The 266,883-nt window shown below is 45.6% G+C and overlaps 1 protein-coding gene across 6 annotated transcripts; it reads left to right on the top strand.

The window, feature by feature from the left end:
* The first annotated feature begins 66,828 nt into the window (after positions 1–66,828).
* On the top strand, positions 66,829–248,354 carry LOC141050262 (sulfotransferase 2B1-like). 6 transcript variants are annotated; one of them, XM_073547142.1, is made up of 9 exons: positions 66,829–66,935; positions 100,773–100,952; positions 103,326–103,426; positions 135,429–135,567; positions 160,410–160,621; positions 203,062–203,188; positions 203,261–203,355; positions 241,425–241,605; positions 248,005–248,354. In XM_073547142.1, exons 4-9 carry the CDS (start codon positions 135,435–135,437, stop codon positions 248,145–248,147), a joined length of 891 nt encoding a protein of 296 aa, XP_073403243.1. In that variant the 5' UTR covers positions 66,829–66,935; positions 100,773–100,952; positions 103,326–103,426; positions 135,429–135,434; the 3' UTR covers positions 248,148–248,354. The 6 variants fall into 6 exon arrangements, with proteins under 6 accessions (XP_073403243.1, XP_073403240.1, XP_073403244.1 ...); XM_073547141.1 differs by lacking the exon at positions 66,829–66,935 and adding an exon at positions 66,979–67,039; XM_073547143.1 differs by lacking the exon at positions 100,773–100,952 and having other exon boundaries at positions 66,853–66,935.
* Positions 248,355–266,883: the final 18,529 nt, after the last annotated feature.

Here is a 266,883-nt window from a genome sequence, read left to right as displayed (position 1 = left end):
TTGACTTGCATTAGAGCCGGATCGCGCCGGATGGCCATGCGTTTCATCCGATTTTCGCCGGATCCGGCAATGTGACGCGATCCGGCGTCTGGAAAAAACGGCTACTGTAACGTTTTTTGTCTCCGGCGAAAAAGCCGGACACGCCGGATCCGGCGTGTCCGGCTTTTTCATACAATGAAAGCCTATGAGCGCCGCAATGCGCCTGATCTGGCGACAGCCGGATCCGGCGGCCGGATCCGGTTTCTTTGGTCTGAGCATGCTCAGTAGCTCTGCCCACAGGACATATATAAAAGCAAGACAATGGGACCCTCAGCCACACCCAACATGCCACCCAAGCCAAGAACCAGGAGCAGGAGAAGGCAGCAGACATCTGCAGCAGCAGCACCATCAGCACCACCCCAAATGGAGCAGCATGCTGAACAACGGGAGGGGAGTCCAGCAGCAGATGAGAGACGGTAATTATCAAATCCCCCATTCCTCCAAACTAGGGCTATGGAATATCAAGATATTCATTGGCCCTTTGTTTCTCTTTATTCAACAGCCGCCCAATAGATGCAGCAGCAGCAGCAGCAGCAGCAATGGCAGCAGCAGAAACACCACCCACAGCCATGGAGTCTGGCCATGAGGAAGACAGCACATCTTCTTCTGGGAGCCCTCCCTCGCATCGTCAGCGTTTGACGGTAAGTTTTTATTTCCAAAATCCATCATCTCTGTAATATATGTGTATTCATTGCCTTTTATTTCAAAACAGGAATCACAAGATGAAGAGGAGCTCCCAGAAGAAGAAGGAAGGGGTGGACAGACACTTGGAGTGGGCTCACAATTGGTAAGTTTTTTGCATCAAACGCAGAAACACAACATCACACTACACACAACACATAGAAAACAATGTTCTGCAGACCACACACAGCAAACAAATGCCTACATCCAAAGACATAACATTTTTTGTTTTCTTCTCTAGTCTTCCCAATCTGGTGCTCGGCCAAGAGGTCCTCGCAGTGCCTCCCAGGGTCGTCGGCGACAGCAACGCGGCGGTCACCAGCGTGTAAGTATAAATATTTTTGCTTTGTTTTTTTTGCACTTTTTATTTCATTTCTTTTGTGGAGGCTAATTATGTTATTTTTGTCTTTTTCTTTAACAGCCTTCACAGCGTGCTCCCGACTCTGACGGTGAGGATGGAGGGATTGATGTGGACCGCCTCATCAATCTCGTCAGAGAAAGGCAGCCGCTCTGGAATATGGCTGACCGCCGCCATGCTGACCTGATCGTTACCCGACGACTCTGGGAGGAAATCTGTTCGCTCCTTGTGGACCGCTGGGAGGACCTCGAAGCTCGGGCCCAGATTAAAGAGCGTAAGTATATACAGTACCGGTTGCTTGATTTAAACCAGTGTTTCCCGAACTCCAGTCCTCGTGGTCCCCACGGATCATGTGTTCAGGATTTCTATTTACTTTGGAAATCCTGAAAACATGACCCCTGGGGACCATGAGGACTGGAGTTTGTGAAACACTGATGTTGTATACTAACCACTTTGTCCTTTCTCGTTTCAGGGGAGAGAATTGTGAAGCGGTGGCGGTCTGTGAGGGATCGTTTCAAGAAGGAGTTCAATAAAGAGATGCGGTCCCCGAGTGGATCTGGAGGACGCAGGAGCAAGTACAAGTACGCACGAGCCCTGTCGTTCCTCCGGGAGACAATGGTCACCAGAAGGTAAATATTACACACCACATGTGACAAAAAAATGTTTAGATGTAACTTTTTTTTTTCAGCCAGGGCCATACCATGTCACTATTTTAATTGTTTTTTTTTCTCTTTATTCCACAGCACGGTGAGCAGCACTCGGGAGCCTGCACGATTGGACCCTTCTGAGGCGATCCCTGAGGAGACCGGCACCGAGGGAGACTTCGACCGCCCCGGTACATCTGCACCTTCCCAGCCTTCCCACACATTCGACCCATCTGTCCCATCCACCAGCACAGGAGCATCGTGGCCGCCTACATTACATGAAGCTGCTGGTGAGGAGATCGCTTTCCCTTTACCCCACCCTTCTGCCCCTGCCACCTCTAGTACACCTGCGGGTACTGGGCGGCAGCGGCAGAGGGGTCAGGAAAAGACTTATGCGCCAGAGTTCTTGCATCTGAATGCATCTTTCCAGAACTGTCTAAAAGTCTTGTCAGAGCAAATCTCCGCAGGCTATCAGCAGATCAACTCCAGCATTCTGAAGGTGAAGACACTTCTGCAAACCATGCATTCAGAAGCAAGATCTTCGCCAAACCACACCTTTTTCAGGTCTGTTGTGGAGCGCATGGAAACACTCTCTCCTGCCCAGCAGATGCATGTAATGCATTCATGCCACGCTGCTCTCCAGCAAGTTAGCTCCCAACCTCCTCCTCCCACCACAGTAGTTCCTCCACCTGCACCCCCTCCAGCCACTTTCCATCCTCCCCCTCCTATTACATCTACACCCCCTCCAGCCACTTTCCATCCTCCCCCTCCTATTACATACCATCCACCTCCCCAGCACCAGCAACCTCCCCAGCACCAGCAACCTCCCCAGCACCAGCAACCTCCCCAGTACCAGCAACCTCCCCAGTACCAGCAACCTCCCCAGTACCTGCAAACTCCCCAGTACCAGCAACCTCCCCAGTACCAGACATCTCCCCACTTCCAGCAACCTGCCCCGTACCAGACATCTCCCCACTTCCAGCAACCTGCCCCGTACCAAACTCCTTCCCCATACAACTTGCCATCAACATCATCTGCTCCTACAGTCCCTGCCCAACCCTCCACTCCACCACCCACCACCTCTTCTGCTTCCCACATGTCCACCCATTCTGTAGTTTTTTCCACACCTTCACCTCTAACTGTTCCTTCCCCACCACGATCCCAGTCCTCTCTCCACACTCCCAGTGTCGAAGTGTCCCGCAGCCCCTCCAGCAGTGTTTCCACCACACACTACACAGATTTATAATGTGTGTATTTAAATAAAAATGACCAGTTTTATGGTTTCAAAGCTTTATTAAACAAGTTTATTAAAATTTTAAAAAAGTTTACTAAAAAAAACATTTTTCAATAAAAGTTAAATTATTTTACACTAGTTGTCTGTCATTTCTTTCTGCGGCGAAAAAGGTTAAATACAGGGTATTTAAAAGGTGAAATGGTATTCAAAACTAGGTATATAACTGTGGGTAAATTTTAGCTTTTTGCCACAGTTGTGTTCCTGGTTGTGTTTGAAGCAAAGTATTTCACCTAAAAAGTTGTGTTTATTGTTGGTGATTTCCTAACAATGTACACAACTTTTGTTAAAAGGTGAAATACTTTGCATAAAACACAACCAGGTACACACCTGTGGCCTAAAGCTAAAAATAGAGACCATGACAAGATAGCCAACTATGGTTGGCAAAGGTATATACTGTTGGTACAGAAGGTACACAAGTTTGGTTAGGGCACAAATCTTTCACACTCTGTCATCCTGCCAGTGTACTCTGCCTTGAGGTGACATAAAGTATAGTGCAAAATTGTCCCTCATTACTGAAACCGTCACAGAACTTCTAGTGGTAATGTCCTGGTAATCTTGCAAGGTGGTTTCTTCAGAGGTGTCCTCAATGGAAATGGGTTCCTTGCAGATAACAAAATTGTGGAGTACCACGCACGCTTTGATCACCTCGTCCACAGTTTCTGTCTTGAGGTTGATCGCAGTCAATAGGACCCGCCATTTGGCTGTCAGAATACCAAAGGTACATTCAACCATTCTTCTTGCTCTTGTGAGGCGGTAATTAAAAATGCGTTTTGTTCTTGTCAATCCTCTGCTAGAGTACGGTTTCAAAAGGTGTTCTGACAGCTGGAAGGCTTCATCCCCTACACAGACAAATGGCATAGGTGGACCAGATGATTGCGGCAGCGGTCTAGGTGGTGGGAACTGGAAGGTGTTTCCATACAGTTTACGCCCCATGGCAGACAGTTTGAAAACTTGAGAGTCATTGGAGCGGCCATAGGCCCCAATATCAACCGCAATAAATTTGTATTCCGCGTCAGCGATGGCCATGAGGACAATTGAAAAATATTTCTTGTAATTGAAATATTCCGATCCCGATCCAGCTGGCTTTACAATGCGGATATGTTTCCCGTCCACAGCGCCCAAGTAGTTGGGAAACTGACATATCTGTTGAAACTTGTCAGCAATTTCAATCCACCTCTCTGTTGTGGGCTCTGGTAAAAACTCTTCAGCTAAGGAGTCCCACAGTGCACGGCATGTGTACTTCACTATTCCAGATATGGTGGAAATCCCGAGTCTGTACTGGAAATGCAGTGACGAAAGGGATTCTCCAGTTGCAAGAAATCTGTGGGGAATTAAAAAACAATAAATTAGTTTTAAATCACAGCATTACATACCAAAACTGAGCTATAACACTTGGAGATACAAACTACCACCAACAAGATTGCAGTGAAAGTGTGCTCTAATGCGATCACATCCAATAAATGTGGCTTACCTTAAAGTCACCATCAGACGCTCTGCGGGTGAAACAGAGAAGCGGCAATAGGTGTCCGCTTTTCTTATGAGGTGTGCAATGCGCTCCACCAAGTAATCAAAATTCTCCATTTTCATCCTAACATATCCAAAAAATTTCTCCGGGTTTCGTCGAAGGTCCATGCAGAGTGTAGAATAGACCCCACGCGTCATTCTCTTGGCTGTGATGGGGTGGATCCACAAACGTCGTCTACGATGCCTGATGCGCTGCTTTCTCGCTCTCTCCTTCTCCAGAACAATCACCCTCAAACGATTCGCCTCCGCTATAAAATCCGCCAAATTCTTCAAAATATTTCCAATGACAACATCCATCTTCGCCAGTAACTTGCTCTTCTCTCCAACCTGCACTTTCTCCTCGACAACCTGTCAAAGAAGGGCTGTAGGAACACTCTATATATAGTTTTCCAGTAGCCAATCCCGTTCGGAAGGCCACAAAGGTCAATTTTAAAAACCGGATCCGGCGTAATCCGTCGAAAAACGGATAGAAAAACGGATGAACCGGATGAGACGGATCCGGTTTTGTCTGTCAAGAAAAAGACGGATCCGGCAGAAAACCGGATCCGTCACATCCGGTTTTACTAAACATTTGCCGGATCCGGCGTTCCGGCACGACGCCGGATCGCGCCTGACGCCGAAAACCTGATGTGTGAAAGTAGCCACCTGTTTATAGATGATCGACCACCCCAGACCTTTCCATAGACACATGTGGTTCTGGTTTAGTAAAAATGCACAGTGTAATTTTATTTGAGACAAGTGCTTCAAACTGTAAGGTGTTGGCCAGGAATTGGTGATGGGAGACAGGGAAGGCTTTTTTCAAAGAAGTGATCATATGCTTCAGTATTTTCTATAAATAAATGTAGAAATGGGAAACAGAGCGCACAATCAGGTGATACCCTATAGAGGAAGAGTAGGAGAGGGCTGGTTACACTCATCTGGTGGCGTTGTGACAGGCACAACTCCTATGTAGGCATGAAGAAAGATAGCTGCTGCTGTCCCGTGGCTGGTGGATGAAGCCTCCAGGAGATAGTGGATCAAGTTGGATTAACAAGTAGGTGGACTGAACTGCTGGAGTGAATCAATTCTTCAGAAATGATGATGAGAATAAGGTTTTTTATTTACAACACGTTTCAATGCTGTACTGGCATCTTTATCAAGTTAAAAATAGAGTTGAGCGAAACGGGTCGAACAATTTCAAAAGTCGCCGACTTTTGGCAAAGTCGGGTTTCATGAAACGAAACCCGACCCTAGGATGAGGTCGGCCACGAGGTCGGCGACTTACGCGCCAAAGTCGCGTTTCAAAAGTTTGTTTAGCGATCTTTTTCAGCCAATCAGGATCCACGGACACTGTGGGCAACGTGATGACATAGGCAGGGGTCACCACCATCTTTCAGAAGGGCATGCAAGTGATTGGCTTGCTTTGGTGGGCGTCACAGGGGTTATAAAAGGGCGTGCACGCCGACCGTCATCTTACTTCTGCCGATCTTAGCATAGGGAGAGGTTGCTGATTCTGTAGGGAGAGCGTTAGGCAGGGAAGAAGACAAAAAAACTGCTTCTGCTGCTAGCGATTTTGCCTGTGCAACACACCAGTCACTGTGTGTGCAGTGCAAGGGGAGGCTATATTGTGGTGGATCAGTGATGTTGGTTGTTAGGCTGCCTTCTAAGGCTTCCTGACAGCTGCATTGCTGTTTCCCCACTGCTCTGCAAACTGCTTTTTTAAAAGCAATCCCAATTTTTTTTTTGTCCTGCTAAGGTACTGAGCGTGCATTTATTCACACCATACAGCGGTGTACGCTCCTCACACAGTACCGTGTAACGGCTGTTATCACAGCCACAGTGAAGCTATCTGTGTGTCACTGTGGAAGGATAAGTGGAGGACTTGTTCCGTTATTACAGACCTACACTCTAGGGAGATTCCTATTCTGCCCAATTCTACAATTCACTTTTTTCACTTTTTTTTTGTGCCATCGAGCCTGTGACATAGCGCTCTGATATTCAGTGGGCCTCACACAATCCAAAAGTGTCCAGTGTCCACAAGTGTCTGCAGATATTCAAAATCTCCCTTATCCTGTAGTCACTTTTTTCACACCTGCTGCATCGAGCCTGTGACATAGCGCTCTGATATTCAGTGGGCCTCACACAATCCAAGTGTCCAGTGTCCACAAGTGTCTGCAGAAATTCAAAATCTCCCTTATCCTGTAGTCATTTTTTTCACACCTGCTGCATTGAGCCTGTGACATAGCGCTCTGATATTCAGTGGGCCTCACACAATCCAAAAGTGTCCAGTGTCCACAAGTGTCTGCAGAAATTCAAAATCTCCCTTATCCTGTAGTCACTTTTTTCCCATCTGTGCCATTGAGCCTGTGACATAGCGCTCTGATATTCAGTGGGCCTCACACAATCCAAAAAGTGTCCAGTGTCCACAAGTGTCTGCAGAAATTCAAAATCTCCCTTATCCTATAGTCACTTTTTTCACACCTGTGCCATCGAGCCTGTGACATAGTGCTCTGATATTCAGTGGGCCTCACACAATCCAAATGTCCGGTGTCCACAAGTGTCTGCAGAAATTCAAAATCTCCCTTATCCTGTAGTCACTTTTTTCACACCTGTGCCATCGAGCCTGTGACATAGCGCTGTGATATTCAGTGGGCCTCACACAATCCAAGTGTCCAGTGTCCACAAGTGTCTGCAGAAATTCAAAATCTCCCTTATCCTGTAGTCACTTTTTTCACATCTGCTGCATCGAGCCTATGACATAGCGCTCTGATATTCAGTGGGCCTCACACAATCCAAGTGTCCAGTGTCCACAAGTGTCTGCAGAAATTCAAAATCTCCCTTATCCTGTAGTCACTTTTTTCACACCTGTGCCATCGAGCCTGTGACATAGCGCTGTGATATTCAGTGGGCCTCACACAATCCAAATGTCCAGTGTCCACAAGTGTGTGCAGAAATTCAAAATCTCCCTTATCCTGTAGTCACTTTTTTCACACCTGCTGCATCGAGCCTGTGACATAGCGCTCTGATATTCATTGGGCCTCACACAATCCAAAAGAGTCCAGTGTCCACAAGTGTCTGCAGAAATTCAAAATCTCCCTTATCCTGTAGTCACTTTTTTCACACCTGTGCCATCGAGCCTGTGACATTGCGCTGTGATATTCAGTGGGCCTCACACAATCCAAGTGTCCAGTGTCCACAAGTGTCTGCAGAAATTCAAAATCTCCCTGTCCTGTAGACACCTTGTACCTTGTTTTACATTGCTATATAGTTTGTAGGATTTTGTCTACATTTCTACCAAAAATGAGGAAGGCTGGTGGAAGAGGCCGTGGAATTGGGCGGGGGTTGGCAGCTGGTAATGATGGTGTTGGTGGTGGATCTGATGGTAGTGGCAAAAGCAAAATAGGACCGAATGCAGGAGGTGTTGAGCCTGCGTCATCGTCTGGCTCCATAAGGCTTCGAAGGCTTAGTTTTCTAGGAGATGGCAAACCGCTTTTAACGCCAGAGCATCAGGAAAAAGTTTTGTCTTACATTGCTGACTCAGCCTCCAGCTCTATCGCCTCCTCTTCTGAAGTTGTAAAAAGTAAAAGCACTGAGTCATCATTGGAGGCTCATGTTCATGAACCACACCTTTCCTTGTGTCCTTCACCACAACCAAGATTGAAGGATGACGCAGGCCATACTACTGATTACTCCATGGAGCTGTTTTCACATACCATGCCTGGATTATCAAGTGAAATGGTGAATTACCCAGGCCAAGATGAATCTGACATGGAGTGCACTGATGCACAGCCGCTGATAGATGATTCTGCTGGTACATTCACTCAGAGCACTACATTGTCCTCGCAGTGTACAGAGCCAGATTCTGACCCTGATGAGACTCAGGTGCCCCTTCCCGCACACTATACCACCATACACGGTGACACAGAGGAAGGTGCACATGACATTGAAGAGGAGGTGATGGATGACCCAGTTGTTGACCCAGATTGGCATCCATTGGGGGAAGAGGGTGCTGCTTCCAATAGCTCAGATGAGGAGCATCCACAGCAGACACCAACATCGCAACAGCTGTTATCTGGCAGGCCCGGAGCACTCCAAAGACAGGTTCCAAAAATCAAAAGAGTTGCTGGACAGCTTGTCCAGAGGGTCAAAACATCACAGCGTGCTAGGCCGCAAAATGTCTGCCAAAGTAGGAAGAGTGCAGTGTGGCACTTTTTTGAACAAAATCCTCATGATCAGGCCAAGGTTATCTGTAAGAGGTGCGCAAAGACCTTTAGCCGAGGGAAAAATCTGAAAAATTTGAATACCAGTTGCATGCTTAGACATTTAACCAGCATGCACTTGCAAGCATGGACACAACACCAAACCTCAAGTGCCACATGTGCAACTGATCACAAAGAAGGTAGTCAGCAACGCTACATTGTTTCCCCCACTGTAAGCCCACCGGTTAGCACAGCAGCAAATGTTGAGGTGTCGTTGCAAGGCCACAGCAGTCAGGGAATCCCACTGTTATATCAACGAAATACTGAATCTAGGCCATCAGAAAGAACACCAACTCCATCACCATCATCAACCCTCTCTCAGTCCGCCCTGTCCACCGCTACTTCCACCATATGCAGCTCTCAAGTCCAGCTCACCCTCCCAGACACTATGAGTAGGTCAAGAAAGTACTCAGTCTCTCATCCGCGTACACTGGGTTTGAATGCCCACATTGCCAAACTAATCTCGTTTGAGATGATGCCCTATCGGTAGGTGGAAAGCGCAGCTTTCCGCGAACTCATGGCCTATGCAGTACCATGCTATGACCTCCCCAGTCGCCACTTCTTCTCTCGCAAAGCCATCCCAGCCCTCCACCATCATGTGAAAGACCGCATTGTCCATGCACTCAAGCAGTCAGTGAGTGGATAGGTGCACCTCACAACTGATGCATGGTCCAGTCGGCATGGCCAGGGCCATTACGTGTCCATCACTGCGCACTGGGTTAATGTGGTGGATGCAGGGTCCACAGGGGACAGCGGTGGTGGGACAGTGCTGCCTAGCCCACGGTATAGTAAACAGGGAATCCTTGATGACATTCAGCCATTGTCTGCTCCTGGACGAGTTGGAGGAAGAAGAGGAGGAGGAGGATGATGATGGGGATGATTACTTAGGGGAGGAGGATGCATCTCGTGGGGCAAGTGAAAATGTTGGCGTGGCAAGGTCTGGTACAGGGTTTGTGCGTGACTGGAGGGATGTGGATTTGCCAGAAAGTGCTCCTCCAACCAGCACTCGCAGTGCATCATTGACACCGGGAACATTGGCCCACATGTCAGATTATGCCTTGCGGATCCTAAAAAGGGACCCCCGCATTGCCAAAATGATGAATGATGACGACTACTGGTTGGCCAGCATCCTGGATCCACGCTATAATGGCAAATTACAAAACATCATGCCACAAGAGAACCTTGACCTAATATTGGCTAATAAACAAGCAACTCTGGTAAATTGGTTGCTTGAGGCATTCCCAGCACACAGCAGCGGTGATAGTTCTCACACGAGCCGTACGGGCCGGGGGCAGCTTGGCAGAGGTGTTCATGGTGCACACAGCAGAAGTGGCGTTGGAGACAGGGGTTTCATGACAATGTTGTGGACTGATTTTTCAAGTACCGCTCACACAACTGGTAATACAGCATCGATGGAAAGTGACAGGAGACAGCAGTTGTCAACTATGGTTACAAACTACTTTTCCTCCCATATCGATGTTCTCCCACACAGGTCATTCCCCTTTGACTATTGGGCTGCTAAACTGGACACCTGGCCTGAATTGGCACAATATGCCTTACAGGAGCTCGCTTGCCCAGCTGCAAGTGTGCTATCGGAAAGAGTCTTCAGTGCAGCTGGATCAATCCTGACAGAAAAAAGGACCCGTCTGTCAACCCAAAATGTGGATGATCTAACCTTCATTAAAATGAACCATGCATGGGTTTCCAAGGATTTTGTCCCACCTTCCCCTGATGACACATATGGTGACAGAAAAATGGCTTGCTTTGGTCCACCTCTTCCTGGGACTTGACCTGTTTTGCCTTTTGCATCAGCTGAATGTCCAACATCAACATTTGCAACTTTCTAAAACTCCCTAACTGTGCTGCCTCCCCCCCATGGCCGGGGTCACCACCTAGCGCACGACACCGTGCGAGTGCCGTTGCCCTGGACAGGTGGGTAGGCCGACTCTTGGGCGTGGGCACTGGCACAGGGTCCCTCATAGTGCAATCAAGTGTCTCTGACGGTGGTGTGGCACACCCGCCATCAGACACACCGCCGTACTATGAGGGGCCCAGTGCCAGTAACGACGCCCACGAGTGGGCCCCCCTTGCTTGGGCAGGGCCCCAGCATTTGCAATCTTTACCTCTCCCTGCTCCTCCACTGTGTAGTCTGGGCCATCAAATCCCTACTGTGCCTGACACCATCTGAGCCTGCCTCCTGATGTATAGACATATCTTTTGAATGTGTACGCTATCCATACATGTTATCCGGGGATACGGTACCCTTTCTCACCTTTGTGCAATCACTTGCAAGCCATACTGGGCCTAACACCATCTGAGCCTGCCTCCTGATGTATAGACTTATCTTTTGAATGTGTACGCTATCCATACATGTTATCCGGGGATACGGTACCCTTTCTCACCTTTGTGCAATCACTTGCAAGCCATACTGGGCCTAACACCATCTGAGCCTGCCTCCTGATGTATAGACATATCTTTTGAATGTGTACGCTATCCATACATGTTTTCCGGGGATACGGTACCCTTTCTCACCTTTGTGCAATCACGTGTAATCCATACTGGGCGTGAGAACGGCTGGCGAGCTGTTAAGCAAGCTACAGCACCTGTGGTTTGCACACATAAGTTTTTCATTTTTTTCAGGAATGACGGTTAGGCCTAATTCCGGAACTGCGGTTGACCTGCACTTACTGGGAAATCATCGTTCGCGAGTAATAATTGTAATCAGTGATCCCCATCACTAACTTTGTTCAGCGGGTTATCTGCACCTGTAAGCGACAAACGCTGGCCTTTTCAGTGTAGCGCACATGCAGCCACGGACATGTAAGGGCATGACACACCAGTTATTGGCCAATCTCATGTGCCAGAGCCTCACGTGTCCCTCTAGTAAGCCGGACTCGGACCGCGGGGCATGACGGAGTCTCGTTCGTTAACGGAATTAAGCTTGCAATGTGTGCATCTGCTCTGTAGCTGGCATGGTTGAGGTTGCCCGTGTTGAGTCAAATTACGCCGTAAGCTCCACTCCTGGTGGTGCCCTTCTGGACATTCCTTTAAGGTTCAGCTTTGCAACCATACTGCCCACGTAAAACAAACACTTTGCCTTCATGAACGCTGTTTGGAGGGTCATGACTCGTGGGAATAATGCCGCCCAATCAGTTAACCTGCTAGAGAGATCCTTCGTTGCTCCCAAGCATGACATCACACTCCCTAGGAGGAAGGTAATGCCACTGTGGCGACCGTACTCCTGGGGGCGACACAAGTGCACTGATGCCTAGCCACTGCTCGATGAATCTGCTGGTACATTGACCCAGACCACTACATTCCCCTCGCACGCTACCCGGCCTGAATCTGACCCTGATGAAACTCAGGTTACCCTTCCCATATACAGTTCCATCTTACACGGTGACAAAGAGGAAGCTGCAGATGAAAGTGCAGGTTCGGCCCTCCCCCCATCAGACACACCACCGTACTATCAGGGGCCCTGTGCCAGTGCCGTCGCCAACGAGTGGGCCCCCCCTGCTTGCTCAGGATCACAGCACTTGCAAGGTTGAAATACTGTGCAGTGAGATGGAAGATGGGGACGACGAGGAGTCCAGACTAGTACAGGGATTCCCTAGCGAGGAGACTTATTTGATTGTTTTCAATGTTGGGACAGCAATTTTTGGGGAGCACTATACTCTGGAGAATGATAGATGGGGCCCACCATACACTGGAACATTCCAAAGGTGGACATCAGACACTGGAGCAGCATTTACAGGGCCCATTATGCACTAGAGCATTAGAAATGGGGCCCATTATGTTTGGAGCATTATTTGGGCCCATAAGACAGTGGAGCTTCATCCATGGGGACCAACATATACTGTAGCATTATTTGGAGCTCATCATATACTGTTTCAAACATTATATGGGACCAATGATTCTGTATGGAGAAATAGATGGGCCTCGTCATGAGATGTAAAAAGTGAAGTATTTTTCATTGTACTATACCGCTATTTCTCTGCCATATCGGAGCATGATGAGTTGTGGTATGTGTTAAAGGGGCGCTCTTTCGCCCAGGGCACATGAAAACCTGGAGCCAGCCCTACCCCCCCACAACTTTAGCCAAATAACCCCCATTTTTCAGTGCGTAACTTGTATTATGAAGTTAATTAAGGTTGACCAGCTTAAGTAAGAAGAATTGATGCTTTTGGCATTCAAATGAGCACTGTAGGTGTGTTTCCTGTCCTCCTCTCACTGCCGACTTTTATTCCCCATTGACTTACATTGGGTTTCGTGTTTCGGGACGGCCCCGACTTTTCCCTATAATCGGCCGATCTTGCTCGACCCGACTTTTGGAAAAGTCGGGTTTCACGAAACGAAACTCGACCATAAAAAACCAAAAGTCGCTCAACTCTAGTTAAAAAACAAATGTGTAAAACATGACAACGGTTGGATTCTTAAAGGCCCAAAATGGATGGAAATTACATATGGAACACCCACAGGAACACTTACACCAGTAGGGAAATTACAAATTGATTAACCCCTTTCTGCCACTAGACGTACGTACTATCCCGTCCATGTGACCTGGGACTTAATTTCCAAGGACGGGATAGTACATCATAGCGATCAACGGCGCCCCCGGGGGGGCGCTGATCGTGGCCGGGTGTCAGCTGATTATCACAGCTGACAACCAGCACTATGTGTCAGGGTCGGTCATGGACTGACCCTGGCACACTGCGATCAAACATGATCGCAGTGTACCGCAGTGTACCGGGGGATTAGTGAAGCATCGGCAGGGATTCCCTGAGACCCCCGGCGCAGCGCGATATGCAGCGCTGCTCCGGGGGCCTCCTTCCCTGCAGGCCCTGGATCCAACATGATCTATGATCGCAGGGGCCTTCGGGGGCATGCAGGGAGGCAGCTTACTCAGTGCCTGCAGAGAGCAGGCTGTTATAATTAGGTCACCGAGGAGGATAGCCATGGAATAAGCTAGGCAACCAGTTAACCAGAAAGGTTGGTAACTTAGCGGATTGCTGACCCCAATAACTAACAACACAGCTATGAATTAGCTGTGGGATGTACCTGTGATGCCCTAGATGCCTCGACACTGCCAAAGAATTAACTAAGCCTAAAGTAAGAAAGGGGAAAGCTAAACTGCCCCGGAGTAGAACCCCAAATGAATAGATAGCCCCTAAACATATATTGCCGGTGAGAAAAGATGAGGCACAAACACAGGCAGAAAATAGAGTAAGCTAATGATGAGGCCCAAACTATCTAGATAGAACAGGACAGGAAAGACACTGTCTGCAATCACGCAAAAAACGCTAAGAAAAATTCAACACGCCTGATATGCAAAAATACTGAGGCCACACAGTCTCTCTCCCACTAGATCAGAATTCTGGTGTGAACTGGAAGCAAAACAAAGGACACTGATATAACAGGGGATTAACAATACTGAACAGACTGACATGATCTGTGGCATATGGAACGGGCTCCAGCACAGGTCCCAATAGGGAACAATGCTGAACCCACACAGCAAAGCAGAAAGCAGAGAAAGGCAAAAACTGGATCAAATGCAAAATGATTCCAGCAAACAAATAACTTATCTGAACAATGCAGGACCAAGCAGGGGGCAAGTGGACTTCAAAATGCACAGGAAGAAAACCAAATCACCAGCAACAACTGAGGGAAGCCTGCTCACTTAAATCTTTCCAGTCTGTAACACCTGACCTCCAAATCATCCTCTTCAGGTGATTGACTTCTGTCAACTTGACCAGCTCCATTACCCGCAGCAACCACCAGAGGGAGCCCAAACTCAGAAGTCAGGTCAAAAGTGTTCACAGCAGTACCCCCCTTTGAGGAGGGGTCACTGAACCTTCATCCAAACCACCAGGCTGATCAGGATGGGCCCGGTGGAAGGCGCGAACCAATCTCTCGGCATGAATGTCAGAAGCAAGCACCAAGAAATTATCCTCCTGTCCATAACCTTTCCACTTGAACAAGTAATGGAGTCTCCATCTAGCCAGATGAGAATCCAATACCTTCTCTACCTCATACTCCAGATTACCCTTAACCAATACAGGATCAGGGGGTGCAGTCATGGGAACTACTGGCTCCACAAACCTTTTCAGCAAAGATTTATGAAAAAAGTTGCGAGTCTTAAACGTTCCTGGAAGAGCCAAACAGAAAGAAACGGGATTAAGGATCTCCAAAATCTTATAAGGTCCAATGAACCTTCGCTTGAATTTTGGAGATGCAACTTTCATAGGAATATTTTTTGAGGACAACAAACCATGTTACCCACTTTAAACCGGGGACCAATGGTCCTATGCCGGTTGGCAAACCGTTGGGCCTTCTCCTGAGAGTGAAACAACTTATCCACTACTTGATCCCAAATCTGCTGCATTCTCTCTACCACAGAATCCACACCTGGACTAGCCGAAGCCTCCACCTGCCGTGAAGAAAATCGCAGATGAAACCCAAAGTTGCAGAAAAAAGGAGACATCAAAGTGGCAGAACTAGCCCTATAATTTAGAGCAAATTCAGCCAAGGGCAAAAATGAGACCCAGTCATTTTGGTCAGCAGATATAAAACATCTCAAATAGGTTTCCAAAGTCTGGTTTGTTCTCTTAGTCTGCCCATTGGTCTGAGGGTGAAACACAGAGGAGAAAGATAACTGAATTTCCAGTTTAGAAAAAAAGCTGTTATGAACTCATTTTCGGCTCCACCAGTTGAGAGTTCCCCTCCCGTTCTCCCTCTGGTGGTGACAGGAGGTAGTGAGGTTGGCTTAAGTGGTAGTGATCTGCCACCTGATGATGAAGATAACGATTGGATCTCTGGAGTATTAGACTGGATATAAGACAGCCGACGCCCTATCCTAGTGCTGGTGATTCAGTCTGCTTCTCAGGTTCTGGACTTCAGCTCTCTTCCAGTCTTCTCAAGTTAAGATTGCTTTTTGCTATTGTTCACACTTGCGCTTGTTGGTCAGTTCAGTTTCTTGTGTGGTCAGCCTGCCCCTACTGGGGTTATGCTGAATTTCCACTCCTATGTATCAGTATTTATGAAGCTGCTTTTTGTCCCTTATTGGATTGGCCTCTTTTTGCTCTGTCTCAGAATATTTCAGAGTGCTGATATAGGTGGAGAAGTCTAGTGTCTTCAGGGTTAATTTTGTTATCAGAAGTGTTGGACATTATTTTTGTAGGTTTTTTTTTGGCAGATTGCAGACAGTATCTTTCCTTTCCTGTCCTGTTTAGTTAGCCGGGCCCCAACGTTTGCTCAGCCTATTTTCCTGCCTTTGTTTGTAATTTCATCTTGTTTCACCGTCAATACATGTGGGGGGCTGTCTTTCCTTTGGGGTCTGCTCTGGGGCAGTTAGTTTTCCTCTTTTCCTGCTTTAGGCTTATGTAGCTCTCTTGTCGTGACGAGGCATCTATGACCAACGTAGGCACGCTCCACGACTGCTGCTAGTTGTGCGGTTAAGTTCAGGGATCTGCAATCTGCATAGTTACCAACTTCTCTGGTTTTCTGAGACTTAGCTTGTTGCTTATTTTTTCCTCCTTGGTGACCCATTCATAACAGAATCACCAGCCAGATTCTAGGGTACTCAAGAGCAGGAAGGAATTGTTAAAGAAAAGAGAAAAAAAAAAGTGTCAGAATTTTTTAATGTATTTTTTCCTCTTTTTCTCTGGGGACGTAGGAGGATTTTTTCTTTCCTCATGGAGATTAAACAACTGTCTGATCGTGTGGCGCAGCTTGCTGCTGAAGTACAGGGAATTTCCACCTACCTTATTCAGTCACATGCTGCTGAACCCAAGATTCCTACTCCTGATGTGTTTTCTGGGGATCGGTCAAAATTTCTCAATTTTAAGAATAATTGTAAATTATTTTTTGCTTTGAAGCCTAACTCATTGGGGAGCTCTGTGCAGCAGGTTAAAATTGTCATCTCCTTGCTGCGTGGCGATCCCCAAGATTGGGCCTTTTCTCTGACACCTGAAAATCCTATTCTGACTAATGTGAATGCATTTTGTTCAGGCCTTGTGGTTGTTGTATGATGAACCTAATGCCGTTGATCAAGCTGAGAGAACCCTGTTGGCATTAAACCAGGGTCAGGATCCTGCAGAGTTGTACTGTCAAAAATTCTGAAAGTGGGCGGTCCTTACTACATGGAATGATAGTGCATTGGCAGGTCTCTTTCGGAAAGGTTTGTCAGAGACCGTAAAAGATATGATGGTGGGATTTCCTGTTCCCTCTGGTCTGGATGGCTCTATGTCATTAGCCATTCAAGTTGATCGGCATTTACGTGAACGTAAAACTACACGGGAGGCGCTGCCACCTTTTGAACAAATGTCTGAACCTATGCAATGTGATGGGGTTTTGTCTGGGGCGCAACGTCGGGAGTTTAGAAGGCGTAATAAGCTGTGTATTTTCTGTGGAGACGCCTCTCATACTATTTCTGTCTGCCCTAAACGAGAGAAACGTTTTGCACACACATTTGCTGTGGGCAGTGTACAACCTAAGTTCCTTTTGGCAATTACTCTGATCTGCTCCTTGCCCACATTTTCCACTAAGGCTTTTGTGGATTCAGGAGCAGCTCTGTATATGATGTATTTGGACTTTGCTAAATGTTGTGGTTTTTCCATGACGACTCTGCAGACGCCTATTCCTTTTAGGGGAATTGATGCCACTCCTTTGGCGGAGAATAAACCTCAGTTTTGGAACCAGGTGATAATGCGAGTTGCCCCAGACCACCAAGAAAAGTGTAAATTTTTGGTGCTGCATAATTTGCATGATACTATTGTTCTGGGGTTCCCCTGGTTGCAAACTCATAACCCAGTTTTGGATTGGAAATCTGTGTCTGTGGTGAGTTGGGGTTGTCAGTGTGTTCTTAGGGGCGCTCCTGTTTTCTCCACCTCTCCTCAGTCTCATGATATTCCTGATTATCTGGCTGATTTCTCTGATGTTTTTAGTGAGAGTAAGTCTGCGTCTTTGCCTCCTCATAGGAGTTATGACTGTGCAATTGAGTTGATGCCTGGGTGTAAATTTCCCAAGGGTCGGCTTTTCAACTTATCTGTACCCGAACATGATGCTATGCGATCCTATATTGAGGAGTCGTTGGAGAAGGGTTATATTAGACCATCCTTGTCAACTTTAGGCGCTGTTTTTTTTTTGTGGCCAAGAAAGATGGTTCATTAAGACCGTGTATTGATTATCGTTTCCTTAACAAGATGACGATTAAATATCAGTACTCGTTACCTCTGATGTCTGATTTATTCTCCAGAGTTAAGAGTGCCTGCTGGTTTACTAAGCTTGACCTCAGGGGGGTGTACAATCTTATTCGCATCAAGCACGGGGATGAATGGAAGACGGCGTTTAATACTCCGGAGGGACATTTTGAGTACCTGGTAATGCCTTTTGGGCTCACTAATGCCCCTTCTGTCTTCCAGTCCTTTATGAATGATATTTTCCATGACTTTGTGGATTTTTTTGATCATCTATCTGGATGATATTTTGATCTTTTCTAGTAATTGGGATTCCCATGTGGGTCATGTCCGGACTGTGTTCCGGATTTTGAGGGAGAATTTCCTGTTTGTTAAGGGATCGAAGTGCCTCTTTGGTGTACAGAGGATTTCATTTTTGGGATTTATCTTGTCTCCATCGACTATTGAAATGGACCCGGCCAAGGTACGGGCCATTTATGACTGGGTTCAGCCTACTTCTTTGAAGGCTCTCCAGAAGTTTTTGGGTTTTTCTAATTCCTATCGTAAATTTATAGGTAATTTTTCTAGTATTGTCAAACCACTGACTGATCTGACCAAGAAGAGAGCTAATGTGTTGAATTGGTCTCCTGAGGCTGTCTCAGCATTTCAGGAGCTTAAGCAGAGATTTACTTCAGCTCCAGTTTTACGGCAACCTGATGTCTCACTTCCATTTCAAGTGGAGGTGGACGCTTCTGAGATTGGTGCAGGAGCTGTTTTATCCCAAAAAGACCCTGTGACTTTTCTCGAAAGTTCTCCCCATCTGAACGTAACTATGATGTGGGGAATCGGGAATTGTTGGCCATGAAATGGGCATTTGAGGAGTGGAAACATTGGTTGGAGGGAGGTAGACATCAATTTGTAGTTCTCACTGATCACAAGAATCTGATTTATCTGGAGTCGGCCAAACGCTTGAATCCTAGACAGGCTAGATGGGCCTTGTTTTTCACGCGTTTTAATTTTGTGGTCTCTTTTCTTCCGGGCACTAAGAATGTTAAGGCAGACACCCTTTCTAGGAGTTTCTTTGCTTATTCTCTTAATGTGACCGAGCCTACTACTATCCTAGGTGAGGGGGTAGTTCTTTCTGCCATTTCGCCCGATTTGAGATGCGCCCTGGAGGAATTTCAGGAGGATAAAACTGAGCATTGCCCTATGGGAAGCTTGTATGTTCCTGACCAGTGGAGAAAGAGAGTGATGTTTGAAGTCCATTGCTCCACATTGGCTGGTCATCCGGGTAATTTTGGTACCAGAGATTTGGTGAGTCGGTCGTTTTGGTGGCCTGCCTTACCTCGTGATGTCAGGAATTTTGTACAGAGACTTGTTCTCGGTCTAAACCCTGTCCTCCTTCTAGTGGGTTGCTGATGCCCCTGCCGGTGCCCAAGAGGCCATGGACCCATATCTCAAAGGATTTTATTTCTGATCTTCCTGTCTCTCAGAGAATGACTGTTATCTGGGTGATTTTTGATAGATTTTCGAAGATGGTCCATCTTGTACCACTCCCAAAGTTGCCATCTTCCGCTGAGTTGGTGCCCTTGTTTTTACAACAGGTGGTTCGGTTACACGGGATTCCTGAGAACATTGTGTCCGATAGAGGGGTCCAGTTTGTTTCCAGATTCTGGAATGCCTTTTGTTCCAATCTGGGAATTCAGTTATCCTTCTCCTCCGCGTTTCATCCCCAGACCAATGGGCAGACTGAGAGAACAAACCAGACCCTGGAGTCTTATTTAAGATGTTTTATATCTGCTGATCAAGATGATTGGGTCTCATTTTTGCCCTTGGCCGAATTTGCGCTGAACAATAGAGCTAGTTCGGCCACTTTGATATCACCCTTTTTCTGTAATTTTGGGTTTCACACTCGATTCTCTTCAGGGCAAGTGGAATCTTCGTCCTGCCCAGGTGTGGACACTGTGGTTGTGAGAATGCAGCAGATATGGGATCAAGTGGTGGATAAGTTGTCACTCTCTCAGGAAAAGGCCCAGCGTTTTTCCAACCGGTGTAGGACCATTGGTCCTCGGTTTAAAGTGGGTGATATGGTTTGGTTGTCATCTAAGAATATTCCTATGAAGGTTGCATCTCCAAAATTTAAGCCAAGATTTATTGGACCTTATAAGATTTTGGAGATTCTTAATCCTGTTTCTTTTCGATTGGCTCTTCCAGTTACGTTCAAAATCCATAACGTATTTCACAAGTCACTGTTGAAGAGGTTTGTTGAGCCAGTAGTTCCTGTGGCGGCACCTCCTGATCCTGTATTGGTTAAAGGCATGTGGAATATGAGGTAGAGAACATATTGGATTCTCGTTTGGTTAGACGGAGACTCCAGTATTTGGTCAAATGGAAGGGTTATGGCCAGGAGGATAATTCTTGGGTCTCTGCCTCTGATATTTATGCCAATAAATTGGTTCGTGCTTTTCACCGGGCCCATCCTGATCGGCCTGGTGGCATGGATGAGGGTTCGGTGACCCCTCCTCAAGGGGGAGGTACTGTTATGAACTCATTTTCGGCTCCACCAGTTGAGAGTTCCCCTCCCATTCTCCCTCTGGTGGTGACAGGAGGTAGTGAGGTTGGCTTAAGTGGTAGTGATCTGCCACCTGATGATGAAGATAACGATTGGATCTCTGGAGTATCAGACTGGATATAAGACAGCCGACGCCCTATCCTAGTGCTGGTGATTCAGTCTGCTTCTCAGGTTCTGGACTTCAGCTCTCTTCCAGTTTTCTCAAGTTAAGTTTGTTTTTTGCTATTGTTCACACTTGCGCTTGTTGGTCAGTTCAGTTTCTTGTGTGGTCAACCTGCCCCTGCTGGGGTTATGCTGAATTTCCACTCCTATGTATCAGTATTTGCCAAGCTCCTTTTTGTCCCTTATTGGATTGGCCTCTTTTTGTTCTGTCTCAGAATATTTCAGAGTGCTGATATAGGTGGAGAAGTCTAGTGACTTCAGGGTTAATTTTGTTATCAGAAGTGTTGGACAATATTTTTGTAGGTTTTTTTGGCAGATTGCAGACAGTGTCTTTCCTGTCCTGTCCTGTTTAGTTAGCCGGGCCCCATCGTTTGCTCAGCCTATTTTCCTGCCTTTGTTTGCAATTTCATCTTGTTTCACCGTCAATACATGTGGGGGGCTGTCTTTCCTTTGGGGTCTGCTCTGGGGCAGTTAGTCTTCCTCTTTTCCTGCTTTAGGCTTATGTAGCTCTCCGGTTGTGACGAGGCATCTAGGACCAACGTAGGAACACTCCACGACTGCTGCTAGTTGTGCGGTTAAGTTCAGGGATCTGCAATCTGCATAGTTACTAACTTCTCTGGTTTTCTGAGACGTTTATTTTTTCCTCCTAGGTGACCCATTCATAACAAAAAGCTCTCCAAAATCTGGAAACAAACTGGACTCCCCTGTCAGACACAATGTTGTAAGGAATACCGTGCAAACGAACCACCTGTTATAAAAACAAGGGCACTAACTCAAAAGAAGATGGCAATTTCAGGACTGTTACAAGATGGACCATCTTAGAAAATCTATCACAAATCACCCAGATAACCGTCATTCTCTGATAGACAGGGTGTTGTGAATTCTCTTGTTCGGAGTTCTGAGCCGAAGCTCCCTCTGGTGTTTACTGAGAGTAGTGGAGCAGGGCAGTGGGATGGAACTTCCCCACCTGATGATGATAATTGGGAACCTGGGATTACTGCATGGGAGCATATAATTGAGCAGGCTGCTCTTGGAAGTTGCTGGTTATTTCCTCCTTGTGCATTTGGAGTTCTTTTGTCCCCTTTCTGGTCTGCATTGTTCAGCTAAGTGATTCTTTTGTTAATCCTTTGCATCTAATCCGGTTTTGCCTCTTTTTGTTTTGCTTCCAGTTTATACCAGAGTGCTGATCTAGCGGGGGGGTGAGGTCGTGCGACCTCAGGTTTTTTGGATATCAGAAGTTGGACTTTTTTACAGTTTTGTGCATGATTGCAGACAGTATCTCTTCTGTCCTGTCCTGTCTAGATAGCCTGGGCCCCACCATTTGCTCAGTCTGTTCTCTGCCTGTGTTTGTGTCTCATCTTGTCTAACCGACAATATATGTTTGGGGGCTATCTATTCCTTTGGGGATCTGCTTCGGGGCAGTTTAGATTTCACCTTTCTGTCTTTAAGCTTAGCTAGTTCTCCGGCTGTGACGAAGCATCTAGGGCATTCTAGGGTACTCAAAAGAAGGAAAGAATTGTAAAAAAAAAAAAAAAAAAAAAAAAAAAAGTGTCAGAATTTTTTTATATATTTTTTCCTCTTTTTCTCTGGGGCCATAGGAGGATTTTTTCTTTAATGGAGACTAAGCAATTGTCTGATCATGTTGAGCAGCTCGCTGCTGAAGTGAAGGAAATTTCTGCCTATCTCGCTCAATCATCTGCTGTAGAAGCAAAGATCCCTACTCCTGATGTGTCTTCAGGGGATCGGTCAAAAATTTTGAATTTCAAGAATAACTGTAAACTATTTCTTGCTTTGAAGCCTAATTCATCCGGGAGCTCGGTGCAGCAGCAATCCCCAGTATTGGGCTTTTTCTCTGACACCTGGAGATCCTATTCTGGCTAATGTGGATGCATTTTTTCAGGCCCTGGGGTTGTTGTATGATGAAACTAATGCTATTGATAAAGCTGAAAAAACCTTATTGGCATGGAACCAGGGTCAGGATGCTGCAGAGTTATACTGTCTGAAGTTCCGAAAGTGGGCAGTCCTTACTAAATGGAATGATGATGCCTAGCAGCTCTTTTTCGGAAAGGTCTGGCAGAAACCGTAAAAGATGCTATGGTGGGATTTCCTGTCCCCTCTGGTCTTAACGACTCCATGTCGTTAGCCCTTCAAATTGGTCGACGTTTGCGTGAACGTAAAAGTACGCGAGAGGCAGTGTTGCCTTTTGAACAAACTTCTGAACCCATGCAATGTGATACGGTTTTGTCTAGGGCGCAACGTCAAGAGTTCAGAAGGCGTAATAAGTTATGCTTCTTTCATGGGGATGCCTCTCATGTTATTTCTGTCTGCCCTAAAAGAGAAAAATGTTTTGCTCACGCATTTGCGGTGGGAAGTATACAGCCTAAGTGCCTGTTGGCAGTTACCTTGATCTGCTCCTTGTCTACTTTTTCTGCTAAGGCCTTTGTTGATTCAGGAGCAGCTTTGAATCTGATGGATCTTGACTTTGCCAAGTGTTGTGGTTTCCCTATGGTGCCCCTGAGAACCCCTATTCCCTTGAGGGGGATTGATGCTACCCATTTGGCGGAGAATAAACACCAGTTTTGGACCCATGTGGTAGTGCGGGTCTCCCTGGACCATCAAGAGAATTATAAATTTTTGGTGTTGCACAATTTACATGATACTATTGTACAGGCTTTTCCTTGGTTGCAAACCCATAATCCTGTTTTAGATTGGAAATCTCTGTCTGTGGTGAGTTGAGGATGTCAATGTGATCTTAGTGACAATTCTAATTTCTCCACCTCTCCCCAGTCTCTAGACGTTCCTGACTATTTGGCTGATTTTTCTGATGTATTTAGTGAGAGTAAGTCTGCGTGTTTCCCTCATCATAGGAGTTATGACTGCGTAATTGAGTTAATGCCCGGTTGTAAAATTTCCCAAGGGTCGACTTTTCAACTTATCTGCACCTGAACATGATGCTAGGCTATCTTATATCAAGGAATCATTGGGGAAGGGTTATATCAAACCATCCTCTTCGCCTTTGGGCGCTGGTTTTTTCTTTGTGGCCAAAAAAGATGGCTCATTAAGGTCATGTATTGACTATTGTTCCCTTAACAAAATCACTGTTGAATATCAGTACCCGTTACCCCTGATTTCTGATTAATTTTCCAGAGTCAAAAGTGCTTGTTGGTTTACCAAACTTGACCTCAGGGGGCGTATAATCTTATTCGCATCAAGCACGGGGATGAATGGAAGACGGCATTTAATGCTCCGGAGGGACAATTTGAGTACTTGGTGAGGCCTTTTGGGCTCACTAATGCCCCTTCCGTCTTCCAATCTTTTATGAACGATATTTTCCGGGACCTTGTGGATAAGTTTTTGATCATTTATCTGGATGATATTTTGATTTTTTCCAGTGACTGGGATTCTCATGTGGAAAATGTCAGGACTGTGTTCCGGATTTTGAGGGAAAACACTCTGTATGTTAAGGGATCGAAATGTCGTTTTGGTGTACAGAGGATTTCGTTTTTGGGATTCATTTTGTTCCCGTCTGCTATTGAACTGGTACAGGCCATTTTTGATTGGGTTCAGCCCATTTCCTTGAAGGCTCTTCAGAAGTTCTTGGGTTTTGCTAATTTCTACCATAAATTTATAAGTAATTTTTCTGGTATTGTTAAACCTCTGACGGATTTGATCAAAAAGGTGCTGATGTGGTGAATTGGTCTCCAGAGGCAGTCTCGGCATTTCAGGAGCTTAATCAGAGATTCACTTCTGCTCCAGTTCTACGGCAACCTGACGTTTCACTCCCATTTCAGGTGGAGATAGGTGCTTCTGAGATTGGTGCAGGAGCCATTTTGTCTCAAAGAGATCTGGTGACTTCTAAGATGAATCCCTGTGCCTTCTTTTCTCGAAAATTCTCCCCATCTGAATGCATCTATGATGTGGGGAATCGGAAATTGTTGGCCATGAAGTGGGCATTTGAAGAGTGGAGACATTGGTTGGAATGAGCTAGACATCAAGTTGTGGTCCTCATCAATCACAAGAATTTGATTTATCTTAAATCAGCCAAGCGCTTGAATCCTAGACAGGTAAGGTGGGCTGTTATGATGAGTCACCGAAGGAGGAAAAAACAAAAGACCAGCTAAGTCCAGAAAAACCAGAGAGGTTGGCAGCTATCGGATTGCAGACCCCTGAACCTATCCACAACAACTAGCAGTAGCCGTGGGGGGTTCCTACGGTGCCCTAGAGCCCTCGATCACAGCCGGAGAACTATATAGCCTAAAGACAGAAAGGGGAAAAACTAAACTGCCCCAGAGCAGACCCCAAAGCAATAGGCAGCCCCCAACATATAATGACGGTGAAGCAAGATGAAAACACTAACACAGATAGAAAGATAGGTTGAGCAAATGATGGGGCCCAAGCTATCTACATAGGACAGGATAGGAAAGCTGCTGTCTCCCATCCGCAAAAACCCTATCAAAATGAGCCAACCAACTGATAGGAAAAAACAGGCCCTGAAGTCGCTATGCTTCAAAAGACTATATCAGCACTCAGGTATATTCTGAAGACAGAGCAAAATAACAACAGATTAGAGACAAAAATGGAATTCAGCTCACCCCCGGCTGGGGATGGCAGAACTCCCAAAAAACAAGGAAAAACAAAAACAAAACTGAAGAGTACAAAGCAGAGCAGAAAAACTTAGCTTTGTGATGCAGGAATCAGACTGGTCTCCAAGAATCCAGCAGGAAAATCACCAGCCAGGAAGAAGGGCGTCGGCAGCCTTATATCCAGTCCTCAATTCCAGCCACCCAGTCATCATCTAGCTGCCCAGGTGTTTGGTAATCAGTCTCACTACCTTCCTTCACTAGAGGAGGGAGTTCATCAGACCTCAATGGTGAAGGGAAAAATCAACTCACAACAGTACCTCCCCCTTGAGGAGGGGTCACCGAACCCTCATCCATGCCAACAGGGCGATCCGGGTGAGCCCGATGAAAGGCACGCACCAATCTTTCGGCATGAATATCAGAGGCAGAGACCCAGGAATTATCCTCCTGACCATAACCTTTCCACTTAACCAAATACTGGAGTCTCCGTCTAGCCAGACGGGAATCCAGTATCTTCTCTACCTCATATTCCATGTTACCTTCAACCAATATAGGGTCAGGAGGTGCCACCACAGGAACTACTGGTTCAACAAACCTCTTCAACAAGGACTTATGAAACACATTATGAATTTTAAATGTGACAGGAAGAGCCAACCGAAAAGAGACCGGATTAATAATCTCCAAAATCTTGTAAGGTCCAATAAATCTAGGCTTAAACTTAGGAGAAGCCACCTTCATAGCGATATTTTTTGATGACAACCAAACGATATAACCCACCTTAAACTGGGGACCAACGGTCCTACGCCGGTTGGAAAACCGCTGGGCCTTTTCCTGGGAGAGAGACAACTTATCCACTACTTGGTCCTAGATCTGGTGCATTCTCTCCACCACAGTGTCAACACCTGGACAGGCAGAAGGCTCCACCTGCCCTGAAGAAAATCGAGGGTGAAAACCAAAGTTACAAAAAAAAGGTGACATCAAAGTGGCAGAACTAGCTCTATTATTTAAAGCAAATTCGGTCAAGGGCAAAAATGAAACCCAATCATCCTGATCGGCAGAAATAAAACATCTCAAATACGACGCCAAAGTCTGGTGTGTTCTCTCCGTCTGCCCATTGGTCTGAGGGTGAAACGCAGAGGAGAAGGACAACTGAATTCCCAGCTTGGAACAGAAAGTCCTCCAAAATCTAGACACAAACTGAACTCCTCTGTCAGATACAATGTTCTCAGGAATCCCGTGCAAGCGAACCACCTGTTGCAAAAACAAGGGCACCAACTCAGAGGAAGATGGCAACTTAGGGAGTGGTACAAGATGGACCATCTTAGAGAATCTATCACAAATCACCCAAATAACAGTCATTCTCTGAGAGACAGGCATATCAGAGATAAAATCCATTGAAATATGGGTCCATGGCCTCCTGGGCACCGGCAAAGGCATCAACAAGCCACTAGAGCGAGAACAAGGTTTAGACCGGGAGCAAGTCCCACAGGACTGCACAAAATTCCTGACATCACGAGACAAGGCGGGCCACCAAAAAGATCGACTCACCAGATCTCTAGTACCAAAAATACCTGGATGACCAGCCAATGCAGAGCAATGAACTTCAGACATCACTCTCTTCCTCCACTGGTCAGGAACATACAACTTTCCACTGGGACAACGCTCAGGTTTGTCCTCCTGAAACTCTTCCAGAGCACGTCTCAAATCGGGCGAGATGGCAGAAAGAACTACCCCCTCGCCTAAGATGGTAGCAGGCTTAGTCACAACAGGGGAATCGGCAAGGAAACTCCTAGAGAGGGCGTCTGCCTTGACATTCTTAGTGCCCGGAAGAAAAGAGACCACAAAATCAAAACGTGTGAAAAACAAGGCCCACCTTGCCTGTCTAGGATTCAAGCGCTTGGCCGATTCCAGGTAAATCAAATTCTTGTGGTCAGTAAGGACCACGACTTGGTGTTTGGCTCCCTCCAACCAATGTCTCCACTCCTCAAATGCCCATTTCATGGCCAACAGTTCCCGATTCCCCACATAATAGTTACGTTCCGATGGGGAGAACTTTCGGGAAAAGAAAGCACAAGGATTCATTTTAGATGTCACAGGATCTTTTTGGGACAACACCGCTCCTGCACCAATCTCAGAAGCGTCCACCTCCACCAGAAACGGGAGTGAGACATCAGGTTGCCGCAAAACCGGAGCAGAAGTGAATCTTCGCTTCAGCTCCTGAAAGGAAGAAACAGCCTCCGGAGACCAATTCAGCACATCAGCACCCTTCCTAGTCAAATCCGTCAATGGCTTGGCAATACCAGAAAAATAAGCTATAAATTTCCGATAAAAATTAGCAAAACCCAAAAACTTCTGGAGGGCCTTCAAAGAAGTGGGCTGAACCCAATCATAAATGACCTGTACCTTGGCCGGGTCCATTTCAATAGTTGACGGAGACAAAATAAATCCCAAAAATGAAATCCTCTGTACCCCAAAAAGGCATTTCGATCCCTTGACATACAGGGAATTCTCCCTCAAAATCCGGAACATAGCCCGAACATGTTCCACATGAGAGTCCCAATTCTTGGAGAAGATCAAAATATCATCCAGATAGATAATCAAAAATTTATCCACAAAATCTCGGAATACAGTGGGGAAAAAAAGTATTTAGTCAGTCAGCAATAGTGCAAGTTCCACCACTTAAAAAGATGAGAGGCGTCTGTAATTTACATCATAGGTAGACCTCAACTATGGGAGACAAACTGAGAAAAAAAAATCCAGAAAATCACATTGTCTGTTATTTTTTCATTTTATTTGCATATTATGGTGGAAAATAAGTATTTGGTCAGAAACAAAATTTCATCTCAATACTTTGTGATATATCCTTTGTTGGCAATGACAGAGGTCAAACGTTTTCTGTAAGTCTTCACAAGGTTGCCACACACTGTTGTTGGTATGTTGGCCCATTCCTCCATGCAGATCTCCTCTAGAGCAGTGATGTTTTTGGCTTTTCGCTTGGCAACACGGACTTTCAACTCCCTCCAAAGGTTTTCTATAGGGTTGAGATCTGGAGACTGGCTAGGCCACTCCAGGACCTTGAAATGCTTCTTACGAAGCCATTCCTTCGTTGCCCTGGCGGTGTGCTTTGGATAATTGTCATGTTGAAAGACCCAGCCACGTTTCATCTTCAGTGCCCTTGCTGATGGAAGGAGGTTTGCACTCAAAATCTCACGATACATGGCCCCATTCATTCTTTCATGTACCCGGATCAGTCGTCCTGGCCCCTTTGCAGAGAAACAGCCCCAAAGCATGATGTTTCCACCACCATGCTTTACAGTAGGTATGGTGTTTGATGGATGCAACTCAGTATTCTTTTTCCTCCAAACACGACAAGTTGTGTTTCTACCAAACAGTTCCAGTTTGGTTTCATCAGACCATAGGACATTCTCCCAAAACTCCTCTGGATCATCCAAATGCTCTCTAGCAAACTTCAGACGGGCCCGGACATGTACAGGCTTAAGCAGTGGGACACGTCTGGCACTGCAGGATCTGAGTCCATGGTGGCGTAGTGTGTTACTTATGGTAGGCCTTGTTACATTGGTCCCAGCTCTCTGCAGTTCATTCACTAGGTCCCCCTGCGTGGTTCTGGGATTTTTGCTCACCGTTCTTGTGATCATTCTGACCCCACGGGGTGGGATTTTGCGTGGAGCACCAGATCGAGGGAGATTATCAGTGGTCTTGTATGTCTTCCATTTTCTAATTATTGCTCCCACAGTTGATTTCTTCACTCCAAGCTGGTTGGCTATTGCAGATTCAGTCTTCCCAGCCTGGTGCAGGGCTACAATTTTGTTTCTGGTGTCCTTTGACAGCTCTTTGGTCTTCACCATAGTGGAGTTTGGAGTCAGACTGTTTGAGGGTGTGCACAGGTGTCTTTTTATACTGATAACAAGTTTAAACAGGTGCCATTACTACAGGTAATGAGTGGAGGAAAGAGGAGACTCTTAAAGAAGAAGTTACAGGTCTGTGAGAGCCAGAAATCTTGATTGCTTGTTTCTGACCAAATACTTATTTTCCATCATAATATGCAAATAAAATGAAAAAAAAACAGACAATGTGATTTTCTGGATTTTTTTTTCTCAGTTTGTCTCCCATAGTTGAGGTCTACCTATGATGTAAATTACAGACGCCTCTCATCTTTTTAAGTGGTGGAACTTGCACTATTGCTGACTGACTAAATACTTTTTTTCCCCACTGTATATCGTTCATGAAGCACTGGAAGACAGAAGGGGCATTAGTGAGCCTAAAAGGCATCACCAGGTACTCAAAATGTCCCTCCGGAGTATTAAACGCCGTCTTCCATTCATCCCCATGCTTAATGCGAATAAGATTATACGCCCCCCTGAGGTCAAGCTTGGTAAACCAGCAAGCACCTTTAACTCTGGAGAATAGATCAGAAATCAGGGGTAACGGATACTGATATTTAACAGTAATTTTGTTGAGGGCACGATAGTCAATACAAGGCCTTAATGAACCATTCTTTTTAGCCATGAAAAAAAAACAGCACCTAAGGGTGAAGAGGATGGTCTAATATGACCCTTCTCCAATGCCTCCTTAATATAGGATCACATAGCCTCGTGCTCGGGTACAGATAAATTGAAAAGCCGACCCTTGGGGAATTTACACCCCGGGTTCAGCTCAATAGCACAGTCTTAACTCCTATGAGGAGGCAAAGACGCAGACTCATTCTCACTAAATACATCATAGAAGTCAGCCAAATAGTCAGGAACATCATGTGACTGGGGAGAGGTGGAGAAAACAGGAGCATCACTAAGGGCACACCGACAACCCCAACTCACCACAGGCAAAGATTTCCAATCCAGAACTGGATTATGGATTTGCAACCAAGGAAACCCCAGAACAATGGTATCATGCAAATTATGCAGCACCAAAAATCTGCAATTTTCTTGATGGTCTGGGGCGACCCGCATTACCACCTGGGTCCAAAACTGAGGTTTATTCTTCGCCAAAGGAGTAGCATCAATACCCCTCAAAGGGATAGGCGTCCGCAGAGGTGTCATAGGAAACCCACAACGTTTAGCAAAATCCAAGTCCATCAGGTTCAGAGCTGCTCCTGAATCCACAAAAGCCTTGGCGGAAAATGTGGACATGGAGCAGATCAGAGTAATTGCCAGAAGAAACTTAGGTTGAACACCACCCACAGAAAACGTGTGTGCACAACGTTTCTCTCGTTTAGGGCAGACAGAAATAACATGCAAGGCATCTCCACAAAAAAAACACAGCTTACTACTCCTTCTGAACTCCTGACGTTGCGCCCTATACAAAACTCTATCACATTGCATAGGTTCAGACATTTGTTCAACAGGTGGTAACATCTCTCTTGTAGTTTTGCGTTCACGTAAACGCCGATCCACCTGAATGGCTAATGACATAGAATCGTCAAGACCAGAGGGAACAGGAAATCCCACCATAGTATCTTTTCCAGTTTCTGACAAACCCTTCCGAAAGAGGGCTGCCAAGGCACCATCATTCCAGGTAGTAAGGACCGCCCACTTTCGGAATTTTTGACAGTACAACTCTGCCGAATCCCGACCCTGGCTTAATGCCAACAGGGTCTTTTCAGCCTGATCAATAGCATTAGGTTCATCATACAACAACCCCAAGGCTTGAAAAAATGCGTTCACATTATTCAGAATAGGATCATCAGGTTTCAAAGAAAATGCCCGATCCTGGGGATCGCCGCGCAGCAAAGAGATGACAATTTTAACCTGCTGTGCAGAGTTCCCCGACGAGTTAGGCTTCAAGGCAAAAAATAATTTACAATTATTGTTGAAATTCAAGAATTTAGACCGATCCCCCAAAAATACATCAGGAGAAGGAATCTTTGGTTCAGCAGCATGTGAATGAGCAAGATAGGCGGAAATTCCCCGCACTTCAGCAGCGAGCTGCTCCACACGATCAGACAATTGCTTCATCTCCTTTGAGAGAAAAATTCCCCCACGGCCTCAGAGATATAGAGGAAAAAATATGCACACAAAAAAAAAAATTCTGACACTTTTTTTTTTTTTTTTTTTTTTTTACAATTCTCTCCTGCTATTGAGTACCCTAGGATCTGCAGTATGGCTGGTGATTCTGTTATGATGAGTCACCGAAGGAGGAAAAAACAAAAGACCAGCTAAGTCCAGAAAAACCAGAGAGGTTAGCAGCTATCGGATTGCAGACCCCTGAACCTATCCACAACAACTAGCAGTAGCCGTGGGGGGTTCCTACGGTGCCCTAGACCCTTCGATCACAGCCAGAGAACTATATAGCCTAAAGACAAAAAGGGGAAAAACTAAACTGCCCCAGAGCAGACCCCACAGCAATAGGCAGCCCCCAACATATAATGACGGTGAAGCAAGATGAAAACACTAACACAGATAGAAAGATAGGTTGAGCAAATGATGGGGCCCAAGCTATCTACATAGGACAGGATAGGAAAGCTGCTGTCTCCCATCCGCAAAAACCCTATCAAAATGAGCCAACCGACTGATAGGAAAAAACAGGCCCTGAAGTCGCTATGCTTCAAAAGACTATATCAGCACTCAGGTATATTCTGAAGACAGAGCAAAATAACAACAGATCAGAGACAAAAATGGAATTCAGCTCACCCCCGGCCGGGGATGGCAGAACTCCCAAAAAACAAGGAAAAACAAAAACAAAACTGAAGAGTACAAAGCAGAGCAGAAAAACTTAGCTTTGTGATGCAGGAATCAGACTGGTCTCCAAGAATCCAGCAGGAAAATCACCAGCCAGGAAGAAGGGCGTCGGCAACCTTATATCCAGTCCTCAATTCCAGCCACCCAGTCATCATCTAGCTGCCCAGGTGTTTGGTAATCAGTCTCACTACCTTCCTTCACTAGAGGAGGGAGTTCATCAGACCTCAATGGTGAAGGGAAAAATGAACTCACAACAGTGGGCCTTGTTTTTCACACATTTTAATTTTGTGGTCTTCTCTCTTCCGGGCACTAAGAATGTTAAGGCGGACGCCCTTTCTTGGAGTTTCTTTGCGGATTCTCTTGACGTGACCGAGCCTACGACCATTCTAAATGAGGTTGTAGTTCTTTCCGCCATCTCTCCTGATTTGAGACATGCCCTGAAGGAATTTCAGGAAGATAAAACTGAAGGATGCCCTATGGGAAAATTGTATGCTCCTGACCAGTGGAGGAAAAGAGTAATGTCTGAAATTCATTGCTCCGTGTTGGCTGGTCATCCAGGTATCTTTGGTACCAGAGATTTGGTGAGTCGGTCTTTTTGGTGGCCTGCTTTATCTCGTGATGTCAAGAATTTTGTGTCCTGTGGGACTTGTTCTCGGTCTAAGCTCTGTTCTCGTGCTAGTGGTTTGTTGATGCCCCTGCCGGTGCCCAGGAGGCCATGGGCCAATATTTCAATGGATTTTATCTCTGTTATCCCTGTCTCTCAGGGAATGACTTTTGTTGTGAGTTCATTCTCTGGTTCACCAGTTGTGAGTTCTCCTTCCAGACTCCCTCTGGTGGTGACAGGAGGTAGTGAGGCTGATTTGATCGGTGGAGATCTGCCACCTGAGAATGGGGATGATGATTGGACCTCAGGAGTCTCAGACTGGATTTAAGACAGCCGACGTCCTATTCTGTTGCTGGTGATTCCTTCTTGCTTGTCAGCTCTTGGTTTTCAGCTCTGTTCCAGTCATCTAAAGCTAAGTTTTTTCTGCTAATGTTCACACTTGATTTTGTTGGTCTATTCAGTTTTTTGTGTGGTCAGCCAGCCCCGGCTGGGGGCCGTGCTGAATTTCTACTCTTATTTATCTGTATTTGCCAATTTGCTTTTTGTCCCTTACTAGTTTGGCCTCTTTTTGCTCTGTCTCAGAATATTTCAGAGTGCTGATATAGTGGGAGAAGTCTAGTGACTTCAGGGTTAATTTTGCTATCAGAAGTGTTGGACATTATTTTTGTAGGGTTTTTTGCAGGTTGCAGGCAGTGTCTTTCCTTTCCTTTCTAGTTAGTTTGGGCCCTATCGTTTGCTCAGCCTATTTTCCTGCCTGTGTTTGTGCTTTCATCTTGTTTCACCGTCAATACATGTGTGGGGGCTGTCTATTCCTTTGGGGTCTGCTCTGGGGCAGTTAGTTTTCCCCTTTTCTTGCTTTTGGCTTATTTAGTCCTCCGGCCATGACGAGAGGTCTAGGATTATCGTAGGTACGCTCCACGGCTTCTGCTAATTGTTGTGGTTGGATCAGGGATCTGCAATCTGCATAGTTACCAATCTCTCTGGTTTTCTGTGACTTAGCTTGTTTTGCTTTTTTCTCCTCGGTGACCCATTCATAGCAGAATCACCAGCCATACCGCAGTTTCTAGGGTACTCATAAGCAGGAAAAAGTTTTATATTGGGCAGCGCCCAAATGAAGAGACCAGGATCGCTTCCCGCGATGTCCCGACACATATATATATATATATATTTTTAATCATTTTTAAGTCCTTTTCTTCCTTTCTTCTTTCTTGTCAGGTATGACCTGAGCTTGGTATAGTGGTCCAAGACACCTAATATGCTATTTTTATTCCTAGATGTCAAGAGTTCGTTTTTATATTTCCCTTGTTTTATATATATTCCATTTTTCGTTTTCTATCTTCTTTCTTTCTTTTTCCCTTTTTTTTATCTATGAAATAATAAAAATAATATGTTTTTAATGAATTTAGACTAACTAATGCATCAGTTCATCTGTGGTACTTTGAACCCTGACATTTGCACCAGATGACATGTGATCCTTTGGCGCCGTTTTTTGAATTCTTGTTGTATATAATCTGTGACAGCTCTGTTTGATCATATATGTCATCCCCTGAAGAAGAAATGGTACACATTTCGAAACGCGTTGGGAAATAAAATGGATTAAACTTTCTCATAAACTGAATTAGTGATTTTATCTGGCAGCACACAAAAGTCCAAGAATTTATTCCGAAATTTGGTGTTTCAAGTGGTCACAGAGCTGACCTTTGGACGTGCAGCAAGCAGATTACTGATTCCACATGCCTGAATCTCTCCTAAAAAGGGTGAGTAAATTCTAATCTATTTCTCCAGAAATAACCCAGATAAGACCCTATTGCGCTTTTTTGTTCCTTTAGTTTTGAATACATTGAACCTATGCAATGTGATGTGGTTTTGTCTAGGGCGCAACGTCGGGAGTTTAGAAGGCGTAATAAACTGTGTTTTTTCTGTGGAGACGTCTCTCATAATATTTCTGTCTGCCCTAAATGAGAGAAACGTTTTGCACACACATTTGCTATGGGCAGTGTACAATCTAAGTTCCTTTCGCAAATTCCTCTGATCTGCTCCTTATCCACGTTTTCCACGAAGGCCTTTGTGGATTCAGGAGCAGCGTTGAATCTGATGGATTTGGACTTTGCTAAACATTGTGGTTTTTCCATGACGCCTCTGCGGACGCTTATTCTTTTGAGGGGTATTGATGCCACTCCTTTGGCGGAGAATAAACCTCAGCTTTGGACCCAGGTGACAATGCGAGTTGCCCCAGACCACTAAGAAAATTGTAAATTTCTGGTGCTGCATAACTTGCATGATGCTATTGTACTGGGTTTTCCTTGGTTGCAAACTCATAATCCAGTTTTGGATTGGAAATCTATGTCTGTGGTGAGTTGGGGTTGTCAGTGTGTTTTTAGGGATGCTCCTGTTTTCTCCACCTCTCCTCAGTCTCATGATATTCCTGATTATCTAGCCGATTTTTCTGATGTATTTAGTGAGAGTAAGTCTGCGTCTTTGCCTCCTCATAGGAGTTATGACTGTGCAATTGAGTTGATGCCTGGTTGTAAATTTCCCAAGGATTGGCTTTTCAACTCATCAGTACCCGAACATGATGCTATGCGATCCTATATTAAGGAGTCATTGGAGAAGGGTCATATTAGACCATCCTCTTCACCTTTAGGTGCTGTTTTTTTTGTGGCCAAGAAAGATGGTTCATTAAGACCGTGTATTGATTATCGTTCCCTTAGCAAGATGACGGTTAAATATCAGTACCCGTTACCTCTGATGTCTGATTTATTCTCCAGAGTTAAGAGTGCCTGCTGGTTTACTAAGCTTGACCTCAGGGGGCGTATAATCTTATTCACATCAAGCACCGGGATGAATGTAAGACAGCGTTTAATACTCCGGAGGGACATTTTGAGTACCTGGTGATGCCTTTTGGGCTCACTAATGCCCCTTCTGTCTTCAAGTCCTTTATGAATTATATTTTCCGTGACTTTGTGAATAAGTTTTTGATCATCTATCTGGATGATATTTTGATCTTTTCTAGTGATTGGGATTCTCATGTGGACAGGGCTGCCACTTGGAATTTCGGGGCCCCATACTGGCAAATTTTTCGGGGCCCCCTTGAGGCTCCGCCCAAGCTCCACCCCAGCCCCGCCTACACCCCTCAAACTGTCCACAGTCCCACCGCTCTCTATTGGAAAAACTCCACTTCTCATCAATCACACATTAACAGTTCCCATTACCAGATCACACATCTAGCCAGCAGCTCTTGTTTTGGCCAAAAGATTTTTTAAATCTGCCACCACGACAAGGTAGACTCTTTTGGCCAGGCCCTACTCTACTTTAACCTATTAAACATTTGCTAAAATATCCAATACAATTTAGGGATATATTTTATTTATTTTTCAATTTCTAAAATGACGAATAATATCACATCCAAAGGGACAAATACCACTGCACCATGTCCAGACCACATACAGTATTACCACCACATAGTGAGCTACAATACCACATACAAGGATCAAATGCAGCCACACCATGACCAGACCACATATTACTATCATAGTGACCGAATAATATCACATACAAGGGACAAATACCACCACACCAGGTCCCAAACACATATTACCACCACATGGTGACCAATAATACCACATACAAGTAACAAATACAGCCACACCATGACCAGACCACCTATTACCACCACTGACAGAATAATAGCACATACAAGGAACAAATAAGACGGCACCATGCCCAGACCACATATTACCATCACATGGCGACTGAATACTACAATACTGATCATTAATAAAAAAACATAATACTATCACCATAAGTGCTATTACACACAGGAGAGCTGTACTTAGCATGTAGTGTCTGTGTACAGGTAATACAGTGATCACTGGTGACATTGTACAAAGGCACTCTGTATATAGTGTATAGTGTACAGGTAATACAGTGACCACTGGTGACATTATACACAGGAGCTCTGTATATAGTGTCAGTGTACAGATAACACAGTGATTACTGGTGACATTGTGCAAAGGCACTCTTTATATAGTGTATAGTGTCAGTGTACAGGTAACACACTGACTCACCATTGACGTCTCTAGGTGAAGTCCTTCATCTTTGTTTTTCATCTTTCATCCAGCACACACCGCCATCACGTCTTCCAGCCAGGGCTCATCTCTGCAGGAAATAATAGATTTACCTAGAGCTCCGCTTGCAGAACACATTACTTATTTTTTTCCCAACTTCCCACACTATACCAGATTAAGAAAAAAAGGCGACATAGTGTCGCTCTGCACAGTAATAGGACTGTCCCCCCATTTAAAACAGTATCCTCAAAAAAATAAAATAAATACATCACTGCAGTAATAATATCCCCTTAATTAGCCCCTATGGTAATAATATCCCCCATCCTGGCCCCGTGTCTCTCATTCCTGGCTTCAGACATATTTTCCCTCATCCTGCCCTCATGAGTATCCACTCTGCCCCCATATGATCTCCCGATCCTGCCCCGTCTACATCGTATCCATCCTGCCCCATGATCCTGCACCATGTGTGTCTCATTCTGCCCTGTCCTTTCTCACTTTCACATTCTGCCCCCTCCTGTGTCTTACTGTCACATTCTGCCCCCGTGCCTCACATTCTGCCCCTCCTGTGTCTCACTGTCACATTCTGCCCCCTCCTGTGTCCTATTTTCACATTCTGCCCCTTCCTGTGTCTTACTGTCACATTCTGCCCCCGTGCCTCACATTCTGCCCCTCCTGTGTCTCACTGTCACATTCTGCCCCCTCCTGTGTCTTGCTGTCACATTCTGCCCCTTCCTGTGTCTTTCTATCACATTTTGCCCCCGTGCCTCACATTCTGCCCCCTCCTGTGTCTCACTGTCACATTCTGCCCCCTCCTCTGTCTTGCTGTCACATTCTGCCCCTTCCTGTTTCTTACTGTCACATTCTGCCCCTGTGCCTCACATTCTGCCCCTCCTGTGTCTCACTGTCACATTCTGCCCCATGTCCATTCTGCCCCCGTGTCTCACATTCTGCCCCCTCCTGCGTCATTACTGTCACATTCTGCCCCCTCCTGTGTCTCACTGTCACATTCTGCCCCCTCCTTTGTCTCACTGTCACATTCTGCCCCCTCCTGTGTCTTACTGTCACATTCTGCCCCATGTCCATTCTGACCCCGTGTCTCACATTCTTCCCCCTCCTGAGTCTCACTGTCGCATTCTGCCCTCTCCTGTGTCTCACTGTCGCAGTCTGCCCCCTCCTGTGTCTCACTGTCACATTCTGCCCCCTCCTATGTCTCACTGTCACATTCTACCCCATGTCTCGCATTCTGCCCCCTCCTGTGTCTCACTGTCACATTATGCCCCCTGCTGTGTCTTACTGTCACATTCTGCCCCCATGTCTTGCATTCTGCCCCATGTCTCACTTTCTGCCCCCTCCTGTGTCTCACTGTTACATTCTGCCCCCTCCTGTGTCTCATTGTCACATTCTGCCCCCTCCTGTGTCTTACTGTCACATTCTGCCCCATGTCCATTCTGCCCCCGTGTCTCACATTCTGCCCCCTCCTGTGTCATTACTGTCACATTCTGCCCCCTCCTGTGTCTCACTGTCACATTCTGCCCCCTCCTGTGTCTTACTGTCACATTCTGCCCCATGTCCATTTTGCCCCCGTGTCTCACATTCTTCCCCCTCCTGTGTCATTACTGTCACATTCTGCCCCCTCCTGTGTCTCACTGTCGCATTCTGCCCCCTCCTGTGTCTCACTTTCACATTCTGCCCCCTCCTGTGTCTTACTGTCACATTCTACCCCCATGTCTAGCATTCTGCCCCCTCCTGTGTCTCACTGTCACATTCTGCCCCCTGCTGTGTCTTACTGTCACATTCTGCCCCCATGTCTTGCATTCTGCCCCATGTCTCACTTTCTGCCCCCTCCTGTGTCTCACTGTCACATTCTGCCCCATCCTGTCTTACTGGCACATTCTGCCCCCATCATGTCTTGCATTATTCCCCATGTCTCGCATTCTGCCCCCATTATGTCTGCATTCTGCCCCCATCATGTCTGCATTCTGCCCCCATCATATCTGCATTTTGCCCCCATGTCTCGCATTCTGCCCCCATAATGTCTTGCATTCTGCCCCATCATGTCTGCATTCTGCCCCATCATGTCTTGCATTCTGCCCTGTTCTGTGTCTCACTTTCACATTCTGCCCCCTCCTGTGTCTTACTGTCACATTCTGCCCCTGTGCCTCACATTCTGCCCCTCCTGTGTCTCACTGTCACATTCTGCCCCCTCCTGTGTCCTATTTTCACATTCTGCCCCTTCCTGTGTCTTACTGTCACATTCTGCCCCCGTGCCTCACATTCTGCACAATCCTGTGCCTCACTGTCACATTCTGCCCCCTCCTGTGTCTTGCTGTCACATTCTGCCCCTTCCTGTGTCTTACTGTCACATTCTGCCCCCGTGCCTCACATTCTGCCACCTCCTGTGTCTTACTGTCACATTCTGCCCCCTCCTGTGTCTCACTGTCACATTCTGCCCCCTCCTGTGTCTTACTGTCACGTTCTGCCCCATGTCCATTCTGCCCCCGTGTCCAACATTCTTCCCCCTCCTGTCATTACTGTCACATTCTGCCCCCTCCTGTGTCTCACTGTTGCATTCTGCCCCCTCCTGTGTCTCACTGTCACATTCTGCCCCCTCCTGTGTCTCACTGTCACATTCTACCCCCATGTCTCGCATTCTGCCCCCTACTGTGTCTCACTGTCACATTCTGCCACCTGCAGTGTCTTACTGTCACATTCTGCCCCCATGTCTTGCATTCTGCCCCATGTCTCCCTTTCTGCGCCCTCCTGTGTCTCACTGTCACATTCTGCCCCATCCTGTCTTACTGGCACATTCTGCGCCCATCATGTCTTGCATTATGCCCCATGTCCTGCATTCTGCCCCATCATGTCTTGCATTCTGCCCCATCATGTCTTGCATTCTGCCCCCATCATGTCTGCATTCTGCCCCCATCATGTCTGCATTCTGCCCCCCATCATGTCTGCATTTTGCCCCATGTCTCGCATTCTGCCCCATCATGTCTGCATTCTGCCCCATCATGTCTGCATTCTGCCCCATCATGTCTTGCATTCTGCCCTCATCATGTCTGCATTCTGCCCTCATGTCTTGCATTCTGCCCCCATCATGTCTGCATTTTGCCCCCATGTCTCGCATTCTGCCCCATCATGTCTTGCATTCTGCCCTGTGAGAATCATGTGGGAATAGTGGATGAGGGCAGGTATATCTCGCCCTGATACCTTTACTATGTGGCGTAGTCTGGTCAGTATCTCACCTGGTGACTAATGAATAATGGGAGGCAGATATAAAAGGATGCCAGGTGGTTGTGTGAGTGTCTCAGCCTGGGGACACAGAGAGCCTGTCTGTGTGAGAGACACATGTGAGTGAAAGCAGTGCCCACTGCAACTGTGGTTTGGCTGGACGGGAGAAGCCCGCCAGTTGGTAGATAGGTTGTACCTTGTTTAGTTAGTGCCGGACAGGCAAGGATTTGTTTTATGTTTTATTTCCTTTATGCATTGCTTTCACCTTTAATAAACCTGAGCCAGTGTCAGTTATACCCGAATCCCGGCTGTGCGCCAGAGTTTCATGCTGAACGCACGTGACCTTTGACCCCAGCAAAGGCGATCCCGGAGTGTTTTATCACATTGTGGTGGAGGACGCGGGCATCACGTTGGAAGCTTGAACATGGAGGACGTGGTTAAAGCGCTGGTACAGTCCACCGTCGTCCAGCAAGAAGCTAATCGGGTGATGATGGCCCAGCTGAAGGGGTTGGTGGACATGACAGCTACCGATCGTTCGCTTCTCCAGCAGGTGGTGCAGCGCCTGGCAAGCTTACCTGAGGTTAACCTGGAAAGTCGAGAGTGATTCGCGTGAGTCGGTACCTACCGAAGATGACGTCGAGGCATACCTGACCACGTTTGAACGGACGGCGGTGCGAGAAAAATGGCCAAAGGCACGATGGGCCAGCCTGATTCCCCCGTTTCTTTCCGGTGAGGCCCAAAAGGCTTATTATGACTTAGAACCTGAAGCCGCGCAGGACTTTGACAAACTGAAAGCCGAGATCTTGGCCCGGCTGGTGATGTGGATTTATTTTTGATTAGGGTAGATTTTACCCCTGTGCATACTGTGACCTGTCCTGATTAGACAGAGTCTTATTGAGCGCTCAAAGGAAAAGAGGAATCTACACTTAGTTAGCAACAACTCATTCCAGCAGAACTCTGGAAACTTAATTCATATATGGTCTTTTATCAGTTCGTATAAAGGAGTGGTTACTCATTAACACAAAGGCTTTACTTCTTAGCTAATTGGTCAGTCTAAATGCATGAACATAAATGGGTGTCCGACCTGGGGTTATTTAGACACCACGTGATTTACTGTCCAGAGTCTTGCACTTGTCAGCAAGTCTCCAATATCAGCCAGACCACCTGGCCTAAGTTCCTCATTCCCTATGTCTGCTAGATATTTCTCAAGTCACAAGACAATGAGATGACTGGTAGCAGGTTATTTCCACCAACTAGTTATAAGGTTCAAACTGTGAATATGTATCTGTGTGCAGTATATATGAGTATATAGCAGTATATAGCCTAAATAAGAGTACATGAGTATATAGCCTATAGCAGGCAAGTGAGGTCTATATGAAATACATATATATTTCCATAACAATCCCCCCTTAGATAACACTTGCCCTAAAATCCTGCTCCTGGCCCAAAGCGCTGCAACTCTTTTATGCTGCCAATGAACTGACATATGCCTAGTGCATACAGTTGTGGCCAAAAGTATTGACACCCCTGCAATTCTGTCAGATAATACTCAGTTTCTTCCTGAAAATGATTGCAAACACAAATTCTTTGGTATTATTAGCTTCATTTAATTTGTCTTAAATGAAAAAGCACAAAAAAGAATTGTCCTAAAGCCAAATTGGATATAATTTCACACCAAACATAAAAAAGAGGGTGGACAAAAGTATTGGCACTGTTCGAAAAATCATGTGATGCTTCTCTAATTTGTGTAACTAACAGCACCTGTAACTTACCTGCGGCACCTAACAGGTGTTGGCAATAACTAAATCACACTTGCAGCCAGTTTACATGGATTAAAGTTGACTCGACCTCTGTCCTGTGTCCTTGTGTGTACCACATTGAGCATGGAGAAAAGAAAGAAGACCAAAGAACTGTCTGAGGACTTGAGAAACCAAATTGTGAGGAAGCATGAGCAATCTCAAGGCTACAAGTCCATCTCCAAAGACCTGAATGTTCCTGTGTCTACGGTGCGCAGTGTCATCAAGAAGTTTAAAGCCCATGGCACTGTGGCTAACCTCCCTAGATGTGGATGGAAAAGAAAAATTGACAAGAGATTTCAACGCAAGATTGTGCGGATGTTGGATAAAGAACCTTGACTAACATCCAAACAAGTTCAAGCTCCCCTGCAGTCCGAGGGTACAACAGTGTCAACCCGTACTATCCGTCGGCGTCTGAATGAAAGGGACTGTATGGTAGGAGACCCAGGAAGACCCCACTTCTTACCCCGAGACATACAAAAGTCAGGCTGGAGTTTGCCAAAACTTACCTGAAAAAGCCTTAAACATTTTGGAAGAATGTTCTCTGGTCAGATGAGACAAAAGTAGAGCTTTTTGGGCAAAGGCATCAACATAGAGTTCACAGGAGAAAAAAGAGGCATTCAAAGAAAAGAACACGGTCCCTACAGTCAAACATGGTGGAGGTTCCCTTATGTTTTGGGGTTGCTTTGCTGCCTCTGGCACTGGACTGCTTGACCGTGTGCATGGCATTATGAAGTCTGAAGACTACCAACAAATTTTGCAGCATAATGTAGGGCCCAGTGTGAGAAAGCTGGGTCTCCCTCATAGGTCATGGGTAGAGTTGAGCGATACCGTCCGATACTTCAAAATATCGGATCGGAATGGATCGGCCGATCTTTAAAAAAAGTATCGGTATCGCCGATGCCGATACCGGAAGTCCCATTCAAGTCTATGAGACTTCCGGTATTGGAATTGGAAAAACCCTTTCCTGCCCTTGTACAGCCTCTCGGGGGTCTGTACGGGCCTTCCAGGGGTCTCTGCCGGCCTGCCGGGGGGGGCTGTGCCGGCCTGCCGGTGGGCTGTGCGGACTGCCCGGGGTCTGTACCGGCCTGCCGGGGGGCTGTGCACCCTGTGGGGGTCTGTACCAGCCTGCCGGGGGGGCTGTGCCAGCCTGCCGGGGGGCTGCGCTGATGTCCGGGGGTCTGTGCAGGCATCGTCCGATGGGACTACAAGTCCCATCGGGCGATGCCTGCTACCATGACAGTGATTGACACATTAGCCAATGATGGGACAGTAGTAGTCCCATCATCCGGCTAATGTGTTAAATGTAAAAAAAAAAAAATACTACATACATACATACTACATGCATGCTACATACATACTACATGCTACATACATAGTACATATATACTACATGCATGCTACATACATACTACATACATACTACATATATACTACATGCATGCTACATACATACTACATGCTACATATATACTACATGCATGCTACATACATACTACATGCTACATACATACTACATGCTACATACATACTACATATATGTATTATACATACTACATGCTACATACATACTACATACATACTACATATATGCATCATACATACTACATGCTACATACATACTACATACATACTACATATATACTACATGCATGCTACATACATACTGCATGCATGCTGCATACATACTACATGCTACATACATACTACATGCTACATACATACTACATACATACTACATACATACTACATGCATGCTACATACATACTACATGCATGCTACATGCATACTACATGCTACATACATACTACATACATACATGCTACATATATACTACATGCTACATACATACTACATACATACTACATATATACTACATGCATGCTACATACATACTACATCCATACTACATGCATGCTACATACATACTACATGCTACATATATACTACATACATACTACATGCATGGTACATACATACTACATGCTACATACATACCTACCTTCCGTCATTGGATTCCTGCAGCCCGTAGAGAGCGGCAGCATCAGCTGATGCTGCAGTTCTCTACCCAAGATCGTCGTGGGACACACTCGTGGACTGCTTCGGATCATGGGTGAGTATTTTTGTGGTTTGTAATGTTAATATTTATTCCGTAAAAGACAATGGCTTCGGGGAACAATGTGACAAGTATTGGTAAGTATGTTACTCTATGTTATATGTACTGTATGTCTATGTATGTATTGTATGAACGTATTGTATGTAGCATGCATGTAGTATGTATGTAGCATGTATGTAGTATGTAGCATGTATGTAGTATGTATGTAGCATGTAGTATGTATGTAGCATGCATGTAGTATGTATGTAGTATATATGTGGTATGTATGTAGCATGTAGTATGTATGTAGCATGCATGTAGTATGTATGTAGTATATATGTAGCATGTAGTATGTATGTAGCATACATGTAGTATGGATGTAGTATGTATGTAGCATGCATGTAGTATGTATGTAGTATGTATGTAGCATGTAGTATATATGTAGCATGTATGTATGTAGTATGTATGTAGCATGTAGTATGTATGTAGCATGCATGCAGTATGTATGTAGCATGCATGTAGTATATATGTAGTATATATGTAGTATGTATGTAGTATGTATGTAGCATGTAGTATGTATGTAGCATGTAGTATGTATGTAGCATGCATGCAGTATGTATGTAGCATGCATGTAGTATATATGTAGTATGTATGTAGTATGTATGTAGTATGTATGTAGCATGTAGTATGTATGTAGCATGTGGTATGTATGCAGCATGCATGCAGTATGTATGTAGCATGCATGTAGTATATATGTAGTATGTATGTAGTATGTATGTAGCATGTAGTATGTATGATGCATATATGTAGTATGTATGTAGTATGTATGTAGCATGTAGTATGTATGTAGTATATATGTAGTATGTATGTAGCATGTAGTTTGTATGTAGCATGCATGTAGTATATATGTAGCATGTAGTATGTATGTAGCATGCATGTAGTATATATGTAGTATGTATGTAGTATGTATGTAGCATGCATGTAGTATATATGTACTATGTATGTAGCATGTAGTATGTATGTAGCATGCATGTAGTATGTATGTATGTAGTGGTTTTTTTTTTTTTTTTTTACATTTAACACATTAGCCGGATGATGGGACTACTACTGTCCCATCATTGGCTAATGTGTCAATCACTGTCATGGTAGCAGGCATCGCCCGATGGGACATGTAGTCCCATCGGACGATGCCTGCACAGAGCCCCGGACATCAGCACAGCCCCCCGGCAGGCCGGCACAGCCCCCCGGCAGGCCGGTACAGACCCCCACAGGGTGCACAGACCACCGGCAGGCCGGCACAGCCCCCCGGCAGGCCGGTACAGACCCCGGGCAGTCCACACAGCCCCCCGGCAGGCCAGCACAGCCCCCCGGCAGGCCGCTACAGACCGCCCGGAAGGCCCGAAATGACGGCGCATCATGATGCGCACACACCGCGCATCATGATGACGTCATTTCGGCTGTCAATCAACTTTGAACTTCCGATTCCGATGCCCGATATTGAAAAAATATCGGATGTCGGTATCGGAATTCCGATACAGCAAGTATCGGCCGATACCCGATACTTGCGGTATCGGAATGCTCAACTCTAGTCATGGGTCTTCCAGCAGGACAATGACCCAAAACACACTTCAAAAAGCACTAGAAAATGGTTTGAGAGAAAGCACTGGAGACTTCTAAGGTGGCAAGCATTGAGTCCAGACCTGAATCCCATAGAACACCTGTGAAGAGATCTAAAATTGGCAGTTTGGAGAAGGCACCCTTCAAATATCAGGGACCTGGAGCAGTTTGCCAAAGAAGAATGGTCTAAAATTCCAGCAGAGCATTGTAAGAAACTCATTGATGGTTACCGGAAGCGGTTGGTCGCAGTTATTTTGGCTAAAGTTTGTGCAACCAAGTATTAGGCTGAGGGTGCCAATACTTTTGTCTGGCCCATTTTTGGAGTTTTGTGTGAAATGATCAATGTTTTGCTTTTTGCTTCATTCTCTTTTGTGTTTTTTCATTTAAGATAAATTAAATGAAGATAATAATACCAAAGAATTTGTGTTTGCAATAATTTTCAGGAAGAAACTGAATATTTTCTGACAGAATTGCAGGGGTGTCAATACTTTTGGCCACAACTGTACATCCTCCTCTGTACAGACTTTCGCAAATGGGCGGTCATGAGATCTGTCCCTAAAGGGGGTGTGGTGCAATGTAATCTAAGTCTCTTAGCAGTCTATGCAGTCATGTGTATTCTCCGTCAGGTAGGTAATTTATTCAGTCAGGGAGGTCATCCACAGCATCATTCCAGCTCAGGTGTATCTTCTGGTATGAAGGCCTTTTCCTGCAATGCGATGAGTGGATCCAGGTGGGGTTTCCCTCCAGGTCGGTGGCGTCAGCACTTGGAGAAGGGCCATTGGATCTGGGATCGAGTGCTTCTCTTTACAGACTTTTTTCACCAACACTCAGCAGTCTCCTGACTTCAGGACGTGCATACCAGGCACCGAATCTGGACCTGGCAATGAAGGAGAAAACTCGAGAATGGACATTAGCAAGATTCTTGATAAATTCAATTACACATGCAGACAAAGTATCATATTGCATAGTCAACTTCTAAGTAAAGAATACCCCTAAACTGGGTTTTTTACCCAAATAAAGTCTCATATTGGTGACAGCTTTTTCCTGAGCCTACGGGAGTGTCTAATGCCAGGGTTTGTCTGTCTCTTGGGCAAATTCTTTAGCATGCTGCTCTTAAGTGTCCCACCTAGTCTATGGTGTGGGATGGTGAGTAGTGTGTAGGCCTAAGTCTGACCCTACTGCTGATCAGATCTCTTGTGTTAGGTTTGCTGTGTATGCGGGTCCCTGATCACTTGCTATTGCTTCTGGAAACCCCATATCTGAACACTATTTTTGAGAGTAGCTTCTTTGCAGTAGTCTTCGCCAACTGGTTCCTTACTGGGAAGTCTTCAGGCCAGATGATGTGGGGGAACTTTTCCCGCTTGTCCGATGTTAAATTTGTCGGTGGCCGAACAGCTGCTGGAAATCTTCGCTGTTGAGGTGTGAGTTGAGTCCAATCAGGTCATTCATCTGTGTCTTCAATTCTGTGTGGGGGCCATGTGCCCATTGAACCACCGTAGGGTACACACTTTGAGATAGACTGGGTCTGTCTTGAGGTAGACGTTTTGATGTAGACGGTTTCTTGGAGCCCAGTGCTTTTGGCCTTCAGCATCCAGCTTTCCTTCTCCTCCTTCCGAGTCTGATCCTGTTACTTCTTGTACAGGTTTCAGGAAGTCATTTTGTCAGGTTTAGTGACTAGGTTGTGGTAATTGACATTCTCTGAGCTGATGGTGGGATTTTAGCTGAGGCTTCATCTCTGTCCGCACCTACCTCTGTATGAAGACTCGGGATAGACTGTGTCAAAGGAGGACTTGGGACTCTTTGCATTGGTACCGATCCAGCCAACATTCTCCGGGGATGAGGGGGAAGGTCAAAACTTTTGTAGTCTTGGGATGCCTTCGGACTCATGCAGCTTGTCTCGGGGAGTGTTGCCGTGGACTGCCAATCATAGAACTGTGCTGGAGAAGAAGCTTCCCCACGAGAGGGTGGTGGAGAACAATCTTCTGGAATGTTCTCCATCAAATACGTCCTTTCTGGAAAGGTAGGCACCATTCTTCTGCCTCAGAATTCATATCCACGTCAGAGTCTTCATCCTGGAAGTGATTCAGCTTGTTGGCTGGTGGAGGAGGAGGCAGCACTTCTGTCCAATTCAGAGATGACATCTTCAACGGTTTTCCCATTGACTTCTGTTTGCCAGGTTTTCTCGTCTTCAGTCGTCATATAGTAGCCGTCCGGCTCTACGACCTCTCCCATTTTGCATATTGTCTTCCTCTGGCTGCTTTTTTGGCTGCCACGTCTGCCATGTTGATGCCCTGTGTCTCTACTGTGTTTAGTTTCCCGTGTGCCTTGACATTCAACACTGCCACCACTTTTAGTAGTTGAAGGGCGTCCAGCAGGTCTCTGATGGCTCCATGGTGCTTCACGGTCGATCCGCTTGCTGTGATGAAGTTTCTTGCAGCCCAGATGGGTTCGAAGTCAGGTGCCATGTCATGCGAGTACCTGGAAGTTTTTGTTCTTCGCAATCTGGCACGTCTTTTCGTCAGCTCTATTAGCTCCGCTTCTTGGGCTCTTGGACTGACAACCTTCTGGACCATAGAATGTCTTGATTGCTGGTCGCTGCACATCCCGTGTGGAACCTTCCTTCATCATCTGCAAAACTGGAGCCATCTACGGTATCTTGCAGACTTTTCATCTGAGGGTCCGTATCCGCATCCCCCCTTGGAAGTGGGAGTAGAGACAGGTAACAGCTGAGAGCACTGAAGAGTGGTGCAGAGCAGCCTTATCAGGAGGGCGTGTGCTGCGGGTATTGTTTTCATGCAGGAGGGCCCCCCCTTGCAACTGGATCCAGGCCGGCTGAGAGGTAGTCTAGGGGCCTCTGGTTTTCCTCCGTGGGTCTGTTTTAAGCCTGGCCAGTAGCATGACCTTCTCCATCTTGGTCCTTCTTTTTCCATTTTGGTCAGGATGGGATGGCTTCTCGTAGTCAGGGAGGCCTAGAGTTGGCACAGAGACTATGAAGTCTTTCAGTTTCCTGTACGAGATGAAGGTTGCAATGCGTTGATGCAATTGTACAGAGGCAGCATTAAGTCTGGAGCACCAGGGATCCAAGTTCTGCAGTATGAGACTAGACTAAGGAAGGCATGCATCTTCGGAGTTGTTGAGGGAGCCATCTTCTCCTCCGCGGTCCTCCGGTCATCTGTCAAGTGTTTCATCCTGTGGGCGATACGGTGTCTTCAGGAACTTGCTTTTGACACCACTGGACTCTGTTTTTGCAGAACTTACGTTGCTGCTCCGTCAGGCAGAGTAGAGGAAACATGGAGAGTGCTGTGCAGGCAGCGATGTCGATGACTTCAACATGCTCCGCAATCCAGTTGATGGGGATGGAGGGCAATGCTCTGGCGAGCTGTGAAAGGCTGTTCCGGGCCCTCTTGGGCCTCACTGTCCATTTGTTCCGCACCCCCCTTGTGCGTTTTCAGGAACTGGTCGTCCAGGTGAGGGGGAACATTGAGGGGAGCTTCGGGCAGGTCCATTGCCGTGAGCACTGTTGCTGTGGCTGGCACGTTTGTCAGCAGAGTGTGCAGATCTGGCACAACTGGGGTTTCAAACATGGTTGCTTCCCTCACAGTCCTCAGGTTATGCACCATTCAATCTGGTCTGGTTCTCCTTTCACAGTCTTCCTCTTGATCGAGAGAAGCTGGGACCGCATGATGATTCCCGTGGGTGAGGCGGCTCAATCTGGCCTTTGCTCTTCGCAGTGCCATGAGTGACTCCCATCTTCTGGCACAGGGCTGGCAGGGAACCAGCCATTTGCTGAGGTCCTCTTTGTCAGAGATGACATCCAGCTGAGCTTTCTTGCTCTCACAGGGGGTCTTTTTGCTGGGGCATCTTCTTTACCAGCCAGCAGCAGTTCTTTTCACCCAGCTTGATTTCAGGTCAGCGCCTTGTTAACCAATTTGAGGAGCTGAGTGGCTGTCTTCTGGTCCAGGGTCTGGATTAACCTCAGGGAGCACCTTCAGAATCTTGTCCAAGATGATCCTCTGGCGCTGGAGCCGGGAGCAGTGCAGCCATTTCACGGAGCGGGTGTGGTCCCTCTGGATTGAGAATTTTCCTGGCCCATGCCAAAGTTCTTAGGCCATTTCTTGAACAGCAGATCCACTTAGACCTCCAGTTGGTCAGAGGCAGTTTAGCTCTGGGTGATGAGCTGCGGATGCTGGGCCTTCGGAGCATCCGGGGTTGTAGACTTGAGTGACACCCGCACTGACGCAACTTGAAGTCTTGAAATCTCCCTTGGGCCATAGGCTTCTGGGTGCTATGTCCAGCACCTCCTTGGGTAGGCTTGCACCGGTTGTTCGAGTGAGGCTCTTGTAGGGCCACCAGCATGATTGATTCTTCTTGGGTCTGAGTTGGTGAAGAGGTCAATGTCACATCTTCATGGGACACTTTGGTCACCTTCAGTTCCTGCAGTAGGTCTGCGCTCATCAGGTGGGGTGGGCAGGTCTCCACCGTAAACTGGAATAGGATGGAGTGTCCTGGCTGTGTCCACATGCTCAGGGGCTTGCAAGCTGGGGAACGTCTGTCTTGACCTTTAATCCCCATACAAGACACAGAGTGTTCTGATAGACTGGTGGGGTCGGGGATTTTCACTTCTGACTGCACCAGTGTCCACAAGGAAAGATATGACAGCCCCCAGTGATTTGAGGTATTGGGTCTGCTGATGGGGTTTCATATGTCAGGGGCGTGACGTCTGGCGGACCTGGTTTGCCTCTGTCCTATGGACAGGGTTCTTCATTGTCTTCTTGGCCTACTCCTCTGCGTGATGACCTGGGTTGCCGGGGTGCTGTGCACCGGTTCCGGAAATGGCCAAGGTTGCCACAGTTGAAACACCTGACAGGTCTTCTGTCTCTGCAGGGTGGTTGCTCCTCCACGTCAGTGGCCATCACGGGAGGGCCTGTCCTCCGTACTCCTGGGAGGGACACAATTCTTCTGGCTACTGTAAGCAGGACATCTACTGCTATTGTCCTGTACTCAGGCCTGGCCACTATCAGTAGTTTCTTGATTGGTTCTCTTAGTCCATGCACAAAGGCCTGTGCCAACATTTGTCCATGTACCTGATCATGAATAGTGAAGCCTAAACCATGGAATACTTGCCTCACTCTGCCATGAAACCTGTCTAGAGACTCTGTCTCGGCTTGTCTCATGTTATGCAGGCTGAGTGCTTGTCTGGCGTTGGCCCACTCTCTAAGCTGTTCAATTAGCTTTGATCCTGATTCCCAGGAACACACATCTAATTCTGATGGAAGTTTGAAATGTTCCTTCATGATTGGCCAGAGTGTTTCACCTTCTTTTTATTTCCATTATGGACCAGAGATCACTCCAGGTTGCAGCATATGTCTGCTGGCTCTGCTGCATTCTTCGGTAAAATGGCATGGGGTCCATAATTGGGTCTGGCAGATTTCTTAGAATACTGGACACCTGACTAGGGGTTAAGGGCACATAGTGTAAGAGTTCTGGCTCTATCTGCCCCTGCCTACTATGCAGCATAATCTCCTCTTCATGTTCATCAGAGGAGGTACTGTGCCACTGTGTGATTTGCCTTTCTGTGTGTGTGTACTTCCCCCCCTGAGACTGGAGCTCCGTGTGGCACATAGGATCTTCAGTCTCAGCAAGTGCAGTGTCTGATGGCCCACACCTCCCGTCTGCTATCTGTTGTATTGAGAGGGCACCTGTGTTGTCATGTGTGTGGGGGGTGATTCACTTTCTTCTCCCGGTGTCATAACTGTCTCTTTAGAGAGAGTGCCCTGTGGAACCAGGGACACCTCATTGTCTGGATATGGCACTAGGCCAGCGGGTGACGATGAACTGAGAGGTGGGTGAGAAAAAGAAAGAGAAGGAAGGGTGGAGGAGAGATTTGAAATAGGAGGAGAAGTGAGAGATAGTGGAGGAGAGTGGGGAGGAGACAAAAAGGGAGGAGATGGTGAAGACAAGGAGGAGGGAAGAGGAGAGGGATGAGAGGTGGGCATTGGTGATGAAGATGGAGCGGGATGAGAGATAGGAGAGAGAGGAGGAGGAGGGATAGGAGGAGAGATAGATGAGAGAGGGGATGAGATTGTGAGAATAGCAGAGATAGAGGGAGGAGAGAGATGGGAGGAGGGAAGAGTGAGGAGAGAGGAGATGGGGGTGGACTGCTTCCCCCCCTGCAGTCACGGAAGGCATTCTTAGACCTGTGGTCCTTCTCAGACGGCACAGATTAATATGCAGCTGAAAACACTTTTTCTACACGTAAAACAATCCTTTCTTGTTCACACTATCTGCTATCCCCTTCTGCGCTGTTAAAATCCTCTGTCACTTTAAGAAATGCAGACGGCAATTACTAGCTACTTCCCTTTTTCCTTTCAGTACATCATACCATGCTGCAGCATACGGAGCTGCCCGTAGAAAATGACATGCTTAACTTTCTGAATAACACCTACTGTGTCTGTTCCAAAAACTTCAAAAAAGTTAGTGATTAAACCTTTAAACACTTTGCAACCCCTTTTAACCTGCTTAAAAGGGAACAAAACAAGAATATTTAGTGAATAACCCAACGCAAGTAAAAATTGTCTTTTTAGCAAAACTGAAAGAAAGAAGTGAAAACTAAGCCTAAAAAACTGATAAAATGTCACAAAAAGTGGAAGAAAACTAAAAAGAGATAGAAAGGGAAAAATTATTTTTCTTTCTTTTTTTTTTCCTTAAAAAGATTTTTAAAGAATGAAACCCAAAAAATTGATAAAATCAAAAAATTATATAAATTTAAAAAAAAAACACTTAGAAAAATAAAAAAACCAAATACGAGTACACTTCCAATAATAAAAGGGTTAATGCAGAATGTAGAATGCAGGCACCCAACTTCCTCTTTTTTTTCCCTGCCTGCATCTCTCAGTGAAATCTGAGAACAATGGAAAACCCAAAAAACAGACTCAAAATGACCCAGCTTTCCCGAAAATTCTCATACTGCAGTAACAAGAATGAAAATCTCCACCAAAAATGCAAGATAAAACATAAAATAGGGAAAAACAGAGTCCAAAATATAACAATATGAAAAAAAAAAAAAAATATATATATATATATATATATATATATATCAGGGGCACACCCTGCAGGCAAAAGAGGAAGTTTACAATAAAAAAGGCAAAACTCTTTCTGCTTCAGATCTTTGCGGAAACCTGCAATGAATTCACGTATAGACGTCCGGGGAGAGAGATCGAAAGCCCTTCTGTGACACGTCAAACAGCTGCTGACAACCGGTAACTGCCAATCACCCATGGCGCTTTGGTTAGCACCGGGATGTATCACCCTCCGTCTGCTGGGAGACGGGAGCCGTGATATCCCACTAGATTATCACCCCTCCGTGTGCACCCGAGAACCGTGATAATCTCTCCAGTGATCAGTCTGTGATATCCCCCCAGTCTGCCAGCCTCCGCTTGTGTGCGGGGACTGTGGCAGCCGAGAGATTCACCTGTGATACCTCCTTGAAGCTGACACCTCCGTGTATGTGTGCGGGGACCGTGACAGCCATGGGATTCACCTGTGATACCTCCTTGAAGCTGACACCTCCGTGTATGTGTGCGGGGACCGTGACAGCTTTTTCAGAGGAATTCACCTGTGATATCCCGTCTAAGTCAAAACCTCCGGGTGGTGCGGGGACGTGATCTGACTTAGTCAGAGAGACTCCGTCTTGTTATCGGTGTCTCAGCAACCACAAATCAAGTCACAGTCTCCACCAACTCACCCGGATCTCAGACACACAGGATCACAGTAGACACTTAGCTTATCCCTGGGTTTGGATTTGCACGTGGACTTTTTAACACTACCTGGGTTTGGTGACCACACTGACTGGCTAGAGTTGCTGACCCAGACTGGGCACAGGGAACATTCAGGTAAGATAACTAGATTTTCTCACCTTACTTATGTAGTTGCGCAAATCTCCATTCCCATGAGCCAAGACCTTGGCCGGCACCTCTGTCCTCTCCGGTCAGCAGGATCCCCGTGAGTTTTCGTCCACGGCCTCGTTGGGTGCCACTTGATGTGGATTTATTTTTGATTTGGGTAGATTTTACCCCTGTGCATAGTGTGACCTGTCCTGATTAGACAGAGTCTTATTGAGCGCTCAAAGGAAAAGAGGAAGCTACACTTAGTTAGCAACAACTCATTCCAGCAGAACTCTGGAAACTTTATTCATATATGGTCTTTTATCAGTTCGTATAAAGGAGTGGTTACTCATTAACATAAAGGCTTTACTTCTTAGCTAATTGGTCAGTTTAAATGCATGAACATATATGGGTGTCCGACCTGGGGTTATTTAGACACCATGTGATTTACTGTCCGGAGTCTTGCACTTGTCAGCAAGTCTTCAATATCGGCCGGACCACCTGGCCTAAGTTCCTCATTCCCTATGTCTGCTAGATATTTCTCAAGTCACAAGACAATGAGATGACTGGGAAGCAGGTTATTTCCACCAACTAGTTATAAGGTTCAAACTGTGAATATGTATCTGTGTGCAGTATATATGAGTATATAGCAGTATATAGCCTAAATATGAGTACATGAGTATATAGCCTATAGCAGGCAAGTGAGATCTATATGAAATACATATATATTTCCTTAACAACTGACCGAAGATGACGTCGAGGCATACCTGACCACGTTTGAACGGACGGCGGTGCGAGAAAAATGGCCGAAGGCACGATGGGCCGGCCTGATTCCCCCATTTCTTTCCAGTGAGGCCCAAAAGGCTTATTATGACTTAGAACCTGAAGCCGCGCAGGACTTTGACAAACTGAAAGCCGAGATCTTGGCCCGGCTGGGAGTGACGACTGCTGTCCGTGCACAGAGAGTGCATCAATGGACTTATCAGCCGGATAAATCACCACGGTCAGAGATGTTCGACCTGATCCACGTGACGAAGAAGTGGCTACAACCCGAGGTGCTGACAGCTCCAGAGATAATCCAGAGAGTCGTCATGGACAAGTACCTGAGAGCTCTACCGCCAGCCCTGAGGAAGTGGGTAAGCCATGGAAATCCTACGACGGCAGATCAACTGGTGGATCTAGTTGAACGTTACTCCGTGGCGGAAGGACTCCGAGACGACGCTACCCCTCCTCGTTCTTCATCATCTCCACGTGGAACCGGTAAGACTGTTCCAGGGAGTAGGGGAGAAGGAAAAATCCCTAAGACAGTGGGGGAGGAAACCGGGACTGCCCGCAATGCGAGACCGAGAGTAAGAAACTATGGTCTAAGCAAGGGGCCCGTTAGGTGTTTCCACTGCCAAGACATGGGCCACATTGCTATGAACTGTCCGGTCACTACTGAACCCATGCAGTGCGACGTCACAGACTCTAAAAACCGCATGTCTATGGTTGCATGGGTAGTGAGTGTGAATGCCGGTCAAAAGGATGTGGAAAAACACTTGTGTGATTTAACTGTTGATGGCAAAAATGTGGTGGCATTGTTAGACTCAGGAAGTGTGGTGACTCTGGTGAAGGCTAGTCTGGTGACAGCCCCGACTGGACCATCAGACAAATTTTCTGTAATGTGTGTGCATGGAGACACCTGTTCGTACCTCACCATGGTTATATGCATTACTACTTCCTATGGGTCTGTGCAACATAAAGTGGGACTCGTCCCTGTGTTATTGCATGATGTTATCTTGGGTCGGGATTTTCCCCACTTCTGGCAATTGTGGGAGAATCAGTTGATGCCCTTGGGTAATAGTGGACATGATTCTTCTCCCAGGGTGCGTGTGGGTCCCGAACCCCTGGAAGAAGTCTCCCCGGAAGACTCGGGGGAAGAGTCTGCTGGAAATGACCTGCAGTTCCCGTTTTCAGTCATGGCGGGTGATACGGAGGAGACCAGGGAAGAGGAGGAGGCCGACAGCCGTCCACCTCCCCGGTTGCCGGATTTGGAAGTTCAGAAAGATGACTTCCAAAGTGAGCAAATAAAGGATCCTACCCTTTCTCAGGCTAGGACAAATGTAAAAGTGATAAATGGGGTACCCGTAGAACCTGGCTCTAGGCTGGCATATCCTTACTTGGTCCTGGAGAATGATTTACTATATCAGATAGAGAAAAAGGGGGAAGACACGGTGCAACTATTAGTCGTGCCAAAACCTTACCGGCGGCAGGTGCTGGACCTGGCCCACAGACATGCGATGGGAGGTCACCTGGGTGTCCAGAAAACCACCGAAAGGATATTACACTGTTTTGTTTGGCCAGGCATGCATCACGATATTCGTGTATATTGTGAGTCTTGTCCTGACTGCCAAGCCTCTGTGCCTAAGCCCCGGTTCTGTAGCCCTTTGGTACCCCTACCTATTATTGAGGTCCCGTTTGAGAGGATTGGGATGGATTTAGTTGGGCCCCTTCCACAGTCTGCATGTGGACACCAAGATATCCTGGTCATCTTGGATTATGCCACTCGTTACCCGGAGGCCATCCCTTTGCGTAACAGGGCCACCAAGACGATTGCCAAGGAACTGGTGCATGTGTTTAGTCGGGTCAGTATACCAAAACAGATACTCACCGACCAGGGGACCCCCTTTATGTCAAGGGTAATGAAGGAGCTCTCCCAGTTGTTACAAATCGAACCGTTACGCACATCCGTGTATCACCCTCAAACAGACGGGTTGGTCGAACGGTTCAATAAAACTCTGAAGCAGATGCTGAGAAAGGCGATAGATAAGGATGGGAAGAACTGGGACTATTTACTTCCGTATTTGCTTTTTGCCATCAGGGAAGTGCCCCAGTCTTCCACGGTGTTCTCGCCTTTCGAGTTATTGTACGCCTGATGTCCTCGCGGACTGTTAGACATCGCCAAAGCATCCTGGGAGGGTCAGGTCACTCGGTTTAAAACGGTGATAGATCACGTATCCCAAATGCAGGACCATATTGCGGCTGTTATGCCTATCATCAAAGAACACATGATGCAGGCTCAGGGAGCCCAAAAAAGAATCTATGATAGGGGCGCCAAGATCCGTACATTTGCACCCGGAGATAGGGTGTTGATCCTGGTCCCCACGGTGGACAGTAAGTTCCTAGCAAAGTGGCAGGGCCCATTTGAGATTAAGGAAAGAGTTGGTGAAGTAAACTACAAAGTATACCAGGAAGGTAAACGGAAACCTGAACAGGTTTATCATGTAAATCTGATAAAACCCTGGAAAGATCGGTCTGCCTTGTCAGCGGAGCTGGCCCGTCCCGTCTGCTCGCATACCGTACCAGAGGTACGGGTTGCAGAGACTCTCTCGGAGCGGCAAAAGACTGAGGTCAGGCAGTTTCTACTTCACAACCAAAAGTTTTTCTCAGAAAAACCCGGGCAGACTACGCTAATGAAACATGACATCGTAACGGAACCTGGTGTCAATGTTCATGTGAAACCCTACAGAATTCCGGAAGCGCGCCGTGAAGCCGTTTCCCGAGAAGTGATTGCAATGTTAGAGTTAGGTGTCATTGAGGAATCGCATAGTGCTTGGTCCAGCCCGATTGTGTTAATTCCTAAACCGGAAGGCACAATCCGGTTCTGCAATGACTTCAGGAAACTGAAAAATTTGATGCCTACCCTATGCCCCGGGTCGACGAGTTAATAGATCGGTTAGGAAAAGCCCGGTATATTACAACCCTAGACCTAACAAAGGGGTATTGGCAGATCCTTCTGGCGGAGGCTGCCAGAGAAAAGATGGCATTTGCTACGCCGGAAGGTCTATTTCAGTATGTGTATATGCCATTTGGACTGCACGGAGCACCGGCGACCTTCCAGAGACTGATGGCTCGAGTCCTGAGGCCACATAGGCGGTATGCTTCGGCCTATTTGGATGACATTGTCATTTACAGCTTGGACTGGGAGACTCATCTCTAAAAAGTACAAGCTGTGATTGACGACCTGTGGGAGGCAGGTCTAACCGCGAACCCCAAGAAATGTCACGTCGGGCTAGAAGAAGCCCGGTATTTGGGGTATGTAATTGGGAGGGGTGTTGTTAAACCCCAGGTTGATAAGATTCAAGCGGTTCAGGACTGGCCGCAACCTGTCAACAAGAAGCAGGTGCAAGCTTTTCTGGGGATCGCCGGCTATTATCGCCGGTTCATACCCAATTTTGCAGCCATCGCTACCCCCCTGACGGATCTTACCAAAGCGAAAGTCTCCGTCATGATTAAATGGAATTTAGCGGCTGAAGAAGCCTTCCATCGCCTAAAACGGGCACTTTGCTCTCAACCCGTACTGGTGACTCCGGACTTCCGCAGCGAGTTTGTGGTACAAACGGATGCCTTTGATACCGGTATCGGGGCCGTACTGTCACAAGTGAAGGACAGAGTGGAACACCCAGTCCTCTATCTCAGCAGGAAGCTGAATAAACATGAGCAAAAGTATGCGGTAGTAGAAAAAGAGTGCCTAGCCATAAAGTGGGCTCTAGAGGCCCTCAAATATTACCTGGTGGGCAGAAAGTTCAGGCTGATCACTGACCATGCCCCTCTCAAGTGGATGCATTTGCACAAGGAACGGAATAGCCGGCTGACCCGGTGGTTCCTTGCCCTGGAGGCCTACACTTTTACGGTGGAGCACCGTCCAGGGGTACAGATGGAGAATGCAGATGCCCTGTCCCGAGTGCACTGTTTGGCGGGTGTCATTGCTCGACCAGAGTGGTCTGAGCAGAGGGGGGATATGTGAGAATCATGTGGGAATAGTGGATGAGGGCAGGTATATCTCGCCCAGATACCTTTCCTATGTGGCCTAGTCTGGTCAGTATCTCACCTGGTGACTAATGAATAATGGGAGGCAGATATAAAAGGATGCCAGGTGGTTGTGTGAGTGTCTCAGCCTGGGGACACAGAGAGCCTGTCTGTGTGAGAGACACACGTGAGTGAAAGCAGTGCCCACTGCAACTGTGGTTTGGCTGGACAGGAGAAGCCCACCAGTTGGTAGTTAGGTTGTACCTTGTTTAGTTAGTGCCGGACAGGCAAGGATTTGTTTTATGTTTTATTTCCTTTATGCATTGCTTTCACCTTTAATAAACCTGAGCCAGTGTCAGTTATACCCGAATCCCGACTGTGCGCCTGAGTTTCATGCTGAACGCACGTGACCTTTGACCCCAGCAAAGGTGATCCCGGAGTGTTTTATCACAGCCCCCCATCATATCTGCATTCTGCCCCCATCATGTCTTGCATTCTGCCCCATCATGTCTGCATTCTGCCCCCATGTCTTGCATTCTGCCCCATCATGTCTGCATTCTGCCCCATCATGTCTGCATTCTGCCCCCATCATGTCTGCATTCTGCCCCCATCATGTCTGCATTCTGCCCCATCATGTCTGCATTCTGCTCCATCATGTCTGCATTCTGCCCCCATCATGTCTGTATTCTGCCCCCATCATGTCTCGCATTATGCCCCATCCTGTCTGCATTCTGCCCCCATCCTGTCTGCATTCTTCCCCATCATGTCTTGCATTCTGCCCCATCATGTCTGTATTCTGCCCCCATTATGTCTCGCATTCTGCCCCATCATGTCTTGCATTCTGCCCCATCATGTCTGCATTCTGCCCCCATGTCTTTCATTCTGCCCCCATCATGTCTGCATTCTGCCCCATCATGTCTTGCATTCTGCCCCATCATGTCTTGCATTCTGCCCCATCATGTCTGCATTCTGCCCCCATATCTTGCATTCTGCCCCCATCATGTCTGCATTGTGCCCCCATCATGTCTTGCATTCTGCCCCCATCATGTCTGCATTCTTCCCCCATCATGTCTGCATTCTGCCCCCATGTCTTGCATTCTGCCCCCATCATGTTTGCATTCTGCCCCCATCATTTCTGCATTCTGCCCCATCATGTCTGCATTCTGCCCCCATCATGTCTGCATTCTGCCCCCATGTCTTGCATTCTGCCCCATCATATCTGCATTATGCCCCATCATGTCTGCATTCTGCCCCCATGTCTTGCATTCTGCCCCCATTTCTCCATATTTGCCCCTGTGTGTCTCCAATCCTCCCCCGAGTCTCCATTCCGCCAGGGAAACATATTGCTCCTTTAAATAATAAAATAAAACGTTTTTTCTTACCTGGCCTCGCTCCTGTGTTGAAGATGGAGCTGCAGCTGTATGAGCTGAAAAGACCTGTGGTGATGTCATCGTCATGTGATCAGGGGGCGGGCTGATCAATGGTGAAGGCCTGTGGTAATGATGACATCACCACAGGTCCTTCAGCACTTCCGTAGCTCTGATGTCGGCCGCTGTGGGGGCACTGCTGATGTGTGCGCTGCAGGCCCGGCCGCAGCGAACACTTGGGGCCCGCTTGGCGCCCCATGACATGCAGCACTTGGGGCCCGACGACTGGAAGCACAGGAGCGGGGCCCCTGATCTGCGGGGCCCCCTTCTGTACTGCTGTTCACGGGGCCCCATACAGCAGTAAGGGCTGTCATGCCCTAATGGCGGCCCTGCTCGCTCTCATTAGTTAGGCTGGAGTGCAGTTGGTGGAATTCACAGGAATGTGATTGTAGAGGTTGACCAGATCTGGCAACTTCTCTGGCCACAAATTCCTCTCTTCCAAAGGCAAGGTCTTCAGTAGATCGATCACCACTTGATTCATCTTTTCACACATGCCATTGGTCTGTGGATGGTACGGCGTTGTCCTGACCTTCTTGCAACCGTACAAGTTACAGAATTCCTGGAACACTTCTGCCTCAAAGGCTGGACCTTGATCTGTAAGCACTCGCTTGGGGTATCCGTGTGGTCGACAAAAGTGCTGTTGGAATGCTCTGGCTGCTGTCCTGGCTGTTTGATACTTGACAGGCATGACTACCAGGAATCTCGAGTAGTGGTCAACGATGGTAAGAGCATAAACGCAGCCTGAACGGCTTGGAACCAGCTTCACATGGTCCAGGGCGACCAACTCGAGTGGTTGTTTGGTTATTATTGGCTGCAAAGGAGCTCGCTGGCTGTTACCGTCCTTCCTGCACGGGTTGCATTGTCCACACTCATGGCACCAATTTTCAATGGCCTTCCTCATACCAGCCCAGTAGAATCTATCCCGGAGCAAGGCCTCCAACTTCTTTCATCCGAAGTGTCCAGCTCCATTGTGGCATGCCTCCAAGACCTTTGATGCCTCACTCTTTGGGACTTCCACTTGCCAGACCAACTCATGAGTGCGGGCATTGATAATCCTTCAGCACAGCTTTCCATCATAGAGGAACAGCCTGCCTCTTTCCTTCCACAACTGCTGGGTTTCTTCAGGAGCATCTGGACCTGGGCGTGAGTCAGCTTGTGACAGTAGCTCCATTACCAGGTGGACTGCGGGGTCGCTATCCTGGGTTTCTGCCCAGTCATGATAGGGCACTGGATTTAGGGTGGCCTCTTTCACGACAGACCATCAGTTTCTCACTCCTTGGGCACGTTGGGCCACAATTGGCCAGTGGAAAGCAGGTAACTCTAGTTCTTCGAGTGCCTCAGGGTCTTCTCCTGCATCTGGCAGATTGGGCATTCTGGACAGCGCATCAGCATTGGCATTCTTGTGCCCTGCTCGGTACTTGATGGTAAATTCATAGTTAGACAGCCGGGCCATCCATCGCTGCTCCAGTGCACCTAGTTTGGCAGTCTCCAAGTGAGTCAACGGGTTGTTGTCCGTGAAGATGGTAAACTTGGCTGTAGCTAGGTAATGCTTGAATCATTCAGTCACAACCCAGACTATGGCGAGGTACTCCAGTTTGAAGGAACTGTAGTTGTTAGGGTTCCTTTCAGTGGGACAAAGCTTCCTGCTGGCATAGGAGATCACTCTTTCTTTGCCATTCTGTACCTGTGACAATACTGCTCCCAGTCCCACGTTGCTGGCATCAGTATACAGAACAAATGGTTGGTCATAGTCTGGGTAGGCCAGAACTTCATCTCCTGTGAGAACCATTTTCAGTCGAGTGAAGGACCTCTCCAGTTCCTCATTCCATTCAAATGTAGGACTCTTCTTTCTGGCTTTCTTGGGCTGGCCCACTAGAAGATTTCGCATAGGCATGGCTATCTCAGTGAAGCCTTTGATGAACCTTCGGTAGCAGCCTACTAACCTGAGGAATTGACGTTCCTCATGGAGGTTGCTGGGCTTCTGCCAGTCCCGGATGACTGTGACTTTGTCAGGATCTAGTGCCACACCTTCTGCACTCACTACATGACCGGGGTACTGTACGTTGGGCTTCAGGAGGTGACATTTGAATGGCTTCACTTTCAGGCCAAAGTTGAACAAGGCTTCAAACACCTCAGCCAGGTGCTTCAGATGGTCTTCATAAGTCCTGGAGAAAACAATGACGTCATCAAGGTATAACAGAACTGTCTCGAAGTTCTTGTGTCCAAGACAGCACTCCATTAGCTGTTGAAATGTCCCTGGGGCGGTGCAGAGCCCGAACGGCATGTAGTTGAACTTGCAAAGGCCCATTGGTGTGGTAAACGCTGTTTTCTCCTTGTCTGCCTCTGAAACGGGAACCTGCCAATACCCGCTAGTGACATCTAAGGTGGAAAAATAGTTAGCAGTTTTAAGTGCAGTTAATGACTCTTCAATTCTGGGTAATGGGTAGGCATCCTTATGTGTAATGCTGTTAATTTTTCTGTAATCAACACACATTCTCATGGTACCAGCTTTCTTTTTCACAAAGACTATTGGAGCTGCCCAGGGGCTACGACTGTCTCTGGTCACCCCAGCCTCCTTCATTTCCCGCAACATACTTTTGGCACATTGATATTGTGTTGGGGGTATAGGCCGGTACCTTTCTTTAATGGGTGGATGATCTCCAGTGGGGATATAGTGTTGAACCCCTTTTACCTTCCCAAAGTCTAGAGGGTGTTTACTGAATACCCGCTCATACTCCTGAGTCACTCGGTAAACCCCACTCGTTTGGTTTGAAGGGGTGGAGTCAGTTACCACCTGCAGCTACTGACACCACTCCTCCAGCTGCTTTACAGAGCCATTGTCCTCCACCTGGTCAGATGAGACCAAGGGCTCTGCTGCCTGTATTGCGTTGTTACTGACAGTAAGCAGCTTAGCAACTGTGGCATACCGAGGTATTGTGGCCTCCTCTTCCCCACAATTCAAGAGGCGTACAGGTACTCTCCCTTTGCGGACATCAACTACCCCTCTGGCTGTCAGGACAGTGGGCCGGCTATCAGAGTACACTGGCTCTACCAATGCTTGATAATCTTTTCCTCTGAGGCCTATGGCTGCCCGACACCAAATTAACATTTCACATCTGGGGGGTATCGCAATGGGGAAAGGATCACTCACTCTGACGCTGCCAATTTCTCCGCCAGACAGTTCTACCTGCTGTCTTTGCATCAGGGCCTTGATCTCCTTTTGCAGGACTCATTGATCACTGGAACCAGCAGTCTCAGCTACCTGTTGTAACAAAACAATAACCTCGGCAAGACAATTTTCAATCACATTAGAACATAAGGTCTTCATTGGGTTACATTCTCGTCGATCAATGTCTACAACTATCAGACCTTGAGATTTTAACTCTACTCGCCCCACTTTAATGGTAATCTCTTTACATCCTACTTGTGGCAAAGACTGACTATTGCTGCCAACTACTGTCAGTTCATCACTTGGGCCACGGGTAAGTTCAGAGTCAGCCCAATACCGCTTGTAAAGGATATATGGCATAGTTGTCACCTGAGAAACAGTGTCCAGCAAAGCGTTCATGGGGATGCCGTCAATCACCACTGGGAGGACCGGTCGCCCTCCAACATACTTGGCTCACCAGTTCTTTGGGCCTTGTGGTCCTACTCCTGGGGGTTGGCCCTCTGCCCCAGGGTTGCAGAATCTTGCGTTGTGGCTTGCCTTGCAGCAGCGACGACAGATGGGACGTTTGTCCTGGTCATAGTGATCGTTGTCTCTCCCTTGGCATGGCGGGATCCTCTTCTTCCGTAGCCACGGTACATCCTCTGGACTGAAGGCCACCTGGATCTTCTCCTTTGCGGACACCTGCATGGACTGCACAGTTTTAGCAAGTTTTAGCAAGTGCAGCCATACTTTTGGCCAGCTCTTGGACCTGAAGGTGCAGTTCTGTAGATGGATCATTATCCAGAGTCTGTACATCAGCCCCCACAGGGCTGGGAGGGAAAGATGCTGCTTCTTGGTGGTATGTGATCGCTGGGCGCCTAGGAGGCGCTGGACGGCTGACATTTGGTACATGCAGCACCCGGATAGCCCTGTCTTTGAAGTCTCCAAAGTCTTGTAGGGCTATAATGCGCAGCTGTGCTCTGTGGGTACTGGATAGGAGGCCCTCAATAAATTGCTCCTTTAACAGTCTGTCTCCATCTTTCACACTGTCTGGGTCAATCTGCTTTATGGCTCGCAGCTCCTCCTGCAGGTTAAGAGCATAGTCCCGTATACTGTCCTGCGCTCCCTGCTTACACCCAAAGAATCTCATTTTTATTTCTGCTGCTGGGCGGGTGTCAAAGGTGCTTCTTATCTTAGCCAGGATCTTTTTAACAGTTTCTTTGTCAATGTCCTGCCAGACTTTTACTTCCCTTTGCACTGCACCAGATAGCTGCCCAATAAGGATGTTCCCTTTTTGGTTTTCAGACAGAGGATACACCTCAAACAAACTGCACAGTCTTTCTTTAAATTCACTCAGGGTATGTGACTCCCCTGAGTACTGTGGTAGCCAGGCTGCTCCCGGTATATATGGCATGGACAGCGGCATTATGGGGACTGCTGCAGTGGGCGTTGATTCTTGCGGTGCTCTGGAGGCAGCGCTGGCTGCTGGATTCTGTGGTGCCATTGCAGCCGCAGCAGCGCTGGCCCCTGCATCTTGCGGCACTGTGGTGGTGGGTGCGGTGGCGTCCACCGCTGCATCTGCTCTTGCCTCAGACATTCTCCTCCCCCAGTTAACGTTTGGCAAGGCCCTTTGTTGCGCTGGCTTACCGGCTGCCGCTCTGCAGGCTGGATGATCGGGCGACACCAGGACTGCAGGCCTCTGCTCCTCACTTCCCATGCGCTGGCCTCTTCCTGTGCAGCACTTCTCTTTTTTGCGCTTTTCGGCTGGCTCCGCCCACAACGGCCAGCGCCTTTGGCTTCCTGTGGGCACCAAACGGTGGGGTAATGGCGGCAATTGCGCAGATAGTTTTTGGCACACAACACAGTCTCTGGCTCACAGGACCCGGGGACACCGGGCTCCGTAAATCCTGTATGTGACGCCAAAATGTGTCGCCCGCCTGGGCAGTGGGGTACTCGGTACCGGGCCGGTATCTCAGAGGGAAGTGTCACAGTAGCGGTGACCTGGTCCGTGGCCCTGGGCGTCCATGTAAAAGGGGTTAAGAGTGGCTGGTTAAAGTGGATGATACATAATGCTACCTGTGATGATCGGCAATGAAGGGGTTAAGCCGACACTGCAGGCAGATCCTCTGGGACAGATGGTATAAGGCAGCAAGATGTAATAGCTCCCCACATGTGGAGCTGTGGTCCCGTGGCAGTGGTAATAGGTGTTGAGGAAGAGGGTGTAGTGTCTGGCACAGAGATGCAACAGTGCTGGAGGGTTTGCAGGAAGAACGCAATGACACAAAAGGGTGCAGTTTCCACTACCTTTGTAAGTGCAGTCCAGGGTTCAGATTACAGATGGAACAGAGGCTGGCCAGCTTGGAAGCAACTTAGGAATCTCTCTATGCAGATGAGTTGTGTAGTCTCCTTTCTAGCGCTTATCTGAGGTACTTGCAGTACTGTGTTACACTGAAGTTCCTCTTGCTTGCTCTCTTTTAGAACTCCCTCGTATGGCAGACAGCTGTAGCCTTCTTCTTCTGGCTCACACGTTGCTGTTGTGCCTCCGAGTCTTATGTGGGAACAGAGCATTTACAGCTTCCTATTCCTCCGGTCTCTGCTGCAGGAACATCAGTATCCATACAACCTTGGAGACCAGACTCCAGATCATGTGCTGCAGCTAGAAGTGAGCCTGAACTCTGCTCAATCTTCCAGCTCTTCTCCTCACATCAACACACGTTTCCCTCCTCACACGAACTACTAATTTCCCCTTCCTGGCCCCCAGAGAGCAGCTCCTCCCCCAGTTTTGGCTCAGAGCTCCCTCTGCTTGCCTGGAGTGGGAACTGTGCTGTGTGCTGAATTTACCTGACAGAGAGACCCTTTATTGCTTCTAAGCATGACATCACACTCCCTAGGAGGAAGGTAATGCCACTGTGGCGACCATACTCTTGGGGGTGCCACACATCTGTGCCCCCTTTCTTAGTTCTTCCAATGTCTGCCCGACATATACCTTCTGACAGGAAAAGATAATAGCGTAAATGACATTTCTTGTTCTGCAATTAATATAAGCCTTCAAGTCGTGAAGGGGGGGTTTGTAAATCTATCCAGAGAGGGTTGCATATATTGACAAATGTTGCAATCCCCGCAGGGGAAGAAACCCCTGAGTTGAATTCCCCCAATTCAGTTTAGTGGTAGGCCATTTGAAGTGACTCCTCGTTAAAATGTCCTGTAGGTTCGGGGTCCTCCTCGCTGTCAGTAGTGGTCGGGCACTCATAAGTGGCGCTGTCTGGGCATCGGCTAGTAAAATAAGCCAATGGGCCAGTAATATTCCCCTTACTCATTCCCACCCAGTACTATTATTAATGATGAATCTCAAAGTTTGATTTTGGGTATGGACAAGGGGAGTAAGTAGGGAATCCTGTGTGTCCCCTGGCTACTTGATAAGCCGTTGATATTACCTTTTTTGGGTAGCTGCGTTGTGGGAATCTTTCCATTAGAGCTCTAGCTTGGGTACTGAAATCCACATCAGAGGTAAAATTTCGATGGATCCTAAGGAATTGGCCCACCGATATCCCTTTTTTGGAATGTGCAGAAAGGAAGCATTCTTGTTTTTCCAGCTTCACCATTTTTCTGGATTTTTCGGGGTTACTCACGGTGAACTCTTCTCTGGTTTCCCGGTGTACATTTGGCGGGCCACGTTGGGCTTTGTTAGGGTTGTGGTCTGCTCCTCATCTTACCCCGTAAACCCTGGATCAAGCTACCCTTTGAGGACGTCAAAGACAAATCGCTGCCATAGGAATCTGGCTCAAAGACACCAACAGGACAAAGCCAGAGCTACCTCATGCTGAAAGCGTCTGCGCCATTCTTCACTCAGTGGACCCCTCAGCAATGAAACCTTCAGACTAATAAGTTAACCCTTGAGAACTGTGCACATTCCATTATAATTTATTCCTATCCCACATACCCACTGTTTTATTTGCCTTAACCTCTCCCTGCGTGAAGTATACCCCTGTTCTAGTAAAGAAAATTTCCGGTAAGTTTTGCTCTGTCTCCTGTCCGTTACTGCATCCCGCAATCTGCTCACACTGACATAATGACATCTTGCTCTTTCACGCACATTGCCTTTAACATGGTGCTTTTTCCAGGATTTAGTCTCCGTGCCCCACTTTGCATATACACACCTATTATGTACCCTTGTGACTTTATTCCTTTCATTTATACAATGATTTTCCATATTCTAATACAGTCCTGCGGCTGACTTGATCTTGCTTAATTAATATTTATGCTTTCTCTCTGTGATGTGCTGAGAGGTTGTAGACCGTCTCCGGTGTTCCTTACTGAGGTAATCAGCTTTGTATTTATACTCATTTTCCCTGATGAAGCTGCGTGAAGCAGTGATACGCGTGGGGCTCTCCTGCCTCCCTGGTCTGGTGATCATGTATTCAGGTACAGTCCAGGCAGCTTAACCTCAGAGCTTACCATTTTTCACCATGGCATGCTGTGGTTATCTCTTACTCTTCTATCAGGGCTGTATAATGGAGCTTTTATACCCTCCCAGAAGGTTCCTACAGGTCACAGTTAGCCTTCTTTACATAGGGGCTGCTCTCGTGATTCACACTATTTGTTTGCTAGGATGATGGTTAGCTTTATTGGATTTGATTTATTCACACATCCTTTATGCTGCACGTCATTTACCATAAATACTGTTCATTGACGTGACATTACCAAACTGAGATTATTGTCATACTTATTCTGGTTGTTTTGCATTACGTGGTCTTTTTTAGTTGCTTGCTTGTGGGGATGCCCACAACTACATATGGGCAGATTTATGTGACTTTTATACCATTCACACTTGTTTTAGATGTCCATTTCTATATGTGCCCCGTGTAGGTATATTATTGTTTATATGTCAACCATTGTTGTTTTTTATAGCATCTAAGTATTTTCAACAGTATACACATCTTCGGCCAGGGGGGACGGTATACACCACCCTCTTTGGTGGCTTTTATGTGTTTTTAACTTGTTTGTCAGTTGGTGAAATTGTTTATTTTGTCACTATCAGATACATTTAGGTGTGCGCTTTTGTCTGCATAGTCCTTTCCTCTTTTCTGACATGTACTATCTTTATGCAGTATGCAGCACCCAACTCTAAATTTAAATTTATGGTCTGACTAGTAGTGCACCCAATATCTGCTTAATTTCTGACAATACAAAGATGACATCAACCCCACAAATATGAACCTCACTTGGCATCGATACTGGACAAGTGTGAAGAGCCCCAGAATTTGTGCATGTATTAGATGTGCCTTTTCTGGGTGGCTACGGGCTGCTATTTTTAGGCTGGTGGGGGGCAATATCCATGGTCCCTTACTAGCCTTAGAATACCAGCCCCCTGCTATCTGCTTTAGCAAGGTTGGTTGTCAAAAATGGGGGAACCTCATGCCATTTTTTAAATTATTTAAATAATTAAAAAATACGGTGTGTAAACCCCTCAATTCTTGTTAACCAGCCTTGCTGAAGCTGACAGCTGAGAGTTGTAGCCTCCAACTGTGAGTTTTGCCTAGCTGGTTATCAAAAATACAGGGGAACCCATGCATGTTTTTTTAAATTATTTATTTACAGCACAGGAGCCGCTGATGAAGGTCGGCGTCACACTAACATAGAATACGGGTGAGCGCTATGCAATAAAACATTGTATAGCACTCGGCCCATTGTTAATCTATGGGGCAGCTCACATCAGTGTTTATCTTTTCAGCTGTATTTGGCGTGCATGTAAAATTGCAGAATGCTGTGATTGTCACCGACACTCGGCCGAGACACGCCAATGCAAGCCTATGGGAGCAAGAAAAAAATCACACAGCGCTCGGACCATGCGAGTGCTGTCTGATTTTTACACAATGATGTCATTTGAAAAGCTATCAATTCATCTGCAGTGTACAGTGCAATCACTGAAGGAGCAGACAGGTTAAAAGACATGGTTTACACACAGTAAATACAAATAGAAAAGGCAGATATACAGATGTAAGCATGGTGGCTCAGTGGCTAGCACTGCAGCGCTGGAGTCCTGAGTTCAAATCCCACCAAGGACAACATCTACAAGGAGTTTGCATGGGTTTCCTCTTGGTTCAACCAACAGTTTCCTCCCACACTCCAAAAACATACTGAATTTAGATTGTGAGCTCCATTGGAGACAGCGATGATAATGTGTGTAAAGCACTGCAGAATATGTTAGCGCTATATTATTATGTCAGTGACAATTACAATTTGTACAGTGTGTGCAGCTTACTGCACATGTATTTAATTAATAAAAGATGACTTTTCAGAAAAAAAATGGTTTGGGCTCTCATGCAATTTCCATGTCTAGACCAGGGAAAGACAATGGCCGGAGGCCGATGTTTATAGCCTGGGAAGGGGGCAATACCCAGAGAGCTTTCCAGGCTATTAATATCAGTTAACCAACTGTATATTTAACCTTTACTGGCTATTAAAATGGAGGACCCAAAAAAAATGACGTTGGGTCCCCCTATAAATAATAACTAGCAAAGGCTATGCAAATAGCTGCGGGCTGATCTTAAAAGCCTAGGAAGGGGCCATGGATACTGCCCCCACACAAGCTAAAAACATCAGCTCTCAGCTGCCACAGAAAAGGCGCATCTATAGGATGCACTAATTCTAGCACTTAGCCTGACTCTTCCTGTTTGCGCTGTAGTGGTGTCAAGGGGGAGTGATAGTTGGGGGATTGATGTCACCTTTGCATTGTCAAGTGACATCAAGCACTGAGGTTAGCAACAGAGACCCATCAATAAGAAGCCCCCGTTACTAACCCCATAGTCACATTGTGAAAACATAAGCACCCAGAAAAAATTCATTTAATTAAAGAAGAGATAAAGAATCTTAATTAAAGAATACTAGCGACCTCGCCTATTCCCCTGATGCCCTCATCATCTGCAAAAGAGGTAAAAAGACAAACAACAAAATTCTTCACCTTTCCGCAGAGATGCTTTATGCTTTTAGATCCACTACGGATATAGCTCTGCTACATCTAGATGACAGACTGCATGGTTGCATGATGCGACCATGCAGCCTGTCATCCAGTAGACACTACTGGATAATAATTTTAATTTTATATAATTTTTATATAGCGCTAACATATTCTGCAGTGCTTTACACACATTATCATCGCTGTCTCCAATGGAGCTCACAATCTAAATTCATCAATATATGTATTCTATGTATATATCTATTCTATCTATTCCATTCTAATTTGTCACTCTGTGATTTTAATGAATGAGGCACATGAATTGCCAGCTTTTATTCTATCTTTTACCGAATGTTACCGATTTTTTTCGATTTGAAGAAAAATGCTCATGTTCCCGATCACGAATCTGAATGTACCATTTTCGTGCCAAATTTATGTTTGGCGATCGTTTTCCAAACATAGTCACTCATCTATAGTCAAGAGGAGGAAATCTGCACCTGTGACCAACATTTTTTTAGCTTGAATCCGGGCCAGGGTGAAGTAGGGTACGAAAAGGATCCTGACTCTTGTCATGAGACGCTAACCACTGGGGAGAGGTGATCCTGATGAGATTCAGATATCTGAGGCTGAGTTGGACTGTATTGTGGTGTCAGGGCAAGAAGAGGAGAAGGGTGACTCCAAGGGTGAGGAATGTGATAACACTGAGGATGAGGCCACAGCAGCCCTGTGTGTTAACATATTTATATTACAAAATGAACATATCAGTATAACATTGACAAATAAGGAAGCGGATCTATGGAAGCCGTGTACCAGCTTTTTTGCACCAACAGCCGCACCTTAGGCCCTCAACCACACCACACCGGTTCGAGGACCCGCCTGCTTATCCCCTCAACCGCACCATACCAGTTTGAGGACCCTACTTAATGGCGCAAACAATTAGATTGTTCCACTGAGACCTCAACCCCCTGAGACCCCTTTTATTTAAATTATACTCTGACCACCAAATGAAGAAAAAAGAGGGGAGGAGTGGGTAACCGCCCACCAAATGGGCCCCCTACTTCACCTTATGCTACCATCACCTGGCTCTCCACAGATCCGTTCCCCACTCAAGATGGTTGCCCCTCCACAGAACAACATTATGGGAACAACAATGTACGTCTCTTTAAAGGGGTATTGGGGCGCGTCCTAATTTTTGCCAGCCTTGTCACTCACTGCATAGACAATAACAGTATAGGAGACCCACAGTTTAATAATGAGAACAACAAAGCATAGCCGGTTGATGGATTTCTAAGAATAGTAAAGGCCGCCTGATGGCCCTATAAAAATAACCTTTGTGGCTTTCAGAGTCCCTCCTTCATAAATGAAGCAGGATATGTCTGATGATGTGTCACACACCACATAGCCAGATAAGATTGTAAAATGTTAAAATGACTTTTCCCAGTGAATGCATTTACCTTGGTTGAAAGCAATGCTAAAGTTCAAAACGCATCAAAAACGTTTTGTGTGAACATAGCACAAGGTGTGGAGGAGTATTTTTGTTTTTGGGTTATTTATTTTGCCTTATATATAAGTTATTACCCTGGAAAGGAAGTTCCTTAACATATTTCCCAGGAAAATCCATTTGGTTTCGATTTTGTTTGTTTATTGTGAGTCTGTTAAAGTGGCGTAAGACTCTGACAACATTGTTCACAGCAGTGACCTGGGAGTCAGAAATGCTTCCAGGGGTCTTACCCATGATGTTCCCATGTCATTTGAGCACAGTTCCCATTGATTTCCACAATTTCTAATCCCTTTAAAGACCGCCGGGGGGGGGGCGTCGAAAAAATTCTCAAGTTTCCCTTAGACTTACCTTGCTCGGGTCGGCGATCGTTTTCCAAACATATTCACTCATCTATAGTCAAGAGGAGGAAATCTGCACCTGTGACCAACATTTTTTTAGCTTGAATCCGGGCCAGGATGAAGTAGGGTACGAAAAGGATCCTGACTCTTGTCATGAGACGCTAACCACTGGGGAGAGGTGATCCTGATGAGATTCAGATATCTGAGGCTGAGTTGGACTGTATTGTGGTGTCAGGACAAGAAGAGGAGAAGGGTGACTCCAAGGGTGAGGAATGTGATAACACTGAGGATGAGGCCACAGCAGCCCTGTGTGTTAACATATTTATATTACAAAATGAACATATCAGTATAACATTGACAAATAAGGAAGCGGATCTATGGAAGCCGTGTACCAGCTTTTTTGCACCAACAGCCGCACCTTAGGCCCTCAACCACACCACACCGGTTCGAGGACCCGCCTGCTTATGCCCTCAACCGCACCATACCAGTTTGAGGACCCTACTGAATGGTGCAACCAATTAGATTGTTCAGTGAATGCATTTACCTTGGTTGAAAGCAATGCTAAAGTTCAAAACGCATCAAAAACGTTTTGTGTGAACATAGCCCAAGGTGTGGAGGAGTATTTTTGTTTTTGGGTTATTTATTTTGCCTTATATATAAGTTATTACCCTGGAAAGGATGTTCCTTAACATATTTCCCAGGAAAATCCATTTTGGTTTCGATTTTGTATGTTTATAGTGAGTCTGTAAAAGTGGCGTAAGACTCTGACAACATTGTTCACAGCAGTGACCTGGGAGTCAGAAATGCTTCCAGGGGTCTTACCCATGATGTTCCCTTGTCATTTGAGCACAGTTCCCATTGATTTCCACAATTTCTAACCCCTTTAAAGACCGCCGGGGGGGGGGGGGGTCGGAAAAATTCTCAAGTTTCCCTTAGACTTACCTTGCTCGGGTCGAGCAACCGAGCATTCCAATATGCCCTGCCCGAGCAACGAGCAGCCGAGCATTTTAGTGCTCGCTCATCACTAATTAGCTGCTCTTCTGTTCACATGATGACTGGGTGATAATCACCTAACTTCAACACTTCCGTGAGACCTGGAAGGTTCTGGAAACTCGTGGGCGGGCGTAGCTTTCTGTGTTAGTGAATGGGACTAAATTCGTTAGAGCTCACGGTGCTCCTGTGCATGCTGCTTCTGACACCGCTCTCCTTGCAGATATATCTATAGTCTACAAGTCAGCAGTGAGCACAAGTCTTTATCTCTGCTTAATCCCCTCCCCCAGCATCACACAAAGCCCTATCTCTTATACAAGACACTGTTGTTAAGGTACTGTCACACTTAGCGATGTACCAGCGATCCCGACCAGCGATATGACAGGGTCAGGATCGCTGGTACATCGCTAAGTGGTCGCTAGTGAGCTGCCACACAGGCAGATCTCACCAGCGACAGCGCTGGGAACGGGGGTCGCTACTTACCTGTCACACTAGGCGATCCTGCATCCTCCCGCCCGGCTCCACACTCGTCGCTCGTCTCTCCACAGGAAGCACTGCAGGAAGCTGACGATGAGAAACAGTCCTGAATGTTCTCGCGCGATCAGCGATAACCAGTGGGGGAGCGGGTCGTAGGTAAGTATCAGACACAGTGATATCGCTAGCAATATCGCTATAACGTCACAAGTTATAGAGATATTGCTAGCGATATCGCTTAGTGTGACAGTGCCTTTACAGGGAATAAAAGTAAGGTTCAAAGCACCAGGACACCAGCCCAGAAAATTGGATTGAACAGATGGGGCTTAAGGGATAATCCTCATTTTCTGGGCTGGTGTCCTGGTGCTTTGTATATTACTTGTGTGCCCTGTAACAACAGTGTCTTGTATAGGAGATGAGGCTAGGGCTTTGTGGGACGCTGTGGGAGAGGTTTAGGCAGGGTTATAGGTCTGTGCTCACTGCTGATTTGTAGCCCAGCACAAAGGCTGATGGGTAATATAGTCAGAGAGAGCAGAGGTTTGTGAGGACAAAGTGATGTGTGTGCCAGGGCACAAGAAGCAAAGCAAAAAAAAACATACAACAAGACAAAATTGGAAGAGAAGATTCAAGTAGAGATAGGCGAACCTGAACAGTAAATTTCGCGTCCATACCGAACACCTAGTGAGTTTTTCTCACAGTGCTACATTTCACCAAGGTCACGGCAGTTAAGCCCAGCTGGGAACGCAGCCTCAGTGGCCGAAGGTAACCTCGATGACATCACTGCCGATCACTGAGGCTGTGCTTGCAGCAGTTCAGTCAGCAGTGGTTCTCAGCCAGGATGGTTGCATCTTGGCACCGTCCAGGTTGAAAACTGTTTATCCCTCAGACATGGATTACGGCGTGGGACAGAACGAGAGATTGATAAGGGATATTGTTTTTTTTATTTATTTTCTTAGAGAAGACGAGGGATTCAGTGGAATTAGGAGTTAGGTGAGTATAACTGTGTTTGTTATTTTTTAATAAAAAAATAAAACTGCGTTTTGTTTTTTTTCTAGTAAAAGACTTTATTCTGGCTGTGTTTTTATTTACCATTTAACTATAGGATTAGTAATGGATAGGTGTCTTATAGAAGTCACTCCATGACTAAGCCGTGGGCTTGATGTCACCAGATAAAACAAAGGTGACATATACTGTATTTACCCCATTTACCACCACAACAGGGCAAGTGGGAAGATCCGGGCAAAATGCCAGAATTGGTGCATCTAATAGATGAAATGCTTTTTTTGGTCAGCTGCAGGCTGCTATTTTTAGGCTGGAGGGGCAAATATCCATAGCCACTTAACAGCCTGAGGATACCAGCCCCAGCTGTTTGCTTTAGCAAGGCTGGTTGTCAAATATTGGGGAGATCCCATGCCTTTTTTTATTTATTTAAATAATTTAAAAAATTCGGCATGGGGACCCCTCTATTCTTGATAACCAACCTTGTAAGCTTTATTCCTCCGATCACAGCTGAGTGCTCACGCTGTCTTTTGACAGCGTGAGAACCACAGCTCTGTGACTGTTGGGGGTGATTTCACCGCCAATCAGCAGTGGTGTTTGCCACACTGTTTTAAGAAGATGAGCCAGGACAGAGTCAGCGGTTTCCGGTACACTTTGGGGCTGGAACTATTGGGACTGTCACCACTGTTGCCAGGGGAAGGTTCTTCTGGGAGGGGAGAACCTTTGCACTGGACAGCAGGGGACATGGGGGAGATAAAAGGGACTGAGCGTGGGAACGGGGGAGATTTGGAGGTAAGGCGACAGGAGAACAAGGAGAAGGTTGACTCCCACCCCACTGCTCCGACTGCTAACTCCACATCACCCATTCCCCAGCACTCTGACTTGCAAACTGACTTTGGACTTTAGAAGTTGGAGAAAAAATGGGGAATCTGCTCTGAAAACAGTGCTCTAGATCAGGGGTCCCCAACTCCAGTCCTCAAGGCCCAACAACAGATCATGTTTTCAGGATTTCCTTTGTATTGCACAGGTGAAGCAATTATCACCTGAGCAATACTAAGGAAATCCTGAAAACATGATCTGTTGGTGGGCCTTGAGGACTGGAGTTGGGGACCCCTGATCTAGAGCACTGTTTTTCTCCAACTTCTACACTACACAGCTGAATACCCCCACCATTAATATATAATTAGTTATTATGCAACCCTCCATTTCAAATATCAATTGTAGTTCACCATTGTGTCTTCACAATATTTCAACCCCTTAATGACCAGAGGTATTTTTTGTTTTGTATTTTCATTTTTTGCTCACCTTCTTCCCAGAGCCATAATTTTTTAATTTTTTGGTCGAAATGGCCTTGTGAGGGCTTGTTTTTTGCAGGACGAGTTGTACTTTTGAACTACACCATTGGTTTTATTATGTCATGTACTCGAAAGTGGGAAAAAAATTCCAAGTGCGATTAAATTGCAAAATAAATGCAATCCCACTCTTGTTTTTTGGGTTTGGGGAAGGAAACCACCTATGGCCGGGGTCACACTGGCGAGGAATACGGCCGAGTGAGAGGCACTAAAAGCACGCATTAGACACGGACAAATGATTCTCTATGGGGTCCCTCGCACCAGCCGTATATTTCTCATCCGTATTCTACGGTCCGTGCCAATCGCAGCATGCTGCGATTGTCAGCGTACTACGGCCATAGTACTCCAATGCAAGTCTATGGGTGCGCAAAAAATACGGATTACACACGGACCACACATGTGACTTGCGAGAAATACGCACCAGGTGTCTTTTAGCAAAGCCGGCAATTCAGTGCGCTATACAGTAAACTCACACTGACAGTTTTAATAAAGAAACCAAAGAATAGATATAGACACATAGAACACACACATACACTCACTGGCCACTTTATTAGGTACACCATGCTAGTAAGGGGTTGGACCCCCTTTTGCCTTCAGAACTGCCTCAATTCTTCGTGGCAGAGATTCAACAAGGTGCTGGAAGCATTCCTCAGAGATTTTGGACCATATTGACATGATGGCATCACACAGTTGGCGCAGATTTGTCGGCTGCACATCCCTGATGCGAATCTCCCGTTCCACCACATCCCAAAGATGCTCTATTGGATTGAGATCTGGTGACTGAGGAGGCCATTTGAGTACAGTAAACTCATTGTCATGTTCAAGAAACCAATCTGAGATGATTTGAGCTTTATGACATGGCGCATTATCCTGCTGAAAGTAGCCATCAGATGTTGGGTACATTGTGGTCATAAAGGGATGGACATGGTCAGCAACAATACTCAGGTAGGCTGTGGCGTTGCAACGATGCTCAATTGGTACCAAGGGGCCCAAAGAGTGCCCAGAAAAAATTCCCCACACCATGACACCACCACCAGCCTGAACCGTTGATACAAGGCAGGATGGATCCATGCTTTCATGTTGTTTACGCCAAATTCTGACCCTACCATCCGAATGTCGCAGCAGAAATCGAGACTCATCAGACCAGGCAACGTTTTTCCAATCTTCTACTGTCCAATTTCGATGAGCTTGTGCAAATTGTAGCCTCAGTTTCCTGTTCTTAGCTGAGAGGAGTGGTACCCAGTGTGGTCTTCTGCTGCTGTAGCCCATCTGCCTCAAAGTTCGACGCACTGTGCGTTCAGAGATGCTCTTCTGCCTACCTTGGTTGTAACGGGTGGCAATTTGAGTCACTGTTGCCTTTCTATCAGCTCGAACCAGTCTGCCCATTCTCCTCTGACCTCTGGCATCAACATGGCATTTCCGGCCACAGAACTGCCGCTCACTGGATTTTTTTTCTTTTTCGGACCATTCTCTGTAAACCCTAGAGATGGTTGTGTGTGAAAATCCCAGTAGATCAGCAGTTTCTGAAATTCTCAGACCAGCCCTTCTGGCACCAACAATCATGGCACGTTCAAAGGCACTCAAATCACCTTTCTTCCCCATACTGATGCTCGGTTTGAACTGCAGGAGATTGTCTTGACCATGTCTACATGCCTAAATGCACTGAGTTGCCGCCATGTGATTGGCTGATTAGAAATTAAGTCTTAACACACAGTTGGACAGGTGTACCTAATAAAGTGGCCAGTGAGTGTATATATATATATATATACATTCTATGTGTCTATATCTATTCTTTGGTTTCTGTTAGAAACCCTGTCATAGGGCTCTATTATATGTCCATTTTGCAAGCCTGCGAGAAAATCTCACCATACGGATGCCATACGGATTAAATACGGATGCTTACATGCCCAAAATACGCGACCACACCTTGCTTACGGATGACATACGGAGCACTATTTAGGGGTCATTCATCCGTATTACGCTTGTAAACTACGGACCGTATTTTGCAATGGTTAGTGTGACCCAGGCCTATGCCAAAACATGGTATCCATCCACAGACAGCTGTTTCGGGGTATTGCCCCTCATCAGTGTGGAGTAGGAATCTGGCCAGTAGGAGCAATGCCTAGTAGAAGACTGTGAAAATGAGGATGAATGAACTCATGGAGATCAACATCCAACACTGCGGAGACACCATCACATGATTCTCAACGCAGTGATTCTAGGGCAATGCCCCCACCCTTATGGGAAATATGTAAATATATGCAAAACACAAGCCGCGGAGAAACCATCACATGTTTCTCAACGCAAGCAATGACTAGCCAGGTCTTTCCCTGGGAAGGAACAACCACGGGAAGGGCAGTCTCCAATGAAGGAAACCACCTACGCCAAAACATGGTATCCATCCACAGACAGCTGTTTTGGGGTATTGCCCCTCATCAGTGTGGAGTAGGAATCTGGCCAGTAGGAGCAATGCCTAGTAGAAGACTGTGAAAATGAAGATGAATGAACTCATGGAGATCAACATCCAACTCTGCGGAGACACCATCACATGATTCTCAACGCAGTGATTCTAGGGCAATGCCCCCACCCTTATGGGAAATATGTATATGTATGCAAAACACAAGCCGCAGAGACACCATCACATGTTTCTCAATGCAAGCAATGACTAGCCAGGTCTTTCCCCGGGAGGGAACAACCATGGGAAGGGCAGTCTCCAATAAAGGAAACCACCTATGCCAAAACATGGTATCCATCCACAGACAGCTGTTTCAGGGAATTGCCCCTCATCAGTGTGGAGTAGGAATCTGGCCAGTAGGAGCAATGCCTAGTAGGAGACTGTGAAAATGAGGATGAATGAACTCATGGAGATCAACATCCAACACTGTGGAGACACCATCACATGATTCTCAATGCAGTGATTCTAGGGCAATGCCCCCACCCTTATGGGAAATATGTAAATATATGCAAAACACAAGCTGCAGAGACACCATCACATGTTTCTCAATGCAAGCAATGACTAGCCAGGTCTTTCCCCGGGAGGGAACAACCACGGGAAGGGCAGTCTCCAATAAAGGAAACCACCTATGCCAAAACATGGTATCCATCCACAGACAGCTGTTTCAGGGAATTGCCCCTCATCAGTGTGGAGTAGGAATCTGGCCAGTAGGAGCAATGCCTAGTAGAAGACTGTGAAAATGAGGATGAATGAACTCATGGAGATCAACATCCAACACTGCGGAGAAACCATCACGTTTCTCAACGCAAGCAATGATTAGCCAGGTCTTTCCCCGGGAGGGAACAACCATGGGAAGGGCAGTCTCTATGAGTTCATAGACACCAAACATATCTATGTTCTTTTTGAGCTAAGTGGTGAAAAAAAATTTGTTAAAAATAATTGTGCCATTTTCCAATACCCATAGCGTCTGCATTTTTCATGATCTTGGGTTAGGTGAAGGCTTACTTTTTGCATGCCAAGCTGACATTTTTAATTATGCCATTTTTGGTGCAGATACGAACTTTTGATCGCCCGTTATTGCATTTTAATGCAATGCTGCGGCGATCAAAAAAATGTAATTCTGACATTTTGACTTTTTTTTCTCACTACGCCAAAAAGCAATCTGGTTAATCCTTTTTTATTGATTGATCAAGGCATGCATTTATGAACGCAGTGATACATAATCTGTGTATGTTTGATTTTTTTTTTTACTTTTTTATTTTGAATGGGGCAAAGGGGGTGATTTGACCTTTTATGTTTTTTAATTTCTAAAAACATTTTTTTTTTACTTTTTGCATGCTTCAATAGTCCCCATGAAAGACTAGAAGCTGCCACAACGATCGGCTCTGCTACATACAGGCGATGATCAGATCACGTGTATGTAGCAGAATTGCTCACTTGCTATGAGCGCCGATCACCAGGTGGCACTCAAAGAAATCTGGCAGCGGCAGCCTTATAGGTCTCCGGGAGACCTCTGGTTGTCATGCCAACTTATTGGTGACCCGCAATCACATGACGGGGTGTCTGATGTCTGGAAGCACGAGTTAAATGCTGATGTTAGAGTTTGATAGCAGCATTTAACAGTTTAATAGCTGTGGGTGGATTGTGACTCCACCCGTGGCTGTTTCGGGCACATGTCAGCTGTTCAAAACAGCTGACGTGTACCAGGAAATACAGTGGGGAAAAAAAGTATTTAGTCAGTCAGCAATAGTGCAAGTTCCACCACTTAAAAAGATGAGAGGCGTCTGTAATTTACATCATAGGTAGACCTCAACTATGGGAGACAAACTGAGAAAAAAAAATCCAGAAAATCACATTGTCTGTTTTTTTTTTCATTTTATTTGCATATTATGGTGGAAAATAAGTATTTGGTCAGAAACAAGCAATCAAGATTTCTGGCTCTCACAGACCTGTAACTTCTTCTTTAAGAGTCTCCTCTTTCCTCCACTCATTACCTGTAGTAATGGCACCTGTTTAAACTTGTTATCAGTATAAAAAGACACCTGTGCACACCCTCAAACAGTCTGACTCCAAACTCCACTATGGTGAAGAGCAAAGAGCTGTCAAAGGACACCAGAAACAAAATTGTAGCCCTGCACCAGGCTGGGAAGACTGAATCTGCAATAGCCAACTAGCTTGGAGAGAAGAAATCAACTGTGGGAGCAATAATTAGAAAATGGAAGACATATAAGACCACTGATAATCTCCCTCGATCTGGTGCTCCATGCAAAATCCCACCCCGTGGGGTCAGAATGATCACAAGAACGGTGAGCAAAAATCCCAGAACCACACGGGGGGACCTAGTGAATGAACTGCAGAGAGCTGGGACCAATGTAACAAGGCCTACCATAAGTAACACACTACGCCACCATGGACTCAGATCCTGCAGTGCCAGACGTGTCCCACTGCTTAAGCCTGTACATGTCCGGACCCGTCTGAAGTTTGCTAGAGAGCATTTGGATGATCCAGAGGAGTTTTGGGAGAATGTCCTATGGTCTGATGAAACCAAACTGGAACTGTTTGGTAGAAACACAACTTGTCGTGTTTGGAGGAAAAAGAATACTGAGTTGCATCCATCAAACACCATACCTACTGTAAAGCATGGTGGTGGAAACATCATGCTTTGGGGCTGTTTCTCTGCAAAGGGGCCAGGACGACTGATCCGGGTACATGAAAGAATGAATGGGGCCATGTATCGTGAGATTTTGAGTGCAAACCTCCTTACATCAGCAAGGGCATTGAATATGAAACGTGGCTGGGTCTTTCAACATGACAATGATCCAAAGCACACCGCCAGGGCAACGAAGGAGTGGCTTCGTAAGAAGCATTTCAAAGTCCTGGAGTGGCCTAGCCAGTCTCCAGATCTCAACCCTATAGAAAACCTTTGGAGGGAGTTGAAAGTCCGTGTTGCCAAGCGAAAAGCCAAAAACATCACTGCTCTAGAGGAGATCTGCATGGAGGAATGGGCCAACATACCAACAACAGTGTGTGGCAACCTTGTGAAGACTTACAGAAAACGTTTGACCTCTGTCATTGCCAACAAAGGATATATCACAAAGTATTGAGATGAAATTTTGTTTCTGACCAAATACTTATTTTCCACCATAATATGCAAATAAAATGAAAAAAAAAACAGACAATGTGATTTTCTGGATTTTTTTTTCTCAGTTTGTCTCCCATAGTTGAGGTCTACCTATGATGTAAATTACAGACGCCTCTCATCTTTTTAAGTGGTGGAACTTGCACTATTGCTGACTGACTAAATACTTTTTTGCCCCACTGTATGTGAGCTCACCGCCAGAGTCCAAATCAAAAGGAAGGAGTCCGACATCGACTTAAATGTACGCCTGATGTTGGAAAGGGGTTAATAACCAGTTTCCCCACTCACTAGATGTATAAATTACTTAGCACCTGTACTCTTTCCTCTCTCTCCCACCCTTACCCTTAATTCAACACCATGTGCTTTCCTCAAAACTAAGTATATCATCATTTGTTAACCTCCACGCTCAATTCATCATCATTTGCTCTCCCCTACCTTCAATTTAGCATTTGCTGTCCCTAATAGCCTGGTCTCAGTTCATCATATTTTCTCTTCCTCACCACAAATACATTATCATTTGCTGTACCACACCATCATTTTATCATTATTTGCCCTCCACACCCTCCACCCTCCAGTCATCATTTGCTCTCCCCACCCTCTAAAATCAATTCATCATCCACTGTCCCCATCCCTGTTATGATTGAGTCACCGTAGGAGGCAGACACAAAAATAGAAGCTACGTCCAGAAAACCAGAGAAGTTGGCAACTATCAGATTGCAGACCCCTGAACCTATCAACACAACTAGCAGTAGCCGTGGGGGGTTCCTACGATGCCCTAGACCCCTCGATCACAGCCAGAGCGCTAAATAGCCTAAAGACAGAAAAGGAAATCTAACTGCCCCAGAGCAGACCCCAAAGTAAAAGGCAGCCCCCAACATATAATGACGGTGAAGCAAGATGAAAAAAACACTCACACAGATAGAAAGATAGGCTGAGCAAACGATGGGGCCCAAGCTAGCTAAACAGAACAGGAAAGGAAGGTTGCTGTCTGCAATCTGCCAAAACCCTATCAAAGACATAAGCCAACAAGCTGATATGAAAAAGACCCTGAAGCAGCTAGGCTTCAAAAACTAAATCAGCACTCAGGTATTTTCAGAAGACAGAGCTAAAGGAATTCAGCACACCCCAGCACGGAATGGCAGAAATCCACAAAAACAAAGCAAAACAAAGTCTAAGCACAAATGCAAAAAGCCAAGCAGAAAACTTAGCTTTAGAGGAGCAGGAATTCAGACTGGTCTCCAAGGATCCCACAGAGAAATCACCCGCAGGGCAGAAGGGCGTCGGCAGCCTTATATCCAGTCAGTAACTCCACTCAGCCAGTCATCATCATCAGACTCAGGTGTTTGATAATCAGGCTCACTACCTTTCTGTCATGGTCACGTGTGTCTGGACGCAGATGTTACCGCAAGGCAAACCCATAACACACGTGACCCTGGATACAGCGCCTCCAGTGGCGAATTTAAATAATAAGGGGGAACCTGGGACACATTAACAATGGTGGGCCCTGCGATAGGGAATGGGGACATGGAGACCTCCTAAGCTCCCCTGAGCCAGTGTCCCTGCACTCCTTACATTCTCTATACAGGCTCCGCACCTGTCGCCGCACGCGAATCTTAAACCCTTGCTCGCCCTGACCCTAAACCCTCACTAGGGAATTGGTCGGTGTGGAGACTAATCCCACCACTGCACTAATAACACACATGAGGGAAAGAGACAATACAGGGGGACACCACTTAGCTTTATGCTCTGTGCTTATGCTCCTGCAACAGAGCCCTCCACCTGCATGCGTCTTCTCCTCCACCCGGATCCATCACCATAACAGGATCCTTCACCATAGTGCAGCCTTGGAGCAGAGTCCACCGCCAGTTGCTGCTGCTTAGTAGCAGAGTCCCAAAGATGAGTTCAGCTTCTGCCACGAAGTCAAGCATGCTTGAGTCCAGCTCAGCAGCCAAGTCCCACATGGTGAGTGCCACTCTCCATAGTCGCCACTCCACCAGACCATGCAGACACTTCCTGCTGACACCATAACTGCGACATCTCCACGCCATGCCAGCAATTCCTGCAGACTCCATTAGCTGCCACTCGTCTCCTCTGGCTGACTGCGCAGGACTCCTCTCCAGCTCCATCCTTCCACCAGGCCCTCACAAACTCAGAATCAATGAATGAATGAATCAATGAATATCACCAGCCATGATTGCACACCCTGAGACTCACTTATAGAGCCCCACACCTGGATTCATAATTATGTGCACATTAAACCTAAAGTGCGATACCACTAACCACCACCGGGGACAGTCAAGCCACTTGGCACTTGCCAAAGTAAAAAAAGTTCACCCTGTGCAATTTAAAACTGTCAGATCCACTTCAGATCATGACACTTTCTTTACCAGAAGAGGGAGTTCCTCGGGCCTCAGTAGTGAAGGGGAAAATGAGCTCACAACAGTACCTCCCCCTTGAGGAGGGGTCACCGAACCCTCAACCACACCACCAGGGCGATCAGGGTGAGCCCGATGAAAGGCACGCACCAATCTTTTGGCATGAATATCAGAGGCAGAGACCCAGGAATTATCCTCCTGACCATAACCCTTCCACTTAACCAAATACTGGAGTCTCCGTCTAGCCAGACGGGAATCCAGTACTTTCTCTACCTCATATTCCATGTTACCTTCAACCAATACAGGGTCTGGAGGTGCCACCCCCGGAACAACAGGTTCAACAAACCTCTTCAACAAAGATTTATGGAACACATTATGGATTTTAAATGTGACAGGAAGAGCCAAACGAAAAGAGACCGGATTAATAATCTCCAAAATCTTGTAAGGTCCAATAAATCTAGGCTTAAACTTAGGAGAAGCCACCTTCATAGCAATATTTTTTGATGATAACCACACCATATCACCAACCTTAAACTGGGGACCAATGGTCCTATGTCGGTTGGAAAACCACTGGGCCTTTTCCTGGGAGAGAGATAACTTATCCACCACTTGGTCCCAGATCTGGTGCATTCTCTCCACCACAGTGTCAACACCTGGGCAGGCAGAGGGCTCCACCTGCCCTGAAGAAAATCGAGGATGAAACCCAAAGTTACAAAAAAAAGGTGACATCAAAGTGGCAGAACTAGCTCTATTATTTAAAGCAAATTCGGCCAAGGGCAAAAATGAAACCCAATCATCCTGATCAGCAGAAATAAAACATCTCAAATATGACTCCAAGGTCTGTTTTGTTCTCTCTGTCTGCCCATTGGTCTGAGGGTGAAAAGCAGAGGAGAAGTATCATGCAGATTATGCAATACCAAAAATCTGCAATTTTCTTGATGGTCTGGGGCGACCCGCATGACCACCTGGGTCCAAAACTGAGGTTGATTTTTAGCCAAAGGAGTAGCATCAATCCCCCTCAAAGGGATAGGCGTCTGCAGAGGTGTCATCGGAAATCCACAACGTTTAGCAAAATCCAAGTCCATTAGGTTTAGGGCTGCTCCCGAATCCACAAAAGCCTTGGCGGAAAATGTGGACAGGGAGCAGATCAGAGTAATAGCCAGAAGAAACTTAGGTTGAACACCACCAACAGAAAACGTGTGTGCAAAGCGTTTCTCTCGTTTAGGACAGACAGAAATAATATGCGAGGCATCTCCACAGAAAAAACACAACGTATTACGCCTTCTGAACTCCTGACGCTGCTCTCTGGAAAAAACTCTATCACATTGCATAGGTTCAGACATTTGTTCAACAGGTGGCAACACCTCTCGTGCAGCTTTGCGTTCGCGCAAACGCCGATCAACCTGAATGGCTAATAACATAGAATCGTCAAGACCAGAGGGAACAGGAAATCCCACCATAGTATCTTTTACAGCTTCTGACAACCCCTTCCGAAAGAGAGCAGCCAAGGCATTATCATTCCAGGTAGTAAGTACTGCCCACTTTCGGAATTTTTGACAGTACAATTCTGCAGAATCACGACCCTGGTTCAATGCCAGCAGGGTCTTTTCAGCCTGATCAATGGCATTAGGTTCGTCATACAACAACCCCAAGGCCTGAAATAATGCGTTCACATTAGTCAGAATAGGATCATCTGGTTTCAAAGAAAACGCCCAATCCTGGGGATCGCCACGCAGCAAAGAGATGACAATTTTAACCTGCTGCGCGGAGCTCCCTGACAAGTTAGGCTTCAAGGCAAAAAATAATTTACAATTATTTTTGAAATTCAAAAATTTAGACCGATCCCCAAAAAATACATCAGGTGTAGGAATCTTTGGTTCAGCAGCATGTGAATGAGCAAGGTAGGCGGAAATTCCCCGCACTTCCGCAGCGAGCTGCTCCACACGATCAGACAATTGCTTTATCTCCATTGAGAGAAAAAAAAACTCCCCCTATGGCCTCAGAGATACAGAGGAAAAAATATACACCCTTTTTTTTTTTTTTTTATACAATTCTTTCCTGCTATTGAGTACCCTAGGATCTGCGGTATGGCGGGTGATTCTGTTATGATTGAGTCACCGTAGGAGGCAGACACAAAAATAGAAGCTACGTCCAGAAAACCAGAGAAGTTGGCAACTATCAGATTGCAGACCCCTGAACCTATCAACACAACTAGCAGTAGCCGTGGGGGGTTCCTACGATGCCCTAGACCCCTCGATCAAAGCCGGAGCGCTAAATAGCCTAAAGACAGAAAAGGAAATCTAACTGCCCCAGAGCAGACCCCAAAGTAAAAGGCAGCTCCCAACATATAATGACAGTGAAGCAAGGTGAAAAAAACACTCACACAGATAGAAAGATAGGCTGAGCAAACGATGGGGCCCAAGCTAGCTAAACAGAACAGGAAAGGAAGGTTGCTGTCTGCAATCTGCCAAAACCCTATCAAAGACATAAGCCAACAAGCTGATATGAAAAAGACCCTGAAGCAGCTAGGCTTCAAAAACTAAATCAGCACTCAGGTATTTTCAGAAGACAGAGCTAAAGGAATTCAGCACACCCCAGCAGGGAATGGCAGAAATCCAGAAAAACAAAGCAAAACAAAGTCTAAGCACAAATGCAAAAAGCCGAGCAGAAAACTTAGCTTTAGAGGAGCAGGAATTCAGACTGGTCTCCAAGGATCCCACAGAGAAATCACCCGCAGGGCAGAAGGGCGTCGGCAGCCTTATATCCAGTCAGTAACTCCACTCAGCCAGTCATCATCATCAGACTCAGGTGTTTGATAATCAGGCTCACTACCTTTCTTTACCAGAAGAGGGAGTTCCTCGCGCCTCAGTAGTGAAGGGGAAAATGAACTCACAACACATCCCCCACTCTCAATTAATCATTTGCTGTCCTCCACCCTAAATTCATCATTCACAGTCCCCCCATCCTCAATTCATCATCATTTGCTGTTCCCCAGGCCCATTTACTTCATTTTAGTAAAAAAAGACATTTTCATACTGACTTCTCTGACGATCTCCTGCAGCTCGACTTCTAGACTGATAACCTCGCGAGTGGCAAGCATACATGCATGCAGGTGCATAAGCGATGATGTCATTATGTACATGTCGTCATGAGCGTATCACAGAAGAGGCAGAGGAACTTCCTTGGAGCAGCAGAACCATTAAGTTTTGAAGGCTCACTGGGCTGGCGCACTATACTCTGGGGCCTAGTGAGCAGAAGCACAAGAGGGGGGGCCAAGACTGGGCAGTAAGGGTCATGACTAATAGGCTGTGAATCAGACACTATGCATAATCCTTATGTGAATAGCGCCCTATGCAGGCATTTATTGTGCAATTGTTATGGGCTTACGTATTTTGGCCAAAATATCAACTAATACCTCACTATTTTTGTATATTTTGCACTATATTTTGCGGGGTGCAGCCAAGCCCAAACACATCTTGTCTCGTATGAGGGGTGTTCATACTGTGATGCATTGAGAGTGTGCTGGCCAGCCTGCCTAATCAAAAATTAGGAGCGTGAGCAATAGGCTGTGAACCAGACACTATGCAGTACCCTTGTGTGAACAACGCCCTATGCGGGCCTTTATTGTGCAATTGCATAATGGGCAGTCACCCCTTCCCGGAATGGGTAGGTGGAGAGTGGCTGCTTATCTAGTATTTTGCACCTGTGTTGCTGACATCTTGCTTTTTGGTCTGGCTGCACCCTGTAGTGCATTTGTTCCATGATCTGGGCAGGTAAGTGTTGCTGCCCTTTTGTCTGCTGTTTATAATGAATTTTTGGAGGCTTTGAGTCTTCTTTAGTGGCTTTGCTAATTAGTTTATTGTAGTGTTATGGCCCCGTCACACATAACGACGCTACAGCGATCCCGCTAACGATATGACCAGATAAGGATCGTTCTTGCATCGCTGTGTGATCACTGGGGAGATGTCAAACTGACCGATCTTCCCAACAACGCAGCAACGATATGCCGACCCATAGCGACCTTTGTAACGATGTCGGCAGTCGTTGAAACCCTGTCACACTATTTTTGTTCTGACGATGCAGTACATGATGAGGGCGGTACTCTGTGATGTTGCAGGCACCCAGGCATGGATTAGCGTTGCCTTTTCCGCGCCCCCTAATCTCCGATTGGTGGTCACTACTGCGTTCTGATTGGCGGAGCTTTTTTCTTTGCCTGACCATTGAAAAGGCAACCTCGCAGTGCTTCTGTTCTTTGTTCCTGCCAGCAGATTACAGATCGTAGTAGAATTCTTTGTTCCTGCCAGCTTTGTTCCTGCAAGATCGTAGTAGCGTTCTCTGGCTGCGTCTCCAAACAGAATTCCATTTTTTTCCACGTTTATAATTTGGACAACTATACTTTGTGCACGGTAGGTATATTTGGGGTCTCAAATGAGCTGTAATTTAAAGAACAACATCCAATTAACAGAAGTGATCGTTTATGAGGGAGGGAGGGAGGGCGTGGCATCTATCTGTGTCCATATGCTTTTGCATGGGCAGCCATTTTAGGTGGCCTTGTGTTCACAAACCCGTGAAAACACGTTTTATGCCGTAAAGTTGTGTGCTTCCAAATTTTTTTTTGGGGGGGGCTCTAAAAGTACCGTTTGTGGTCTCTAATATATTTCCATTTTATAAATTTTATCGAACCACTACAAGTTCTCTGCTTTCTTAGCTCTTGAGGGCATGGCTTTTTTATATCTGTGGAGGGGCAGCCATTTTAGGTGGACTTCTGTGCGCACACTCACGTTTTCACGACTACAGTACTGCGCTTCAAAGTTTCTTATTTGTTTTTTTCACATTTGCCGTGTATGCTCACTATATGCTATTCTTTATTTCAGTTGTCTTACAATACAGAGGAGTTTATTCGTGAACTCATCGAACTGTATCGGTCTCTGCCATGCCTTTGGCAAATTAAGTCGGCCGATTACAATAATCGCATTAAAAACAGGAGGCATAAGAGAAGATGATTGCCCTCTTCAAGCGGTATAATCCGGCCGAGAAGGTGGATGAAGGTCTTGTTTGCAAAAAATCCAAGGTCTGCGCACTGTCTTTAAAAAGGAACTAAACAAAGTGGAGAAGTCAAGGAAGTCTGGTGCCGGCACGGATGAGGTTTATGTGCCCTCGTTGTGGTACTATGACTTACTTGGCTTCACCCATGACCAGGAGCTACCACGGCCAACAGTATCTTCGGTGCGGCAGACCTTGGATGAAGACCCAGCGATCCATATTGATCAAGATTCCCCGATTGGAGATGTAAGTACCTTCTTTGCTTTCCAGAATATAGCAATTTAAATTTATATGTGCATTCGTATCGTAGAATTGAAAAAAGTATCAAAGATTTTACCTGTTTAGTTCTGCAGTTTCCAAACGTTTTCCCTGCCAGTTCAGATAAGTACACTAATAATCTCTTTTTGATTGATTCTGTTCTCATTACCTTGAGTTAACCCATGCTGGTCATGAGAAATCCAATGCCAACTAATTATGTGGTGTCCTGCATGATGTTCAGACATAATTTTTTTGTTTGTTTTTTTAACCGTTATTTTCTTTTTCTGCAGCCCCATCGGCAAGAACTTGGGACTCCAACAACTGCAGACCTAACTTATAGTGATAACAGTATGGAGGACCCTTGTGAGGAGTATAGTCAAGACCCAGCGCCCTCTACAACACCTCGTCGCCAACCACTTTCATGAAAAAGAAAGGCCGCCGTGCAGCCATCCCCCGAACTCCTATTTTTGGCTAATCAAATTATGGCTAATCAGGCCAAGACCACCATGGACACCTTTGCAAACTTTGCAGTGGATAGAATGGGAAAGCTGGATTCTCGACAAAGGAAGCACGCCGAAAGGGTGATCTTTGAAACGTTGAGAAAAGCCGAAGAAGGACAACTGGATGAGTCTTCAACTGTAAGAAGTGTGCGCGACCGTGATCCTTCTGAACAGTCATGGACACAAATGCCGGAGCCACTTCGGAGCACGCCTGTGCGGAGGTTTGGTCCTCCTCAAAATCGGGTTCCCCCCCCCACCCCCCCACAGTATCCCGCTTTTCCCCAATCTTTTTTGCCACAAATGTCTTCTCCGCCCAGGCGTGGTTATTCGACTGAAGAAATCCAGTACCAGGAATTGTAGCGCCGTTTTACTATCTTTTTTAATTTGTTTTGTAATATTGTAAAATAATTGTACATTCCACATTTTATTAACTTATGTTTTGGTTGAAATATTTGTTTTTTTTGGAATAAAAATTGTTTTTGTCTTAAACTTGCATTAGGCTTTGATGAATTGAGCATCTGCTTATTGCCAGGACAACTCGGCGGGGTAATGGGCTTGGTGCATCAATATTTATGCGTAGATGTTATGGATGTGAGTTTATGTAATGGATGTGCTAGATCAGGGTATTACAAACACATCAGAGTAAATGGGCCGCACTTGCAAAAAAATTTTACACGGAGGCCCCTGATCATGTGACCCATGACTCCTCCACCTCCTGAGACCTCACCCCCCCAAAAAAAAAAACACTACACAACAGCGGACATTAAGTATATATTTTTTTTTTTAATAACAGGGATGAACAGTGCCCAAACATGTCAACAAAAAACAAAGGAAAAACAGACAAATAAAAAAATTAGTGGCTGCCGCCCTGTTCTTGGGCAGCCAAGGAGCGGAGCAGGAGGGTTCTGTGTTCTTGCAACACTTCAATTGCTCTCTCCAGTGAAGCCACAAGGTCTTGATTAGTAGGTGTTTCTTTAAAGGAAAGGGATAGTTAAATCTGTAGTTCAATCCAAGGATTAAATTAACAGGTACGTGTTTGTTATTTCACACTTACGGTTTTGTGCTTCCTGATTATCAACACTGGAAGCCATCAATTCAGGTGGGGATGGGCTGACGGACCACCCCAATCCTCTTGCATTCTCAGGCTGGTGGTCGGAAGTCGAGTCCTGCTGTTGCTCGGGCTCATCATCTGACTCCTCCTCCTGTGGTTCTGGGCCTGCAGGTGCAGGAGGAAAGAATACCCCATTAAGATTAATCTAAAGTTTAATTACATGACATGACTGATATCTATAAATTCTACAATAGCTCAAAAAAAGGTACAGTTTATTACTCCATACAGTATTATACTCCATCTATAATCTGGACCATTTATAATGCTACGGTATTTGATGGGCACCCAGGATGATGCTTCAGTGTATGATGGGCCCAAATAATGCTCCATATATAATATGGGCCATTTATAATGCTACGGTTTATGATGGGCTCCATGGATGATGCTCCAGTGTATGATGGGCCCAAATAATGCTCCATATATAATATGGGCCATTTATAATGCTACGGTATATGATGGACTCCCAGGATGATGCTCCAGTGTGTTACGGGCAAAAATAATGCTCCTTCTATAATCTGGCCCATTTACAATGCTAGGGTATATGATGGGCTCCATGGATGATGCTCCAGTGTATGATGTGCCCAAGTTATGCTCCATATGTAATCTGACCCATTTATAATGCTACGGTATATGATGGGCTCCATGGATAATGATTCTGTGTATGATGTGCCCAAATTATGCTCCATATATAATCTGGCCCATTTATAATGCTACGGTATATGATGGGCTCCATGGATGATGCTCCAGTGTATGATGGGCCCAAATAATGCTTCACGTATAATGGGCCCCATTTGTAATGCTCCAGTGTATAATGGGCCCCTTAGATGCTGCTCCAGTGTATGACCTGCCCCATTTACAATGTTCCAGTACATGATGGGCCTCATGGATGATGCTCCAGTGTATCATGGGCCCTAATAATGCTCCATATATAATGGACCCCATTTGTAATGCTCCAGTGTATAATGGGCCCCTTAGATGCTGCTCCAGTGTCTGATCTGCCCCATTTAAGATGCTCCAGTATATGATGGGCCTCATGGATGAAGCTCCAGTGTCTTATGGGCCCAAATAATGCTCCATATATAATCTGGCCTATTTATCATGCTACGGTATATGGTGGGCTCCATGGATGATGCTTCAGTGTATGATGTGCCCAGATAATGCTCCATATATAATCTACGAATGGAAGGTACGAACAGGTCAATACTAAATATGTTTTTCATTTTTTATTTTTTTTTCAAAATATAATGTTCTTAGGGAGCTTTTCATTATTTTTCTCATTTTTTTTCTTATTATTTCTTAGGGGTTTTTTTTTTTACTTTATTCCCTTTTTTTAATTATTTATTATTACATTGTCCAGGGTGGGGGGAGGGGTATAACAACACTCACCACGATGGGATGCACTCTGTGAGCGTATGCTTGCAAGGCGTTCAGGTAATCTGTACCGCAAATCTGCCAATTTTTTGCGTATCTGGTTGGTGGAGCGGTGAATCCCAAACCATGTTGCCAGGCCACGCTTTATCCTGCGCAGCACAGCTTGCTTGTGCAGAACCGGGTGATCATATTGTTCTGCACATTCATAGTCCCGGGCATACATCTCTTCAATGAGGTAACGCACCTCTGCCTCCCCCCATGGTGATGCACGACACCTGGCCGCCATTTTAACGCCTCTCTACACTGACTAAGCTGCAGCAGCATTCTAAAACACGCCCACGACGCATAAGCTCCGCCCAGTATTATTGGCGGGTGGCGGCTATTAGAGAACGCTAATGCGTTCACTAAAGACCTGCCTTCATTACTGCAACACAGTTGCGTCCTGAAATTGATACTTCTTCTATTAATCTTCTGAGGTCATAAAATAAACTATACATGTATTCATACATGTATGTCAAAGTTTGAATGTGTATATGTGGGTGTGTGTATTTATGTGTGTTTCTATATATGTGTGTAGATGTGTTTGTATAGGAATATGTATATTTATATGTACAGTTGTGGCCAAAAGTATTGACACCCCTGCAATTCTGTCAGATAATACTCAGTTTCTTCCTGAAAATGATTGCAAACACAAACTCTTTGGTATTATTATCTTCATTTAATTTGTCTTAAATGAAAAAACACAAAAAGAATTGTCCTAAAGCCAAATTGGAAATAATTCCACACCAAACATGTTGGCACTGTTCGAAAAATCATGTGATGCTTCTCTAATTTGTGTAATTAACAGCGCCTGTATCTTACCTGTGGCACCTAACAGGTGTAGGCAATAACTAAATCACACTTGCAGCCAGTTGACATGGATTAAAGTTGACTCAACCTCTGTCCTGTGTCCTTGTGTGTACCACATTGAGAATGGAGAAAAGAAAGAAGACCAAAGAACTGTCTGAGGACTTGAGAAACCAAATTGTGAGGAAGCATGAGCAATCTCAAGGCTACAAGTCCATCTCCCGTGGTTGCGGCCTGTCTATCACCGCTCACAGCCACCTTCACCCCGCTGCAGTCGGCAGTTGGGGCCTGTTCCTCGTCAACAGAGACACTCTGCACACAGCCTCAGGCTGTGCGCGTGGCCAGTAAACCGCCACTCTTGAGCACTGCGGCACAACCCTGCTTGGGGACAGGAGTCCCATTGAACTCGCTAACAAGCGCAACCCCGCTGTTACAATAGGGGGTTACTTCATGTCAGGACTCCATAAGGGCCTGTTGTGCCCCAACTCCTCCTGGGCGCTGGAACGCCCGAAGACTACTCCAAATCTTCAGCAGCTGGGTTCAGAGGCTGCGACGCCAAGGCAGCCTCATCAAAGACGCCACAGCAGCCTCATCAAAGACGTCAAAGCAGCTTCATCCGCAACGCAGCTCCAACAGAGACGCAGAGGGACGTCAGAACAGATAAGTGACATTATAGAGTATAAGGACCTGTAGACGGCCATACCGTGGCCCCATAGTAATCGGCCTCGGCCGGGTTAGTTGTGGTCTTTTCAAATAGTGTTTGGTTGTACTGAGTCCCTGTGAGGACAACTGTTGTTACCCCTTTTTGGTTGCTTAGTATAGCCATAGCGGCTTCAAATTAAAAAGTTTGCTTTTCAAAGTTCAACCAGTCTTGCATCTCGTCAGTGTATCCTGCGAACCTGCTGTTACCTACAAATGTACAATATCGTTTCCAACCCCATCACTCCACTGAGACAGCCCTGAATCAAAGCACATTCAGCGCATCCCACTCCCACACAACCATCTCATCCCACCCTCTGTCTCTGTTTTAGTCCCCCAAGGCTCTCTTCTAGGACCCCTAATCTTCACAATCTATACACTTGGCCTGGGGCGACACAGAAAGTACCACAGATTCCAGTACCAAGACTATGCCAATGGTGACAATGTTAATAAGTAAGTGTCCTTACAAAAAAAACAAAGAGAAACCAAGGTTTTGTTATCGAAAAAAACGAAGTTTATTAGACAAAGCATTAGAAAACTGTAAAAATACTGAAGACAAACATAATTATCCATAAGCAAAAAACACATAATATTATCCAAATATGTACAAAAATGAAAGTACTGTTAACTAAATCAGTCGTAGTCCACTATAACGGGACCATTAAAATAAGCACAGTAATTGTCTCTGCAGGTCTTTGCATCCTGTGTGCTTCTTCCGGGTCCCAAAGGCCGAAGGCCTGCAATTGTGTGTTCGTTTGCCCGCCATTCGCCGAGCTGAACTTCTCCGCTCTGGTTCACAGAGTCCACAAAGCCAGGAGGACAGTATAAAATTGAATCCCGGCGGCGAAGGAAATTGTGAAGCACACAACAGGTTAAAACTAGAGTCAATAGATTCAAGTTTGAAGTTAATGGGTGTGTGCAAAACCCGAAAGCGATTTGCCATTATTCCAAAGGCATTCTGCACAACACAACATGCCCTTGATAAACGGTAATTATAAATTCTCCGTTCTGGTGTGAGAGTTTTTTGAGGGAAAGGCTTTATAAGATTGGGATGAAGCGGTAAGGCCTCTTTGCCAGTAAAAACAAAGTTCATGTTTCCTCTTGTGTTTGAGTTGGAAGGCAGGTGAAGTTCGGAGTTATACAAACGCACTCCAAAAAAAGTATTCTCCAAAACCCCACCATCAGAAACCCTTCCATTCATTCCAACGTCAACATAAATGAACTCGTAGTTGGCGTTTACAAGGGCCATCAGTATGATGCTGAAATAGCCCTTGTAGTTGAAAAAATATGATCCACTGTTAGGTGGTTGAGTTATACAGACATGTTTACCGTCCAAAGCCCCACCACTGTTTGGAAACTGCCACAGCTGATCAAACTCGTTGGCGATCTTGCTCCATTCCGCCTCTGTGGTCGGAAACTCAATGTAGCTCTGAAGACAACTAAAAATCGCCTTACACGTTTCCGGAATGAGAACGCTCAGCAGTGGCCTTGAAATGGCAGAAGAAAAATGCAAATCTTGCAAGGAGCATCCGGTGGCCAGGAAACGTAGCGTGACTGCCAATCTCACATCTGCTGGGATGGCAGCAGGCATCGCTGTATCCTTACGTTCGATAAGTGGGGTAATTTTGTCAAGTAAAAATGTGAATGATTCCTCAGACATCCGCAGATAATTGTGGAAATCATGCAGATTTTTATCCTGAAGCTCTTTCACCAACTGCATGTGGGACAATTCGGACCTCCTCTGCAGCGATACTCTTGTCCACATGCAACGCTTTCTTTTTGAACGCCTCTCCTGCATCCGAGATTCTTCTTGACGCCGATGTTCCTCAACAAGTAATGGAGCAACCATGACAGCACCCTCCGCCTTACTCATGATGGTGCAAACTGAAACAAGCAAAATAAAATACATTAGTTGTTTTGTTGGGGGTTGGGTGTGTTCACACAAGACCACCTAAAATTGCTGACCAGGTATTAAACATACGCACAAACAAAGAAACCACACCCTCCCGCCAACCAGAGCAATGAAAGCAGATAATTGGTAACTGTTCTATAAAGTTGTGAAAATGGAAACGCAGTTGAGACCAAAAATGATACCTACTGTGATCAGGAGAACCGTTGATGAATTGAAATCTCAGTGTGGAATCGCAGCCGGAGAAGATCTGTGACCAGCAAGAAGGTGCAAACTGAAAAAAAATAAAATAAAAAAGGTACAATAGTTGTTTTGTTGGGGGGTGGGTGCATGCACACAAGACCACCTAAAATGGCTGACCAGGCATTAAACATACGCACAGGCAAAGAAACCAAACCCTCACTCCGACAAGATCAATGAAAGCAGGTAATTGGTAAATGTTCTATAAAGTTGTGAAAATGGAAACGCTGTTGAGACCCCAAATGATACCTACTAAGATCAGGAGATCCGTTGATGAATAGATATAGCAGTGTGGAATCGCAGCCAGAGAACACTAATTCGATGTGTGACCAGCAAGAAGGGACAAAGAACACAAACGCTGCTATGCTGCCTTCTTCATGGGGTCAGGAACAAAGAAGAAAGGCGCCACTGTGTTACATTCTTTAAGGGCAAGGACGCCAATCAGAATGCAGTAGCAACCACCAATCGGAGCTGAGGAGCGCGGAAAAGGCACCGCTTAAACACGCCTATGTTTCTCGTTTCAAGTCGCTAGCGCGGTCGTTGGTTTGGTGTCAAACAGAACGATGCATGATACCCAGCGGGGCATCAACGACCAAAAAAATGAGCAGACTATTCTGAAACGACCAGCGATCTCATAGCGGGGGCCTGGTTGCTGCTACATGTCACACGTAGCGATATCGCTTGTAAGGTCGCTGTTGCGTCACAAAACTTGTGACTCAGCAACGATCTCGCTAGTGATCTCACTGTGTGTGACGGGGGCTTTGGATGTATGCCGGCTCACCAGGGCGGTATAATTGAAGATAAATTCAATTGCACTCACTCATGAATAATCTTTGTACTTGTTGTCAGTAGATTTGTCTCTTTATAATTAATGGTGTTTTAGCCATCAGATGGCAGCGGTTTTCAGATTCATACGACAGTCACCTGTAAGTCAGTTGGCGCACAGGGATAAAACCAGTTTGAACCACCCCCAGAGTCAGTTAGAAAACTGAAATATGAGCATTGCAGGCGGCCATCTTGAGCAGGTTCTACAGGAGTGAGGAGTGTATAAGGTTGTGCTGGAGAGGGATATGGTGAAATCTCCTCATGACGGCACCCATCTGAGTAAAGAGCTGTGGCAGATTGAGGCTGAACTGAACCAGTACCTGAACCTGTTCGGATGTGAGGGACTTTCATCTATAAATGCTGTTAAAGAACAGAAAGGACCCCGGACCTGTGAAGTGAAAGGTGCCACATCAAGCACAAGCCTTCTCGGCATTGCTGACTGGCTGGAAGAGCTCTGTATCCATCTGCGTGTCCTAATTGTGTCGTTCAGAGCAGACCCGGCAGTAAGAAACACTAAAAGTCCACTGTGACGCCGCAGTAAGTAAACGTGCACGCATCACAAGACATTTTGGCGCCAAGAGAAACTAGGCCACAAAAAAGCCTTTAGTTAGTCAGGTATATTGACTATATGGATGACATTTTCATACCTGAATCAACGTCCAGAAACCTTAGAATTGCCTCCAAGTTTTTGTGCTGTTCAGTACCCAAGGATTCTATGCTACATTTAGGTGCTGACACAACACACAGTGAACTCCAGGTAGGAATTCTGGTTTCCTTTCTATTCTCTGGAGGAGGAGTCTCTCTGTGCAAAAATATAAGGTGGAGCAGTGATTCAGCTCCAATAGGCTCAGTCCACGGCACCCTCGCTAATATATATGTTTTGTTAATCCTGTAATATTCCCCATATAGTTGAGGACGGACTTTTCCACTTGTTTCTTGAGTTTATACGGGGATGTTTGGCTGAGAAATAGGAATAGAAATATAAATTATTTAGATTGTGAAGCACTGTGCTAGACCGCAGGTGAGCCCGTGCTTTGCACTCACTTAATTAAGCCAGTTTGCTCTCAGTGTGTAATAAGGTAACGGTGGCCGGTTCAGACGGGCACGCCAACAGGTGATTTCCCATAGAGTCAATAGCAGTAACAGCGCTCTTGGGTGCCGAGCTGTCCAGCACAGTGGATACAGCCTTCTGGCAAAATGTTTGTTTGATGTGTTTTCTTTGTTCGTTTAGCAAAACCGAGTAGGAATATCTTCGTTTCTAAGTAAAATAGTTACTGACACTGGGCTGTGAGGAATTAGTTATTTTTTCGTCTGTGACTCTGTTGTATCTTGAATAACACCCTCGGTACATGATTCATAGCAGTTATGCCCTGAGGTTTCTCATGTGAGAGAGATCCTTTACATGTTCTCAACAGACAGTTTACTTGAATCCTGCAGGAAAATAAGCTGTGTATGTCCCAGCTCACACAAGATAAGAACTATGGCTTTCCATTAGCACATAATCAACATCACCTGCTCATTTGTGAAAATTAAGGTAGCCAGCAATTAGAGCAAGCCTCAAGTTGTCCTCTTCCCACCTCTCGCCATGTTCATCTTCCAGTCAGCCAGGCCGCACCAATATTTAGTACAAGCTCAGTGTCATCATCACCATCATCATTGTCATCCATCACTACAGCTTGTGTTTCTACAAGTACACTTTTCCTTCTTTGAAAGGCAAATCTCCATCCCTGACTGTGTGTCAGGTAAACAGGCATATGCTTCCAGTCATATAATGGTTTGCCAGCTATACTTTCACATGGTCAAGTTGCTGGTTGTTAAGTCACTGCTGGACCACCTTGTGGAGTCAGCTGTCTTTTGAGAAGTTATGGTGTACCCTCAGACTTGCTGGAACTAATTTTTGACCCTCAGCCTTGAAGATAACCAGCTGCTATTATTTCTTGCAAAAAGTGGTGCCCACTCTCTGCTCTCAAGTGCAGAAGAACATATGACATGTTCTTGATATGTCAGTAATCGTCATGTGCAGTGAACATTGAACTCAAGTGCAGAAGAACATATGACATGTTCTTGATATGTCAGTAATCGTCATGTGCAGTGAACATTGAACTCAAGTGCAGAAGAACATATGACATGTTCTTGATATGTCAGTAATCGTCATGTGCAGTGAACATTGAACTCAAGTGCAGAAGAACATATGACATGTTCTTGATATGTCAGTAATCGTCATGTGCACTGAACATTGAACGTGTGGAGCAGCAATTATGGGAAGGGACAATACATAGATTTCACATCACACTGTTTGAATGTTTGCAGAGGAAGGAATGCACCACTGAACCAGGACTGGTGTTGAACCCTCCTTGATTGGGAGCTATGTCTGTTTCCATCTCCATCTTCACTTATCTGTCTCTTTCTACACCTCCTCTGGATCCTACTCAACAGACTTGACCAAGTCATCAACAACCAAATAGCCAACTATGTCCTCAAAATAGTTACTCATTTTTAAGCTCCAAAACCGTGATAGAGCTACTCACCAGCGCTGACATATGCATAATGTAACTATTACACTGGTCAACACAAAAAAAATCATCAGCAAAGGTAATACGTCTGTTTTATGGAGTTTAATGTGCTGATTCCATAAACATGCTTAGTTTTGCTCTATCGCATAAAGTTTCTGAGATAGAAGTATTTTTGTTGTTATGTTAGTTCTGCATTTTCAGTGTATGTGATCTTTCCTATGTTATTCCCATTTCTTTGCTTGTCTTACTTAATTGTGACTTTTCTTACAGGGACAACATCAGTAAAGGTTTTAGTGAGTTTTATGAGACGGAGTATTCACAGTGCAGTCAACCAATGACTGCTAATCGGAAAGTGACATGTTATGGGGAGGAGCTAACTGTTATGAGGCGGTAAGATTTGAGTCAGTAAGAAAAGGCTGGTGATGGCAGCAAGGACTGGTGTGTGAGACTGAGAGGAGACAGGCCTCTACAGGGATCTGAGCCCTGTCACAGGGAGATAGAAGGGAAGGCAGCGGACAACCGCCATTGTTAGAGAAATTTCACTGCATTTCTGGAAGGGTACGTTGCCTCAGAGGGATGAAAACAGCTCAGCCACTGAGGTGTAACTGAGTGAGGGTCTCCACAGAGAGAGAACCTGAAAGCAGCCAATATCACACTGACAAGCTGCCTGTCTGCAGATGTTCATCTGTAAGGGATAGACTGACCCGCTTTCCTCACAACTGTACATACAGTAGTTGTCTACCAGATTACATCCAGTAACATCAGCTCTAAACACAAGCTGCCTCCGTCATCTCTGGGGAAATATCTACATATAGTCGGTCAGCTCATCGCATTTTTTTAGTCTGTGACTAAATAATAATAATAATAATAATAATAATAATCTTTATTTTTATATAGCGCTAACATATTCCGCAGCGCTTTACAGTTTGCATACATTATCATCGCTGTCCCCGATGGGGCTCACAATCTAAATTCCCTATCAGTATGTCTTTAGAATGTGGGAGGAAACCGGAGTACCCGGAGGAAACCCACGCAAACACGGGGAGAACATACAAACTCCTTGCAGATGTTGTCCTTGGTGGGATTCGAACCCAGGACCCAGCGCTAACCACTGAGCCACCGTGCCGCCCGTCGCTACCATTGAACTGAACTTACTCCACTGTTTGATCTGATTTGAAGGAGAAAAATGCCCCGACGGTGGATCAATCATCTGAACAGATTCTGCGATGTGTGTGGTTCTTTTACACCAAAATGCCAAGTACGTTCAATCACTCATGATATTAAAAAGATGCACCAGATGTACTTCAAGTGTCCACTCAAGTTGTTCAAATGGTCTTCATGACTGGTTAAATATGAGGAAAGTGGATATGCCATTTGCTGTTCCTATGACTTGGAGAGAACCCAACAATCATAGTGATGACTGCTACTTTTGTTTTGTTAACCTAAAGGGATTTTCTACAAAGAACAAACATAAGATTAATTACCCTTAACGTGAATCTGTGATTAGGCCAGTTCCACATGATGGTACCTTGTTAGTTCATGTACTACCATTGTTTGCATTGGATGAAAATGAAGTAGAATATGAAGACTATGGAGCTGAAGCTACTGGAGAAGACATGGAGACCTCAAGTCAAGATGAGTATGTACCTGATGGAGCAGCCAGAACGCTTTGCTCAACATTAATTAAATGATCTCATCAAAGACCTTTCATTGTCAAAAGACAAAGCTGAACTTCTTGCATCTAGGTTAACATAGTAACATAGTAACATAGTTAGTAAGGCCGAAAAAAGACATTAGTCCATCCAGTTCAGCCTATAAAATTCTGTCAGAATAAATCCCCAGATCTACGTCCTTCTAAAGAACCTAACAATAACTGTAAGATACAATATTGTTACGCTCCAGGAAGACATCCAGGCCTCTCTTGAACCCTTCGACTGAGTTCGCCATCACCACCTCCTCAGGCAGGGAATTCCAGATTCTCACTGCCCTAACAGTAAAGAATCCTCTTCTATGTTGGTGGAAAAACCTTTTCTCCTCCAGACGCAGAGAATGCCCCCTTGTGACCGTCACCTTCCTTGGTATAAACAGATCCTCGGAGAGATATTTGTACTGTCTCCTTATGCACTTATACATGGTTATTAGATCGCCCCTCAGTCGTCTTTTTGCTAGACTAAATAATCCTAATTTTGCTAATCTCTCTGGGTATTGTAGTTCCCCCATCCCCTTTATTAATTTTGTTGCTCTCCTTTGTACCCGCTCTAGTTCCATTATATCCTTCCTGAGCACCGGTGACGAAAACTGTGCACAGTACTCCATGTGCGGTCTAACCAGGGATTTGTACAGAGGCAGTATAATGCTCTCATCATGTGTATCCAGACCTCTTTAATGCACCCCATGATCCTGTTTGCCTTGGCAGCCGCTGCCTGGAACTGGCTGCTCCAGGTAAGTTTATCATTAACTAGGAGCCCCAAGTCCTTCTCCATGTCAGATTTACCCAGTGGTTTCCCGTTCAGTGTGTAATGGTGATATTGATTCCTTCTTCCCATGTGTATAACCTTACATGTATCATTGTTAAACTGCATCTACCACCTTTCGGCCCAAGTTCCCAACTTATCCAGATCCATCTGTAGCAGAATACTATCTTCTCTTGTCTTGACTGCTTTACATAGTTTTGTATCATCTGCAAATATCGATATTTTACTGAGTAAACCTTCTACCAGATCGTTAATAAATATGTTGAAGAGAATAGGTCCCAACACCGACCCCTGCGGTCCCCACTGGTCACAGCGACCCAGTTAGAGAATATACCATTTATAAACCACCCTCTGTTTTCTAACACTAATCCAGTTACTTACCCATTTACACACATTTTCCCCCAGACCCAGCATTGTCATTTTGTGTACCAACCTTTTGTGTTGAACGGTATCAAAGGCTTTGGAAAAATCAAGATATACCACATCCAATGACTCACCTTGGTCCAGTCTATAGCTTACCTCTTCATAAATACTGATTAGATTGGTTTGACAGGAGCGATTCCTCATAAACCCATGCTGATATGGCGTTACACAGTTATTCTCATTGAGATAATCCAGAATAATATCCCTCAGAAACCCTTCACATATCTCACCAACAATAGAGGTTAGAGTTACTGGCCTATAATTTCCAGGGTCACTTTTAGAGCCCTTTTTGAATATTGGTGCCACATTTGCTATGCGCCAGTCCTGTGGAACAGACCCCGTCGCTATAGAGTCCCCAAAGATAAGAAGTAAGTGCTTGTTTATTACATTACTTAGTCCTCTTAGTACTCATGGGTGTATGCCATCCGGACCCAGAGATTTATCTATTTTAATCTTATTTAGCCGGTTTCGCACCTCTTCTTGGGTTAGATTGGTGACCCTTAATATCGGGTTTCCTTTGTCTCTCTACATCTCACCTAGCATTTCATTTTCCACCGTGAATACGGTGGAGAAGAAGGTGTTTAATATATTAGCTTTTTCCTCATCATCTACAACTATTCTTTCCTCACAATTTTTGAATGGGCCTACACTTTCACTTATGATTCTTTTACTATTGATATAGGTGAAGAACAGCTTGGGATTAGTGTTACTCTCCTTGGCAATATGCTTCTCTGTCTCCATTTTGGCAGCTTTAATTATTTTTTTAGATAAAGAATTTTTCTCCTTATAGTTTTTTAGAGCGTCAGCGGTGCCATCCTGCTTTAGTAGTGTAAATGCTTTCTTTTTACTGCTAATTTCCCCTCTTACTTCTTTGTTTAGTCACATTGTGTTGTTCCTATTTCTTGTCCTTTTGTTCCCACAAGGTATAAACCGCTTACAGCGCCTGTTTAGGATGTTCTCAAACATTTCCCATTTATTATCTGTATTCTTATTTCTGAGGACATTGTCCCAGTCACCCAGATTAAGGGCATCTCTCAGCTGGTCAAACTTTGCCTTCCTAAAGTTCAGTGTTTTTGTGACTCCCTGACAAGTCCTCCTAGCGAAACACAAGTGAAATTGTACAACATTGTGGTCGCTATTTCCTAGATGCCCAACAACCTGCAGATCTGTTATTCTGTCAGGTCTGTTAGATAGTATTAGGTGTAAAGTGCTGCTCCTCTGGTTGGATTCTGCACCAATTGTGAGAGATAATTATTCTTGGCTATTAGCAGAAACCTGTCGTCTTTATGGGTTTCGCAGGTCTCTGTTTCCCAGTTAATATCCGGGTAGTTAAAGTCCCCCATAACAAGGACCTCATTTTGGGTTGCAGCTTCATCTATCTGCCTTAGTAGTAAACTTTCCATGATTTATGTTATATTTGGGGGTTTGTAACAGACCCCAAAGAGAATTTTGTTACTATTTTACCCTCCATGTATTTTGACCCATATGGACTCGACATCCTCATTCCCTTCGCTAATATCCTCCCTTAAAGTGGACTTTACATAAAGACAAACCCCTCCTCCACGCCGATTTTTACGATCCTTTATAACAGACTGTAACCCTGTAAGGTAACTGCCCGGTCACAGCTTTCATCTCACCATGTCTCGGTTAATCCCACTATGTCATAGTTACCTGTAGATGTTTCTGCTTCTAGTTCTTCCATTCTGTTTGTCAGGCTTCTGGCATTTGCGAGCATGCATTTTAGAGAATTTTGCTTTGTTCCAATCTCCTCCCTGTTGATTGTTATAGAAATGTTCTTACCTCCCTTCTGAGTATGTTGTCTTGGATCTTCTTTGCCGCACCTTATATCATTCATCAGTATAATATCTGGTTTCATGTTCGTGTCTAATGTTTTTCTTCCCATCCCCTCTTCTTCTAGTTTAATGCTCTCCTGATGAGTGTAGCGAGTCTTCTGGCGAATGTGTGTTTCCCAGGTTTGTTGAGGTGTAGTCCGTCTCTGGCGAGGAGTCCATCGTACAGGTAATTCACACCGTGGTCCAGGAATCCGAATCCTTGTTGTTGAAACAGAATAATCTTCTTCATGATGATGTCAAAGTGTTATTACCGAAACAGAAGTAACACTTTAACACAATTTTGCACAGTTGATGGACAAATGGTGTTCTGTAACAATGTGAATGTCCTCTTTGAGAGCTGAATCAAGAGTATTTTGTTGCAGATTGGCGATTGTTTATTGACTCATTTCAGAGAAGTTTGAAAGCAGTGCTGCTTCACAATGGAAATATGAAACCATCAATCCCTACTGCTCACTCATGTCATCTAAAGGAAAGTTATGAAAATCTGTCAGTTGTTTAGGATGTTATACACAATATAAGGATCATCAGTGGAATATATGTGGAGATTTGAAAGTGATTGGTCTGCTAATGGGAATGCAAGGAGGTTTCACAAAATATTGTTGATTCTTGTGTTTATGGGACAGTAGAAATACAGTAGAGCATTATGTTTGTCATGATTGGGTTAAGAGAAACATCTATGCTCCAGACAGAGACAATGTTCAGCAGAATCCTTTAGTTGCTCCAACAAAAATCTTTCTTCCTCCACTACATATAAAGTTGGGATTAATTAAAAACTTTGTGAAAGCCATGGCAAAGATGAATTCACAAGGGTTCCAGTCCAATTCACAGAAATTCTCCAGCATTTCACCAGCAAAACTGAAGGTAGGGGGATTTGTTGGTCCTCAGATCACAGAGCTTATGAGAGATGATGTGTTTGAAGGAACTCTAAATGATAAGGAATTGAGATCTTGTACAAGCTTCAAGTGGATCTGTGAAAACTTTTAGGGAAAAAAAATGTCCAGAATATGTTGAAGATGTTGAGGAACTGCTAAATACATACCAGTGTCTTGGATGTCGCATGTCTCTGAAAATGCACTTTTTGCATTCACATTTACATTTCTTCCTCCAAAATTTTGGGGATGTAAGCGATGAACAAGGCGAGCAGTTTCACCAGGACATTAAAGTAATGGAACACAACTACCAGGGTACAAATAGTACATCCATCTTCCAGGTTCGATGGTCAAACTTTCACCATGTTTACCAAGCCATGATGTAAAAGATCCAAACATGGTAAGGTGTGGACGAGGCAGAAACATCATTCCTATTTAGTTTAGGCAGAAACACCATATTGGTGATTGAATACCCACACCCCGGCCACGTTTCAGGGTTCCCCCTTTCTCAAGCATGCAGCTCATTGTAGTGTTCTTCCTTAAAGGATTAACTATATTTGGTACACAACATAAATCCTGAAATAAATGTCTAAAAAATATATAAAACTGAACAAACTCATCACCCATCACTACAATAACATAGCTTTCTACAACATAATAAATGTAAAGGATGAAAACAATACTCGCCCTGTCCTCACCTATCTCACCGCGCAGATACTCTCTGGTCCGGTTCTATTCTTCATCACACTCTTCATTGGGTCATCCTCTGACATATCTGGGATCGTGACGTTACAGCCATGACAGAGCAAGACATGACCAGAAAGACAAGGGCCAGAGCGAGCCGCGCAACCCCCCCCGCACAGTGGCTAAGTGGAGGCCCTTCATTACGGTGGGTTGGTGGGAAGGGGTTAATAATCCCAGGGGGTGGAGGATGGGGATAGAGGGGTATATATTAAGTGGCGTTAGGGGCGGTTACCTTCAGTTCCCGCTCTGGAGCCACGAGGGATTGTCCCGCCCGCCCGCCCTAATTTTTGTGCAGGATGGGTGTCCAGGGGGTATGTTATTCAATGTCACGGTGTCCGGTTGGCGTTTGAGGGGAGGGGGTCCTTGAAGTTGGTGCTAAATTGGTTTTGGGGGATCTGTGGCTATATGGATTCCTCAATGTTATTATCTGTGGTTTGGGTCTGGTGATTTGGGGGGACTTCCGGCAGTGGTTGGTCGGATCCCCAGGGATTAAGTGGACAGTGCAACCCCGATGGGGTTTTGGTGCTCCCGAGCCAGTGGGGTAACGGCTGGGAGAAATTTATGGTATGTGTTTGTCCACAAAAAGTATTCTTTATGTTTTGGTCACCAGATTTGGAGCTTTATGGACCCTCCCCAAGGTTGCGTTATATTTAAAAAATGTTGTACGTTACTTAAATAAATGGCTGCTGTGGCCATTATATTCCATTCTGGTGTCCTGGTGTTATTTGGGGCTCAGGTGGGTGGGGAGTTTTCTGGGGGTTGGTGGTTGGAAGAGGTAATTCAGCCGCACATCGCCAACTCCAATGTCATGAAGAAGACAGGTGGAGGCTCGTTGAGAATTTTTTTTTTAAAGAATTTTCTGACATTTTTTAATCCAGCAAAGGGAAAGCCGGCCACTGCGAGCTGCTTTAATATGAATTGAAAAAAAGCGAAATCTGATTTTGGTGAATCTGAATTATTTAAGTCATTTCCTTGAAATTAAAGCAGTTTGATCATAGTGTTAACATTTTTATGTAAAGATTTTTGGTGCTACTGGGAACGGCAACAGCCCACTTAGCTTCCTGGGCTCATGGCAAGGCTCACAAGAGAAAGGGGGGAAGGAAGCTGTGTACAATACATCGAAATAAATAAAAATGGAGTTAAGCTAAATAACATTAAAATTAAAGGGATGTGTTGTAAATCCTGCAGCATTCCCTCATACAAAGTCCTGCTTTGTCAGGGCACGGATTACACTGATAGGCCTGGGTCACATGAGTCTCGCAACTAAATACCTGGCACTGCCGCCGGCACTCGGGACCGGAATGTGTGGCGGCATGTCTTTCTATGCAGCTGAACAACTGCCGGTGGCAGTGCCGGGTATTGAGGTTGGAGACTGGTGCGAGCTTCTCGCAAGTGTGAACCTGGCCATAGGTAAATAATTGCTATTGAAAAGAACATTGGCTCAAGTTATGGAGAAATACTTGTTTATCTGAAAAGTTATTCAGTAATAGAGAATTTATCTCTGTTTTTTGGCACACAACTTGAACATGCATATCACATAATGTGGCGTGCTCACTATCAGAAAGGTTGTGATATTATTAAACCTTTGGCGCAAATGGATGTACCTGTCTGTCTGGGGTCCGGAATTTGGATTTGGCTCAAGAGCTGAGCCCCCTACAAAAGCAACAGTAGAGTTTGCGCCAATTGTCTCTGCTCTACCATTTAGTTGTCAATGTCAATCACTGACAGAGTCATTTAACTCCTTAAGGACCAGGAGTATTTCCGCTTTTGCGGTTCCATTTTTTGCTCCCCTTCTTCCCAGAGCTATAACTTTGTTATTATTCAGTCAATATGGCCGTGTGAGGGCTTTATTTTTTGCTGGGCAAGTTCTACTTTTGAACGGCACAATTGGTTTTACCATATCATGTAGTGGAAAATGTGAAAAAAGTTCAAATTGTGGTGAATTGCAAAAAAAAGTGCGACTCCACAATTGTTTTTTGGATTTTTTTTTTTACCATGTCCACTAAATGCTAAAACTGACCTGCCATTATGATTCTCCAGGTCATCAGCTAGTAGATACCAAATTTGTCTAGGTACTTTTTTATTTAAGTTTTGAAAAAAATCCAAATTTTGTGATTTTTTTTGTGATTTGGGGCTGGGTGAAGACTTGTTTATTGCTCGCCTATCTGAAGTTTTTATTGATACCATTTTGGTGTAGATATGATCTTTCGATCGCTCATTATTGCATTTTATTGCAATGTTGCAGCGACCAAAAAAAACGTAATTCTGGCATTTTGATTTTTTTCTCGTTACACCTTTTTTACCGATTAGATTAATTATTTTTATTTATAGATCGTGCGATTCTGTACGTGGCGATACCAAATATGTGTATTTCTATTTTTTTAAAATTGTTTTTTTTTAAATGGGCCGAATGGGGAGTGATTTGAAGTTTTATGTTTTTTAGTTTTATATTTTTAAAACCTTTTTTTTACATTTTACTTGCTTCAATAGTCTTCTTGGTATACTAGAAGCTGTGATCATCCGATCGCTTGTAATACATAGAGCATGGTTGCAACCCTGTTATTTCTAGCAGAAATGCTCACTTGCAATGAGCGCCGACCACTCGGGCGACGCTCAAAGCAATACATCAATGACAATCACAGGCGTCTCCTGCAGACCACGGTTTGTCATGCCAACCAAACGACGACACACAGTCGTGTGACATGGACATCGATGGGGGGGATTAACCCCTTTCTGACATTGGGCATATAGTACGCTGATGTCGGGCACCCTCCCTTTGATGTGCGCTCCGGCGGTGAGCCCACATCTTTGCTGACACATGTCAGCTGTTTTGAACAGCTGACATGTGCCTGGAACAGCTGCAGATGGAATCGTAATCCACCCATGACTATTAAACCGTTAAATGCCACTGTCAATCACTGACAGCGGCATTTAACATGCCCTTCCGGCAATCATCCCGGAAATCTGCCCATCCGTGACCCCGTCACGTGATTGTGGGTAAACGGTGGGTTGGCATGACAACCAGAGGTCTCTTGGAGACTTCTATGGTTGTCACTGCTGGCTTGCTGTGAGACAACCAGTGATCAGCACTCATCGCAAGTGAGTAATTCAGATACATACAGGTGATAAACAGTCTGCCTGTATGTAGCAGAGCCAAATGATATCAAAGAAGGCAAAAAGTAAAAAAAAATGTTTTTAAAAATATATATAAAAAAAGAAAAAATATATAAAAGTTCAAATCATCCCCCTTTCGTCCCATTCAAAATAATGTTCGAATGCTCGTTACTCAAACCGAGCAATTCCTAATGCTCGAATCCTAATTTCAAGTAACAAGTAATGGGAGTCTATTGGAAATCCGAGCATTTTAACAGCAGACTTTAATTCTTATCAAAGGGGTAAAGAGGGATGCATCCAAATTTATGGCAGCCATTGCATTCACTGTGTGACGACTCCTGGAGTGGACCCTCTGAGTCATGGCACCAACCCACCCAGGGAGAGCTGACCTAGTGAGGACCACCCCCTATACAGGGAGTGTCAGGGGCAAGCCCAAGAGGGTAAGGTACCACGACTGCTGGCACCAGGTGGCCGGCTCACAGGAGACACGAGTGAGTGTGTCTGTAGGAACGTGCAAAGCGTGGACACAATGACACGCCGGGTAAAAGACAGTGCCGGGTGAGTGTACGGAGGCACCTAGAATACTGATGGGCACAAGGCGTGTACACGGGAGTGCGCTAGATATACAATCGTTCAAATGCAAATTAGATTGCCGTACTGAATAGCAAGCTCCGAAGTTGCTGCTGAAATGAAACTGACCTGTCTTTGTCATTCACAAGCTGGGGGAAGTGTGACAGGGTCCTGCATGTGATGATCCGACGTTGGGGAAGTTTTCTGCACAATGGCCAGTGATGTCTGATGTTGGGAGCATCCTCCTGTTGAAAAGAAACCCCCGTGGAGACACTGAAAGGCACAGAAGGTAGCCTCGGCCGACGGCGCCGCTGTGAGGTAGCATGGTGAGTGGGGGACGTGGCTAAGCGGTGACGTCACCTGTCCGGGAATAATGGACGTGTGCAAGGGCCAATCCAGGATGCTCCCATCATCAGACATCACTGGCCATTGTGCAGAAAACTTCCCCATCCAGGCGCCTCTTGTCAGCGTGTAGTTTCATTCTGTCCTGTGCTTTCTCGAGAGTGGTTTTGGTCTCCTGTCATACCCTGGAGAACTCCACAGACAGAGAATCAGCAGCAGGTACCCCCCAAGACAGGAAATACCAGTTGAGGCACACCGGGATGCTGTCCAAAGACGATGAAGAAAGGAGACTTGGTGGACGATTCACTGGAGTGGTTATTGTAGGCGAACTCAGCCCAAGGAAGTAGACTGACCCAGGTATTCTGATGAGCATTTGAAAAGTGCAGGAGATAGGATGTAAGGATTTGGTTGGTATGTTCCACCTACCCATTGGTTTGGGGGTGATAGGCAGAAGAAAATTCCAATGACACTTTCATGAGTCCTCATAGAGTTCTCCAGAACCGGGAGGTAAATTGGACCCCTCTGTCTGACACGATGTGCAGAGGGAAGCCGTGAATTCTGAAGATATGGGAAATGAAGACCTTCACCAAGTCAGGAGCAGAGGGTAGACCGGGAAGAGGAATGATGTGGGCCATCTTCGAGAATCGGTCTACAACCACTAGGACCACAGTACAACTGGAAGAACGAGGCAGATCAGTAATGAAATCCATGGCTATGTGCTGCCATGGAGCCGATGGTAAGGCAAGCGGGAGCAGAAGACCGGAGGGTGGTTGTCTGGGTGTCTTGTTCTGGGCGCAGGATGGGCATGATGCCACAAAGTCTTTAACATTATGGGAAAGGGAAGGCCACCAATGGTAGCGAGAGATTAGGCAAAAAGTCTTTTTGACACCAACATGGCCGGCAATCTTGGACAAATGTCCCCAATCTAACACTCGTTTTCGGTTGTTCTCAGCCACAAAGGTTCTTCCCGGAGGTAATGTGGTTAACTTGATAGGAGCCACGGTAATTACCTTGGACGGGCCAATTATATGAGACGGTTCTTCTTCTGTATCAGATGACAGGAAAGATCTTGACAATGCATCCACTCTAACGTTTTTATCGCTGGGCCGAAAATGTAGTTCAAAGTCAAAGCGGGTGAAGAACAAGGACCACCTGGCTTGCCGAGGGTTACACATCTGTGTGGACTGGATGTACGCCAGGTTCTTATGGTCCGTGAAGATCTTGAACGGATGTATGGCACCGTCCAGTAAGTATCTCCATTCCTCCAAGGCCAATTCAATGGCCAGTAGCTCTTTGTCACCAATGGAGTAGTTCTGCTCAGTTGAGGAGAATACTTTAGAAAAGAAGCCACAGATGACTAGGCATCCAGAAGAAGATTTCTGCAGAAGGACTTCGGCGGCCCCGGTAGAGGATGCGTTCACCTCGAGGAAGGTTTATTAACCTCAGGACAATGAAGCGCCAGAGCAGAGGCGAAGGCTTGTTTCAAGGACTGGAAGGCATCTTCAGCCTCAGAGAGCCAAGCATTTGGGTTAGCTCCTTTGCGGATAAGGGATGAGATGGGGCGAGCCAGCGAGGGGAAATGGGGAACGAACTGTCGGTAGTAGTTCGCAAAACCAATTAAGCATTGGATTGCCTTCACCCCATGGGGCCGTGGCCAATCGAGAACAGCGGACACCTTTGCCGGGTCCATGCATAGACCAGAGTCCTAGATAATGTAACCCAAGAATGGCAAAGACGTCTGCTTGAAGGCATATTTGTCGAGCTTGGCATAATGGCAGTTCTCCCTCAGGCGATGGAGGACTTGATGCACGTTCTTTCTGTGGGCAGAGAGGTCTGGGAAAAAAATGAGGATGTCATCCAAATAGACTACCACGCAGGAGTACAGCATAGCCCAGAAGACGTCTTTCATGAACTCCTGGAACACTGCAGGGGCATTGCAGAGGCCGAAGAGCATGACCAAGTACTCGTAGTGACCGTCTCGAGTGTTAAAGGTGGTCTTCCACTCGTCACCAGAACAAATGCGGATCAAGTTGTAGGACCCATGAAGATTCAGTTTGGTGAAAATTCGAGCTCCTCTAAACCGATCAACCGATGAGGGTTTGTGTGCAAAATTTGGGAGTTGTAGTTGTTATTTTAAGGGGTTAATTCTTTGTTAAAAAATGCGTGGGCTTCCCATTGCCCTATATTGGTGGCGAGTGGGTTAATCTAACTAAGGGTTAATGTCACCATTCGATTGTAAGGTGACATTAACCCTTTGTTAGAATAACCCATTCGCCACTGCTACAGGGCAATAGGAAGCCCACAGATTTTTTAAAAACGAATTAACCCCTTAATATAACAACTACAACTCCCAAATTTTGCACACAAACCCGTATCTAATAATTAATCAAGGACATATAAAAAAAAAATGAAATGAAATGCTTTACTGAATGTAAACCATGTGTCATTTCATGTCGGTTTGGGGAATTATTTGATAGAAGCCGGCAATTTAATTAGCGCCTATTCTGCTATGAAGAACTCTGTGAAATATAAATATATATATATATATACATATATATATATATATATATGTTTGTCTCAATGACTTGTGTGTATATATATATATATATATATATGCATTCTATGTGTCTATATCTATTATTTCGTTTCTGTTAGAAACCCTGTCATAGGGCCCCGTTATATGTCCATTTTGCAAGGCGGCGAGAAAATCTCGCAATACGGATCGCATACGGATGCCATATGGATTACATACGGATGCTTACATGCGCAAAATACGCAACCACACCTTGCTTACGGATGACATACGGAGCACTATTTAGGGGTCATTCATCCATATTACGCCTGTAAACTACGGACCGTATTTTGCGTCGGTTAGTGTGACCCCGGCCTAAGCCTCTTCTCGCGACGCTGTTCAGCCGACTTGCAATGGTCCACCTTCCTAGGCTCTGCCACGGAGGCAGCAGAAGGCACGGAGCGCGAGTGGAGAGGTCTGCAGGTAGTCGACGGGTGACAAGAAGGCATTCTCTCTTGACAGATTCACGGGCACGCTCTTGGAAACGCAGGTCTCTGCGTGTCGAAAGAGAGATCGGATCCTTTAAAGAGGTGGGGGTATCCCTACCTGCCAGTTCATCTTTCATGCAACCGGACAGACCATGCCAAAAGACCCCTATGAGGGCCTCGTTGTTCCAACCGAGTTCGGAGGACAAGGTATGACAATGGATGGCATATTGTCCCACCGATTGGGCACCCTGATGGAGGTTAAAGAGCGACTCGGTGGTGGAAGCCAGACGACCCGGCTTGTCGAACACCATGTGGAAGGTGTCCAAAAAGGTGGAAAGCTGAGAGACGAGTGGATCATTACGCTCCCAGAGGGGATTCACCCATGCTAAAGCCTGCCTCTCTAAGTGGGAAACAATAAAGGCCATTTTAGCGCGCTCCGTGGGATAGTGCTGCGGCAAAAGCTCAATATGTAACCGGCATTGGTTCAAAAATCCTCGATAAAACTTAGGGTCACCACTATATCGGGGTGGCTTGCATAAGCACGGCAGCGAGTGCGGGGCCGAGGACTGGGCAGGAACGGATTGTATGGAAAGGAGCCTATTATCTACCGACGCCATAGAGTTGAGGATATGGGCTTGGGTGTCGCGTTGCTGCGTGAGTTCTTGCTGGAGGCTGTCCAACTGGGAAACATTCCCAGGGTCAGAGGACTGTAAGGCAGATAAATGGGACTCCATGAACTTGAGAAATGACATAATCCTAGTCTGGTTTTTCCAGAGGAACACGAGCTTCTTTTGGATGGGAGCCGTGGTACCAGCAGAGTCTATGGCCTGATTATACTGTGAAGACTCCTGGAGTGGACACTCTGGGTCGTGGCACTAACCCACCCAGGGCAAGCTGACCTAGTGAGGACCACCCCCTATACAGGGAGTGTAAGGGGCAATCCCAAGGGGGTAAGGTACCACGACTGCTGGCACCAGGTGGCCGGCTCACAGGAGACACGAGTGAGTGTGTCTGTAGGAACGTGCAAAGCGTGGATACCATGACACGCCGGGTAAAGGACAGTACCGGGCGAGTGTACGGAGGCACGTAGAATACTGAAGGGCACAAGGCTTGTACACGGGAATGCGCTAGATATAGGATCGTGCAAGGCGGGTACATGAGAGCACGTATGGCGCGCACTGACTAGCATGCCTGGGTGCGAGCAAAGCAGGATGCGTGCAAAGGAGCATGTCACAGTACAGAGTTAAACAGCAGGTGTGCCAGGAGGCACAACAGAGTGCAGGAACAGAGTGCAGTATAAGAGTGTGTGCCAGGAGGCACAACAGAGCACTAGGCAGAGTACAGGGTCAGAGCGTGTGCCGGGAGGCACAACTAAGCATAAAGCAGCGGACAGGGACAGAGCATGTCCCAGGAGGCATGACTGAGCATAAAGCAGAGGACAGGGACAGAGCGTGTGTCAGGAGGCACAACTGAGCATAAAGCAGAGGACAGGGACAGAGCTTGTGCCAGGAGGCACAACTGAGTACAAGGCAGAGGACACGAATACACCGCACAGCCAGGCAGGGACACGGCAGACCAAGCCAGGAAGCACAACAATAATCAAGCACCTCCCATAGGAAGAGGTAGCCTGATATAGCACATGATCACTAGGACTTCCGGGTCAAGTCCTCCAATACCATAGAGAGGACAGGCCAAGAGACAGAGCTGAGAATAGCGTGCATGCGCACAAAGAACAAGGTGCCAACATGAACCTAAGTACGAGAGGTGCACGTGCGCACCCGACGGGACCCCCAGAGCAGCCGCGGCTCCGGAAGAGGTGACGTCGGGACCGATATCCTGCCACCAGGTGAGAGCGGCGTGACAGGCGACGTGACACACTGCATAGGCAAACAGTATGGGAGACCCACTTTCTAATAATGGGAAAATTGTCTTATAAGGCCCTCCTCCACGTCTCTTCCAAGGGGTATTGGGGTGTGTCCAAATTTGTTGCAGCTCTTGGATTCACTGCATAGGCAAACAGTATGGCTCCCAACCCCCTTTTGGTCATCCACACCCTGTTGCGACCCCCAGTATGGAGTTGGCTGATTTCACATGGAACCTTCCATCCCCTGATCTCTCTCGACAAGCCTGACCTGCTCCTTGGCCTTCCGGGTATTATGCTGGGCAACCCAAGTCTGTACGGGTCTCAGCAGGGAGAGCACAAACTGGTCCATCACCACTCCTTCTACCATCTGCGCAGGAGTAGAGGACTCTGGCTGCAGCCAGTTCTAAACAAGGTGCAACAGGTCAAACATTTGGGAGTGCTGTGGTTTGTCCCAGTGATATGCCCAACGGTGAACTCGATGTGCCCTGAGAGTCATTGTTACCCCAAGCATGCAAGAATCTCCCTTTTTAGCTTGATATACTATTTAGCATCCTGCAAAACTAAATCATAGTATGCTTTCTGGAGTTCCCCACCAAGTATGGCTCCCATACCTCTGCCAATTGCTCTGGCAGGAGTTTATCCCTCTCAGCGACCCTTTTAAACACCATCTGGAAAGCCTCAACATTGCAATTCTCCATTGTAGATTTTTCAGCCTCAACAATTCAGTTCTCCACTGCACATTGTTCAACTTCAACAATGCAATTCTCCCCTTCAGCTTTTTCAGCTTCAAAATTGAAATTCTCCACTGCAGATTCTTCAGCCTCAGAACTGCAAATCAAACAATATGGGAGGACCAACTTCCGAATAATGGGATCATTGCTTTCAGGTGGAAATCCTGTACGTGTATTCAAAGGGTTTTTGTGGTGCATCTAAATTTGGTGCAGGGAAAGCCTTTCCATTCAAGGCATAGTCAATCAGTTTGGGTGGACAAACTTCCTAATAATGGGAACATTGCTTTCAGGTGACCCTCCTGTAAATCTCTTTAAAGGTGTATTGGGGTGCGTCTAAGTTTGAGGCAGGCATTGCATTCACTGCATAGGCAAACAGTATAGGAGGACCAACAACCTAATAGTGGGAACATTGCTTTCAGTTGGCCCTCCTGTACATCTTTTTAAAGGGATATTGGGGTGCATCTAAATTTGGGGCAGGCCTTGCATTCACTGCATAGGCAAACGGTTTGAGAGAATCGCTTCCTAATAATGGGAACATTGTTTTCTGGAAGCCATCCTGTACATCTCTTCAAAGGGGTATTGGGGTGTGTGGAGCGAAGGCCATGGGGGGACCACCACAATGCAGGGAGACTACGGCACATAAGATGAGGTGCAAACAACAAAGGGATAATTATTTACAGGCAAGGAATGCAGTGTTAGGAAAGTGTAAACAGGGGTATGCAATGACATAAAACAATTTACAAAAGTGATATTCTCTAGCTGGGCCATACAAATGGCATAGTGCACCAACTATTACAGATCAGTATATTTTTCAAAAGGCAAAACAATGCAATAAAGTACCGTATGCTGCTACTCTAAGGCCTCTTTCACACATCAGGTTTTCGCCGTCAGGCGCGATCCGGCGCTTTTGACAAAAACCGGATCCGGCGAAATGCAATGCCGGATCCGGTTTCCCCACCATTGACTTGCATTAGAGCCGGATCGAGCCGGATGGCCATGCGTTTCATCCGGTTTTCGCCGGATCCGGCAATGTGTCGCGATCCGGCGTCTGGAAAAAACGGCTACTGTAACGTTTTTTGTCTCCGGCGAAAAAGCCGGACACGCCGGATTCGGCGTGTCCGGCTTTTTCACACAATGAAAGCCTATGAGCTCCGCAATGCGCCTGATCCGGCGACAGCCGGATCCGGTGGCCGGATCCGGTTTTTTTGGTCTGAGCATGCTCAGTAGCTCTGCCCACAAGACATATATAAAAGCAAGACAGTGGGACCCTCAGCCACACCCAACATGCCACCCAAGCCAAGAACCAGGAGCAGGAGAAGGCAGGAGACATCTGCAGCAGCACCATCAGCACAACCACCACGCCAAATGGAGCAGCAAATGGAACATGCTGAGGAGGGGAGTCCAGCAGCAGATGAGAGACGGTAATTATCAAATCCCCCATTCCTCCAAACTAGGGCCATGGAATATCAAGATATTCATTGCCCCTTTGTTTCTCTTTATTCAACAGCCGCCCAAGAGATGCAGCAGCAGCAATGGCAGCACTGACAGCAGCAACACCACCCACAGCCATGGAGTCTGGCCAGCAGGAAGACAGCACATCTTCTTCTGGGAGCCCTCCCTCGCATCGTCAGCGTTTGACGGTAAGTTTTTATTTCCAAAATCCATCATCTCTGTAATATATGTCTATTCATTGCCTTTTATTTCAAAACAGGAATCACAAGATGAAGAGGAGCTCCCAGAAGAAGAAGGAAGGGGTGGACAGACACTTGGAGTGGGCTCACAATTGGTAAGATTTTTGCATCAAACGCAGAAACACAATATCACACTACACACAACACATAGAAAACAATGTTCTGCAGACCACACACAGCAAACAAATGCCTACATCCAAAGACATAACATTTTTTGTTTTCTTCTCTAGTCTTCCCAATCTGGTGCTCGGCCAAGAGGTCCTCGCAGTGCCTCTCAGGGTCGTCGGCGACAGCAACGCGGCGGTCACCAGCGTGTAAGTATAAATATTTTTGCTTTGTTTTTTTGCACTTTTTATTTCATTTCTTTTGTGGAGGCTAATTATGTTATTTTTGTCTTTTTCTTTAACAGCCTTCACAGCGTGCTCCCGACTCTGACGGTGAGGATGGAGGACTCGATGTGGACCACCTCATCGATCTCGTCAGAGAAAGGGAGCCGCTCTGGAATATGGCTGACCGCCGCCACGCTGACCTTATCGTTACCCGACGACTCTGGGAGGAAATCTGTTCGCTCCTTGTGGGCCGCTGGGAGGACCTCGATGCTCGGGCCCAGATTAAAGAGCGTAAGTATATACAGTACCGGTTGCTTGATTTAAACCAGTGTTTCCCGAACTCCAGTCCTCGTGGTCCCCACGGATCATGTGTTCAGGATTTCTATTTACTTTGGAAATCCTGAAAACATGACCCCTGTGGACCATGAGGACTGGAGTGTGGGAAACACTGATGTTGTATACTAACCACTTTGTCCTTTCTCGTTTCAGGGGAGAGAATTGTGAAGCGGTGGCAGTCTGTGAGGGATCGTTTCAAGAAGGAGTTCAATAAAGAGATGCGGGCCCCGAGTGGATCTGGAGGACGCAGGAGCAAGTACAAGTACGCACGAGCCCTGTCGTTCCTCCGGGATACAATGGTCACCAGAAGGTAAATATTACACACCACATGTGACAAAAAAATGTTTAGATGTAACTTTTTTTTTTCAGCCAGGGCCATACCATGTCAGTATTTTAATTGTTTTTTTTTCTCTTTATTCCACAGCACGGTGAGCAGCACTCGGGAGCCTGCACGGTTGGACCCTTCTGAGGCGATTCCTGAGGAGACCGGCACCGAGGGACACATCGACCGCCCTGGTACATCTACACCTTCCCAGCCTTCCAACACATTCGACCCATCTGTCCTATCCACCAGCACAGGAGCATCGTGGCCGTCTACATTACATGAAGCTGCTGGTGAGGAGATCACTTTCCCTTTACCCCACCCTTCTGACCCTGCCACCTCTAGTACACCTGCGGGTACTGGGCGGCAGCGGCAGAGGGGTCAGGAAAAGACTTATGCGCCAGAGTTCTTGCATCTGAATGCATCTTTCCAGAACTGTCTAAAAGTCTTGTCAGAGCAAATCTCCGCAGGCTTTCAGCAGATCAACTCCAGCATTCTGGAGGTGAAGACACTTCTGCAAACCATGCATTCAGAAGCAAGATCTTCGCCAAACCACACCTTTTTCAGGTCTGTTGTGGAGCGCATGGAAACGTGCTCTCCTACCCAGCAAATGCATGTAATGCATTCATGCCACGGTGCTCTCCAGCAAGTTACCTCCCAACCTCCTCCTCCCACCACAGTAGTTCCTCCACCTGCACCCCCTCCAGCCACTTTCCATCCTCCCCCTCCTATAACATACCATCCACCTCCCCAGCACCAGCCACCTCCCCAGTACCAGCAACCTCCCCAGTACCAGCAACATCCCCAGTACCAGACATCTCCCCACTTCCAGCAGCCTGCCCCGTACCAAACTCCTTCCCCGTACCAAACTCCTTCCCCATACAACTTGCCATCAACATCATCTGCTCCTACAGTCCCTGCCCAACCCTCCACTCCACCGCCCACCACCTCTTCTGCCTCCCACATGTCCACCCATTCTGTAGCTTTTTCCACACCTTCACCTCTAACTGTTCCTTCCCCACCACGATCCCAGTCCTCTCTCCACACTCCCAGTGTCGAAGTGTCCCGCAGCCCCTCCAGCAGTATTTCCACCCCACACTACACCGAGCTGTAATGTTTTTTTTTAATAAAAATGCCCATTTGTTTGTTTTCAAACATTTATTCAAAAAGTTTTTTTAACTAACTTTAAAAACATTTTACAAAAAAAAAAAAATTTCAAATAAAAGTTAAATTACTTTTACAATGGTTGTCTCTCATTTCTTTCTGCGGCGAAATATGTTTACAAAAAAAGGTTAAATAATTTCAAAGGTCAAAAGGTATTCAAAACCTGGTATATAACTGTGGGTAAATTTTACCTTTTTGCCACAGTTGTGTTCCTGGTTGTGTTGGAAGCAAAGTATTTCAGCTAAAAAGTTGTGTTTATTGTAGGTGATTTCCTAACAATGTACACAACTTTTGTTAAAAGGTGAAATACTTTGCATAAAACACAACCAGGTACACACCTGTGGCCTAAAAGTAAAAATAGTAAGACCATGTCAAGATAGCCAACTTTGGTTGGCAAAGGTATATACTGTTGGTACACAAGTTTGGTTAAGGGCACAAATTTTTCACACTCTGTCATCCTGCCAGTGTACTCTGCCTTGAGGTGACATAAAGTATAGTGCAAAATTGTCCCTCATTACTGAAACCGTCACAGAACTTCTAGTGGTAATGTCATGGTAATCTTGAAGGTGGTTTCTTCAGAGGTGTCCTCAATGGAAATGGGTTCCTTGCAGATAACAAAATTGTGGAGTACCACGCACGCTTTGATCACCTCGTCCACAGTTTCTGTCTTGACGTTGATCGCAGTCAATAGGACCCGCCATTTGGCTGTCAGAATACCAAAGGTACATTCAACCATTCTTCTTGCTCTTGTGAGGCGGTAATTAAAAATGCGTTTTGTTCTTGTCAATCCTCTGCTAGAGTACGGTTTCAAAAGGTGTTCTGACAGCTGGAAGGCTTCATCCCCTACACAGACAAATGGCATAGGTGGACCAGATGTTTGCGGCAGTGGTCTAGGGGGTGGGAACTGGAAGGTGTTCCCATACAGTTTACACCCCATGGCAGACAGTTTGAAAACTTGAGAGTCATTGGAGCGGCCATAGGCCCCAATATCAACAGCAATAAATTTGTATTCCGCGTCAGCGATGGCCATGAGGACAATGGAAAAATATTTCTTGTAATTGAAATATTCCGATCCCGATCCGGCTGGCTTTACAATGCGGATATGTTTCCCGTCCACAGCGCCCAAGCAGTTGGGAAACTGACATATCTGTTGAATCTTTTCTGAAATTTCAATCCACCTCTCTGTTGTGGGCTCTGGTAAAAACTCTTCAGCTAAGGAGTCCCACAGTGCACGGCATGTGTACTTCACTTTTCCAGATATGGTGGAAATCCCGAGTCTGTACTGGAAATGCAGTGATGAAAGGGATTCTCCAGTTGCAAGAAATCTGTGGGGAATTAAAAAACAATCAATTAGTTTTAAATCACGGCATTACATACCAAAACTGACCTATAACACTTGGAGATACAAACTACCACCAACAAGATTGCAGTGAAAGTGTGCTCTGATGCGATCACATCCAATAAATGTGGCTTACCTTAAAGTCACCATCAGACGCTCTGCGGGTGAAACAGAGAAGCGGCAATAGGTGTCCGCTTTTCTTATGAGGTGTGCAATGCGCTCCACCAAGTAATCAAAATTCTCCATTTTCATCCGAACATATCCAAAAAATTTATCCGGGTTTCGTCGAAGGTCCATGCAGAGTGTAGAATAGACCCCACGCGTCATTCTCTTGGCTGTGATGGGGTGGATCCACAAACGTCGTCTACGATGCCTGATGCGCTGCTGTCTCGCTCTCTCCTTCTCCAGAACAATCACCCTCAAACGATTCACCTCCGCTATAAAATCCGCCAAATTCTTCAAAATATTTCCAATGACAACATCCATCTTCGCCAGTAACTTGCTCTTCTCTCCAACCTGCACTTTCTCCTCTCCAACCTGTCAAAGAAGGGCTGTAGGAACACGCTATATATAGTTTTTCAGTAGCCAATCCCGTTCAGAAGGCCACAAGGGTCAATTTTAAAAACCGGATCCGGCGTAATCCGCCGAAAAACGGAACAAAAACCGGATGAACCGGATGAGACGGATCCGGTTTTGTCTGTGAAGAACAAGATGGATCCGGCAGAAAAACGGATCCGTCACATCCGGTTTTACGAAATATTTGCCGGATCCGGCGCTCCGGCATGACGCCGGATCGCGCCTGACGCCGAAAACCTGATGTGTGAAAGTAGCCTAACTATAGCCTGACTGGCCGCTGCTTCTCCGGCTGCACGGCTACCATGCTCTGTCTAGTGCAGCCTATCCTAAGCCCTAAAGATGTGCGCACACGGGGTTAACACTCACAGTAAAGTTGGTGTCTCAGTTTCTTCCTGTGGGGGCCCTGCAGTTCTCTGCAAGATGATGCGACTGTGCAACGTGGTCTTGTCCTTATGTGAAGATCCCGAGCCTGTTCCTAGAAACGGTGAATTCCCTCCTCTGGGTTCCTTCCTTGTATATCTTCGTGGCTCCTCGCAGCAACACAGGAAAACCACCTTTGTTATCCCCAGAAGGATACAAGGATATCCCCAGTCAGTTACAAGCTGCACGTTTTTCTCCTCAAAGAATCCAGCACACCAGCTTCCTGCAGACTCCCAGCTTAGAACACTCACAGGAAAAACAGTCCCTCCCCTCTCATAGCTGGCAGAACAAACCAAAACAGTCTTATTGCAGGGAGAGCCGAATGTCCCATTGCTCTAGCCAAGGGGGTTCTGTCTCTTAAAGTCGCAGATTGTCTCTACTCTCCATAGCAATGCCACCCCCTTACAGTGTGTCCAAATTTTTGGAGCCCTGCCAATCACTGCATAGGCAATAACAGTATAGGAGACCCACTGTTTAATAATGAGAACAACAAAGCATAGCCGGCTGATGGATCTATAAGAATAGTAAAAGCCACCTGACAGTGGCGTAGCAACTGTTTGTGGCACCCAGGGCGGTCGAAAAATTTGCCGCCCCTTTGGCGGTTGATAATCCGGAAGCATCCGAAGAGCCCACACTACACTCAAAGATCTAATTGGGGGCAGATGACAGAGGCAGCACTGGAGACCCCCATAGAGGACCCTTGACTCAGCTTTGGTTGTCAGGAGTGGGGGGCAGATGACAGGGGCAGCACTGGAGACCCCTAGAAAGACCCCTGACTCATCCTTGTAGATCAGGAGTGGTTGGCAGATGAAAGGGGCAGCACTGGAGTCCTCTAGAGAGGACCCCTGACTAATCTTTGGGGGTCTGGAGTGGGGGGCAGATGACAGGGGCAGCACTGGAGACCCCTAGAGAAGACCCCTGACAGGGGCAGCATTGGTAGACTCCAGTCCTGCCCCCCCATGTTGCACTCGGGTGTCCCACCTGTGGAGTAGGGCGAGGGCTGGTGGTCGCGCAGGCCACCCAGGGTGCAGCTGGCCGGGGTGAGCGGGGGGCAGCCAGGGCTGGCAGAGAAGCTGCTCCGGATCGGGGTGTACTGGAAGGAGCCGCTCTGGCTGCAGCTGCTGTACTCGGCGTAGGCGGACGCTTCCATGGCGGCCATGCACGAGTTGTAGGTGTTCAGGTAGGAGTAATTCATGGCGGACATGCTGCTCTGCCCCAGCGCCCCGGACCCGCAGCTCTAATACCCGTCCCGGGACCCGCCCCCTCTGCGCCGGCAATGCCCCCTCCGCGCCGTTATTACGCTGCAGTCCCCCCATAATAACGTCCTGTAGCATAATACACACTGCGATGGGGCAGAGTTAAAAAAATCGCAGATAAACGGTTATAATGGAGCAGCTGCGGAGAGTATTTATCAGCTTATAACGGGGCAGTCACCTGTGATATCAGCTCATGTCAGTCATTACAGGGGCAGGGCTATAACAGTGCAGCAGCCTGCGGATTATATCTCTGTGCTTTATATCTCTGTCACGGGCGGACACAGATTGTAGTGGGCCCCTGTGCAAGAAATTTTTTGGGCCCCCCAACCCTTCATAGGGCAACAAAGTTATTTGTTATTTGTTGTTATCTAATATTGAGGCTATGCAGGGCTGGATATAATATCTGTATAGAACATAATGTAACCCCCCCATAAAATATAATGCAGTCCCCCCATATAGTATAATGCAGCCCCTCCATAGAATATATGGCAACCCTCTCATAGGATATAATGCAGCCCCTTAAAAAGTATAATGTAGCCCCTCCATAGAATACAATGTAGCCCTCCTCATATAGTATAGTGCAGCCCCTATAGAATATAATAAATATAATACAGCTCCCCTATAGAATATAATGTAGCCCCAAATAGAATATAATACAGCCCACCTCCCCATAGAATATAATGTAGCCCCCCATATTATATAACACAGCCTCTGCTTATAGAATATAATGTAAAATGTACCCCCCCATGGTATATAACAGCCGCATAGTATATAGCCCAGCACCACATGGTATACAACCCAGCCCACCATGGTATACAGCCCACCATGGTATATAGCCCACCATGGTATAATACAGCCCAGCATGGTATAATACAGCCCAGCATGGTATATAGCCCCCCAGCATGGTATATAGCCCCCCAGCATGGTATATAGCCCCCCCAGCATGGCCCCACAGTCCAGCATGGTATATAGCCCCCCAGCATGGTATGATACAGCCCAGCATGGTATATAGCCCCCCCAGCATGGTATAATACAGCCCAAAATGGTATATAGCACCTACCAGTATGGTATGATACAGCCCAGCATGGTATATAGCCCCCCAGCATGGTATATAGCCCCCCAGCATTGTATAATACAGCCCAGCATGGTATATAGCCCCCCAGCATGGTATGATACAGCCCAGCATGGTATATAGCCCCCCCAGCATGGTATAATACAGCCCAGGCAGCATGGTATGATACAGCAAAGCATGGTATATAGCCCCCCCAGCATGGTATGATACAGCCCAGCATGGTATATAGCCCCTCCCAGCATGGTATAATACAGCCCAGCATGGTATATAGCCCCCCAGCATGGTATAATACAGCCCAGCATGGTGTATAGCCACCCCAGCATGGTATATAGACCCCCCCAGCATGGTATATAGCCCCCCAGCATGGTATATAGCCCCCCCAGAATGGTATATAGCCCCCCAGCATGGTATGATCAGGGCTGCCACTAGGAATTTCAGGGCCCCATACTGGCAAAATTTTCGGGGCCCCCTTGAGGCTCCGCCCAGGCTCCATCCCAGCCCTGCCTCCACCCCTCAAACTGTCCACAGTCCCACCACTCTCTCTTGGAAAAACTCCACTTCTCAGCAATCACACATTAACAGTTCCCATGACCAGATCACACATCTAGCCAGCAGCTCTTGTTTTGGCCAAAAGATTTTTTAAATCTGCCACCACAACAAGGTAGACTCTTTTGGCCGGGCCCTACTTTACTCTAACCTATTAAACATTTGCTAAAATATCCAATACAATTTAAGGATATTTTTTATTTATTTTTCAATTTTTAAAATGACCAATAATATCACATCCAAAGGGACAAATACCACCGCACCATGTCCAGACCACATATTACCACCACATAGTGAGCTATAATACCACATACAAGGAACAAATACAGCCACACCATGACCAGACCACCTATTACCACCAGTGACAGAATAATAGCACATACAAGGAACAGATACCACGGCACCAGGCCCAGACCACATATTACCATCATATGGTGTCTGAATACTGCAATACTGATCATTAATAAAAAAACATAATACTATCACCATATGTGCTATTATACACAGGAGAGCTGTTCTTAGCATGTAGTGTCTGTGTACAGGTAATACAGTGATCACTGGTGACATTGTACAAAGGCACTCTTTATATAGTGTACAGGTAATACAATGACCACTGGTGACATTATACACAGGAGCTCTGTATATAGTGTCAGTGTACAGGTAGTAAAGTGATCACTGGTGACATTATACACAGGAGCTCTGTATATAGTGTCAGTGTACAAATAACACAGTGATCACTGGTGACATTGTACAAAGGCACTCTGTATATGGTGTATAGTGTCAGTGTACAGGTAACACACTGACTCACCATTGACGTCTCTAGGTGAAGTCCTTCATCTTTGTTTTTCATCTTTCATCCAGCACACACCGCCATCACGTCTTCCAGCCAGGCCTCGTCTCTGCAGGAAATAACAGATTTATCTAGAGCTCCGCTTGCAGAACACATTACTTATTTTTTTCCCAACTTCTTCACTATACCAGATGAAGAAAAAAAGGTGACATAGTGTCGCTCTGCACAGTAACAGGACCGTCCCACCATTTAAAACAGTATCCTCAAAAAAATAAAATAAATACATCACGGCAGTAATAATATCCCTTAATTAGCCCCTATGGTAATAATATCCCCCATCCTGGCCCCCGTGTCTCTCATTCCTGGCTTCAGCCATATTTTCCCTCATCCTGCCCTCATGAGTATCCACTCTGCCCCCATATGATCTCCCGATCCTGCCTCGTCTACATCGTATCTATCCTGCCCCATGATCCTGCACCATGTGTCTCCCATCCTGCCCCGTGTCTCACATTCTGCCCCGTCCTGTGTCTCACTTTCACATTCTGCCCCCTCCTGTGTCTTACTGTCACATTCTGCCCCCGTGCCACACATTCTGCCCCTCCTGTGTCTCACTGTCACATTCTGCCCCCTCCTGTGTCCTGTTTTCACATTCTGCCCCCTCCTGTGTCTTACTGTCACATTCTGCCCCCGTGCCTCACATTCTGCCCATTCCTGTGTCTTACTGTCACATTCTGCCCCCGTGCCTCACATTCTGCTCCCTCCAGTGTCTTACCGTCACATTCTGTCCCTTCCTGTGTCTTACCGTCACATTCTGCCCCCGTGCCTCACATTCTGCTCCCTCCAGTGCTTACTGTCACATTCTGCCCCTTCCTGTGTCTTACTGTCACATTCTGCCCCCGTGCCTCACATTCTGCTCCCTCCAGTGTCTTACTGTCACATTCTGTCCCTCCAGTGTCTTACTGTCACATTCTGCCCCCGTGCCTCACATTCTGCTCCCTCCAGTGTCTTACTGTCACATTCTGTCCCTCCAGTGTCTTACTGTCACATTCTGCCCCCGTGCCTCACATTCTGCTCCCTCCAGTGTCTTACTATCACATTCTGCCCCTTCCTGTGTCTTACTGTCACATTCTGCCCCCGTGCCTCACATTCTGCCCATTCCTGTGTCTTACTGTCACATTCTGCCCCAGTGCCTCACATTCTGCTCTCTCCAGTGTCTTACTGTCACATTCTGTCCCTTCCTGTGTCTCACTGTCACATTCTGCCCCCGTGCCTCACATTCTGCTCCCTCCAGTGTCTTACTGTCACATTCTGCCCCTTCCTGTGTCTTACTGTCACATTCTGCCCCCGTGCCTCACATTCTGCCCATTCCTGTGTCTTACTGTCACATTCTGCCCCAGTGCCTCACATTCTGCTCTCTCCAGTGTCTTACTGTCACATTCTGTCCCTTCCTGTGTCTCACTGTCACATTCTGCCCCGTGCCTCACATTCTTCCCCCTCCTGTGTCTTACTGTCACATTCTGCCCCTCCTGTATCTTACTGTCACATTCTGCCCCGTGCCTCACATTCTGCTCCCTCCAGTGTCTTAATGTCACATTCTGTCCCTTCCTGTGTCTTACTGTCACATTCTGCACCCGTGCCTCACATTCTTCCCCCTCCTGTGTCTTACTGTCACATTCTGCCCCTCCTGTATCTTACTGTCACATTTTGCCCCATGTCCATTCTGCCCCCGTGTCTCACATTCTGCCCCCTCCTGTGTCATTACTGTCACATTCTGCCCCCTCCTGTGTCTCACTGTCGCATTCTGCCCCCTCCTGTGTCTCACTGTCACATTCTACCCCCATGTCTTGCATTCTGCCCCCTCCTGTGTCTCACTGTCACATTCTGCCCGCTGCTGTGTCTTACTGTCACATTCTGCCCCGTGTCTTGCATTCTGCCCCATGTCTCACTTTCTGCCCCCTCCTGTGTCTCACTGCCACATTCTGCCCCATCCTGTCTTACTGGCACATTCTGCCCTCATGTCTGCATTATGCCCCATGTCTTGCATTCTGCCCCCATCATGTCTGCATTCTGCCCCCAAGTCTTGCATTCTGCCCCCATCATGTCCTGCATTCTGCCCCTATCATGTCCTGCATTCTGCCCCCATCATGTCTGCATTCTGCCCCATCATGTCTGCATTCTGCCTCCACGTCTTGCATTCTGCCCCATCATGTCTGCATTCTGCCCCATCATGTCTGCATTCTGCCTCCACGTCTTGCATTCTGCCCCATCATGTCTTGCATTCTGCCTCCATCTTGTCTCCATTCTGCCCCATCATGTCTGCATTCTGCCCCATCATGTCTGCATTCTGCCTCCATCTTGTCTCCATTCTGCCCCATCATGTCTTGCACTCTGCCCCATCATGTCTGCATTCTGCCTCCATCTTGTCTCCATTCTGCCCCATCATGTCTTGCATTCTGCCCCCATCATGTCTGCATTTTGCCCCCATGTCTTGCATTCTGCCCCATCATGTCTGCATTCTGCCCCCATCATATCTGCATTCTGCCCCCATGTCTCGCATTCTTCCCCCATCATGTCTTGCATTCTGCCCCCATTTCTCCATATTTGCCCCGTGTGTCTCCAATCCTCCCCCGAGTCTCCATTCCGCCAGGGAAACATATTGCTCCTTTCAATAATAAAATAAAACGTTTTTTCTTACCTGGCCTCGCTCCTGTGTTGAAGATGGAGCTGCAGCTGTCTGAGCTGAAAAGACCTGTGGTGACGTCATCGTCATGTGATCAGGGGTCGGGCTGATCAATGGTGAAGGACTGTGGTAGTGATGACGTCACCACAGGTCCTTCAGCACTTCTGTAGCTCTGATATCGGCCGCTGTGGGGGCACTGCTGATGTGTGAGCTGCAGGCCTGGCCACAGTGCACACTTGGGGCCCGCCTGGCACCCCATGACATGCAGCACTTGGGGCCCGATGACTGGAAGCACAGGAGCGGGGCCCCTGATCTGCGGCCGCCTTCTGTACTGCTGTTCACTGGGCCCCATACAGCAGTAAGGGCTGTCATTCCCTAATGGCGGCCCTAGGTATGATACAGCCCAGCATGGTATTCTGCCCCCTCCTGTGTCTCACTTTCACATTCTGCCCCCTCCTGTGTCTTACCGTCACATTCTCCCCCGTGCCTCACATTCTGCCCCCTCCTGTGTCTCACTTTCACATTCTGCCCCCTCCTGTGTCTTACTGTCACATTCTGCCCCCGTGCCACACATTCTGCCCCTCCTGTGTCTCACTGTCACATTCTGCCCCCTCCTGTGTCCTGTTTTCACATTCTGCCCCCTCCTGTGTCTTACTGTCACATTCTGCCCCCTCCTGTGTCTCACTGTCGCATTCTGCCCCCTCCTGTGTCTCACTGTCACATTCTTCCCCCTCCTGTGTCTCACTGTCACATTCTACCCCCATGTCTTGCATTCTGCCCCCTCCTGTGTCTCACTGTCACATTCTGCCCGCTGCTGTGTCTTACTGTCACATTCTGCCCCGTGTCTTGCATTCTGCCCCATGTCTCACTTTCTGCCCCCTCCTGTGTCTCACTGCCACATTCTGCCCCATCCTGTCTTACTGGCACATTCTGCCCTCATGTCTGCATTATGCCCCATGTCTTGCATTCTGCCCCCATCATGTCTGCATTCTGCCCCCAAGTCTTGCATTCTGCCCCCATCATGTCCTGCATTCTGCCCCTATCATGTCCTGCATTCTGCCCCCATCATGTCTGCATTCTGCCCCCATCATGTCTGCATTCTGCCTCCACGTCTTGCATTCTGCCCCATCATGTCTGCATTCTGCCTCCATCTTGTCTCCATTCTGCCCCATCATGTCTTGCATTCTGCCCCCATCATGTCTGCATTTTGCCCCCATGTCTTGCATTCTGCCCCATCATGTCTGCATTCTGCCCCCATCATATCTGCATTCTGCCCCCATGTCTCGCATTCTTCCCCCATCATGTCTTGCATTCTGCCCCTATTTCTCCATATTTGCCCCTGTGTGTCTCCAATCCTCCCCCGAGTCTCCATTCCGCCAGGGAAACATATTGCTCCTTTCAATAATAAAATAAAACGTTTTTTCTTACCTGGCCTCGCTCCTGTGTTGAAGATGGAGCTGCAGCTGTCTGAGCTGAAAAGACCTGTGGTGACATTATCGTCATGTGATCAGGGGTCGGGCTGATCAATGGTGAAGGACTGTGGTAGTGATGACGTCACCACAGGTCCTTCAGCACTTCTGTAGCTCTGATATCGGCCGCTGTGGGGGCACTGCTGATGTGTGAGCTGCAGGCCTGGCCACAGTGCACACTTGGGGCCCGCCTGGCACCCCATGACATGCAGCACTTGGGGCCCGATGACTGGAAGCACAGGAGCGGGGCCCCTGATCTGCGGCCGCCTTCTGTACTGCTGTTCACTGGGCCCCATGCAGCAGTAAGGGCTGTCATTCCCTAATGGCGGCCCTAGGTATGATACAGCCCAGCATGGTATTCTGCCCCCTCCTGTGTCTCACTTTCACATTCTGCCCCCTCCTGTGTCTTACCGTCACATTCTCCCCCGTGCCTCACATTCTGCCCCCTCCTGTGTCTCACTGTCACATTCTGCCCCCTCCTGTATCTTACTGTCACATTCTGCCCCCGTGCCTCACATTCTGCCCCCTCCTGTGTCTTACTGTGACATTCTGCCCCCTCCTGTGTCTTACTGTCACATTCTGCCCCCTCCTGTGTCTCACTGTCACATTCTGCCCCTGCTGTGTCTTACTGTCACATTCTTCCCCCGTGTCTTGCATTCTGCCCCCTCCTGTGTCTCACTGTCACATTCTGCCCCCTCCTGTGTCTCACTGTCACATTCTGCCCCCTGCTGTGTCTTACTGTCACATTCTTGCCCCGTGTCTTGCATTCTGCCCCATGTCTCACTTTCTGCCCCCTCCTGTGTCTCACTGTCACATTCTGTCCCATCCTGTCTTACTGGCACATTCTGCCCCCATGTCTGCATTCTGCCCCATCTCTGCATTCTGCCCCATCATGTCTTGCATTATGCCCCATGTCTTGCATTCTGCCCCCATCATGTCTGCATTCTGCCCCCATGTCTTGCATTCTGTCCCATCATTTCCTGCATTCTGCCCCATCATGTGTCTCACTGTCACATTCTGTCCCATCCTGTCTTACTGGCACATTCTGCCCCCATGTCTGCATTCTGCCCCATCTCTGCATTCTGCCCCATCATGTCTTGCATTATGCCCCATGTCTTGCATTCTGCCCCCATCATGTCTGCATTCTTCCCCCGTGTCTTGCATTCTGCCCCCTCCTGTGTCTCACTGTCACATTCTGCCCCCTCCTGTATCTTACTGTCACATTCTGCCCCATGTCCATTCTGCCCCCGTGTCTCACATTCTGCCCTCTCCTGTGTCATTACTGTTACATTCTGCCCCCTCCTGTGTCTCACTGTCGCATTCTGCCCCATCCTGTGTCTCACTGTCACATTCTGCCCCCTGCTGTGTCTTACTGTCACATTCTTCCCCCGTGTCTTGCATTCTGCCCCATGTCTCACTTTCTGCCCCCTCCTGTGTCTCACTGTCACATTCTGTCCCATCCTGTCTTACTGGCACATTCTGCCCCCATGTCTGCATTCTGCCCCATCTCTGCATTCTGCCCCATCATGTCTTGCATTATGCCCCATGTCTTGCATTCTGCCCCCATCATGTCTGCATTCTGCCCCCATGTCTTGCATTCTGTCCCATCATTTCCTGCATTCTGCCCCATCATGTCTGCATTCTGCCCCCATCATGTCTGCATTCTGCCCCCATCATGTCTGCATTCTGCCTCCATGTCTTGCATTCTGCCCCATCATGTCTGCTTTCTGCCCCATCATGTCTGCATTCTGCCTCCATCATGTCCAGCAATCTGCCCCCATTTTGTCTGCATTCTGCCCCATCATGTCTTGCATTCTGCCCCATCATGTCTTGCAGTCTGCCTCCATCATGTCTGCATTCTGCCCCATCATGTCTGCATTCTGCCCCATCATGTCTTGCATTCTGCCCCATGTCTTGCATTCTGCCTCCATCATGTCTGCATTGTGCCACCATCATGTCCTGCATTCTGCCCCCATCATGTCTGCATTCTGCCCCATCATGTCTGCATTCTGCCCCATGTCTTGCATTCTGCCCCATCATGTCTGCATTCTGCCCCCATCTTGTCTTGCATTCTGCCCCATCATGTCTCCATTCTGCCCCCATCATGTCTTGCATTCTGCCCCATCATGTCTTGCATTCTGCCCCATCATGTCTTGCATTCTGCCCCCATGTCTCTCATTCTGCCCCCATCATGTCTGCATTTTAACCCATCATGTCTTGCATTCTGCCCCCATGTCTCTCATTCTGCCCCATCATGTCTGCATTCTACCCCCATCATGTCCTGCATTCTGCCCACATCATATCTGCATTCTGCCCCATCATGTCCTGAATTCTGCCCCCATCATGTCTGCATTCTGCCCCATCATGTCTGCATTCTGCCCCATGTCTTGCATTCTGCCCCATCATGTCTGCATTCTGCCCCCATCTTGTCTTGCATTCTGCCCCCATCATGTCTGCATTCTGCCCCCATGTCTTGCATTCTGTCCCATCATTTCCTGCATTCTGCCCCATCATGTCTGCATTCTGCCCCCATCATGTCTGCATTCTGCCCCCATCATGTCTGCATTCTGCCTCCATGTCTTGCATTCTGCCCCATCATGTCTGCTTTCTGCCCCATCATGTCTGCATTCTGCCTCCATCATGTCCAGCAATCTGCCCCCATTTTGTCTGCATTCTGCCCCATCATGTCTTGCATTCTGCCCCATCATGTCTTGCAGTCTGCCTCCATCATGTCTGCATTCTGCCCCATCATGTCTGCATTCTGCCCCATCATGTCTTGCATTCTGCCCCATGTCTTGCATTCTGCCTCCATCATGTCTGCATTGTGCCACCATCATGTCCTGCATTCTGCCCCCATCATGTCTGCATTCTGCCCCATCATGTCTGCATTCTGCCCCATGTCTTGCATTCTGCCCCATCATGTCTGCATTCTGCCCCATCTTGTCTTGCATTCTGCCCCATCATGTCTCCATTCTGCCCCCATCATGTCTTGCATTCTGCCCCATCATGTCTTGCATTCTGCCCCATCATGTCTTGCATTCTGCCCCCATGTCTCTCATTCTGCCCCCATCATGTCTGCATTTTAACCCATCATGTCTTGCATTCTGCCCCCATGTCTCGCATTCTGCCCCATCATGTCTGCATTCTACCCCCATCATGTCCTGCATTCTGCCCACATCATATCTGCATTCTGCCCCATCATGTCCTGAATTCTGCCCCCATCATGTCTGCATTCTGCCCCATCATGTCTGCATTCTGCCCCATGTCTTGCATTCTGCCCCATCATGTCTGCATTCTGCCCTCATGTCTTGCATTCTGCCCCATCATGTCTGCATTCTGCCCCCATCTTGTCTTGCATTCTGCCCCCATCATGTCTCCATTCTGCCCCCATCATGTCTTGCATTCTGCCCCCATCATGTCTTGCATTCTGCCCCATCATGTCTCCATTCTGCCACCATCATGTCTTGCATTCTGCCCCATCATGTCTGCATTCTGCCCCCAGCTTGTCTTGCATTCTGCCCCCATCATGTCTCCATTCTGCCCCCATCATGTCTTGCATTTTGCCCCATCATGTCTCGCATTCTGCCCCATCATGTCTGCATTCTACCCCATCATGTCTTGCATTCTGCCCCATCATGTCTGCATTCTGCCCCATCATGTCTTGCATTCTGCCCCATCATGTCTTGCATTCTGCCCCCATCATGTCTGCATTCTGCCCCCAGCTTGTCTTGCATTCTGCCCCATCATGTCTCCATTCTACCCCATCATGTCTTGCATTCTGCCCCCATGTCTTGCATTCTGCCCACATCATATCTGCATTCTGCCCCATCATGTCTGCATTCTGCCCCCATTTCTCCATATTTGCCCCGTGTGTCTCCAATCCTCCCCCGAGTCTCCATTCCGCCAGGGAAACATATTGCTCCTTTCAATAATAAAATAAAATGTTTTTTCTTACCTGGCCTCGCTCCTGAGTTGAAGATGGAGCTGCAGCTGTCTGAGCTGAAAAGACCTGTGGTGACATCATCGTCATGTGATCAGGGGTCGGGCTGATCAATGGTGAAGGACTGTGGTAGTGATGACGTCACCACAGGTCCTTCAGCACTTCTGTAGCTCTGATATCGGCCGCTGTGGGGGCACTGCTGATGTGTGAGCTGCAGGCCTGGCCACAGCGCACACTTGGGGCCTGCCTGGCACCCCATGACATGCAGCACTTGGGGCCCGATGACTGGAAGCACAGGAGCGGGGCCCCTGATCTGAGGGGCCGCCTTCTGTACTGCTGTTCACGGGGCCCCATGCAGCAGTAAGGGCTGTCATTCCCTGATGGAGGCCCTGGGTATGATACAGCCCAGCATGGTATATAGCCCCCCCAGCATGGTATGATACAGTCCAGCATGGTATAATACAGCCTAGAATGGTATATAGCCCCCCCAGCATGGTATATAGCCCCCCCAGCATGGTATGATACAGCACAGCATGGTATATAGCCCCCCACAGTCACACTGACCTGCCGCTGAACTGCAGCCACCGTCTGGCCGGCGCCACAGTCAGGGTCGGCAGTGTGAGTGACTGTTTGACAGTCTGTCTTCCCTCCTCTCCTCCCCCATGGCACTGACGCTGCTGGCTGGTCACTGATGATCTCAGTCCACTCTCACCACAGTCTTCTCTCCTCTCCTCCCCCACAGCACTGACGCTGGGCTGCTGGCTGATCGCTGATGATCACTCACCTCAGCCCGGCTCAGCCCTCAGAGTTGGCTCCTCTGCACTGGGCTGCGCTAGCACGCAGCTGTAGCGCCCCTGAGGCTCAGTCGCCACAGAGGTACTGCACCATCTCCTAAGGTGTGGTGCCCCACCATCCAGGTAAGGTGGGAACTCCTTGCCACACTCCAATACCTGCATCCCACACACAGGATAGTTCAGCAGGGCCACATTGCAGCTCTAGGCTCGGAGTGTAGCATAGCACCTTTCATGGAACCCTGCTTCGTAACACGAGATGTGCTGGGAGGTGGGTGGAGTTAGTATAAAAAGACTAGGAAAGAGATTTACAGGAGGAGAAACGGGAGAGAGGAGAGAAGGGAGAGTCTGACAGAAGGTCTGTCTGGGGTGAGTCCCAGAGGTCCCTGGAAGAAGGGATGGAGGAAGGAGTACTGCAGCAGCCTCAGTGACCTGAGCCAGCTGGCACGGGAAAGGAAGGAGAAGGAGAGACATAGAACTGTAACCTGCATTTCCATAAGAGAGAGAAAGACAAGCACGGAACGAAGTGGAGAGAGAGCAGAGAGGAGGAGTGGGTTGGATAGGAACCCTGCCTATAGGTTCTCAGCACAGCCGGGGCCCGGTCCCCGAGGTTGTATGGACATTTATGGTTCTGCAGCAGACACCGGTGGAGTAGTTGGCTGTAAATTCACTACTCCCATCAAAGACTTGGGACACAACAGCAAACTGATAGAGAGCCGGGATTCAGGAGAAGGGAGTCCCCGAAGCAGGCTACAGCTGTCTGTCATACAAGTGGAGATGTTAGGAACATCGGACAGGAGGAACTTCAGAGAACCACGGTACTGGAGCACTTCACATTAAAAGGGCGCAATAGAGGAGTCGTTCAGGAAGGCACATGTTGGCGGGGGTGCTGGCGGGGAGAGTCTTATCTTGCCTGGAGGTTGGCTGCGTCTCTGCCCCGGAGGACACGGTACCGAAGCAGGCACCTGTGTGCACTATGAACTGTGAGTAAAGCTTTGAAACTGCAAGCTCTGGTGTCCTCCATTCATTCCCGCATCAGCACTGCTACATTTGGGTATCAACATCTACACCGCTCGGAGCCCTACTCCTCCATCGCACCTACACTGCGCTGGGGCTACAGCTCTACCTGTGGAGAGCTATACCATCTTTGCTGCATCACACTATCAGTCCCAGTGGATCTGCAAGCAGCGTTGGCTTACCATCTTACTTGCCAAACACCACGGGTGGCGTCACAAACTTTTCATATAAACTACACTACAAACATCACTGCCATTGATATTGGGCGCCCAGGACCACGGAACGGGTCACCGCTGCTGTGACACCACATCATTCCCCCCTGACACTGGCCCGGTACCGAGTACCCCACAGCCCTGGGTGAAGCTGGTGAGGGCGACCCACAGCCTCAGGAGGAGTCAGACCCTTCCCGTTGCCTCCTGCTGGGGGGCTGCTCTCCTCTCCTCCTTGCTGGCTCTGCATCGCTAGCTCCACAAGTCCACATGGCTAATTTGCATGCATAATTAGCCATGCGGTGCTGGAGGCTAGAGGGGCCCCCTCTCCCCTGGGGCCTCTGTGCAATGAACTAACTGCACGGGCGGTAGGTCCGCCCCTGATCTCTGCATTATATCTCTGTGCCTCTGCGCTTCTCCCACAGAGGAGAGGAATTGCTGCTGCTGCCGCGCCACCCCCACACACGTGCCTCCTGGGGCGGACCGCCCCCCCACGCTACGTCACTGCCACCTGATGGCCCTCTAACAATAGGCTTTGTGACTTCCAGAGTCCCTCCTTCATAAATTAAACAGGTTGTGTCTGATGATGTGTCACACACCACATGGGCAGATAAGGTTTTAAAATGTTAAAATGACATTTCCCAGTGAATGCATTTGTCTTGGTTAAAAGCAATGGTAAAGATGAAAAATGCATCAAAAACACTATGTGTGAATATAGTCCAAGGTGTTGAGCAACATTTTTGTTTTTTGTTATTTATTTTGCTTTATATATGTCATTAACTTGGAAAGGATCTTTCATAACATATTTCCCAGGAAAATCCATTTATGTATTTCATTATGAGTCTGTAAAAATAGCATAAGACTCTGACAACATTGTCATTATCTAAATAGATAAAGGTACATACTCGGTGAACTTTGTGTTTCTTTTCAATATCTCAAAGTATGCATATTACCTTATTGTGATGTCATTTTTTATTTCTTTTAAAGTAAAACATGTCGGATCTTTACCTTGAATACAAGGGAGCCCTTTTCCTTAACAAATCAACCACGGAAGATCTGGAGTTTGTGGAAAATGAATTTCAAGTTAGAGATGATGACATCTATAATATAACATATCTAAAATCAGGTAAAGGATTATTAAAGTCAAAGATTAAGTACAAATCATTTCATTTTAGATAATATGGTTCTTCTGCATTGTCAGTGTTTCTTTCACATATTTGTCCATATGACCAAAATAAACCTTACATGCCACAGAGGGGACCTTTATGAAAGAGTGGACAATAAAAGCCTTTCCTTGCACACAAAAATGGTGAATCTTCTTTTGATTTTGCCAAAAGACATGTGGGAGACTCTCCAAATGTATGTAGGAAGGAGCTGTGGTCAGATGAGATCAAAATTGAACTTTTTGGTCACCAAGATAAACGATTTACAGTATCTTGCTCCATATCAACACAGCTTGCCCCAAGAGCACCATCCCCACAGTGAAACTTGGTGGTGGCAGCATTGTGCTCTGGAAAAGTTTTTGGCAGCAGGGACAGGGAAAATGGTCTGAGTCAAGGGGAAGGTAGATGGTGTGATATACAGGGACATTGTTACGATCGCGGACGCAGCGTGGCTTATAGCCAATGCTCCCGTATCGTCGAGCTATAACGACGACGGGGTATGCGTCCCAGGTGATCATGGAATGTAGACCCATTGGAACACAGGGGGACCCAGACCTACCCGGAATAGGGAAGGGTAGCGACCGGGGTCTGTGGCAGCTGAGCTTGTGGACAAGATGGCCATATGCAGGACTAAAAGACACAGCTCAACTTCAGGTATGAAGAAAAATAAAGTTTACTGAAATAAGGCAAAAACATAGAAACACCAGGTTCCAGAATATGCACATCATGAAGGAAACCCATCTCAGGTTGACAGGTGAAGCAGGAGGTCATCAAGGGTTGACGCAGTCCAGGATTGTCTGGCATGAACTTACTAGGGGGGACCGCACATGCGGCTGGTCATGCAGCGCAGCAGAACCATGCACGCATGTACGGCTACGGGCATAGCACAGGCACAGCAGGAGAACGTCAGATGCCGACTGCAGGCGGACTTCAAATGATGGCAGAGGTCATCATGGGTAAATGCAATCCAGGGTTAACTGGCTCGGGCGTACTAGGATTGTCTCTCTCTCAGACCTCAGGCATAGCACCAGCACAGCGGGAGAGCATCAGACACCAACATCAGGCAGCCTCCAGACTATGGCAGGAGCCATCACTGGTAAGGCCCCAGGGAACCGGCAGGACATCAGAACAAGACTGGACATCAGGAACACGGAGTGGACATCAGGAACACGGAGTGGACATCAGGAACACGGACTGGACATCAGGAACACGGGCTGGACATCCGGACATCAGGTGGACATCAGGACATCTGGTGGACATCGCACATCGGAAGAGGTCGTCAGACACAGGACATCAGGCCATGGACATCAGGCTCCGAACAAAAGGCCATGGTTATCAGGCTCGGGACATCTGGCAGCGACCTAGAAAGTAACCCAAGTGGTCTGGTGCAAACCCTGCCGGGTTAAACTGGAACCGGCAGGGAATTGCACCGAATCCCCAGCTGAGCACAGAGTAGCAGAAACTCAGCGGACACACTGGACTCCTACTTCCTAGATGAACCCAGGTTACATCACGGAAAGTCAGGTAGCAAAGAGTCACAGTCACTGGGCACGGACGGACCTCAGAGACACGGACGGACCTCAGAGACATCACACAGTGAACACAGTTCAGACAGGGTCAGGTAAAGGAGCAGATCCAGGATTCAGGAAACAACACACAACATACACGGGCTTGGATATGCAGCCTCCAGGAAGGGTGATCTGGGTATTTCTGCACCCAGAGCAGGCGGAGAAGCAAGACACAATTCAGACAGGCCTGGATATGCAGCCTCCAGGAAAGGCAATCTGGGTATTATGCCCCCAGAGCAGGCCAAGATACAAGACACAGTTCACAGAGGGACAAAGAGTAACAGCTCCCCCAGAACTGAACAGAAACAGAGCAGGAGCAGAACACAAACTCACATGGCAAGGTTCAGGAACTCAATGCAAAGCTCTGGCAATGCCCCAAAGGGGGAGGGACCTTTATATAGGAGCTGACACACAGCCATAGGCTGGAGCAGCAATTGTAGCACACACCCATTCCTGATAAAAGGAAGGGAGGTGTGGCCGCACGCACCCTAAGCAAAGCCAAACATAATCAGCAATGCAAAGGACACCTGGCAGGAGCTGAAGCCTGAACACACATGGTAAATAACGCAGAGTGCAGCACACCTATTAACCCACGGGTGGCTGCCAGGGACCGCACACACGGGTGGTCATGCAGCGCAGCGGAACCACGCACACATGTACGGCTATGCAGTGGAGCCGGGCACTGAGCAGCATCCACACAGATAACTGACAACAGAATTCCAGCACATTAGATGGAAAAGAGCGAAGGGTTACAGCAGAGATGCAGAGTAACGCAGTGAATCAAGGTCCAAACACAGTGGCGTTACAGATATTCTTGAGCAAAGCCTGTTTCAGTCTGTCAGTGATCTGAGACTAGGATGGAGGTTCACCTTCCAACAAGACAATGACCCAAAGCTTTCTTCTAAAGCAACACTCGAGTGGTTTAAGGGGAAACTTGTAAATGTTGGCCTAGTCAAAGTCCATACCTTAATTCAATTGAGAATCTGTGGTCGGGCTTCAAGATTGCTGTTGTTTTGCCTTAAGGAATGGGAAAAAAAACCCAAGTGCCAAGATATGAAAAGTTCATGGAGTCTTATCCAAAGTGACTTGCAGCTGTAATTGCTCCAAAAGAGGCTCTAGAAAGTATTAACGTTGGGTTCGGGGGTGAAAATTTATGCTCATGGAACTTTTCCCCTTGCTCGCTCCAACCAGAAGAACATGTTCTGGTGGTCTTCATGGAGACCCTCAGCTCCAAGATGGTCACAGGGTCTTTCTGGGTCCTTCAGTGAGGTGGCTTGCGAGAGCAGGTGCCGACTAGCATCCTCCGCTGCCTGTCAGATAGCTGATCTGACACAGTGTTGTTCAAAGTGTCAAATCAGTGATCTGGCTTTATATAGCAATGTCCCATACTGGGACAATGTAAAAAAGTAAAAAAAAAAATATAATAAAGGGTAAAAATATTTTTTTTTTAAATTCCTAAATGAAGAAAAATAAATAAATATTTTCCCAATAAATACATTTATTTATATAAATAAAATAAAACAATAAAAATAAAAGTACACATATTTGGTATTGCCACATCTGTAACGTTGCGCTCTATGAAAATGTCCCACTAGTTAACCCCTTCAGTGAACACTGTAAAAAAATAAATAAAAAATTAGGCAAAAAACAAAGTTTTATCATCATACCACCGAACATAAAGTGCAATAAAGCGTGACCAAAAAGGCAGATGTAAACAAAAATGATACTGTTGAAAACTTCATCTTGTCCTGCAAAAAACAAGCTGCCACACAGCTCCATCAACAGAAAAATAAAAAAGTTATTGCTCTCAGAATAAAGCGATGTTATAAAGTTATTTTTTCTATAAAATAGTTTTTATTGTGTAAAAGCTCCAAAACATAAAAAAATAAATGAGGCAATGCTGTAATTGTACTGCCCCAAAGAAAAAAAACTTCTTGATCAATTTTACCACACATGGAACTGTATAAACACCCCCCAAAAGAATTTCATGAATTGCTGGTTTTTGCTTATTCTGCCTTACAAAAATTGGAATAAAAAGCGATCAAAAAATGTCATGTGCCCGAAAATGATACCAATAAGAAAGACATCTCGTCCCGCAAAAAACAAGACCTCACATGACTCTGTGGGCCAAAATATGAAAAAATAAAATCTCTCAAAATGAGGTGATGCAAAAACTATTTTTGCAATAAAAAGCGTCTTTTAGTGTGTGACAGCTGCCAAACATAAAAACTAGTTATAAATAGTAAATCAAACCCCCCTTTATTACCCCCTTAGTTAGGAAAAAAAATAAAATATAAAAAAATGTATTTATTTCAATTTTCCCATTATGGCTAGAGTTAGGGCTAAAGTTAGGGTTGGGGCTAAAGTTAGGGTTAGAGTTAGGGTTGGGGATAAAGTTAGGTTTAGGGTTTGGATTAGGGTAAGGGTTTGGATTAGGGTAAGGGTTTGGAATAGGGTTAGGGTTTGGAATAGGGATAGGGTTGGGATTAGGGTTAGGGGTGTGTTAGGGTTAGGTTTGTGGTTAGGGTTATGGTTAGGGCTGGGATTAGAGTTAGGGGTGTGTTGGGGTTAGGGCTGGAGTTAGAATTGGGGGTTTTCCACTGTTTAGGCACATCAGGTGCTCTCCAAACGCGACAGGTATCTGATCTCAACTGCAGTCAATTCTGCGTTGAAAAGGTCAAATGGTGCTCCGCCCCTTCCGAACTCTACTGTGCAACCAAACAGTGATTTACCCCCACATGTAGGGTATCGGCGTACTCAGAACAAATTGGACAACAACTTTTAGGATGCAATTTCTCCTGTTACCCTTGTAAAAAAAATAATTGGGGGCGAAAATATTATTTTTTATTTTTACAGCTCTACGCTATAAACTTCTGTGAAGCACTTGGGGGTTAAAAGTGCTCACCACACATCTAGATAAGTTCCTTACGGGGTCTATTTTCCAAAATGGTGTCACTTGTGGGGGCTTTTTATTGTTTAGGCACATCTGGGGCTCTCCAAATGTGACATGGTGTCCGCTGATTATTCCAGCATATTTTACATTCAAAAATTCAAATAGCGCTCATTTCCTTCCGAGCCCTGCCGTGTGCCCAAAGAGTAGATTTCCCCCACATATAGGGTATCTGCATACTCAGGAGAAATTGTGAAACAAAATGTAAGTCCATTTTCTCTTTTTTTTTTCTTCCACATTCCAAAAATTCCTGCAAAGCACCTGAAGGGTTAATAAACTTCTTGAATGTGGTTTTGAGCACCTTGAGGGGTGCAGTTTTTAGAATGGTGTCACTTTTGGGCATTTTCTGTCATATAGATCCCTCAAAGTCACTTCAAGTATGAGGTGGTCCCTAAAAAAAGAAAGGTTTTGCAAATTTTGTTGTAAAAGTGAGAAATCGCTGGTCCACTTTTAACCCTTATAACTTCCTAACCAAAAAAATTATGTTTCCTAAATTTTGCTGATGTATAGCAGACATGTGGTAATGTTACTTATTAACTACTTTGTGTGCTATGACTCTCTAATTTAAGGGCATAAAAACTAAAAGATTGAAAAATTTCTGTTTTTTTTCTTCACGAATAAGCGCAAGTCATATCGAAGAAATTTTACCATTATCATAAAGTGCAATATGTCACAAGAAAAGAATCTCAGAATCACAAGAATCCATTGAAGCTTTTCAGAGTTATGACCTCATAAAGTGACTGTGGTCAGAATTGTAAAAATTGGCCCGGTTATTAAGGTGAAAACCGGCTTCGTCTCAAAGGGGTAAATAGTTAGTGTGAGTATATCATCTGTAATACACAAATCCATCTCAACCAACTGAGGATTAATCAAGGTGTATATATGGGACGCCCTCACACCCAGGGCTGTGGGGTACTCGGTACCAGGCCCGATGAGCTTCAACGGGAGATGTCACGGCAGCTGGGACCCGGCCCGTGGCCCTGGGCGCCCATTGTAAAAGGGAAATGTTCAGTGTGCTTATGATGATTGATTTGTGACGCCACATGTGGTGTTCGGCAATAGAGATGTAAGCCGACGCTGCAGACAGATCCTCTGGGACAGATGGTGTGGTGCAGCAGTGATGTTATAGCTCTCCACAGGCAGGGCTGTAGTCCCAGGCAGTGTAGGTGAAGTGACACGTAGATGGTGTACTGTAGTGTCAGGCGCAAGGGATGTAGCAGTGCTGGGCAGGTTGGCACAGGAATAAGTGGAGGACACTTAAAAATTCATTAACACCTTTTAGAGCTTATAGTAAAATCAACAATCACAATGTAAAAATATATAGGAAATATACGCGAAGTGATATCAAGATGAGGTTCCAACATATTGACAAGAGATGTATATATAAAAGGTGTTAATGAATTTTTAATTGTAAGTGGGCATCCTCCTTTTTTCTTTTGAAATGAAGTTATGTAGAAAGCGATCTTGGTTCTCTCCGGGAAGCGCTAATTGAATTCCTTATAGCCTGGCTTTCTGATCAGCTGCCACTGACCATTCGGTTAATGAGCAATTAAATTGTGAATGGAGACAACGTCTCTCTGGAGGCGCTGAATTCCTTATAGTTTATCTCCCCGCTCTGCAGCCACTTACACTGTGAATGGATATATCCCGAGACTAATTCAGTGACACACACATCTCCAATATAAAAAGTCTTTTAATATCATAAAGAAGCTTTTTATTATCATACGAATTATATTTATATAAATACGTTTTTATTCATATACACTAATATTTTTAAATATTTTTTATATATCTATATATTTTTAATAATCATTCTTTCTCTTCTCCTCCTCCTCAAACAAGATCTGACTCTGGTGTAGTGGTTTAAGTGAGATTGTCCTCTTCCTTTTTCTTTTTCGGTCTTCCCAACAGCAGGAGTTCGACTTTGAAACATATACATATATTTTTTTTTCTTCCCCTGATTTTTTATCTTTTCTAGAATTTTTTATCTGCATAATAATAAAGAGAATATATATTTTTTAATGAACAAATAATTTTAAAGAACAAAGATTAAATGATATGACATTTTATTTGGTGTACTTTGAACTTTGACTTTTATACCGTTTGACATGTGATCATTGGCGCCAAATTCCTTTGAACTATGGATGTATATAATCTGTGACAGCTTTATCTGTTCATATATGTCATCCCCTCAGGAAGAAGTGGTATACACTTCGAAACGCGTTGGGAAATAAAATAACTAATCTTTTCTCACAACCTGGGTTCGTGAATCTGTCAAGCAGCGCACTGAAGTCCATGAATCTATTCCATAAAAATCTGAAATAAACAGTTCTTATCTAATCTTCTCAATATGAGAGGCGCTGTCTCTTGAACGTTGCAAACAATTTTAACTAACTATCTTTAAAGTTATGCTACCTAATTTAAAGTGCTATTTCAAACATTATCACCAACACATTTCTTCATCACTTCTTTTACATTTTCTACTTTCTTTTATTAACCCTAAGTGACAACCATGGATTCCTTGGTCACCACCTGCATTTTTCAAATCTTCATCTATATTCACATCTCTTTATTAAAACATTCTTTGAACTAGATTCTTTATAAAAGCTATTCTCTATTAATACTGTCATAAGGCACATTATAAAATACTTCACAATAATTCTTGTAAGTGCTGGACACCGCTCCCAGCCGGGATCTCTTGCAGTGTCCTTTTGGTAGGAGCCATTCTCCATGATGAGGTAGTTCTTATTTATAAAAGACTATGTAAAACCAAGAAAGGGCACCCAAAAAGGTGCAAACTATTTACAGCAAAGTTCTGGATCATTCAGTGTCCATGATCTCCTCAGTTCAATGAAAAATATGCTGCCAACGCAACTAGGCAAAAACTTGTAAGACCAAAGTAAACATGATAGCAAAGAAGGCACAACGGTGCAAATACCCTCCTGGGTAACAGAGTTAATGGAATGTTTCTTTATTGGAGGCCCCCTCCTGGGGTACTGGAAGCTGGTTTTCTTGGCTGCTGCATCCAGGGGAGATGTCCTGGGTGTCTTTATCCTGTTGCTGGCTGTCTACAAATTGCAGGTACTCCTTTTCTCCTGGTGAGGGATGGGTTGCCACTGGCTCAGGTGGAATGGCACCGATGGTCATTGCTACCGGTACTGAGTGCACATCAGCTGTTGCAGGTGGCATTTCTGCTGCCAACAAGTCAGCAAGGGCTGTAGCCGGTACCGATAGATGCTGCTCTGCGATCCCAAGTGGTACCACAGTTGGAGGTGCTACGGCCGGTTGTTGCGGGCTGGATGCCATTGGAATGCCACCACTCATGGTTTGAGTAATCATCGGACCATTTCTGTCAACAGGCATGGCTCCTAGTACCAGGATCATGGCAGGAGCAATGACCATACCTAGTGCTTCCCTGTGATGTGCTGACTCCTACTTAGTTACCGGGGGACGAATGATGGCAGCTGCAACCCCGGAAGTGGACTGATGAACGGCCGGTAGTTGCATCCGTGTGTCATGTCGGACGCTGTTCACACCACAGCATCCGGCAGGCAGAGGTAGTTCCACCTCCAGCCACTATAGCCTCAGTGGCGCCGGTTTGATCTTCAGGCTCTCGGGGGTTAATCCTGCTGGAGACCAGGTTGGAAGGTTAGTCACGCCCACGGTCTTTAAATAGTCATACTGGCATATGGGCGTCGCCGATTATAGCTTGTGTTTCATACCAAGTGGTTCCGGTCTGGAGTGGAGGTGTTCAAGAGAGAGAGATTCATATCTGGTGTCGTATGATCCGTCGTTATCCTTTCTCCTTCCCATATTTGTGTTTAGTTGTGCCCTGTTCACATTACTGTTTATTCCTGTGTGTGTGCGGCGCAGTGCAGTTTAAGTTCTCCCTGTCTGTCATTATTTGTGTGGGAGCTTTGGTGGTGTGACTCCTCACTGGGTGGAGGGTGGAGGGTTAAGTGCAGGGCTGAGCAGGAGATAAGGAAAGGTCGGAGGCTCAGGCATTTGCACCTTCAGCAAAAACCCTGGGTTGAGGGTCAGACAGGGTTTCCACTAGTAAAAGGGACACCACAGGGGCCCCGGGTATTTCAGCCTTAGTTGAACTAAGCCCCCGTGACACCGTGTTGGCACAGGACGGGGGCATGCCGGTAGAAGCCTGCACGGCCACGCTAGAGCCGGGCTGGGACTCAGCTCCTGTCCCACAGCCTCCGGAACCTCATATACCTTCTCCTAGCAGGCCGAATCCAGTGACAGCACTGGCCGGGAGGTGGTGGCGGGCGCTGTAAAGGGTGTCGCAGTGGCAGTATGCTCTGCGGGTGTTGCTTGGGGGAAGATGGCTTCTCCCCACCGTTTTCTTCTGGCCTCCGTGCTCCTTCCATAATGGTGTTGTCTCCTCCTTCTTCTTCCTGTCTCGACTCCTTTGCCGCCACCGGCCCCCGCTCCTCCTTCTGGGGGTGGCATCTTCTTCCTACTCCTCCATACCAAGCCAGTATACGAACCACTCAGGGGGTGGGCCATGTTGCTGTCACATAAAAGTTCAGACAGGGGAGGCTGTTATGATTGAGTCACCGTAGGAGGCAAAAATAGAAATGCTAGCTAAGTCCAGAAAACCAGAGAGGTTGGCAGCTATCGGATTGCAGACCCCAGAACCTATCAACACAACTAGCAGTAGCCGTGGGGGGCTCCTACGATGCCCTAGGCCCCTCGATCACAGCCGGAGGACTAAATAGCCTAAAGACAGAAAGGAAAATCTAAACTGCCCCAGAGCAGACCCCAAAGCAAAAGGCAGCCCCCCACATATAATGATGGTGAAGCAAGAAGAAAGAACACAACACAGACAGAAAGATAGACTGAGCAAAGACGGGGCCCAAGCTAACTAGGATAGGAAAGGACAGGAAGGCTGCTGTCTGCAATCCGTGAAAAACCCTATGAAAATAAGAGCCAACAAACTGACGAGAAAAAGGCCCTGAAGACGCTAGGCTTCAAAAAGGCTATGTCAGTACTCAGGAATATTCTGAAGACAGAGCAACCGGCAAAAGGAGATTCAGCTCACCCCAGCAGGGAATGGCAGAATCCAGAAAAGCAGAGAAAACAAAACACTAATGCAAAAAGGCAAAGCAGAAAACTTAGCTATAGAGGAGCAGGAATCAGACTGGTTTCCTAGAAGTCCACAGAGAAATCACCCGCAGGACAGAAGGGCGTCGGCAGCCTTTTGTCCAGTCAGTAACTCCACTCAGCCAGTCATCATCATCAGACTCAGGTGTTTGATAATCAGGCTCACTACCTTTCTTTACCAGAAGAGGAAGTTCCTCGGGCCTCAGTAGTGAAGGGGAAAATGAACTCACAACAGTACCTCCCCCTTGAGGAGGGGTCACCAAACCCTCAACCACGCCACCAGGGCGATCAGGGTGAGCCCGATGAAAGGCACGCACCAATCTTTTGGCATGAATATCAGAGGCAGAGACCCAGGAATTATCCTCCTGACCATAACCCTTCCACTTAACCAAATACTGGAGTCTCCGTCTAGCCAGACGGGAATCCAGTACTTTCTCTACCTCATATTCCATGTTACCTTCAACCAATACAGGGTCTGGAGGTGCCACCCCCGGAACAACAGGTTCAACAAACCTCTTCAACAAAGATTTATGGAACACATTATGGATTTTAAATTTGACAGGAAGAGCCAAACGAAAAGAGACGGGATTAATAATCTCCAAAATCTTGTAAGGTCCAATAAATCTAGGCTTAAACTTAGGAGAAGCCACCTTCATAGCAATATTTTTTGATGATAACCACACCATATCACCAACCTTAAACTGGGGACCAATGGTCCTATGTTGGTTGGAAAACCACTGGGCCTTTTCCTGGGAGAGAGATAACTTATCCACCACTTGGTCCCAGATCTGGTGCATTCTCTCCACCACAGTGTCAACACCTGGGCAGGCAGAGGGCTCCACCTGCCCTGAAGAAAATCGAGGATGAAACCCAAAGTTACAAAAAAAGGTGACATCAAAGTGGCAGAACTAGCTCTATTATTCAAAGCAAATTCGGCCAAGGGCAAAAATGAAACCCAATCATCCTAATCAGCAGAAATAAAACATCTCAAATATGACTCCAAGGTCTGGTTTGTTCTCACTGTCTGCCCATTGGTCTGAGGGTGAAAAGCAGAGGAGAAGGACAACTGAATTCCCAGCTTGGAACAGAAAGTTCTCCTAAATCTAGACACAAACTGGACTCCTCTGTCAGATACAATGTTCTCAGGAATCCCGTGCAAGCGAACCACCTATTGTAAAAACAGGGGCACCAACTCAGAGGAAGACGGCAACTTAAGGAGTGGTACAAGATGAACCATCTTAGAGAACCTATCACAAATCACCCAAATAACAGTCATCCTTTGAGAGACAGGCATATCAGAGATGAAATCCATTGAAATATGGGTCCATGGCCTCTTGGGGACAGGCAAAGGCATCAACAACCCACTAGAGCGAGAACACGATTTAGACCGGGAGCACGTCCCACAGGACTGCACAAAATTCCTGACATCACGAGACAAGGAGGGCCACCAAAAAGACCGACTCACCAGATCTCTAGTACCAAAAATACATGGATGACCAGCCAAAGCAGAGCAATGAACTTCAGACATCACTCTCTTCTTCCACTGGTCAGGAACATACAACTTTCCACTGGGACAACGCTCAGGTTTGTCCTCCTGGAACTCTTCCAGAGCACGTCTCAAATCGGGCGAGATGGCAGAAAGAACTACCCCTTCGCCTAAGATGGTAGCAGGCTTGGTCACCACAGGAGAATCAGCAAAGAAGCTCCTAGAGAGGGCATCTGCCTTGACATTCTTAGTTCCAGGAAGAAAAGAAACCACAAAATCAAAATGTGTAAAAAACAAGGCCCACCCAAGTGCTTAGCCGACTCTAAGTAAATCAAATTCTTGTGGTCAGTGAGGACCACGACTTGATGCTTAGCTCCCTCCAACCAATGTCTCCACTCCTCAAATGCCCATTTCATGGCCAACAGTTCCCGATTCCCCACATCATAGTTACGTTCAGATGGAGAGAACTTTCGGGAAAAGAAAGCACAGGGATTCATTTTAGATGTTACAGGATCCTTTTGGGACAAAACAGCTCCTGCACCAATCTCAGAAGCATCCACCTCTACCTGGAACGGAAGTGAGACATCAGGTTGCCGCAAAACCGGGGCGGAGGTGAATCTTCGCTTCAGCTCCTGAAAGGAAGAAACAGCCTCCGGAGACCAATTTAACACATCAGCACCCTTCTTAGTCAAATCAGTCAATGGCTTGGCAATACTAGAAAATTTTGCTATAAATTTCCGATAAAAATTAGCAAAACCCAAAAACTTCTGGAGGGCCTTCAAAGAAGTGGGCTGAACCCAATCGTAAATGGCCTGTACCTTGGCCGGGTCCATTTCAATAGTTGACGGGGACAAAATAAATCCCAAAAAAGAAATCCTCTGTACTCCAAAAAGGCATTTAGATCCTTTGACATACAGGGAATTCCCCCTCAAGATCCAGAACACAGTCCGAATATGTTCCACATGAGAATCCCAATCCTTGGAGAAGATCAAAATATCATCCAGATAGATAATCAAAAATTTATAGAGAAAATCTCAGAAAATATCGTTCATGAAGCACTGGAAGACAGAAGGGGCATTAGTGAGCCAAAAAGGCATCACCAGGTACTCAAAATGTACCTCCGGAGTATTAAACGCCGTCTTCCATTCATCCCCGTGCTTAATGCGAATAAGATTATACGCCCCCCTGAGGTCAAGCTTGGTAAACCAGCAAGGACCTTTAACTCTGGAGAATAGATCAGAAATCAGGGGTAACGGATACTGATATTTAACAGTAATTTTGTTGAGGGCACGATAATCAATACAAGGTCTTAATGATCCATCCTTTTTGGCTACAAAAAAAAACCCGGCACCTAAGGGTGACGAGGATGGTCTAATGTGACCCTTCTCCAACGCCTCCTTAATATAGGATCGCATAGCCTCGTGCTCGGGTACAGATAAATTGAAGAGCCGACCCTTGGGAAATGTACACCCCGGGCTCAGTTCAATAGCACAGTCATAACTCCTATGAGGAGGCAGAGACGCAGACTCATTCTCACTAAATACATCATAAAAGTCTGCCAAATAATCAGGAACATCATGCGACTGAGGAGAGGTGGAAAACACTGGAGCCTCACTAAAGGCACACCGACAACCCCAACTCACCACAGACACAGATTTCCAATCCAAAACTGGATTATGAATTTGTAACCAGGGAAACCCCAGAACAATAGTATCATGCAGATTATGCAACACCAAAAATCTGCAATTTTCTTGATGGTCTGGGGCGACCCGCATTACCACCTGGGTCCAAAACTGAGGTTTATTTTTAGCCAAAGGAGTAGCATCAATCCCCCTCAAAGGGATAGGCGTCTGCAGAGGTGTCATCGGAAATCCACAACGTTTAGCAAAATCCAAGTACATTAGGTTTAGGGCTGCTCCCGAATCCACAAACGCCTTGGCGGAAAATGTGGACAGGGAGCAGATCAGAGTAATAGCCAGAAGAAACTTAGGTTGAACACCACCAACAGAAAACGTGTGTGCAAAGCGTTTCTCTCGTTTAGGACAGACAGAAATAATATGCGAGGCATCTCCACAGAAAAAACACAACTTATTACGCCTTCTGAACTCCTGACGCTGCTCTCTGGAAAAAACTCTATCACATTGCATAGGTTCAGACATTTGTTCAACAGGTGGCAACACCTCTCGTGCAGCTTTGCGTTCGCGCAAACGCCGATCAACCTGAATGGCTAATAACATAGAATCGTCAAGACCAGAGGGAACAGGAAATCCCACCATAGTATCTTTTACGGCTTCTGACAACCCCTTCCGAAAGAGAGCAGCCAAGGCATTATCATTCCAGGTAGTAAGTACTGCCCACTTTCAGAATTTTTGACAGTACAATTCTGCAGAATCACAACCTTGGTTCAATGCCAGCAGGGTCTTTTCAGCCTGATCAATGGCATTAGCTTCATCATACAACAACCCCAAGGCCTGAAAAAATGCGTTCACATTAGTCAGGATAGGATCATCTGGTTTCAAAGAAAACGCCCAATCCTGGGGATCGCCACGCAGCAAAGAGATGACAATTTTATCCTGCTGCGCGGAGCTCCCTGACGAGTTAGGCTTCAAGGCAAAAAATAATTTACAATTATTTTTGAAATTCAAAAATTTAGACCGATCCCCAAAAAATACATCAGGTATAGGAATCTATGGTTCAGCAGCATGTGAATGAGCAAGGTAGGCGGAAATTCCCCGCACTTCCGCAGTGAGCTGCTCCACACGATCAGACAATTGCTTTATCTCCATTGAGAGAAAAAAAAATTCCCCCTACGGCCTCAGAGATATAGAGGAAAAAATATACACACCTTTTTTTTTTTTTTTTAAACAATTCTTTCCTGCTATTGAGTACCCTAGGATCTGCGGTATGGCGGGTGATTCTGTTATGATTGAGTCACCGTAGGAGGCAAAAATAGAAATGCTAGCTAAGTCCAAAAAACCAGAGAGGTTGGCAGCTATCGGATTGCAGACCCCTGAACCTATCAACACAACTAGCAGTAGCCGTGGGGGGTTCCTACGATGCCCTAGGCCCCTCGATCACAGCCGGAGGACTAAATAGCCTAAAGACAGAGAGGGAAATCTAAACTGCCCCAGAGCAGACCCCAAAGCAAGAGGCAGTCCCCCACATATAATGACGGTGAAGCAAGAAGAAAGAACACAATACAGACAGAAAGATAGACTGAGCAAAGACAGGGCCCAAGCTAACTAGGATAGGAAAGGACAGGAAGGCTGCTGTCTGCAATCCGTGAAAAACCCTATGAAAATAAGAGCCAACAAACTGACAGAGAAAAAGGCCCTGAAGACGCTAGGCTTCAAAAAGGGTATGTCAGTACTCAGGAATATTCTGAAGACAGAGCAACCGGCAAAAGGAGATTCAGCTCACCCCAGCAGGGAATGGCAGAATCCAGAAAAGCAGAGAAAACAAAACACTAATGCAAAAAGGCAAAGCAGAAAACTTAGCTTTAGAGGAGCAGGAATCAGACTGGTTTCCTAGAAGTCCACAGAGAAATCACCCGCAGGACAGAAGGGCGTCGGCAGCCTTATATCCAGTCAGTAACTCCACTCAGCCAGTCATCATCATCAGACTCAGGTGTTTGATAATCAGGCTCACTACCTTTCTTTACCAGAAGAGGAAGTTCTTCAGGCCTCAGTAGTGAAGGGGAAAATAAACTCACAACAGGAGGCCCAGGACAGTTCGTGGTCTTTTCTTAGGACCACCCATGTTGTTACACCCTTCTTCTCTGCGCTGGCAGCCATTTTTAGCATTCATTTTATAGTCTATCAAATTGGGTCTTTTGCACATTTCCACAAACTTTTAAGTCCAATAAATCGTAGGCACACAGAACCCGGCGGTAGTGGGCTTCGTCATCCTGTTCCTGACGCCTAAAATGGGATGCCCTCAGACCCAGGGCTGTGGGGTACTCGGTACCGGGCACGATGAGCTTCAATGGGAGATGTCACAGCAGCTGGGACCCGGTCCGTGGCCCTGTGCGCCCATTGTGAAAGGGAAATGTTCAGTGTGCTTATGATGATTGATTTGTGATGCCACCTGTGGTGTTCGGCAATAGAGATGTAAGCCAACGCTGCAGACAGATCCTCTGGGGCAGATGGTGTGGTGCAGCAGTGATGTTATAGCCCTCCACAGGCAGGGCTGTAGTCCCAGGGCAGTGTAGGTGAAGTGACGTGTAGATGGTGTAGTGTCAGGCACAAGAGATGTAGCAGTGCTGGGCAGGTTGGCGCAGGAATAAGTGGAGGACACCAGGGCATGTAGATCCAAAGCTTTACTCACAGTCTGTTACAGGTACAGGTGCCCGCATCCGTGTTGTGTCCTCCGGGTCAGGAGCTCAGCCAACTTCCAGGCAAGATGAAGTACTCCTTTCCCACACTCCGCCAACATATGTGCCTTTTCTGATCGTCTCCTCTTATAGCGCCTTTGAATGAAGTACTCCTAGTACTGAGATACGCTGGAGTTCCTCCTGTCAGATGTTCCTATGAACTCTACTTGTACAGCAGACAGCTGTAGCCTGCTTCGGGGACTCCTTGCTACTAAGTCCCGGCTCACTAATATGTTGCTGTTGTGCCCCCAAGTCTTGTGTGGGAATAAAGTGGTCACTACTTCTATTCCTCCGGTGTCTGCTGCAGGACCATTAGTATCCGTACAACCTCGGGGACCGCATCCCGGCCTTGCGCTTAGAACTTTAAAAGGGTTTTCCTCTAACCCTGGTCCTTGTTCTCTTATTCTCCTTACGTTCCATGCTAATCCTTCTTCCCAATGGAGAATCAAGGTTCCTTTCTTTGTCTCTTTCCCTTGCCAGCAGACCCAGATCTGTTATGAATGGGTCACCGAGGAGAAAAAAGCAAAACAAGCTAAGTCACAGAAAACCAGAGAGGTTGGTAACTATGCAGATTGCAGATCCCTGATCCTACCACACAACTAGCAGCAGCCGTGGAGCGTACCTACGATGTTCCTAGATGCTTCGTTAAAGCCGGAGGACTAAATAAGCCTGAAGCATGAAAAGGGGAAAACTAACTGCTCCAGAGCAGACCCCAAAGGAATAGATAGCCCCCACACATAAATCCCAAAAATGAAATCCTCTGTACACCAAAGAGGCATTTCGATCCCTTAACAAACAGGGAATTCTCCCTCAAAATCCGGAACACAGTCCGGACGTGTTCCCCATGAGAATCCCAATCACTAGAAAAGATCACAATATCATCCAGCTAGATGATCAAAAACTTATCCACAAAGTCACGGAAAATATCATTCAAAAAGGACTGGAAGACAGAAGGGGCATTAGTGAGCCCAAAAGGCATCACCAGGTACTCAAAATGTCCCTCCGGAGTATTAAACGCCGTCTTCCATTCATCCCCGTGCTTGATGCAAATAAGATTATACGCCCCCCTGAGGTCAAGCTTAGTAAACCAGCAGGCACTCTTAACTCTGGAGAATAAATCAGACATCAGAGGCTACGGGTACTGATATTTAACTGTCATCTTGCTAAGGGAACGATAATCAATACACGGTCTTAATGAACCATCTTTCTTGGCCACAAAAAAAATCCAGCACCTAAAGGTGACGAGGATGGTCTAATATGACCCTTCTCCAATGACTCCTTAATATAGGATCGCATAGCATCATGTTCGGGTACTGATAAGTTGAAAAGCAGACCCTTGGGAAATTTACACCCAGGCATCAACTCAATTGCACAGTCATAACTCCTATGAGGAGGCAAAGACGCAGACTTACTCTCACTAAATACATCAGAAAAATCAGCTAGATAATAAGGAATATCATGAGACTGAGGAGAGGTGGAGAAAACAGGAGCATCCCTAAGAACACACTGACAACCCCAACTCACCACAGACCCAGATTTCCAATCCAAAACTGGATTATGAGTTTGCAACCAAGGAAAACCCAGAACAATAGTATCATGCAAATTATGCAGCACCAAAAATTTACAATTTTCTTGATGGTCTGGGGCAACTCGCATTGTCACCTGGGTCCAAAACTGAGGTTTATTCTCCGCCAAAGGAGTACCATCAATACCCCTCAAAGGAATAGGCGTCCGCAGAGGCGTCATGGAAAAACCACAACGTTTAGCAAAGTCCAAATCCATCAGATTCAACGCTGCTCCTCAATCCACAAAAGCCTTCGTGGAAAACGTGGATAAGGAGCAGATCAGAGTAATTGCCAAAAGAAACTTAGGTTGTATACTGCCCACAGCAAATGTGTGTGCAAAACATTTCTCTCGTTTTGGGCAGACAGAAATAATATGAGAGGCGTCTCCACAGAAAAAACACAGCTTATTACTCCTTTTAAACTCCTGACGTTGCGCCCTAGATAAAACCCCATCACATTGCATAGGTTCAGACGTTTGTTCAAAAGGTGGCAGCGCTTCCCGTGTAGTTTTACGTTCATGTAAACGCCGATCAACTTGAATGGCTAATGACATAGAATCGTCAAGACCAGAGGGAACAGGAAATCCCACCATAACATCTTTTACGGTCTCTGATAAACCCTTCCGAAAGAGAGCTGCCAATGCACTATCATTCCATGTAGTAAGGACCGCCCACTTTTGGAATTTTTGACAGTATAACTCTGCAGAATCCTGACTCTGGTTTAATGCCAACAGGGTTCTCTCAGCTTGATCAACAGCATTAGGTTCATCATACAACAACCCCAAGGCTCGAAAAAATGCATCCACATTAGTCAGAATAGGATTTTCAGGTGTCAGAGAAAAAGCACAATCCTGGGGTTCGCCGCGCAGCAAGGAGATGACAATTTTAACCTGCTGCACAGAGCTCCCCGATGAGTTAGGCTTCCAGGCCAGAAATAATTTACAATTATTCTTAAAATTCAGAAATTTAGACCGATCCCCAGAAAACGCATCAGGAGTAGAGATCTTAGGTTCAGCAGCATGTACTGAATGTGGTAGGTGGAAATTCCCTGCACTTCAGCGGCCAGCTGCTCCACACGATCAGACAATTGCTTAATCTCCATTAGGAAAAAGAAAAAAAAATCCTCCTACGACCCCAGAGATAAAAGAGGAAAAAATAGTAAAAAAAAATTCTGACACTTTTTTTTAACAACTTTTTCCTGCTTTTGAGTACCCTAGAATCTGCGGTATGGCTGGTGATTCTGTTATGAATGGGTCACCGAGGAGAAAAAAGCAAAACAAGCTAAGTCACAGAAAACCAGAGAGGTTGGTAACTATGCAGATTGCAGATCCCTGATCCTACCACACAACTAGCAGCAGCCGTGGAGCGTACCTACAATGTTCCTAGATGCCTCATCACGGCTGGAGGACTAAATAAGTCTGAAGCATGAAAAGGGGAAAACTAACTGCCCCAGAGCAGACCCCAAAGGAATAGATAGCCCCCATACATGTATTGATGGTGAAACAAGATGAAGGCACAAACACAGGCAGGAAAGTAGGCTGAGCAAACGATGGGGCCCAAACTAACTAGAGAGGAAAGGAAAGGAAAAACACTATCTGCAACCTGCGAAAAACCCTACAAAAATAATGTCCAACACTTCTGATAGCAAAATTAACCCTGAAGTCACTAGACTTCTCCCACTATATCAGCACTCTGAAATATTCCGAGACAGAGCAAAAAGAGACCAAACTAGTAAGCGACAAAAAGCAAATTGGCAAAATACTGATAAATAAGAGTAGAAATTCAGCACAGCCCCCAGCAGGGGCTGGCTGACCACACAAAAAACTGAATAGACCAACAAAATCAAGTGTGAACATTAGCAGAAAAACTTAGCTTTAGATGACTGGAACAGAGCTGAAAATCAAGATCTGACAAGCCAGAAGGAATCACCAGCAACTGAATAGGGCGTCGGCTGTCTTAAATCCAATCTGAGACTCCTGAGATCCAATCGTCATCTTCATTCTCAGGTGGCAGATCTCCACCGATCAAATCAGCCTCACTACCTCCTGTTACCACCAGAGGGAGTCTGGAAGGAGAACTTACAACTGGTGAACCAGAGAATGAACTCACCACAGTTGCCTCCACAGTCTACAGCTCCTGCACCTCCTCCTCCTTCTCTTCAGCCTCCATCTCCAAAATGACCACATCAGTCACAAGCTGGAAGCATTGCCTCAGCCAAGAGGCAACAAGCTGTGCTGAAGCCAATATGCTTAGGTGACAAACTCCACATTGCTGAAGAGTTGTGGACAGCTCTGACAGAGCTGGCAGATCTGTGGCTGATACAACTGAACCTACAGCCAGGCATGGCCATGTTTGACAATGGTCTGAATCTGGTGGTGGCTATGAGGCGAGGCGAGCTTACATACGTATCATGCCTGGCCTTTTTACTAAACCTTGTTGATTAATGGTTTCACAAAAGCTACCATGAGCTGCCGGGTCTGCTTGTGAAAGTACGCCACCTGTGTGCCCATTATGGAAAGTCAGCTACAGTTTCAGCCACCCTTGCCATGATTCAGTAGCGTTTGCAGCTTCCATCTCACCGACTGTTATGTGATGTCCCCTCGTGATGAAACTCTAGACTGAAGGTGTTGGAAAGGGTTTGTAAGCAGAAGAGGGCAGTTGTTGACTACTAACATCAATGAGGCCATCGGTATTCAGTCTAGAGTCCACACATAAGACCTCAGGAGTGGACATGGATGTCAGACATATGTACCATCCTCCAAAACTTTGAGGACACCACCAAGATGGTGAGTGTCGATGATGCCATAATTAGCATCACCATACCGCTTCTCTGTGTTCTGAAACGCTCTCTGCTCACAATCAAAGAGGATGCATTGCAGGCGGAGCATAATGAGATGGAGCAAGGAACCATACAGGATGATTACACACAGCCCAGCCTCATCTCATCTCAATGTGGATTGGGTGCCAATGAGGAAGAGGACGAGGAGGAACAACAGGAGCTAGTTTCATGCGATACAGATGGTACTAAAAGCACAACTGACATACCGTCTGTTCAGCATGAATGGTCTGAGGACAGGGAGGAGGAGGAGAAGGTGGAGGAGGAGGAGAGCATGGTCAGTCGTCCTCTTGGTGAGGACATGGGAGTCTTGCCTGTTAGCAGTGTGGCACACATGGCTGAGTTTATGTTATGTTTCCTTATCCATGACCCTCGCGTTCTAAAAATTTTGAGTAACATTCATTACTGGTTGGTGACACTGGTAGACCCACACTATAAGAAGAACTTTCTCTTTCTTATTCCAGAGGAAGACAGGTATACTAAAATGGGGAGTACTAGAGGGCTCTTGTTGTTATTATTAAAAAAAATTCTCATCTGAAAATACTGGTGGCAGAGGTCACAGTTCGTTGGACAGCCAAGGCGTACAGGTGAGAGACACACCTACAATTCAGTAGAGACAAGGGAACACAAAGTTCTGGGAGAGTTTTCTCAGACCCTCCCATCGCACTGGCCCTGAGGCGTGGGGCATTCTCACAAGGAGTGCAAAGTTTTGGAAGATGCTAAGGGAGCACCTTGCTGATTGTACCAACATCCTTCGTGATTCCTCTGTGCCTTATAATTATTGGGTATCCAAGCTGGACACGTGGCATGAACTGGCTCTCTATGCCTTGGAGGTCCAGGCCTGCCCTGCCGCTAGCATTTTGTCAAAGCGGGTTTTTAGTGCCGCTTGTGGAACTATAACTGATAAGCGCATCAGCCTGACAAATGAAAATGCTGATTCTTATAAAAATCAACAAGATCTGCATTGAGCCGGACATCTCAACACCACCGAATGATAGCAGCATAACATAAACTAATATCCTGGGTCTTTTTTTGGGAGGTCTATTCCCATGCACCTCTTCACACCCACACATGGGTATGCGCTTCCTTATTTTCATGATTTGATGTTGTCCTCCTCCTTTTTCTCATCCTCATCCTCCACCCCCAGATCACCAAGGTGAACGTGGTTCATGATGCAACACTCATATAATTTATTTAAAGGGTGTTTATGGTGCCCATACCAAAAAAATGGTTATACAGTATGTTCATGTATACCCCAGAGGTAAATGTTTGTCAGCCCATACACATAGTGCATGGGCATTACAAGTATAGGAGACCTGCTCCTTTCTAATGGGAACATTTTTATGAGGTCCTCCTCCATGTCTCCTCAAAGGGGTATTTGGGTGCGCTCAAATTTTTGGCAGCCCTTGCATTCACTGCATAGGCAAACACAGTGGGAGACCCACTTCCTAATAATGGGAAAAAAAATTTATGAGGCCCTCCTCCATGTCTCTTCTAAGGGGTAATGTGTGCGACCACATTTGTGGCAGCTCTTGCATTCACTGAATAGTCAAACAGTATGGTAGATCCACTTCCCAATAATGGGAAAATTGTTTTATGAGGCCCTCCTCCACGTCACTTCTAAGGGGTATTGGATTGTGTCAAAATTTGTGGCATAGGCATACACTTCATAGGCAAACATTATCTGCTCCCTATCCCCTTTTGGGCCTCCGCCCCATTTTGGGACCCCCAGTATGAAGTGGGTTGCTTTCACACGGAACCTTCCATCCTCTGGTATCTCTCAATCAGTCTAATCAGTTCATCGGCATTCCAGGGATCACCCTGGGCAACCCAAGTCTGTACGGGCATCAGCAGGGAGTGCACATACCGGTCCATCAACACTTGCTCTACAATCAGCGCAGGCATAAAGGACTCTGGCTGCAGACACTTCTGAACCAGGTGCAACAGGTCAAACATTTGGAAGTGTGGCAGTTTGTCCTGGTGATACACCCAACGGTGAACCCGCAGTGCCCTGAGAGTCATTGTTACCCCCAAGCTTGCAAGAATCTCCATTTTTAGATTACCATACTCTTTAGCATCCTGCAAAGCTAAATCATAGTATGTTTTCTGTGGCTCCCCCATCAAGTATGGCACCAGCACATCTACCCATTGCTCTGGTAGGAATTTCTTCCTCTTGGCGACCCTTTCAAACACCTTCAGGAAACCCTCAACATTGCAATTCTCCATTGTAGTTTCTTCATCCTCAACAATGCAGTTCTCCACTGCACTTTGTTAAGCTTCAACAATGCCATTCTCCACTGCAGTTTCTTCAGCTTCAACACTGCAATTCTCCACTGTAGGTTCTTCAGCCTCAGCACTGCAATTCACTGCATAGGCAAACAGTATGGGAGTACCAACTTCCTAATAATGGGAACATTGCTTTCAGGTGGCCCCCTGTATGTCTCTTCAAAGGTTTATTGGGGTGTGTTCAAATTTGGGGCAGGTGTTGCATTCACTGTATAGACAAATAGTACCAACTTCCTAATAATGGGAACATTGCTTTCAGGTGGCCCCCTGTATGTCTCTTCAAAGGTTTATTGGGGTGTGTTCAAATTTGGGGCAGGTGTTGCATTCACTGTATAGACAAATAGTACCAACTTCCTAATAATGGGAACATTGCTTTCAGGAGGCCCTCATGTATGTCTGTTCAAAGGCGTACTGGCGTGTGTATGTAAGCAGGTTCGCGAATGCAGTAACGCAGGGATTGTACAACAAAGCTGCATAACAACGCAATTTAATTTTTAACAGGAAAATGGCAATGGTCTCCTCGCATGGAGCTAATAAACAATAAACATGGGATGTAAATGGATTAACGCAACAGTCTGGTATTGAAACAACACTTATCATCCTCTTCTCTGGGCCTCATCCACATACAGTCTGATGGCAGCTGGAGCACCGGCAATGGCCGGCGTGGTGTTCTTCGATGAATTACAACAAATCACGGTCCAGTTTCTGGCGGCAATGGCGCAGTTTTGTCCACTGAGCTCCTAGTTCATAAATCTGTGCAGTCAAAGTGGGGAGTGCTGCAGGAGTCACTGTCTCACACGTGTGCTGCTGTGCATCTATCAGAAATGGGGAACGCATTTCAGGGTCCTGCCACTGGCAACCGCTCCTCCGTATGAGAACTGCAATCTTGGCCGGGCGCGCGGCATTCTGAACCCTCACTGGCTCACTGAAGCATTCGCCTAAGCTCTGCCGGGGCACATCTCCGTGCTGCCTCTGTTGCTGCAAAGTGCACTGCACAACTCTCTCTGCACTTACTGCGGGCGGTAAACTGAGACCTCTTTCCCACGCATCCTGCTCACTTCCTGGCTTAGCTACTCCACCTATCCCCTGGTCATGGGACCAGTCCGGTTCCTCATTCTTTCCCCCCCGGCAACACTGAACGCAGCATTGACAGTTCGAGACCCAGCATGACGCAGGTACCCACAGCACGGTCTACCGCCTTACACGTCCAAATTTGGGCCAGGCCTTGCATTCACTGCATAGGCAAACAGTATGGGAGAACCACTTCCTAATAATATTATCATTGTTTTCTGGAGACCCTCCTGTACGTCTCTTCAAAGGAGTATTGGGGTGCGTCTACATTTTAGCCAGGCCTTACATTCACTGCATAGGCAAACAGTACAGAAGAACCACATCATAATAATGGGAACATTGTTTCATGAGGCCCTCCTGTACACCTCGTCAAAGGGGTATTGGGGTGCATCCTAATTTTTGGCAGCCCAGCCAATTACTGCAGAGGCCATAACAGTAGAGTAGAAGCACTTTTTAATAATGCGAACAACAAAGTATAGCCGGCTGATGGATGAATTTAAAGGCTGCCTGATGGCCCTCTAACAATGGTTTTTGTGACTTTCAGAGCCCTTCCTTCATAAATGAAACACGATGTGTCTGATGATGTGTCACACACCACATGACCAGCTAAGGTTGTAAAATTTTAAAATGACATTCCCCAGTGAATGCATCTGTCTTGGTTGAAAGCAATTCTAAATTTCAAAAACACATCACAAACGCTATGTGTGAACATAGCCCAAGGTGTGGAGGAGCATTTTTGGTTTGAGTTATTTATTTTGCCTTACATACAAATAATTACCCTGGAAAGGATGTTCCTTAACATATTGCCCAGGAAAATCCATTTTGGCATCTTTTTTGCATGTTTTATTGTGAGTCTGTAAAAGTGGCGTAAAACTCTTCCAACATTGTTCACAACATTGACCTGGGAGTCAGTAATGCTTCCATGGGTCTTCCCTATGATATTCCCATGTCATTTGAGCACTGTTCCCATTGATTTCTGCAATTTTTATTCCCTCTAAAGACCGTCGGGGGGACCAGTGGAAAAATTCTTGAGTTTCCTATAGACTTACATTGGACTCATCATTGCTCAGGTCGAGAACCCGAGCATTCCAATGTGCTTGACCCGAGCAACGAGCACCCGAGTATTTTAGTGTTCGCCCATCACTAACTGGGACCAAATTTTTAGACTCTAGTGTGAGCGAACCGTAAAAGTAAGAAACACTGTATAAGGTTTTCAGTTTGTCTTAGCTCTAATTATTCCATTCCGATGTCAATAATCCTTGTACATCCTCACTACAAAAAATGCCAACCACAGATGGTTTACAAGTAAGAAGATGCATTTCTGAGTTCAAATTTGCATCTTCCACATATCTTATTTGTAGTTGTGTATTGTTTTATTGTAATTTATTGTGTCATTTAATATATATTTTTGCATGAGTCATATAAGATGTATTCAGATCTGGCCCCATAAATGTAAATGTCTTGCACAAATTCTCAGAGATCATCTTGAATACCTAAAATTTCTCAAATGTTAAAATTCTATATTTTTTTTCTTTTTGCTTTTTATAACATTATTAGGCACCACATGGATGATTGAGATTTTAAGCCTCATTCAAAAGAATGGAGACCCAACCTGGAGCAATACTGTACCGAACTGGGAAAGAGTACCTTGGATTGAAAAGTTGGATTATGGCAAAAAACTACAACAAAGTGAGGAACACCCTCGCCTAATTAGCAGTCACTTGCCCAGACACTTTTTTATGAAATCATTTAATGGTTCTAAGGCAAAGGTAAATTGTTACACAAAAAGTCTTCAAAAACATTCTGCAATGCTGTAGTGTGATCACACTTGTATTGTTAATATTATATCTACAGTACAATACGATTATTGCGTTAAAATGAAAAGTGCATGACAACTAGATGTGATACCTAGATCAAATATGTAATGCAAAAAGCGCAATCTAAAGTTCAGAAGCACAGTGTAATCGCTAAGATGGGTGCAAACATTGACCCTTTTACCCCCAAGGTGGTTTGCACATTATTGACCAGGCCAATTTTTTACAATTTTGACCACTGTCATTTTATGACACTGATTCTGAGATTATTTTTGTGACAAATTGTACTTCATGCTATTGGTAAAGTTTCTTCAATATAACTTGCATTTACTTGTGGAAAAAAAAACAAATTTGGCAATAATTTGGAAAAGTTTGCAATTTTCAAACATTGAATTCTTATGCCCTTAAATTATAGAGATATGTCACACAATATAGTTAATAAATAACATTTCCCACACGTCTACTCTACATCAGCACAATTTTTTAAACAATTTTTTTTTAGGACGTTATAAATGTTAAAAGTTGACCAGCGATTTCTCATTTTTCCAGCAAAATTTACAAAACCATTTTTTAAGGGAACACCTCACATTGAAAGTGACTTTGAGGGGTCTATATGATAGAAAATACCCAAGAGACACCAATTCTAAAAACTGTACCCCTCAAGATGCTCAAAATCACATTGAAGAAGTTTATTAACCCTTCAGGTGATTCACAGGAATTTTTGGAATGTGGGAAAAAAATTTACATTTAACTTTTTTCACAAAAAATTTTTAAGTTAGACCCAATTTTTTTATTTTCACAAGGGTAACAGGAAAAAATGGTCTACAAAATTTGTTCTCCTGAGCATGCTAATACCCCATATGTGGGGGAAAACCACAGTTAGGATGCACTGCAAAGTTCGGGAGGAAAGGAAACAAGGAGACCAATTGAACACAAAATTTGCTAGAATCCTTTGTGGATGCTATGTCCTGTTTGGAGAGCACCCCTCCCCTCAGTGGTGTCATGATGAGAGGGTCTGAGAGAACTGTCCCAGAACTTTACCATTGTTCCTCTGCCTGAGCTGTATTGTACTTCTGTCTCTCTCGCTTGGACTCCTTACTTGTACAACAAACTCTGACGTCTGCTGCCAGCGTTCTCACATGGAAATTTTTCCTGTAATTCCGCTACAAGGGCCCTCTGGTACAGCAACATTTTTGTACACCTCTTTGCCTCTGGAAGAAGATATTGAAAGTTCTCCTTGTAGCGTGTGTCTAGAAGTGTCCTGAACCAGTAATGACTGTCACTGAAAATTTTTATAATGCGAGGGTTACAGGAAATGCAGCACAACATAAAGTCAGCCATGCGTGCCAGACTGGTAACAGGCAAAACTTCCATGTCCTCACCAACAGGACAACTGACCATGCTGTCCTCCTCCTTCTCATCCTCATCCTCCTCCTCCCTGTCCTCAGGCCATCCCCGCTGAACAGACGGTATGACAGCTGTGCTTTTGGTACCGTCTGCAGCACATGAAAGTAGCTCCTGCTCTTCCTCCTTCTCCTCATTGTCTACCAATCCACTTTGCGACGACATGAGCCTGGGCTGAGTGTAATCACCCTGTATGGTTCCTTGCTCCATGTCCTCATTCTCTGCCTGCAATGCATCCTCTTTAATTGTGAGCAGAAAGGTTTTCAGAATGCTGAGAAGCGGAATGGTGATGCTAATTATGGCTTCATTGCCGCTCACCAACTTGGTGCAGTCATCAAAGTTCTGGGGGATGGTATATATGTCTGACATCCATGTTCACTCCTGAAGTCTTATGTGTGGGGTCTGAACTAAATATCTACAGCTTTATTGATACTGGTAGTCAACAACCGCCCTCTTCTGCTCACAAATCCTTTCCAACATATGCAGTGTAGAGTTCCAAAGTGTGGGGACATCAAACACCAGTTGGTGAGCTAGAAGCTGCAAGCGATGCTGAAGCATGGCAAGGGTGGCTGAAGCCGTATCTGAATTTCTAAAATGGGCACACAGGCAGTGTACTTTCACAAGCAGATCTATCAGCCCTGGAGAACTTTGGAGAATCCATTGAACAACGAGGTTAAGCACTTGGACCAGGCATGGTACATGTGTGAACTCGCCTCGCTTCAGAGCCGCCACTAGGTTCCGGACATTGTCACACATGACCATGCCTGTCTGTAAGTTCAGCGATGTCGGCCACAGATCTGCCTGCTCTTTGAGAGCTGTCCATAACTCTTCAGCATTGTGCGGTTTGTCACCTAAGCATATTAGCTTCAGCACAGCCTGTTGCTGCTTGGCTGAGTCAGTGCTGCAGTGCTTCCAGTTTTGTGGTCATTTCAGAGATGGAGGCTGAAGAGGAGGAGGAGGAGGTGCAGTACCTGTAGACTGTGGGGGCAACCCTGATAGAAATAGGGCCCGCAAGCCTCAGTGTTAGGAGGACGTGTTCCATCCCAGGGTCCGATTGGGTCCGGGCTTCTACTATGTTAACCCAATGTACCTTCAGCAAGATGTACCATCCCTGCCCACAAGCATTTGTTGTCCACGTGTCCGTGGTTAGGTGGAACTTCCCTATAACAGCATTATTGAGGGCACAGGTAATGTTGTTGGAAATGTGCTTATGTAATGCCGAGACTGAACACTGGGAGAAATAGGCTTGGGACCGAGTACCTTGGGATGGCCGCCGACATCAGGTTGTGGAAAGTTCCATCTCCATGAGCCTAAAAGCCAACATTTCAAGCACAAGCAGAAGAGAAATGTGTGAATTTAGTACTGTGGCATGCGGGGCGTTGGCAGCGTATTTCCGCTTGGGTTCCAATGACTGAGGTATGTACAACTGAAGTCTGTGCTGGGACAATAACGTGGGCATGCTTGATGATGGTGATAGTTCAGTGTGGGCAATGACAGGTGCAGGGCAGGAGGCATCTTTGCATGCACCGTGGACAGAAGATTGGCTTGCACACACAACAGTGGAAGAAGCAGTGGTGTCACCCTGGAGCCTGGGATTTGGCCCAAAAAGTTGTGTGCTTTGCTGCCATGTGCCTGATCATGCTGGTGGTGGTCAGCAGGGCCAGTTTTAGACAAAGTGGGGCCCTAGGCAAAAGTTTAAAGTGGGGCCCCAAATGTTAACATTGCAAAATCACACATTTAGGTTACAATACATGAGCAGGATGTGGATACAGGTGGCAGAGGGGCCTGGAACCAGTGCGGGCACTGTGGCCCCCATATTCAGGGGCCTTATATCAGCCAACGGGTCTGCCACTATTAGCATTACACTAGAGATGAGCGACTTTGCCTTTTTTAGGGTCGAGTTGGGTTTCATGAAACCCGACTTTCTCAAAAGTCGAGTCAAACGAAATCGGCTGACTATAGGGAAAAGCCGGGAAAAGTCGTGAAACACGAAACCCAATGCAAGTCAATGGGGAGAAAAGTCGGCAGTGAGTGGAGGACTGTAAACACACCTGGCATGAATTTTAACCCTAGAACCGGCGAAATCTCTCTCTCTCTCTTCTCTCTCTCCCCCTCCCTCTCTCTCTCTTCCACTCCCACTCCAGCTATGCTCCCGCTAAGCTACGCTCCGCTTCTCTCATTGGCTGAAAAAAGTCACGTGCAAGCATTCGGCGAAACCCAACTTTGACGCTTGAGTCGCCTACCGCATGGCCAAATTCACACAGTGGTCGGGTTTCGTTTCATGAAACCCGACTTTGGCGAAAGTCGACGACTTTTGAATCTGACCGACCTGTTTCGCTCAACTCTACATTACACAGGAGCATTGCTAGGGTCAGAAAAGATTGGGGGGCCCAAGCTCCAAGACAAAGAGTTGTCCCCCAACCCCCTCTTAAAGGGAATCTGTCACCTACTTTTGGCGGGCTATTTAAATTAGGTCGGTCCGGTCCGATGGGCGGTGTTTCCGATCTTTGCCACCTTCCCGTCCTTGGCCACCGTCCGCAGTTTTTTCGTGAATAGGAGTAGGTGTCCGCCATTTTTCGTGCATGCGCTAAGCATTCTTGGCTCACGCATGTGCAGTATGCTTTGTCCAACTGCAGGCAAAGCCAAAAAGTCTGACTGCACATGCACCGGTTAACTAAGCCCGGAAGTATTTTGCTGTGTTCCGGGGCCTAGTTAACTGGCGCATGCGCAGTCAGGCTTTTCGGCTTTGCCCGCAGTTGGGCAAAGCATACTGTGCATGCGCGAGCCAAGAATGCTTAGCGCACGCGCAAACAGTGGCGGACACCTACTCCTATTCATGAAAAAACTGGGGACGGCTGCCAAGGATGGAGAGGCAGCAAAGATCGGAAACACTGCCCATCGGACCGGACCGACCTCATTTAAATAGCCCGCCAAAAGTAGGTGACAGATTCCCTTTATTTATTATTTTTTTAACACTGCAGATAACACAGCAGGGCTCCCAACTGTCCTGGATCCAGTGGGACAGTCCCGATTTTGACACTCCCACCTGCTATCCCGGTTGGGATTGTAGTTTTCCCGCTCTGCGAATCAGCCACCACGCCCACCTGTCCTTTCAGAAGGGGCTGTGTACCGATCGCCATATAATTCCCTCTATGCACAGCACACTCCAGAACAGAAGCCCTCCCGGCTCACGAGACCAGTCACATGACTGTGACCTCATCCTATGTAACACCAGAGATAGCAGTAATAACTCTCAGAGAGCAGATAATGTAGTAGATGTCACCTGCAGTCCTATGTAACACCACAGATAGTCTTACTCTGAAACGCTATGGCTATGTTCACATGCATTTTTTTCAGGAGTCAAAACATGTTCTATTGGCAGTAAAAATGTTGTGTTCAAAACACCTGTTTTTCAGCTTGTTTTCTGGTGTTCTTTACACTTTTTTCAGCTTTTTTTTAAAGTGTGGATGTTTGCATTGTCTACAGTATGTTTAAGGCCACGTTCACACGTTGAGTATTCGGTCAGTATTTCACATCAGTAAGTGCAAGTCAAAACCAGGAGGGAGAGAAATCCAGAAGTGGTGACGGGTTCCTATTATACTTTTCCTCTGATTGTTCCACTGCTGTTTCTGCATTACAAATCCTGATGTGAAATCCTGGCCAAATACTGAACGTGTGAACGAGACTTAATAGTTTAACTCACCAAAACCACTTAAAAAATTGCAGCGAAAAATGCCGTTGCAATATCTGCAGCTTTTTTTTTTTTTAATTATTCTTTCATTGCTTTCTACGGGGGAAAACACACTGAAAGAAGTGACACGCTGCAGATGTAAAAAGCGCTACAGTTTTGAAATTCAGTCAGAAAAAAACAAGCGCATGCAGCAGATTTCGGAAATCTCATAAGTTTTGCTGGCACTTTAAAAAGCTGCTCTTGGCCACGTTCATGTGAAGAATTTCTGCAGCTTTTTCTTCTGCAAATAAGAAGTTTACAGCATTTTACAGCACAAGCAAAGACTGAGATTTTCAGAGATCTCCCGCACGCCCTTTTATTTTATCCTGAGTTAATTTCACAACTGCGACGTTCTTTAAATCCGCAGTGTGTCACTTCTTTCAGCAATTTTTTTCACCCGTAGAAAGCAATGAAAAAGTTTTAGAAAAGCTGCAAATGTCGCAACGTTGTTTTTCGCTGTGTTTTTGGTGAATAAAACGAACTTTATTAAACATGTACTGTAGACAAAATGAATACTGTAAAAAAAAAACAGCAAAAGCTCTAAGGGTCTGTGTCCACAATCAGTAAACTCTGGATGCTGCGTACATCCGCAGCATCCAACCCGCAGCACCCAGATGTTACAGCATAGTGGATGGGATTTCTAGAAATTCCATGTCCACTATGCGTGCACATATGCCCGCACTTCACCTGCAGAGACAGACATGCAGCACGACTCTCCAGACCGCAGCATGTCAATTTATCTTGTGTAGATGCGAGTCTCCGCAAGAGAAATCTCACCCCAACGATGTATTGGGTGCTGTGATTCCACATGGCTCAGTGACCACATGCGGAATCACCTGCGTTCAACAGATGGCAGCACTTTAGACGGAGGACATGTCCGCTGACTCCAAAGTGCTGCCATTTCTGGGACGTCTGCACATACCCTAAAAAATGGGTGTTTAGAAAGCAGTGTTTTTACCACCAAGAGAGCCGGCTTTGGCTGCAAAAAAAAATGCACCAAAACCGCTGATTCCTATGCGCATCTGTACTGTATATGTGCATGGTTTACCCTTATTATTTCACATGGGAAATCACTTATTTCTATGTCATAAATCCCCAGATTCAGCAGACAAGTCCCTGTCTTGTGTCTTCCAGACAATAGTGACAGGAGGTCGCCCTGTCACGTTACAAGCAGGGATTAGTGACTGTGGTCAGAGCTGACGCTGATCGCTGCTCTATGTGGCTGTGAATCCTGATCCTGCAGCGATCAGCACAGAGCTCCGTGACCACAATGAGTAAATCACTGCTCTCTGACCTGTTACTGCTGCTCTTACCAGGTTCTATGGCTTCACTTAGGCATATCCATTCTCAGGACAGTGCTAGGAGCAGCCATGATCAGGACTCAGGAGGAGACACACAGAGCTGCAGGCATCTTCCTGGCTGTCACTATGCTGTAATCGGCCCCTCCCCCTCACTCTCAACTTTTATCCTGATTGCAGGGAGAGAGAGACAGGGGGGCTCAAGGGGTTTTGCGAGAGACACTCCAAGACTTCAGAGCAATGCACAGCATTATTCACTGCTGTACACCCTCTGGGCACTTCATAAATGGATTGCAGATGCAGGGGGCCCCCTTTGTAGGTGGGAGCCCCAGGCATCTGCCTGGTCTGCCTGGTGGAACACCGGCCCTGGTGGTCAGGCTGGTAGTTTTGCTACCCCTGCTGATACAGGCATGGCAGCTAGTGCAAATGGCCTGTTTGGGGTTATCAGCAGAGTCTATAAAAAGCAACCAGACTTGGGAAGATCTAACAGTTGGACTGGCAACTTCCGTCATGTTGGTGTTATGAGGAACGGTTGCCCGCATTCTGTCTGCAGTCACCACACTGCTTCTTCCTGCCTATTGGCTGCTACGCCTCCCTCCAGCTGTGTGCTGCTGTCCTCGCTCAGCATGTCCTGCTGCCAGATTGAGTCAGTAACTATATCATCCACCACCTTGTCTTCCAATTCCGCTCCCTGGTCCTCCTCCTGACTTTCTGGCAATTGTATCTCATCATCGTCCACCTCTTGTGACACGTTCTCACTGTCGACTTCATGTGACCCTGACTGCTCACATATTTGTGCATCACTACATGCTATCTCATCTTGCCCCTCTTCAAGTCGACTGGGTGAGAGGCTCGAATCTATAAATGGAAAAGTGAACAGCTCTTTGGAGTGTCCAAGTGTGGGATCAGTTGTCTCTGGGCACTTGGCATGGTGGGAGGAATGAGGATCAGGGTGTGGAATATACGGTCCTCACGGCTACTCAGACTTGACCGTGTGGAAGACAGTGTGATGGTGGTGGTGGCAAAATGACTGGAAGCCTTATCCGCTATCCAACCAACAACCTTTTGACACTGCTCTGGGTTCAATAGTGGTGTGCCGCTGCGGTCCCCTAGTAATTGGGACAGAAAGGTCGAGCGAGAACATTTGGGTGTTTGTTATGGCCCAGTTTCAGCTTGCCCACAGCATCAGCCTCGGCCTCTTCATTCATCATCATCATCACGTCCACTTCACCGTCCCTTGGCAATTGCCTTGCCCATTTGAAATGGACTACAATATATTCCGCATTCACTACAAATGGCTGAATTTGGAGCGCACCTATGTGAGGCGTCTGACAGAGATAGCCCACTTTCAAATATCTGGCCTCTATTTTTTTTGGCAAGCATAATTTTGTAAATAACTAGGCTAAGACACAACAAAAACATTTCCATGGAGGCCTAAAATGGCACAATTTTGAGCGCAATGATATGCGATCTATGTGGTGGAAAAAACCCAGTGTAAAATATCTGCCCTGTAGCTAAATATTATTTTGGCAGCTAAATATTTTTTGCAGCAAAATGGTGTCAAGAAATTGTATTAGACACTCCAAAAATTTTTTACAGTAGCAGAAAAATGACAGAATTTTATGCGCACTCAGATGTGATCGCTGGGACGGGAAAACCTGTTTAAAATAGCTGGATTTTTACATGGTACTATGAAAAGGATCTGGCTGTATTCTGCAGTCCCAACAAGCAAATGGAGAAAAGAAAGGGGCTCTGGATTGCTTTTGAATTAAATAATTAGAATTAGGATGCAAAAACAATTATTCCTTGCCAATGATACCTGGGACTATGTATATCCGGTCAATATATGTAATAGGCATCAGTAGACAGTAATGGTATGGACCCTCTTGATGTATGCAATGAAGTATGCCACATACAATGCCTGCCTGCTATTAATATCTATATACTCACATATACTGCCTGCCTACCTAGCTCTGAAATCTATATACCCCGTAATTAGACCTTAGAAGGACTGTTTGCTTAGCTGGATTTGTGTATTCAATGATGGTTTACCCACACTCTCTTTGAAACCCCCAAATCTGACCCTATCTCAGCAGCAACTCTCCCCTACACTAGCTGATTCCAGAGCTGAATGTGTCTCTTTGAAACCCCCAAATCTGACCCTATCTCAGTAGCCACACTCCCTACACTAGCTGATTCCAGAGCTGAATGTGACGAGCAGGGCATTGCCAGGTCTGATATAGACCTGATGATGCACTACGGCCAGTCAATCACTGTAATGCTAAAACCAACATGGCTGCGGCATTACAGTGCATGGCAGACAATCCCTGCTTGTTGATTGGTACTCAAAAAGTGCCAAACATGCAGGACGTGGACCCGAACTCCTGCTGAACAATCCCGGAAAAGCTTGGTGCTCGCCGAGCACCGCGAGTACAGCAATGCTCGGGCAAATATCGAGCATTACCGAGTATGCTCGCTCATCATTAGAGAATGCCATAACGAACATGAAAAAAAGGAAATTTACAAGAGAGTCAATATATTTCCAATCAAGTCTATGACTGTAGTAAAAAACTATAATCCATTCTCAAAACACGCTTCAACAAATGCACTTTTAAACCTAATAAAGTCAGATTTAGGAACACTGATAATCTCTCGGACCCCTCCATTGCAACAACCACAATTGATTACTCGGATTCATCATTGTGTTCTATTAATGATTCACAATTACCATCACAAAGAAGGAATTGCTTCAATAATAAAGTGGGTAATGCATAAAAAAATGGAGGAAACGTGAGGGAGAAAACATAAGCGTAAATCGCTATCCAACCTGCAACAAGAACTGTCAATATTAAATATACCAATATAGAACCTGTAGAGCTATATTATTTTCACATAGCAAACTTCCTTACTAAGCAAAGGATTAGGGTTTTCACCCATAAATGAATTTGACGTATTTAGAACTATTTTGGATGTTAACAAGCTGGCACGCAACTTCACGTTAAAATGCTATTTCTTTAACCAAGATGATGACCACCAAACAGCACACACCACTATTGACAGTAGCAATAAATCTTATGTGCTTAAAACCTTTAAAATCTTTGAGGAACAGTGAACCCCATTACATCTTAAACTTATGAGGTCTGAATCTCGAGATATTACCACGAACCTTAATGATGACTTTATGATGGGAAGTCCTTTTTACTCCATTACAGTCACGTCCTTCACCTTTGGACCAAGTTCAAGAATTGGTGGAACAGAAACTGATAAAACTTTAAAATATATCTCACAGAGTTATACTCTTAACTTAAATTTGACACAAGCAGAAAGAAAAGCACTATTAGAAATTAAGAACAATAAAGATCTTCTACTAGGCCAGGCGTCAAAGGAGGGACAACTGTACTATTAAATGCTGGTTTATATAAGAAACTCAATTTAAACTTGAAAATTGTGAATAACAATAAAGAACTATTGAGAGACCCTACTAATGAACCAATGAATATCATTTATTATTGTTTGATTTGATCCAGGAGGGTTTATTTACAGGACCCATTAACAAGAAGATATCAGAGTATTAGTATCTGGAACACCCCACAACACCTGTATATCATGCCACATCTAGTTTCATCCGAGACACCACATTTGTGGTTGGTGTCTGTAATGAATATGTATTGGAAAAAAAGATTTCAACTGGTTGTCGTGAGATGTGGTGGGTCTCTACCCCTCTATTCCACACAATATAGCCATCTCCTTTTTATCATACCATCTTGCCACCTTAAGTTCATGCAAAACCACAACTAAAGCCAGAATCACACTAGAGAGAAATACAGACGATAAAAAATCGCATAGCACTCATACCAATGTTAATCTATAGGGCAGTTCCCATCATCCGTTTTTTTCTCACCCGTTTTATATGTGCGAGCAAAATCGCAGCATGCTTCGATTTCCACCTCTGCATTATTAGCCAGGCTTAATGTCACCTTACAATAGCAAGGTGACATTAACCCCATATGCCACCCACTACAGGGCAATGGGAAGAGAGCGTGCAAGTGCCGGAATTGGCACATATTACAGATGCACCTTTTTTGGGGTGGCTGGGGGCAGATTTTTTTCGCCAGGGGGTCCCAAAAACAATGGTACCTCTCTAGGCTGTTAATACCTGCCCTCAGTCACTGGCTTGCCCTCTCCGGCAGAGAAAATTGGGCGGGAGCCCACTCCAGTTTTTTCCAAGAATTAATCCTTTAATTTAGCACCTACAGCTCTAAAATTTAACACACACACACTAATAACATTATCAGTGTGGGACATACACTGCATGCAGAATTATTAGGCAAGTTGTATTTGAGAGGATTCTTTTTATTATTGAACAAAAACTATGTTCTTAATCAACCAAAAAGACTCATAAATATCAAAGCTTAATATTTTTGGAATTTGGAGTGGTTTTTTTTTTTTTAGATTTGGCTATCTTAGGAGGATATCTGTTTTTTCAGGTAACTATTACTGTGCAGAATTATTAGGCAACTTAATAAAAAAACAAATATATACCCATCTCACTTGTTTATTTTCACTAGGTAAACCAATATAACAACACAAAATTTAGAAATAAACATTTCTGACATTCAAAAACAAAAAAAAAATATCAGTGACCAATAGCCACATTTCTTTATGATTACACACAAAAGCCTTCCATCCATAGATTCTGTCAGTTGCTTGATCTGTTTACGATCAACAATGCATGCAGCAGCCACCACAGCCTCCCAGACACTGTTCGGAGAGGTGTACTGTTTTCCCTCCTTGTAGATCTCACATTTTATGAGCGACCACAGGTTCTCTATGGGGTTCAGATCAGGTGAACAAGGGGGCCATGTCATTATTTTTTCTTCCTTTAGACCTTTACTGGCCCGCCACGCTGTGGAGTATTTGGATGCATGTGATGGAGTATTGTCCTGCTTGAAAATCATGTTTTTCTTGAACGATACCGACTTCTTCCTGTACCACTGCTTGAAGAAGGTGTCTTCTAGAAACTGGCAGTAGGTCTGGGAGTTGAGCTTCACTCCATCCTCAACCCGAAAAGGTCCTATAAGTTCATCTTTGATACCAGCCCATGCCAGTACCCCACCTCCATCTTGCTGGCGTCTGAGTCGGAGTGGAGCTCTCTGGCCTTTACTGATACAGCCTTGGACCAATCCATCTGGCCCATCAAGAGTCACTCTCATTTCATCAGTCCATAAAACCTTAGAAAAATCTGTCTTAAGATATTTCTTGGCCCAGTCTTGACGTTTTATCTTATGTTTCTTGCTGAAAGGTGGTCGTTTTTCAGCCTTCCTTACCTTGGCCATGTTCCTGAGTATGGCACACCTTGAGCTTTTTGATACTTCAGTAACGTTGCAGCTCTGAAATATGGCAAAACTGGTGGCAAATGGCATCTTGGCAGCTTCACTCTTGATTTTCCTCAATTCATGGGCAGTTATTTTGCGCCTTTTTTTATCAACACGCTTCTTGCGACCCTGTTGGCTATTTGCCATGAAACGCTTGATTGTTTGGTGATCACGCTTCAAAAGTTTGACAATTTCAAGACTGCTGCATTCCTGTGCAAGACATCTCACAATTTTTTACTTTTCAGAGTCCGTCAAATCTCTCTTCTGACCCATTTTGCCAAAGGAAATGAAGTTGCCTAATAATTAAGTACACGTTATATAGGGTTTTGATGTCATTAGACCACACCCCTCCTCATTACAGCGATGCAAATCACCTGATTTACATAATTGGCAGTTGGCTTTCAAATCTTTACAGCTTGCAGTAGGACAACATGTATGAAAAGGATGATGTGATCAAAATACTCATTTGCCCTATAATTCTGCGCACAGCTTATAAAAAAATACCGGATATGCAATGTTTTAATGTATGTAAACCATGTCTCATATCCTGTCGGGTTCTGTAATGATATTAAAGATGCTGACAATTGATTTTTCACATATTCTGCTATCTAGCTCTGTATGAAATATAAATGTATATATATATATATATATATATATGTATATATATCTCACTGACATTATATGTCCATTTTGCAAGCCAGCAGTATGGATGCCATACAGATGTCAAACGGATGTCACACGGAAGCTTATATGTGAAAAATCGCATCCTCGCATTGCACATGGATGATATACAGATCACTGTTCAGGGAATGTTTCTGCGATTCTCATCCGTGAAAAATGGACCGATATTTTATACGTCTACTGTGACTCCGGCCTAAGGATTTCTTACTGTCTGCCATCAACTTCCACTTGAAACATAATTATTTCAGTTTTGATAGTCATTATTTCTTACAAAAAACTGGAGTCAGCATGGAAACCAAATTTTCCCCGATTCTAGCAAATTTTGTGATGTCAAGATGGGAGGAACTGTATCTCCACAATGATAATAACCCACATAGTAAACATATAATTTAGTACGGAAGATATATTGATGATCTCCTCTTGGTGTAATGAGGTACTCAATTGCAAGCAATGGACTTTAAGGAATATATCAATTTCAGTAATAATATTAGAATTATCAAAAAATATATTCCAATATTAAATCAAGACAATACATTAAAACATGTACTAAACAATAACATACAGTATGTATCTGAAAAAGCTCCTACTTTAGGGTCTATACTGTCTATACTGTCACCCAGTATATTTTCAAGTGATCAGTCCAGTTCACACTCAGCAGGCAAAAAAACCTGGTTGGATCTACAGGTTTTTTTTGGAAGTGGAGACCATAGAGTAAATTAATAAGCAGAGAGTGGTTATTCACAATCAAAATCAGAATACCGCACAGTCTCAACCACAGACAGGAACTTATCCTGCAATATTAAAACCACTCACATTTTTTTGTCTCAGGTTTTTCTGTGACTGTTATACATGTTCTTGTTCATTTTATATATATACAGGTGCATCTCACAGAATTAGAATATCATAAAAAAATTACTTTATTTCAGTTCTTCAATACAAAAAGTGAAACTCCTATATTCTATAGAGTCATTACACACAGAGTGATCTATTTCACCGGTTTATTTCTGTTAATGTTGATGATAATGGCTTACATCCAATGAAAACCCAAAAGTAATTATCTTAGTAAATTATAATACTTTATAACACCAGCTTGAAAAAAAATATTTTAAAATCTGAAATGTTGGCTTACTGAAGTGTATGTTCAGTAAATGCACGCAATACTTGGTCGAGGCTCCTTTGGCATCAATTAAAGCATCAAAGCAGCGTGGCATGGAGGCGATCAGCCTGTGGCACTGCTAAGGTGTTATGGAAGCCCAGGTTACTTTGATAGCAGCATTCAGCTCATCTGCATTGTTGGGTCTGGTGTCTCTCATCTTCCTCTTGACAATACCCCTTAGATTCTCTATGGGGTTAAGGTCAGGCGAGTTTGCTGGCCACTAGACCTTAAGCAGCTTGGATTGTCTGTCTCTCCACTCTTCCTCCTGTCTCTGGGACCTTGATGTCCAAGGTCTAGTGTGAAGTATTCACAATCAATGATGGTTTTGGGAGCCATGTCATCTGCTGGTGAAGGTCCATTGTGTTTTATCAAGACCAAAGTCAGTGCAGTTAGGCATTGGGTTCCTGCCTCTGCACAGGAGGAATCCCGAGCCTTGCCTTCTGCGGTCTCCCATTCAGTCCCGACCGCAGAGGAGGCTGCTCAGCAAAGGCGTTGATCTCGACGTCATGATCAAGCTAGTACTGTCAGGTTAATTGCTGCTGCCACCTCTGGTTCAGCCTTAGCAATCTGCACTAGCCAGCAGCGAGCAGCTCCAGAGGCCAAGTCCTTTTTGCAGCCTACTGAACATGCCATTGGGATGACCTTTCATTGGAGGTCGGAGGTCACATGCTCAGGTCCTCAAGCAGCTTGGATTGGACCATCAGGAAGGTCCCGGAAGGACGTTGCTATAAAAGATTCGCTTGGCCCTGCGCTATTATAGACTCATGTTGTTAGTTGTGTGTGTGATGATGGATGCATGTGTACGGGTGACTGACTCATTATGACTCCCTCCCTTGGTTGTGTATGAGTTATGGGTCACCCTCCCAGGGCTGTGGGGTACTCGGTACCGGGCCGGTGTCAGTGGGATGTGTCACAGCAGCGGTGACCCGGTCCGTGGCCCTGGGCACCCAAGTAATGGGGGAATTAAAATGGTGAAATGTAATTGTTTGAATGAATAGTTTGTGACACAACCTGTGGTGTTCGGCAAGTGAGATGTTAAGCCGACGCTGCATGCAGATCCTCTGGGGCTGGTGGTGTGTTGCAGCCAAGATGGTGAAGCTCCCCACAGGTGGAGCTGTAGTCCCAGGGCAGTGTAGATGTACGGGTAGAGGCGAGGCGCAGGAATAAATGGAGGACACCAGGGCTTGTAGTTCCAAAGCTTTACTCACAGTCTGTAGCACACACAGGTGCCTGCCTCCGTGCTGTGTCCTCCGGGTCAGGGACTCAGTCAACCTCCAGGTCAGATGGAATGCTCCCTTCCAACACTCCGCCAACATGTGCCTTTCTGAATGTCTCCTCTTATAGCGCCTTTGGTGTGAAGTACTCCTAGTACTGAGTTACACTGGAGTTCCTCCTGACAGATGTTCCCAAGAACTATACTTGTACGGCAGACAGCTGTAGCCTGCTTCAGGGACTCCTTACTCCTAAGTCCCGGCTCACTATCCAAGTTGCTGTTGTGCCCCCAAGTCTTAGATGGGAGTAGTGCATTTACAGCCTACTACTCCACCGGTGTCTGTTGTAGGACCCTTAGTATCCATACAACATCGGGGACCAGGCCCCGGCCTTGCACTTAGAACTTCTAGGCAGGGTTCTCTTCTAACCCACGTCCTCTGTTCCCTTTTACTCCTACGTTCCGTACTAGTCTTTCTGTCCCATGGAAGATCAGGTTTTTGTTCAATGTCTTTCCCTTTCTTTCCTTTTCTGTGCCAGCAGACCCAGGTCACTGAGATCTGCTGCAGCACCTCCTTCCTCCATCCCTCTCCCAGGGATCTTCACTCCTCACTCTCTCCACTCAACTGACTGAACTCCTAAAACCTTCCCACTCTTTTATGTATTCTAACTCCACCCGCCTCCCAGCACATTTTGTGTTCCAAGCAGGGAGCCACCAAAGGTGCTCTACTACACTCCAAGCAGGGAGCTGCAATGTGGCTTTGCTACACTACTTTATGATGATAGGTGCAGGTGTTGGAATGTGGTCAGGAGCCTCCAACTTACCTGGATGGTGGGGCACCACACCCCAGGAGGAGGTGAAGTACCTCTGTGGCAACTGAACCATCAGGGGTGCCACAGTTAGGGTTTACAGAGTTAGATTCAGCGCCGAGTAGTGTCACTGCCTAGCGCTGCAGTGCTCCCAGCTCCTTTCACGTTAGCACCTGAGCGCACCATTCAGCACACGGCACCACTGCACCGCATGTACTGCAGCATCCATCAGAGGGGCACTGAGCGCAGATAGAGCGCTTTCCAGCTCTAAGCTTAGGCTGGTTAGTGGCATCCGCCTGTGCGGCGCTGTTCTCATTCAGTGCGGTAAGCAACTGTCTGCTGCACCCTGTGACTGTTAACAGGGCACAGCAGTCCTTAATAGTCTACCCCTGTCACCGCAGTAGTGTTTCCGTGCACCTGTGGGTCTAGAGGGACTCCATCCCCGTGTCCTTGGGGCTGAGTTCTGTGACCACGTCACTAGCGCTTTTCCTATGCTAGAGCGGACCTGTGAAGTTAACAGACCCTGGCATTTGTTCCAGCGGCTCTGTGAGGTAACAGAGTTCGCCCCTGTGCACACCGAGTCAGTGGTTAACCCGCCGGTGTTCAGTTAGTACTCTGCCATTACAGCAGTTTACCGTCTCTGCATGGTGGACCACGGGTTGCGATCGTACTTTCTTATATTTTAAATTTAGTGCGATCCGCAACCCTAACACCATGTACCAGGAAATTTTAGAGCACTTCATGCTTCCCTCTGCCTCCAAACTTTTGGGAGATGAAAATTTCATTCTCCAGCAGGACTTGGCACCTGTCCATGCTGCTAAAAGTACCAATACCTGGTTTAAAAACAAGAGTATAACGTTGCTTGATTGGCTAGCAAACTCATCTGACCTTAAATCCATAGAGAATCACCTTGGTATATGCTGCATTTGATTATGTACTGTCCCCATTGCTGTTCTGCATAGGCTTGAACCCCCTCAGTAAGATAATTACAGAGTCTGGCTATAGATGCAAGTTCAAGAGTGGAAGCACCATCAGCCACCTCCTCTACTTGGATGACATCAAGCTGCATGCGAAAAACGAACGAGACATCAATTCGCTGATCCACCTTACAAGGATCTACAGTGAAGACATCGAGATGTCCTTCAGACTGGATAAGTGCGGCCAGTTGGTAATAGAGAGAAGCAAGATAGTCAAGACTAATGGAGTGGAATTGCCAGCAGGGCACATAGCAGATAAACCGACATGCTACAAATACCTCAGCATTCCACAAGTATATGGTAACCATGATGAAGAGGCAAGGAAATTGTAACGCTCGCAACCAGACTGGTTGGCGTGAGCATGAGGGGTGTGGCCCCACTGGACCACAAACCAGACTACCCTGGATATGGCATAACTAAGCAGCTACCTTGGTGTTCACTGGAGCCTCTGATGGTGAGGTCAGGCTTGTGCTGCAGGTAGCTGCCAGGTGCCACTCCAGGGTGGAGTCTGGCTGTGGCTGCTGATCCCACTGAGAGACATGATACTGTGAGCAGGTGCGGGCTGGTACAAACGGACATGACGGGTACTCTAGCAGGCACGGCTTGAGATCGTGGCAGGCAGGCGGGCACAGCTGAGACACTGGCAGGCAGGCACAGCTGAGGCACTGGCAGGCAGGTGGGCATGGATAAGGCACTGGCAGGCAGGTGGGCATGGCTGAGGCACAGGCATGGAGGCACAGCTGAGGCAGAAGGGACAGGAACTGACTCGGTAGTGACAGGACAGAGACTCGGACTGGGATGAATAGAATATGTGGAGAGGTAGAGGGCTGTTCACACTGACGGTGCAGGAACTGGTTCGGGAAGAACAGGAACATAGACAGGTATGAATGGTATGAGGGAACAGGTAGAGAGCTGTTCTCACTGAAGATGCAGGAATAGTTTCAGGAAGGACAGGCACATAGACAGGTATGAAGGGTATGCGGAAACAGGTAGAGAGCTGTTCACACAGGAGAAGCCGGTACAGATTAGGAGCCAATACAGGCAGGTAGAACAAGAATCCACAAGATACGGAACGGAAGCAAAGCAGAACAGCAGGGTTGCGGAGCAGAGAAGAACCACAAGAAGCGCAGCAGGGTTGAACTGCAAGGCTGCTGAGAGGCGCTGCAGTTTGCAGCAAGAGGTTCTGCAGCAGCAAGAGTTACAGAAGGGAAATAGCGTGGAACCACAAGGTATGCAAAGCACAGGCAGAGCTGCAAGAGGGCGGAGAACAGGCAGAGCCGCAAGAGTGCGGAGCACAGGCAGATGGAGAGGACACAAGGATAGACACGGCAGGGAAAGGAGCCACAGACAAGGATACCAACAGACAGAGGATAGGACTGAGATCGGACAAGGCAAGGTACGAGTCAATGCACAGAGCCAGGGATACAGGGACCAGGATATTCTGCCTCCTGGTGGGTGGAAAGCATGACCCAAGCTCACAGAAACAGATCTGGGTATGATGCACCCAGAGCAGGCAGAGACAGGACAGGACCTTGCAACTCAGCAGCAAGACACTGCCTGAGTAAAGGCATTGCTCAGGCAGCTTCCACTGGGTGGAGCTGTCCTAAATACTAGAGGCCCCTTGGTAATTGGCTGGGAACAACATAAGCAGGTGCACACTGATTCTATAAGAACCAAAGAGTACCGCCGCCGCCCCCCCTATGCACACAACTAGGAAGTATGCAGAGAGCATGCAGTAGGCAAGAGGCATGCAGCATGGAGCAGGCAGTAGACAGAACACACAGCATGACCCGGAGTAGTGAGTAAGGCAGGTGGGGAATGGGAGGCCATGCAGTTTATGCTGGCAGGGTTGTTACAGAAAGCAGCAACATCCAAATGCCATCAAAGGGAAAAAGAAAATCTGCCCCATCAATACATATGCCCTGCCAGCTATCAGATACCCTGCTGGCATAGTGTGCTGGCAAAAAGAAGAGATGGAAGCTGCAGATGTGAAGACATGAAAGCTCCTCACAATGCATGGAGGTCTCCACCCTAAGTCTGGCACCCAAGGATTGTATACAAACAGAAAGGAGGGTGGTCGAGGCTTGATAAGCATCCAAGCCACCATCATGGATGAAACAAGGAGTATCCAGGAATACATAAGAAAAATTGCATCAAAAGATGATATGCTGAAAGAAAGCCTAAGGCAGCAACAACAGATGTGGATGGAAGAACAGGAACCTGAAGCGCCATGGCAAGACAAGCCGCTGCATGGGATATACTATCGACAGATAATGGAGGTAGCTGACATGAAGAAATCCTACTTATGGCTGGAGAAAGCTGGACTCTGAGACAGCACAGAGGCACTAATCATAGAAGCATAAGAGCAAGCACTAAGTACCAGATCCATAGAAGCAGGAATCTGCCGGTGTTGGCTAACCAACCAGACATTTTCATAGTAGACAAGGACCAGAATACAGCAATTATAATAGATTTGGCAGTGCCACGTGACAGCAACATCAGAATGAAGGCATATGAGAAGCTGGAGAAATACCAGGGCTTCAAAAGAGAACTGGAGAAGATGTGGAAGGTGAAGGCAACAGTGATTCCAGTGGTGATTAGACCACTTGGTGCAGTGACCACTAAGTTGGAAGAATGGCTACAACAGATCCCAGGAGCAACATCTGAGTTCTCTGTCGAGAAAAGCGCAATGGTCGGAAGAACTAAGATCCTGTGCAGAACTCTCAAACTCCCAGGCCTCTGGTAGAGGACCCGAGATTGAGAAATGACAACAAAGACCACCCCCGGTGGGGGTGACAAGGAAGTTTACAGATATATATATATATATATATATATATATATTTTATAATATTCTTGTTTCCATGCAGCTGTCTCTTTAAATGCTCCTGGGATATTTTTCTGATTGGATCACCTGGAGTAGTTTGCTTGGGAGACTATTTAAATTTCTTCAGTACTCCCATGCATGTACCATGATTAAGATGCAAGTCGAACGGTGTTGGTCCTCATATTGCAATGTGTGCACTGTGCTGTAATGTGCTCGTGTTGCATCAGGTGTATCACCATTTGATGATATTTGCATTTTAAATGGTTCATTAAAAGCTCGATTCTACCTATCTTCTCCAATATGAAAGTCACACCTGAAACCAGATAAAAATTATAGAAGTTGACTATGGAATATCAAAAGGTTAAACTACATTACTCTTTATAGAATATACATATAAAACTAATGATGGCACACACATAGGTCAATCTGTATGTGCCCACCAGCCATGACAAGGTGTAACATTCAGATATGCCTCTCCTAGACCAAAAGCCTCCAAATTTAAAATCCAATGCTAATGAAAAACTGATGAAATAATGAATATGTCAAATTCACTGGAAAGTGTTGCAGCAAGATAAGGACTCCTAGCAAACTGCTGCGAAGGTCATACAGGAAAAACTGGTTTGTGTGACACTGAGTCACTTTCCATGGACAAACCTTGAGTTGGGATAGTCAACTAGTCCGAGGTCATTAACCAGGAGGGTACATCATAAACAGAGGGAAAAGACAAAAGCATATTCAAGTAGCAGTTTGAGGTCAAAATACAGGGAGGATAGCGAAACAAAGCAGAAGGATTAGACAAATGGATGGTGAGAATGAGGTCCAAGGTCAGGCAGCGATAGATCAATAAGCAAGGCACTTGGCACAGGGAGAACAATCCACACAGAACTGAAGCTATGACTGACAACTATCTGGCCCTGCCAGCTCAGTTAAATAGCTGAGCAATCAAGAGAATAGGCAGCAGCTGGCGAGAACTCAGCAACTCCCAGTCTCAGATTGGACGGCTGAGCTGTCAATACAAGCACAGACAGCTAAGCAGGCCACTGCATTAGACTGGAAAACTGAGCTGTCAATCACTGTACAGACATACTGACTGTTCGAATCATTACAGTACTCCCTCTTCTAAGGGGCGCACCAGATCCCCAGGGAACTTCAGATGGAAGGCCCTGACTAACCGCTTGGTTCTTCACATCTCGATTTGGGAACCAGAATCTCTGTCCAGGTCTGTATCCCCTCCAGTGAATGAGGTGTTTGAGGGAATTTTGGACCCTATGAGAGGATACAACTCTGCATATCATACCCTCAACTGCTTTTAAGAGTGACTTGCAGAGGTGGGAATGAGGGCGGCACCACCAAGGGGACAAATTCCTTCAACAAGGATTTACAGAAAGCGTTAGGGATGCGGAAAGATGGAGGACCCTTAATCCTACATTCCACCTGATTGACCGCTTCCAGAATTTCATAGGAACTGATGAACTTCAGCTCCAACTTCGTCAAAGGTACCTTAAGTTTATTGTTTCTTGATGACAGCCAAACCCTATATCCAACCTTTTAAAACAGGACCAATCGAAAATCTTCTATCTGCATTCCGTTATCGGTCAATATGATTGCTCCCAATATTCTTTTGAACCTGCTTCTAGATATCCCTATGTCTCACAGCGACTTCCACCTCAGGACATTCAGAACCAATCCTAGAAAACTCAACAAAATTGGGGTAAGGCAGACTCAGCAATAGGTAAAAAGAAAGAGCAAACTCCCTGCCGAGCTGCTACAAAGCACCTTAAAATTTGTTCCAAAGATTGATTTGTCCTCTCAGTCTGACCAATGGTTTCAAGGTGGTATGCAGAGTAAAATGACAAGTCAATCTTCAATTTACAACAAAAAGCTCTAGAGAATTTAGAAACAAATTGCACTCACTTATCAGACACAATGTTAAGAGGGAGCCCATGTAGCCTTACAATGTGAGAAATGAACAACATAGAAAGTGCCTTTGCATTAGGTAATTCTGACAAAGGAAAAAAAATTAGCTTGTTTGCTGAAACAGTCAACAACCACCCAAATACCAGTTTTCCCACCACACAAAGGCAAATCCGTGATGAAAAATGGGTCCATGCAGGGGTGTATCTAGGGGAGGCAGCCGGGGCAGTTACCCCGGGCGCAGCCAGCAGGGGGCGCAGTCCGGGCCGCCTAATGCAGCGGTCCGCAGTGTCCTCCCTGGCGGCTGCGTTCTGCCGCCCCCCCTGGCCTGAGAGTCGGCGGTTCTCTGTGTCAGCTGTCAAGCTGACAGCTGGCGCAGAGAAGGTGCGCGTGCCGGCTCCAAGGCAGCAATTGTACTGGCGTCTGTATAGACGCCAGTACAATTGCAGCTCTGACCGCCTGGCCAGAGCGACGTCTGCAGCGTGACATGTGATCACGCTGCTAATGTCACTCCCCGGTGCCCAGAGTGAACGCTCAGCGCTGGTGGTAAGTGTGCTCCAATGTGGAGCTGAAGAAACCACCGAAGATGGGGGGGTTAATGTGTGGCGATGGGGTTAATGTGTAGTGGGGTTAATGAGTGGGGATGGGGTTAATGCGTGGGGGGGTTAATGAGTGGGATTGGGGTTAATGCGTGGGGGGTTAATGAGTGGGGATGAGGTTAATGTGGGGATGGGGATTAATGTGTGGGGGGGTTAAAGAGTGGGGATGGGGTTAATGGATGGGGGTTAATGAGTGGGGATGGGGGTTACTGTGTGGGGGGTAAAAAGTGGGGATGGGGTTACTGTGTGGGGGGTAAAGAGTGGGGATGGGGTTAATGTGTGGGGGGTTAATGAGTGGGGATGGGGGTTAATGTGTGGGGGGTTAATGAGTGGGGATGGGGGTTAATGTGTGGTGGGTTATTGAGTGGGGGTTAATGAATGGGGATGGAATTAATTTGTGGAGGGTTAATGAGTGGGAATGGAATTAATGTGTGGGGGGTTAATGAGTGGGGGATTTGGAGTGGGGGGTACATTATGTGTGGAGGGGGATTTGGGAGTGGGGATGGGGATTTGGTAGTGGGGATGGGGGTTATTTAATGTGTGGGGGATTTGGAGTCGGGATGGGGGTTAATGATTGGGGATGGGGTTAATGTGTGAGGGATTTGGAGTGTGGATGGGGGTTACTTAATGTGTGTGAGGGATTTGTAGTGTGGATGGGGGGTATTTAATGTGTGTGAGGGATTTGGAGTGGGGATGGGGGGATTTAATGTGTGTGGGGAGATTTGAGGACACAGAGTATGTATGAGGAGACAGTATGGGGAGCGAACGGGTTAATGTATGTGGACACAGTAAGGGGAGTCGGGGGTATGTGTGAGCAGACAGTATAGAGAGTGAGGGGGGTAAATATATGATGAGACAGTATGGTGAACAGAGGGATGTTAGAGGAGGGAGGGGAATAGTGTGAGGCGACAGTATATTGCAGATATTTGTATTTAGGAGCATTACAATGACACTTCTGTCTTTAAGGGCATCGTGTGGAGATTTGCTGCAGAAGACCGGAGAAGATGGAAGTCCGCAGAGACGGCTGTGGATGAGAAAACTCATCATGGGGTCTGGACAAGAAGAAAAAAAGAAGGAGAACGACTCCAGAGACGACGTCATCTATAAGGTACCTGGATGTAAATGTTATTTGTGATACTGACTAATTCTCATGTTTTTATTTGTTAGGAACATTAAAGGGGTTTTCCAGGTTTGTACGGAGTCTGCAGTCATTCTATGTGACTGCAGACTTCTGAATTCTCACAGTGCTCACTGAATGCTGTCAGGATTCTCTCGTGCCGGTAATTTACATACATGCGGTCACATGCTGACTAGACATGTGTGGCCTCTCTCAATGAAAATGAACAGGGCGAGGCCGGGCACGTCTAGTCGGAATGTGGCCAGAAGTATACAAATCACATACTTGTGCTGACATGACTGTACATCAGCAAGGGAGAATCCTAAAAGTGTGCAGTGCATTCGTTGTGAGAATTCAAAAGCTGCAATGTCAGGACTCAGCTCTGCAGGTTCCAGTACTCATCACATGGACACTTCACTCATATGCGATTTTCATACTTGACAACGAGCTTCTCATCCTGCTTTCAGTTTTTTACTGAACATTGAGAGCATTAGGGAGAGCAGCTCGTGGGTACATGGCTAAGTGTGCAAGTCGCATATGTACTTAGTGTGGGGGGGGGCGCCGAACCAAATTCTTGCCCCGGGTGCCAGGAAGCCTAGATACGCCTCTGGGTCCATGGTCTATCAGGAGTTAACAATGGAGCCAATTCCCTGGCTATCTGGTTGTGACGGAATTTAGCACATGCGCAAACTTCACAAGTGGATACAAAATCTTTAATATCTTTATTCTCTGACGGCCACTGTCAGAAACATGAATAACTCCTAAACTTCTATGTACACATCCAGAGCTCATGCTGCCCCTCCCCATCACGTTTTTGCAGTGTAACTCTGAGCTTCTCATGTGCAGGCCCATAGCTGCAGTTCTCTCTCTCTGCACTGTGTAATTTTACCCCCCACATGCTTCCTGCCCCCTTCCTTGTTCTCCCTGTTGGAATGTCCACTCACCCCTCCCTCTAGCTATACTAGCTTTGTGTAATGCGAGAAAATGGTCTGTCCAGCTCAAGACGGAAGTAAAGGTCCAAAAGCACATGTCTCTTGGTTCATTCAAACTCGAATATAATGATAAAGAATAATCATAGAGGCATAAAGCTTATATTTTTGGAATCTGCATAATTAAACCTATTCACAGCAGCGTTTTGCAGCTTGTGCGGATGCCAGAACCCGAAAAATGGATTTCTGCCTGCTTGTACCTCCCAGACACGGTATGTTTGGTCTAAATGAAAGATAATTTTGTAAGAAGACATATAAAACTCCTGTCATCACTCTGGGAGCCTCGCAGCCCGAGATATGGCCCACAGAAGTTTCTTAATAACTTTCCAAAAGGGGGCATAACCAGCCCACCCTGTGAGGTCATCAAGGGGGAGACCCTTGTTTTTGGGCAATCGTATAAAGCTCAGAGGCCCAGACAAAGGGGGGTTATTGCCTGGGGAATCAGCTATAGGTAGCTGTGCATTTGAACCCGTTATTTTGGGAAGGTTACCCTCCCCTCCTCCATACGGCATACCGTTGACTGATATGTATAAGTTGTTATGGGGCTAGCGGAATGCACCAAGTAATAGAGGATGGAAACAAAGGTGCCTTTGCAGCCCGGGGTCCACCGTGCAGAGTTGTTCCCTCCTGCTTGGTAATGGCAGAGGTTATGCGGCAAAATAGCAAATGAACACACGCGGGTTAGCGTCACGCGGTGTGTACTGGAATGAGTTCTGTTGCGTTACAGAACCGCCTAGCCACTAAGTGTAAATAACGAAGCCTGTTTACCTCACAGGGCTCGGCTGGGTGAGCACTATTAAACAGTCACAGGACTCTGCCCCAAGGCAAAGGGTTAGAGTCTGTCTAAAACACTAGCGCTCAGCACCACGGCTACAGTGTCAGAAAGAGGGTAACCAAACTGTAAGTGCACCAAGTGCACACTGCACCACTCTGGCAGATTACACTAACCACCCAGACCAGGGAAGGAAAGCACTAGACTTGGGCACGGTGTCACACTGGCGAATGCAGTGACTTAATGTGGTACTGAGGTGCCTAGAGCTGAACAGCACCTTGAGGCACTAAGTGAGATGCTGTGATTAGGTAGCACAGTGGCCCAAGACAGTGCCACTAGTAGGCTCTGACTCTGATAGCCCTACAACATGCATATCCAAGGAAGGGGAGTGAATAATAAGTCAGTCACCAGTTTCATGCATCCATTATCACTCACACAAATAGCAACAAGAGTCTATACTAGCGCATGGTCGAGCAGCCATGCGACTCTTTTATAGCAGCGTCCTTCCGGGACCTTCCTAGTGGTCTAATCGGAGCAGGATCAGAACCTGCGCATGTGACCTCCGACCCCCAAAGAGAGGTCGTCCCATGCGCATGCTCAAAAGGAAAACGACAGGACTTAGTCCCAGGAGCGTTTGCTCGCTGCTGACTCAAGAATGGTGTTATAGCCGAGCCAGAAGGAGCAACCAGATGCCTGGCATTAGTCTGGGCAAGATGCTGGGAATGACATCTCTGCTGAGCAGGAATCTCTGCGGCCGCAGAAGAGTGGGAGACCGCAGAGGACATGGCTTGAAATTCCCTTTGTGCAGTGGGGGAAACTGGACGCCTAACACTTTGGTGACAGCAAAGTATTCTGGGGGATTTGGAAAACCCTGGCAGTGACGGTTCGGAGGTTTATGTGTGCATTTCCTGCCTGAGACTGGGGATATGCATACCACCCTAATTGAAGATTGCCCAATAGTCAGTACACAGCAAGGTAGCCTTTCTGATGACTGCTTATCCTATAGTAGGTGTAGTTCCTTGACTGACCTGAGGATAAAGAGGGCACCAGAGAGCTGCAAGTTCCTAAAGGGACTGGAAAGTGGGATATACAAATAAATCCCGGACATATAATTGGGATCGCAAAAGAGGATTCCTGACAGTCACCAAAAAAACCTAGCAATTGTTTTCCGTGTAGCAGTAACCCCAGGATGACTTCTCAACATGGAAACATGAAACTCCTGTACCAGATGCAATCTTAGATACACAGGCACAAATTATTTCGACCCTGGAGTAGCATAAGGAGTCAACGCCTGGACTATTATAGGATCTCCTGTTCCAACTCTGTGGTTACCATGAAAACCTCAATACCCTTATGAAAAATGGAAGATGTATGTTCTGGAGGAGAAATTGATTCAAGGGTGCTAGATACATTATCAGCTTTCACATTTTTTGACTCCGGCCTTAATGTGAAATTAAACCTAGAGAAAAACAACTGCCATCTGGCCTGTCTGGGGGTTAATCATTTAGCTGACTCAATGTAAGCTAGATTTTTGTGATATGTGAATACAGTAATTTGATGAACCGCACATTTAAAAATATGCCTCCATTCCTCAAAGGCCAGATTAACAGAAAGTAACTCATAATTCCCAACATCATAATTTCTTTCAGCAGAGAAAAAAGCACATGGGCATAGGTTCTTCATAATTTTGGGCCCCTGTGAAAAAACGGTCACCACCCCAACCTCTGAAGCATCCTCCTCCACAATGAATTTTTTTAATTTTTCAGAAGCCCTGATAACATCCGGCAATCAAACCTTGAGATTCGCCCCCTTGCGTGTGAGGTCTGTAAGAGGCTTAGCAATTTTTCAAAATTCCTTGACAAATTCCCTATATTTGTTGCTGAATCCAAGAAAACGTTGTAAAGCTTCAAGGTCACGAGGTTGAATCCAATCAATTATGGCCTGCACCTTCCCAGGGTCCATTCTAAATCTTTCTGCAGACAAGACACATCCCAAGAATGATATTTCCTGAACAGAAATAAGACATTTCTTTAATTTTGCAAAGAAAGAGTTCTTCCTCAACATTTTTACTTTCAATAAGGCTTTTATTGAAACATTTTAAACTGGACACAATTTTGCATGAGAAAATTTTCCTTCGTTGGCGAAATTCAAATTTTAACTTTTAACATCCATAACAGATATGGATTCAACATGGGGGAGACAAGACAATGACAATAGGAGGATGACACAATAGGAAAGAGACAATGAATCCATAGTATGTAGCTTAACAATAGTTGTATTAATTCATTAACTTAACTTCAGAGCCCGCTCTGGTCCGATCAAAGCCAATCTGAAATTCCACAACAGAGAAGTGACAAATATACATCACAACTCTCGCCTCCCTCCTCCCGTCCCCCCATCCCCACAGAGCTAAGGGGAGAGGCGCATCACCTGATCCAATTGTAGGCCCGACTCTAGCTCCATCCAGGGGTTCCAGAGTTTGAAAAATGGTTCCCACATATCATTTCTAGTAGCTTCAATCCTCTCAAATATCATAATATTATTCATTCTTTCTTTAACAAGTAATATTGAGAGCGAAGGAGATTTCCATTTTGCGACGATATGGATTTTGGTGGCCATAAAAAGAAAATTTACCAATTTATGTGGACCTTTAGGGAGTGAAGGATGTCTTGCTCTTAGGAGGAAGACAGCAAGGTCTAAGTCGATTTTCCGGCCAAACATTCGATCTACTAGAAGTTTTACCTTTTGCCAGAGATCCAAAACAACTGGGCAAGTCCACCATATATGCTTCATATCTCCATGTAGATTACACCCTCTGAAACATAGGGCAGATACTTTTGGATATATGCTCTGTAGTTTGGATGGGACGTGGTAGGTTCTGTGTAGAACCTTCAGCTACTAATAGAGTGGAGAGACTTTTGGTTTTTTAGGGTCGCGTTTCGTTTCGTGAAACCCGACTGTCGGGTCGAGCAAGATCGTCCGATTATAGGGAAAAGTCGGGGTCATCCCGAAACACGAAACCCAATGTAAGTCAATGGGGAATAAAAGTCGGCAGTGAGAGGAGGACAGGAAACACACCTACAGTGCCCATTTGAATGCCAAAAGCATCAATTCTTATTACTTAAGCTTGTCAACCTTAATTAACTTCATAATACAAGTTACACACTGAAAAATGGGGGTTATTTGGCTAAAGTTGTGGGGGGGAGGGCTGGCTGCAGGTTTTCATGTGCCCTGGGTGAAAGAGCGCCCCTTTAACACATACCACAACTCATCATGCTCCGATACGGCAGAGAAATAGCGGTATAGTACAATGAAAAATACTTCACTTTTTACATCTCATGACGAGGCCCATCTATTTCTCCATACAGAATCATTGGTCCCATATAATGTTTGAAACAGTATATGATGAGCTCCACATAATGCTACAGTATATGTTGGTCCCCATGGATGAAGCTCCACTGTCTTATGGGCCCAAATAATGCTCCAAACATAATGGGCCCCATTTCTAATGCTCTAGTGTATAATGGGCCCTGTAAATGCTGCTCCAGTGTCTGATGTCCACCTTTGGAATGTTCCAGTGTATGGTGGGCCCCATCTATCATTCTCCAGAGTATAGTGCTCCCCAAAAATTGCTGTCCCAACATTGAAAACAATCAAATAAGTCTCCTCGCTAGGGAATCCCTGTACTAGTCTAGACTCCTCGTCGTCCCCATCTTCCATCTCACTGCACAGTATTTCAACTTTGCAAGTGCTGTGATCCTGAGCAAGCAGGGGGGGCCCACTCATTGGCGACGGCACTGGCACAGGGCCCCTGATAGTACGGTGGTGTGTCTGATGGCGGGTGGGCCGAACCTGCACTTTCATCTGAAGCTTCCTCTTTGTCACCGTGTAAGATGGAACTGTATATGGGAAGGGTAACCTGAGTTTCATCAGGGTCAGATTCAGGCCGGGTAGCGTGCGAGGGGAATGTAGTGGTCTGGGTCAATGTACCAGCAGATTCATCGAGCAGTGGCTGGGCATCAGTGCACTTGTGTCGCCCCCAGGAGTACGGTCGCCACAGTGGCATTACCTTCTTCCTAGGGAGTGTGATGTCATGCTTGGGAGCAACGAAGGATCTCTCTAGCAGGTTAACTGATTGGGCGGCGTCATTCCCACGAGTCATGACCCTCCAAACAGCGTTCATGAAGGCAAAGTGTTTGTTTTACGTGGGCAGTATGGTTGCAAAGCTGAACCTTAAAGGAATGTCCAGAAGGGCACCACCAGGAGTGGAGCCTATGGTTAAATTCGACTCCACCTGGGAAACCTCAACCATGCCAGCTACAGAACAGATGCACACATTGCAAGCTTAATTCCGTTAACGAACGAGACTCCGTCATGCCCCGCGGTCCGAGTCCGGCTTACTAGAGGGACACGTGAGTCTCTGGCACATGAGATTGGCCAATAACTGGTGTGTCATGCCCTTACATGTCCGTGGCTGCATGTGCGCTACACTGAAAAGGCCAGCGTTTGTCGCTTACAGGTGCAGATAACCCGCTTAACAACGTTAGTGATGGGGATCACTGATTACAATTATTACCCGCGAACAATGATTTCCCAGTAAGTGCAGGTCAACCGCAGTTCCGGAATTAGGCCTAACCGTCATTCCTGAAAAAATGAAAAACTTACGTGTGCAAACCACAGGTGCTGTAGCTTCCTTAACAGCTCGCCAGCCGTTCTCACGCCCAGTATGGATTACACGTGATTGCACAAAGGTTAGAAAGGGTACCGTATCCCCAGATAACATGTATGGATAGCGTACACATTCAAAATATATGTCTATACATCAGGAGGCAGGCTCAGACGGTGTTAGGCCCAGTATGGATTTGACGGCCCAGATTACACAGCGGAGGAGCAGGGAGAGGTAAAGATTGCAAATGCTGGGGCCCTGCCCAAGCAAGGGGGGCCCACTCGTGGGCGTCGGTACTGGCACTGGGCCCCTCATAGTACAGCGGTGTGTCTGACGGCGGGTGTGCACCACCACCGTCAGAGACACTTGATTGCACTATGAGGGACCCTGTGCCAGTGCCCGCGCCCAAGAGTCGGCCTACCCACCTGTCCAGGGCAAAGGCACTCGCACGGTGTCGTGCGCTAGGTGGTGACCCCGGCCATGGGGGGGGAGGCAGCACAGTTAGGGAGTTTTAGAAAGTGGCATATGTTGATGTTGGACATTCAGCTGATGCAAAAGGCGAAATAGGTGAAGTCCCAGGAAGAGGTGGACCAAAGCAAGCCATTTTTCTGTCACCCTATGTGTCATCAAGAGAAGGTGGGACAAAATCCTTGGAAACCCATGCATGGTTCATTTTAATGAAGGTTAGATCATCCACATTTTGGGTTGACAGACGGGTCCTTTTTCCTGTCAGGATTGATCCAGCTGCACTGAAGACTCTTTCCGATAGCACACTTGCAGCTGGGCAAGCGAGCTCCTGTAAGGCATATTGGGCCAATTCAGGCCAGGTGTCCAGTTTAGCGGCCCAATAGTAAAAGGGGAATGACCTGTGTGGGAGAACATCGATATGGGAGGAAAAGTAGTTTGTAACCATAGTTGACAACTGCTGTCTCCTGTCACTTTCCATGGATGCAGTATTACCAGTTGTGTGAGCGGTATTTGAAAAATCAGTCCACAACATTGTCATGAAACCCCTGTCTCCAACGCCACTTCTGCTGTGTGCACCACGAACACCTCTGCCAAGCTGCCCCCGGCCCGTACGGCTCGTGTGAGAACCATCACCGCTGCTGTGTGCTGGGAATGCCTCAAGCAACCGATTTACCAGAGTTGCTTGTTTATTAGCCAATATTAGGTCAAGGTTCTCCTGTGGCATGATGTTTTGCAATTTGCCTTTATAGCGTGGATCCAGGATGCTGGCCAACCAGTAGTCGTCATCGTTCATCATTTTGGCAATGCGTGGGTCCCTTTTTAGGATCTGCAAGGCATAATCTGACATGTGGGCCAATGTTCCCGGTGTCAATGATGCACTGCGAGTGCTGGGTGGAGGAGCACTTTCTGGCAAATCCACATCCCTCCAGTCACGCACAAACCCTGTACCAGACCTTGCCACGCCAACATTTTCACTTGCCCCACGAGATGCATCCTCCTCCCCTAAGTAATCATCCCCAACATCATCCTCCTCCTCCTCTTCTTCCTCCACCTTGTCCAGGAGAGGTCCCTGAGCAGACAATGGCTGAATGTCATCAAGGATTCCCTCCTCCTCTTCCTCCTCATCAACATTGGCTGCAGACGCCTGCTCCTTAAGGTGCGTCAAAGTTTGCATGAGCAGACGCATAAGTGGGATGCTCATGCTTAGGATGGCGTCGTCTGCGCTTACCAGCCGTGTGCATTCCTCAAAACACTGAAGGACTTTACAGAGGTCTTTCAGCTTCGACCACTGCACACCTGTCAACTCCATGTCTGCTCTCAAAGTGCCTGGCCGTGTATCCTCCCACAAATGCATTATGGCCTGCCTCTGCTCGCACAGCCGCTCCACCATGTGCAGGGTGGAGTTCCACCTTGTTGCAATGTCGATAATGAGGCGGTGGTTGGGAAGGTGGAGCAATCGCTGCAGCTTCTGCATACGAACGGAGTGTACAGGCGACCGGCGGATGTGCGCGCACAGTCTTCGCACCTTCTGGAGCAGGGCTGTTAACTCCGGATAATTTTTGAGGAAGCACTGCACCACCAGGTTCAAGGTGTGAGCCAAGCAAGGTATGTGGCTGAGTTTTGAAAGGGCTATGGCTGCCACAAAATTACGGCCGTTATCACTAACTACCTTGCCTGCCTCAAGATGTACACTGCCCAGCCATGACTCAGTTTGTCGCTTCAAGTACTCGGCCAGCACCTCGGTGGTGTGTCTGTCGCCCAAACACATCATCTGCAACACAGCCTGCTGACGCTTTCCACTAGCTGCTCGATAGGGGGACACATCGTGTGCAACAGTGGCAGCTGCAGATGGAGTGCTCGTACGACTGCGCTCTGTGGACGAGCTTTCGCTTCTGCAGGAGGAGGAGGAGGAGGGTCGAACGCCTACAGCCAACTGTTTCCTATACCGTGGGCTAGGCAGCACTGTCCCACCACCGCTGTCCCCTGTGGACCCTGCATCCACCACATTAACCCAGTGCGCAGTGATGGACACGTAACGGCCCTGGCCATGCCGACTGGACCATGCATCAGTTGTGAGGTGCACCTTTCCGCTCACTGACTGCTTGAGTGCATGGACAATGCGGTCTTTCACATGATGGTGGAGGGCTGGGATGGCTTTGCGAGAGAAGAAGTGGCAACTGGGTAGGTCATAGCGTGGTACTGCATAGGCCATGAGTTCGCGGAAAGCTATGCTTTCCACCAACCGAAAGGGCATCATCTCAAACGAGATTAGTTTGGCAATGTGGGCGTTCAAACCCAGTGTACGCGGATGAGAGACTGAGTACTTTCTTGACCTACTTATAGTGTCTGGGAGGGTGAGCTGGACTTGAGAGCTGCATATGGTGGAAGTAGCGGTGGACAGGGCGGACTGAGAGAGGGTTGATGATGGTGATGGAGTTGGTGTTCTTTCTGATGGCCTAGAATCAGTCTTTCGTTGATATAACAGTGGGATTCCCTGACTGCTGTGGCCTTGCAACGACACCTCAACATTTGCTGCTGTGCTAACCGGTGGGCTTACAGTGGGGGAAACATTGTAGCGTTGCTGACTACCTTCGTTGTGATCAGTTGCACATGTGGCACTTGAGGTTTGGTGTTGTGTCCACGCTTGCAAGTGCATGCTGGTTAAATGTCTAAGCATGCAACTGGTATTCAAATTTTTCAGATTTTTCCCTCGGCTAAAGGTCTTTGCGCACTTCTTACAGATAACCTTGGCCTGATCATGAGGATTTTGTTCAAAAAAGTGCCACACTGCACTCTTCCTACTTTGGCAGACATTTTGCGGCCTAGCACGCTGTGATCTTTTGACCCTCTGGACAAGCTGTCCAGCAACTCTTTTGATGTTTGGAACCTGTCTTTGGAGTGCTCCGGGCCTGCCAGATAACAGCTGTTGCGATGTCGATGTCTGCTGTGGATCCTCCTCATCTGAGCTATTGGAAGCAGCACCCTCTTCCCCCAATGGATGCCAATCTGGGTCAACAACTGGGTCATCCATCACCTCCTCTTCTATGTCATGTGCACCTTCCTCTGTGTCACCGTGTATGGTGGTATAGTGTGCGGGAAGGTTCACCTGAGTCTCATCAGGGTCAGAATCTGGCTCTGTACACTGCGAGGACAATGTAGTGCTCTGAGTGAATGTACCAGCAGAATCATCCATCAGCGGCTGTGCATCAGTGCACTCCATGTCAGATTCATCTTGGCCTGGGTAATTCACCATTTCACTTGATAATCCAGGCATGGTATGTGAAAACAGCTCCATGGAGTAATCAGTAGTATGGCCTGCGTCATCCTTCAATCTTGGTTGGGGTGAAGAACACAAGGAAAGTTGTGGTTCATGAACATGAGCCTCCAATGACGACTCAGTGCTTTTACTTTTTACAACTGAAGAAGAGGAGGCGATAGAGCTGGAGGCTGAGTCAGCAATGTAAGACAAAACTTTTTCCTGATGCTCTGGCTTTAAAAGCGGTTTGCCAACTCCTAGAAAACTAAACGTTTGAGGCCTTATGTAGCCAGACGATGACGCATGCTCAACACCTCCTGCATTCGGTCCTATTTTGCTCTTGCCACTACCATCAGATCCACCACCAACACCATCATTACCAGCTGCCAACCCCCGCCCAATTCCATGTCCTCTTCCACCAGCCTTCCTCATTTTTGGTAGAAATGTAGACAAAATCCAACAAACTATATAGTAATGTAAAACAAGGTACAAGGTGTCTATAGGACAGGGGAGATTTTGAATTTCTGCAGACACTTGTGGACACTGGACACTTTTGGATTGTGTGAGGCCCAATGAATATCTGAGCGCTATGTGACAGGCTCGATGGCACAGCTGTGACCAAAGTGACTAGAGGATAAGGGAGATTTTGAATCTCTGCACACACTTTTGGACACTGGACACTTTTGGATTGTGTGAGGCCCAATGAATATCTGAGCGCTATGTGACAGGCTCGATGGCACAGCTGTGACCAAAGTGACTAGATGATAAGGGAGATTTTGAATCTCTGCACACACTTTTGGACACTGGACACTTTTGGATTGTGTGAGGCCCAATGAATATCTGAGCGATATGTGACAGGCTCGATGGCACAGCTGTGACCAAAGTGACTAGAGGATAGGGGAGATTTTGAATCTCTGCACACACTTTTGGACACTGGACACTTTTGGATTGTGTGAGGCCCAATGAATATCTGAGCGCTATGTGACAGGCTCGATGGCACAGCTGTGACCAAAGTGACTAGAGGATAAGGGAGATTTTGAATCTCTGCACACACTTTTGGACACTGGACACTTTTGGATTGTGTGAGGCCCAATGAATATCTGAGCGCTATGTGACAGGCTCGATGGCACAGCTGTGACCAAAGTGACTAGAGGATAGGGGAGATTTTGAATCTCTGCACACACTTTTGGACACTGGACACTTTTGGATTGTGTGAGGCCCAATGAATATCTGAGCGCTATGTGACAGGCTCGATGGCACAGCTGTGACCAAAGTGACTAGAGGATAAGGGAGATTTTGAATCTCTGCACACACTTTTGGACACTGGACACTTTTGGATTGTGTGAGGCCCAATGAATATCTGAGCGCTATGTCACAGGCTCGATGGCACAGCTGTGACCAAAGTGACTAGAGGATAAGGGAGATTTTGAATCTCTGCACACACTTTTGGACACTGGACACTTTTGGATTGTGTGAGGCCCAATGAATATCTGAGCGCTATGTCACAGGCTCGATGGCACAGCTGTGACAAAAGTGACTAGAGGATAAGGGAGATTGGATTGCTTTTAAAAAAGCAGTTTGCGGAGCAGTGGGTAAACAGCAATGCCAGCCTGTCAGGAAGCCTTAAAAGGCAGCCCAACAACCAACACCACTGATACACCACAATATAGCCTCCCCTTGCACTGCACACACAGTGACTGGTGTGTTGTGCAGGCCAAATTGCTAGCAGCAGAAGCAATTTTTTTTTCTTCTCAGCAGGACAAAAAAAAAAAATTGGGATTGCTTTTAAAAAAGCAGTTTGCGGAGCAGTGGGTAAACAGCAATGCAGGAATGTCAGGAAGCCTTAGAAGGCAGCCCAACAACCAACACCACTGATACACCACTATATAGCCTCCACTTGCACTGCACACACAGTGACTGGTGTGTTGTGCAGGCCAAATCGCTAGCAGCAGAAGCAGTTTTTTTGTCTTCTTCCCTGCCTAACGCTCTCCCTACAGAATCAGCAGCAACCTCTCCCTATACTGAGATCGGCAGAAGTAAGATGGCGGTCGGCGTGCATGCCCTTTTATACCCCCTGTGACGCCCACCAAAGCAAGCCAATCACTTGCATGCCCTTCTGAAAGATGGTGGTGACCCCTGCCTATGTCATCACGTTGCCCACAGTGTCCGTGGATCCTGATTGGCTGAAAAAGAGCGCAAAACAAACTTTTGAAACGCGACTTTGGCGCGTAAGTCGCCGACCTCGTGGCCGACCTCATCCTAGGGTCGGGTTTCGTTTCATGAAACCCGACTTTGCCAAAAGTCGGCGACTTTTGAAATTTTTCGACCCGTTTCGCTCAACTCTAGCTACTAATGATGATTGGTGACTGCCCTTGGATAATGCCTCACAGCAAAGTCTCCAATCCTCAATAGGTAAGTTGAAGCCCATATCCTCCTCCCAATGTACCATATAATTCAATTTTGTCTCATCGTGAGGGGAGTTAATAATTGAATATATCAAGATATTGTACCTCTTCCCATAGGGTCATTTATACATTTTTGTCAGAAACTTGAGATACAAAGAGGATTTTTATTTGGCAAAAGTTGCTTAGCAAAATGAAGCATCTGGTTCATACACATAATTTCTCTGATCGGAGGATCATATTTTTTAACAAACTTTTGCTTATCTAGTAATATGTTGAAAAGCGAACACAAATGTTTTAGTGTAGAGATCCCCTTTAAAATCCACCATGAGAATTGGCATGGGTCTAGACCAGGAGTGAACATCGGGTTACAGAAGAGGGAGGTCAGTGGAGACGGGACATACTGTAACTTAAATTTAAATCTGGCTTTCCTCCAGAGAATTAAAGAATGGGCTGCGACGAGCGCTCTAATATTTATACCTTTTTGGAGTCTCTCCATAGTACACATCAGGCCAGGTAATGAAAATGGTTTAAGGAGGAAGGATTCTAAGAGAACCCATCTCGGTTTATTGTAGTGCGAGCATATGTTTGTTAGTTGAGCTTTTTGTGCAGACCTGAAGTACAATGCGAAGTTAGGTAGTGATATACCCCCTAGTCTTCTATAGAAAAACATGACTTTTCATTAAATTCTGGGTTTCTTTCCTTTCAATATAAATCTCGATATTTCATTATGTATCCTAGAGCATGTTTTAGTTGGTATTGCTCTTGGTAAGAATCGAAAGAGGTATAGGAATCTGGGTAGTGACACCATTTTTATTGAAGGTAGTCTGCCTAACCATGATAGATTTGATGAAGACCATCTAGTAAGGTCTGCTTGGAGATTCTGGTTAAGAGGAATATAATTCCACCTAAAGAGTGTCGACCTATTTGATGTCAAGTTAATACCCAGATTGGTCAGGTAGTTCTCTTTTTTCACAAACTTGAAGTGGGAAATAATTTCGTCCTGCGTATCTTTAGGAGTGTTCATGAATAGTGCTTCAGATTTGTCTACATTTATCTTTAATCCTGAAATATTTTCAAAATCATGAAGAAGAGCAAATAGGTTAGGGAGGGAAGTATGGGGGTTGGTTACAGTTAGAAGGAGGTAATCTGCAAAGAGACTGACTTTGTACTGGTCACCCAGGTCTGTGGGTCCTGTCATATTTGGGCTTGCCCTGATGGCTTCTGCTAGGGGTTCCGTAGCTAGTGCGAAGAGACACGGGGATAGTGGATAGTCCTGTCTAGTGCCTCGTTGTATGTTGACCGAAATTGGGTGTGTTGTTGGAAGTGTTAGATATGCTGTCGGGCAGTCGTATAACAATTTAAGACATGAGGTGAATTGAGGAGGGAGACCGAACCTGGAGGGAACAGAAAATAAATATGGCCATGATAGAGAGTCAAAGGCCTTTTCTTTGTCTAGGGCAAATAGTAATAGTTGTTTTTTATGCAAATTTGCTGAGTGGATAATGTTAAGGTTTTCTCTAATATTATCTGGTGCTTGCTTCGCAGGTATAAAGCCTACCTGGTCATTGTGAATAAGAGAATGTAGCAGATTATTTAGTTTATTAGTGAAGATTGATGTAAAAATCTTTAAATCTATGCTTAATAGGGAAATGGGCCTATAATTTTTTGTCAAGAGATGGTCTCTCTTGGGCTTGTGTATTACAGAGATGTGTGCCACATAAAATTCTGGGGGCATCTGGGATCCATGCAAAAGGGAATTGCAAAAACCTTTTATGTTGGGTAGGAGTGTCATTAAATTTTTTTTATAATAGATTGCTGTGAGGCTGTTAGGGCCAGGGGCCTTTCCTTTTTTAAATTTTAAATATTTAGAGCTATCTCTTCTTCAGAAATATCGGAATAGAGTTGTTGGGTCATAGATTCAGGGATTTTGGGTAGGCGGGGATCTCGTACGAAGTTGTGCATAAGGTGTGAAGGGGTGGTTGTGAGGCAGAGTAGAGATTCTCATAGTAGTTATGAAATATGTTATAGATGGTGTCCGGGTGTGCAGTCATCCATCCTGTAGGGTCTTTTATAGAGGAGACACTGGTAAATGATTCTCTCATTCGTAGTTTATGCTTCCTCAATATTTTTAATTCTACATAGACATGTTCCTGGTTTGAGTGCACATTGAGAGAGAAAATTAGAATATCATCAAGATAAACCACAATAAATCTTCCAATGCAATCATAAAAAATATCATTCATAACATTTTGGAAAACAGAAGGTGCATTTGATAACTCAAATGGCATGATAAGATTTTCAAATAGACCCTCTGATATCAAGAATGCAATTTTCCACTCATCGCCGTTCCAGATGCGTATTAAATTGTAAGTCCTTCTATGATCAAGTTTAGAAAACCACTTAGCCCCCAGAGGCTAATAATATAGGTCGGGGATGAGTGAAAGCTGGTAGGTATTTTTAACTGTGATTTTGTTTATTTCTCGGAAATCAAGGCAAGGACTGTCAAGCAGCTATAGGGGAGTAGGACAGAAAGATTTGACCCTTTCATAAACTTTCGTTAACATATTCATTCATGGCTGTCCATTCAGGCACTGACAAATTGTAATGGTGAGCTTAAGGTAATTTGGCAACAGGGACAAGATTATTAGCACAATCAGAAGGACAATGGACAGGTAGTATCTCCCCATCATTTTCAGAGAACACAACTCTGATGTCCTGCAGGAACCCCGGAAGACCCTTCAGACTAGCGGAGCATATTTGTACATATTTAAGACATTTATTGTAACAATTGGGGCTACATTTAACAATTTCCTTCTGACATCAATCAATAGCAGCTTTGAGAAGAAGCTGCCATGAATGTCCGAGTCCCAACATAGCAGGTGAATTATCCAAAAAAAAAATAGTAAATGGATTCAGAGTGAAATGCTCATACTTGTCGACTGAAATCCACCATTACACTCTTGACCAAATTCCAGACTAACGGTGTCTTGTCAATGGCAAAAATTTGAAAGGGTCTTTTTAATCTAACTGTCGCTAATCCTAATGTTAGAATCTGTCCCAAATCAATAAACTTAGCAGCAGACCCGCAATCAATGAATGTTAATGCTGATATCATCTGGTACTTGAGGAATAACATTAGTATGCTATCAGAGGAAGAAAAAGATATCTGGGAGTCTGGATGCCTACCTCAGCCATCACCCAGACTCTGATGTTCTCCTGATGGATTGATTGCCTGAGCATGAATTGGGCACTTCTTGAGAAAATGTTTTGTGAGATGAGAGTACAGACAGAATCCAAGATCTTATCTTCATTTTCTCTCCACAACAGCAAGACTGGCAACTCTAACTTCCAATGGCTTCACCTCTGGTAAATGGACTTTCTCCATGGAAGTATCAAATTCAACTTTCGGTTTGCCTTGTCTCTCACGGATTCTGCTGTCCATTTGTATGTCCTGGGTCATGTCCTGCACCATAGAATAAGGGGCATCATGAACAACCTGAGCGTTTATAAAGCACCTCAGAAACACTTTTGTGAAATTGGCATCTGAGAGATACATCATTCCGCAAAACTTTAGTGGACCACTGTCAGAAGTAAGTGCAGTAGTATTCAGCTGTGTGGCCCTCCTGATCATGATCATTGTCTCAGCAACAAGGATCCTGTTGGGTTTGTCATAGATCATTAAATTAAATTGTTGTCAAGTAACAGTCCAAGGTCATAATGGAAAGAAGAAAACCCGGTCAGAACACAAGGATTAGACAAATGGATGGTCAGAATGAGGTTCAAGGCCAGGCAGCGATAGATCAAGAAGCAAGGCACTTGGCACAGAGAAAACAATGCACACAGAGCTGAAGCAACGGCTGACAGCTAACTGGCCCTAAAAGCTCAGTTGAAAAGCTGAGTAATCAAGAGAATAGTCATCATCTGGCGAGAGCTCTGCACCTCTCAGTCTCAGATTGGACGGCCGAGCAGTCAATAAGAATGCAAACAGCTCATCACACCCCTGCAACAGACTGAACACCTGAGCCATCAATTACTGCATAGACAGCTCAGCACTCCCCTGCACGAAACTGGACAAATGAGTTGTCAATCACTGCGCAGACATACTAAGGTGTTATGAATGAGTCACCGTAGGAGGCAAAAACAGAAATACTTGCTAAGTCCAGAAAACCAGAGACGTTGGCAGCTATCGGATTGCAGACCCCTGAACCTAACAACAACAACTAGCAGTAGCCGTGGGGGGTTCCTACGGTGCCCTAGACCCCTCGATCACAGCCGGAGAACTACATAGCCTAAAGACAGAAAGGGAAATCTAAACTGCCCCAGAGCAGACCCCAAAGCAATAGGCAGCCCCCAACATATAAGGACGGTGAAGCAAGATGAAAAAACACTCACACAGATAGAAAGATAGGCTGAGCAAATGATAGGGCCCAAGCTTACTAAATAGGACAGAATAGAAAAGCTGCTGTCTGCAATCCGCCAAAACCCTCTCAAAAACAAGAGCCAACAGACTGATAGGGAAAAAGGCCCTGAAGACACTAGGCTTCAAAAAGACTATATCAGTACTCAGGAATTATCTGAAGACAGAGCAAAAAGGAAATCAGCTCACCCAGCAGGGAAAGGCAGAAATCCAGAAAAACAAGGCAAAACAAAACCAAAACACAAATGCAAAAAGTAGAGCAGAAAAGTTAGCTTTTGAGGAGCAGGAATCAGACTGGACTCCAAGAATCCCTCAGAGTAATCACCCGCAAGGCAGAAGGGAGTCAGCTGCCTTATATCCAGTCAGCAATCCCAGTCACCCAGTCATCATCATTCTGCTCAGGTGCTTTGTAATCAGCCTCACTACCTTCCTTCACCAGAAGAGGGAGTTCATCAGACCTCAATGGTGAAGGGGAAAATGAACTCACAACACTAAGGGGTGGAAGCGTTACAGTATGAAGGTGTGCATTATATCACAACTCAACTACTATTTTATAATTAGTATCAGTTCCTGTTTTGTTCTTTCTTAAACTGTTGTGATCCAGTGTTGTGTTTTGGTTCCCCATTAGGAAAAACATCCTATTAGATTATATAGAAGCCAGTTATTAATATCAAGATATATTATATCACCCGACAACTCTAGGCCTCTGGGGAGGATTAATTTAGTTTTGACACCATTTTGAAAGAAATCCCATCCCTTCTTTTATACAGGAAACTGTCACGATCCCACTGCTGCCACCAATCGGTCACGATCGGGGGTACGTGAGCTTTGGCCGCACACGGCTATCACAGGCACAGGGGGGTTTATCTTTATTATCCCACCACTGGCATCATGTGATAAAAACAGCAAGCTAGTCTGGCCCTAACAATTTACTGCAGGGGGGTTTATTTTAGTTCTCCCATCACTGCTACAATATGTTACAAGCTGTCGGGATTTATGATACGCCACTTTCCAGTTCCACTTTGGAACTTGCAGCTCTCTGGCACCCACCTTATCCTCAGGTCAGTCAGGGAACTACACCTAGGATAATTAGTCGCCGGACGGGCTGCATGTTGTGCAATGGTTGTTAGGCCCGCTTGCAATGAGGGAGTTATAAATGCTTTGGCCACAGCCACCCAATCAGCTTATAAAACCAGCTCAGTCACTGCCAGCAACCCACCTGGCCAGAACACACTTCACTGCCACCAGCTCCAGATTGATCTGATTAATATTTAAAATTAATAGAGGAGTTTTGAAGCAAACCCGAATCAGTAGCACAATTAGCTTATAGGCACGTTTAAATTTGCCACAGAGCAATGAGGCAGAACTAAACAATTATATAGTTTATTCCTGAAAGATAGGCAGTGTTTACAGATGATAAAAAGGCTTTACGAAATGAGACAATAGTAGTATGTACAATACAATTACAAATAAAATACAAGATTAATATAGAAAATACACTTACATAATGGCTTAGATAATTTCAGGCAGAACCATGCTGGGGTTGGAGCCAGATGTCCCAATGCATTTGAGATCCTATTGGCACGGCATCCCAGGCTAGCATGAAGGAGGGGATAGGGGAAAATACCTTATACCTTGGGACCTGTGACCTCACTAAAGGGACTGGCTTGTGACAGTCCTCCCCCTATCTCAGGGTTATAAAACTGGTTCCTAAACTTATAATAACCATAACTCGCAGAGGGTACCTCGTATAGACACGCACATAGTATCAACTTTTACAGCTTGTCGCTGGCATTAATTCAAGACTAAACTTGAACTAGTTATTTCACACCATTCAGGAGAAATCCATTTCTCCTTTTCCATGGGTTCTGGGACCGTGAAAAACATGGACCAGGAAGCTGGGTTGGTGCACATCACAGACATGTAATTTTCATATTTCTGTCGCTGACAGAGCCAGAGCTAAGGCCTCTTTAATATTTCCCACACTTGCATCCACACACATGGCTTAGGCAAAGAAAATTCTTTTCGGAAGGGAGGGGGGAAGAGCAGGAAGGATTGAGTGTCGTGTTACAGCTGTGAAGCTGCAGGCAGAGTCTGCAATGTGTGACAAGCTAAGGAAAGGAAGGGGGGGTCAAGCACCCACACTGACATAGCATAGTTCAGTGTGTAAAAAGAAGATTCTGCAATGTGATAATCCAGGGAATCTTACGTCATATTTTACATTACCATTGCAGAAATACATCTTAAAAGTAAGTAGTCAAACATAAAATTGTATAAACAATCATATAACAATATAAATTTTTGATTTGTTTTTGAAATTTTTTTTAGGTCATATATACAATCAGACACCCTAAAGATGCTGCAGTGTCCCTTTATTATTTTTCAATAATGTGTGCAGTCTTCAAAGATCCAGAAAATATGGATAGTTTTCTAAAAGAATTCTTAACTGGAAACAGTAAGTAACTAAAATTAATCTAAATTGTCAGTTATAAGCATATTGTCCGCTGTCATATTTTATCCATTGCAGTGCCTTATGGATCTTGGTTTAATCATGTCAAGGGATGGATGGAATTGCTGGGAAAAGATAACTTTATGTTTCACACCTATGAGGATCTTCGGAAGGTAAATCTTTAATATGAAATTAGTGACATGTAGATTAAACATTCTTATGAATATCCAATTTAAGTATAGAAACAAACCTCATAAAAAAGGTTAAAAATGTAATAGATTTAAATCCCACCTTTGCAAAACCAAAATATCAGGAGAATGGTTTTGTCATCCAAATGTGTGATTGAAGAGAAGCTGTTAGCAGGATTTTGTAATGTAAAGTAAATATATGGCTGTAATGGTGCAGAAATACAAATTACATTAATGCCTTTAGTGAAGAATAGTAATGAGTGAATTGATTTGGAAAACATTCGCCAAACATAAATTTGGCACAAATATGGCAGATTGGATTCGTGATCGGAAACACGAGCAAAATATTATAAAATCGGTAACATTCGGTAAAAAGGGTGAGAAAATATTTGCGATGCCACAAAAGCATTTTCAGCATTTTAGCAATGATAATGGTGGTGTATCATGAGCGTTTGGCACGTGTTTGATGAGGGGAAGGGGTTGCAGAGTTCAGAGGTGCGGCGTTCTTGTAAATAGTCATTTTTTTCCCTAACTTTATGTGTGCACATTGCGGCTAGCCAATCAGGGTGCAGTAAACATCCACGATGTCCTGAGACCACGGATTGTGTCATTGGCTGCTGAAATCACATGTCCCTCTCCATACAAAGAGTGGACATCTTGTTTTAGCGCCATTTTGACACTGTAACAGAGCAGAGAGGCTGCTCTTGTTGCTGGAATTGTTAGCAGCAAGATTTTATCTAGTTAGCTAAGCAGTTGTATATCAGTCAGAGAGTGTAGCTAGCTAGTGTCCAGTGTGGCTGTTCAATTTACCTTCCAGCACTTTTTTTTGGCTATTAGTTAGGTCCACAGTCAAAGCTGGCAGGATACATTTCATACAAGTGTGTTGTGCACTGCTTCCGTTGTGCTCCTGCACGAGTATAGCATTCTAATATTTTTTCAGTAGCTAAATGTCCACCTTGTCATTTTGTGCTGTGGTGATTATTATTATTATTATTATTATTATTATTATGTATTTCTATAGCACCATTGATTCCATGGTGCTGTACATGAGAAGGGGTTACATCAAAATACAAATATCACTTACAGTAAACAGACTAACAATGACAGACTGATACAGAGGGGAGAGAGGACGCTGCCCTTGTGGGCTTACATGCTACAGGATGGTGGGGAAGGAGACAGTAGGTCAGGGGTTGCAGTGATTCCAATGGTGTTGAGGTGGCCACGTGGTCATTACAGGTTGTAAGCTTTTTTGAAGAGATGGGTTTTCAGGCTCGATCTGAAGGATCCAAATTTGGTGGATAACCGCACGTGTTGGGGCACAGATTGCCAGAGAATGGGGGATATTCGAGAGAAATCCTGGAAGTGATTGGGTGAGGAGCAAATAATAATAATAAATTAATAATAATAAATTTTATTTCTATATCGCCGACATATTCCGCAGCACTTTACATTTCAGAGGGGATTTGTACAGACAATAGACATTACAGCATAACAATAATCACATAGATCATAGATACCAGGAGGAATGAGGGCCCTTCTCGCAAGCTTACAGTCTATGAGGAAAGAGGTAGACACGAAAGGTGGGTGGTAACAGTTGCCCTGATTGTATGGACCAGCCATAATGTTAAATGTGTAACAGTACAGGCACAGAGGGCTAATGGATGCATAAAGCATGTGGGAACATGATGCGAGGAACCTGGTTATGGTAAAACTTTTGTCTGTGCCACACAGGGATAGATTAGGTTAATGTGTTGAGGCGATAGGCCAGTCTAAATAAATGCGTTTTCAGTGCACGCTTAAAATTGTGGGGATTGGGGACTAATCGTATTGACCTGAGAAGTGCATTCCAAAGAATTGGCGCGGCATGTGAAAAGTCTTGGAGACGGGAGTGGGAGGTTCTGACTATTGAGGATGCTAACCTCAGGTCATCACAGAACGGAGGGCGTGGGTAGGGTGGTATACTGAAACAAGGGAGGAGATGTAGGGTGGTGCTGAGCCATGGAGGGCTTTGTGGGTGAGCGTAATAAGTTTATACTGAATTCTGGAGTGGATGGGTAGCCAGTGTAATGACTGGCACAAGGTAGAGGCATCGGTGTAACGATTCGTGAGGAATATGATCCTGCTGCAGCATTCAAGACAGATTGGAGAGGGGAGAGTTTGGTAAGAGGGAGACCGATTAGAAGAGAGTTACAATAGTCGAGACAAGAATGAATAAGAGAAACAGTAAGAGTTTTTGCAGTGTCAAAAGTAAGAAAAGGTCGAATTCTAGAAATGTTTTTGAGGTGCAGATGACAAGAGCGAGCCAGTGATCGAATGTGGGGGGCAAAGGAAAGCTCGGAGTCAAGTATGACCCCAAGACAGCGGGCATGTTGCTGGGGAGTAATAGTGGAACCACGCACAGAAATGGTAATGTCGGGTGTAGGTACATTAGTAGAGGGAGGAAACACAAGGAGTTCCGTCTTTGACAGGTTCAGTTTCAGATATAGTGAGGACATGATGTTAGACACAGTGTTTAGACAATCGCCGGTGTTTTCTAGAAAGGCTGGGCAGTAGGCGCAGTGTACAAGGAGAAGAGGAGGGGGCTTAGAACCGATCCTAGAGGAACCCCAACAGTAAGTGGAAGGTGAGAGGAGGAGGAACCGGCAAAAGATACAGTAAAGGAGCCGTCAGAGAGATAGGAGGAGAACCAGGAGAGAACGGTGTCCTTGAGGCCAATAGAACAGAGCATAGTGAGGAGGAGCTGATGATCCACAGTGCCGCATGCTGCAGAGATATCCAAGAGAATTAGCATGGAGTAATGACCATTTGATTTAGCTGTTAGTAGATCATTAGAGACTTTAGTGAGGGCAGCTTCAGTAGAGTGTAAAGAGCAGAAACCGGATTGGAGAGGGTTGAGAAGAGAGTTATCAAAGAGATAGCGGATAAGACGGGAGTGGACCAGGCATTCTAGGAGTTTAGAGATGAAGGGAAGATTAGAGACAGGTCTATAGTTAGCGACACAGTTTTGGTCGAGGGATGGCTTTTTAAGTAGTGAGTGTATGATGACATGCTTAAATGAGGAGGGAAAGATACCAGAAGAGAGAGAGAGGTTAAATATTTTAGTTAGGTGAGGGGTGACAACAGGGGAAAGGGACTGGAGGAGATGTGACGGAAATGGGTCACAGGTGCAAGTGGTTGGGTGAGAAGATGCAAGGAGCCTGCTTACTTCTTCTGTGACTGGTTCAAAATCAGAGAGTGAGCTAGATGCAGTGGGGGAGGGAGGACAGTGCATGGTATGAGGTGATTGGGAGATAATTTCCTGTCAAATCTGGTCAATTTTTTCTTTGAAGTAATTGGCCAGATCGTCAGCTCGGAGCTCCATGGTTGGGGCCTGTACTCTTGGGTTGAGTAGAGAATGAAAAGTGTCAAAGAGACGTTTCGGGTTATTGGACAATGAGGTGATGAGGGTGTTGAAATAGGTTTGCTTTGAGAGGTGAAGGGCAGTGTTGTATGTTCTAAGCATAAACTTATAATGGATGAAATCTTCGTGTAGATTGGATTGTCTCCACACACGTTCAGCGCACCTGGAACACCTCTGCAGGAAACGTGTTTGCAGGGTGTGTCAGGGTTGTCGCCATCTGTGTTGTGGTGTTCTATTTATAGGGGTGCAAATTCATCCAGGGCACTTTGAAGTGTTTCATTGTAATGCTTCAATGCAGAATCAGGACATAAGAGGGAGGAGATAGGGGTCAATGATGACTGCAAGTGCAATCAGGAAGTATTAAAATTGATAATGGTGCAAACCTGGTGGAGGCCCTACGGTGAGGCAAGCTCACACATATGCCTTGCATGGCTCACATCCTTAACTTGGTAGTACAGCATTTTCTCCGCCACTACCCAGGCTTGGGTGAGCTGCTTCAGGAAGCCAGTAAGCTGTTTGCTCATTTCCGCTGTTCGCACCCCTTCTGGTTATTGATTTAGATCGATACAGAGGTCTTTGTTCATGCCAGTTAACAGGTTGATATGCGATGTGCTGACACAGTGGAATTCCTCTCTGCACATGTTGCAGTGACTGTAGCAGCAACAATAAGCTCTCATGCAGTATGTCATGTCATATTGCCTGGTCCAGTGCAGTACGTACGTGGCACATATCACAATTACAGAGTGGGCACAGATTAAGGACCTCTGCATCCTTCTGCACATCTTCTAAATGGCTACTAAGATGGTTAGCGCTGACAATGCCATCATCAGCATCACTATTCCAGTCATCCATATGCTGGAGCAGACTTTGAGTAGCCTGTGGGAGGAGAAGGTGGTCCCAGAAGAAGAGGAGGAAGCAGAGGAGGATGCGGAAGGGATAACATTGTCTCTAAGTTCAAGACTGTTGTCACACAGGCGGGTACCAAGGGAGGATGGATTACTTTGATCAAGGGGTGCTGGTGATAACAGACAAATTGTTATCGAAGGTGCAAGATCCGAGGAACAAATGGAGGAGGAAGATGTAATGGGCGAGCAACTGTCAGATGAAGAGGATAATCCTCCCTATCTGTTGCTCATGATTAGCAGGAGGGGATGGAGGAAACAAGCCTCCTTGTTACCCAGGCACTAACACAGCATGGGCTTGGACCTCATGGTGGAGCCCGATATATGAGTGCCTTCTTGCTGCAACATGATCCCCGTATAGTTATGATTAGGAATACTGCAGACTACTGGGTTGCCACTCTGTTAGATCCACATTATAAAACAATTTTTTTTTTAATTCATAAAGTTTGCATCTCAGCTGTAGACATCCAACCTCCGGAACTTCAGTTCGTCAACACCAAAACATTAAATCAAATCAACATCAAATTTGAACGCTTCTGGTTCGTTGTCCATCTGCTGGATTGGGTGTCAATGGAGTTTTTGTCTTCCAATTAGAAATCATCCAGACGTGAATAAGTAAGATGATTTGTTCTTTATTGATCACGCCAGCATGGTTAGAGAAGGACGGCTACACCAAATGTGAGTAGTCACCTGTCTGACCTAATACAGATTCTTTGAGTTTAAATAGAGCAACAGAAGGGCGTTCAAAATGCAAAGTTTGCAGAATAGTACATACTAGAGTTGAGCGAAACGAGTCGAAAAAATTCAAAAGTCACCGACTTTTGGCAAAGTCGGGTTTCATGAAATGAAACCCGACCCTAGGATGAGGTCGGCCACGAGGTCGGCGACTTAGGCGCCAAAGTCGCGTTTCAAAAGTTTGTTTTGCACTCTTTTTCAGCCAATCAGGATCCACGGACACTGTGGGCAACGTGATGACATAGGCACTGGTCACCACCATCTTTCAGAAGGGCATGCAAGTGATTGGCTTGCTTTGGTGGGCGTCACAGGGGGTATAAAAGGGCGTGCACGCCGACCGCCATCTTACTTCTGCCGATCTTAGTATAGGGAGAGGTTGCTGCTGATTCTGTAGGGAGAGCGTTAGGCAGGGAAGAAGACAAAAAAACTGCTTCTGCTGCTAGCGATTTGGCCTGCACAACACACCAGTCACTGTGTGTGCAGTGCAAGGGGAGGCTATATAGTGGTGTATCAGTGGTGTTGGTTGTTGGGCTGCCTTCTAAGGCTTCCTGACATTCCTGCATTGCTGTTTACCCACTGCTCCGCAAACTGCTTTTTTAAAAGCAATCCAATCTCCCTTATCCTCTAGTCCCTTTTGTAACAGCTGTGCCATCGAGCCTGTCACATAGCGCTCAGATATTCATTGGGCCTCACACAATCCAAAAGTGTCCAGTGTCCAAAAGTGTGTGCAGAGATTCAAAATCTCCCTTATCCTCTAGTCACTTTGGTCACAGCTGTGCCATCGAGCCTGTCACATAGCGCTCAGATATCAGTGGGCCTCACACAATCCAAAAGTGTCCATCCAGTGTCCAAAAGTGTGTGCAGAGATTCAAAATCTCCCTTATCCTCTAGTCACTTTGGTCACAGCTGTGCCATCGAGCCTGGCACATAGCGCTCAGATATCAGTGGGCCTCACACAATCCAAAAGTGTCCATCCAGTGTCCAAAAGTGTGTGCAGAGATTCAAAATCTCCCTTATCCTCTAGTCACTTTGGTCACAGCTGTGCCATCGAGCCTGTCACATAGCGCTCAGATATCAGTGGGCCTCACACAATCCGAAAGTGTCCAGTGTCCAAAAGTGTGTGCAGAGATTCAAAATCTCCCTTATCTTCTAGTCACTTTGGTCACAGCTGTGCCATCGAGCCTGTCACATAGCTCTCAGATATCAGTGGGCCTCACACAATCCAAAAGTGTCCATCCAGTGTCCAAAAGTGTGTGCAGAGATTCAAAATCTCCCTTATCCTCTAGTCACTTTGGTCACAGCTGTGCCATCGAGCCTGTCACATAGCGCTCAGATATCAGTGGGCCTCACACAATCCAAAAGTGTCCATCCAGTGTCCAAAAGTGGGTGCAGAGATTCAAAATCTCCCTTATCCTCTAGTCACTTTGGTCACAGCTGTGCCATCGAGCCTGTCACATAGCGCTCAGATATCAGTGGGCCTCACACAATCCAAAAGTGTCCAGTGTCCAAAAGTGTGTGCAGAGATTCAAAATCTCCCTTATCCTCTAGTCACTTTGGTCACAGCTGTGCCATCGAGCCTGTCACATAGCGCTCAGATATCAGTGGGCCTCACACAATCCAAAAGTGTCCATCCAGTGTCCAAAAGTGTGTGCAGAGATTCAATATCTCCCTTATCCTCTAGTCACTTAGGTCACAGCTGTGCCATCGAGCCTGTCACATAGCGCTCAGATATCAGTGGGCCTCACACAATCCAAAAGTGTCCAGTGTCCAAAAGTGTGTGCAGAGATTCAAAATCTCCCTTATCCTCTAGTCACTTTGGTCACAGCTGTGCCATCGAGCCTGTCACATAGCGCTCAGATATCAGTGGGCCTCACACAATCCAAAAGTGTCCATCCAGTGTCCAAAAGTGTGTGCAGAGATTCAAAATCTCCCTTATCCTCTAGTCACTTTTGTCACAGCTGTGCCATCGAGCCTGTCACATAGCGCTCAGATATTCATTGGGCCTCACACAATCCAAAAGTGTCCAGTGTCCAAAAGTGTGTGCAGAGATTCAAAATCTCCCTTATCCTCTAGTCACTTTGGTCACAGCTGTGCCATCGAGCCTGTCACATAGCGCTCAGATATCAGTGGGCCTCACACAATCCAAAAGTGTCCATCCAGTGTCAAAAAGTGTGTGCAGAGATTCAAAATCTCCCTTATCCTCTAGTCACTTTGGTCACAGCTGTGCCATCGAGCCTGTCACATAGCGCTCAGATATCAGTGGGCCTCACACAATCCAAAAGTGTCCATCCAGTGTCCAAAAGTGTGTGCAGAGATTCAAAATCTCCCTTATCCTCTAGTCACTTTGGTCACAGCTGTGCCATCGAGCCTGTCACATAGCGCTCAGATATCAGTGGGCCTCACACAATCCAAAAGTGTCCATCCAGTGTCCAAAAGTGTGTGCAGAGATTCAAAATCTCCCTTATCCTCTAGACACTTTTGTCACAGCTGTGCCATCGAGCCTGTCACATAGCGCTCAGATATTCATTGCGCCTCACACAATCCAAAAGTGTCCAGTGTCCAAAAGTGTGTGCAGAGATTCAAAATCTCCCTTATCCTCTAGTCACTTTGGTCACAGCTGTGCCATCGAGCCTGTCACATACGCTCAGATATCAGTGGGCCTCACACAATCTAAAAGTGTCCATCCAGTGTCCAAAAGTGTGTGCAGAGATTCAAAATCTCCCTTATCCTCTAGTCACTTTTGTCACAGCTGTGCCATCGAGGCTGTCACATAGCGCTCAGATATTCATTGGGCCTCACACAATCCAAAAGTGTCCAGTGTCCAAAAGTGTGTGCAGAGATTCAAAATCTCCCTTATCCTCTAGTCACTTTGATCACAGCTGTGCCATCGAGCCTGTCACATAGCGCTCAGATATCAGTGGGCCTCACACAATCCAAAAGTGTCCATCCAGTGTCCAAAAGTGTGTGCAGAGATTCAAAATCTCCCTTATCCTCTAGTCACTTTGGTCACAGCTGTGCCATCGAGCCTGTCACATAGCGCTCAGATATCAGTGGGCCTCACACAATCCAAAAGTGTCCAGTGTCCACAAGTGTCTGCAGAAATTCAAAATCTCCCCTGTCCTATAGACACCTTGTACCTTGTTTTACATTACTATATAGTTTGTTGGATTTTGTCTACATTTCTACCAAAAATGAGGAAGGCTGGTGGAAGAGGCCGTGGAATTGGGCGGGGGTTGGCAGCTGGTAATGATGGTGTTGGTGGTGGATCTGATGGTAGTGGCAAGAGCAAAATAGGACCGAATGCAGGAGGTGCTGACCCTGCGTCATCGTCTGGCTACATAAGGCCTTGAACGCTTAGTTTTCTAGGAGTTGGCAAACCGCTTTTAAAGCCAGAGCATCAGGAAAAAGTTTTGTCTTACATTGCTGACTCAGCCTCCAGCTCTATCGCCTCCTCTTCTTCAGTTGTAAAAAGTAAAAGCATTGAGTCGTCATTGGAGGCTCATGTTCATGAACCACACCTTTCCTTGTGTCCTTCACCCGAACCAAGATTGAAGGATGACGCAGGCCATACTACTGATTACTCCATGGAGCTGTTTTCACATACCATGCCTGGATTATCAAGTGAAATGGTGAATTACCCAGGCCAAGATGAATCTGACATGGAGTGCACTGATGCACAGCCGCTGATGGATGATTCTGCTGGTACATTCACTCAGAGCACTACATTGTCCTCGCAGTGTACAGAGCCAGATTCTGACCCTGATGAGACTCAGGTGCCCCTTCCCGCACACTATACCACCATACACGGTGACACAGAGGAAGGTGCACATGACATAGAAGAGGAGGTGATGGATGACACAGTTGTTGACCCAGATTGGCATCCATTGGGGGAAGAGGGTGCTGCTTCCAATAGCTCAGATGAGGAGCATCCACAGCAGACATCGACATCGCAACAGCTGTTATCTGGCAGGCCCGGAGCACTCCAAAGACAGGTTCCAAACATCAAAAGAGTTGCTGGACAGCTTGTCCAGAGGGTCAAAAGATCACAGCGTGCTAGGCCGCAAAATGTCTGCCAAAGTAGGAAGAGTGCAGTGTGGCACTTTTTTGAACAAAATCCTCATGATCAGGCCAAGGTTATCTGTAAGAAGTGCGCAAAGACCTTTAGCCGAGGGAAAAATCTGAAAAATTTGAATACCAGTCGCATGCTTAGACATTTAGCCAGCATGCACTTGCAAGCGTGGACACAACACCAAACCTCAAGTGCCACATGTGCAACTGATCACAACGAAGGTAGTCAGCAACGCTACATTGTTTCCCCCACTGTAAGCCCACCGGTTAGCACAGCAGCAAATGTTGAGGTGTCGTTGCAAGACCACAGCAGTCAGGGAATCCCACTGTTATATCAATGAAAGACTGATTCTAGGCCATCAGAAAAAACACCAACTCCATCACCATCATCAACCCTCTCTCAGTCCGCCCTGTCCACCGCTACTTCCACCATATGCAGCTCTCAAGTCCAGCTCACCCTCCCAGACACTATGAGTAGGTCAAGAAAGTACTCAGTCTCTCATCCGCGTACACTGGGTTTGAACGCCCACATTGCCAAACTAATCTCGTTTGAGATGATGCCCTTTCGGTTGGTGGAAAGCACAGCTTTCCGCGAACTCATGGCCTATGCAGTACCACGCTATGACCTACCCAGTCGCCACTTCTTCTCTCGCAAAGCCATCCCAGCCCTCCACCATCATGTGAAAGGCCGCATTGTCCATGCACTCAAGCAGTCAGTGAGAGGAAAGGTGCACCTCACAACTGATGCATGGTCCAGTCGGTATGGCCAGGGCCGTTACGTGTCCATCACTGCGCACTGGGTTAATGTGGTGGATGCAGGGTCCACAGGGGACAGCGGTGGTGGGACAGTGCTGCCTAGCCCACGGTATAGGAAACAGTTGGCTGTAGGCGTTCGACCCTCCTCCTCCTCCTCCTCCTCCAGAAGCGAAAGCTCGTCCACAGAGCGCAGTCGTACGAGCACTCCATCTGCAGCTGCCACTGTTGCACACGATGTGTCCCCCTATCGAGCAGCTAGTGGAAAGCGTCAGCAGGCTGTGTTGCAGATGATGTGTTTGGGCGACAGACACACCGCCGAGGTGCTGGCCGAGTACTTGAAGCGACAAACTGAGTCATGGCTGGGCAGTGTACATCTTGAGGCAGGCAAGGTAGTTAGTGATAACGGCCGTAATTTTGTGGCAGCCATAGCCCTTTCAAAACTCAGCCACATACCTTGCTTGGCTCACACCTTGAACCTGGTGGTGCAGTGCTTCCTCAAAAATTATCCGGAGTTAACAGCCCTGCTCCAGAAGGTGCGAAGACTGTGCGCGCACATCCGCCGGTTGCCTGTACACTCCGTTCGTATGCAGAAGCTGCAGCGATTGCTCCACCTTCCCAACCACCGCCTCATTATCGACATTGCAACAAGGTGGAACTCCACCCTGCACATGGTGGAGCGGCTGTGCGAGCAGAGGCAGGCCATAATGCATTTGTGGGAGGATACACGGCCAGGCACTTTGAGAGCAGACATGGAGTTGACAGGTGTGCAGTGGTTGAAGCTGAAAGACCTTTGTAAAGTCCTTCAGTGTTTTGCGGAATGCACATGGCTGGTAAGCGCAGACGCCATCCTAAGCATGAGCATCCCACTTATGCGTCTGCTCATGCAAACTTTGACGCACCTTAAGGAGCAGGCGTCTGCAGCCAATGTTGATGAGGAGGAAGAGGAGGAGGGAATCCTTGATGACATTCAGCCATTGTCTGCTCAGGGACCTCTCCTGGACGAGGTGGAGGAAGAAGAGGAGGAGGAGTATGATGGGGATGATTACTTAGGGGAGGAGGATGCATCTCGTGGGGCAAGTGAAAATGTTGGCGTGGCAAGGTCTGGTACAGGGTTTGTGCGTGACTGGAGGGATGTGGATTTGCTAGAAAGTGCTCCTCCACCCAGCACTCGCAGTGCATCATTGACACCGGGAACATTGGCCCACATGTCAGATTATGCCTTGCGGATCCTAAAAAGGGACCCCCGCATTGCCAAAATGATGAACGATGACGACTACTGGTTGGCCAGCATCCTGGATCCACGCTATAAAGGCAAATTCCAAAACATCATGCCACAGGAGAACCTTGACCTAATATTGGCTAATAAACAAGCAACTCTGGTAAATCGGTTGCTTGAGGCATTCCCAGCACACAGCAGCGGTGATGGTTCTCACACGAGCCGTACGGGCCGGGGGCAGCTTGGCAGCGGTGTTCGTGGTGCACACAGCAGAAGTGGCGTTGGAGACAGGGGTTTCATGACAATGTTGTGGACTGATTTTTCAAATACCGCTCACACAACTGGTAATACTGCATCGATGGAAAGTGACAGGAGACAGCAGTTGTCAACTATGGTTACAAACTACTTTTCCTCCCATATCGATGTTCTCCCACACAGGTCATTCCCCTTTGACTATTGGGCCGCTAAACTGGACAACTGGCCTGAATTGGCCCAATATGCCTTACAGGAGCTCGCTTGCCCAGCTGCAAGTGTGCTATCGGAAAGAGTCTTCAGTGCAGCTGGGTCAATCCTGACAGAAAAAAGGACCCGTCTGTCAACCCAAAATGTGGATGATCTAACCTTCATTAAAATGAACCACGCATGGGTTTCCAAGGATTTTGTCCCACCTTCCCCTGATGACACATAGGGTGACAGAAAAATGGCTTGCTTTGGTCCACCTCTTCCTGGTACTTCACCTATTTCGCCTTTTGCATCAGCTGAATGTCCAACATCAACATATGCCACTTTCTAAAACTCCCTAACTGTGCTGCCTCCCCCCCATGGCCGGGGTCACCACCTAGCGCACGACACCGTGCGAGTGCCGTTGCCCTGGACAGGTGGGTAGGCCAACTCTTGGGCGCGGGCACTGGCACAGGGTCCCTCATAGTGCAATCAAGTGTCTCTGACGGTGGTGGTGCACACCCGCCGTCAGACACACCGCTGTGCTATGAGGGGCCCAGTGCCAGTACCGACGCCCACGAGTGGGCCCCCCTTGCTTGGGCAGGGCCCCAGCATTTTCAATCTTTACCTCTCCCTGCTCCTCCGCTGTGTAATCTGGGCCGTCAAATCCATACTGTGCCTGACAACGTCTGAGCCTGCCTCCTGATGTATAGACATATATTTTGAATGTGTACGCTATCCATACATGTTATCCGGGGATACGGTACCCTTTCTAACCTTTGTGCAATCACGTGCAATCCATACTGGGCCTAACACCGTCTGAGCCTGCCTCCTGATGTATAGACATATATTTTGAATGTGTATGCTATCCATACATGTTATCTGGGGATACTGTACCCTTTCTAACCTTTGTGCAATCACGTGCAATCCATACTGGGCCTAACACCGTCTGAGCCTGCCTCCTGAGACATATATTTTGAATGTGTACGCTATCCATATATGTTATCCGGGGATACGGTACCCTTTCTAACCTTTGTGCAATCACGTGCAATCCATACTGGGCCTAACACCGTCTGAGCCTGCCTCCTGAGACATATATTTTGAATGTGTACGCTATCCATACATGTTATCCGGGGATACGGTACCCTTTCTAACCTTTGTGCAATCACGTGAAATCCATACTGGGCCTAACACCGTCTGAGCCTGCCTCCTGAGACATATATTTTGAATGTGTACGCTATCCATACATGTTATCTGGGGATACGGTACCCTTTCTAACCTTTGTGCAATCACGTGCAATCCATACTGGGGGCCTAACACCGTCTGAGCCTGCCTCCTGAGACATATATTTTGAATGTGTACGCTATCCATACATGTTATCTGGGGATACGGTACCCTTTTTAACCTTTGTGCAATCACGTGCAATCCATACTGGTCCTAACACCGTCTGAGCCTGCCTCCTGAGACATATATTTTGAATGTGTACGCTATCCATACATGTTATCTGGGGATACGGTACCCTTTCTAACCTTTGTGCAATCACGTGCAATCCATACTGGGCCTAACACCGTCTGAGCCTGCCTCCTGAGACATATATTTTGAATGTGTACGCTATCCATACATGTTATCCGGGGATACGGTACCCTTTCTAACCTTTGTGCAATCACGTGCAATCCATACTGGGCCTAACACCGTCTGAGCCTGCCTCCTGAGACATATATTTTGAATGTGTACGCTATCCATACATGTTATCTGGGGATACGGTACCCTTTCTAACCTTTGTGCAATCATGTGCAATCCATACTGGGGGCCTAACACCGTCTGAGCCTGCCTCCTGAGACATATATTTTGAATGTGTACGCTATCCATACATGTTATCTGGGGATACGGTACCCTTTCTAACCTTTGTGCAATCACGTGCAATCCATACTGGGCCTAACACCGTCTGAGAATGATAGATGGGGCCCACCATACACTGGAACATTCCAAAGGTGGACATCAGACACTGGAGCAGCATTTACAGGGCCCATTATACACTATAGCATTAGAAATGGGGCCCATTATGTTTGGAGCATTATTTGGGCCCATAAGACAGTAGAGCTTCATCCATGGGGACCAACATATACTGTAGCATTATGTGGAGCTCATCATATACTGTTTCAAACATTATATGGGACCAATGATTCTGTATGGAGAAATAGATGGGCCTCGTCATGAGATGTAAAAAGTGAGGTATTTTTCATTGTACTATACCGCTATTTCTCTGCCGTATCGGAGCATGATGAGTTGTGGTATGTGTTAAAGGGGCGCTCTTTCGCCCAGGGCACATGAAAACCTGGAGCCAGCCCTCCCCCCCCACAGTCTGTAGCCAAATAACCCCCATTTTTCAGTGCGTAACTTGTATTATGAAGTTAATTAAGGTTGACAAGCTTAAGTAAGAAGAATTGATGCTTTTGGCATTCAAATGGGCACTGTAGGTGTGTTTCCTGTCCTCCTCTCACTGCCGACTTTTATTCCCCATTGACTTACATTGGGTTTCGTGTTTCGGGACGACCCCGACTTTTCCCTATAATCGGACGATCTTGCTCGACCCGACTTTTGGAAAAGTCGGGTTTCACGAAACGAAAAGCGACCCTAAAAAACCAAAAGTCGCTCAACTCTAGTACAAACTGTATGTAGGAAAATGCTTGCCTGTCAGCTTCCCTTATCTACATTACTAGAGAAGAGAAAGAGATGACACCTTTATTTGTACATAAGACGAGGAAAGCCACCTTAGCATTCAAAAAAGCTACACCTATGTCTTCACAATACGTCAGCTCTATACATAGTAACATAGCAACATAGTTAGCAAGGCCGAAAAAAGACATTTGTCCATCCAGTTCAGCCTATATTCCGTCAGAATAAATCCCCAGATCTACGTCCTCCTAAAGAACCTAATCACTGTAAGATACAATATTGTTACGCTACAGGAAGATATCCAGGCCTCTCTTGAACCCCTCGACTGAGTTCGCAATCAACATCTCCTGAGGCAATGAATTCCAGATTCTCGCTGCCCTAACAGTAAAGAATCCTCTTCTATGTTGGTGGAAAAACCTTCTCTCCTCCAGATGCAGAGAATGCCCCCTTGTGACCGTCACCTTCCTTGCTATAAATAGATCCTCGGAGAGATATTTGTATTGGCCCCTTATATACTTATACAAGGTTATTAGATCGCCCCTCAGTCGTCTTTTTTCTAGACTAAATAATCCTAATTTTGCTAATCTCTCTGGGTATTGTAGTTCCCCCATCCCCTTTATTAATTTTGCTGCCCTCCTTTGTACTCGCCCTAGTTCCATCATATCCTTCCTGAGTACTGGTGCCCAAAACTGTACAGAGTACTCCATGTGAAAACTCGTCCGTACCACAAAATTTCCTCTTAAGGGAAGTGGTCAGAATCAACACAAACTTCTTAATAATGTCATAGAAAATGTTTATTGACCACAATTTTGATTAGTTTCCAAATCAACTGTAATCTGATACATTGAGGGACACATCAAGCTACTTGCTCCATCATTCATACTATCATATAAGATATGCTGTACTGTTTAAGGCCCATATATAAACATACTAAAGTGCAAAGTGCAGAGGGGAAATATAAAAAAAAAAAAACCAGTAACCTAGAATATCCTAAGATCACTCTGTTATATTTGCAGATAGAATCATAGAATCATAGAATCATAGAATCATAGAATCGTAGAGTTGGAAGGGACCTCCTGGGCCATCTGGTCCAACCCCCTGCTCAAAGCAGGATTCACCATCTGTTGCATATTAGCCCATATACATAAAAAAAATTGAGCCCAGCATAAGCTGACTTACATGGTATGTGGAGTCCGTGCCGTGTCCCTCCACCCCGACGCGCATTTCGTCCACACTTCTTCAGGGGACGTGTTGGGGAAGAGGGAGACCTGACATTATAACCAACCGCTATCCAATGAACTCTGCACAATACAGTCATGTGCAACGCTGCAACTATCATGGAAATGCGGCACACGGACTTATTCCTCCTCCCTCCTGGAAATGACCCGCCGCATCCGGTCCTTGGAATGCAAGCGAGCAGATGGCCATAGTGACTGCCATTCTGTGTGTCAGCATGTTCCGATATGCTGATGTGTGCTGTGCCTCAGTGATATGTACAGACGCAGTGTCCACTGCTGGTCCAGCATCTGTACATGCCACTGAGGCACAGCACACTTAACCCTATATGTGCACAGGTCTGACAACCCTTGACCTACTTTTTCATGACACAGAATGTTTAATGATCTAGTGATCTTCAACCAAGATTATTAGTGCACCTGACCTAATAACCTTACTTTATTCTGTAACTGATGAAGGTCTGATGTAAGACCGAAACATTTTGCTTACTACCAGTGTGGACAACATTAAATTATCTGATCACGTATGTTGATTGCCGAGTCTCTTAATATATGTTAATGGTGTGGGAACCTACTCTGGCACCTACTAAAGCTGTGCACACGCTTATCTATTCAACTGTCAACCACACCTAACTGACTCCCTTATTAACTGAGGATTTTATATTTCAATCCTTATACATTCACTCAAGAGAACATTCAAGGAGTCTCATGTGTAACATAAAACATATATTTATGGTGTTTTAGCTCCATAATTTTAAAAGACAGACAAAACAGCACATTTAACAGAAAACATCAGTCAACAAAGTACGGAAGACAAAACAGAATCCAGGCAAAAATTCATCTTATGCTGGGTTCTATTTTAGGTTAATCCAGCAGATTCCTCAATCCCCTAGAATCTCCCTCGATTCTCCCGTCTAGATAAATTTAACGTGTACACAGAGTTTTTTATTCCACAGTAGCCTTCTCACACTGGCTTTGCACCAATTCTATGGAAAATCTTACAAGAACTAACAAACGCCAATCACATCTATGGAGCTTCGCAACTTACAGGAGTTTTACAGCCCCAATTGCATGTCAACAACTTCCAACTTACAGGAGCCTACAAACTCCTATTGGAATTGTCCACAATCGCAGTCCCCAAATCAATTCCTACAATAACACTAATACTCGATTAACAAGGTTACTAAATATAATGAAAATTATTAAATGTTTTAACCTGTATTCAGATACTGACGATTCCCAGAGATTCTTGGTCTATACAAAGTCCGTCACTTCCCCTCAGTCCGGGATAACTGATAATGCCTCTGTTGATGCCTAATGTTAAGATGAAAGACTTACTTCGAAGAGTTCCAGGACTCCCCCATGCACGGTTTACACTCCTCACCGGTGAGGGAAAAATGTTGGATTTCCTGGTTAATGCACCAAACGCCAATAGGAGTTTTAGTTTTCCAATTAGAAATCGTCCATGCCTGAATAAGTAAGATGATTTGTTCTTTATTGATCACACCGGCATGGAGAGAGAATGACGGATAAACCAGATGTGAGCGGTCACCTGTCTGACCTAATACAGATTGATTGAGTTTAAATAGAACAACAGAAGGGCGTTCCAAATAAAAAGTTTGCAGAATAGTTCATATGTAGGAATATGCTTGCCTCTCAGCTTCCCTGATCTACATTACCAGAGAAGAGAAAGGGATGACACTTTTATTTGTACAAAGAAAAAAAAACACAAAAATTGAGCTTGGTTTGAGTTGGAACACATGCAGCATATAAATGCATGTTCACATTGGCCATAAAGCATACAAAACCTACAAAAGACAAAATGAGAAAAACCCTGCTGTAATTAAATAAAGAAAAAGTAAAAGTGCATTTAAATAATTCAGAGTTCTTAGTAATACTGTATTTGATCAAACATAGCATAAAAGCCGTCCCACCATCGATAAGGTGACTCTGTGGTCGGGACGGTCCTACACCGTCTAATATTAAAAACCTTATCACGTGTCAAAGTTGACGTCCGTGTGTGAATAAGGCAGACAAAAGGACCGGGTCCCAGTCAGTGGACACCAGTCAGGGGAAGCCTTTAAATACAATTTCCAGCTCAGGAGAGGGAGGCCACACCCCGGCTTTCTCAGAATGCAAAAATACAAAGAAAAAAACATAAAAATTGAGCTTGGTTTGAGTTGGTACACATGCAGCATATAAATGTTTTTTTTGTACGTAAGAAGAGGATAGCCAACTTAGCATTCAAAAAAGTTAAGCCCATGTCATTACAATACGTCAGCTGAATAGAGTTTCTAAGGCTAGGCACAGAAATGTCATATATGCAATCATTCATATATTTTGAATGTTGGTTGTGCTTTCGCACTTGTGGTAGCATGAGACAAACTACAACCCACACAAGTGGCTCAGGTAGTGCACCTCATTCAGGATGGCACATTAATGCGAGCTGTGGCAAGAAGGTTTGCTGTGTCTGTCAGCGTAGTATCCAGAGGCTAGAAGCGCTACCAGGAGACAGGCCAGTACACCAGGAGACATGCAGGGGGACATAGGAGGGCAACAACCCAGCAACAGGACCGCTACCTCCGCCTTTGTGCAAGGAGGAACAGGAGGATCACTGCCAGAGCCCGGCAAAATGACCTCCAGCAGGCCACAAATGTGCATGTGTCTGCACAAACGGTTAGAAGTCAACTCCATGAGGATGGTCTGAGGGCCTGACGTCCACAGATGGGGTTGTGCTCACAGCCCAAAACCGTGCTGGACACTTGGCATTTTCCACAGAACACTACGATTGGTAAATTCACCACTGGCACACTGTGCTCTTCACAGATGAAAGCAGGTTCACACTGAGCACATGTGACAGATGTGACAGAGTCTGGAGACGCCGTGGAGAGTGTTCTGCTGCCTGCAACATCCTTCAGCATGACCGGTTTGGCAGTGGCTCAGTAATGGTGTGGGGTGGCATTTCTTTGGAGGGCCGCACAGCCCTCTATGTGCTTGTCAGAGGTAGCCTGACTGCCATTACTTACCGAGATGAGATCCTCAGACACCTTGTGAGACCATATGCTGGTGCAGTTGGCCCGGGTTCCTCCTAATGCCAGACAATACCAGACCTCATGTGGCTGGAGTTTCTGCAAGATGAAGGCATTGAAGCTTTGGACTGGCCCGCCCATTCCCCAGACCTGAATCCGATTGAACAAATCTGGGACATCATGTCTCGCTCCATCCACCAACGTCACATTGCACCACAGAATGTCCAGGAGTTGGCGGATGCTTTTGTCCAGGTCTGGGAGGAGATCTCAGGAGATCATCCGCCGCCTCATCAGAAGCATGCCCAGGCATTGTACAGTAGGGAGGTCATACAGGCACGTGGAGGCCACACACAATACTGAGCATCTCTTCATTGTCATGAGTCATTTCCTCTGAAGTTGGATCAGCCTGTAATTTGATTTTCCACTTTGATTTTGAGTATCATTCCAAATCCAGACCTCCATGGGATATTAATTTTGATTTACATTGATAATTGTTGTGTTTTATTGTTCTGAACACATTCCACTATGCAATGAATACAAATTTGCAATTGCAATATTTCATTCAGAGATATCTAGGATGTGGTATTTTAGTGTTCCCTTTATTTTTTTGAGCAGTATATATAATATATATATATATATATATATATATATATATATCAAATAGAATGAACATTTATTACAATTATTATAACATCGGGTGTAGTGCAAGACCTGTCATCCCTATTATACTTTTTCTACTGTCGTGAAATTGATGCCACTTCTGTGGTGTAGGGCCTCATATGTTTAAATGTGTACACTACAGGTTGGGTCTCCTTCATGCGTGTTGCCTGTAGCAGTAGGCCTCTGAGACTGTAAGGTCTCCACTTCCTTGGACTCACCTACCCGTGCTACTATCCTTAAATTATTCTGACAATGGTAGTTTACAAAACTGATATTTGTGCCACCTGAGTGTGGCTCAGCATGAATGCAGGTAAATGTGTTGCATGTGATATCAGGGCTCCCAGTAAAGGAGTCCTACACCGATCCCTCACCCACTTTATCTTAATGTGATGTTCAATTGAAAGCTGTAAATCCTGTCCCAGACCCCGATACCTCATGCCTGGCTGATTGTTGCAGTGACATGCTAAAATCTGTACTGTAGGTGAATTGAAGCTACTTTCCTTGTGTCTGTCCCTCTTTTAATGTTTTTTGGCAGCATTTGGGGCCGTTATAAGGTTTTGTGCATGCTTTTCTTTTTTCCTCCCATAGACATTAATGGTGTTTGGTTATTTTTGGTGAAAATTCAGTGAATATTGCAAATTTGGCGACCGCAATCCAAACCGAACATTGAAATATTTGCTCATCTCTAGTGAAGAAATCCACTTTCTGCTTCTTCTTTAATCACAATTTGAATTTTTCTGCTTATTAGGTTTTGGTGCACAGGGGCCGGGCTGTGCACTGGGTGTTCTCCTCACTGTCTGTTCTCTGGCTCCTTTGCCTGCTTCCTCTTTCTGAAGTGGGCATTTCAAACAGATAAAAAAGGTCATAAAAAAAGATAAGTGAAGAATCCAAAGAATCTCAGATAGTAACGAGAAGACCCAGCATTCAGTCTGGCCCTGTGCACCAAAACCTATTTAGCAGAAAACTTCAAATGGCGATTAAAAAAGAAAAACAAAGTCAAAAGTCAAAAGTAGGGCTCCAAGGGGTATCATTTCTCCTTGTGAAGAGTGACATGTCAAGCATACCACGATGAGGAGACTTTCAAGCCGCAATGCTCCTCTGGTAAATATGCCTCGAGACAATTTGCTTATTTCCCAGTAGAGCATTGCAGCTTGAAAATCTCCTCAGCTCAACATGCTTGACATGTCACTCTCCGCAAGGAGAAACGATACCTCTTGGATCCCGGTCAGACGCCTCTCACACAGCCAAACCAAATCTCACACTTTGCACTAATAAGAGACAGTACCTTGAAACACAGTGTCTGCAAATTGAGATTCTGGTTTTGGCTTTTATTCTAAGTCATGTGACAAGACTCGTTAAAGGGTCGACATTGACTTGTAGAATGGCTTCTTCTTATCGGTGACTCTAGAATTCTAGTCCTCTTACTCTCTGTAGAGATCATTTGCATTTTTTCCAAAGGGTTAAATTCAATTAGTGTTACTGCAGTATTACAGCCATGTCTTTACTTTACATTACAAATCATGCTAATAGGTTCTCTTTACATGACTATAGTTCTCTGCATTTAAAGTCTTTGGCACCAGCTAAGCAAAAGAGCCAAAGTCCTACGGCCGTCTTACCATGATAAATAGTCATTGGTGACTCCTTCCAATCAGTGTGGTTTGATATATATGACTATTATGTAAAGAAAAACATATTAACCCCTTTATGATATTTGTCGCAATGATACGTCCCTGTGCCCTGAGCCTATTTGACAAGGGACGGATTATTATGTCATTGTGTTCGCCCTGTGCATGGACGATTGCCGCCGAGTGTCAGTTTATTTTGACAGCTGACACTGGGCACTAAGTGCCAGGAGAGGTCACGCTCCGGTCCAAGCACCTTCACCCCATTAATGCTGCAATTAAATGTGATTGCATCATTCTGGGAGTCGGCAGAGGGATGACAGGCTCTCTGCCCTTGGATGAGAGACCCTCGCGGCTTGACGCAGGCTCCCGAGAGTTGCCATGGTGACCCGATGTCATCATGATGACATCTGGGTAACCAGAGATACAGTGGGGAAAAAAAGTATTTAGTCAGTCAGCAATAGTGCAAGTTCCACCACTTAAAAAGATGAGAGGCGTCTGTAATTTACATCATAGGTAGACCTCAACTATGGGAGACAAACTGAGAAAAAAAAATCCAGAAAATCACATTGTCTGTTTTTTTTTTCATTTTATTTGCATATTATGGTGGAAAATAAGTATTTGGTCAGAAACAAGCAATCAAGATTTCTGGCTCTCACAGACCTGTAACTTCTTCTTTAAGAGTCTCCTCTTTCCTCCACTCATTACCTGTAGTAATGGCACCTGTTTAAACTTGTTATCAGTATAAAAAGACACCTGTGCACACCCTCAAACAGTCTGACTCCAAACTCCACTATGGTGAAGACCAAAGAGCTGTCAAAGGACACCAGAAACAAAATTGTAGCCCTGCACCAGGCTGGGAAGACTGAATCTGCAATAGCCAACCAGCTTGGAGTAAAGAAATCAACTGTGGGAGCAATAATTAGAAAATGGAAGACATACAAGACCACTGATAATCTCCCTCGATCTGGTGCTCCACGCAAAATCCCACCCCGTGGGGTCAGAATGATCACAAGAACGGTGAGCAAAAATCCCAGAACCACGCGGGGGGACCTAGTGAATGAACTGCAGAGAGCTGGGACCAATGTAACAAGGCCTACAATAAGTAACACACTACGCCACCATGGACTCAGATCCTGCAGTGCCAGACGTGTCCCACTGCTTAAGCCTGTACATGTCCGGGCCCGTCTGAAGTTTGCTAGAGAGCATTTGGATGATCCAGAGGAGTTTTGGGAGAATGTCCTATGGTCTGATGAAACCAAACTGGAACTGTTTGGTAGAAACACAACTTGTCGTGTTTGGAGGAAAAAGAATACTGAGTTGCATCCATCAAACACCATACCTACTGTAAAGCATGGTGGTGGAAACATCATGCTTTGGGGCTGTTTCTCTGCAAAGGGGCCAGGACGACTGATCCGGGTACATGAAAGAATGAATGGGGCCATGTATCGTGAGATTTTGAGTGCAAACCTCCTTCCATCAGCAAGGGCATTGAAGATGAAACGTGGCTGGGTCTTTCAACATGACAATGATCCAAAGCACACCGCCAGGGCAACGAAGGCGTGGCTTCGTAAGAAGCATTTCAAGGTCCTGGAGTGGCCTAGCCAGTCTCCAGATCTCAACCCTATAGAAAACCTTTGGAGGGAGTTGAAAGTCCGTGTTGCCAAGCAAAAAGCCAAAAACATCACTGCTCTAGAGGAGATCTGCATGGAGGAATGGGCCAACATACCAACAACAGTGTGTGGCAACCTTGTGAAGACTTACAGAAAACGTTTGACCTCTGTCATTGCCATCAAAGGATATATCACAAAGTATTGAGATGAAATTTTGTTTCTGACCAAATACTTATTTTCCACCATAATATGCAAATAAAATGAAAAAAAAACAGACAATGTGATTTTCTGGATTTTTTTTTCTCAGTTTGTCTCCCATAGTTGAGGTCTACCTATGATGTAAATTACAGACGCCTCTCATCTTTTTAAGTGGTGGAACTTGCACTATTGCTGACTGACTAAATACTTTTTTTCCCCCACTGTAGGAAAGTTGCTTAATCATGCGCAGTATATGATAAGAAACTTTCTCTTTCAGTGCAGAGCTGAGAGTTTATACAACATGGGGATGCTGCTGCATCCCCATGTTGTACAAGCAATCAGACTGCAAAAAATGATGGTCCCATGGTGAGACAAAGTAAAAAAAGTAAAAAAAATCAAAGATATTGTTTCCATAAAATAAATATTTGTATAAAAATTAAAAACAATAAAAGTACACATATTTGGTTATGCCGTGTCCGCAACAACCCAACCTATAAAACTTTCCCACTAGATAACCCCTTTTGTGAATACCAGAAAAAAAATAAAAAGCAAGGCAAAAAAATACTTTATCATCATACAAAATGCTTTATCATCTAACAAAAAGTGGAATACAATTGTGATAAAAAAGATGGCTTAAATAACCATGGTACCGCTGAAAACGTCATCTTGTCCTGCAAAGAACAAGCCACCGTACAGCTCAATCAGTGGAAAAATAAAAAATTTATAGCTCTCAGAATAAAGTGATGCAAAAATATTTATTTTTTATGAAATTGTTTTTATTGTATAAAAACGCAAAAACAAAAAAGTGATAAAAATTGCTTTGATCGTATTGACCCAAAGAATAAAACTACCTTATCAATTTTACCTCAATTGCTGGTTTTTGTTCATTCTGCCTCCTAAAAATCAGAAAAGAAAGTGATCAAAAAATGTCATGTGCCCAAATATGGTAGAAATAAAAACGTCATCTCGTCCTGCAAGCAACAAGCCCTCACATGACTCTATGGGCGAACATATGGAAAAGATATAGCTCGCAAAGTATGGTGACGCAAAAAATATTTTAGTTTTTTAGTGTGTGACAGCAGCCAAACATAAAAACCCGATATAAATCTGGTGTCGCTGTAACTGAACCGACCAGAAGAATAAAGTCACCTAGTCACTTATGCGGCACAAGGAACAATAAATAAAACCAATTTTTTACCTGCTATTTTTTCATACTTCCTCCCAAAGATCGCAGTATGGCTTGACGCACATTTATCCTGCACGTTGCGATGAGCTCTTGCATCGAGTCTTCCTTGTAAATCTCTGAAACACGTGATTCAGATGTAGCTCCTGTAGGAAGATTCCCTATAATGAGGCAGATGGAGGCACTGTGGATGCCGTCTGATCTCTGTCCATCTTTTTAAGATTGCAAGAAAGTGCTATCGGCCAGTTTTGTGCACTTTTGAAAAGAAGGACACCTCTGAACAGAGGCCAGATGAAAGTCCAGAGTATCTGTGCTGCCTAGCTATAGTTAACGAATCCCTCGGGAGTTTCATCTGAACCACATCACTCAGAGATTTTGATGGAAACCCCTGTGGAGACACGGGGGGATTGGCAGGCTCCCAGGTCTGCTAGCCGAATCCGTATGAACCAGGGATCGTTACGCTGAACGTCTTCTCGCCTGTTAATGTGGGCATAATGCTAATCAGACAACACAGGGTGAGAGTAAAACAGTGTGTCAATGCTTTATTGAACCACAAACCAGGCAGATAACATGTAGAACAGTCCCAGCAAAATATCCCAAGATGATGCACATTACAGAGACTGACCCTTCCGCTGACTCACTGGGATAATGGCAGCTGTTACTTCAGAGCTCCCAGGGTCAGCTATCCAACCTGTGGCATGCACACAAAGAGGAGGTAATGACAAGCATAGGGAGATGACAGTCCATTCAGGTAAAGAGCAGTTGACCCAATGGTCACAACCTGGGTTCTCCGAACATCTCCATGGAGCCAGGCGACCGGTGTGTCCCAATCTTGGCTTTCTCCAAATGTATCCATGGTTCAGCAATGGTCAATGGAGCAGATCTGTATTTTTCCAACCGGGGCTGAAAAACCCTAGGTTGTTTCCTGTAGAATGAAAAGTCTGTGTCCTTTGAGATGGGGCCATGATGAATTGGCAGCAGTCCTGTAGGGTCCCCTGGATGTTTGGACATATTGGCAGAATCTTTGGCTGCCTCTCTCTGTCTCTGTCAGACTATACAAAGGCATATCACCTCTTTTTATGTTTAAATAAGTGTCCTTCAGTCTAGCCATTCAGATAAGGGGAAGAATGGTGCCAACCAAGTTGCCTTGTTTGAATATGTGATCCATTTGCATTTATTTTATTGCTGTGTTTTAAAAATCCACAAACTAACTGGCCTAGAGAATGATTAATTAGCAAATCAGTCAACATGACTGGTCATTAAGGATAAGCACACAATACAAGTCAATATTGCAGGCTTATACAAGCAAAAGTATAGATAACAGTCTATCCTTTCTGTCTTGCTAAAAATAGTTTTCTGGTTAATTAAGATACAATGCTGTGCCTTCACAATCTCAAAGTAAGTGCTCAGCGTGGAGTGCCGGATAAATATGATCCCAAACGTTATGTAAAATATTCCCAATAAAAACTTCAACTCAATCCACAAAAAAAGGAAGTCCCCAATCAGGTCTGTCATCTGTTAATGGAATTATAGGGGGCTGCTACGTTACTGGAAGTAGAAAGGCTCTGAAAAATAAAAATTGTTCCTCACCCGCCAAAAGAAATTCACCAAATTCTTTGCTCCCAAATCCAAATGCCCCCAGTCTCTTCTGAGCCCCACAGTGTACTTAAACCACATATAGCATCCAAGTTTGCATTTTTGATGTGATGAGAGCACACCTAAATTACAGGTGCATGCTTCCAGAAGCGCGGGCTGGGCATATGGTACTGGTCACTACAATGGCAGTTTGCAATTTTAACTCAGGAACATTCTTTGCTGCTTGTTTCTTGAAAACACCCATGGAGTCAAAATCGTCACTACACATGTAGATAAATTCCCTATGAAGTATAATTTCTAAAATGGGGTCACTTGATGGGGGATTCTGCTCTTCTAGCAATTAGAGGCTCTGTATATGGAGTGTGCAAACTGTTCTAGGAACATCTTCGCTCCAGGAGGCAAAAAGCACTCCGTTCCTCCAGAGTCTCTCCATATGGCTAAATAGTACTGTACAGCCACGTATGGTTTATTGCCACTTTCAGTAGTAATTGTGAGACATATTATGGTGCCATTCTTACTCACTTTTTGTGTGAAAATGTATAATCTGGGGCTAAAACAAAATTTTGGTGGTAAAAATGTAATTATTTTTTCTTCTCTGCCTAATGGTGTAAAATTCTGTGACACACCCGTGGTGTCAATATGACCACTTCACCCCTCGATGAATTCATTGAGAGGTGTAGTTTGTAAAATGGGGTCAGTTGTGGAAGTTCTGCTGTATTATCTCATCTCATGGGCTCTCCTAGTGGGTCATGGCACCAGCAAACCATAACAGTAAAATCTGGTGCTCGTTGCCTTCTGAGATTTGTACTGTGCCTGAAAAATATTTCCCTATTACATGTAGGGTAATGGGGCACTCAGGAAAAAATGGACCTCAGTTTGTTGTAAAAAAAATTTCCTATTAGCCCTTAGAAAAATTAAAAACTTGGGGCTAAAACAACATTTCAGTCTTAAAAATGTAACTTATTCTTTCTTCACCACTCAATTGTAAATAATTCTGTGAGTCACATGTGGTGTGAATATGATCCCTGAACCCCTAGATGAATTCATTAGGGTGTGTAGTTTGTAAAATCAGTTCACATATAGGGAGTTTCTGTTGTTCTTGTACCTCAGGGGCTTTACCAATATGACATGGCACCCTCAAACCATTCCAGCAAAATCTGAACTCCAATATGGCGCCTCTTCACTTCTGAGCTTTGCACTGTGCTTCAAAAGTAGTATTCCCCCACATATGGGGTATCAGTGCACTTAGAAGAAATTGCACAACAAATTACATGGTGCAATTTCTCATGTTCCCCTTGAAAAATGCAACATTTTTGGGTCAAAATCATATTTTTTGGGGGGAAATGTGCTTTTTTTATTTTCACGGCTCAACATATTAAACGTCTGTGAAGCACCTGGGGGTTCAATATGCTCAACACACATCTAAATACATTCCTTGAGAGGTCTAGTTTACAATGTGGGGTCACTTGTGGAGGGTTTCCATTGTTTAGGCACATCACGGGCTCTCCAAACGGGACATGACATCCGCTAATGAGTCCAAGAAATCTTTCATTCAAAAAGTCAAATGAAACTTCTTCCCTTCCGAGCCCTGCTGTGTGCTTAAACAGTAATTTTCCCCCTAATAATAGGTATCGGCATCCATTAATTCTGTAACCCTTATGAAAATGCTAAATTTGGGGCTAAAATAACATTTTTGTGGCGAAAATGTGATTTCATTTATTTTCACGGCTCAACGTTACAAACGTCTGTGAAGCACCTGGCGTTCAATGTGCTCACAACACATCTAAATACATTCCTTGAGAGGTCAAGTTTACAATATGGGTTCACTTGTGGAGGGCTTCCATTGTTTAGGCACATCAGGGGCTCTCCAAATGGGACATGACATCCGTTAATGATTCCAGGACATTTTACATTCAAAAAGTTATATGGCACCCCTTTCCTTCCGCATCCTGTCGTGCGCCCAAACAGTAGTATTTCCCCACATATGGGGTATCGGCATATCAGCATACTGAAGAGAAATTGCACAGCAAATTGTATGGTGCAATTTCTCCTATTACCCTTATGAAAATGCAACATATGGGTGGAAACATATTTCTGGGAAAAATTTCAGTTTATTTATTTTATCCCCTTCCTGACATCAGACGTACTATCCCGTCCATGGGACCCGGGCCCCTATGCCCATGGACGGGATAGTACGTCTACCGTGATCAGCGGCGCCCACGTGGTGAGCGCCGCTGATCGCGGCCGGGTGTCAGCTGATTATCACAGCTGACACCCGGCACAATGTGTCAGGGGCGGTCACGGACAGCCACTGACATGTTAACCCCTTGCACACCGCGATCAAACATGATTGCGGTGTACTGGGGGTTAAAGGGAAGCATCGGCAGGGAGGGGGCTCCCTCCGTGCTTCCCTGAGCCCCCCACGGCTGCGCAATGTGCAGCGCTGCTGCCGGGGGCTCCTTTCCTGCAGGCCCCCGAATCCAAGATGGCGACGGGGGCCTTCGGGGGCCTGCAGGAAGCTGGCTTCCTCAGTGCCTGCAAAGCGCAGGCATGAGGAAGCCTTGTGCAGTGCCTGTGACAGATTGCTGATCTGTCACAGTGATCTGTGATGTGACAGATCAGCGATCTGTCACAGAACAGTGATGTCTCACCTGGGACTATTTAATAAAGTAAAAAAAAAAATTAAAAAAAGTGTTAAAATAATTTAAAAAAAATCGCCAAATAAATTACAAAAAAAAAAAAAATATTCCCCCAAATAAATCCATTTTTTAGAAATAAAAAAAAACAAACAATAAAAGTACACATATTAGGTATCGCCGCGTCCGTAACGACCTGCCCTATGAAACTGTCCCATTAGTTAACCTCTTTAGCGAACCCCTTAAAAAATAAAAATAAAAAATGAAGCAAAAAATAATGATTTATTATCATACCGCCAAACAAAACGTGTAATAACGCGCAATTAAAAGACGCATATAAATATCCATGGTACCGCTGAAAACATCATCTTGTCCCGCAAAAAACTAGCTGCCACACAGCATCATCAGCGAAAAAATAAAAAAGTTATAGCTCGCAGAATAAAGCGATGCAAAAATAATTATTTTTTATATAAAATAGTTTTTATTGCATAAAACCGACAAAACATAAAAAAACGACCTAAATGAGGTATCGCTGTAACCGTACTGACCCGAAGAATAAAACCGCTTTATCAATTTTACCGCACGCGGAACAGTGTAAACGCACCCCCCCAAAAGAAATTCATGAAACGCTGGTTTTTGTTCATTCTGCGTCCCAAAAATCGGAATAAAAAGCGATCAAAAAATATCATGTGCCCGAAAATGGTACAATAAAAACGTCAACTCGTCCCGCAAAAAATAGGACCTCACATGACTCGGTGGGTCAAAATAAGGAAAAATTATAGCTCTCAATATGTGGTGATGCAAAAACTATTTTTACAATAAAAAGCGTCTTTTAGCGTGCGACAGCCGCCAAACATAAAAACCGCCATAAATAGTAAATCAAACCCCCCATTATCACCCCCTTAGTTAGGGAAAAATAATAAAATATTTTTTTTTTATTTATTTCCATTTTTCCATTACGGTTAGGGTTAGGGTAGGGTTAGGGTTAGGGTTAGGGTTAGGGCTAGGGTTAGGGTTAGGGTTAGGGCTAGGGTTAGGGCTAGGGTTAGGGCTAAGGTTAGGGATAGGGCTGAGATTAGGGTTAGGGGTGTGTTGGGGCTCGGGTTGGAGTTAGAATTGGGGGTTTCCACTGTTTGGGCACATCAGGGGATCTCCAAATGCAACATGGCCTCTGATTTCAATTCCAGCCAATTCTGAGTTGAAAAAGTCAAATGGTGCTCCTTCCCTTCCAAGCTCTGACATGCGCCCAAACAGTGTTTTATCCCCACATGTAGGGTATCAGCCTACTCAGGACAAATTGCAAAACAATTTTTGGAGTCCAATTTCTCCTGTTACCCTTAGAAAAATAAAAAATTGGGGGCAAAAATATCATTTTTGTGGAAAAAAATTATTTTTTTATTTTCACGTCCGAGCGTTATAAACTTCTGTGAAGCACTTGGGGGTTCAAAGTGCTCACCACACATCTAGATAAGTTAGGTGGGGGGGTCTAGTGTCCAAAATGGGGTCACTTTTGGGGAGTTTCAATAGTTTAGGTACATCAGGGGCTCTCCAAACGCACATGACACCCGCAGACCATTCCATCAAAGTCTGCATTCCAAAACGTCACTGCTTCCCTTCCGAGCCCCGACGTGTGTCCATACAGTAGTTTTCTTCCACATATGGATGTCAGCGTACTCATTACAAATTGGACAACAACTTTTGGGGTCCAATTTCTCCTGTTACCCTTGGGAAAATGAAAAAATTGGGGACTAATTGATCATGTTTGTGGAAAAAATATGATTTTTTTATTTTCATGCCCGGGCATTATAAACTTCTGTGAAGCCCTTGGGGGTTCAAAGTGCTCAACACACATCTAGATAAGTTCCTTAGGGGTTCTTGTTTCCAAAATTGGGTCATTTGTGGGGGGTTTCCACTGTTTAGGTACATTAGGGGCTCTCCAAAGGCAACATGTCACCCGCAGAACATTCCCTCTTCCTTCCAGGGGAAGAGTCTTGAGGAGATCATTTGCATATTCCCAGTGACTTCTGGGATAAGTGAAGAGTCTCCGCGAGCTCAACGATCACTGGGTTTTGGCCGTTGCAGCTGAAAAGAGGAAATCGGAATTTTGGCTCATCTTTCATTGTTTTTAAGAAATCTCAAGATGGACGAGGCCAGGAGCCATTTGGTGAGCTGCATTTCTTGCTACATGTTCACAGATTTACCAGTGGAAAAGCCAAACTTCACATGCCACAAATGCAAGCTTGTGTCCCTGTTGGAGGAAAAGTTGCAAAATCTCGAAGAGAGGTTAGCTACGTTGAAGATCATTAAGGAAGGTGAAGAGTTCTTGGACAGAGCAGAATTATCTCTTCATGTTACAGAAAGAGAAGAAATTCGAAGTGCACCTGAAGAAACAGAGGAATGGAGACATGTGACCCAGAGAAGCAGGAGGATCAGGAGGCAGTCAGCACCCATACTGCTCAGAAACCAGTACCAGGCTCTCACCCAGGAAAACGATGAAGAAATACATCAGGATAAGACTTTGCCAACAAACAGCAACCTTGTACGCCTTCAGAGTCCTCCTGGATGGAGAAAGAAAAATGTTGTGAAGAAGAAACGGAGAGTGGTGGTCATGGGGGATTCCCTGTTGAGAGGAACAGAGGCCACTATCTGCAGACCGGATATAACTTCAAGAGAAATGTGCTGTCTTCCAGGTGCAAAAATTAAAGATGTGTCTGACAGGATATCAGGACTCTTCAGACCTACAGATGACTACCCATTCCTGCTACTACATGTGGGGACAAATGACACTGCAAGAAACGACCTGGAAACAATCTGCAGAGACTTTGAAGACTTAGGCAAGAAAGTGAAAGAACTGGGAGCGCAGGTGGTCTTCTCTTCCATCCTCCCAGTGGATAGCCATGGAACAAGGAGGTGGAATAAGATTCTGCAGGTGAACAACTGGCTATGTTGATGGTGCCGTCAGCAACGATTTGGATTTCTGGATCACGGAGTGAACTACTTATACGATGGACTACTTGCTAGAGATGGGGTGCACCTTACGAAGACTGGAAAGCATGTATTTGGAAGTCGCCTTGCTACACTTGTAAGGAGAGCTTTAAACTAGAACAACATGGGAAGGGAAGCAAAAGACCAGAAAAAGCCATACACCTGACAAATGCTATTGAGAACTCTGCTATTAGAAGTGGAAAGGAAGAACAAAGACGAAAGAATCTAATTAATAAAAATATTGGAGAAAGAGAAACCAATCACAAACTAAAATGTTTCTATACTAATGCACAAAGCATGGGCAACAAACAAGGAGAATTGGAACTACTATCACAGGAAAAGAAATATGATGTCATTGGAATCACTGAAACTTGGTGGGACAATACACATAATTGGAATACAAGACTAGAAGGATACAACTTATTTGCAAGAAACAGACTTGATAAACGAGGAGGAGGTGTCGCATTGTATGTTAGAAACGCGTATATCTGCACAGAGATCCAAGCTTCAGAGACTGGGAGTTTTGTGGAAACTGTTTGGGTAAGAATACAAGGACAGAACAATGGAAAGGACACCATTGTAGGCATTTACTACAGGCCGCCTGTGCAAGCTGAAGATATGGATGAACTCTTTATGCATCAAATGGCCAAGTTCTCCAAAAAATATGACATAGTTGTCATGGGAGATTTCAACTATCCAGACATTTGTTGGGAATCTCTCTCAGGCAAAACTAACAGGTCAAGGAAATTCTTATCCTCTCTTGCTGACAAGTTTATCTTCCAAAAGGTAGGGGAGAAAACAAGGGGAACTGCTACCTTGGATCTAATCCTTATAAACAGGGAGGAAATGGTTGAGGAGGTAAAAGTAGCTGGGACCCTAGGAGGTAGCGACCATGCTATTTTAGAATTTTGGATAACTAGAGGCGGAAGACCTGTGAAGACTCAGACGTCAAGGTTAGATTTCAGAAAGGCAGATTTTAAGGGATTCAGAAAGATAATTGGAGGGATCCAATGGCTGGATATCCTTAAAGACAAAAATGTCCAGGAAGGATGGGAAATCTTGAAAAATGAAATTCTCAAAGCACAATTGTTAACAATTCCGAAAAGAGGGAAGAATAGGAAGCATTTAAGGAAACCAGGATGGGTGAACACAGAACTTAAGCACATGCTAAAAAGGAAGAAAAAAATGTTTATAAAATGGAAAGAGGGAGGCATATCTAAAGAAGAATATAATGCTGTCTGCAGAACCTGCAGGGCACAAATCAGATTACTAAAGCTGAAAATGAATTGAGGCTTGCAAGAGATGTCAAAAGCAATAATAAAGGATTTTGGGGATATGTCAAAAGTAAAAGAAAAGTCAAAGATGCTATAGGATTTTTACAGGATGAAAATGATGAAATGGTAAGACAGGATGTTGAGAAGGCTGAACTTTTAAATTCCTATTTTGCATCTGTTTTCTCTCAGAAAGGAAATGTAACACCAACTGTTATTCACTGTCCTATTAAGGGAATAGAAGAATCCAGGATATCTATAAACAGAAAGATAGTGAGGAAACACTTAGCTAACTTAAATGAATTCAAGTCTCCAGGTCCAGATGAATTACACCCCAGAGTACTGAAGGAGATAGCAGAAGAAATTTTTGAACCACTCTCCATAATCTTTGAAAATTCTTGGAGAACAGGAGAAGTGCCAGAAGACTGGAGGAGAGCAAATGTTGTTCCTATCTTCAAAAAGGGGAAGAAGGTGGACCCAGGCAACTATAGGCCGGTGAGTCTGACTTCTATACCAGGAAAGATCTTTGAACAAATTATTAAACAACATGTATGTCAGTACCTGGATAAGAATGAAGTGATTAAACAGAGTCAGCATGGGTTTGTAACTAATAAGTCATGTCAGACTAACTTAATTTCCTTCTATGACGGAATCACTGATTGGGTGGATCAAGGAAATGCTGTAGATATAGTATATCTTGACTTCCTGCTTTGAGCAGGGGGTTGGACCAGATGGCCAGGAGGTCCCTTCCAACTCTACGATTCTATGACTTCAGCAAAGCATTTGACAAAGTCTCTCATACAATCCTTATTGAAAAAATGACTAAGTATGGAATGGACAAGGCAACTGTTAGGTGGATTCATAACTGGCTTAGTGATCGGACCCAAAGAGTGGTCGTAAATGGCTGCACATCCAGTTGGAAGAATGTCTCAAGTGGGGTACCACAGGGCGCTGTCCTGGGCCCTGTATTGTTCAATATCTTTATCAACGATTTAGATGAAGGAATTGAGGGTAAACTGATTAAATTTGCTGATGACACAAAGCTAGGAGGGATAGCTAATACTAGAGAAGAGAGAGAGAGGATTCAAAAAGATTTAAATAAACTGGAGAAGTGGGCAGCAACTAACAGAATGGTTTTTAACAGGGAGAAATGCAAAGTACTACATCTGGGCAATAAAAAATGAAAAAAGCATATATAGAATGGGAGGAATAGGGCTAAGTGACAGCACATGTGAAAAAGACTTGGGTATACTAATAGATCACAGACTGAATATGAGTCAACAGTATGATGCAGCAGCAAAAAAGGCAAATGCAATTCTAGGATGTATTAACAGAAGCATACAGTCTAGATCACGTGAAGTCATTATTTCCCTCTACTCCTCTTTGGTCAGACCTCATCTGGAATATTGTGTCCAGTTTTGGGCACCACATTTTAAAAAAGACATCAACAAACTGGAGCAAGTTCAGAAAAGAGCGACCAGAATGGTGACCGGTCTGCAAACCCTGTCTTATGAGGAAAGGTTGCAGGATTTGGGAATGTTTAGTTTGCAAAAGAGAAGACTGAGAGGAGACTTAATAGCTGTCTACAAATATCTAAAGGGCTGTCACATTGTAGAAGGATCAACTTTATTCTCATTTGCACAAGGAAAGACTAGAAGCAATGGGATGAAACTGAATGGGAGGAGACACAGATTAGATATTAGAAAAAACTTTTTGACAGTTAGAGTGATCAATGAGTGGAACAGGCTGTCACGAGAAGTTGTGAGTTCTCCTTCAATGGAAGTCTTCAAACAGAGGCTGGACAGACATCTGACTGGGATGATTTAGCGAATCCTGCTTTGAGCAGGGGGTTGGACCAGATGGCCCAGGAGGTCCCTTCCAACTCTACGATTCTATGATTCTGCATTCCAAAACGTCACTACTTCCCTTCCGAGCCCCGACGTGTGTCCATACAGTAGTTTTCTCCCACATATGTGGCGTCAGCGTACTCAGGACAAATTGGACAACAACTTTTGGGGTTCAATTTCTCCTGTTACCCTTGGGAAAATAAAAAAATTGGGGACTAATTGATCATGTTTGTGGAAAAAATACGATTTATTTTCATGCCCGGGCATTATAAACTTCTGTGAAGCCCTTGGGGGTTCAAAGTGCTCACCTCACATCTAGATAAGCTCCATAGGGGGTCTAGTTTTCAAAATGGGGTCATTTGTGGGGGGTTTCGACTGTTTAGGTACATTAGGGGCTCTCCAAAGGCAACATGACACCCGCAGACCATTCCATCAAAGTCTGCATTCCAAAACGTCACTACTTCCCTTCCAAGCCCCGACGTGTGCCCATACAGTAGTTTTCTCCCACATATGGGATATCAGCATACTCAGGACAAATTGGACAACAACTTTTGGGGTCCAATTTCTCCTGGTACCCTTGGGAAAATAAAAAAATGGTGACTAAAAGATCATGTTTGTGGAAAAAATACGAATTTTTTATTTTCACGCCCGAGCGTTATAAACTTCTGTGAAGCACTGGGGGGTTCAAAGTGCTCACCACACATCTAGATAAGTTCCATGGGGGGTCTAGTTTACAAAATGGTGTCATTTGTGGGGGGTTTCCACTGTTTTGGTACATCAGGGGTTTTCCAATCGCGACATGGTGTCCGATCTCAATTCCAGCCAAAAAAGTCAAATGGCGCTGCTTCCCTTCCGAGCTCTGCCATGCGCCCAAATAGTGGTTTACCCCCACATGTGGGGTATCAGCGTACTCAGGACAAATTGCACAATAACTTTTATGGTCATGTTACCCTTGGAAAAATAAGAATTGAGGGTGAAACGATCATTTTTGTGGAAAAATATGATTTTTTAATTGTACGGCTTTATGTTATAAACTTCTGTGAAGCCCTTGGGGGTTCAAAGTTCTCACCACACATCTAGATAAGTTCCTTAGGGGGTCTAGTTTCCAAAATGGTGTCATTTGTGGGGGGTTTCCACTGTTTTGGTACATCAGGGGTTTTCCAATCGCGACATGATGTCCGATCTCAATTCCAGCCCAAAATGTCAAATAGCGCTGCTTCCCTTCCGAGCTCTGCCATGCGCCCAAATAGTGGTTTACCCCCACATGTGGGGTATCAGCGTACTCAGGACAAATTGCACAATAACTTTTAGGGTCCTGTTACCCTTGGGAAAATAAAATTTGGGGTGAAAAGATCATTTTTGTGGAAAAAATATGATTTTTTAATTGTACCGCTGTACGTTATAAACTTCTGTAAAGCCCTTGTGGGTTCAAAGTTCTCACCACATATCTAGCTAAGTTCCTTGGGGGGTCTAGTTTCCAAAATGGGGTCACTTGTAGGGGGTTTCCACTTTTTAGGTACATCAGGGACTCTCCAAACGTGACATGGCGTCCGATCTGAATTCCAGACAATTTTGCATTGAAAAAGTCAAACAGCGCTCCTTCCTTTCTGAGCTCTGCCATGCGCCGAAACAGTCGTTCCCCCCCACATATCAGGTATCAGCGTACTCAGGACAAATTGCACAATAACTTTTGCAGTCCAATTTCTCCTGTTACCCTTGGTAAAATAAAAAAAATTGAACCTGAAGTACTTTTTTGTGAAAAAAAGTTAGATGTTCATTTTTTTTTAAATATTCAAAAAAATTCCTGTGACGCACCTAAAGGGTTAATAAACTTCTTGAATGTGGTTTTGAGCACCTTAAGGGGTGCAGTTTTTAGAATGGTGTCACTTTTGGGTATTTTCTATCATATATAACCCTCAAAGTGGCTTCAAATGTGATGTGGTCCGTAAAAATAAAATGGTGTTGAAAAATGAGAAATCGCTGGTCAAATTTTAACCCTTATAACTTCCTAACAAAAAAAATTTTGGTTCCAAAATTGTGCTGATGTAAAGTAAATATGTGGGAAATGTTAGTTATCAAGTTTTTTGGGTGCCATATCTCTGTGATTTAAGGGCATAAAAATTCAAAGTTGGAAACTTGCAAAATTTTCAAAATTTTTGCCAAATTTCCGATTTTCTCACAAATAAACGTAAGTTATTTGAATGAAATTTTACCACTAGCATGAAGTACAATATGTCATGAGAAAACAATGTCAGAATCACCGGGATCCATAGAAGCGTTCCAGAGTTATGACCTCATAAAGGTACAGTGGTCAGAATTGTAAAAATTGGCCCGGTCATGAACATGCAAACCACCCTTGGGGGTGAAGGGGTTAATGTCTCAACGCCATAAACTTCTGTGAAGCACCTGAGGTTTCAGTGTACTCACCACACATCCAGATCAGTTCCCTGACTGGTCTAGTTTCCCAAATGGTGTTACTTGTGGAGGATTTTCACTGTTCAGGCACATCAGAGGTTCTCCAAGCGTGATATGGCATATGCCAATTGTTCCAACAAGTTTTGCATTCAAAAGCTCAAATGGCGCTCTTTCCATTCTAAGCTCAGCCTAGCACCCAAAATTCCATTGTTTTCATAAAAAATGCAAATCATGCCAATGAAATGTTGCCACTGTCATGAAGTACAATCTGTGACACAAAAACAATCTTAGAGTAAGTACGATCCGTTGAAGCGTTCCAGAGTTATTACCTCATAAATTGAAAGTAGTCAGAATTTTAAAAATTAGCCTGGTTATTAACATCCAAACCAACTTCAGGGGTATAGGGGTTAAAGAAGTTGTCCCATCCTCAAAATAAAAAAGTGTTGATTAGTTGTCAAAAGTTTATGCAACTCTAGTTATGCATTTTTATTGCTGGTAGTTCTGTTTCTTACTACTTGTATTCATTCTATACTAAAATAACAAAATCTCCACAAATCAAATTCCTAGTAAATTTGTGACCAATCTGAACAATGAGAAACAAAGCTGTAGCATGAACCTATGATGATGAAGACTAGACATGAGCAAACTCGAGTTGAAAAGTTTGAGGTTCTCACTGGACACCTTGCGTCCTATTCTAAACTCCAAATACAGACTTCTCCTAGACGTCTACTTTACATTTTGGGTGTCTGGAGAGAGAGAAAGGGAGAAAAAGAGAGAAAAAAGTTCCGCTGGGTACCAGAACCTGAACCTCCATCAATCCACTCATCCCTAATGGAGATGAAAATAGCTTTTAGACTACATGAGAATTCAGCTAGATAATCTGAATAACTGATGTGTAACATCATAGCATGTCATCATGGAGCCGAGCAAGAATACAGCTAGACATGCAGTAATGAAGGTAGTAGCTTGTAAGATGTAAGTGCAGTGTTAGGGTATGTTTCCACGAGCCGGATTACATCAGGAATTGCTGCGGATTGGATGCTGTGTTCATCCGCACCATCCAATCCACAGAGTCTAGATGTTACAGCATAGCGGAGGGGATTTTATGAAATCCTGTCTCCACTATGCGTGCAGGGCCGCATCCGTTGGCCCTTCGTATCCGGATATGGGGCACGTCTTTATAGACCGCAGCATGTCTAATTATCTTGCGGAGACACTCCATTTCAGCAACATAAATAGCCCAGTCTATGGATAGGATACGGTGATGCCAAATGTGTTCAATGAACACATAGAAAATATCACATCACGTGCAAAAAGGGGGCAGTGCTTTGGGCGTAGCGGGGTTTCCGCAGCGTCCAAAGCTCAGGCAACTCGGCCCGTGGAAACATACCCTTAAGATAAAGCCACACTCTATGGCTCATCATGCATTGAGGTTCTTTCCGGGCCCAGTTGGCAAAAATCATGAATGGAGTTTTGTACTCATGTGTCCACTCGCAGTAGAAGTATAAATATTTAATTTCAATCTGCATATTTATTATTCTCAATATTGGATTTTCCTAATTGTGAACAGGACCTACGAGGAAGCGTGATTAAGATTTGCAAATTTCTTGGGAAGGAGCTAGATGACGAAGCAGTGGACTCTGTGGTGAAAAATGCTTCCTTTAAGAACATGAAACAGAACGATATGGCTAACTACAGTCTCGTGCCACCTGATGAAATGGACCATGAGAAAGGCCCATTTTATAGAAAAGGTAAAAACTGATCACCATATTGAGAAAAAAAAAGTACAGTCAAGGTCATATCTTGCGTTCTTTCTGCACTAGACACTTTCTGTCATGCCTTCTCCTGGCAAGTCAGATTGAAAATATGCACACACAGTATTTCTGTCTGGCGGATTCCACCTGGAATTTGGCTGGAAAGCTTAAAAAAATTATGTGCACAGCAATGTTAAAATAGCTTGCTGTTCATAGGTCCCATCGTTTATAACTTCTTTCAAATTCAAGCCTCAAAAGCCACAAAGTAGCTGAAAGATGTGGCCAGCCCATTCTTCAGATCTCCTCAGCTTTTTAAGCTTTTTCAGTTTGGTATGCTACATAACCAGCCTGAAAAAGCATAAAGTAAACTCTAAAAGGTCTAAAATACACCCCATAGCAGTATAATGCACCTCATAGTATAATGCACCCCATAATGTAATGTACCCCATAATATAATGCACCCCATAGCAGTATAATTCAGCCCCATAGTAGTATAATGCACCCCCATAGTATAATGCACCCCCATAGTATAATGCAGCCCCATAGTATTATAATGCACCCCATAATATAATGCACTCCCAGAGCAGTATAATGCACCCCATAATATAATGCACCCAATAGCAGTATAATGCAGCCCCATAGTATTATCATGCACCCCATAATATAATGCACTCCCATAGCAGTATAATTCAGCCCCATAGTAGTATAATGCACCCCCATAGTATAATGCAGCCCCATAGTATTATAATGCACCCCATAATATAATGCACTCCCAGAGCAGTATAATGCACCCCATAATATAATGCACCCAATAGCAGTATAATGCAGCCCCATAGTACTATCATGCACCCCATAATATAATGCACTCCCATAGCAGTATAATGCAGCCCCATAGTAGTATAATGCACTCCTTAGTATAGTGCACCCACATAGTATAATGCACCCACATAGTATAAGGCACCCCATATTAGTAGAATGCACCCCCATGCCAGTAGGATGCACCCCCATGTCATTATAATGCATCCCCATGCCAGTATAATGCACTCTTATGCCAGTATAATACATCCCCATACCAGTAAAATGCACCCCATTCCACAGTTTTATAAAAAAAAAAGTTTCTCCTCAGCAGGCCAAGCTCCAGCAGTGTCCTCCGGTTAATGGATCTGAGGCGCGCAGCATCATTCTGGCATATGACAGTGACATCATATGCCAGCTACTTGCCCGCTGACGTCAGCTGCCGGCCTGTGATTTTCTGGCGTCTGTTAACTGCCCGTGCGTCTGGGGAAGCACAGGCAGTTACTGAGCTGGCAGAATCCTGTTGCTGGGGCCATTTGAGAAAAGCAGAAGGGACCCGTTGCGGGCCCCCTCTGCTCATCGGGCCCTATATGCCAGAAACGGCAGTAATGCCCTAATGGTGGCCCTGATGCCAACAGATGAGAGGGTCTATAGGAATGGGGAATGGTCCACTGTGTCAGTGGCACAGGACAGATCCAGGAGGAGGAGAACAGACTAGTGTCGTTTGACTTTGGCAGTTAATAGGTCATTGGTGACTTTAGTTAGGGCAGTTTCAGTGGATTTATGCAGCTGGAAGCCAGATTTTAATCGATCGGAGAGAGAGAAGGAGGAGAGGTTGGAGGTCAGTTCAAGATGGATGTGTTGTTCCAGTAGTTTTGAGGCATAGGGAAGTGATATGGGGCGATAGCTAGATGCAGAGGATGGGTCAAGAAGAGGGATTTTTTTGGATGGGTGTTAATGAGGCATGTTTGAAGCATGAGGGGAAAATACGAGTTGTTAGTGATAGGTTGAAGAGATGGGTTAGGGATGGGATGACGACTTTGGTGAGGTTTGGGATGAAGTGAAATGGAATCTGGTCAAGTGCACAGGTGTTGAGATGTGATCTTGAGAGCAGAGTGGAGAGTCGATCTTCTGTAATGGAGAAGTTGGTTTTGGAGGAGGAGGGCTGAGTAGTTAGGAGAAAGGGGTCTGGGGGTTGTTGTGCAAAACTTTCTCTGATGTTGCCAATTTTCTGCTTGAGGAATGAGGCAAAGTCTTTAAATGAGATGAGGGGGAGGTGCTGGGGGACAGAGGAGAGAATTGAAAGTGTTGAATAGCTGTTTAGGGTTGTGGGATAGGGAGGATATGAGAGATGAGAAGTAGATTTGTTTTTCTGCAGCGAGTGTGGTTTTGAAAGTAGTGAGGGACTATTTGAATGCGATGAAGTGCTCATTGGAGTGGGATCTTTTCCTTCTCTGCTCAGCAACCCTTGTACCCGTCTCAGTTCTTTTGATCCGGCTGGTGTGCTATGTCTGTTGATTTTGTGAGCTTTGGTATGTGTGAGAGGGGCAACTGATTCCAAAGCTACAGCTATTGTAGTGTTATATAAAGGAGGAGTGACATCCGCATTGTGTAGGGAACTTTTGTCTGTAAGAGGGAAGAGGGATTCAGAAAGTGAGTGTAAATCAAGGTGTTCAAGATTTCTGCGAGAGTGTACAATTTCGTGGAGTGAGGTTGTGGACAAGGAGAGGTGAGGGAAGAGAATGTAAGTAGATTGTGGTCAGAAAGAGGGAGCTGTGAGTTAGAGAGGTTAGATAGGGAGCAGATGCGGGTGAAAATGAGGTCCCATATGTGGTCATCTTTGTGAGTGGTTGCAGAAGGCAATTGAGCAAGGCTGATGGAGGAAGTGAGAGAAAGAAGTTTAGTGACAACTAAGATGGATGTGTCAAAGGGAATGTTGAAGTCACCCACCCATGATGATAGTGTGGATCTCAGCAGAGAGGAAATTAAGTAGCCAGGTGATGAAGTGGTCAAATAAGGTGGTGGCTGGCTCTGGGGGGTGGTAAATTCCAGCCAGTTGGAGGTTGGAGGGGGAGTAGATTCGCACAGAGGGCACCTCAAAGGAAGGGAGGGTAACAGGGGGTGGCAGTGGAATTTATTTGAAGGAGCAGCTATCTGACAGGAGAAAACTAACTCCTCTGCCATGCTTGCTGATGAGGTGGGGGGTGTGGGAAAGGTGGAGTCCACCATACAAAAATGCAGCTGGAGAGACTATGTCAGAAGGGGTGAGCCAGGTTTTCATGAGGAAGGAAAGTTTGGTAGTAAATAAAAGATCATGGATGTAGGAAAGTTTGTTGCACACAGAGCTAGCATTCCACAGAGCCCCTGTTAGTGGGACTGGGGAAGCGGGGGCTGGGAGAATGGGTATATGGTTAGAGAGGTTATGGGAATTTGTTATAGAGTGTGGATGGGAAGTAGAAATTACTGTGGGGATGTGTTGAGGAGGACCAGGATTTGGAAAGATATCACCGGCAGTCAGAAAGAGCAGAGAAAGTGATAGCAGGTGGGAGCAGAAGAGGACATGAGGGGGCTGTCTTTGTATGGAGACAGAGGATTGTAAATTGAGGATCAGTTCTGAGGAGGAGGTGAGATGGATGGGGTGGATTGAACAAGAGAGGAACAGTTCCTTACTAGGTGTAGGGATTTTGGGGTTTACCAGAAAGTGATGGTTTATAGGGGTCAGAGCGAAGACAAACAGAAACATTGCTTGAAGTGACAGTATCCAGTTACCTTCAGTTCCCTTCTGGTCCAATTCTGGTTTAATTTATAGCTCCACATACTTCTATGATACACTTATGTGATGCACTGGGCAGGCTGATGTCTTGCAGATGTACGGTTTGCAATACATTTGCTAGAACGTGCATTCAGGTGTGGAGCAGAGAGAAGTGGTCTGTGCTCACCTTGTTCAGATAATTAAGAGTGAGCCAGATGCAGAATCATATGATCAAGGCAGACTAAATAAGGTCATAAGCAACAATGGGGGTATAGCAGGGGTTAGTTGAAAAACATACCGAGTGGATGCAAGAATCAGAGGTAAGGAAAGTTAGTGTGGAAAGTATGGTTACATACCTAGTGAATGCAAAAAGCCAAAATATTCTGTGGCAAAGCTGAGTTAAGATTTTTAGGCTTAGAAACCCTATGGATTCTGTCTATCATCAAGTTCTGTGGCCGTGTTCTGGAGCGATGATCTACTGCAATTTACAAAAGTGAATAGTAAGTTCTGTGTCTTGAATAGTCCCTGAAAACCCCTCACCTGAACATTTTTGCTGTGTGATCGATCTTCCACATCACAAATCCTACCTTTAAGATAAAGTTGCCTTTTCTAGGGCTGCATTAGCATCTATAAGGCTAGGTTCACATTTGCAGATGGTGAAGCTGCGGAGGACTGCAGACTTCCTCCATGAAGCTACGCCCAATGCCGCACCTCCTTCGGTCAGCTCCGCCTACATCTGCATGTGGCCTGCGTACCTGACATTTTGATGATACGGCGACCGCATTGAAATTCCTACTTGTTGCATTCGATGCGGGTCGCCACATCGTCAAAGAGACGCATGCGGAGGCATATGCATACATCTGCATGGCCTGTGTACCTAATGCTAAAGCTAGGTACGCAGGCTGCATGCGGACGTAGGCGGAGCTTACCGGAGGAGGTGTGGCAGTGGGCGGACTTCACGGAGGAAGTCAACAGCCCTCCGCAGCTCGGCCATCCGCAAATGTGAACCTAGCCTTAGATCATTATATGAACTGGCATATTCCGCCATTTTTGTCTCGATATTTGCTTAGTGGTTCTCCACATAATCAACGTCCCTTTCAGTTCCATGAGCATATCTCTCAGATTGTCTTTTTTGTAAGAGTCATCTGCTGTTTTTACTATTATCTTGGGAGAAGAATGCGGAGAGACATCGAGTGAAAGGGAAGCGCCGCAGCTGGAATTGTCTGTCAGATGAAAAAAATTATTAAGCTTTTTTGAGGACGCCTGCATGCGAGACTTGTCCCTCTGTATTGTACCTCGCTCAGCTCACCAGAGATTACTAGAGCGACACACATGGGGAGGAGAATACTTTACTGGAAGGTCGCTGGTTTGGTGTCTTTGGAGTCCATGAACGCCGGAGCTCAGGGTCAAGCACTTGGCACCATCAACTTGCAAGCCATGCCCCAACTGTTATAAGGAGATATGGTTACTGAAAAAATGCAATTAGTTTTGATTTTTTTTCCTCTTTATGGCATTTACCATATGGGTCATATTTTAATAGACCAGACTTTTATGGACATGGAAATACCAAATATGTTTATTTTTAATTTAAAAGTTGTGATTTGAATTTTTATATTTTTAAACTTTTTTTTTACTATTTTGAATCCCTCTAGGGGTCTTGAACATGTGGTCATCCAATTGCTTATATCGTATCTGCAATACTGCAAAATTACAGTGTATAGAGAAAACTGCAGTCTCCTAATAACTTCAGCCTGTGGCCGAGCCTCACATAAGTACCAAAATGTCAGCAATGTCACCTTCAGCAGGTCCCTAGCTGTCATGCTGCAGAGGGCTGACAGGAGGCAGCGCACGTGCACCGGCAACTTCTCCATTTAAATGCTCGTGTCATATATCCACATCTACAACTCTATGGATAACCTCAGTGACAGGGACTCAGCTCTTGATCCCCCTCCACACATGATGACCACAGCACTGATGTATATGTATATAATTTTTCCTGCACCCTTTTTCAGTGAAGTGCAGGATTTTATTTTAGGAATTTTTTCAATATTAATAATATGTTTTCACGTGTAGTGCCTATGTTACTATCACTGCAATGTAATAAATGAATTGGCCACTACATGTGTATTGTTGACCTAATGTTAGAATAGGCCATCAATATCTGATTGCGGGGTGCGACACCCGGCACTCACACCGATCAGCTGTTATCGGCGTTGGCTGGAAGTTCTCAGACGCTGCCAGAACTCAGCCACTGCTTCATACCTATAGCGGCTGCAGCTGGATACTGCAGATCTAACATCTATTTAAATGGATAGGGGGTCAATGTGCAGTACCGGACTGTGGTCACTATAATTCTTACAGAGCTTCTGTATTCCCGGCATCTTCTGAGAACTTCCAGACGGCGATGGTAGCAGCTGGTAGGCCAGGTTGTTGAATCCCTATTGATCAGATACTGATGACCTGTTTCTACTTGATCATGTGGTTTTTTATTGTATATTGACTATTTTTCAAGGATTTAAGTCTGTATGAAATGTTTTACTATTGATTTCATGATTAGACTTTAGACTTGTGTTCCGTCTTTTTATCCCATCTATAGCTCCTTTTTTTGGATATATCTGCGGAAGACATCAGTACAACACAGAAACCTGCAGTTTATGTTTATTTGATGAAATTCTTTTTGGCCTTATCCAGTTTTGTCTGGACTCTGCCACAGTCTCCACATTATTCATTTCTTTATACTTCCTCAGTATTGTGTTTTGGGGATTATATTATTTTAGGGGTTACTATGTGCATATAACAGATCTATTAAACATAAATTTAAATATTTTGTCACCACTTGTGATTTACAGGAATAGTCGGAGATTGGAAAAATCATTTTACTGTGGCTCAAAATGAATATTTCGACAAGATCTACAAGGCAGAAATGGAAGACTTCAGTGTGAAGTTTCCTTGGGATACAAACACACCGGAATATCGGGGCTTTTCCAGCTGACCAAATGTTCTCAGTGCAGAAAATTTACCAGTCGGTGATGATTATTGGTTACAAATTAACACTTTTTATGTAAGATCACATAAAGATTCACACGTTCTTTGATTTTATGAATAAGATTAATGATCTAGTAGAGGATATTGATGTTTTCTGAATGTTCTGCCTGTACTGAGTTCATTTCAATATTTTAAATAAATTTATTGCATTTGAGTGGAGTCCGTGTTTCCATATCTGTATATAACAAAACTTTACAGGTAACAGGTTGGTTCCTGCAGCTGGTGGCTAGTAATGGCTGACCTTGTATATCTCTTATTTGTTAGCCCGGTTCTTGATGGCAGTCCACCTGTTTATAGATGATCGACCACCCCAGACCTTTCCCATAGACACATGTGGTTCTGGTTTAGTGAAAATGCACAGTGTAATTTTATTTTAGACAAGTGCTTCAAACTGTAAGGTGTTGGCCAGGAATTGGTGATGGGCAACAGGGAAGTCTGGTTTCAAAGAAGTGATCATAAGCTTCAGTATTTTCCATGGCTGCTGCAATAACAAAATCAACATTGAAAAATATTTATAATATTAGTATGGACTCCACGTGGTGAGGTCCGCGCAAAACCTGCACTCGTGGACTAAACTGTTGGTACCCTCCTATTAAAGCAGCATCAACTAATGACAACCAGACAATGCTTTTGAATTTTGGTTCACCACCAACACTATGAAAAAAAACACCTAATGAACATGACCTGGTGAAAAAATGATGGTTCTCTTAACTTAATGTTTTGTTGTACAGCTTTTTAAGGCGATCGCTGGAAACAAATGCTTTCTGTAACTCAAAGTGAGACTTCTGGACCTATCTGCAGGTATTTTTGCCCACTCCTCGCAAACAAACTGCTGCAGCTGTCTCAGGTTTGAAGGCACCTTCTCCATTCATGGATGATTTTAGCTGTGTGTTTCAGGTTATTATCCTGTTGAAGGACTCATGACCTGCAGCTCAGGCCAAGCTTTCTGACACTGGGCAGCACATTTCATTTCAGAATTAACTGATAGTCTCGAGATTTCATTGCAACCTGAACAGATTTGTTTCTGTCTGTGAACTTAAAGCTGATGTGACTTGCCAATAGTCCTCACTTTTGCTTCATCTGTCCAAATGACATTCTCTCAGTGGCTTTTAATATTCATTTTTGAAAATTCCAGCCCACTTTACTTTCAACAGTGGTTTCCTCCTCGGTCGTCTTCCATAAAGTCCACTTACGCCAAGCGCGTAGTGCGATCTGATACTGATGTACCGTCATTTTAGAGTTCACCTCCAATCTCTTTGAAAATTGTTCTGGGATATTTGGTTACCATTTGTATTATCTGTTTCTTCAATTTTTCATCAATTTTTCTCTTGCAGCCTCAACCACAGAGGCTTCCTACATTCCCATAGACCTAAAACTTCTAATTAGTGATGAACGCCATGATAAACATAGGGGCACATGCGCATCCCTAACAAACAGGCATTCCTCACATGTGTTCAGCCTGTCCAGCAGCCGCAAATCAGGCAGCTGCGCCAACAGAAACTAAATCTCCGAGCACGCCAAAATACTCGGACTTCACACGAGCATGCTAGGAAAAACCAGAGCAAAGAGTATACTCGCTCATCACTACTTCTAATATATGTGTAGCTGAAGTAATAGGTACACCAAGCTGTTTGGAAATGGTCTTATAACCTTTGCCTTTTAAATGTTTGTCTACAGTTTTCTTTATATTCTGAGAACTTACCCCGTAGGCTGGTTTCACACGAGCGTTTTTTAGCGCTGCGCATCATGCGCGTCCATGCGCATGTGACCCTATGTTTATCATGGCGGTCGCATGGTCTGGCATTTGCAAGCGTTCGTATGCGTTTTCGTGCGCATGATTTTTTTTGTAGTGTGCGCCTAGGCACGCCAGATGCAACCTGTTGCATTTTTGGGTCCGTCCAACGGCGTACAAAAAATGCATGTGCACGCTTGCGCACGGAATGCACCAAAATAACACATTACAGTTTATGGGAACGCAGGTGTGCATATGGACATGTGCATGCCTGCGTTTGAAATCGCATGCGTTTTAAGAGTTAACCTGGCTAGAAACTGGTTAAAACGCATGCGCCTAAAAAACGCAAACGCGTGCAAAACGCATGATGCGTTTTTTGCATGCGTTTCTATTGCACACGAAGCGCAGCGCTAAAAAACGCTAATGTGAAAGTAGCCTTAGCTTTCAATGTGGTACACATCATGGTACCAAAAAATGCAATGATTATAAGTTTGAAGACACAAGCGATGCTTATTACAGGATCATCTTAGATCCTACGATAAAACTATGTTCTATCTTTTCTAGGCATATTATCATTTTTGTCGTTTGCACTTTATTTTTTTCTGTCGAGCCATAATTTGAAGAAAATGTCTGAAAGATTTGTAACGTGTATCAAAGTCTGACCATCACTTCCAAACAGAGAACATGTCTGAACAGGTGCATGCTAAGGGTAGCCACCTCCCTAAATATCGAACAAAAAAAGCTGCAGTCTGTAGCGCTATAGCATACAAACACGAAATATATATGAAATTGGAATTGCATTACTGCTCTAGAAAAAAGGGAATAAAACAAGATACATAGTGACTAAATTGACCCATTCATGTGCGCCCAGAAGCCCAAGAGAGGTACATATTAAGTTAATTCCGAGCAAAGAGGATCGCCTTTTCATTGTCTGATGGGCACACATGCATTGGCCAATTTATGCTTTAAGTATCTTTTGGTTTTATTTTTCTATTTTCTAGAGCAGTAATGCATTTCCAATTTCATATACTTCATATTTGCTTGCTGTACCATTACATAGTGCAACTTTATTAGTTAGTTATATATGGAGGTGGCTTCTCTTCGTATGCACCTGTTCACACCTGTTCTCTGGAAGTGACGGTCAGTCTTTGATATTTATACATAGGTTCTCTGAGCGACCACTCCATGCATCAACCTCAGGTAGTTTTAATTACAGCACGATCCTTCCTACCCATGATTGCAGGTGTCACGGGGTCCTTCTCTGGTATCACACAATCAACAGAGCAAGCGAAGAGTGAACAATTCCAAGACCTTTATTCAGGCAAAAATACGAAAAGGTCCAAATTCAGTCCACCACACAAAGGATAAGATAGTCCAGAATAAGAATGCAGTCCAGTATCAGGATAAAATGTCCAGGGAAACGAGAATTCAAAACTCTAGCACCAGAGGATAAAAATGGGTCCTTCTCTCTGAAATGCAGCCTTTTCACCATCTTGTCTCTACCGGAACTGACTTGTCCAGCTGCCGTTCTTCCCCCCACCCCCTTCCTTGTCCAGGGGTAGTCCAACAAGTTGCCTCCCAGAGGAGAACAAAATGCCTTAGGGATTAATGCACTACAAGGGGTCATCAAGAGACAGATACAGTGAGGCTGTAGACTTACAATGTAATTAGAAAAACACTATGAAAATAACTGGAATTGTTAAAAATTGGAATATACAAAAAATGACATCCACATAACATATCACACCATCACAACCTCTCCCCCCATAGTAAGTGAGCACGCCATGAGGTCTACACAGACCTCTGGCCTGCTCACTTTAGTCCACATTGCTCAGTTATTTATAATTCCTTGTACAGTGGCAGGGGTAGGTCGGCCTGGGGAGCCTATGGTTCTTCTTGTCAAGACAGTCCATCGGCGTTCTGGTGTTGGCTTCCTCGCTTGTATTGGATGGAGAAGCTGTAGGGTTGTAAGGACAAGCTCCACCGCAGCAATCTTCCATTGTCCCCTGATACGCGATTCAGCCATGTGAGGGGGTTGTGGTCTGTAACAATTGTAAAGTTTCTGCCATACAAGTAGGGCTGCAATTTTTTTAGCGCCCATACGATGGCAAGGCACTCGTTTTCAATAGTGGCATAGGCAACTTCCCAATCCAGTAGTTTCCGACTGGCAAAAGCAACAGGATGTTCTTCTCCGGCGGCGTTCACTTGGCTAAGTACTACCCCAATCCCAAAGGTGGATGCATCTGTCTGCACGAGGAACCTGCGTTTATAATCCGGGGCAGCCAAGACAGGAGCAGTGACGAGGGCAGTCTTTAACGCTGAAAAGGCATCCTCGCATGCCGTCGTACACGTCACATTCCTAGGCATGTTCTTGCGGGTCAGGTCGGTTAGGGGCTTGGCCAAGGTGCTGAAATTAGAAACAAATTTGCGATAGTAACCAGCAGTTCCTAAAAACGCAAGTACCTGCTTTTTAGTCTGGGGTCTACACCAGTTGCTAATGGCTTCCACCTTGGCAGGCTCAGGCCTTAGTGTCCCACCCCCTACTCTATGCCCGAGGTACTGCACCTCAGCCATCCCTATTTGGCACTTATCAGGGTGAATGGTCAGTCCTGCAGTAAGGATACAGTCCAGCACTATGCCCAAGTGTTTAAGATGTTCCTCCCAGGTTGTGCTAAAAATGGCGATGTCATCTAAGTAAGCACAGGCAAAGTCCTGACATTGTTGTAACAGTCGATCCACCAGTCTCTGGAAAGTAGCGGGGGCAGTTTTCATCCCAAAGGGCATTCCCAGGAACTCATAAAGCCCAAATGGAGTAATAAAGACTGAGCGCTCCCGAGCGTCCTCCGTTAGGGGTATCTGCCAGTACCCCTTGCTCAAGTCTAACGTGGTCACAAATTGGGCACTGGCCAGACGATCCAATAGATCATCAATCCTGGGCGTGGGATAAGCATCACTCTTGGTGGCATTATTTAGTCGTCTGTAATCAACGCAGAATCGTGTTGTACCATCCTTCTTGGGGACCAGGACGACAGGAGAGGCCCAAGAACTGTGAGATGGCTGAATAACTCCCATTTGTTTCATCTCCTCCAGTTCGTTCTTTATCATGCCTTGAACAGCCTCTGGAACCCGGTAGGCAGCCTGCTGGATGGGGCGTTGTCCGGGGGTTTCCACATGGTGACTGGTGAGGGTAGTCTTCCCCGGCTTTGAGGAGAAAGCAGCAGCCCTTGGCCTTAGTACGGCGACAATATCGTCCTTTTGTATATCCGATAAATGGGAGCCCAGGGGCACTTGTTCCAGTGATCCTCCCGCTTGGGCAACCTGGAGGAGATCTGGGAGATACTCGTTGACGGCGGTATCACTAGGGGGGTGGTAGACAGCTAGAACAGGCAGAGATCGGTCGTGGTAGTCTTTCAGCATGTTAATGTGGACAGTTTTCTGTCGTCGACCACTAGAGTCCAGGGCAATAACATAGTTAGTGTCATTAATTTTCTTGACAACCTGATAAGGGCCTTCCCACACTGCTTGAAGCTTGTTGGCAGGGGAAGCAGTAATCATGAGCACTTGCTGTCCTTCCATAAATTCCCGATTCCTGGCATTACGGTCATACCGGGTTTTTTGTCTAGACTGGGCCATTCGCTCATGTTCTTTAGCGAAGGTAGCTAGCTGGGCGAGACGGTCTCTGAGCTCTAGAACATAGGGAACGATGGGCATTCCGGTATCTGAGATGTCTCCCTCCAAATGTTCTTTCAGAAGAGTGAGAGGCCCACGGACCTTCCGGCTAAACAGTAGTTCGAAGGGAGAGAACCCTGTGGACTCTTGGGGAACCTCCTGATAGGCGAAGAGGAGATGTGGCAGGTACTTTTCCCAGTCTTTTTCAACGTCAACAAAAGCCCTCAGCATATTTTTTAGGGTTCTATTAAAGTGTTCACATAGTCAGTTGGTCTGCGGGTGGTATGGGGTGGTGCGAATGCCTCGAACACCACAGGTATGCCATAGGGACTGGACCAGATCTGACATGAACTGAGTGCCTTGATCCGACAATATTTCACTAAGAAACCATACCCGGGTAAAGATGGTAACAAGGGCCTCGGCTACCTTTACTGCTGTAATACTGGACAGGGCCACAGCTTCAGGATACCTAGTGGCATAATCCACCACGGTCAGGATATATTTTTTCCCTGACCTGCTGGAGTGGGACAGAGGACCTATGATGTCGACGGCTACACGTTGAAATGGTTCCTCAATTATTGGCAGGGATTGCAGGGGTACCTTATGTCGAGCTCCTGGATACCGCATTCGCTGGCACACATCACAGGTGCGGCAATAATGGGCTACCGACTGCGAGACGCCCGGCCAGTAAAAACTTTGGGTGAGTCTCTTTTCAGTCCTTTTTCTCCCTTGATGCCCAGCCAAGGGGATATCATGGGCTAATTGAAGTAGCTGTGCCCTGTACTTCTGAGGGACAATGAGTTGCCTGGTCGTTGCGTCGGGGTTGCCCTGGTCACTGCCCTTTGTTACACGATAATACAGTCCGTTTTCTCGAGTGAAGCCATCCCCATTATCTCCCATGTGCCCAGTTTCTGCCTTTCGCCTAAGGGCTGCTAAGGTAGTGTCACCCTCTATTTCTCTCCTAAACTCCTCTCTGTCCCAAGACTCTCCCAATGTAGAAGCAGCGAAAGTATTGCTTACCGACTCTGATGCGGTTCGTGGTGGTTGCTCCCCGGTGGGGTCAGGATGACGTAGTGCTTGAAGGGCCTGTAGTCGGGTGACTGCTCCCACAAATTGGCACTGTAACTCCCCAATGTCGTTCCCAAGGAGGATATCTGCAGGAAGTCCTCCCATTACTCCAATCCAACACAGTTTTTCTCCACAACCATAATCCAAACGCACAGAAGCTCGCTGTATATATTTGCGGGCACCGCCCGCCAGGACAATGGGAATTCCCGGACCCTGGTAAATTTCTTCGGGCAGAACCACACGGGGGTCAGCGATAGTCAAGAATGCCCCCGTGTCTCTAAATCCTGACACTTTGTATCCATCAATAAAGACATCCTGCAGATGGCATTGCCATTGCTCTGAGTAGCTAAAGGACAGAGGTCGGAGTCCGTACACTCCAGAAGGGGTATCTATGGTGCCGTGGTCGGTGGTCCACTCTTGTGGGGGTGGTGGTAGCTCTTCCTCAGATGTGGTGGAATGTACAAGATGCACTGGATGAGGTGGGGCTGCGTGGGGCTCCCTCCGAATCCTGGAGGGACAGCCAGACTGCAAATGTCCAGGTTGCCCACACCCATAACACCTCCTCTCTGTGATACCCCCAGGTCGTGGTCGGAACTGTTGGGGCCTAGGATTGTGAGGCGTGATTGTCATCGGCTTGCGACTAGGTGGAAGGGCAGATATAATTGGAGGGGGACGGGGCGCGGGAGCAGGCCGTGGTTCATTGTCCAGAAGCCTCCTCCATTGCGGCCGGATAGTAAGGGCTTCATCGGCCAGGGCTGCAGCTCTATCCACGGTACACGGCGTGCGCTCCCGGACCCATTCCCATACCTCTGCAGGGCACTTGGCAAGAAATTGTTCTATAAGGAACGCCTGTATAACATCTTCCACACTAAAGGCGTTTTCTGCTTCCAGCCATCTCCGACATGCCTCGGACATCTTATGTGCATACATCCTAAACGATCCCCCCGTGGTACATGGGAGGTCTCGGAACTTGGCCCTATATGAGTCTGGGGTGATAGCATGGTAATCCAGGATAGTCCGCTTTACAATGTTATAATCCCGATTCCACAGTGCATCAATGGTTCGGTAAGCCTCCGCCAAGCTTCCGTTCAGGAGCCCCACTAACAAACGCATCCAGCTAGAGTGGGGCACCTCCATCACAGCACACTGCTGCTCAAAGTCTTTGAAGAACCCCTCCACATCTCCAGAAGCCTCATCAAATGGCTTAAACTCTGTCCGGGTGATCCGTACAGGCTCCCGGATTGTTGGGGTTACACTCCACATTGCGTTACTCCCTTTTTCAAGCTCCATTGCTTCCTGTCTCCGCTGTGCCCGGCGGGCAGCCTCCTCCTTGTACTCCTGAGAGACGCCGGGGCCCAGAACCGCCATCTCTTCTTCATACCACACCAACCACTGGCTTTTCTGGATGGGGATCCCTGTCTCCAGTGCTCGTCCTTCAGACATCAGGGAGGAGGTGGCCGGGCTAGCGCCCACCAGTAGATCGATTAAGGCCTCTTTAGTCAGTCCCTGGTAGTTCAGGCCCAGGTCTCTGGCTCTCTCCTGTAAACTGCTTGTAGTCCAATTTCTGTACTCACTCTGTGGGTGGTTCTCCATTGGGTAACGCTCTGTTGATCCCCCTGCTGCCACCAGTTGTCACGGGGTCCTTCTCTGGTATCACACAATCAACAGAGCAAGCGAAGAGTGAACAATTCCAAGACCTTTATTCAGGCAAAAATATGAAAAGGTCCATATTCAGTCCACCACACAAAGGATAAGATAGTCCAGAATAAGAATGCAGTCCAGTATCAGGATAAAATGTCCAGGGAAACGAGATTTCAAAACTCTAGCACCAGAGGATAAAAATGGGTCCTTCTCTCTGAAATGCAGCCTTTTCACCATCTTGTCTCTACCGGAACTGACTTGTCCAGCTACCGTTCTTCCCCCCACCTCCTTCCTTGTCCAGGGGTAGTCCAACAAGTTGCCTCCCAGAGAAGAACAAAAGGCCTTAGGGATTAATGCACTACAGGGGGTCATCAAGAGACAGATACAGTGAGGCTGTAGACTTACAATGTAATAAGAAAAACACTATGAAAATAACTGGAATTGTTAAAAATAGGAATATACAAAAAATGACATCCACATAACATATCACACCATCACAGCAGGCTATCAGCCCAGGAGAGGAACATGTTAGGTTGGGTTCCCTGCAAAGAGGATAGCCTAGTCGTTGACTGCTGGGGACACACCAGTTGACCAAAATGGAGATTCTAGCTGTGTTTGTGGGCTTCATCAATGTGTGTGGTACACCCTTGCAAGCTGCAAGATGCCAGTGATTTCGGCTGGCCAGGACTAGATGTTGAAAGATTCAATGAGGGAGACCACCATCCAATGATAAGCAGTTGTTTACTGAACTGTTACTTGGTGGGAACTAAGTACAGTAGATAGTGGGTGCATAACGTCACAAATGCTTCTTTTAGAGCAAAGCGCATCATCACACACGTTTTTTGCTTTCCTTCTCTAGGCTCACTTGCCTCTACCTCATCTAACATCTAAATCACAATACTTCAGGAGTCTCTCCAGTCCTCAATAATTTCCAAAAAGTAGAAGTCCTGTACTTCGCGGTTCCACTTCCTTCATTTTCCTTTAGAGAAGCTAGGTTGCCACTAATGGCCTTTATTTAGCTTCTCTGCTTGATGACGCCTTAGAACTCCTGCACATCGTACTTTATTCATCTCACTTTCCCTGTTCCGTCCGGGCCCGTTAGGTCTCCAAGTTGCAAAGTCGGGTGCCATACTTCTAGTCTTCCGGTCCTAGGACCTGTATCCAGTGCATCACTCTTGTATTGCTGTTGGTTTTCCTTGTCCCTAATCTGAATCTCGCGATCTATTGCCTCTGTCTCCACTTACGTTTGGGACACCCATGTCACTCAGCTCTGTTGACTAGTCAGACCTTAGGTCTGCTTTCACTGCAGGCTGAGCACTATCTGTCCTCCTGACAGGAAACTGTTTCTGTTTCTACATTTTAGTCTTTCCCATTTTGGGCTAGCTTCAGACATTAACCCTAACTCTCCCTACAATCTGTCAAACACAACATTCTAACCAATAAAGTACATCACAATACAAATTAAACATTATGGCAATACATTTGTCTTCAAGGTGGAATGTGGGCATTATAGTCATCTACAGTTGAAACCAGAGGTTTCCATCCACTCTATATAAAGACCCATATGCAGGTTTTTCTCAATATCTGACATGAAATCAGAATAAACCTTTCCTGTTTTAGGTCAATTAGGATTACTATAATTATTAATATTTGCCAAATGCCAGAATAATAAGAGAGAGAGAGAATGTTTCAAGGCATTTTTATTACTTACTGCAAAGTCAAAAGTTTACATACATTTCATTAGTATTTGGTACCATTACCCTTAAAGCAGTTAATCAGTAGCCTAGTTCCGGTCTTACCAAATCAGTTCTTATTCTTTTCTGAATCATGTCTACAACCCCATTTCCTATGTCTAAAAATTTCTACTACCGCTTGAGTTACCCTGCTTGTGCTACTCCAGCCATCAAATTCCAGCTGTTCCACCAGTATCATGACAGCTGCAGTATCAGCGTTTGTTCGGGAACACACATGCGAGGAACATGGCCAAGTCTCGCAGGTTAATACCCGGCACTGCCGCCGGCACTTGGATCGGAGCGTGCGGCCACATAGCAATACAAGGAGCCACACGCTCCGCTCCTGAGTACCGGCGGCAGTGCCGAGTATTAACCTGCGGCCGTGTTTCTCACATGTGCGATCTTTCTCTAGCTACAAATATGCCCCTTCACTGCTGCCTGTGGCTATCCATTCTTCTGAGTATTCACCCCTCGACTGCCGCAAACAAAAAGCTTTTCCCTAGAGTTGTTTACTTTAAACGCTTCCCGACTGTCCACCACTGAAGGTAAACAGGCTTTGTGCTGACATTTATCAATGGCCAGTGGTCTTGCAGCGCTCAGGACTCCCAGGGTCCTGCATGCCCTGCTATTCTGGTGCAGAGCGATAACACTAACAGGTGACATCATCAGGACCTGATTGGCTCAGGTCCCAATTATGTTAACCCTTTACTATCTTCTAGACGCTGCGATCGGCAATGCATGAGACCAGTGATCAGAAAAATAAAAATTGTAGTAGCATACAGGGACCAAGTAGAAAAGTAAAACAAAAATGTTAAAAATATAAAAAAAATCACAAAATAAAGAAAAAAAAAGAAAAAATATTAAACTAATAAATACGAATATTAACGCAGAAACAAAAAAGTACACTTACACACTTGGTCAAAATTGTTGGTACCCCTCGTTTAATGACAGAAATACCCACAATGGTCACAGAAATAACTTGAATCTGAGTAATAAAAAATCTCTGAAATTGAACAAATGAAAATCAGACGTTGCTTTTCAACCATGCTTCCACAGAATTTTTTAAAAAGTAAAACTCAAATAGGCCTGGACAGAAATGATGGTACCTTTGAAAATAATGTGACAAAACTTGTTAAATCGTGGTGTGTCCACTAATTATCATAGCAGGTGTCTACAATCCTGGAGTCAGTGAGTGGCCTGTATAGAGGCTACAGATCCTCACTGTGCTGTGTGGTGACATGGTGTGTATCACACTCAACATGCACCAGAGGAAGCGAAGGAAAGAGTTGTCTCAGGAGATTAGAAAGAAAATTATAGACAAACATGTTACAGGTAAAAGTTATCTCCAAGCAGCTTGATGTTCCTGTGACTAAAGTTGCACATATTATTCAGAAACGTAAGCTCCATGGGACTGTAGCCAACCTCCCTGGACGTGGCCGCAGGAGGAAAATTGATGACATATCAAATATATGGATAATACGAATGTTGTCGGATCGCACCATCTGTCATTGTATGAGCCAAAGTGGACTTCATGGAAGACGACCAAGGAGGACACCATTGTTGAAAAAAAAAATCATACAAAAGCCAAACTGGAATTTGCCAAACTACATGTTGTCAAGCCACAAAGCTTCTGGGAGAATGTCCTATGGACAGATGAGACAAAAATGGAAATTTTTGGCAAGGCACATTAGCTCTATGTTCGGAAAAATGAAGCATATCAAGAAAAGAACACTGTCCCTACTGTGAAACATGTTATGTTCTGGGGCTGCTTTGCTGAATCTGGCACAGGGTGTCTTGAATCCGTGCAGGGTACAATGAAATCTCAAGACTATCAAGGGATTATAGAGAGAAATGTGCTGTCGAGTGTCAGAAAGCTTGGTCTCAGTCGCAGGTCATGGGTCTTGCAACAGGATAATGACCAAAACACAAAGCTAAAAGCAACCAAGAATGGCTAAGAGGAAAACATTGGACTTTTCTGAAGTGGCTTCTATGAGCCCTGACCTAAATCCTGTTGAGCATCTTTGGAAAGAGCTGAAACATGCCATCTGGAAAAGGCAACCTTCAAACCCGAGACACTGGAGCAGTTTGCTCTTGAGGAGTGGACCAAAATACCTGTCGAGAGGTGCAGAAGTATCACTGTTACAGGAATCGTTTGATTGCAGTGATTGCCTCAAAAGGCTGTGCAAGAAAATATTAAGTTAAGGGAACCATCATTTCTGTCCAGTTCTATTTCATGAGTTTTAGTTTTAAAAAAAATTCTGTAGAAGCGGATGTCTGACTTTCATTTGTACATATTTTTTATTTATTATTACTTTCATCAAATTCTAGTTATTTCTGTGACCATTGTGGGTTTTTCTGTCATTAAATGAGGGGTACCAACAATTTTGATGATGTGTGTTAGGCATCGGGATCCTCCTGCTCTGTAGGATAGATTCCATGCATTATCTGGTGCTGTGGTCTCCCATTTAAGTCCAGTCGCTGCAATTGCTGCTCAGCACAGGCTTGTGGTATGCATTTGGTTACCCCTGGCTCTTCAGCCAAGTCTATGGTTATTAGCGATATGCTGGAGCATCCTTACACTCAGGAATCTAAGTCCAGAGTTCACCTTCCTGAGCATGTCCCTGATGTAGTGTTGTCTTATTAGTGGTCGGATATTAGCTGCTCTGGTGATGTGGCAGCTCCGAATTGGCCCACTGGCGATGTCTCGACTGACTGGGCGTGAGTGTTTGGGGTGGAGCCTAGCATATAAAAGGCTCTCAGCGGCGCACTTGGGATAGTGCCATTTATGTGTGAGTGGGTGGTTACTCTACCACTCTGTCTGCAAGTTTGTGTGTGTCTGTCTGTGCTCAAAGACCGTACACATTGGCAGGCAGGTAGCACACATATGCCGTTTTGTACCCATGGCTCAACGCCTGAGTCTCTAGTCTGCTATATGCTTAGGGTGCTGGTTAGGCACAAATTTAGTATCATCAGGACTGGGGTAACTAGCCGCTTGGCTTAGCATCTGTTTCGCTCATATGTGCGGGTAGCACTGTTCAGTTATAGAGCAAGCTCAACCCTTATGCTTCTTCCCTGTGAAGGTAACAGGTTACAGTACTTAGCTTTCTTGTGCAGTACCTCTCTGTGAAGTAACTGAGCTTGGTACTCAGTGTTCGGATCACACTATGTGGTGTTAAAACAGTGTTGTTACTAGCAGCAGGTTCATTTCTGCACGGTGGATTCTGGGTTGTGATTGCACTTTATTTTTTTTTTTTTTAGTGCAATCCACCAACCCTAACAACGTATGTATTTGTATCGCTGCTTCCAGAATGACCCAACCTATAAAACTGTCACACTAGTTAACTCCTTCGCTGCACACCATAAAAGAATTAACAAAAGACTTCATGCTCCAAACAAAAAGTAGAATAAAATGCGATCAAAAAGACAAATGGAAATAAAAATGGTAGCAATGGAAACATCATCTTGTCCCACAACAAAAAACACCTTACAGCTTCATCAGTGAAAAAAAGGTTACAGCTCTAAGAATAAAACAATGAAAAAAATAATTATTTTTACTAGAAAACAGATTTTATTGTGTAAACATTGCAAAACATAAAAAAATATAAATAAGGCATTGCTGTAATCGTACTGACCTGAAAAATAAAGTGGCCTTATCAATTTTACCACACGCTGAACGGCAATAAAAAAAAAAAAAATCCTGTTTATGTGCATTCTGCCTCCCAAAAATCAGAATTGAAAGTGATAAAAAAGTAATGTAACCAAAAATGGTACTAATAAAAACATCAACTTGTCCTGTAAAAAAACACCTGTCACATAACTCTGCAGAAATATGAAAAAATTATAGCTATCTAAATATGGCAATGCAAAAACTTGTTTTTGTTAAAAAAAAAGTGTCTTTCAGTGTGTGACAGCAGCCTAGCATATAAGCCCAATACAAATCTGGTATCACTGTAACCGCACCAACCCAAAGAATATAGTCACCTATTCACTTATACTGCATGAGGAACAGTGATAAAAATAAATAAAACCAATTCTTCACCTGCTGTTGATTTGTCCTTTCTGCCTCCAAAAGATCGCAGTAAAGCGTAGTTCATATCTATCCTGCACTGAGCACTTACACTGGGGTTTCTGTGTAAATCTATTAAATATGTGAATCAGATGGAACCCCTGGTATAAAACTCCATATAATGAGGCAGATGGAGGCACTGTGGACGCTGTCTGATCTGTGATACAGCAGTATCTGTCTTTTTAGGCATACATAAAAGCACAGTCTGCTAGTTTTGGGCACTTCTGAAAAGAAGGACAACACTGAACAGAGGCGAGTCGGAGTCCAAAGTAACTCTCCTGCCTCATTATAGTAAATGGATCCCTCAGGATTTTCATCTGAATCTGAATTTATATGGAAACCATAAAGTAAATTTTCAGTGTAAAGAGCAGGATAAATGTGACCCAAAGTGTTATGTAAGATGTTCCCAATAAAAGCTTTAGCTAAATCCACAAAAAGTCCCCACTCAGGTTCATCATCTGTTAACAGAAATATAGGGGGCTTCCACATTACTAGAAGTACAAAGTCTCTGTAAAAGCGCTATGTCTCCTAGACCCCCAAAAGAAATCCAACGAAATCTGCAATCCCAAATCCAAATGCCCCCTCCCTTCTCAGTGTGCCTAAACCTCGTTTGGCATTTCTGTAGTGAATAGAGGTCACCTAATTTATGGGTGAATGTCTCCCGAAGTTTGAGCTAGAAATAATGTACTGGTCACTACAATGTACTGGTCACTATGATGTACTGGTCACTGCAGCATACTGGTCACTACAACGGCAGTTTGCAATTTTCACTCAGCAACATCCACTGCTGCTTGATTCTTGAAAATACTCTTGGAGTTAAAATCATCACTACACAAGTAGATAAATTCCCAGAGGGGTGTAATTTCCAAAATGGGGTAATTTGAGAGGGGATTCTGCTCTTCTGGTATTTAGGACCTCTGTATATGGAGTCCACAAACTATTCAACAATAATTTGCTTACCAAGAGATAAATAGCACTCCTTTACGCAAGAGTCTCACTGTAAGGCTAAGCAGTACTGTGCAGCCACATATTGGGTATTGACACATGCAACAGAAATTGTTTGACACAATTTGGCACCATTTTAACAGATTTTCCTGTGAGAAAATGTAAAATCTGGGGCTAAGACAATTTTTTGGGGTAAAATGTAACCCCTAGATGAATTCATTAAGAATTAGTTTTTAAAAATCGGGTCCCTTATGGAGGTTTCTGTTTTTCTGGAAGAACAGGGGCTCTGTCAATGTGATATGACACCCTCAAACTAGTACAACAAAATCTGCACTGTAATTTGGCGCTTCTTCCTTTCTGAGCTTTGCACTGTGCCTCAAAAGTAGTTTTTAACCACTTATGGGGTATTGATGTACTCAGGAGAAATTGCATCTGCAGTATAGAGTTCCAACGCGTGGGGGCATCACACACCAGTCAGAGATCCAGAAGTTGCAAACGCTGCTGAAGCACGGCAAGGGCAGCAGAAGCTGTACCTGACTTTCTAAAATGGGCACACAGGCAGCATATTTTCACAAACAGATCCGTCAGCTCAGGGTAGGTTTTGAGAAAATACTGAACCATGAGGTTAAGCAAATGGGCCAGGCATGGTAAGTGTGTGAGATCGCCTTGCCTCAGAGCTGCCACCAGGTTCCTGAAATTGTCACACATGACCATGCCTGGCTATAGGTTCAGCAGTGTCAGACACAGATCTGCCGACTCTTTCTGAGCTGTCCACAACTCTTCAGCATTGTGCGGTTTGTCACCTAAGCATATTAGCTTCAGCACAGCCTTTTGCTGCTAGGCTGAGGCAGTACTGCAGTGCTTCCAGCTTGTGACTGATGTGCTCATTTCAGACATAGAGGTAGAAGAGGAGAAGGAGGTTCAGAAGCTGTACATTGTCGGGGCAACTCTGATTGACCTAGGGTCCGGAATCCTCAGCGTGGGAGGGCATGTTCCATCCCAAGGTTCCAATGGGTCCCGGCTTCCACTATGTTAACCCAGTGTGCTGTCAGCGAGATGTACCATCCCTGCCCAAAATCACTTGTCCACGTGTCCATGGTTAGTTTGACTTTCTCAGTAACTGCATTGTTCAGGGCATGGCTAACGTTGTGGGATACGTGCTTGTGTAATGCGGGGATGGCACACCAGGAGAAAGAGTGGCAGCTGAGGACCGAATACCGAGGGATGGCAGCCGCCATCAGGTTGCGGAAATCTTCAGTCTCCACGAGCCTAAAAGGCAACATTTCAAGAGCAAGCAGTCATGAAATGTTGGAATGTGGGAATTTAGTAGTGTGGCCTGTGGGGTGTTGGCTCCAAATTTGCGCTTGCATTCCAAGGACTGGGGTCTGGACAACTGAATGCTGCACCTGTATAAGAATGTGGACATGCTTGCTGATGGTGCTAGTTGAGTGTGTGCAACAACAGGTGCAAGGCAGGAGGCATCTTCACATGCATCAATGACAGGGGATTGGCTTGCAAGCGCAACAGCAGAAGAAGCAGTGGTGTAACCCGCAGACACTGTTCCTGAAACCTGGGGTTTGGCCCTCAAAGTTGGGTGCTTTGCTGTCAAGTGCATGATCATGCTGGTGGTGTTCAGGCTGGTAGCTTTACTATCCCTGCTGATGCTGGCCTGGCAGTTGGTGCAAATGGCCTGTTTGGGGTTATCGGCAGAGTCTTTAAAAAAACAACCAGACTTGGGAAGACCAAACAGTTGGATTGGCAACTTCCGGCGTGTTGGTGTTATGGGGAAAGGTTGCCCACCTTCTGTCTGTGGCCACCACACTGCTTCTTCCTGCCTGTTGGTGTGCTGCGCCTCCCTCCCCCTGTGTACTGCTGTCCTCGATCTGTGTGTCCTCCTGCCAGCTTGGGTCAGTTACTATATCATCCACCACCTTTTCTTCCACTCCCGCACCCTGGTCCTCCTCCTGATTTTCTGGCAATTGTGTCTCATCATCATCCACCTCTTGTGACACATTCCAACCATCGACTTCGTGTGAACGTGGCTGCTCAAATATTTGGGCATTGCTACATGCAAATTTCTCTTGCCTTGCTTCTAGTCGACCAGGCGAGAGGCCCGAATCTATAAATGGAAAATGAACAGCTCTTTGGAGTGTCCAAGTGTGGGATCAGTTGTCTCTGGGCACTTGGCAAGATGGGAGGAAGGAGGATCAGGGGGAGGAATATGCGGTCGAGACTCACAGCTACTAAGACATGACTGCGTGGAAGACAGGGTGGTGGTGGTGGTAGCAAAGTGACTGGAAGCATTATCCGCTATCCAAACAACAACCTTTTGACACTGCTCAGGGTTCAATAGTGATGTGCTGCGGTGCCCTAGTAATTCAGACAGGAAGGTCAAGTGAGAAGATGTGGGTGTTTGTTGTGGCACAATTTCAGCTTGCCCACGGCCACAGCCTTGGTCTCCTCCTTTGCATGCACCATCACCAGCAGGTCCAATTCCTCGTCCCTTGACACACACCATGCCCATTTTAAATGGAGGACAATATTTTCCACGTTTACTACAAATGGCTGAATTTGGAATGAACTTATATGTGATCCGTGTGACGGGCAAACCACAGTTTGAAATAGCTGGTCTGTAGGTAACTATTTTTACCAGCAAACTGGTGTCAATAACTTCACTAACACCCTGCAACAAAATTTAATGGGAGGCCAGAAATTGCAGAATTTTGAGTGCACTTTCCATTTCTGATCCATGTGACGGACAAACCACAATCTGAAATAGCTGGCCTATAAAAAAAATTTTCCTGGCCCCTGACACCTGGGGCTATGTCTAGAAATATCTAAAGCATTCTAAAAAAAGAAACTGGGGAACTCTACTGAAAAGATAATGGACAAATCTTTATTGAATACAATACCAATTAATAAAACATAAACATTAAAAAGCAGTAGATGGGACTCTCAGATAAAAAAGTGGTATCAAAAATAACACAAAAAAATTTCTTTGGACACAATTATTCTGACAAAAAAGTCGTCCTTTGCATATAAGTATGGAACTATATACTGTATACTAATTATCCACATTAATTTATTGACATACTGATATACTAAAAGGGGAATGTATGCATTTATAAGTCTATGCAATTAATTTCCACAGTTTATTCAAAATCATGGAAAAAAATCATCATGTATTCATATATTTTTTTATTATACTGCCATCTGGTGGTACAAAAATAGAATATTCTCCTCTAAATAATTCATAAATACCTATTTTAGTTTACAGTCCTCCCTACAGATCCTTATATATGTATTACAGAGAGTGCCAAGCACTATTTAATTATATTTATAAATATATTAAGGTATCAAATAAAGTGCATAGTGAAACAGCTAATTTCAAAGTGTATCCATAGTGCAAAATAACGTTACCACAACTAGTACAAAATAACTTTACTACAACTACTGCAGGGCAGCCCTCATATCAAAGACATATATGAGCCTCAGAGCAACACACCACAAGTTCAGTACTGAAGGACCACGTATGGGAACCCCCTAATGTGCGTTTCGCATTGTTGCTCCTTCCAAAAGGGTCTAGAAATAGCTGTAATAGGCAGCAGGAGCAGACAGAACTGGAATGAATTCTCTTGCTATATGCACTGCAGTCTGCCACATACACTGCCTGCCTAGCACTGATATCTATGTAGCTTTATTAGTCCTCAGAAGAACTGATAGTAGTGTTGAGCATTCCGATACTGCAAATATCGGGTATCGGCCGATATTCGCTGTATCGGAATTCCGATACCGAGTACCGATATTTTTACAATACCGAATACCGGAA

Source organism: Dendrobates tinctorius, unplaced genomic scaffold (assembly GCF_039654945.1).
Source record: "Dendrobates tinctorius isolate UK_male_01 unplaced genomic scaffold, ASM3965494v1 ptg000151l, whole genome shotgun sequence".
Taxonomy (NCBI): domain Eukaryota; kingdom Metazoa; phylum Chordata; class Amphibia; order Anura; family Dendrobatidae; genus Dendrobates; species Dendrobates tinctorius.
The sequence above is the reverse complement of the archived record's forward strand: the minus strand, read 5'-3'. Positions and strand labels throughout refer to the sequence as shown.

Bases quoted from the DNA above. Each gene is read 5' to 3' on its own strand.
- LOC141050262 (XM_073547142.1), top strand. From the start codon at position 135,435: ATGTCGGATCTTTACCTTGAATACAAGGGAGCCCTTTTCCTTAACAAA. The intron at 203,189-203,260 runs GTAAGTAACTAA...TATCCATTGCAG, and splicing joins AGAATTCTTAACTGGAAACA to TGCCTTATGGATCTTGGTTT. The intron at 241,606-248,004 runs GTAAAAACTGAT...TGTGATTTACAG, and splicing joins AGGCCCATTTTATAGAAAAG to GAATAGTCGGAGATTGGAAA.